General features: G+C 38.5%; 1 protein-coding gene across 1 annotated transcript; it reads right to left on the reverse strand.

Annotated features, from left to right (window-relative positions):
• Positions 1-128,417: 128,417 nt before the first annotated feature.
• On the reverse strand, positions 128,418-132,257 carry LOC149163258 (cytochrome P450 704B1-like). Its single transcript, XM_089431654.1, has 6 exons — positions 131,592-132,257; positions 131,150-131,374; positions 130,771-131,052; positions 130,303-130,665; positions 129,146-129,349; positions 128,418-129,034 (listed from the first exon to the last, which is right to left on the reverse strand). The coding sequence occupies exons 1-6, from the start codon at positions 131,931-131,933 to the stop codon at positions 128,849-128,851; spliced, it is 1,602 nt and encodes a 533-aa protein (XP_089287780.1). The 5' UTR covers positions 131,934-132,257; the 3' UTR covers positions 128,418-128,848.
• Positions 132,258-288,358: the final 156,101 nt, after the last annotated feature.

A 288,358-nucleotide genomic window follows, 5' to 3' on the forward strand; every position in this document is an offset into this window, starting at 1 on the left:
GAATGGAAAATGGGTAACCTTGGGCAGCAAATTTCAATGAAACCCTAGCACATTTACATTTTTAAATTTTGACACAGCAAGGTAGGGTTTTTACTCCATATTAGCATGGCATTTTTTGCATGTTCATTGCTCATTCATCTTAGCCAAACCAAAATCAACATGGATTAGAGGCCTACCTGAAAAGATTTTGAGAGAGAAGTAGTTTTGGTGGCTTGCTGGCGATTTCCTGAGCAAGAAACCCTACGTGTAGCACGCCCAGCCTGATGTGTAGCGCGCCTCCAACGTGTAGCGCCTGAGTTAATTTGCACTGGAAAATGCGCGCTGATGCGTAGCGCGCCCCCAATGCATATCACGCCTCCTCTGATGCGTAGCGCGCCGCTGTAATTGCCCAATTCGCCCAATGAACTTTGAAAGCGACTTGACAAGTATTCTCTTGAAGTGTTGAGAGGCAAATGAGTTACCAATGAGGAGGGAGGGGCTTTTATAGGCTCACTTTTGAATTTAATTTGCCCAAAACCCACTTTATAATGTTTTTGAAATGACACTTTTTTGAATTAATTGCTGCTGACTTCTGGTTTCCTTTTTCAAAATAAATTGGTTGAAATGATGATTTCTCTTTAAAATTTCTGCAGGGATGGCTTCTGAGATGTCTTGGCAAAGGAGACCAAGGCTGCATGCCAACTTTCAGAGAATTTGAACTTTTTACAAATTTTTACAAAAATGAGATAATGACCTTTGTCTTCAAAAACAGGGTTTTTGAAAGCAAGGTAAAAATTAGCTGTACAATGATAAGAGTTATTAAAATGATGCTTTATGACGGACATCCCTCTGGCCTGCTGGTCCTTTATGACATCTCAAGACAAAGCTTGACTCAACCCTAGACCTAAGACCTTGACATTTAAAACAGGGAAATGACCTTGTGAAGATTTTATTTACTCAAGAAAACATGATCCAACATTGCCAAACAAGAGGGGAATAAAAGACATAAGCTTCTCCACTAGGGTTATGGCATGCCTAACGGGATGTAACATGATCACACTGATGAGACACCTAATTATGAAATGCAAAGAGTTTTGATCTCTGGTGGAGGGCTACTAGACTGACTCTAACAGGTGGGACATCCCTTGGCTACGAAATTTGGATGAGTGGAATGGGAAACTAAGGTGAGTTCCACCTCGACGACCTTTTTGCAGGCATCTATCCACGTAGATGGGTGGTTGATTTGGAATTTATCCAGGACAAAGAATTAAAGGTATTACAGACTCATGTGCATGGATGTGCCTATGTTACTTTATGCAACGGATCGATAAGATTGCGAAATACATAGACACTGAAGCAGTTAGACAAAACATAACAGGCAAACATGTAAACATGACAAGTTTAATAAGGAGTTCACCCAATGCTCTTGGGCTACGTCTTTTGGTCCAGCCTTCAGTGGTGGCCTCTCTATCATGTTTTCAAAGTAGAGGTTTTACAATAGTGAGCTTAATTTGAGTCTCACTCAACATATATAAAACAGTAGGATTGGACTTGGATCCCCCAAGTCTCTGGAGTGCATAGACTCTCCTTACTAAAACTTGACCTCTATGGGTCACAGTAGTAGAGCCCAATCTGAGACTCATACATGACAGGCATGTACAGAGGAGTTTTGTTATATACCTAGGGGGGTAATATGGGGTACAAAGGGAGTTACCCAAGGTAATAATGGGATGGGACATAGTAATAAATAATGTGGTTAACCCATTTCATGTAAGGGACCATAGTATTAGTTCGATGGTATGAGGGAACCATGGTAATGACCCATGGTATTGTATGTATGAGGCCTATATAGAGGCTAGAGACTCCACATGGAGAGGGTGTTAAGGAATATTGTATGAACATGCATATGGCTTGTGGAGTGTTCTCCTTCCTAAAGGAGTGAATGTATGGTGTTGCCCTACCTTAAGGGTTTTGATATCAATAAAGAAGCATGTCTATATATTTCTATCTTGTTATTCTTGGGTATATTTATATTTTTGGTATCAGATCTATAACAAGTGGTATCAGAGCTATAACAAGTGGTATCAGAGCTATAAAAAGTTCGCTTGAACCTCTCAAACCTTCTTTGGAGTACACAGACTCTCTAACTCTCTCTGGCTCGATGCTGCCTTCAGGTAAGCTCGGCTTCTTCCCTCTATTATCTGCTCTTGGCTTACTGTCTTTCTTGCTTGCTTTGTCTATGTCAATTCGTGGCTTTAAAGCCAATCTGTTTTCTGACTGTTCGTTTCCGTTTCCCAACGCTCTAGTTCTCCTGCCTCTGTCTGTTTGAATTCCTCTGTTTTGTGTCATCATCACTATGTAATGCCTTACAGGGAGGTGGCCACCTGTTTCATAACTAACTGAGTGTCAATTCTCTTGGAAATGTTTGAACGGTCGTTATTTCTGTTTAACTCCCAGATTGCCCACAAACGTGATTCCTCTACCAACTGATCGTTCATGCCAGACTTCAAACTTTATACAACTCGGCCTGTTTACCCCGTTGAATCTAGTCATCCTTCGGATTGCATGTCCGTCATCGATCTGGAGCCTCTAGATCCTATGGTCTCCGTCCATATCGGGCGGGTAAATTGCATGACGTTTACCTGTCCGATGTGAGTGGTTTTCTCTCTCTTCCACTGGACGCGTGGCACCAGTGTGTGGCATTGGGCGGGACTCGGTTGAAACCACTTACCTCTCAAAGCCCTTCCGATATCCTATCGGTTTTCGTGTGGGACCCGCCTCTGACAGAACGAACGAATTCCGTACGGTTTTTGACTTTTCGGGTCCGATCGCTCGGGGCTTTTCCTTCTCTGAGGGGTTTGCTCGGAGATCGCATATCAGAAACCTCCCCCATTTTTCAAAAAGACTTCCCGTTTTGTCGTTTCGTGGCAATGTGCGTTACCATGGGCCAATAGTCTGCGCACTTGACCGAGGGTCCTCGTTGCTCGACGCTGCTCACAAATTACAACTGTTCGAGGATATTTCTGATAAGCTCGACCTTTGTAAGACTTTGAAACTTTGGCATGAATTTTACAGAGTTCTGAAAACTTAGAGAGTTATTTAGGATCCAATTGGATCATGACCTTCCCACTGAAAAATCTTTTGGACCACCAAAAGTTGGTTTTTAAGCATCAATCAAGTGAGGGTATAGATTCCTCGCTAGCCTAATTTCTATCCATTTCCCATTGCTTGGTTTTGAACCTTTGAGTCCAATCCTCAAGTACTCAACATCCCCCCTGCACGTAGTCCTCACCTTCCTATCCAAAACTGTATCTTCCTGCAACTCATTGAGATATTCAGGTAACAGATCATCAATAGAAGGAAATTGACTCTGCTCTTCGGGATCTTCAATCAATGAAGGTTCAAATAGTCTCAAGCTGTCTGCATTAACAATTGAGTAGATGTGCATGTATGTTGGTAAATCAAGGCGAAAAGCATTCTCACGAATTTTCTCAAGTATCTTGAAAGGTCCATACCTTATTGGCTTCAACTTCTTAACTTCACCTTGCATTCTGTCTTTGCTGATATACAGCCAGACTTGATCACCAACTTGGAAACTATGCTCAGTCCGATGCTTATCATGCCTTGCCTTGTACTTGGTTTGGCTCTTTTCCAGTTGTTCCTGTACTAGCTGGTGAATCTCTTGGATTTATTCGATGAACTTGGTTGCCTTGTCCACATCATTGTGTCCATCAACCGCTATGTCTTTACCAAAGACAAAATCAAGGGAGACCTTGGTGTGAAACCAAAATAGGTCTCAAAAGGAGATCTCTATATAGAATAATGTTTAGCTCGATTGTAAGCATGCTGCACATAACATAAATGTTCATCCCAAAGCTTGGGATGCTTGCTGCAATAGCCTCTGAGCAACTGGATCACTGTCCTGTTGACCACTTCTGTTTGGCCATTTGTTTACAGATGAAAAGCTGTGCTCTTCTTCAGTCTGGTGTCCATCAATTCCCACAAACTTGACCAAAATTTCCCAATAAATCGGGTATCTCGATCAGATATAATGGAAGTGGGTAATCCAAAATGAACCCATACATGCTGAAAGAACAACTTTGTAGTTTATTCAACTGTAATCTGTTTGTTACAAGGTATTAAAATACACATTTTTCTCAACCTATCCACAACAACATATAAATAGTGATGACCTTTTCTAGATTTAGGCAGTCCCCCAATGAAGTCCATAGAAACACTTTCCCAAGGATGAGAAGGAACTGGTAATGGAGTGTACAAGCCGAGTTTTCTATTGCTGGGCTTGCTTTTAGCACACATGGTACACCCTCTTACATATCTAGAAACTGTCTCATTCATTTTTGGCCAATAACAAAATCTTTGCAGCTGTGCAATTGTTTTACTTATACCAAAGTGACCTGATATTAGAGAAGTGTGTGATTCTCAAATTATCTTTACTCTTTTTGTTTGAGGAATGCATAACTTTCCCATATGACACAAGAGTTGGTCCTTAACATGATAATCCAATTCTTCTACTTGTTTGCCATGTCTTAAAGTTGCATATACATCTTTAAAATCTATATCTTGAGCATACTGTTCAATGTAGCTTTCATGCCATACTGAATTATGCTTAAGTATAGTGGATGCATTTATGATTGGTCTGGACAACATATCTGCAACTTTATTGTGTATGCCCTTTTTATATCTGATGACAAGATGAAACTGTTGTAGAAACCCCATCCACCTATAGTGTCTTGATTGCTGCAGCTTAGTTTGTGAGTGAAAATATTGAAGTGGTTGATGATCAGTATATATAACTGTCTCTTTGCCCATTAAATAATGTTTCCACTTTTTCACACTCTGTACTAATGCATACAATTCTTTATCATATGTGGGATAGTTAACTACTACAGAATTAAATGTCTCAGAATGATAACATATGGGTTTACCATGCTGCATCAACACTGCTCCCATGGCATAGTCACTGGAATCCGTTTCAATCTCAAATGATCTTTGAAGATCGGGCAGTGCTAGTACTGGTGATGTACTAATCTTTTCTTTTAAGGTGTCGAAGGCTTTTTGCTGTTTGCCTCCCCACTGAAACACCTTGTTCAATCCTATTAAAGCATGTAAGGGAGCTGCAATCAAGGAAAAGTTAGAAATAAACTTTCTCCAATACTGTGCTGCTTCTAAGAAGCTTCTAACTTCTGTAGCAGATTTGGGTTTAGGCCAGTTTACAATGACTGCAACCTTAGAGGGATCTATCTTCAATTCACCACCCCCTACAATATGACCCAAATAATTCAAAGATGTCTTGCCAAATTCACATTTTGAGAGCTTAACATAAAGATTCTCTTTTTTCAAAACATCTACAGTCTGCTTGACATGCTTTAAATGTTCTTCCCATGTTTTACTAAATATAATAATGTCATCCAAATATACAATGACAAAATCATCAATAAAAGGTGTGAGTATGTTATGAAACCAGCTCAAGAAAAGATAGAAAAGATAGATCAACGCCTTAGAATTCAGCCTCTTCGAGGGGGCAACCTCCTTTACATTACATAGATGAACAATTCTTGGATGCTTCAAATGACAAAACCTCCTTTCTATATATAGGAGTCTAAGGAGTCACAATATAACCCAGCCGACCTAACAATAATAATATAAAGCCACAAAAATAACAATAGAGGGATTCTATGGGGCACAATAATAACAATATGGGGATAATAGGGGCACAACAATATTAATAAGGGATGCAACTACAATAGTAATGGGGTAATTACTAGTATTATAGGGACCCAACATGCCCCTTTCCTTAAAAAAAAGTGTTGTCCTCAACACTTGAGTAGTTCTGGATGCTTCTGCATAAAATTCTCATCCTCCCATGTGGAATCTTCAGTGGATAAGTTCTTCCAATTGATAGGATACTCTGAAATTGATCGATTTCGTAGCTGTCGAGTTCTTGTTTCTGTGGCTGCTTCCGGTTCCAATATAATTTTTCCTTCCTCGTCAAGTTCTGGCAATATTGTTTGAACTGGGAGCTTGTCGCCTATAACCTTCTTTAAACATGAAACATGGAAAACTGGGTGCAATCGAGAAGCTGCAGGAAGCTCCAATTTGTATGCCATAGTACCAATCTTTTGCAACACCCTGTACGGACAATAATACTTTGGTGATAATTTATTATCCTTCTTAGCTTGCTTGAGGGACATTTGCTTATATGGTTGTAGCCGTAGGAATACCCAATCACCTACATCAAAACTTCTTTCGCTGCGATGTTGATCTGCATGTTGTTTCATTCTATTCTGTGCCAACACGAGGTTATCCTTTAAGAGTTGGAGGACTTGTTGTTGATGTTCGATGTGATGTTCCACTGCTTGAACCTTAGAATTTTCTCTTAAATATGATGTGATGGATGGTGGCTGATATCCATAAAGTGCCATAAATGGGGTTATTTTTGTTGCTGTATGGAAGGAAGTGTTATACCACCATTCAGCCAGAGGCAACCATTTGACCCATTGTGTCTGTTTATCAGATACAAAGCAACGAAGATATCCTTCCAAACATTTTTTTACTATCTCAGTTTGCCCATCATATTGAGGATGATAAGATGAGCTATGAGCTAACTGAGTACCAAGACAAGAAAATAATTCTGTCCAAAAATTTCCAGTGAAAATGGGATCTCTGTCACTTACAATAATATTTGGGTTTCCATGTAGCTTTTGAATTGTTTCCATAAATGCAGTAGAAACCGTACTGGCTTTAAATGTATGTGATAATGCACAAAAGTGTGCATACTTGGTAAGTCTGTCAACTACCACCATGATGACACTCTTTCCCTCAGACTTGGATAAACCTGTGATAAAATCCATTGAAACCTCCTCCCAACGTTGGCTTGGAATGGATAAAGGTTGTAATAGACCCGGTGTCTTAATTGTTTCAACTTTATTTTGTTGGTAAACCAAACATTCCGCCACAAATTTTTGAATATCCAATTTAAGGCCATCCCAAAAAAATTCCTTCTTAACCCTATGGTAAGTTTTTAAAAATCCTGAGGGCCCTCCTAAGGGAGAAGTGCGCAATTCCATAAGAATCTTTTGTTTTAGTTGGGAATTCTTACAGAGGTATAAGCGATCTTTGTACCATAAAGAATCATTTTGCCAGCTAAATGTATCAGACGTACTGGAATCTTGTTGTAACTTTCGAATAAGTGCCCATACTTCTTCGTCATTCTTCCATTCCTCCCTTGCTTCGTTTATCCAATCTGGTTGGATAATAGAAATGGCGCACAACAATGCTTCCACATCCTCATCCTTTCTTGAGAGTGCATCTGCCACCACATTTTGCTTCCCTTTTTTGTAGATGATTTCAAAGTCATAACCCAACATCTTTGTGACCCACTTTTGTTGCTCTTCAGAGGATAATATTTGTTCTAAAAAGTATTTAAGGCTATCATGATCAGTTTTTACCTTGAAGTGTCTTCCCATTAGGTAGGGTCGCCATTTCTTAAGTGCATGGAGTATTGCCAACATTTCCTTCTCATAAATAGCTTTATGTAAAAACTTTCCCTTGATTGTACGACTTTCAAAAGCAATGGGTCTTTCATCTTGCATTAAAACAACACCAATTCCATTTCTTGAAGCATCGCATTCCACAATAAAGGTTTTTGTGAAGTCCAGTGTAGCTAAGACCGGTGCTTGGCACATTGCATCTTTAAGATGTTCGAAGGCCTTTATTGCTTCTGGAGTCCATGAAAATGCATCTTTCTTCAATAATGTTGTTAGAGGTGCTGCTATTCTCCCATAATTCTTAACAAACTTGCGATAATGCCCTGTCAACCTGAGAAATCCTCGCAGATGCTTTATGGATGTGGGGATTTTCCATTCCTTAATGGCTTTAATTTTGCTAGGGTCTACCTTAACTCCTTCATGAGATACAATATGACCCAGATATTCCACCTCTTGTACTCCAAAGAAACATTTGGATCTTTTTACATATAATTGTTTCTCCTCCAATAGTTGTAGCACCCTGCCAACATGTTCAACATGATCCTTCCAAGACTTGCTGTAGATTAGTATATCATCAAAAAATACTAACACAAATTTTCTAAGGAATGGTTTGAAAATGGAATTCATCAAACCTTGAAATTTTGAAGGTGCATTGGTAAGGCCAAAAGGCATGACCAAAAATTCATAATGACCCTCATGAGTTCTAAATGTTGTTTTCAGAATGTCTTCAGTCTTCATTCTGATTTGATGATATCCTGAACGAAGATCCAACTTGGTGAAGTAAATTGATCCATGCAATTCATCCAATAATTCATCAATGACGGGAATGGGAAATTTATCTTATATAGTGACCTTGTTGAGCTCCCTATAATCCGAACACATGCGCCATGATCCATCCTTCTTCTGCACTAATACTACTGGAGCAGAGAAAGAACTTTGACTCGTTGAATTATACCAGCCTCTAGCATTTCTGCAACCATACGTTCAATTTCACTCTTTTGGGCATAAGGATATCTGTATGGCCTGATGTTTGGAGGAACACTTCCTGGAATCAAATGAATAGCATGATCATGATCACGAATAGGTGGGAGACCTTTGGGAGTCTCAAATACCTTGGAATGATTGTCCAAGACTTTTTGGAGATCTGGAGAAATAGATGATTGCAATGTGGAAACATCTAGCGAACATAATTGTGAAATCACCCCTTTGTTCCTTTTTTAGAAGCTTTGTCATACCATTAGAGCTAATTATCTTTCCCGATTTCCCTGCAATACCCCTTAATTCAACTTCCTTTCCTTCCACGGAAAATTTCATGAAAAGTTTTTGAAAATTGAAAGTTATTGTACCGAAGGATTGTAGCCATTGTACTCCTAGTACAACATCAGCACCTCCCATTGGAATGGAAAGAATTGGGCTAGTCACTACATATTCTCCCATCGATAGCTTGATATTATGGCACTTTCCAGAGTAATTTATTGTTCCTCCATTTGCAACCATCACTTGACACTCTGGTGCTGGGTATAAGAAGCAATTTAATTCTTTTGCTACCTTACAATGAATAAAATTGTGGGTACTTCCTGAATCAATCAACACTAGTACCTTTTTCTTCTTGATTTGTCCTTCTATCTTGATGGTTTGAGGAGTGGTAATTCCCACCAATGCATTACAAGATATGGTCGGATTCATTTCTTCTTTATCTAGGCTTTGTTCCTGGAGTATATCCTCTTCTTTTGACCTTTCTTGCACCTTTTCTTCTTCCTCTTCACAATCTATGTAGAATAATTTCTTCTCAGCACACTTATGACCTTTAGTGTATTTGCTATCACAACTGTAACAAAGCCCTTTTGCTCTTTTTTCTTCCAATTGCTGTGGTGTCAACCTTATAGGTTGTGGAAGACTAAGAGCAACCACACTTCCATCTTTATAGTTGTGAGTGGTATGCTTCCTAGTTGCCATAATTTTGCTTTCCATTTTTCTTGCTATCCTGAATGCCTTCTCTAATGAATCGGGTTCCCAAAGGCGAACATCATGTTGGATATTATCCTTTAAAGTCCCTATGAACACATCAATCCTATGCTCCTCTGGAATATCTTTTTCCCTTATGTTCAATTTTTGGAACTCGTCAATGTGCTCCATTATTGAACCCTTTTGTTTGAGACTTATCAATTGGCTAAAAAAAGTGTTGCTTTCTGTATCCTCATAATGTGCTATCAATTCTTCCATAAAAATTGCCCAAGTGATAAATTGTTTACGAGAACAAAGCCATTGATACCATACAAACTGATTTGGTTCCAAATATAAAGTTGCAATACGTGTCTTTTGTGTGTTTTGCACATTATTGAGATCGAAAAATTGCTCCATTTGTAATATCCATGTTGCGGGATCCTTGCCATCAAACTTACTCATATCAATTTTCGGGATATGGTGGGTTTTCGATCCCACATTAGAGTCTAAGAAATCATGATTAACATTTCTTTTGTTCGCATCATGAGTTTCCTTTACTACCTTTTCACCATTGGTAAGTATTTCTTGTAGAAAATTTGTCAAATCTGTCTTCAAATCTGCCATGCCTGTCTTCAAATTTATGTTCAAATCTATCTTCAAGTTGTCCATCTTAGCTTCCATGCCCTTCATCTTAGCTTCCACGCCATTTATCTTAGCTTCTGTTAGCTTTTGTGATAGTGACATTTGTTGCACTTTTTCTTGTAATTTTTATATATCATGTAGCATTTCTTCCTCTTCTTCATGAGTCATGCTAGAGCTTTCAGGTTCCTTACTAGGTGTTTGCATTTTCTTTCCTCGGGGCATCAGTTATCCATAATAATTCTCTACTATGCCCTTTGAATTCCTTCAAAATAAATTTTCAAACTTAGCTTAAGCAAAAATTTAAGAAAATCTACACACCTTTTTTCACTTTGTAGGAGCTCGATATTGCCTCTGATGTATCTCTGTACTTTCCAATCATCTAGTTCTGAATTTGTGACCTGCAGTAGCCCTCTATGTCCTCTTTCCAATGCCACAAGTTTGACCCAAATTGGATTCTCCAAGGAAGAGTTATGCGAAATCTCCCACAGTGACTTGATTATAGACTTGTTCAGTAGAGCTAACTTGTACGACGTGCCACAAGTCACTGTTTTGACCTTTGGATCTGAAAAATGCATACAAGAAACTACTGTCCGTCCTCTTTCTGTACCTTCTTACGAAATTTCAAACTGATCCCCAGAGAGAAATTTATGACGATTTTCCCCAGGTCACCTGTTTGGAATGTAATTCAGGAGTTTGCAAAAAGACCAACTTCCTCAGATCATATCTCTGAAAATATAGCACGAAAATCTCAGAAATTTGGACCCAAGGTTCAACGCGATTTCTTCTCAAATGGATTTTTTTTCAACTTCTGAAACGTTGCAGAAAAAAAGTTATAGCGAAAATGCCACGATGACCTGTTTGGAGCAGCGAAACCTTAGAATCCATAGCTCTGAAACCAAATGTTATGAAACCAGCTCAAGAAAAGATAGAAAAGATAGATCAACGCCTTAGAATTCAACCTCTTCGAGGGGGCAACCTCCTTTACATTACATAAATGAACAATTCTTGGATGCTTAAAATGACAAAACCTCCTTTCTATATATAGGAGTCTAAGGAGTCACAATATAACCCAGCCGACCTAACAATAATAATATAAAGCCACAAAAATAACAATAGAGGGATTCTATGGGGCACAGTAATAACAATATGGGGATACTAGGGGCACAAAAATATTAATAAGGGATGCAACTACAATAGTAATGGGGTAATTACTAGTATTATAGGTACCCAACAGAGTACATCATTCATTATTCTCATGAAAGTAGCAGGAGAATTAGTTAAGCCAAAAGGCATAACCAACCACTCATACAATCCCTGCTTTGTTTTGAAAGCAGTCTTCCATGCATCTTGCCCTGCAACTTTGACCCGATGATAGCCACTATGCAAGTCCAACTTGGAAAAATAAACAGCTTCTTTCAACTGATCTAATAGATCATCTATGCGAGGAAGGGGATAACGATTTTTGATCGTTATCTTATTCAGTGCTCGGTAATCAATGCACATTCTCCATGAGCCATCTTTCTTTCTCACCAAGACAATTGGAGACCCACAAGGCAATGTGCTAGGTCTTATGAACCCTTTCTCGAGCAGCTCCTGTACCTGCTTCTTGATTTCTGCATTCTCTAAAGCGGACAACCTGTACATTCCGATGTTAGGCAATGGAGCATCTTGCTGCAAATTAATATCATGTACTATTTCCTTTTTGGGTGGCAGACCTTTAGGTTCTTGAAATAGTATATCATATTCTGAAACAAATTTTTCTAAATCATCTTGCTATTTAGCATTACAGCCCTCAAATACATTGGTTTTGTCAGGTTTCTTTTCCTTTACAACCATCAGTAAAAATTGTTTGCATGAATTTACAATTCTTTTCATTTGCCCTGAGTTTATGAGAGTATAATTATTCTTGAGTTTATGAGCTCTTACAATATTTAACGAGTTGATACTTGTTTTCAGCTCTATAGAAAATAGCTTTTCTATCATACAAGTAAGGACTTCCTAAAATAATTGCACATATATCCAAGGGAACAATATCTAACTCAACCTCATCTACAAATGCTGACCCAAAAGAAAACCTAAGTTTACATTGTCTAGTCACTTGTAGCTGTGCTTTATCACATAACCAACCTAATGGATATGGCTTTTTGTGAGGTGTGGTTAGTAATCCCAACTTCTTTACAATTGCTTCAGAAATTAAATCTACTTGTGAGCCACTATCAAACAAAGTATCAATCTTTTGGTGCTTGGAAACAACTCTAATATGAAAAAGCTCATGTCTTTTCCTCTCATTTTCTTCATTGTCAGTAGATTATGCAGAGTTACTAGTAGATGCTTTAGAATTTTTACCTTTTATACCTGTGGCTGCAATTGTTCTTTCATCTCCTGAGTCTGACCCCAAATCCTTTTGAATAGCTGCAGTAGTCTTCTTCTTCTTGCCATCGTACTTCTTGGGTTTCAGCTCTGGATGCAGAATCCAACAATGTTCATCATCATGCCCATCCTTTTTACAGTGAGTACATGAAGATTTGGTCTTTTGTACAGTATTTGTCTTCCTCTCTTTCCATTTATGTTTTCTTTTCTCCTTATTCTTGCTTGAAGTGGGTTTTGATGATCCCCCAACTTCTGGGATCACATTCTTACCTCTAGCCTCTAGATGTGTAGCTTGAATAGATACCTCATCTATGCTAGTGGGATTAAACATGAGAATAGTGTGCCTTAAGTAACTGTGTAGACCACCTATATACTTCAGCAGAGTTTCAAGTGAGTCTAAAGAAATTCCTAGAATCAAAGCTCTTTTCCTAAATTCTTGAGTGTAACTTTGTACACTTTGCCCTTTTAATTGTCGAAGAGTTTGCCAACTCATCATGGCTTGCTGCATATAGGCTAGTGGATAGAATTTATTTTTAATTGCAGAAACAAATTCACTCCAGACAAATTTTTTTTTACCATGCTTCTTCATGTCAGCTTGTGTCCTGCCTTCCCACCATACCAAGGCAGTGCCTCCAAGGCGTAGGCTGGCCAGCTGAATCTTACTACTGTCTGAATCAATGCTCTGCACTCTGCAATAAACATCAATCTATCTAATCCAATTATCTAGCTTCTCTGCATTCAACTCTCCATCATATATTGGTAAATCAAATTTAACATCTAATTTAATCAAAGATGTCTTCTTTTTGTTTTCAGGGCTACTGGGAGGTGTGGGAAGTTTTTCTTCTTTCCCTTTGCCTTTAGAGTGGTCATGGAGGAGAGATTCTTCTGCTCCTTTATCTCGTTTGGAGTTTGATGCATCTTCCTCTCTACCTTTCTTAAATTCTCTATACATTTCCTCTACCATGGCTCTCATGGTCAGGAAACTATCCATGAACTGAGGGTTTGATTCCAAGGGACTTTCTTCTGACATTTTCCCTTTAGGATAGACTCTTCCAATTTCAGGGTTAGTTTCAACCAACTATCCTTCTCCTAATTTAAGATTTGATCTAGTTAGCATTCAACAACAAAATCTAGCACAGGCTTGTCTAACCTTAGTAACCTACAGCTTTGATACCACTTGATCTGGAATTTATCCAGGACAAAGAATTAAAGGTATTACAGACTCATGTGCATTGATGTGCCTATGTTACTTTATGCAATGGATCGATGAGATTGCAAAATACATAGACACTGAAGCAGTTAGAGAAAACATAACAAGAAAACATGTAAACACGACAAGTTTAATAAGGAGTTCACCCAATGCTCCTGGGCTACGTCTCCTAGTCCAGCCTTTAGTGGTAGCCTCTCTATTATGTTTTCAAAACAGATTTTTTACAACAGTGAGCTTAATTTGAGTCTCAATCAACAGATATAAATCAGTAGGACTGGACTTGGATCCCCCAAGTCTCTGGAGTACACAGACTCTCCTTACTAAAACTCGACCTCTATGGGTCAAAGTAGTATGAGCCGACTCATACATGACAGGCATGTACAGAGGAGTTCGCTTGAACCTCTCAAGCCTTCTTTGGAGTACACAGACTCTCTGACTCTCTCTGGCTTTGTCTGGCTCGATGCTGCCTTCAGGTTATCTCGGCTTCTTCCCTCTATTCTCTGCTCTTGGCTTACTCTCTTTCTTGCTTACTTTGTCTCTGTCAATTCGTGGCTTTAAAGCCAATCTATTTTCTGATTGTTCGTTTCCGCTTCCCGAAACTCTGGTTCTCCTGCCTCTGTCCATTTGAATTCCTCTGTTCTGCGTCATCATCACTGTGTAACGCCTTATAGGGATGTGGCCACCTGTTTCATAACAAACTGAGTGTCAGTTCTCTTGGAAATGTTTGAACGGTCATTATTTCCGTTTAACTCCCAGATTTCCCGCGAATGCGATTCCTCTGCCAACTCATCGTTCATGCTGGACTTCAAACTTTATACAACTCGGCCTGTTTACCCCGTTGAATTCGGTCATCCATTGGATTGCATGTCCGCCGTCGATCTGGAGCCTCCAGATCCTCTCCGTCCATATCGGGCGGGTAAGTTGCATGAAGTTTACCCATCTGATGTGAGTGGTTTTCTCTCTCTTCCGCTGGATGCGTGGCACCTAGTGTGTGGCATCGGGTGGGACTCGGTTGAAACCGCTTACCGCTTGAAGCCCTTCTGATATCCTGTCAGTTTTCGTGTGGGACCCGCCTCTGACGAAACCGACGAATTCTGTACGGTTTTTGACATTTCGGGTCCGGTCGGTTGGAGATTTTTCTTCTTTGAGGGGTTTTCCCGGTGATATGCGATTAGCTAATCGCATATTAGAAACCTCCCCCGTTTTTCAAAAGGACTTCCCATTTTGCTGTTTCGTGCCAGCGCGCGTTACCATGGGCCAACGGTCTGTGCGCTTGATTGAGGGTCCTCATTGCTTGGCGCTGCTCACAAATTACAACTGTTCGAGGATATTTCTAAGATCGACCTTTGTAAGACTTTGAAACTTTGGCATGAATTTTACAGAGTTATGAAAACTTAAAGAGTTATTTAGGATCCAATTCGGATCAGTGGTGGATCCGGACATGGGCTTGGATGGCTTCTTTGAGACCACTGATGAAACACTCAAACTTGAAGTCATATCCTAGACCATTAGTTCTGATGGCCAATGTCTCAAAGGCTGCAATGTAGTCTTTTATTGTGCCTATCTGTCGGAGCTTAGCGAGACGGCCCAAAAAATTAGATTCCCTGTCAAAGCAGTCACATAGGGCTTTTGGGAACATGTGCCAAGTTATGTTCATGGGATAACATTTATGATGCCACTGCCACCATTTCCATCTCTCTTGGTCCATGTAAAGGGCCCCCACATGTAGTTTAGTGTGATCTTCACAAATATCATTAAGGGAGAAATATTGTTCCATTTGTGCTACCCATACTACAGGATTAGAGCCATTAGATTTGTACATGTCCAGCTTGGGTGGATGAGGGTGGGAATATTGATGATTTCCATGTAAGTGAATGTGAGGGCTAGATGCTCCTTGAGGTGTTCATCAACACTATGCTCCTCCCGATGAGACCTCTACATTATATTGGTGAGAAGTGAAAGCTGTGAGGTAATTCAATCCATATTGCCCTGGAACTCATCCAACCTTTTTTTAAGGCTCTCGATCTTCTCATAGGCCATGACTTGAGATCTGGTACCTACCATACACAAAACCCGGTCAATTACTGAAGAGTAGTCTTCTTGGAAAGAGGGCGAGCTCAGGAATCTATTGGTGGGGGTCACTTGAAGTCACTTTAGAAAAATTTGGGACTGCCAGAAAATTAAGGCTAACAAGTGAATGGTACCACTGCGATCAACTCTTCATCCTGAAGCTTATGGGCTAATTCTCTTACAAGCATCTCGGGATGGTCTCATACATTTCTTTGTTACTCTGAAAGGATTTTTACTCGATGTTGATCAATATTGCAGTGGCTAAATTTTAGAAAACTTGATCCTGCACAATGTCCTACGAAAGTAGGTCCTAGTCTATAGTAGCCATAGGCCTCATTGCACAAAAAGTCTAATCGACACTATGAGACCACAACTATTGAATGTGAGTTGCACGACGGCGACAGAACCCTAGCTGTTGGATCTAATTTGTACAGTGGCGGCAGAACCCTAACTGTTGGATCTGATTTGCACTGCGACGGCAGAATCCCAACTGCTAGATCTGATCTGCAAGATAAGGTAGTGGGCGATCTTTAGATAGTAGAGGGAACTATGCTCACAAAGGAGTGTCATGTGCTATAGATTGCAATATACACAAGGGTCTAACAATAGTACTCGACCTAATCTTTGAGGGCGCTACCTAAGGAGGATCAACCGTACCCTTAGCCGTACTACCCAATTACCCTGTTGTACACATGAGTAATCTCCCCAAGTGTTGTTCTCAATGTACTGTAATAGTAACATGACCGACAGATTATCTAAGGCTAGGTATCAGGTGAGCCTAGGGGGCTTCCAATATACCCAAGGGTACGTGGAAGTGCAGTCTGTGCGTAGTTCTGTCTAATGCGCTACTACTTGAAAGGGTAGCCACAAAGGTTACAAGGGAGTCCATCAAGTGTGATCACCTCTCATAGTTCCTGCGTGCATGCCTTCCCAAATCTGCAGGTTTATGCGCTTAATGACAGATCCCATGGTTTAAAGACACTGGAACACATCTCTAGCCTAAAAAAAATCTAGGAAAGTTGGAGGTACAACAAGGCCTGGAAAGTGCCCTGATACCACTTTTTATGCTCTTGACCTGCAAGAAATTCCAGAATACCAGAAATGCGAAGAAATATAGCCAAGAATGCAAAATAAAATGAGAAAAATCAGCAAGTATTTTATTATTCAGAAATAGATTCAATGTTCACTTGCTTCTTCAAGGGGGCAACCTCCAACAGAGAAGAGCTTGATTACAATAAGACTCGATGATCTTTCCTTTACTAACTAAGACTATTTATAGCTAAATGACATCCAAAACCCTAATTACTAGTGGTCCCTTGCATAACACGGGTTAACCACCTTATTTATTAACTATGGCCCATTTACAACTAACTGTGGTCCCTTTTCTCTAATTCGGTTCAACCACTTACAATTATTAATGCATGCTTTATTTACTCTCTAACTAACTATGACTATGACTTATCCCATTGGGCTTATTAAATAAATAAAGGGGTTAGGGTTGGACCCCAACAAGTAATCTCCAATGCGCACAAATTTGGGCTCCGCCTTTGAGCCTATATTGACTTGCCTCGTCTTAATAGGTTGTGTTATGTCATGTATCTCAACTTCTGGTCTCACAACCTCGTGTTGTACTTCTTATTCAAGGATGTTAATGTTGTGTGGATCTTCCTTGCCCTCCTCTGCAGTCATATTATAGCATTTGATTGCATGCTGTAATTGCACGTTCCAATCGGGTAGTACCCAAGTCGTTGGTTCATTTGGTGTCAGGAAAAATACTGCTTTGATTTACCAATTCATCAGTATCACATCCAGAGTGTGAACAAATATATGTACCCATTCTGGTCGAGTTTCTTTGCCCCATGTTGTAGTCCAACGAGACAAGTGTTCTCAGGGATCATCCTTACCATTATAATTCTTTGTGAACCTTGTGTTTTCATGACCAAACCTGAGTCTCATCAATTGGAGATACTCCTTCCAATCTCCATTATTGTGTTTATGCGTGCCCCACCATTGCATAGGTGTAGCCCTCAAATCTATATCCAAGGCCTTGAATCGTTGTTCTTCCGATACATCCCTTTCAAACTCATCAAGAAATAAGATGACATCACCTAGCCCATCATAGTAAGGTAGATTGCGTACCTCTGTTGAGATGCAGTGAAGAGATTTTGTAAGTCTATTATAGCGCAAAGTAGAAACTTCTTGCAACTGGTTCTGCCAGTTCTCCAATTCCTCATCAAAGTCCGAGAAACAAGAACTATCCTTTCCCCACTTATCCTCCCATCTGTAGTGGGGTTGATCCAATCCTCATCTTGCGCAGTTAACTTATAGATATGGTCAATATCTTCGTCGCCATATTCGTTGCGGACAGGTTCTGTATACCGTGCTCCTTCAGATGGGTCCAAAGGAACAACGACCCTGGTACCATTCTTCTCGAATACCATACTTCTCCTTTTCAGATTGATTATGGCGTCCATATCAAAATCCCAATCGATTCCGAGTAAAGACAGATATGGATTACTATCGTCCACAATCTCAATGATTTCAAAATCCGCCATCACTCTTGCTCCTTCAATGTCCACAACAACGCCCTGAAATTGACCCATCAAGATAATTTTTTGTTGATTGGCCATGTGTAGCTAAATTGATGACCATTGTAGCCTTGATTGCCCCATCCACTCCCACTTCAAAATCCGCCATCACGCTTGCTCCTTCAATGTCCACAAAAACGCACTGCAATCAACCCATCAGGATGATTTTTTGTTGATTGACCCTGCACAGTTGAATCGATGACCATTGTAGGTTTGGTTGCCCCATCCGCTCTCAAGTCTGCTTCAGTAATACATTCACATCCAATCCCAAGTCCAGAATTACTTGATCCATTTCGAATTCACCAATCTGCGTAATTAATCACATTTTTGGCCAATTCTTTTCTTATTTTTGTTGACTTTGTTTACTGTGCATTGTTTAGGTTGTGGCTTCTCTTTAGTAGCATAGTTGTCGATTAGTTCTTGTAATCCTTCCATTGCTTTTTGATCCCTTAGCAACTTCATACAGGTCTGGAGAAAGGACTTCAGAATGGTCGGATCAGGGTTCTCTATCACAGTAACCACTTCAAGATTATCCTTCCGTGGTACTAGTTGTATCCGTGTCTTTGATGTTGAAGCTCTTGGGTCCATGAAACTCTTCTTTGCTTCCATGAAGGTTTCTTTCTCCCTCTGCATATTGAACCCGATACTCTTTTCTCCAGCCTTCCTGACCCATGTATCTGTTATAGGCTTCTTTCCTTCTATTTTATCTTCTCCTGTAGCTGCGCCACTTTGTGTCACTATGTTAACACTTGGATCATCTTCACGTGGTTTGGCCCTCATCATTTGCAAGTTTTGCACTGGCTGATTATTCTTCTTTTCCTGCAATTTAGCCATCAAAACAGGACAATCCTTTATCACATGGTCGAACTGCCTACAATACTTACAGGAAGGGGTAGTGGGGTTCTGAAAATCTCGCGCAAAATGTCTAGCTTCGCCACAGTTATAACATATAATCTGACCCCTACCTCATCCAACGCCCCCTCCTCGACCGCGTCCTTGGCCCTGAAATCCTCTGCGGGCCGTAGGTGAAAAATGGTCTTCTTGTGTATGGCTTTCAAGTTGCATTTTGTATGCCGCTGTTTTCTCTATCATAAAATCATAGATGTGACAATTTATTTTGTCGTGTTCTATTAACTGGTAGAAGTTAAAAAATAATTGCTTTGGCGCCTGCACATACTTCTGTAACAAATAACAATGGTTAGTCGGGTGTTGGCTTGCAACTCGACAAGTACTACACCAGACACTCGATCTAGTACTTGGTCTAGGACTAGGTTCTGACTTCAGAAGATTAGGACCCCGACTAGGAAAATATTGAGATAGGAAGGACAATGGTCTTTATAGTGACCTTCCACTTTACACTTGATGCACCAAATGTCTGAGCGCGTATCAGGTCGAATTTGTTTTCCCTTCATTAAATCTTGTAGCTCCATGTGTAAGCTCGTTAACTGGGTCTGTATCTACTGAACTCCTATGTGAGTATCATGTTTCGGTGATGCTTCTAGCTTCATCACAATTTTTATTGCCTCAACTTGTGATGAGAATTTTTTCTGCAATAATAGTGATATGAGATGTGGTATTTGTTGGAAAATACTTAGGGGGGCGGTGAATCAGTATTCCTTAGCAATTAGCACTTTTAAATCTTTTCAGAGCATTAGTTAATCTTCAATTATCATTAATGTTTATGCAATAACAACAGTGAATAAAAGAACACAGGAGGCACAAAAATTTTAGGTGGAAAACCCCCTCCAGGTCAAAAACCACCGAACTCTTTTCTAATAATTCTTTAATCTTCAACTCCAATTGAAAAGAAAGCTCCAACTTCCTAGAATCTAGAAAAGCATTCTTCTCCAGCTCCCACTGGATGGATGCTCCAATGCCCGAGATTCTTTAGTAGTCAACTGAACGGATGCCCCAACACCCAATGAGATACAACTCACCCTAGCACCACCCTACCACCCTGAAGTTTTCACAGGCTTGAACCTGTTGGTGACTTCATGCACCAACCTAGCACCACCCTACCACCCTATAGAAGAATAAAATAAGAATGGACTCCCGTACCAGGGAAAATGGTCCACTTTACAATGATATAGAATGATGTAGAAGAAGAAGACACACTAGATCATAACCCCAACTATGACACAACCACCTAATGATGATCCTAGACCTCTCGACACTGCCTCTTCAACTCTTGGTAGATAGACACTTGTACAACTTTTACAATGATGCTTTTACAAAGACTCTGTACAATGATACTTTTACAATGTCTGTATGCAGTGCTACCCACTTGAAGACTTCATGTGGTGAACTTCTTACTGCTGTTATGCACCTTGATTGCTGCTCTTGTCATGCTACCCTTTCTCATTCTTTAGAACATTAGATTATGCATTGAGTCTTCTCTTGATGAATATATAATACCTGCAAAAAGTCTTCAAGGAAATACCCATGACATGATAATAGCAAAACTTACCTCATCCTGCAGAGCATATATCAGTGCTAAAAAAAAAAAAAAATTAGAATACAAAGAAACTAATGCAATTAGGAGATGAACATGCATATACAGAAGATACTTACCTGTAGCTTACCTCTGCTACATCATTTTACTGCACCTTGCTCTTTGCTGCCCTAGAAAGTCTGGTCCTTTGCACCCCTTGACAACACTTGATCTAGTTTTTCTTGCCTTCTAGGTGCACGATATTTAATTTGATGTATCTCTACGATTTCAGATCCAAAACATGTGATCTTCAGTCCTGTAGAATCCTGCTGAGTCTTCTTTCCAATGCCACAGGTCTGACCCGATTTAGACTCTTCAAGACAAAGTTATGACCAATCTCTCACAATGACCTAATTAAGGACTAATTCAGTAGAGCGAACTTGTACGATGTGCCACATGTCACTATTTTCTCCTTCAGCTCTAAAATTGATACACAGAAAACTACAGTCTGTGCACTATCTACTACTTTTTACAGAATTCCAATCCTCTTCTCAGAGAGAGAGTTATGACAATTTTCCCAAGGTCACTTCTTTGAGATGAAATTCGATAGCCTGCAAAAACCCTAACTTCCACAGATCATATCTCCGAAAATATAGCAAACCAAGATATGAAATTCGGTCACGACGTTCATCAGGATTGTGAATCAAATGGGTTTAATTTTAGAATCTAAGACTTTGCAGAAATGAAGTTATAGCGAAGATGCCATGATCACTTCATTTGGAGGATATATGAGATTTCTTTTTATAGAGTTGAGAGGGGCTTCTATAGAGTATGTTGGAGGGATTTTAGGAGCCTAAAAAATTATTAATTATTGACTAGTCAATGACCAAAACCAATTATGAGTGCCATGCCACAACCCCATAGGGTTTTAGCCCACTAACTGGGGTTACTAACTTCAAACATGAATATCTCTCAAACCATGAAGAATTACTTGGCGTGCCATATATCAACGGAAACATCTCGACAAGTAGAATCTATCTAGAAGATCCTTGACTCAAAATAGAGTAAGTTTTCAAGTCAAAATTCCCTTGCAAGATCAGGGTAGCCCCTGGTGCTGCTTGGGTTGACATCAATGACAACCTCAGATAATATTTAGATCAACAATATTCCCCTTTGGCATTGATGGCAACACAAGTACTCCCCCTGCGATCAGGGCACCTCTTCCTACTGCTTTCTCTCCCCCTTTGACATCAATGGCAAAGGGTATCTCCCCCTGAAATGCAACCATCCTACGAACCTGTACGCACTTCCACTCCCCCTTTATTTTTTGAATAAGGAAAATCTAATGAGAACTTGGGAGGATCCCAAGCTTTGACGAAGATATTCAAATGCTTCACGAGGTAAAGGTTTAGTGAAGATATCAATGATTTTTTATTTTGTACCAACATATTCAAGCTTGATATTGTTTTCAGCGACCTTCTCTCTAACGAAATGATATTTAATTGGAATGTGCTTCGCTTTGGAATGCATCATAGGATTCTTGGAGATACTGATGGCGCTGGTGTTATCACAAAATATGGGAATAGGCTCATCAAACTTGACCTAAAGATCTTGAAAAGTTTTCTTCATCGAGAGAACTTGAGTACAACAAGTTGCTGCCGCGATATATTCTACTTCTGCTGTGGATAATGAGATTGAGGTTTGCTTTTTGCTCAACCATGATACGAGACAACCACCTAGATAGAATTCTGCTCCACTAGTACTCTTACGATCATCAACGCTTCTTGCCCAATATGCATCTATAAAGGCTTGAATAATGAGATTGTTTCCCTTGGGATACCACAAGCCATATTCTGTTGTGCCCTTTAGATATCGAAGAATTCTTTTGACGACAATAATATGTGATTCTTTTGGTGCTGCTTGGAATCTTGTTACTTGTCCAATTGCTTGCATAATATCTGGCTGGGAGGCTATTACATATAGAAGACTACCAATCATAGATCTGTACAGCCTCTAATCCACATCCTTAGATGTGTCGTCTATGCTCAATTTGCAACCTATTACCATCAGAGTAAGGACGGGTTTGAAATCTTCCATTTTGAATTTCTTGAGCATTTCCTTGATGTACTTGGCTTGACATATAAATATTCCTTTCTCTTGCTGAGATATTTGAAGCCCTAAGAAGTATGTCAATTCATCAAGTAAAGACATTTTGAACTCACTCTGCATCTTTGTAGCAAAGTTCTTACTTAGTCGATCATCATTGCTACCAAAGATTATATCATCCACATATACCTCAACGATTGTTAAATTATCTTTATCTATTTGTACGTAAAGATTGCTATCAACAATACCTTTCTTGAACCCTTGTTGACGTAGATATCCGTCAAGATGAGCATACCATGCTCTGGGAGCCTGCTTGAGACCATACAAAGCCTTCTTTAACCTGCAAACATAGTCTTCTTTTTCTGATAGTAGAAAACCTTCAGGTTGTTCGATGTAAACTTCTTCTTCTAATTCTCCATTCAGAAATGCTGAATTAACATCCATTTGGTAGACTTTTGTTTTTCTTGAACATGCATAGGGGAGAAACATCCAGACAGCTTCCATTCTGGCAACTGGTGCAAATGTTTTGTCGAAATCAATTCCTTCCACTTGTGCATATCCTTTGCATACTAATCTTGCTTTATTTCTCGTAACTTGTCCATCTTCATTCAATTTGTTCCTGAACACCCATTTTATCCCATTGACATTTTTATATTTTGGTCGTGGAACTAATTCCCAGGTGTTATTCTTCTCAATTTGATCCAATTCTTCATTCATAGCTGCTACCCAATGTTCATTTGATCCAATTCTTCATTCATAGCTGCTACCCAATGTTCATTCTGGCTGTCTTCCTCAAAATACTAGGCTCAAAGGTTGCTATAAAAGCAATGTGAGCTTGTTATGATGAACGAAGCTGTCGACCTTTTCTTGTTCCAATTCCTTCATTTATGTCAACAATGATTTGATTTGATCGATGGTTCTTTTGAATCCATCCTTTTGTTCTCTTTGGAGGAGCTTCTTGTTGTTGTTCCTGTATATCTTGTTGATCATTATTTTCTTCTTCCTGGTTTACAGTTGCTTCTTGTTCTAGAATTTTCTCTGTACCTTTTTCATCCTCTGTCTCAAGTTTCAAGGATTCTAGATCCTCATCATTATTCATTAGAACACTATCTTCGTCAAATGTAACATTTATTCTCTCCACTATCTTTTTTCGTCTTAGATTATAGCATTTATAGGCCTTTATTTTGCGTGAGTAACCAACAAAGATACCTTCATCAACACGCGATTCAAACTTACCCAACTTTTGATCTTCTCTTTTGATATAACATTTGCTTCCGAAGATTTTGAAATATTTTACATTAGCTAGTTTTCCTTTCCATAATTCATATGGGGTCTTATTGCAATTATTTATGAGAAGACTTCTGTTGATAATGAAGACTGTCGTATCAATTGCTTGAACCCAGAATTTTTCATCCAATTTTGAGTCCTTCAACATTGTTCTACCCATTTCCTGTACGGTTCTGTTCTTTCTTTCAGCAACTCCATTTTGCTGAGGTGTTCGTGTTGTTGAAAATTGTCTTTTTATTCCATTTTCGTCACAATATTACTGAAATAATTTGGAAGTGAATTCTCTGCCATTATTTGATCTTAGACACTTTATTTTTAAATCAGTTTCATTTTCGACCAACTCCTTGTAGATCTTAAAGCACTCAAATGCTTCATATTTTTTCTTTAGGAAACTGACGGTTGTCATCCTGGTATAGTCATCTATCATTAACATGAAATATAATTCTCCATCTAAGCCTTTTGTTCCCATAGGACCACATAGATCAGTATGTATCAATTCCAATGGATGTGATGCAAAGTGTTCTTTTGTTTTAAATCCACATTTTGTCTGCTTGCCGTGCCGACAGGCCTCACATAGTGTGTTGGAAGGTTTTGAGATTTTCGACATTTCTCGTACTGCTTCCTTTTTGCTTATCCTAACAAGATTTTCAAAGTTTATGTGACCCATTCATTTGTGCCATAACTAGCTTTCATCTTCTTTAGCTAGTAGACATGCTTTAGTTGCTTCATCCATAACATATATGTCGTTTGGAGCTCGACTTGCTATAGCCACAATTTTACCATACCTGCCTTTCCTGATTTCACATTTTATGGAGTTGAATAGCATTGTGTGTCCTTGATCACACATTTGTCCAACACTGAGCAGATTGTGATTCATGTTTCCAACCATAGAACATTCTTGGCTAGAGCATCTTTGCTTTGAGACTAATGGTACTTGATCCTATAACATTTGAAGATCCATCATTTCCAGAGGACACAGTTCCATCCTTCTTCTCTTTTAGAGATACAAATTTCTTTCTATCTCTAGTCATATGCGTTGAGCAACCGCTATCAACATACCACACATATTTGTTGTTTTGAGCCTTGAGAGCAAGAGCACAATTATCAGTGTTCTTCTTCTTCCATGTTCGTTCGTTCTATGGCTTCGAAGATTCTTCTGGAGGATTTTCAAGTTTGCAGTCTCTGGCTATGCATCTAACGTTTCGACATTTGTAACATTCAATATTACTTCTTAAATGTTCAAATCTATTGATGTTTCGTTGAGCCCTGGGAGGTTCATATTTGACAGATCTCCTGGAATTGTATTGGTTCCTAGGGTACGTGCGACATTCTACAGCTTTATGACCAAATTTTCCACATGAATAACAATAGCCATGAAAAATATGTTAGTACATGGATGGAAATCTTCGTCGGGGAATTGTCTTCCAAGGCTGTTCTTGCGAATCTTGTTCAATGAAGTCTACATTCCTATCAGATCTCATAGGTTCATTGTATTTTGTTGTAGAAGGTCCTACTTCTTCTTCTTTGTAACTGAGACTAGTTTTGTCGTTGTAAGATCGTTGATTGTTGATGAGTTCTTCCAACGCCCTTGAGCTGTTGGCATAGTTTTGGACATTTTTTCCCTTCTTCACTTCCTTACGTAGCGAGACTACTTCGACTTCTAATGCTTCCCTTTCTCAGTTGCTTTCTTCTAACTTCTTTTGAAGTGACTCTTCAATACATTTGTGTTCTTCAACTTCAATTTTGAGACCTTGAAATTGTTCTTCAAGAGTATTGGAATGGATCTTCTTAGCCTTGAGCTCTTTTATAAGCTTGATTGCCCCCTTAGAAAATTATTTTATGGCCAACCCTTCTTCTTCGTTGTTTGATACCTCTTGTTTAATGTGCTTGGCCATAAACAATACTCTCTCATTGGCTTCTTCTTCATTGTCACTGTCTTCATTGAATGATGAGCTATCTTCTTTAGAGAGAAATTTCCTTTTGAATCCTTTCTTCTTGCCTTGCTTGTTGAATTTCTTAAAGCCTTTCTTTCCTTTTGAGTTTCCATCACTTCTGTTCAGACATTTTGCTGCGAAATTCCCGACCTCACCACAACCTAAACATATCAATGGAAGTTTACCTTTGAATTTTCCCTTACCAATTTTTAGTTTTCTTGTAAAGTAAGCATATTCTCCATCTAGAAAACCTTCTTCATCATCTTCCTTTTCTTCACACTTGCAGGTGCAGGTGCAGGTCTTTGCCTTTGAAGGTTGTTTGTTCTTATGGTTTTCTTACATGCAGCGAACACAATTTCTAGATGCTAAGTACCCTCTTCTTCATCAAGTCTCATTTCATATGCTATGAGAACTCCATGTAATTCCTCTTTGCCGAGTTTGTCCATATTTTCATTGTATTCTAAGACCGATACCTTTGGGTTGAATCTTCTTGGTAACATTCTAAGAATCTTTCGTATAATAATCTTGTCATCAACAGGCTCTCCCAATCCTTCCAGAGTGTCGGTTATTTCATCAACGTGTTGGAAGTATGTAGCAATGTTGTCATCTTCTTTCATTCTGAGTTTCTCAAATTTTGCTTTGTAGATTTGAAGCTTTGCTTCTTTGAAATTTGAGTCACCTGCATATATATTCTCAAGCTTGTCCCATACATTTTTGGCGGTTTTACAACCCAACACCTTATGATAAGCAGATTCAATAAGTCCATTGATAATAATATTGTTTGCTTTTGCATCATGTACCAAATTCTTCTTACCTTATTCATCTGTGGTTGGTGTAAATCCATTTTGAACAGTGTCCCATACTTCGTAACCTTGTGTGAAGATATAGACCTCCATTCTTCCTTTCCGGAGTGCATAATTATTTTCATTGAATAGAGGTACATCATTCTTGGTATGCTCCATGATCTCCTTCCAGTTGTTAAACTGCTACTGAAGGAACCAAGCTTTGATACCAATTGTTGGAAAATACTAAGAGGGGTGGGGTGAATCAGTATTCCTTAGAAATTAGCACTTTTAAATATTTTCAGAGCATTAGTTAATCTTCAATTATCATTAATGTTTATGCAGTAACAACAGTGAATAGAAGAACATAGGAGGCACAAAAATTTTAGGTGGAAAATCCCCTTCGGGTCAAAAACCACCAAACGCTTTTCTAATAATTCTTTAATCTTCAACTCTAATTGAAAATAAAGCTCCAACTTCCTAGAATCTAGAAAAGAATTCTTCTCCAGCTCCCACTGGATGGACGCTCCAACGCTCGAGATTCTTCAGTAGTCAACTAAACGGAAACCCCAACACCCAGTGAGCTACAACTCACCCTAGCACCACCTGTTATGAAACCAGCTCAAGAAAAGAGAGATCAATGCCTTAGAATTCAGCCTCTTCGAGGGGGAAACCTCCTTTACATTACATAAATGAACAATTCTTGGATGATTCAAATGACAAAACCTCCTTTCTATATACAGGAGTCTAAGGAGTCACAATATAACCCAGTCGACCTAACAATAATAATATAAAGCCACAAAAATAACAATAGAGGGATTCTATGGGGCACAATAATAACAATATGGGGGAAATAGGGGCACAAAAATATTAATAAGGGGTATAACTACAATAGTAATGGGGTAATCACTAGTATTATAGGGACCCAACATGTCCCTCTCCTTCAAAAAAGTGTTGTCCTCAACGCTTGAGTAGTTCTGGATACTTCTATATAAAATTGTCATCCTCCCATGTGGAATCTTCAGTGGATAAGTTCTTCCACTTGATAAGACACACCGAAATTGATCGATTTCGTAGCTGTCGAGTTCTTGTTTCTGTGACTGCTTCCGATTCCAACATAATTTTTCCTTCCTCGTCAAGTTCTGGCAATATTGTTTGAACTGGGAGCTTGTCGCCTATAACCTTCTTTAAACATGAAACATGGAAAACTGGGAGCAATCGAGAAGCTGCAGGAAGCTCCAATTTGTATGCCATAGTACCAACCTTTTGCAACACCTTGTGTTACACAGTAATTTGTCACTGTCTTCCTGTCAGTCGCCCTACTGTGTCAAGAATTCACAATAATCAAGTTCATGCCTTCTGAACTGGCCCAAAACCCACTTTTCCAAAGTTTTCCTCATCAGCGCGTCTGTTTCTAAAATATCCGCGCTGACTGGCGGCTCGTAGTGTATTCAGTGCGCTGCCAGCGCGGAAGCACATCACTTTTCCGCGCTGGTCGCATTTTATGAGCCAGCGCACCTCTCCTTTGTATTGGGTCGCGCTGTCATGACTTTCCCAGTTATTGAGGCGCGACGTCAGCGCGTCAGTCGCCTTATAATCCGCGCTGATCCTGTTTGGGCGAATTTGTTCCAACAGCCAACCTTCCAGATAACTCCAGGTGTGGTTGTTGGCTTTGTGAGTATCGACTCCCTTCTATGGCATGTCTGTTCGACCCTTTGTAACCATTTCCCTCAAGGATAAGCTCATCCTTCCACCCTTTTAGGAGGCTCCTTCTCCTATATAAATTTCCACCATTACCATGAGCAGCTAGTTTGGAATAGCTTGGATTGCATAGAGCTTGTAGTGCTCAGATTGCTGCTACTATAGGTATTTGGTGTGCTAGGTGTGGAAGTGATTGATAGCTTAGGGAAGGTTGTTTTGTGTTACTTGTGTGAGAGAGAGTTTCTTGTCTTGGGAGAATCATTTCCAAAGGTGAATGCTTGAGACGCTTGCTGACTGGCCCCTCCTGAGAAGGATACCGACGTCAGAACATTTGGTTGTACTCTTCTCTGTCTTGATTAATAATAGATGACTGCTACTATTGTTCCATTCTCATTTGTACATGCAATGGTTAAATGTGAATTACATCTTTTCTGACTGATGTATGGTTGCTTTTATTAGATTTCACGCTTGCGTTTGTTTCCTCTTTGTGTGTGCATGTATCTATTCGCGGGGATCGCGGAGGATTGTGACCAGCCAAAGTGAAGGAGCGAAGGCAACATCTCTTCGTCAAACGACAACGCTGGAATCCAAGTAGGTGCTCTTTACCTCTTGTTTAATTGTAATTAGGAACATGCATAGCAACATTGTGTGATTGTTGCTAGACCCTTGCTGGGCTAGTAGGGATCGTCTCTATCCGTAGAGGGGATTTACCTCTCCAACAATTTGGCGACTCCGCTGGGGAGTTCAGCGTTTTGTCTCTTGTGTCCACTCTTTGTGCTTGAATTTGATTTTTCTCTCTTTTCGAGTTTTGGGGATTGTTTTTCTGCTTATAGCCTTCCTGGGTCCATCTGGGAAGTGTCTTGACTGTTAAAAGACTTTCTACCTTTGGTTTGGGAGTTTTCTGCCTTGATTCTACTCGTTTTCACCTTCGTCGCGGTTTAATTCAGAACAGACGCGCTGACGTCGCACCCCTGTTTCTTTGTTATCCTTGTCATCGCGCCTGCACGATTAATAGTCGCGCTGACCTCGTTTTTAGAGAGAGCGCGCTTTATCCGTGTTCTTCCGCGCTGACGTCGCACCCCTGTTTCTTTGTTATCCTTGTCATCGCGCCTGCACGATTAATAGTCGCGCTGACCTCGTTTTTAGAGACAGCGCGCTTTATCCGTGTTCTTCCGCGCTGACGTCGCACACCTGCTTCTTTGTCCTCCCTGTCATCGCGCCTGTGTGATTAATAGTCGCGCTGACCTCGTTTTTCTGAGATCAGCTCGGTTTTTTGGACAAAAGTCGCGCTGACAGCGCGGGTGGTCTGTGTAAAAATTGCGCTGACATGGGTTTTTAGTGTAAAACTTGCGCTGATTCCTTAAAAGTTGTTTTTATAACTTTATCTCCTGAATTCATCAATCTTTCTTATCCCCTGTTGTTTCTTGTCCCTCATTAGCTTGTTTTGATTGCTTTTGGTTAAGGGACGCTCTCTCTTTGATTTCATTCGAGGGAGTCTTGTGTTTTTAGACCATGTGACCTAGCCCTTTAGAAGTTTCATCGAGAAACCGTTTGCTTGGGTTACTTGTCTATTCAAGGTTCATCCACAACCCTCTTATTGATTTGCTTGAGGCTTTTTCACTGCTTTTTGCTGGTTGATTTTTAGTGTCGATTATTGAACCACTTTTTTATGTTGATTCGATTTCTTCACTACCAAGCATAGATCACAATTGTTTGGATCGATCAGTTCACACTTGCTTCCTTCTTGCTTGAATTCCTTTTTGCCTTGTTGGGCTTAGATCACATAGCTCGTACAAGCTTTTGTTTTTTCCTTTGATTTGGAGAAACTGTTTTGGTGTCTTGGGAACTTTGTGTGCTTTCATTAAGTGATTTTATCCTTTTTTGCTTGGTGTTCCTGTTCCTCAAAATTCATTGTAAGTGCATTATGTCATTGAAAAGAAAATCGAACTAAAATCTTTTGCATTCAATAGTTAATCAAAGGAAAGAGCATTTTGTTGATTTGCATTATCAAAAGAAAAGTTTCATTTCTTTGTCATTGGCTGCATTAGGTTGTTTGATTGTTTGATTTCGTTTTGTTTGATTGAAAAGCTCTTAACCTTCTCATAGTTAGAATTCATTGAACAAAATGGTATTCTTTGGCATGTAGTTTGCATCTAGGTAATTGTGAGAGAACATACGATAGAGCCTGAAATCGAAACTTAATTTCAAGATCAACTATAAAATGAACCGAATGAATCTAAAAACGCATTGGAACTAAACACAAATATCTAGAGGTCTAGGTTAGAGACGTGTTCTGGCGTCTTTAAACATAGTCACTGTTGTTTCACATTAGGTTGGGTGATTCCTCCTTCTGTGACTCGATAGTGGTCTAACACGGACTGCGCTCCCACGTACCGTCGCGTATATAGGGAGACCCCACTAGGCTTTTATCCTTTATCCATAGGAAGCTGAGTCTGCCGCCTTGTGAACCATAACGCACCGAACACAGCATTCGGGAAGATTGACTGCAGTACGGAAAGTCCTTGGCTCTCATACGATTGCTAAGGTGTATAAGTAGTTTTACGGGTCGCCTGGTAAACCCTATACCTAGAGTCTCCAGAGCAGTCACTTTTGATCCTTTTCAGACTCCCTAAATGAAAAGGTGCCTGTGAGCGTCTTGTCACTTCGTGCTCATTAAACATTCGAAGGAGACTGGAGTCATCTTTTCATCCTTTTCTCGACTCTTGAAACATGAAAAGGTCAAGTTTGGTTCCTATGTCTTAAAAGTTTATTCGGCCACGATAACATCACCTGGTTAGATCTTGTGTGCGTTAGCTTGAGTAGGTTTCATTTTCGTTTGCGATGGAAACTTTTCCGGGGTTCACCAACCCAAGCTCCCCTCCTGACGGGAATCCTGGTCATTTCCCTCCTCTCGGGAATGTTGGTGCTCCTTATATGGCAACGTTGTCCCTACCAGGGCTAACTGTCGGGTTGCCTGTATGGTTGTTTTCAACCTCTTTGGTCCCTACCGTATTGGCTGTTAGTCCATCAGTCCCTCCACCTGAACAACATCATGTTGATCCTAAGGTGGATCTCTCCCCTTCGACGCCTACTTCTACGTCATCCTCTTGTACTTCGCCTGGTGAAATTCTCGATGTGAGTAACCAGGTGGCTAAGAAGAAGAAGAGGAAGACCAAGAAGAAGAAGTCCCCTAAGGGAGAGCCTACACACACAGTCCCCCTCTCAAGTCCAGTTATCGACTCCAGTACACCTCAAGTCGGGTCACCTTTTGCTCCTTCGCAGAAGGTTAAGTTTCCTTGTCGATTATGCAGGGAGGACCATCTGCTTCGTGATTGTCCTGGCATTCCCAGGGTATTAGAAGTTTGGTCTCACAATCCGGCCCGCCCTTCATCGTCCACTGATGATCATGGCGATGCTACCTCATCAGTTGGGAATGGTAAGGAGAAAGGGAAGCTTCGAATCCCCTGTCGACTTTGTGAAGGCCAACATCCCCTTCACCTTTATCCGCTCATGGATAAAGCCTCTGCTGTGTTGGAAAGTCTTGCTGCTCCTCCGAATCCATTTCCGCTGGTTATCAACGTCTTTCCACGGCTGTAGATCGCGCCCCTGTTGACAAAGAGATCGCTTCAGATTCCCCTTTTGTCCAGGCCCCTCTTCCTGAACCTGGCTGTTCCCAGCCTGTTCCAGACCCGTCGTTGGTCGGAAAGGGTGTTGATTCGAGTTCACCTCCTCTCAAACACTCTGTTTCGGAAGAGCAAAATTCTCATGTTCTTCTCGTCTCGGAAAATCCTCCGGAGCCTGATAATGGTGTTCCCACCCCAACCTCTCCCGAGGATTCAGAGTCGGTTCTTTTCGAGCAGGGGGGCAACCATATGGTTCCCCCACCAAGTAGTTCGGTCATTTCCTTTGATTGGAGTTGTTTGAATGCCCCTCCCCTTCCCTCCCATGTGCCTTTCTGGGTCACCGCTTATGCTTGTAATAAGGCGCTGCCCGGCACTGTGTTAGACGAAGGAGCATCGGTTAGTCTCATGCCCGTTACTACTTAGCGAGCTTTGGGTTCCCCATCGCTTGTACCCGTCGCACCGCATCTCACCGCGTTTGATGGAGGAACGAGTCAGCCATTAGGGATCCTCCCGAAGTTTCCTATTACTTTGGGCGGCAAGACTGTCTATATAGACGTCTCAGTTACCCAAGGTTCTTTAGACTTCAGTCTTCTCCTTGGTCGTGATTATGTGTATGCCATGGGAGCCCTTGTTTCTTCACTTTTCCGTGTGGTCTGCTTTCCACACGACGGAAGAATCGTGACGTTCAATCAATTATCGTTCGTTCGTCCACAAGCCCCTCCAGCGCACTCGTCCTTCCCTCCTGGCTTCCATCCACAAGTTGCATCTGCCTCGCCGCAAATCAACTACGTGGCCACCTATCCCGTGCCCGTACCCAGTGATGACACCATCGTGTATAGTGTCCTGGGGGCATTAGGTCCTGATTTCCAAGATGTCGGCCTTCCCTCCGGAGCCACTTTCTTGGGGGCCTCCACTTCCTATTCATTATGAGGCAGTTTAGTGGAGCATAGTTCTTTTCCGGTGTCAAGCTCCTTAAAAAATGAAACTGGGTCTGGTCGGAGCATAGTTCGCTTTCCTGTGTCAAGCTCCTTAAAAAATGCAACTAGGTGTTCGAGCATAGTTCCTGATCTTGTGTCAAGCTCGTTAAAACATGAAACAAGGGTTATGAGGATAGTTCTTTTACTGTGTCAACCTCATTAAAAAAATGAAACAACTCCCTTTTCAGATCGAGTCTTTGATTAAGATCTCGTAAAATCCCAGTCGAGTCTTTCCAAGATCTCGAAAGTGAACCTTCATTCCATCCACTTTGTCGAATGCAATGAAGCTTGGGGGGCATGTACCTCGATTTGCATTATTATGCTGGGGGCATGCGAACTTATAACAAGCATAGTTTTTCGTTTCAAGCTTGTGTAAACATGAAACCGAATCCAAGCAAAGTTCTCCACGGTTCAAGCTTGTGTAAAAATGAACCCATACCCGATTTACATCTCGTGATTGCCATTTTTATCCGCTGAATTCTGCTAGATGAGCCTTGGTTGTTTCATTCCATTGCTACCATCTCTTAGGCTGATCATATGCTCTCACTTGGTTGTTTATCCTTTCCTGAGGAACCGCAGCGATGAGTGGTTTTATTAGCCAGCCTCTTAACCATTACATGTTTTGAACAGTTCCACCATTACCGGAACCAGTTACTACCCTTTATACCACTCGTTCCTCTAGGACGAGTCTTCTTTAAGCTCTTTTCTGACTCGTAAAATGTGAAAAGATTGCCGAGTATTTTTCCCTTTTTGACTCATTAAAGAGAATAAAAATGGAGGTCTGCTTTCAGCGCTTTTCTGACCGTTTAAAGATGAAAAGATTGCCGAGTCCCCCTCTCGACTCGTTAAAAAAATGAGAGGCAGTCGCCTTTAAAGCTCTTTTTTTGACCGTTTAAACTCAAAAAGATTGCCGGGTTTTTTTCGTTTCGAACTCGTAATTGGCTCCAAAACGACGTACTTCTGACCGCTTTTCTACTTTTTCGGGTCGAAGTCACTACTTACGAAAAGTACTCCCCGATCGTAATGGTCGGGTGGTTCTTTCGGGCATAGTTTTATACTTTTTCGGGCTCGAGAGACACAACTGTACGAAAAAGGACCCCCCTGGAGTCTCCTTTTCTGCTGTCTTTTCAGACTCTCTAAACAAGAAAAGACGCCGAGTTTTTCCTTTGTCAGGCTCGTTAAACACTTGATGACATCGGACATTGTCGAAATGACACTCTTCGAGCATATGCTATCCCTGTCAAGCTCGTCATCCAAAAATAACCGGGGTACCTGCCAGAAATGGTGGGGAAAATGGAACTGCAATTGTCGCGTCGGCAGTATGTCGCTCTTGAACATGGCACTGGTCTGCATTCGTGTCGGGTGGGAATTTCTCATTTTGTTTCACAATTGACCTCCGTGGGTACGGGTTATCCTATTTGACCTCTCATTTGCTCATTGCCACCGTCATCATACCCTCTACTCATTTGATGTCAAATACTGCCAAATCCGCTGTAGTGCCGCCGATATGTTCAAGAGAAGTTGACCTCTGCAATAATACAACCTCATCTGCTATCTCACACAAATCATTTTACCTCTGTCTCGTGTCGATGATGTGGGAAACATTATGGCCCACCTTCGATCAAGGTCACTTCCTGTCGACTTCAGCTCATTATCCAGGAAGGTGACTTAGAGACTCCCTTCAGGTGCCTTAGAGCCTGCATGCCCTAATGGCAGGTTCTTCGTGTTCGACGCGAGGTTTACATCATTGGCCTCCGATCGAATGATTCCGTGAGTGTTCGACACCAGCTCATTGATTCACATGCCGCGGATTGTACCTATAGTACCTTGAGGGCCATTGTCATTATTGGTGGTACCTCTCGCGTCTGTTAACAGTTTTCATCATTGACTGGTAATCAGACGATGTTCATGCGTGTTCGACTTCAACTCATGTATTCACATGCTTGAACTTGTACTTTGTTCGGGTCGGGACGGAGCGCAAGACCCTGGATCCCTGTCTGTTATGGTCCAGGTTGCGATTTTGTGGATGATCATTACATGACTCATTGATGGATGGCTGCGCCCATACCTGAGTCTTCATGGATGGCTGCGACCATACCTTATTATTATTCTGGTCTCTTTGGCTGGGTGGCTGCGTCCATTCCGCAGACCTCGTCGCATGTCTTTTGGATGGCTGCGCCCATGCCTAGACTGCATGTACTTGATTATCAGAGATATTCGGTCCTTCCTGGTGGTGTTCCAGTTCGGCAAAGTGTTGTAAAGCATTTCACCCCTCCCACTCTCTCGGTCTTCATGCTTTAGGGGGCATCTGTTACACAGTAATTTGTCACTGTCTTCCTGTCAGTCGCCCTACTGTGTCAAGAATTCACAATAATCAAGTTCATGCCTTCTGAACTGGCCCAAAACCCACTTTTCCAAAGTTTTCCTCATCAGCGCGTCTGTTTCTAAAATATCCGCGCTGACTGGTGGCTTGTAGTGTATTCAGTGCGCTGCCAGCGCGGAAGCACATCACTTTTCCGCGCTGGTCGCATTTTATGAGCCAGCGCACCTCTCCTTTGTATTGGGTCGCGCTGACATGACTTTCCCAGTTATTGAGGCGCGACGTCAGCGCGTCAGTCGCCTTATAATCCGCGCTGATCCTGTTTGGGCGAATTTGTTCCAACATCCAACCTTCCAGATAACTCCAGGGGTGGTTGTTGGCTTTGTGAGTATCGACTCCCTTCTATGGCATGTCTGTTCGACCCTTTGTAACCATTTCCCTCAAGGATAAGCTCATCCTTCCACCCTTTTAGGAGGCTCCTTCTCCTATATAAACTTCCACCATTACCATGAGCAGCTAGTTTGGAATAGCTTGGATTGTATAGAGCTTGTAGTGCTCAGATTGCTGCTACTATAGGTATTTGGTGTGCTAGGTGTGGAAGTGATTGATAGCTTAGGGAAGGTTGTTTTGTGTTGCTTGTGTGAGAGAGAGTTTCTTGTCTTGGGAGAATCATTTCCAAAGGTGAATGCTTGAGACGCTTGCTGACTGGCCCCTCCTGAGAAGGATACCGACGTCAGAACATTTGGTTGTACTCTTCTCTGTCTTGATTAATAATAGATGACTGCTACTATTGTTCCATTCTCATTTGTACATGCAATGGTTAAATGTGAATTACATCTTTTCTGACTGATGTATGGTTGCTTTTATTAGATTTCACGCTTGCGTTTGTTTCCTCTTCGTGTGTGCAGGTATCTATTCGCGGGGATCGCGGAGGATTGTGACCAGCCAAAGCGAAGGAGCGAAGGCAGCATCTCTTCGTCAAACGACAGCGCTGGAATCCAAGTAGGTGCTCTTTACCTCTTGTTTAATTGTAATTAGGAACATGCATAGCAGCATTGTGTGATTGTTGCTAGACCCTTGTTGGGCTAGTAGGGATCGTCTCTATCCGTAGAGGGGATTTACCTCTCCAACACCTTGTACGGACAATAATACCTTGGTGATAGTTTATTATCCTTCTTAGCTTGCTTGATGGACATTTTCTTATATGGTTGTAGCCGTAGGAATACCCAATCACCTACATCAAAACTTCTTTCGTTGCGATGTTGATCTGCCTGTTGTTTCATTCTATTCTGTGCCAAGACGAGGTTATCCTTTAAGAGTTGGAGGACTTGACTCGGTTGGAGGACCAATACTACTGGAGCAGAGAAAGAACTTTGACTCGGTTGAATTATACCAGCCTCTAGCATTTCTGCAACCATACGTTCAATTTCACTCTTTTGGACATAGGGATATCTGTATGGCCTGATGTTTGGAGGAACACTTCCTGGAATCAGATGAATAGCATGATCATAATCACGCATAGGTGGGAGACCTTTGGGAGTCTCAAATACCTTGGAATGATTGTCCAAGACTTTTTGGAGATCTGGAGAAATAGATGTTTCCGATGTGGAAACATCTAGCGAACATAATTGTGCAATTACACCTCTTTGTTCCTTTTTTAGAAGCTTTGTCATACCATTAGAGCTAATTACCTTTCCTGGTTTCCCTGCAATACCCCTTAATTCAACTTCCTTTCCTTCCGTAGAAAATTTGATGAAAAGTTCTTGAAAATTAAAAGCTATTGTACCCAAGTATTGTAGCCATTGGACTCCTAGTACAACATCAACACCTACCATTGGAATGGAAAGCATTGGGCTAGTTAATACATATTCTCCCATGGATAGCTTGATATTATGGCACTTTCCAGAGCAATTTATTGTTCCTCCATTTGCAGTCATCACTTGACACTCTGGTGCTGGATATAGGAAGCAATTCAATTCTTTTGCTACCTTACAATGAATAAAATTGTGGGTGCCTCCTGAATCAATCAACACTATTACCTTTTTCTTCTTGATTTGTCCTTCTATCTTGATGGTTTGAGGAGTGGTAATTCCCGCCAATGCATTACAAGATATGGTCGGATTTATTTGTTCTTCATCTAGGCTTTGTTCCTGGAGTATATCCTCTTCTTTTGACCTTTCTTGCTCCTTTTCTTCTTCCTCTTCACAATCTATGTAGAATAATTCTTCTCAGCACACTTATGACCTTTAGTGTATTTGCTATCACAACTACAACAAAGCCCTTTTGCTCTTTTTTCTTCCAATTATTGTGGTGTCAACCTTATAGGTTGTGGAAGACTAGGGGAAACAACACTTCTGTCTTCATAGTTGTGAGTGGTATGCTTCCTGGTTGCCATAATTTTGATTTCCATTTTTCTTGCTAACCTGAATGCCTTCTCTAATGAATCAGGTTCCCAAAGGCGAACATCATGTTGGATATTATCCTTTAAAGACCCTATGAACACATCAATCCTATGCTGCTCTGGAATATCTTTTACCCTTATGTTCAATTTTTGGAACTCCTCAATGTTCTCCATTATTGAACCCTTTTGTTTGAGACTTATCAATTGGCTAAAAAAAGTGTTGCGTTTTGTATCCTCATAATGTGCTATCAATTCTTCCATAAAAATTGCCCAAGTGATAAATTGTTTACGAGAGCAAAGCCATTGATACCATACAAACTGATTTGGTTACAAATATAAAGTTGCCATACGTAACTTTTGTGTGTTTTGCACATTATTGAGATCGAAGAATTGCTCCATCTGTAATATCCATGTGGCGGGATCCTTGCCATCAAACTTCCTCATATCGATTTTTGGAATATGGTGAGTCTTCGATCCAACATTAGAGTCTATGGAATCATGATTAACATTTCTTTTGTTCTCATCATGAGTTTCCTTTAGTACCCTTTCACCATTAGTGATCATTTCTTGTAGCAACTTATTCATATTTATCTTCAATTCTTCCATATTATCATCCATGCCATCAATTTTAGCTTCTACGCCTTTCTTTAAACAATCTGTTAGAGTCGGTCTTGTCGCCCTCCATCAGCGATCAAAGCTCTTTGCATTTGCATAAATAGGTGTCTCATCAGTGTCAATTTTTGCATCCCATTAGGCATGCCATAACCCTGATGGAGGAGCTGGTGTCTTTGTCCCCCTCTTGGCATTGCTGGATCAGGTCATTTCAGTCCTTAGTCACTTTCAAGCTTGTCTTGTCTTGTCTTGAGGTCAAATTCCTAGGTCTAGGGTTTTGGTCAAAATGGTTTACAAGGTCATGTCTCTGAAGGTCAGTAAGTGCTCAGCAAGCCAAAGGGATGGTTTTAATGGTGTTTCTTCGCAAATTTCTCTTTTGTACAGTTAATCTTCACCTTGGATTTAAAAACTCTGTTTTTAAAGCCAAGGTCATTTTTAAATGATTTTGCAAAAAATGTAAAAATTCAAAAGTTTTCAAAGGACAGCATGTAACCCTGGCTCCCTTGCCAAGATCCCTCAGATGATCTCCCTGCAAAAATTATCAAAGAAAAGCATCAAATCAACCAATTTCAGGATAAAAGGAAACCATGTGGGTTGTGACATGAAATTAATTCAAACAAGGCTATAAAAGCCCTAATCTCCCTCTATCAAGCCTCATTATGCATCCAAGTGATAGAGCAACTGATTGCAAGACAGTTTGAGTGAAATTTGTGAGCTTGACAGGCGCGCGACCCGTCAGGCACCCTCCGCCAGTGCAAAATTATAACGGGCGCGACCCGTCAGAGGCGCGCGACCCGTTGGGTGAGGCGCGCGACCCGTCAGCGCCCTCTTTGTAAAACCGCCTGAAAATTCACCAAGGAGCCACAAATTTCCAAATTTTGCAAGGTAGGCCCTCCATCATGAAAAATTATTGCTTGCTACAGTTCAAGAAGATCATGATTGTTTTTTTAAAGGTCTTCATTTGCAAGTAAAAGTCTCCATTGTGCTTTTGGGCTTAAAGTTGTCAAAATGCCAATTCATGTCACCATTTATCTGAGTCTATCATCATTTAGAGGGTTTTCATCATCATGTCAAGTTCCATAGGGTCATTCTACAGCTTATTCATGCTTCAATTGCGCTTAGGCAAGGTCATTTCCCTCTCCTAGGGTTTTGAAGGCAATTTCTCTTGGACGGTCAAATCATCGGCAAAACTTGTATCCTGATGTTCATACACCTTTCCCTATACTTAAAATACCTTACCAAATGCTTCCCATCACTGAGATCCCCCAAATTCCTCATTTTCACACAAACCCTAGTTTCTAGCTACAACCAGGCAATTTTCTAGGTTGGGCCTGTGTTTTGCCCTTTTGGACCCCTTCCCCCCACTCGATCTCTGCGATTGCACTTTCCCCTACTCCCTAACATCCCTCCCCACTCCCAAAAATTTCCCCAAGAATTTAGAAGCCTCTTATCCCCTTCATTTCGCTCCATTTCGACAAAATTCCTTGTTTCACACATCGGGACAAGTCGCACTCAAATGATGTTCCAGAGCAATCAAAGATGAATTTTGGAAAACTGAGAGAGGTTTTTGTCCAAAATATGCCAAAGAAGAAAAAAATCCTTCAATTTTTTCACAGGTGTCATGGTTTTAGAGAAATGTCAAAATTACAATCGCCGGATCTAAGGAGGTTGGCCAAGGCACTAAAACGACGGAAAAGGCCCGATCCACTCCAAATTTTGGCCAAAGCCTCTTTGAATGAGAATGGTACTTTATTGGGGACTCTCAGCCCAAATTTCAAGAAATTTGGAGAAAATTTTGTCATTTGTGAATTTTTTGTGCAATTTGCAGGTTTTTCCCATTAACGGGTCTCACCCCCCGCGCGACCCTTCATCATGGCAACTCTATTTGGCAAAAACTCAGCATTTCCAGATTTTTCATGCAAAGTTACATATTCTCATGGATGGACTTGAGATTTGGTGAAGTTTTGGGCCTCCAGAAAGTAAAAAAACTAGTAAAAATTGACTTTCTGCCACTTTTTTGAATTGCAGAAAGCAGTCTTGGGAGATTTGAGTTTTGACAGGGCAAATGAACTCCAAATTCAGAAATTCCAGTTGGGTTGGAAAGTAGACTCACAGACCTTTCCAACAAGCCCATTTTGCTCAATTTGGCCACCTGCAAGTACTCCAAACATGGCTCCAAAGGCGCGCGACCCGTCAGGCAGGGGCGTGCGACTTGTCAGGCAGTTTTGTCCAGAAATGCACTGTACAGCCCAGAAAACACAGATTTGACTCAGTTTGACTTTTTGGGATGAAATGTGATTCTCTTTGATGTAATTATTGTACTTTTTAGACACTTTTACTCTTATGTAACACTTCTAGAACATTCATTCATGAAAAGGGTAAATATTAAATGAATGAATTGGTTTCCAAGTTTATAGAGGCAAGTTGTTTTGACTGCCTAGTTTGTAGTGCTTAGTTTAGAAGTGGTGTAAACAGCTTCTAGGATAGTGATCTCGACCCATGGAGGTAGGGAAAGAGGTTAGATCATCTATATTATGTACTTTCTTGCTCATTTTCATGGTTGGACTCTTGAGGGATAAGCTTTCATTGTATTAATCACTGTATCTCTGCAATTTTTGGCTAAGGAAGACCAGGGTTTTGCAGTCCTCTTTGGGATTCTTGTGGACTCATGTGTTGATGGTGTGTTTCTCAATGTACTTGTAAGCTTGTTATGTGACTCATTTCCTTTATTTTACTTCTGAACATTAAACAAATGAAGTGTTAAAGTAAGAATTCATGCTTGCCATGCTCAAAGTTATTGTTTTCTCTCTTTATCTCTTTATCTTTCATTCCTGACCATCCACCTCAGTTAAAGGCATCAACGCTGTCTCCTACCTCACCCCAAGGAACCCCCTGCAGAAACTGTGTCCAATCCCCGCACCCAAAATTGCCCTCTCCTCAATTTGCCACCAAAAACCCAAAAAACCCCAAATCAAACTCTTTGATCAGTTTAATAGCCTAATATCAGTGTTACCTTATTGGTCATCTCTTTTATTGAAGATTTCACGAGATAGACCGGAGAGAGCCTTCTCCTGCCCCGTAGGGCTAGCTACGAGGCTAAATGGTTTGATGTTGCCTTGAGGTTTACCTTTCTCAGCCTGAGGTGAAATTTCAAGCGCTAACACAATCCATCTTAGCTTCTACACCTTTCTTTAAACCATCCATCTTAGCTTCTACATCTTTCCTTAAACCATCCATTTTATATTCTATTGCTTTTTGTGCAAGTGACACTTGTTGCACTTGTTCTTGTAATTTTGATATATCATATAGCATTTCTTCTTCTTCTTCATGAGTCATGCTAGAGCTTTCAGGTTCCTTACTAGGTGTTTGCATTTTCTTTCCTCGGGGCATCAGTTACCGATAATAATGCTCTACTAGCCCTTTGAATTCCTTCAAAATAAATTTTCAAACCACTCTTAAGCAAAAATTTAAAAGAATCTACACACCTTTTTTTCACTTTGTAGGAGCTCGATATTGCCTCTGATGTATCTTTGTACTTTCATATCATCCAATTCTGAAATTGCAACCTGTGGTAGCCCTCTATGTCCTCTTTCCAATGCCACCAGTCTAATCCAATTTGGATTCTCCAAGGAAGAGTTATGCGAAATCTCCCACAGTGACCTGATTATAGACTAATTCAGTAGAGCGAACTAGTACGACGTGCCATGAGTCACTGTTTCGTCCTTTGGCTTTGAAAAATATATACAAGAAACTACAGTCCGTCCTCTTTTTGCACCTTCTTACTAAATTTCAATCCAATTCTCAGGGAAAAAGTTATGATGATTTTCCCCAGGTCACCTGTTTGGAATGTAATTCAGGAGTCTGCAAAAAGACTAACTTCCTCAGATCATATCTCCGCAAATGTAATGCAAAAAGCTCTGAAATTCAGACCTGAGATTTAGCGCGATGTCTTCTCAAATGGGTTTTTTTTTAGCTTCTGAAACGTCGCAGAAAAAAAAGTTATAGCGAAAATGCCACGATGACCTGTTTGGAGCAGCGAAACCCTAGAATCCAAAGCTTTGATACCAAATGTTATGAAACCAGCTCAAGAAAGGATAGAAAAGATAGATCAACGCCTTAGAATTCAGCCTCTTCGAGGAGGCAACCTCCTTTACATTACATAAATGAACAATTCTTGGATGATTCAAATAACAAAACCTCCTTTCTATATATAGGAGTCTAAGGAGTCACAATATAATCCAGCCGACCTAACAATAATAATATAAAGCCACAAAAATAACAATCCAGGGATTCTATGGGGCACAGTAATAACAATATGGGGGAAATAGGGGCACAACAATATTAATAAGGGGTATAACTACAATAGTAATGGGGTAATCACTAGTATTATAGGGACCCAACACCACCCTAGCACCCTGAAGTTTTCATAGGCTTGAACCTGTTGGTGACTTTATGCACCAGCCTAGCACCACCCTACCACCCTATAGAAGAATAAAAGAAGAATGGTCTCCTGTACCAGGGAAAATGGTCCACTTTACAATGATATAGAATGATGTAGAAGAAGAAGACGCACTAAACCATAACCCCAACTATGACACAACCACCTAATGATGATCCTAGACCTCCTGACACTGCCTCTTCAACTCTTGGTAGATAGACACTTGTACAACTTTTACAAAGGTGCTTTTACAATGACTCTATACAATGATACTTTTACAATGTCTGTACATGCACAGTATGCCCTTTTCACATAACAACATCTTAATCCAAAGCTTTAAGTAATTTAAATACTTACCTCTCGGACCCTTGAAAAATTGTCGCTCAATTTCATTGTAGGATACTGATGTGTCAATTGCAAATTCAGTAATAAAGCCTTCGAGAATACTATCGATCCAGTAATCAACAACTCTTGCGATCTTATTGCCAGTCTCCTTGAGTGGCTTAATCAGCTCTGGGGTCCACGTAGTAGGCTCGTCGTGCTTCCAACAAGTCTTTTGTCTAGCTAGTTTTGAAATCCACTCGTGCAGCTCGTAAGCGAATGACGCAAAAAAGATCTCATGCTGTTATGTATAGATATACCTCAGCAACCACCTTTCTGTTGACAAGCACATATTTCTATTATCTTGTGCTACAAATTAACGCAAGTTCATATCAACCCAATCTTGAATCTCTTTTCTAGTGGGATGCCACATCACATATCCCTCAAACAGATCATGGTCCCAGTAATAGAACCATTTGTTGGCTTCAGGGGCTTAGACCCAGGTTTAGAGTTAGTCTGTGCTAACCAACAAAACCCTATATTACCAGCCCTTTCGTCAACAATCCGTGTATCACAGACCACAGTCTCATCCACGGAAATATTAGGGGATGTTAGAACCAAGTTTCTGCATCTAGAGGGGCTATGCAATGTGGCTGTAGGGTTTCTTTTAGTTTAGGGCTTAATCTGACCTTCACGAACTGTTAGTCTTATTGTTATAGTCGTAGAGTGTTCTCCTACTTTACAGACTTGCGAGCTGTGCCTAACTAGTCTAACATGCATTATTCATCATATAAAGTAGTATTTGAACCTTCACGATGAAATTATAGAAGAAATATACAAAAGTGAACCCTAATTATGCAGAAATACATAAACTATGCGAACATATAAAAATACATAGATCCATTTCAAATTCTTCTTTATTACTTCATATCTTCACAGTTACAATCTTCTTACCCTGCGCACACAGCTGCAAGGGCCTGTGCACACAATTGTAGACTTACCAAGGTCTCCACGCACATAGCTACAGGAGCCTTCCCCTTCGCCTGAATACAAAAAGATATAGCAATTACAGACTCAACACCGTAACATAACACGAATGCCTTTGACTTACTAAGACAACCCTTTATATATCATTTTCCCTTACAATACCATGGTTCACAAACCATGGGTGGAACTTAAAACATACAATATATCCCATCCCTTTACAAAATAAGGGGCTTTGAACCACCCTAAAGCCCCTATGACTCCTAAAACTTTGCGTGAATCGCGCTCCACCCCTCAAAATGCGGAGATTTTACATGACTTAGACAAAAATTGGACCTAGGGGATCCTTACCCAACAATAGTCCATGAAGATGGATTCCCAAGGCTAGCTGGGAGTATGCAGAGGAGTGTACATGCTTTGCTTCTTGATAGTTGGCTTGGTGATGACACAGGCAGTGCAGAATCTGATATATTTCCCAACATTATGTTGGAGTTTTGGCCAATAAAAGTACTTTTGTAGTATGACCACAATTTTCTCCGCACCAAAGTGTCCTGCGATCGGACTGTAGTGCACCTCCCAAATCAGCTTGGAACGCTCGCTTGAAGGAATAGAAAGGTGGCTTACATAGCATAATAATGCATCCTAGAGGTGGAAATCAAGAACTTTCTTGCGATCTACTAGCATTTGGTATGTGCAGGCAAACTCTAGATCATTTTTGTAAAGTTGCGACCATCCAGAGGTCTCATGGCCACAATAGTTGAGAATAGTTGTTAGTGTTGCAACTGGGGGATGGCTGAGGCAGTTTGCAACATGATTGGTGCTGCCATTTTTGTATTTAATGTTCAAGTGGAATTGTTGCAAATATGTAGACCACTTTTGATGATGATCATTCTGCAACTTCCCTTGTGTTTGTATAAACTGAAGAGGTCGGTGATTAGTGTGGATGACCATATCCTTCCCCAGAATGTAATGCTTCCATTGTTAGCAGGCTGAAACGATGGAATACATCTCTTTATCATAGGTGGAGTACTTTTGAATTGTATTGGAAAGTGTCTCACTATAATAGGCCAATGGATGCCCGTGTTAGATGAGGACTGCACCAATAACATAGTTGGAGGCATATGTCTTAATTTTAAATGGTTGTAGTAGGTTCTAGGTAGATAAATCCCTCTTGTTAACAAGAGGAATCTCCTTAGGTCCTAGACAGAAACTAGAAACAAACTGATAATTGAAATGACTCTTTCCCTAAGTTAGTCTCATTTGAATTATGGATATAAAATATGGTAAATGAGCCTCTTACCTATTCACGAAATGCTTGATGAAGATCCCTTGTGTCTCGATGCAACCCTTCAATACTTGATAAAACCTGTGACCATAAACATAAGAAGGATCAAAAGTATATGCTACATAATAGTTCAAACAAACTTAACCTAATGATCAAGGGGATTTGGAATTGAAATTTCTTTAATGAACATCTAAAGAATTATAGACCATTCATCATTCTGATAAGACAATTCAATGGGGAAAAAGACTCATTCGTACTAATCAAAGATAAAGAAGAGCCTTACAACCTTTGCCTTGATGTAGTGAGGTTCCTCCCAAGTGCATTAAGGTTTCCAATCTCAAACTAATAGCATAAGTTTATTTTCTTTGAGTGGTGAGATCCTCTAATTGAGGAATTACGTTTCCTTGAGGAAAGGGATTATGATCCATCATCTGAGGGTTATGGATCAAATAGGCATCACCTAGAAACTTTCAATTGGGATATATTCGACCAACTATGCTTCTAGAATGTACTTTTTTATTTTTAATTACTTTGATTCACCTGCACAATCCAATGTGATAGACAGAGTGCAGTTCTGCACTATTCTTAGGGATAAGTTCAGTGAATGCGCAGAAACTTCTAGGTAAATGAGCATTGGACCTACTTAACAAAGTATACAAGCCATTTTCCCCAAAGTTCTCATCTTCTTCAAGGTATTTTTGGTTGTTTGAACTCTAAAGGAGTTCAATGAAACATGTTCATGGATGGCGAGAAATTCATTTATATCGATCAAGTGTCATGGTGAAAAAATGATGTGTAACAAATTGCCCCCTAAAGTGCGAAGTATGTATAATATATTTTAAAATATTGAAGTGCTTTATCATGCTAAAGATTGGATTAGAGACAATGGTTAGAAACCTGCAAGAAACATTCAAGGATTACAATGCAAATGTATATATATATAATCATCACTGAGGTAGGCATTCCCATATTTAGAGTAAAGATAACTCAATAAATAAGTATGGAAAAAGTCCAAAATCATATCGATAGTAGACACAGTATGGACACAACCATTCGTTTATGATTTTGTCTACATAATCAAGAATATAAAAATCCTCGCAACCTGGATTGATGAAACTAGATCCAGGGTCTTGATCTTCATCTTCTCGATCCACAGTACGAATCTAGCCATGTGAGTGAATGTATTGAAGTTGAACATGGTAGAAACCACTTGATTACCAGTCAATGATATGAACCATTAACAAGCACGAGAGAAACCACCAATAATGACAAATGGCTCTCAAGTTACTTCCAGTGCAATCTATAAAGTGTGAATAGGTGATTTGAAGTCGAACACTCATAGAATTGTTCGATCAAAGGCTAATGAGTAGAACCTATCGTCGAAGGCAAGAAACCTGCCATTAAGGCATGCACGCTTCAAGGTATTGAAGGTTTCTAGATCAAATTCCTAGATAATAAGCTGAAGTTGATAGGAAGTGACCCATCGCAGGAAAACCTACGACGAAACATAGTGTCGAGTTTTTAAAAATAATTTGCAAGGATTGACTCAGGGATGGCCAATGCGATTGAAGGCTAAAATTTGCAAAGGAACATGAACTAAGCTTTAACTTCTCTTGAACACATAATGACATGACAATTGAATTGACAACATTTGACTCAACGATAATACTCAAAACTAGCTAAAGAATTTCAATGGGGTTTGATTAACTGTAATACAAATGGATTTCCCAACTCGGACACTGGTGTGATGGAGTGTCGTGCTCAAGAGTGACATACTGCCTTTAAGATAAATGTATAGTAAACACCTTTTCCCAATTCCCCCCCACCATTTATAGAAAGTACCTCTTTATTTTTTACCAGCTTGAGGAGGATAACATATGCTTGTCCCATAAGCTCATCCTTCGGATGAGTCCATAAAAGTATTTTTAATGAACCCTAAGAAGGAATGATTCGATCTTGTTATGCTTAATGAGTCACATACCGTTTAATTTTTACGAGTCCAGTAAAGGGGTAACTCGATGCCATTTTCTTTTAAGAGTTTGAAAAAGACAAAAAGGGAATTCATTCAGTTCTTTTAGCGTAAAATTTTAACGAGCCCAGAGAAAGTAAAGCTCGATATTTTTCAATTTTAGGGAGTAAGAAGAAAAACATAAGTAAACTCCATCATGTTCTTTTTTGTACGTTTAGTCTAACAGGTCCGAAAAAGGATAAAATAATACAAGAGAGAACTCTATTGACCAAGTTTGATCAAAGTATACCTTTTTCGTAAATAATCCTAGCTCAGTCTATAAAAGGGGTAAACTTATACTGAGTGGACAATTGTTCATTTACTTTTACAAGTTTGAACAATCAAGTACTCAACAATATTTTCATATTTCAAGACTCTGAAAAGGGTTCAAAAGAGGACTTTAGGGTTTCACTTTTCATAATTTTTAAGAGCATTAAAAGTGATAAAAGTCTGCTGATAGTTAAAACGATTTGTTTTTGCGTTGTAACCTGTTCTGCACATTTAAACTCAATAAATCATCATAACTGCTCAATATTAGGGTAAAACATAAAATTTTCACTTTTAAAGGTCACAATCATAAAAATAATATTTTAATGACTCAAAAACTTATAAAAGTTGAAAAAGTAATTCATTTTTTACAATTTGCATTTTTACCATTTGAGAGTAGAGAAAAAGGGATTTTTTTACCACCGAACATACGGAATTGATTCTGAGCCAACCGGTGGATGAATTCATGAATCGTTTCCTCCAGATAAGAGATCTCCTCACTATCTATCTTTTCATCAGTTCATATTTTCATTTTAGGCTTGCAATTTATTTTTTGAGGAGAGATTTTGTCAAAAATTGCGCTCTTGACCCTGCGCGAGCTGTCTCCATTGAGTTAGCGCCGACTGATAATTTTTTACACACAGAAAAGTGCAGCGTGTGTGGAAATCTTCTCAGAAATCCGTGCAACTGTGCCTTGTTTGTAAAATACCGATAATGCAGGCGTCGAGAGTTAAAAAAGAAGAAGAAAATAAGCCCCAAAAAATGTGTGATTGGCTTCAAGATTAAGTCTAAATCCTTTTAAATGTTATTTCAGGTCTATTGATTATTCCAAAATGGAATGGAGGGAGAGAGAACACGAAGCCAATGATTTAATAGCTTTATCAAAGCCAGCAACTTTGCAGTCTTTGAGAACCTGTGGCCTTTTGAAATATTGGCTCATTCATGGGATGAAAGCTCAAGTAGAGCTAATGACATGGTTGGTAAGGACCTAGAATGTCCAGGAACAATGCTTTGTGATTGGAGATCATCATGTTACCATTGATGTCGATGACATCTACTTCTTGACTGGGATTTCTCGTAGAGGAGCTGATGTTTCTTTATTTGGACAGAGAACAGGAGGAGACACTACTAATGGGTACATATGACGTTTTTGTGGGAGCGCACAACTCAAGGATGGCAGAATTGGCATTCAAACCATTAGGATTCTACCCTTGAGGACCATAGCTTTTACTATCAGCAAACTGTGTGGTAGCGCAACTCTTCATTTGGCCACACGGGCACAGGTGCAGACTATCGTGGAATGTTGGGAATCCACGGTATTTAACTAGTACGAGGCAGTGGTTATGAACATGAAAGGACAGTTGACCAAATGTAAAAATGACAAACTAAAGAACTTTGGTTATGGTTCCATTCTGGTTTCTTTTGCCCTAGAGAGGATTCCAATCCTTTGGCCACAACAGATTTTAGCGGATGAGGGAGGTCCCTGGGATCCACGTATGCTGAGATGGGTCTCGATTATGGCATGTCATGGAGGTGATGGACCGATGGTGAGATATACCCCTAAGTTTTTTGACTGGTTGGGTCAACAGATCATTACAATTGAGGACTTCCCATATGCAGGGATGGATTATAGAGGTGACCCTGATATCCCACTTCCAGCATGAGTGCAGTGGGGTGACCTAGGTAGGAATTTCTCATTTTGATATATGTGTGTGTGTGCTTTTTATCTTCAAAGGCTAATTATCCGAAATGCATATGCATATGTGGGCCTAAACCAATCAACAGGGCTGAGACACTTTGATAGGCGAGGTGAGCAGCCTATAACACTTGCGACAGCTAACTCAGATGCAGTAGAGGCATTAACAGAGCTAGAACAAAACCTGGAGAGGTTGAATTTAGACATCCCAGAGATTGGGACAAATGATATACCTCTTTGGTACCAACGACATGTGGTTTGAATTCCAGGACCACTTAGGTGATTGCTGCGCCGGGTTGCCCGTGCCATAGTTTGCTATCATGAGCATCATTATGATTAGCTGTTTAGTTTTTGGGGTCGCATTTTGATTTTTGTATCGACATATTCAGATAATAAGGGCCGTAGGGTCTTATGTCCTTAGACGACATATTTTTGTATGACACACTTTTATACAAACTTTATACTAATGAAAGCTACTACTTTGATTCCAGTTTATCTTTGATCAATATGTGGATGAATATTGCTTTTACTTATCAATATCGCAAATGTCTATTTAACACATGATTAGCCAGTGCATCAATTAATGTGTTCAAATTTCTTGGAATGTGTTGATATTCAATGTAATCAAATTTCCTTTCCAAAAAACAAACCTGTAAAACATTCTTAATGTTGATGAACTTCTTACTGCATAGACACAGTTTAAATGCAATACTACGAGTTGCTAATCTAACCTAACCATCAAACGCCGAACACCAAATGAGATGGCGTCATATAATAGTTCAATAACTGCACTATATTCTGCTATATTATATTGTTTGACTGAGGCATATTCCATGAATAGAGACTAACTCATCACTGGGTGAATAAATAGCCCAAGTTGCGGAAGACAAATATTGAGTACTACGACTAGCACCATCAACAAAACCAATGTAAGTTTGAGGGAACTTGACATCTAAAAATCAAGGGAAAAATAAGATAAGCAGGAGAAGTAGCAGAAAATTGTAAAATATTAGCAACCTCACACACCTAAAAACTACGAATGATGTACAAATCTCCACCATCTCATAGGCTCCTTTAGCTAATATGCGTTTTATAATGTAAGGGCCATGCCACATGGGCTCAAATTTTCCTGCACCTAACTTGTCATGAGCTTGATCATAAAATAAGACTAGGTCACCTTCTGCGTATGAATGAGGATTCACATTTTGATCAAATTGAGCTTTAACTCATTTTTTATGAGCCTTGCTAACCAATGCAACTTCACGACGAGTTTCATCTAAATGTGCTAAGTGTAAAAAATGCTCTTCCTCTGCAAAGGTGGCTGGTAACAATTCGATGGCTAGTTTCAAAGATGGAATTTCACATTCAATTGGAAATACTACCTCCGACCCATAAACAATTTGGAAGGGAGTAAAATTCGTAGATGTTTTTGCGGTAGTACGGTATGTCCACAATGTTGGAAAAAGCATGGTATGTCAGTTTCCTTTATGAATATCAACTATCCATTTAATCATGTTTGTTAAAACTTTATTGATGGCTTCAACTTGACCATTTGCTTGTGGATAATAAGGAGTAGAGATATCATGGCGTAAGTCGAGTTGTGCTAATAGTCCAGTCATCATAAAGTTACAAAAATGGCTACCATGGTCTGTAACAATAGCTTGTGGGACACCGAACCGAGCAATCACATGATTGAAAATGAAAATTGTTGTAGTTTCGTCGTCATCTTTATATGTAGGCATTATTTCGGCCCAGGTCTGACTACAATTATGCAATCTTTAAACATGGAAGGCCAAAAACAACCAGTGTGCAATATCTTTTGGGTAGTGGCATACCCATACATATGACCGCCACATGCTCCAGAATGGAAATCATTTAATGCTTTTTCAGCCTCTTGGTGAGTTAAATAAAGTAGAAATATAGAATCAGCACCGCGACGGTAAAGAGTGTCACCAACAATATTGTATTGTTGGGATTGGTACGGGATTCGACAATGATGAGTTCGAGATAAATCAAGCCTAAAAGTCTGGGTTTGAAGATATATAATGATATCTCCATACCATGGATCAGACGTACTTATTAGAAAGAGAATTATCAACAAGATAATCTTCTCCCACAAGTTCTGTATCAGTATGGGGAAAGTCACACAACAATTCAGCAAAAACCAAAGATTTCTTTGATTTATATCTTTCAAACTCCAAATCAAATTCTTGTAAAGTCACTATCCATTTTGAATATTTTCCCCATAGCAATTGCTTGGTAAGAATATACATCATAGGGTTGCAATATGAAATAACAGTTGTTTTTCACAAAAGGATATAGTGACGGAAACGTTGAACAACTTGAACAAATGTCAAAGCTAGCTTCTCCACATGTGCATATTTGATCTCAATTTTAGTGAGATTCCTACTCAAATAATAAATCACATGTTCGCTGCTAGAGTCATCTTCTTGAACTAACACCATGCCAATGGTGGCATTGGACACAACTAGGTATATAACGTAATCTCGATGATAATCAAGTAGATGCAACATTGATGCGTTAGTCAACGCGTGTTTTAATGCATCAAAATATTTTTGAGCAATCTCATCCCAAATAAATGGAATGCCTTTTTTCAACAGTTGGGTAAAACCTTGGGTCCATTTAGCATAGTTATGGATGAATCTACGCAAAAAAATTGCTTTCCCTTGCAAACTTTGGAGTTGGTGAAGACTAGAAGGAGTAGGCAAGTTCAAAATTACCTCTACCTTAATGGGATAGACATGAATGCCTTCTTTTGAGACTATGGATCATAGAAGTCAACCGGATTGTATGCAAAAATCACATTTGTGCGGATTCAAATGAATATTGTAATACCTGCATCTAATGAAAATTGCTTTCAAATGCAACGCGTGATCCTTCCTTTTCGTTGAATGAGCTGGTAGGTTATCTAAATAGGGAAGAACAATATGTTAGATATCATGAAATGTGTAAGAAATTCCTCGTTGAAAAGTTGCGCCAACATTTTTCAGGCCAAATGGGAGTTTGCAATAGGAAAGGTTCCCTATGGACAAATAAATGCAATTTAATGCTGATCGACAAGGAGTATGTTTATTTGATTGTAATCGGAAAAACCATACATGAAAGAGAAAATTTCATTTCCATCACAATCATCAATAATTTGATCGATATACGGGGTTGGATAGTTGTCTTTGGGACAAGATTTATTAATGTCCCTGTAATTGACACGCACTCGAATAGTTCCTTGCTTTTTATTAATTTTACAATATTTGATACCCGATCAGTTAAAGGAACGAGGTAAATGAATCCTACCTTTAATAGTTTCTCAACCTCAATTTTTATAGCGACAACTTTTCGTGGATGCAACAGACCCAGTCTTTGCCTGACAGGCTTGGTGTCCGGCTAAGTCTTGATTTCATGTATTACAATACTAGGGTCGATCCCTGGAATTTCTTCGTAATACCTGGCAAACATATCGCATAATTCCTAAAATAGGGATTTATATCTCTAGATCTCTTCTAAAGAACAAGAAGCTCCAATATGAATATTTTCAGTAATTCTTGGTTTCACCAAGATGTCTATTGGTACCGTAGTCGATGTGTTTCCTAAATTCTTCTCCGAATCAAAAGAATGGATAGCTATGGGACATTGAGGATCAATAATAATCTCTGATGAAAACATGGACGATAAATTATTCTCAATTTTGTCAAGACAACGTCAAAAAGATGAGCGATGATTATAATCGTCCCATGGCATTTCGTCCAAATTCATTACTTCCATAATACCTTCATCATTTAGAAATTTTTTATCAAAAGGATCAAGCATTGAAATTGATTCCAGATGTGACAAATGAGAATATTCATCGATGACTGTATTCATTTGATCATTTTTAGATGTTGATGGGTTGGAAAAAGATTGAACTACCTTATAAGCCAACTCAAAAGGACTAAGAGGCATCTCATTGCCGTATAAGGTTCATTCCGACTCTAAAGGCACTTTCCAAGGACCTGAAGATTCAGAAGTACTTGATGTAATCATATTAATTTGGGCAACATTATGAGGAGGATTTGGTGGAGGGAATGCGAAAGTTACCATTAGAGATGAGTTTTTGAGAAGACCAACACCAACTTCTTCATACGGAGTAGTCAATTTTCCAACAAAATGAATACTACCTGTAGAATTAGGGTCCAAAGTGTAATAGAACAATTGGTCTACTTTGATAATTTTTCCTTTGTGAGGAAACATGATCATTCAAAAAAATGACGAGACCACTACCGAAATGGCATAAGTCCAACTTTAGCCAAGTAAAATATTATAGTCAAGTTGAGCATCAACAACCTCAACTTCAACTATAACTGTTTTACCTTCTATTCCTATAGGTAAATCATTTAAAATTCCAAAAGGGTGAAATCCTCTTCCATCAAAGGCTTTCAAAGTCGTTGGATATTGATTGATTGTTGGAGAGCCCAAAGCTTTCCAACAAGCAATAGACATAATACATGTAGATTCCCCTTCGTCAATTACTGTTCGAAAAACCTGTCTAGTTTTGACATGGACTGGTATCTGAAAGGCTAGTTGATGTGGGAGTTTTGGTACATGATTTTCGAGATAAAAAACAATTAAATTAGTGTCTTGTAGATCTATTGCTCCAATAGCTGATAAAAGTAATTTCCTTTGTGTTGCACAAGCGTGCAACAATTCAAGAGTCGACATTACCAAAGGTGACATAGCCAAATCTTCAACAATGTTGTAATTTTGAGTAGCCCTAGCATGAGGGTTAAAGGAAGATTTTCGAAGAACACCCTTAGGAGGTGGTCGAATTACCATACTAGGGTTCAATTTTTCAATGTGTAATGGTTCAAAAGTAGGAGGAGTAGATGTGGAAGTTTGACCAAGTGAATTGGAATCATCTCCATCTTCGATAGGATGTTTTGATCCATAGTCTTTGGATCTTGTTGCTACCATAACTTGCGAAGACATCATCATGATATCTCCTGATGTGGAGGAGGAATATTGGTTATGAGAAACCATTTTACTGTCTTGAGGTGGGAAAGCGTCCTTCAAAACAATTGGGGTGGGTGAACCTTTAATGAATTTAGAATCTTCAGTGCAATGAGGGCACTCCTTAGTGTAATTATTTTCATCACAAATTAGAAAAGGATAACGAGGTTTCTTCTTTTCATCAGATGGTTCTTTCTTGTTTGATTTGTCCATAGGAGAAGTGTCTTGTTTAGCTTTTCTTTTTCCCTTTTTCTTACCTCTAGATTCCTAATTTTTTCCAGTATATGATTCTACGACGTTTATTTCAGAAGTAATTTTAGGAGAAGGATCTTCTTCGGGTGAATAAGATAAAGAGAAAATCTGATTTTTCCTAGAGTTCTTTTTATTCTTAGATTTTTGCCTCACAGAACCAATCATACCATCAACGACATGTGATATTGTAAGGGTTGGGTTGGTTTGACCAGGACGAGGCAAATCTGGGATCTTCTCATACAAAGTTCCAGACTGAGGATAAACAAGATCCAAGTATTGGGCATGAGCAATAACTTGCTCCTCAGAAATAATGCCCCCTTTGGCAACATGTTCAGTAATTACCGGCAAAAAACATTTTATGAACTATTCGGCCAAAATCTGGTCTGGGATATAAACTTTAACCAAACGATGTCTTCGTCTCCATTCATGAATGTGATATGAGATATAGGTGGATGTTGACTATTTTAAAGAGGTTAATGTTCAGTTCCATTATCATATCAAATGGGTGATTGAAAGTGTGTCAAAATAGCAGTAGTAAGGGCGTTGAATGTATCGAAGGAAGCTCACAAAAATTCTAAATACCATTTGGTTGCTGAACCAATTAAGGTTCGAAGTCGTAATCTAATAGAATCAACAATTAATGAGTTCAATGCACACCAAAGACAATAATTCATAACATGATTTGATGGGTCTTCTCTTGATTTACCTTCAAATTTAGGAATATCATTGGGAAACTTCACGGGGATTGCCAGCCAATATGGTAAATAATAAATATGATCATTTGTTAACTGAGATAGCTCTGGTAAATCCAAAGTTGCAATTAATGGTAACTGACGGTTAGGATCCTGTTGCCCGTATTAATAACCCTGAGGGACGAGTCCTGTTCTAGGAGGAGGATATCCAAGATATCATGGGATAGCCTGAGTAGTTGGAATTTGCATACCTCTTGGATATCTAGGATGAGCCATAACATATTGTGGTTGAATAGGTAATTGAAAAGTATGACTGGGGTACGCTTGATTCTGGAAAAGAGGACCCTGACCCATTTGGCCTTGGATAAACTATCCTTGAAAGGGTTGATTCTAGTATGGTTGCCTTGAAAGAATTGATTTTGAAAAGGTTGGCCTTGAAAAAACTGACTCTGAGGTTGACCTTGCAGAATCTGTCCTTAAAATGATGTTTGCACACACAGTATACTAGACTGCATCATAAGTATTTGGGGTATAGACTGAATCGTAGAAGTAATTTGATAATTAGATACCCGAGGAATAGTCTGAGTAATTAGTTGTACCATTACTTGAGATGAAGTGGCAACAATTACCTGTGATACTCTCAGGGTGGGAGTTTGTGGTGAACTCGTAACTAGATTTTGAACAGATATTGGAACAACAGACTGAATCGGGTTTTGCGGAGTGCTCAGGATAGGTTGCGGCAATGGTTGTTGAACAAGTGTCGATGGATAACCCTGAAAATGTTTTTGGACTTGAATAGGAATGCCTTGAACAAGCATTGCATGGATAGGGTGTATGACAGGTTGAACGGGTTGATAATTGGGCACTTAAGGAGCAACTGGAAATGACTCTTGGTTATATGAAGAATTCCAGATAGTGTTCATTCCAGGGAATGGAGTACCGACAATGGGTTGAGATACAACAGGTTGTCCTAAACCAGTTTGAGGGACCTGACCATAAAGTGGATAATTTAAGGTAGGAGGTTTCCCTCCACCTGTAGGATAAGTTCCAACAAAAGGTTGTCGTCCTGGAGGAGGATATGATGGTTTCCCCCCAGGCGGGTAATAACTGCCTATTGGGTTTGCTTGAGGATTACCTACATTACTGGAGATCATGTTTATATACTGATCAGATGTCAAACCCTGAAGTGTAGGATCAGTTAATTTAGTTGACATAGTTAAAGGTTGACTCGAGGGAGAAGCTCCTGAATATGTCCCAGAAAGAGATTGATATCCAGGAGGCACTGATGGGCTACCATATAAAGTTGACTCTAGAGAGGCGGAAAACATAGATGTACCTGATGACATACTTCTAGAATCCATTCTAGACCAATCAAAGCCTGGTACGGTAGAGTAAGGAGTAGTGTATTGTGGAATACCTTGACCTAAAAAGTTCAAGGGTGTGAAATACCAAGGGTCAGGGTGAAGAGATCTAAAGAGAAGTTCTGAAATGTCTATTTGATCACTGGTAAAAACTAGTGTATGAGGTGATTCTTCCTTTTTGTCTGAGGCAAGTTCTTCGATGCTAATAAGACCAGGAGGAAGACTATCAGTAATAAGCATTTTTACATGCGGTGAATGTGGGGGACTTGGAATAGGGGCTATATCAGCTGAAAGTGACTCAGGCTCAGAAATGTCAGACTAAGGTTCTTCAATATCTGGTTCAGTTAATTATGAATATGAAACCCCTCCATTATCTAATTATGTTTGAATAAATTCAGTAATTATTAAATCAGCTCCTTCTGAGTGTGATTCTAAATTTTGAGGTTGATCAAGTTTAGATTTTGTCACTTCAGATCTTAGAATAGTAGATGTTTCTGGTTGATTTACTTCAATTCTTGTTACATCAGATGCTATAATAGTAGAAGTTTCAGGTTCTGTTGTAGTCCTGGATCTTGATGATTTCGATTTTTTGGCTTTGATATTTTCTAATTGACTCAGTTTATACTCAGGGGGTTTCCCTAACATTCTACGTGATTGTCTCGGTAATTCAACCCTGATGAAATATTTAATTAATGATTTACACAATATTTAAATTACACCTAAAGTCTCTAAAAAGTAAAAACAACAAATAAAGTAGCACCCGCTAAAAATCTAGTAGTTCAAATCACGCAAACTGACTTCTCAAAGAGATCAATAATTACTAGTTGGTGATGAAATCCAACGTCGCAGAGATCAAGGTGAAAATATTTATAGATATGGGTGTTTGGAACTAGTTACCTTGACAACCTACTTAATGAAACAATCTGGGGCAAGTAACTTTGCTTATACCATCCTGAGCAAAAATTACCCTCCAAAAAGTTCAATTGAGTCTAGTCAACATCTGTTCTAGGTACAATAAGACCTTCTCTCTGCCATCACCTTAGGTAGAGCCCTAGGATTATGGTTACTAAGTTTACCAAATACAATAATTTTACCTACACGCAAGGGCAGAGTAACAATCTCAATCCCCTTGAAGGCTCCTCCACATGATCAATTGGAGGTTTACTTTCAAGTGACCCCAAGTACCTTTCATTATCATTGTAATATGTGAAAATCACTCTATCATAGCTAATGAAGTGGGTAAAATCACTTCACTAGATCCAACATGATCTCATGCTTAACTCATGTACAAGAAGAGCTTCCTAGAGCAAAAATTGAAATGATTGGATTTTCTCTCCCTACCATAAGATTATATTGTTTATCTGTAGCTTTGGAAAGTTTACTCACTTTCCTATTCTAAAACCCTACACTTAAGCTACTGTAGGTGGTAAGAGCCCTAAAAATATAAAATTATAGATGAATTTTAATTAATCCTGTGTTAATAAGCTGTTATTTACTCAGTAGGTGATGAAAGTGAAACTTATGATATTATGACATGACCCAAAATCCTAATGCAATCGAACATGCAATTTGCAGTTTTTTAATTCAATGAATATTTAATTAAGAGAAGGCAAGAGTTTCTTTAATTTTTCACAATGAAATTCAAAACTCAAAACTTCACCAATCCTTTATAAGACAACCCATTTAATTTCTAATGCAATGAACATGCAGAAATAAACTAAGATCCAAATTTGCCTAAAGATCAAACAAACCAAAAATACCCTTTATCATTTATCACTCAAAACTTTTAAACACACAGAAATCAATCAAGAGTTGGAGAAAAATTCATTTTCCCTATGAATGCTTTGATTAATGATATCAAGAGTGTAATTACTAAAAATTCCAAGTTTGAAAAGAAACAATTCCTCAAATCATTCAAAAATGACAACAATTCTTCACAAAAACATTAAATCTTGAGAAACCCTTAATTTGTAATTAAACAAGAAATTGATCACAAGTAAGCAAGATTAAGAAGTAAACTGGCATGTTTAACAAAAAAAGATAGGGAGACAATAACCTTAAGGATAACCTATCTCTTTTTTATCAATGAGCAAACCAACCAGACAAAACGCTCATCAATTTTTTGCAAAAGGGACTAATTCTCAAGAAAACTTAACAAAGAACCCAAACGAATTCAGAAGAGATGTTAAACAGCTTAGACAAACATAATGACACTTCCAAAAATCAAAATTCAGATCATGGTTGAGAGAAAAGCTAAATTTTCAAAAATTTCAAAGGACTACGCAGGTTAACAATGTAACGCGGTGCGCATTCACTTGGTTGCTAAGGGAACAACAACACAAAAATGCATTCAGTGGGTGAACAAAAACAACGCAGGGATCATAGGCCCAATTAAAAATAAAAAAGCAAACAATGAACCATACATATATGAAAAGTGATTATTTTTTGAAGACTTAGGTCAAGTAACCAAGAAGGATCAGAAAACAAAACTAAGGAAAATAAATAGAATAGTAACGTTCCTCAGTGGAGTTGCCAATTTGTTAGGTGCATAAATCACTCTTGATGACAAAAGCGATCTCCCTAGATCCTAGACGAAAACTAGAAACAAACAAACAATTGAAATGACTCTTTCCCTAAGCTAATCTCATTTGAATTATGGATATAAAATATGGCAAACGAGCCTCTTACCTGTTCACGAAATGCTTGATGAATATCCCTTATTGTGTCTCGATGTAGCTCTTCAATGCTTGATAAAACCTGCAACCATAAACATAAGAAGGATCAAAAGAATATGCAACATAATAGTTCAAACAAACTTAACCTAATGATCAAGGAGATTAGGAATTGAAATTGCTTTAATGAACATCTAAATAATTATAGACCATTCATCATTCTGATAAGACAATTCAATGGGTAAAAACATTCATTCATATTAATAAAAGATAAAGAAGAGCCTTACAACATTTGCCTTGATGTAGTGAGGTTCCTCCCAAGTGCATCCAATCTCCTCCTTAGATGATAAGCTTTCCAATATCAAACTAGCAACATAAGTTTATCTTCTTTGAGTTCTGACCTCCTCAATCCCTTTGCCCTCTAGTCATTTTATAGGCCAAGAGGAAGAAGTTTCAGATCCAAAAGAGGAGGGTGAGATCCTCTAATTGAGGGATTAGGGTTCCTTGAGGAAAGGGATTAAGATCCATCATCTGAGGGTTATGGCTCGAATAGGCATCATTTGGAAGCTTTCAGTTGGGATATATTCGACCAACTATGTTTCTAGAATGTACTTTTTATTTTTACTTTCCTTGATTCACCTACGCGGTCCACAGTGAAGATAAGCGCAATGATGTGCTGTTCTCAGGGATAAGTTCAGCGAATACGCAAAAAATTCTAAGTAAATGAGCGCATGAACTACTTAACAAAGTATATAAGGCATTTCCCCAAATTTCTCATCTTCTTCAAGGTATTTTTGGTTGTTTGACCTCTAAGGGAGTTCAATGAAACATGTTCATGGATGGCGAGAAATCCGTTTATATTGGTCAAGTGTCATGGTGAAAAAATGATGCTTAACAACAAGTTTGGCAATGTGAGTGCCCGTGCAGAGCAAAGGCGATGCTTCAAGTCAATGAATGCCTTCTGTTGGGAATCATACCAGGAAACTTTTCTTTCGCTCCAACCTTGGTAATATAACTCAAAGGCCAAGTGATATGGGAGAATCCCAACACAAACCTTCGATAAAAATTTGCAAGGCCCAAAAAGTTGTGAAGCTCTATTAGAGTGCTCGGGGATGGCCAATCTAAATGACTTGGATCTTAGTCAGATCCTCATGCACCCCTCCCTCATCTATGATGTAACCTAGATATTGGACATGGCTCATGCAAAAGGTGCATTTCTCCAAGTTGGCACACAGTTTGTGTTGCCACAGGGTTTGAAGGACCTGTCGAATGTGTTGCAAGTGTTATTCACAACCCTTGTTGAATATAAAAATGTTGTCTAGATAAAAAACCACAGATTAGTTGGTGAAGGGCCACAAGATGTCATCCATTAGCCTCATAAAAGTAGCAGGGGCATTTATCAACCCGAAGGGCATAACCAACCATTAAAAAAGGCCTTCCTTGGATTTAAAGGAGGTCATGTATACATCTGTGGGCTCTATTGGAACATGGTGATACCCATACTTTAGATCGATCTTTCTAAAATACTTAGCCCCCTTTAGTTGGTCCAGAAGGTCATCAATCCATGGGATTAGATAGATGTTCCTAACATTGATTTTGTTTAGTGCCCGATAATCAATGTAGAGCCTCCAGGTCCCATCCTTCTTCTGTACAAGTACAATCGGGCTCCCACAAGGTGAGGAACTTGGTCAGATGTGCCCTTTTTGTAGCAACTCCTTGAGTTTCCACTTGATTTATTCATTTTCCAGAATGGAGCGGTGATATATCCGCCCCTTGGGTAAAGGTGCTCTGGGAGTCAGGTCGATTGAATGCTTGACTTGACATTGCAAGGGTACCCCTGTGGGTGAGGAGAAGATGTCCATGTATTCTTTCACGATCTTATCCACCAGCTTTTGTTGCGTGGAGGAACCCTTCCTAGGGGCCATGGATGTGGCCACAATCTTCCCCTTACTTTGAGAGCGAATTAGAAAGAAAAGAAAAAAATCCTAGTCTGGGAGATGATCTTACTACATTTCTTAGTAGAGGTCAAAGAGATGGCGATAGGTGGGGCTACCTCTGGTATCCTGTATAACTTATTGCCCAAATAAATAATAACAATGCAAGGCCTCGACTCATACATAACATGATGCTTCCACAAGTATGGTTGGCCTAATAATACATCAGAAACTTCAAGGGGAGAAACATCACATAATGCCTCATCCGTGAAGGGCTTGATGTTGTACGGAAGGCGACAATACTAGTTGACACAAAGATCTCGTCCTTGGTAAAGCCACTCAATGGTGTACAAATATGGGTGTGGTGTGGTCAGTAGGCCCAACTGCTTCACAAACTCTGCTAAATTGAGGTTCTTTTGGCTCCCATTGTCGACAATGAATTACAATGACGAACCCTTCACCCACATCTATGAGTGGAAGAGATGCTCCCCCTCCTCTGGATCTTCGAGCTCAGTCTTCTGGACCTTGGTGGTGGCAACACTGGCATTGGGCTTCGCATCAATAATCTGCTTCCCTTTGTCATTCCCCTTGTTAAGTTTTGACTCAGATTCTAAACATATAACAACCCTCCCCATTTCAATTTTTTCATCCAAAACTTTAACAAGAAATGGGGCCCCCTTTTTAGGACTTAGATAAAATCAATAAGTGCAAACTTTGCAAAATCCATAAACACATGACAGTTCTTATGAAAAGGTCCGATCCGATTTAGATATTTATCAAGACCTTCTCATAAAGAAAATGTAAAATAATGTGTCGCACCCTTTGTATAAAAATAGACTTAAGGCTTTCATTGGCAAATTGCCGATGTGATAACACCATCGGAAAGCGTAAATCACAAGTTATCAAAGAAATATTCCAAGGGTACATGTAAAACTCCCAATGTGATAAACTGATCACAATCGGCCATCGCTGAAAATATGAATTACATAACGCATGCCCGTTGGGAATTCGCCGATGCGATTTCATTAAAAGTGCACTTGTTAATAAAAGGTGAAAAGGGATTGTTAAACGAATGTTTGTGGGTCTAAACTTTAGATCAATTATAAATGAAAAAAAAAATGATTTATTGATTATCCCGCCTCCCCATCATAACCCACTTTTAATTGCAATCAGAGCTATGTATGGAAACAACTAAAACTTAACATTTGTGCCCCCTGATCTGCGATATGCGATTTTCGCTAATCGTTGATTAGGAAAGTCACGAGATCCACTTTAAAGAACTGTTAGTAATATGAGCGATGCGACATATCCTTATGGCATTTAAGTATCACGATTGGTGGTTACGGAAATCATTAATAAGCAGTTGTGGTTGAATCCTTCGAGGGTTTCATCCGTGGTAATATTAGATTTTGTATTGCTTATCACGCTTAAATTACCATTAATCTTTTATATTCTGTGTCGGCTTTGAACATATTTTTCTCTGTTACAGGTTTTCTGTTTCTTTTGCAGAGCAAGTTTGAGTTGATGAATCCAACGAAAATGACCAAGAAATCAAAGAAAACAAAGTCCCCCGTCATAGCCAAAGAGGAACCAGTTAGTAAAGTCTTGATAGCTGATATTACCCGCCTCGGTCTAGGCAAGGATTCATGGGAAAATATATACAATTTACTGGAAGCTGAGGATCCAGAAGAGATTGAAGAAGAGGTGGGAACAACAAATTCCACTAAAGAGTCAGAAAGTACTCTTAAAGAGTTGTCCAGCTCCTATCTTCACAGAATAGCAGCCCGCGCCAAAGTATTACCCTATAATGACTTGGTCAGATGGGTTATTGAAAGTATCAACATTACAGATAGAACTTTCTTTATGCTGAGGGAAGAATTTTCGGGTCGTTCAGAGTAGAAGAAATAAAAAAAATGTACCATTTACCTGAATCACATAAGCGATATAACAAAGAATTTTTGGAAGCTTTCGCTAAAGAAAATGCCATCGAATTAGACCCTATCAGACAATGGAGGCATTTTTCGAACAAACATAAGCATGAATCATCGGGTATGTACTTCGTAGACTCATTAGCATCTCCTTACTGTTACGCTGGTGCTATGATATGCAGACTCTTTGGAGTCCATGATTCGGCCAAGTTTTCTATAGAGATGGTACCTTTAATGGAGGATGCAGTCAATTCTTATATCATGGATTGGGCGACCATTTTGTTTGATAAAATGGCCAACCAAATACTGGATTATAGGAAAAACAGATTTGTGACTACCCGGGTAATACCCCCGTTTTATATGAGTGCCTATATCTTGGACACTATCTGTTTCAATTCTGAATATCCCATTTTAGATTGGAAATGGACTCCATAGGAACCGAACCCCATTCATATCTATCATAAGGAATTGTGGAAAGCCCATTATAAAAATCATTTGTATAGAATCTGTCATGGTTTCAACCTTCCCGTTTATTATGCCATATTCAATAAACCCGCTCCTAGGTTGTCCGAGGAAGCCTGTGTAGAACTAAAATCAATTGGTAGTTGGTTTGGTGAAGAAAAGTTCACCTACATTAGACTTTTTGGTAGCACTACTGACCCACATGTCCTTCCCTTATACATCCATGATAAGTTATTTGCCAGAGAAATAACATATCAAATAACAATAGAAGGGATGTTAAGAAACTTAAAGGAGTCTAAAAAACAGATGTGGCCTTCATTTCCCCTCCGATGTGGTTCTTTCACACTGCATGACTTCAAGCATGCAGAGAAGGAAGTTGAGAAAATTAAAATGTTAAAGTTAGCGGTCATCCCAAAGTGGCAATATCATCCAAAATCTGTTGCCTATAATTTCACTTCTCATGTCAAAATTGCTAAGTTTGAACATGAGAAGGATAATTATGATGATTTTTTTTGCTTCAGCCGAGGTATTTTCTCAAGTGAAACAACTGGCAAAAATCAAATTGGGAGCAGAGGGATTAGAGGAATTTTTCAAGTTTAGGACACAGAGATTGGAAACATTGCCTCTGGACTTGTTAAATACTACCTCTATAGTGCAATTAGAAGGCCACTATGAAGGAAAAATGGAAAAGACTCCTGAAAAGAAAAGACGCCATAAAGGGAATAGACAAAGGAAGGAACTAGTGAGCCCCTTGATACGAATATCAATATTGATCCTACTTTACTCAAAGAATATGAGCAGTTAAACCTAATCATCAATAACCCGAATAAATCCCAAGAGCTCACCACACCAAAATTGCCTACAGTGAAAAAGCCATAAGTTATTAGTGTTCCGATTGAAGGGACAAGCGGCCTACCCAGAATTCAGCAAGAAATAGAGATCATCCCCGAAAATCCTACAAAAGAGATTGTACTTAGAACAAAAGAAATACTACCCTTAGATGTATTCTACAGTCTGAAGCACAGGGTTGTAGTTAAAAGATAGAGGAAAAAGAGGAAAATTGATCAAAGTCCTCTTCTAACTCCTCAAGCAGAAATGATGAATGTGGTATGGAAAGCAGAAGTCAATCCCTCTAAGGATTTAACAAAGTTATCTCAGTATGCAGGAGCTTACACAGTGGTGACAATAGATAAAGCCTTAGAGGTCAGCCACTTGATGAGGGAAAAGGATCAGAGGATTACTCAACTTGAGGTGCAATTGGCAGAAGGACAACAAAAGATTAATCATCTTGAACAACAGTTAACAGAGCAGAGACAACAAAATGATCGATTAAGAGAGCAGTTGAAACTGGAGAAACAGAGGATTGATGAGCAGACTCTCCATAAACAACAAGAGTTGTCTCAGGAATTAAGCAGGCTTTAGATGATAAGTGAGCAAGAAAAGAAGGCAAAGGAAGATCAAATTGCACAAATGCAAGAACATATAGAAAGGTACAAGGGTTATCCATAGGTAAGTGAATTCAGAACAGAAGCCTTGGAGATAACCAAAGCCTTGTCCCAGTAGTTGAATATTCTATGCCACAACATATCATTGGCCAGCCCCTTATGCGATATCTCTACATCAATGATTGATAAGGCAGTGGACGCCAGACTTGAATTGGAAAAGACAGATGAAAGGTTAACCAATTTTCTGCCTTGGCAAGATTCCACAGAAGGAATTGCTACCAACTTGCCAAGAATGCAAGAATCACACAAGGAAATCCTGTTTTCCAAATGGGACTCCCAGCTAGTGAAAGCCAAAAGAGCAACCTCTAGATGCAGAGCTGCAACGAACGATTTGATCAAATTAATAAATAATAGTTTATATATGTCTAATTTGATCTTCGAGTGCTCTCTAGGTAAACTCCAAAAAGCAAAGGCATTGGAACATCATTGGAAACAGGAGCCGACGAACAGAGAAAAACAAATTGGAGAAATCCAAAACTTGACATGGGAAACATTTTGGTTCTTCCTAGTCAAGCCACATAGCCAGCAGATGGCCATGAAATGTCTTTCAAATGCAATCAACTGCATGATCTCTGAACTCTCCGATGCCACCTATACAACCCAGCTACACTCCAAGATGAGTCAGCCTCCAGAAATCCAACCAATGCTCGCAATTTGCCAGTTGCAATCATAGGAAAAGAAGCCGATGCAATGAATTCATTCAACCGCTATTGCACTGCTAATTTTATAATGAATCCCAGATTTTCATGTCTATAGTTAGAACATCACATAGCGATCTTTATTGATAGTTAGCTGTTATTTTTATTATTTAAGACCCTTTCATGTGTTTTAGAAAGGGTCCTCAATTTGCATTAAAACTTGACTTGGGAGTTGCACTTCTGTACTTTATTTTTTTTAATATCAAAAGCTGGACCAAAGTTCTGCGTTTTTGTGAAAGAAGCTTTTGCGAGACTTGCACTTTTGCATCTTTTGAAGGTTTTCTCAAATAGGAAAGCAGAATATGAGTGTTGTTTACACCGAGAGAATTCAAATGCATACGATACTATTATCTTTGTTTTTGTCTTATTACTCTATGTGAATGAGCATTTCTTAGAACTTGCTATTATTGATATATGTATGTTTTCAAACAATTCTTTAGCATATCATTTTTGAAGGTTTTAGAATTGTTATCATTTAGATATATATGTCAGTGATATATTGTGATGAAGGTGATAATGTTTTTATATTTACTTTGTTTACTTTATTAAACAAAGTAATCACTATATGAATGCATATTTCTATTTTATAAATAAGTCATCTATATGATTATTTGTTTAATAGAAACAATAAAAAATCGTATTGTTAATAGGATACCCGGGTTAGATTAGTTATATTTGTATATCTTTGAATTGTAAGAGAAAACACTTATCACCTTCGTTACATATTACAAACCAATCACCCACCAACTCATATATCACTGGGAAACTGGTCCCATTATATCCAGTCGGAGCCACCAAACCAAATGGAAAAGGAGCTGCACTAAGGTTTGGACCGGGTGGTTTTCCCCGATGTTGATGCAACGATTTTAGAGGCATCAACATTTTTTGCGCTAGAAGGAGGGCTGAACTGTGAATGGCGAGCAAATCCAAATGCATAGCCCATTCTGAGAGTAAATCTCCCTCATCATCTCCTCCAACTTCTCCCTCACATTCTAAATTTCCAATTCTCAAGCGAGAAGTTGATAAGACAACACCCATTGTTGAAAACTTGAACATATCGGACAAGCATTCCCTTGAACCCCCTGAATTTCAATCTTTAATTCATAAACTTCAAGGGTTTTTAATATCTCAAGAAAAGTTTGAGTTATCCCAAGGCAGTGTGACTTCGCAATACATTCCTTCTCTGCCTCTTACAAGATTACAGAGCGAAATGCTTGGTATTGAACCAACATAATTCCCTTTGCCTAGTTGGAAAAGAGCTAGAAAGACACCTTTAGAGTCTAACAGTGAGACTCTTTCATCATCATCATCCATTTCATCCAATCCATTGCAAAGTCAACCATCCACTCCACAACTTCATATTGTAGTTCAACAGGGTAAAGGTACTCCGACATCCCCTACCCAATCACTTACAACCACATCATCATCTTCCTCTACTGTTAGTGCGACAATGGCACATAATCAACCACAACCAAGGCCATGGACAAATCCAGGGGCAGTCGTAATGCCTGCACCCTTGAGTCAATTACCGGCCCACCCTAAAAAGTGGTTGCCAAAGTTTAATCCAGATATCGGCATACTAGTAGAAGAACACATAAACAACTTTATGTTGTCAATAAACCTAAATGGAGAGACAAAAGAAGTTGTTGTTGTGAGACTTTTCCCATACACCTTACAGGGAGCAGCTGGATCATGGTATTTTTCGTTACCACCAGGATCCATAAATAGTTGGAATACTTTCCAAGAGTAGTTTTTGACTAAGTTCGGAGATGATAGGTCCATAGAGACATTAATCAATGATCTCTCCAATCCTAAAACTGAAACAAAAGAACCTATTAAAGATTTCAATTCACGATTTAATAAGCTCTTAAATAAAATTCCTGCTACGTCTAAGCATAGTGAAGAGGTCCGAAGAAAATGGTATATTTCTGCTTTACCTTTGAATATAGCCATCTTCATTGATAGAGCTGCAAAGCCAACTTTAGCAGAGAATATGAAAGAAGCGATTGCCGTTGAAAAACATATTATTGAATTAGAAAAGAAAACCACTCTTGAAAAAGTTACTTTTAAAGATGGTTCGAAAAAGAAAGCAGCTAAAGATCCATACGATATGGAGGGTTTACAAAAAGTTTTGAAGACCATGTCCAATGAAATGGTAGAGATAAAGAAACAGGTAGCTGAAACCTCCACTAAAAATCCATTTAGGAATAAAAGAGTTGAATCAAAACCACCTAATGCCATATCTAATGCAGAATCAGATCCAGATAATGATGAGGATGAAGACACAGTCTTGTCATATGAGGAAATAGAAGAAGATGAGATATTTGAATGTCACGATATGTGGGACTACATTTTGCCTAATTCTAATACTGAAAATGAACAGGAAGCTTTCCCAATTAATACCAGAAGTAAAATCGCTGTAGAGCTTGTTCAATCAACTCAAAAGAAGAAAAATGCGAGCCCTACTGCCAAAGATAAGGCTCCCATGAAGAAATCTCCAGTGTTGCTAACACAAAATTAGCCATCATCTTCCAATCCACCCTCATCATCTAAAACATTGGTAGTCTCTGACCCTATGGATTACAACATTACTGAAGACATGAAGAAGACTAGAGCGAATATTTCTTTATTCGAACTTAGCAAGCTCAAACATCAATAGAAATTGTTGCTCAAAGAGTTAAATGCAGTACCTTCTTCTCCTCTTCCAAATGCTGTACTATCCAAGGTGGCTAAAGGAACAGGTAAGCATCCATCAAATAAAGTAGATGCTACTGATGCTGTTTAGATTGGAGGTAGATCTAATTCTGATAGGTCCCTATAATACTAGTGATTACCCCATTACTATTGTAGTTTTATCCCTTATTAATATTGTTGTGCTCCTATTGTCCCCATATTTTTATTATTGTGCCCCATAGAATCCCTCTATTGTTATTTTTGTGGCTTTATATTATTATTGTTAGGTCGACTGGGTTATATTGTGACTCCTTAGACTCCTATATAGAAAGGAGGTTTTGTTATTTGAATCATCCAAGAATTGTTCATTTGCGTAATGTAAAGGAGGTTTCCCCCTCGAAGAGGCTTATTCCTAAGGCGCTGATCTCTCTTTTCTATCTTTTTGTGAGCTGGTTTCATAACATTTGGTATCAGAGCTTTGGATTCTAGGGTTTCGCTGCTCCAAACAGGTCATCATGGCATTTTTGCTATAACTTTTTTTCTGCGATGTTTCAGAAGCTAAAAAAAAAAAACCCATTTGAGAAGAAATCACGCTGAATCTTGGGTCTGAATTTTAGAGCTTTTAGCGCTACAGTTGCGGAGATATGATCTGAGGAAGTTGGTCTTTTTGCAGACTCCTGAATTACATTCCAAACAGGTGACCTGGGGAAAATCGTCATAACTTTCTTTTTGAGCATTGGATTGAAATTTCGTAAGAAGGTATAGAAAGAGGACAGACTGTAATTTATTGTATATATTTTTCAGAGCCAAAAGTTGAAACAGTGACTCGTGGCATGTCGTACAAGTTCGCTCTCCTGAACTAGTCTATAATCAGGTCACTGTGGGAGATTGTGCGTAACTCTTTCTTGGAGAATCCAATTTGGATCAGACTGGTGGCATTGGAAAGAGGACGCAGAGGGCTACTATTGGTCGCAATTTTAGAACTGGATGATCTGAAATTACAGAGATACATCAGATTCAATATCAGGCTCCTACAAAGTGAAAAAATGTGTGTAGTTTTTTAAATTTTTTTGCATAAGCTTGGTTTGAAAAATTAGTTTGAAGGAATTCAAAGGGCATAGTAAAGCATTATTATCGGTAATTTATGCCTCGAGGAAAGAAAATGCAAACACCTAGTAGGCAACCTGAAAGCTCTAGCATGACTCATGAAGAAGAGGAAGAAATGCAACATGATATATCAAAATTACGAGACCAAGTGCAACAAGTGTCACTTGCACAAAAAGGAACAGAATCTAAGATGGATGGTTTAAAGAAAGATGTAGAAGCTAAGATGGATGGTTTAAAGAAAGGCGTAGAAGCTAAGATGGATTGTTTAAAGAAAGGCGTAGAAGCTAAGATGAATGACGTGGAAGCTAAGATGGACGATTTGAAGATAGATTTGAAGACAGACATGGAAGAATTGAAGATAAATATGAATAAGTTGCTACAAGAAATGGCCACTAATGGTGAAAGGGTAGTAAAGGAAACTCATGATGAGAACAAAAGAAATGTTAGTCATGATTCCATAGACTCTAATGTTGGATCGAAGACCCACCATATTCCAAAAATCGATATGAGGAAGTTTGATGGCAAGGATCCCGCAACATGGATATTATAGATGGAGCAATTTTTCGATCTCAATAATGTGCAAAACACACAAAAGGTACGTATTGCAACTTTATATTTGTAACCAAATCAGTTTGTATGGTATCAATGGCTTTGCTCTCGTAAACAAATTATCACTTGGGCAATTTTTACGAAAGAATTGACATCACATTATGAGGATACAAAAAGCAACACTTTTTTTAGCCAATTGATAAGTCTCAAACAAAAGGGTTCAATAATGGAGCACATTGAGAAGTTCCAAAAATTGAACATAAGGGTAAAAAAATATTCCAGAGGAGCATAGGATTGATTTGTTCATAGGGACTTTAAAGGATAATATCCAACATGATGTTCGCCTTTGGGAACCTGATTCATTAGAGAAGGCATTCAGGTTAACAAGAAAAATGGAAAGCAAAATTATGGCAAATAGGAAGCATACCAGTCACAACTATAAAGATGGAAGTGTTGTTACCCCTAGCCTTCCACAACCTATAAGGTTGACACCACAACAATTGGAAGAAAAAGGAGCAAAAGGCCTTTGTTACAGTTGTGATAGCAAATACACTAAAGGTCATAAGTGTGCTGAGAGGAAATTATTCTACATAGATTGTGAAGAGGAAGAAGAAAAGGAGCAAGAAAGGTCAAAGGAAGAGGATATACTCCAGGAACAAAGCCTAGATAAAGAAGAAATGAATCCGACCATATCTTGTAATGCATTGGCTGGAATTACCACTCCTCAAACCATCAAGATAGAAGGACAAATCAAGAAGAAAAAGGTAATAGTGTTGATTGATTCAGGAAGTACCCAAAATTTTATTCATTGTAAGGTAGCATTGGAATTGACTTGCTTCCTATATCCAGCACCAGAGTGTCAAGTGATGATTGCAAATGGAGGAACGATAAATTTCTCTGGAAAGTACCATAATATCAAGCTATCCATGGGAGAATATGTATTGACTAGCCCAATGCTTTCCATTCCAATGGGAGGCGCTGATGTTGTACTAGGAGTCCAATGGCTACAATCCTTGGGTACAATAGCTTTTAATTTTCAAGAACTTTTCATGAAATTTTCTGCGGAAGGAAAGGAATTTGATTTAAGGGGCATTGCAGGGAAACCGAGAAAGATAATAAGCTCTAAGGGTATGACAAAGCTTCTAAAAAAGGAACAAAGAGGTGTAATTTCACAATTATGTTCTCTAGATGTTTCCACATCGGAATCATCTATTTCTCCAAATCTCCAAAAAGTTTTGGACAATCATTCCAAGGTATTTGAGACTCCCAAAGGTATCCCACCTATTCGTGATCATGATCATGCTATTCATCTGATTCCAGGAAGTGTTCCTCCAAATATTAGGCCGTACAGATATCCCTATGCCCAAAAGAGTGAAATTGAATGTATGGTTGTAGAAATGCTAGAGGCTGGTATAATTCAACCTAGTCAAAGTTCTTTCTCTGCTCCAGTAGTATTGGTGCACAAGAAGGATGGATCATGGCGCATGTGTCCGGATTATAGGGATCTCAACAAGCTCACTATTAAAGATAAGTTTCCCATTCCTGTCATTGATGAATTATTGGATGAATTGCATGGATCAATTTACTTCACCAAGTTGGATCTTCGTTGAGGATATCATCAAATCAGAATGAAGACTGAAGACATTCCAAAAACAACATTTAGAACTCATGAGGGTCATTATGAATTTTTGGTCATTCCTTTTGGCCTTACCAATGCACCTTCTACATTTCAAGGTTTGATGAATTCCATTTTCAAACCATTCCTTAGAAAATTTGTGTTAGTATTTTTTGATGATATACTAATCTACAACAAGTCTTGGAAGGATCATGTTGAACATGTTGACAGGGTGCTACAACTATTGGAGGAGAAACAATTATATGCAAAAAGATCCAAATGTTTCTTTGGAGTAAAAGAGGTGGAATATCTGGGTCATATTGTATCTCATGAAGGAGTTAAGGTAGACCCTAGCAAATTAAAGCCATTAAGAAATGGAAAATCCCCACATCCATAAAGCATCTGCGAGGATTTATCGGGTTGACAGGGTATTATCGCAAGTTTGTTAAGAATTATGGGAGAATAGCAGCACCTCTAACAACATTATTTAAGAAAGATGCATTTTCATGGACTCTAGAAGCAACAAAGGCCTTCGAACATATTAAAGAGGCAATGTGCCAAGCACGGGTCTTAGCTACACTGGACTTCATAAAAACCTTTATCGTGGAATGTGATGCTTCAGGAAATGGAATTGGTGCTGTTTTAATGCAAGATGAAAGACCCATTTCTTTTGAAAGCCGTCCAATCAAGGGAATTTTTTTACACAAAGCTATTTATGATAAGGAAATGTTGGCAATACTACATGCACTTAAGAAATGGCGACCCTACTTAATGGGAAGACACTTCAAGGTAAAAACGGATCATGATAGCCTTAAATACTTTTTAGAACAAATATTATCCTCTAAAGAGCAACAAAAGTGGGTCACAAAGATGTTGGGTTATGAATTTGAAATCATCTACAAAAAAGGGAAGCAAAATGTGGTGGCAGATGCACTCTCAAGAAAGGATGAGGATGTGGAAGCGTTGTTGTGCGCCATTTATATTATCCAGCCAGATTGGATAAATGAAGCAAGGGAGGAGTGGAAGAATGATGAAGAAGTGTGGGCACTTATTTGAAAGTTACAACAATATTCCAATACATCTGATACATTTAGCTGACAAAATGATTCGTTATGGTACAAAGATCTCTTATACCTCTGTAAGAATTCGCAACTCAAACAAAAGATTCTTATGGAATTGCACACTTCTCCCTTAGGAGGGCACCGAGGATTTTTAAAAACTTACCACAGGGTTAAGAAGGAATTTTTTTGGGATGGCCTTAAATCAGATATTCAAAAGTTTGTGGCGGAATGTTTGGTTTGCCAACAAAATAAAGTTGAAACAATTAAGACCCCGGGTCTATTACAACCTTTATCCATTCCAAGCCAACGTTGGGAGGAGGTTTCAATGGATTTTATCACAGGTTTACCCAAGTCTGAGGGAAAGAGTGTCATCATGGTGGTAGTTGACAGACTTACCAAGTATGCACACTTTTTTGCATTATCACATCCATTGAAAGCCAATACAGTTTCTACTGCATTTATGGAAACAATTCAAAAGCTACATGGAAACCCAAAGATTATTGTAAGTGATAGAGATCCCATTTTCACTGGAAAATTTTGGACATAATTATTTTCTTATCTTGGTACTCAGTTAGCTCATAGCTCATATTATCATCCTCAATTTGATGGGCAAACTGAGATAGTAAACAAATGTTTGGAAGGATATCTTCGTTGCTTTGTATTTGATAAACAGACACAATGGGTCAAATGGTTGCCTCTGGCTGAATGGTGGTATAACACTTCCTTCCATACAGCAACAAAAATGACCCCATTTATGGCACTTTATGGATATCAACCACCATCCATCACATCATATTTAAGAGAAAATTCTAAGGTTCAAGCAGTGGAGCATCACATTGAACATCAACAACAAGTCCTCCAACTCTTAAAGGATAACCTCGTATTGGCACATAATATAATGAAACAATAGGCAGATCAACATCGCAGCGAAAGAAGTTTTGATGTAGGCGATTGGGTATTCCTATGGCTACAACCATATAAAAAAATGTCCCTCAAGCAAGCTAAGAAGGATAATAAATTATCACCAAAGTATTATGGTCCGTACAAGGTGTTGCAAAAGATTGGTACTATGGCATACAAATTGGAGCTTCCTGCAGCGTCTCGTGTGCACCCTGTTTTCCATGTTTCATGTTTAAAGAAGGTTATAGGCGACAAGTTCCCAGTTCAAACAATACTACCAAAACTTGATGAGGAAGGAAAAATTATATTGGAACCGGAAGCAGTCACAGAAACAAGAACTCAACAACTACGAAATCGATCAATCTCGGAGTATCTCATCAAGTGGAACAACTTATCCGCTGAAGATTCCACATGGGAGGATGAGAATTTTATACAGAAGCATCCAGAACTACTCAAGCATTGAGGACAACACTTTTTTTGAAGGAGAGGGGCATGACAGGTCCCTATAATACTAGTGATTACCCCATTACTATTGTAGTTGTATCCCTTATTAATATTGTTGTGCCCCTATTGTCACCATATTTTTATTACTGTGCCCCATAGAATCCCTCTATTGTTATTTTTGTGGCTTTATATTATTATTGTTAGGTCGACTGGGTTATATTGTGACTCCTTAGACTCCTATATATAGAAAGGAGATTTTTTCATTTGAATCATCCAAGAATTGTTCATTTGTGTAATGTAAAGGAGGTTTCCCCCTCGAAGAGGCTTATTCCTAAGGCTTTGATCTCTCTTTTCTATCTTTTTGTGAGCTAGTTTCATAACAAATTCTCATACTCCTCCTTTTCTCTTGACCTATGAGATCTATAATAGAAATCTGCACAACTGCTTAATAGATTCAGGGGCTTCATCAAACATAATTCCAGCCTCGGTTTGCTCAAAATTAAACATTGAGCCCCAGAAATCTGCAGTACATATTGTTTAGTTAGATCGAACTAAGGTTCAAGTATTAGGAGAGATTAATTCAGTCACCATTAGGTTATCAGCTGATCCTAGAGTAGTCCAGAGAATTGATATATTGATTGCTGACATCCCTGAGTTTTATGGGTTAATTTTAAGCAGGGATTGGTCTGAGAAACTCCATGGTTACATTTCTACTGATTGGTCTCATATGTGGCTTCCCTATAAAGGGAAACCAAATCAAATTAAAATCGATCGGGAGAAGCACATGACTCATACTGTAATGGAGTTTGAGCAGGAAAATCAACCCATAGCTTTCAATAATAACATTCTCGGAAATTACTCAGTCGAATCATTCTTTGGTAATTTTAATGCTCAATCATCACCTTTTTTTGTTAATAGTTTCACATCACAGATATACATTTTTTCTCATATAGACACATCAAGGTGTGTTACTATTGCTGAAGAAATTGTAAATAAACCTGTAGATAAGCCTGTATTTTGGTCTTTATATTTTGATGGATCAAAATCCAATGACGGTGCATGAGCAGGATGTATTTTAGTTAGTCCCGAAGGGGGAAAAACTATGCTATCATGTAGACTAGAATTTGAGTGTACAAATAATACTGCTGAATATGAGGCATTGATTCAAGGGCTTTATAAAGTGATAGGCTTGAAGGTTGAATATTTAAAAGTATTTGGTGATTCTGACATTGTCATCAAACAGTTAAGGAATACTATCCATTGCCTTTCTGGACATCTTAAGCACTATCAGTCCTTGTTTCAAGACCTCATATCTCATTTTCTAGCGTTTAATATTTCTCCTATTCCTAGATCTTAGAATGCAGTAGCTGACTTATTAGCAAATGTTTCTTCTAAGCTCCTTCCATTCGAGGATTACAGTCTTGATAGGTTTTCAGTTGAATTAATTTTTAGACCATCGGTTCTAGACAATATCACCAATTGGCGGGTATTTAATCACGACGAAGACATTTTGAATTTCTTAACTTCTGAGAAATCTTATGATGACTAGATTATTGATGAGAATGATCATGATCTTCAAATAAAACAAAGACAGAATGAGAATTCCATACCTAAATCTGTGGTTAAACTTGAAGATCTTTATGATATCAAGGATAGGTTTAAACAAGTCACTAATTCAAAACTTTAAAGTTCTACTTTGAGGTTTGAATTAATAAATCTTGGCACTGAGGCCAAACCTCAAAATATTAATCTGGGACTAGGGCTCACCTCAAAAGAAAGATTTTCCTTTATCAGATTGTTGAATAAATATAAAAAAGTTTTCGCTTGGAATTATGACGATCTAAAAACGTATGATACTTCTATCATACAACACACAATTCCAATTATTTCCGAGGAGAAACATGTGCAACAAAAACTGAGGAAAATTCATCCGAATCTTGAGAGTCAGATCAAAGTAGAGTTGAATAAACTCTTGAAAGCTAAGATAATTTTTCCAGTCAAACACTCTAAATGGGTTTCTAACTTAGTACCCGTTAGAAAAAAGAACGGTGATATTAGGATTTGCATTGATTTCAGAAATCTTAATAAAGCATTCCAAAAAGATAATTTCCCATTACCAACAATGGAACAAACTCTTCATTCAGTTGCTGGTTCCGAATTAATGTTGTTTTTGGATGGTTTTTTGGATATAACCAAATTTTGCTGCATCCAGATGACAGACTGAAGACTACCTTCAGAACAAAATGGGGAACATATGCCTACCAAAAAATGCCTTTCGGTTTGATTAATGCTGGAGCTACCTTCCAAAGAGCAATGGATATAGCATTCAAGGGTTTGATTAATAGGTCAGTTGTTGTCTACCTAGATGACATAACTGTCTTCTCCAAGAAAATAGCAAATCATCTACATGATTTGAAACAAATCTTTTAACGCTGTAAAAGGTATGGGATTTCATTAAATCCCAAGAAATCATTCTTCACTCTCGATGAAGGTAAACCCTTAGGGTTTATCATATCTAAATATGGCATTTACATTGATCCAGAAAGGATCAAGGAGATTGCTGATATTCCTCTGCCACATAATAAAAAATCAATGCAATCATTTTTAGGTCAAATAAATTTTGTAAAAAGATTTGTTCCTAATTTTTCACAGATTGTTTTACCTTTACAGACCATGATTAAGAAAAATTCAGTGTTCAAATGGGGACATAGCGAAAAGGAAGCCTTTGATGCAATCAAACAGGCAATCATTAATGCTCCTGCATTGAATACCCCAAAATTTTCTAATCATTTTATTTTGTATACTTTAGCGTCTGAAACATCTTATGCAGCTGTATTAACACAAATCAATGATCAGCAAGTTGAAGCACCCATATCCTTCTTTAGTTCTAATTTACAAGGTGCTGAACTTAATTATTCCAAAGTAGAAAAACAAGCTTTTGCTGTGTTTAGATCTATTAAACACTTTAGGCCATTCCTCCTAAAGACTCATACAAAAGTAATAGTCCCATTCTTGGCAGTGAGACAATTGCTAGTCCAAAGGGAAGTAGGAGAGAAGAGAGCCAAATGGGTTACAACATTACAAGAATATGACTTAGATATTAAACCAACGAAAATTGTAAGAGGTCAAAGTTTTTGTAGGTTATTAGCAGGAGCTTCTAACATCCCAGAACGTGAAGATTCAGATAATGCTCTCCAAGTAAACGAGATAAGTATCATGAACTCTGAATCTCAATATGCAGATCTGGTCTTTTATTTAAAAAATGGATATGCTCCTCTCAGTCTCTCTTACAAAAACAAACGTGCCTTGAGATTGAAAGCAAAACACTTCGGAATCATTGATGATGTGTTATTGAGAAGGAATTATGATTCGATTTTGTTAAGATGCTTTGAAAAAACTGAAGCACAAAAGGAGTTGTAGGAATTACATGATGGTCCAGTAGGTGGACATTTTGGAGGTGATACAACAACTCACAAGATAATACATGCTAGATATTATTGGCCCACTTTATTCAAAGACGCCTATGATTATGTAAGGAAATGAAAAATATGCCAAACTGGCAGTGGAAGACAAAGGAAACCATCTTTTGCTTTACAACCAGTCAACATTGAACAACCATTTGAAAAATTGGGACTGGATATCATAGGAGAGATTGTTGCAAATTCTTCCAAGCAACACAGATACATCCTTACTGCCACGGATTACTTCACGAAGTGGGTAGAAGCAATTCCTTTGAAGGTCGCCAGCTCTGATGCAATCATTGAATTCATTGATCAATTCATCATTACCAGGTTTGGCGTACCTAGTGCTCTCATTTTTGATAATGCATCTTATTTTTCTGGAAATACCATACTTGAATTTGCTCGGAAAAGAGGATTTAAATTAAAATATTCTGCCAACTACTATCCTCAAGGTAATGGTTTGGCAGAATCAACCAATAAAAATCTTATTAAGATTATTAAGAGAACTGTTGACCAGAATCAAAAGAATTGGCACAAGTCTTTGATATTTGCATTATGGGCAGACTGTATAACTCAGAAGGCCTCAATAGGTACTTCTCCATTCAACTTAGTGTATGGGAAAGAAGCTGTAATACCGACAAACTTAGTACTCCCATCTCTAGCCCTAGTGCAATTTATTGAAGAAAATCCCTCGTCTTCTATTCAATTAATATATGATCAAATCCTTAAATTGGAAGAAGAAAGGGAAAAAGCTAGAATTACACATGCAAAACATCAACAGGTTATTAAATCTTCTTTTGATGCAAATTCTACCGGCACAAATTTTTTACAAATTGGTGATCTTGTTTTGAAATGGGACAAAGCCCACGAAGATAAAGGCAAACATACTAAATTTCAGAAGATGTGGCTTGGACTGTTTCAAATCATTGAGAAGATAGGCTCATCAATGTTCATATTACAAGACCTATCAGGAAAGAGAGATTCTCTTCTTGTCAATGGGTTTATCTTGAAAAAATTATTTACTTAAGGAGGTAACCCCTTCTTACCTGTAAATATTCATTATGCAATTTGGTTTATTTTAGATTTTTATTTGTAGAAAATAAGGGTGTAAATAGTCTTCCATTGACCTTTTACTATTTGAAAGTTATTTAAGGAAATATTGTAAATACTTACTTTCGATAGATGGAAACCTTTAAGGAAAAGACTACATTTTTAGAAGGTTAGATAAAATAAACTCTGAGAACCTCTTCTAAATTTGTAAAATCTTCTCAATCCTTGAAAATACTGTAAATCGTTCCAAGTTTTAAAGAGCCAAGAGAGGTTATTTGTAAAAAAGTAAAGACTTTTCCAAACTTAGCATCTACAACTCTTAAATTGTCATCCATTGACTCTTAAGGAGAAAGTCATTCACCCCATCCATTAAGTTTATGATTTTTCAGAGTGTAATTCTAAAATATGTTTGATATAAAAGATAAGAGGTCTCATCATGAGCCTGCTTACCATGATCATAGGGAACTAATTAAACTGACATTACCAATACTGCATATCAAAACAGGGTAATGGCTTATAATCATAAGACAAGGGGTCTCATCACGAGCCAGCTTGTTCAGTTCAATTACAACCAATGAATGGCATTGTCAATAGCTGGCCACCAAACCAGGACAATGACTTTTTATCTTTTAAAGAAATTGAAAGAAAAAAAACACAAAAAGAAAAAATATGTGTAAACATATCTTTTTGAATTTATCTTTCAAAAGTTATACTCTTAGATGGATGGGACAATGAATGATTAAATGGTTAATAGGTAACCCTGTCGAGACTATAAATGTCTGCTGGTAGCAGAGGCACTACCTTTGACAACAGAGTAAACTTAAAAGATGAGTTGGAGAATCCCCCTGCTTTATCTATACCAACCAATCAAAGCTTGAATAAGCCCAGAATGTTTTTATTTTTAAGATTGAAAAAGAAATTATTTAGAGTTAATCTTTATCTATGTTAAATTATGGTATGTTCTATGCTTATAACAATTTACTTCTTTTTCTTATTATATTCCATAGATTAGCAATCACATGTACAGAAAGTAAAGTACAGATAGAACATTAAACGATCGACAGAAAACAAGCCAAGACAAGAGACACAAGATGTGGCGGCTAGCTAGGGACAAACCCCACAATGTGTGGGGAAACCCTTTGATAAAATCTTCTTTTATCTTCAATAATTCAACAGAGAGAAATAGTACAATAAATCTGATTTATATCAGCAATAGAAAACCCTAGATCAGCAATATCAGCATTAGCGGCTTCATCATCAAAACTAGGGCAATCGATATCTCACAAACCGACTGTCGGATCGGCTTGATTCCACCAGCAAAAGTTGTAGCCTTCATAGGAGGTTCAGATGAACATACAACGTAGATTAGAATAGGAGGTTTGATGGTCCACACTGGTCAAACTTTGGATTTGCAGTTGCAGCTTCAGTTTCAGCAGCTTCCTTCAAACTAGGGCAGTGGATATCTCACAAACCGTTTGTCGGATCGACTTGATTCCACCACCAAAAGTTGCAGCCTTTAAAGGAGGTTCATATGAACCTACAGTGTAGATCAAAAGAGGAGATTTGATGGTCCACGCCGGTCAAACTTTGGATCTGTAGTTGCAGCTTCAGTTTCAGCAACTTCCGGTTTCACATGTGTGAGAGAGAGACCCTTTTCTACACAGTAGAGAAGAGACTCTTTTCTGTGCAGTAGAGAGAGAGAGAGATGTGACGAGATGAGTGAGTCCAAATGAGGAAAATTCCTCCTGTATTTATACACAACGTTGGTGTTTGAATAGATGCGACTGTTAGGCTTTTGAGCGTACATGAGTTGTAGGTCAACTTGATAATAATTCCATAATCAAAATAAATTCATATCTCCATGAATACTTATCGGAGTCGGATGATCTTTATATCAATCCTACACCTCTCGACAAGAGGAATCTAATGAACATATTATCATCCATGAGTAAGATGACCCACATGAAGTTTGGCCCTAGTTGCCAATTTAACACTCCCTCTCAGCTAGGGAGAACTTCATCTGCAATCTGTCTATCGGTCGTTACTATTCATCCATCAAATGCACTGCCCTGTATAGCCTAAACCTGGTCCTGATTTGCTCTATTCTGTCTGTTCTGCTTTGTCTTGTTCTGCCCTGTACTGATCTACTGCTCTACTCTATTCTGCTCTGCTTTGCTTTTGTCTGAATTATGAAGAAGAAGAAATGATCGAGGATGTATCATACTGACTCAAAGTCAACCTCAGAGTATGTACCACTGGTCCAGACCAGTCTCAACCGACCCGAAGTCAGTGTCATAGTATGTACAACTCCTACCACTGGTCCCAGACCAGTAACATCCTCCACTGACTCAAAGTCAGTCTCAGAGTGCATACCACTGATCCCAGACTAGTCTCAACCGACCCGAAGTCAGTGTCATAAAATGTACCACTCCTACCACTAGTCCCAGAACAGTAACATCCTCCACTGACTCAAAGTCAGTCTCAGAGTGCGTACCACTAGTCCTAGACTAGTAACAACCAACCTGAAGTCAGTGTCATAGAATGTACCATTCCTACCACTGGTCCCAGACTAGTATCATTGATCCCAGATCAATGGAGGTAATCCTAGCGTAGGGAGTACGGTAGATACAATGATGCGTCCATCGGTACTACTATGGTCCCTAACTTCATTTCCTTGCTTATTGATCAGATGAGAGGTACTTTCCATGATTCCCAGATTGCATGGGTAGGATCCCTCGACAGGAGACCTAATCAATCTTGTCCTCATAGGAGAACACATCAATCCTGCTACAATCTCCATGGAGAACACATCAATCCAGGCTACCATGGAGAACACATCAATCCAGGCCTCACAGGAGAACACATCAATCCTGCTACAATCGCCATGGAGAGCACATCAATCCAGACCTCATAGGAGAACACATCAATCCTGCTACAATCACCATGGAGAACACATCAATTCAGGCCTCACAGGAGAACACATCAATCCTGCTACAATCGCCATGGAGAACACATCAATCCAGGCCTCACAGGAGAACTAATCATCCTGCTACACATGAGAGCGAATCATCCTATTCCACAATAGAGTGAAGCATCTTGTGCCACAAGAGAGCGAATCATCTTGTTCTAGTGCACACCACTAGGGGAGGGTGAGTCACCCCGTGGTCGTATGTTGCTCTAGTAAGAACCGCAAACCCTCAGAGCTCCCAGAGCTCAATGTGTGCAACATGCAGGACCCTTGTACAAGAGATTCTTGACGACTCCAGGTCATTTGGGAAAATCACAGATTAGATCTTTCCTCGGGGCTTTGCCAAGGTGTATCGACCTGTACATCATCTTAATGCGATGGAGCCTCCTTGCTCATCGACTTACCATATACCAGATGATGTCTATCTGCTAGAGCAATTGATGAATATGAGATTCCTAAATAATCGAATCCACCTCTGGTTGTTACAAAGAATCACAGTGGTATGTGTTCAAATAGTTCACTGAAGAGCTTTCCAAACCAAGCAGCTTCATACGAGATCATTCTTGTAGATATGTATCTAGTCTCGGCGATGCTTATGGCAACCAACTTCTGCTTCCTGCTCATCCATTATATCGAAGCAGAATCCAAAGAGAAACAACACTAAAAAGTGCTCCAGTGATCCTCCACACTACCTACCTAATCAACATTCGAATAATCATGCAGTTTCATATTCTGGTAGTGTATCTCAATCCATGAGAGATTGTGTCCTGAAGACATCTCAGAATATTCTTAGCACTAATCTAGTGAGGCTCAACCAAATATGAGCTCACAATGCTAACTGCAAAACATATGTTCGGACGGAGGTTCACCAAGAACATCAACGCGAATGAGTTTTTTAAAATCAGAGGCATTTCCTCAAGGTAATCACAGGCTTACAGTCCACCATACCAAATCTTTTCAGAATCTTCACCACATATTTTCCTTGAGATAAGAAAATTTCCCTTGGCTTCTGCCACACTTCAAGTACTTGGTTCTTCATTTCAAATTCAGAAGCCAACTCCTTCTTACATTTGTGAATGAGAGGGTATGCACCTGTTAGAAAGAGGTCATCCACATACAACACCAGTATGAGAGGTTTGTCATCTTCAACCTTAAAATAAAGGTTAGGATTGGCTTCACTCCTAGTGAATCCCAACGTCATCAAGTAGCTATCGATCCTCTCATACCATGCTCGGGGTGCTTGCTTCAGCCCATTAAGAGCCTTCTTCAACTTGCATACATGATATTTTCAATCATAAATCTCAAATCCTTTGGGTTGCTCCACATAGATCTCTTCCTTGATCGAACTGTGCAAGAATGCGGTCTTGACATCCATATGATGTAGGTTCCATCCTTGTGAGGCCACAAGGGCTATGATCAAGAGGATGGTCGTATATCTGGAAACAGGTGCAAATGTCACATCATAGTCTATACCTTCCTTCTGGGAGAAACCATGAGCAACAAAACGAGCCTTATACTATTCCGTACTTCCATCTGCTGCAGCTTTATCTTGTAAAGCCATTTTGAAGTAACAATTGTCTTGTCCTGGGGTCTGGGAACTACTTCCCAGACATCATTCTCCATAATAGACTCATATTCTTTGGTCATAGCATCCTTCCATACTTGATGCTTGACGACATCTGAGAATGATGAAGGCTCATTTTGTATGATTGTGCTCATGATCGTCAGGTATCCCTGATACTTGTTAGGTTTCTTACTTTCATGGAAGGTTCCTTTGGGTGCAGCATGTCCTTCAGCATCATCAGGTAGCCCCCTAAGCCCTCTTCCTAGAAGAGGAAGGCTGAAGTGGATAAATAGGATCCATGGGTTCCTCCACATCAAGCATTATTACATCATCTACCCATAGAAACTTCAAAAGTCTCTGGACAACTTCCACAATCGTACGGTTCTTCCTTTCTAGCACACCATTATGCTCAGGAGTATGTGGAGTAGTAGTCTCCCTCTTAATTCCAGCCTGAGTGAACCAACTGTAATATATCAGAGGTCTTTCTTTCGCTTGAGGGGAATGGTCCCCTTTTGAGCTTTCCTTCGGCACATACACCTTCTTTCTCTACTCAGAATTCAGGCATCCCTATCACCATTTGTCTTACATCGGGTAGAGCTTTATAATGAAGGTGGGCAAACCTCCAATGTTAAAGTTCGGACTGAAGAGATGTGTCATAAGACATGACACCTAGTGGACTTCCACTGACTTGATATAATGAATCAAAATGAAACCCAAGATTAAAGGCATCTTTAACATTATTTTTCCATATATGTACCTTACCATCGCTGAAGGTTACCTTGTAGCCTTTGTCTTCCATTGCCGAGATGGACACCAAGTTCTTTTTGAGGTCAGGTGCATTTAATACATCTTGGAATTTCTAGCCTTATTGAATGGTTGTCCTCTTCCTTGATTCCCAACTCTCCTCTTACCTTTGCTATTGAATTTGTCATTCCTTTGATTGCCATCAGAGGGATTTTGATCATCGTCCCGGTGTGAGTCCTTTCTAACAGGGCACTCCCTTGCATAGTGACCTACTTTATCGTAGATGTAACATCGTCCTTTTCTTCCACCCTTAGGTCTAGCCTTCCGTTTTGATTTAGACCCAGAATTATTTCTTTTCTTAGCATGAGAAGAAAAGGCAGCAGGAGGACCTTTAGGCAAGGGAATTTCTTGCTCTTCTACCCTTGTTTCTTCTTGAATGCATCTAGCCATTAATTCCTCAAAACCATGAATTACATTATTGTTCAGAAGAGTAGTCCTGAACACGTACCATTTGGATGGTAATCCTCCAAGAGTCGTGAGTGCCATTTATTTGTTAGTAATAGTCTCCCCAATAGATAGGATATCGTTCTTGATCTTAGTGATTCTTAATAAGTATGATTGCATACTTTCATATTTACCCTTCTTGATTTCACTCAGCTTATTTCTAAGAAAAAAAACTTGATTTGCATCATTAACTTTAAATAAACTCACCAGTCTATTGTAGATTTCCTTGGAGGTGTCCAGTTCAGAGATGTAGGCCACAAAGTGCTTGTCGATAGAGTCCCAGATGATCTTCTTTGTTTTGACTTCTCCATTTTTCCATTTGTTCCAGGCAACAGCGGATGCATTTGATGGAGGCTCAACAATATTGCCTCTTACATGGCCCAACACTCCTTGATCTTCTAGGGTTAGATCGATAGACATCTTCCATCAGTGATAGTCAGCTTTCTCATGAAGCTTATGTTCAGCAGGAAAGAGTGTTGAGGACCCCATAGTTCTTCTAGGATAGCCTTGCCAATCTTCTCTTCGGTGATTGCTCTTGCTCTTGCTCGGGCTTTGTCTTCACCTCAGCTCTGATACCATGTTAAATTATGGTATGTTCTATGCTTATAACAGTTTACTTCTTTTTCTTATTATATTCCATAGATTAGCAATCACATGTACATAAAGTAAAGTGCAAATAGAACATTAAATGATCAACAGAAAACAAGCCAAGACAAGAGACACAAGATGTGGCGGCTAGCCAGGGACAAACCCCACAATGTGTGGGGAAACCCTTTGATCAAATCTTCTTTTATCTTCAACAATTCAGTAGAGAGAAATAGTACAATAAATATGATTTATATCAGCAATAGCAAACCCTAGATCAACGACATCAACATTAGCGGCTTCATCATCAAAACTAAGGCAATCGATATCTCACAAACCATCCGTAGGATCGACTTGATTCCACCACCAAAAGTTGCAGCCTTCAGAGGAGGTTTAGATGAACCTACAACGTAGATCTGAAGAGGAGGTTTGATGGTCCATGCTGGTCAAACTTTGGATCTGCAATTGTAGCTTCAGTTTCAATAGCTTCCGGCTTCACATGTGTGAGAGAGAGACCCTTTTCTGCACAGTAGAGAAGAGACTCTTTTTTGCGCAGTAGAGAGAGAGAGATGTGATGAGATGAGTGAGTCCAAATGAGGAAAATTCCTCCTGTATTTATACACAATGTTGGTGTTTGAATAGATGCGACTGTTGGGCTTTTGAGCCTACATGAGTTGTAGGTCGGCTTGATAATAATTCCATAATCAAAATAGATTCATATCTCCATGAATACTTATCGGAATCGGATGATCTTTATATCAATCCCACACCTCTCGATGAGAGGAATCTAATGAACATATTATCAGCCATGAGTAAGATGACCCACATGAAGTTTGGCCCTAGTTTCCAATTTAACAATCTAACTATTCTTAGATTGTTTTCTTTATCCTCAATGGTTTCCAAATTAAGAAAGTTATAGATATTGCATTACTTTATCAGAGATAACTGTTTCTCCCAGTGAATCGCCAATTGTTGTGCTATACAACAACCCTCCCCATTTTGAAATTTTCATCCAAAACCTTAACAAGAAATGGGGCCCTCTTTTTAGGACTTAGATAAAATCAATAATTCAATAACGATAGCAAACTTTGCAAAATCCATAAACACATGAAATTCCTTATGAAAAGGTCCAATCCGATTTAGATATTTATCAAGACCTTCTCATAAAGCAAATGTAAAATAATGTGTCGCACCCTTTGTATAAAAATAGACTTAAGGCTTTCATTGGCAAATTGCCGATGCGATAACACTACCGGAAAGCGCAAATCGCAAGTTATCAAAGAAATATTCCAAGGGTCCATGTAAAACTCCTGATGCGATAATCCGATCATAATCGGCCATCGCTGAAAATATGAATTACATAACACATGCTCGTTGGGAATCCGCCAATGCGATTTCATTAAAAGTGTGCTTGTTAATAAAAGGCGAAAAGGGATTGTTAAATGAATGTTTGCGGGTCTAAACTTTAGATCAATTATAAAGAAAAAACAAACGATTTATTGATTATCTCGCCTCCCCATCATAACCCACTTTTAATCGCAATTGGAGCTACGTATGAAAACAACTAAAACTTAACGTTTGTGCCCCCCGATCTGCGATATGCGATTTTCGCTAATCGCTGATCGGGAAAGTCACGAGATCAACTTTAAAGAACTGTTAGTAATACGAGCGATGCGACATATCATTATGGAATTTAAGTATCATGATTGGTGGTTACAGAAATCATTAATAAGCAGTTATGGTTGAATCCTTCGAGGGTTTCATCCGTGGTAATATTAGATTTCGTATTGCTTATCACGCTTAAATTACCATTAATCTTTTATATTCTGCGTTGGCTTTGAACAGATTTTTTCTCTGTTACGGGTTTTCTGTTTCTTTTGCAGAGCAAGTCTGAGTTGATGAATCCAGCAAAAATGACCAAGAAATCAAAGAAAACAAAGGCCCCCGTCATAGCCAAAGAGGAACCAGTTAGTAAGGTCTTGATAGCTGATACTACCTGCCTCAGTCTAGGCAAGGCTTCATGGGAAAATATATACAATTTACTGGAAGCCGAGGATCCGGAAGAGATTGAAGAAGAGGTGGGAACAACAGATTCCACTGAAAAGTCAGAAAGTACTCTTAAAGAGTTGGCCAGCTCCTATCTTCACAGAATAGCAGCCCGCGCCAAAGTATTACCCTATAATGACTTGGTCAGATGGGTTATTGAAAGTATCAACATTACAGACAAAACTTTCTTTACGGCTGATGGAAGAATGTTTGGGTCGTTCAGAGCAGAAGATATCAAAAAAATGTACCATTTGCCTGAACCACAGAAGCGATATAACAAAGCATTTTTGGAAGCTTTCACCAAAGAAAATGCCATCGAATCGGACCCTATCAGACAATGGAGGAATTTTCCGAACAAACACAAGCATGAATCATCGGGTATGTACTCCGTAGACTCATTAGCATCTCCTTACTGTTATGCTGGTGCTATGATATGCAGACTCTTTGGAGTCCATGATTCGGCCAAGTTTTCTATAGAGATGGTACCTTTAATGGAGGCTGCAGTCAATTCTTATATCATGGATTGGGCGACCGTTTTTCCTGATAAAATGGCCAACCAAATACTGGATTATAGGAAAAACATATTTGTGACTACCTGGGTAATACCCCCGTTTTATATGAGTTCCTATATCTTGGACACTATCTGTTTCAATTCTAAATATCCCATTTTAGGTTGGAAATGGACTCCACAGGACCCGAACCCCATTCATATCTATCATAAGGAATTGTGGAAAGCCCATTATAAAAATCATCTGTATAGAATCTGTCATGGTTTCATCCTCCCCGTTTATTATGCCATATTCAATAAACCCGCTCCTAGGTTGTTCGAGGAAGCCTGTGTAGACCTAACATCAATTGGTAGCTGGTTTGGTGAAGAAAAGTTCACCTACATTAGACTTTTTGGCAGCACTATTGACCCACATGTCCTTCCCTTATACATCCATGATAATTTATTTGCTAGAGAAATAGCATTTCAAATAACAATAGAAGGGATGTCAAGAAACTTAAAGGAGTCTAGTAAACAAATGTGGCCTTCATTTCCCCTCTAATGTGGTTCTTTCACGCTGCATGACTTCAAGCATGCAGAGAAGGAAGTTAAGAAATTAAAATGTTAAAGTTAGCGGTCATCCCAAAGAGGCATTATGATCCAAAATCTGTTGCCTATAATTTCACTTCTCATGTCAAAATTGCCAAGTTTGAACATGAGAAGGATAATTATGATGATTTGTTTGCTTTAGTCGAGGTATTTTCTCAAGTGAAACAATTGGCAAAAATCAAATTGGGAGCAAAGGGATTAGAGGAATTTTTCAAGTTCAGGACACAGAGATTGGAAACATTGCCTTTGGACTTGTTAAATACTACCTCTATGGTGCAATTATAAGGCCACTGTGAAGGAAAAATGGAAAAGACTCCTGAAAAGGAAAAGACCCCAGAAAGGGAACAGACAAAGGAAGGAACTAGTGAGCCCCTTGATACGAATATCAATATTGATCCTACTTTACTCAAGGAATATGAGTAGTTCAACCTAATCATCAATAACCAGAATAAAGCCCAAGAGCTCACTACACCAAAATTGCCTACAGTGCAAAAGCCAGAAGTTATTAGTGTTCCAATTGAAGGGACAAGTGGCCTACCCAGAATTCAGCAGGAAATAGAGATCATCCCCGAAAATCCTAGAGAAGAGATTATACTTAGAACAGAAGAAATACCACCCTTAGATGTATTCTACAGTCCGAAGCACAGGGCTGTAGCTAAAAGACAGAGGAAAAAGAGGAAAATTTATCAAATTCCTCTTCTAATTCCTCAAGCAGAAATGATGAATGTGGTATGGAAAGTAGAAGTCAATCCCCTTGAGGATTTATCAAAGTTATCTCAGTATGCAGGAGCTTACACAACAACGACAATGGATAAAGCCTCAGAGGCCAGCGACCTGATGAGGGAAAAGGATCAAAGGATTACTCAACTTGAGGTGTAATCGGTAGAAGGACAACAAAAGATTAATTAACTTGAATAGCAGTTAACATAGTAGAGACAACAAAATGATCAATTAAGAGAGCAGTTGAAACTCTAGAAACAGAGGATTGATGAGAAGACTCTCCATAAACAACAGGAGTTTTCTCAGGAATTAAGCAGGCTTGAAATGATAAGTGAGCAAGAAAAGAAGGCAAAGGAAGATAAAATTACACAAATGAAAGAACAGATAGAAAGATACAAGGGTTATCCATAGGTAAGTGAATTCAGAACAGAAGCCTTGGAGATAACCAAAGCCTTGTCCCAGTAGTCGAATATTTTTTGCCACAACATATCATTGGCCAAACCCTTATGTGATATCTCTGCATCAATGATTGACAAGGCAGTGGATGCCAGACTTGAATTGGAAAATATAGATGAAAGATTAACCAATTTTCTGTCTTGGCAAGATTCCACAGAAGGAATTGCTGCCAACTTGCCAAGAATACAAGAATCGCACAAGGAAATCCTGTTTTCCGAATGGGAGTCCCAGCTAGTGAAAGCTGAAAGAGCAACCTCTAGATGCAGAGTTGCAATGAACAGTTTGATCGAATTAATAAATAATAGTTTATATATGTCTCCGAGTGCTCTCCAGGTAAACTCCCAAAAGCAAAGGCATTGGAACATCATTGGAAACAGGAGCTGGCGAACATAGAAAAACAGATTGGAGAAATCCAAAACTTGACATGGGAAACATTTTGGTTCTTCCTAGTCAAGCCACATAGCCAACAGATGGCCATGAAATGTCTTTTGGATGCAATCAACTACATGATCTTCGAACTCTTCGATTCCACCTATATAGCCCAACTACACTCCAAGATGAGTCAGCCTCCAGAAATCCAGCCAATGCTCGCAATCTGCCAGCTGCAATCCCAGGAAAAGAAGTCGATACAATGAATTCATTCAACCGCTACTGCACTACTATTATTATAATGAATCCCATATTTTCATGTCTACAGTTAGAACAACACATAGCAATCTTTATTGATAGTTAGTTGTTATTTTTATTATTTAAGACCCTTTCATGTATTTTAGAAAGGGTCCTCAATTTGTATTAAAACTTGACTTGGGAGTTGCACTTCTGTACTTCTAATATTTTTTTTATTATAAAAAGCTGGACCAATGTTCTGCGTTTTTGTGAAAGAAGCTTTTGCGAGACTTGCACTTTTGCATCTTTTGAAGGTTTTCTCAAATAGGAAAGCAGAATATGAGTGTTGTTTACATTGAGAGAATTCAAATGCATATGGTACTATTATCTTTGTTTTTGTCTTATTACTCTATGTAAATGAGCATTTCTTAGAACTTGCTATTATTGATATATGTATGTTTTCAAACAATTCTTTAGCATATCATTTCTGAAGGTTTTAGAATTGTTATCATTTAGATATATATGTCAGTGATATATTGTGATGAATGCGATAATGTTTTTATAATTACTTTGTTTAATTTCTTAAACAAAGTAATCACTATATGAACGCATATTTCTGTTTTATATATAATTCATCTATATGATTATTTGTTTAATAGAAATAATCAAAAATCGTATTGTTAACAGGATACCTGGGTTAGATTAGTTATATTTGTATATCTTTGAATTGTAGGAGAAAATACTTATCACCTACGTTACATATTATAAACCAATCACCCACCAACTCATATATCACTGGGAAACTGGTCCCATTATATCCAGTTGGAGCCACTACACCAAACGGAAAAGGAGCTGCACTAAGGTCCGGACCGGATGGTTTTCCCCGATGTTGATGCAATGATTTTAGATGCATCAACAGGTCGGTAGGCCCAACCGCTTCACAAACTCTGCTAACATGAGGTTCTTTTGGCTCCCACTGTCGACTATGAATTACAATGACGAACCCTTCACCCACATCTAGGAGTGGAAGAGACGCTCCCCCTCCTCTGGATCTTCGAGCTCAGTCTTCTGGACCTTGGTGGTGGAAACAGTGGCATTGGGCTTCACATCAATAATTTGCTTCCCTTTGTCATTCCCCTTGTCAGGTTTTGACTCAAATTATAAACATGCATCTAACTCTGAAGCTTTCAACTCGACCACCAGTGATTACTTGGCTTGACACTCACTTGTGTTATGAGTGAGGTTCTTATGGAACTCACATGACTTTCATGTGTCCTTCTTTATCTTCGTGGTGTTATCCTTTCTTGCGGCTTCGACGGATTGTCCTGTTTCACCCCGCCTTGGCTTTCTCCTTTCTTTTGCGGTTTGGGGGTGCCTTTCCTTTGCTTCGGATTCACAAATCCAAAGTCTCGTTTCTTTTATTTAAACTTCTACTCGATATTGACAGCATATCGATAAGCGGGGTCAAGTGAGGAAACATCCAAGAGCTCCATCTCGTACTGGATGTAATGTGTAGATAACAACAGTACTTGAGTACTAGATGCCGCTCAGAATCCTTGATACCCAACTTTGTGCAAAGGGTATGAAAAATATATGTGAACTCTGACACGTATTGGTCCCTTCCTTTCCAAAGTGTGGTCCACTTTATGTACTTATCTTCATTGCTCCCGATAGGGTAATACCACTCCTTGATGGCATCTCAAAAAGAGTTCCAAGTGGGTGTGACTGAAAACAGTGAGGGTTCCCTCTCGTCCCTCTGCTCACAGTAGGTTTCCCACCAGTCCTTAACGTGGGGGGTGACTTTGAGGAGTGAAAAAGTAATCTTTTCCCTATTGGAAAAATCATGAACCAAAAAATACCCTTCCAACAGATTTAACCATCTATATATGACATCTGCATCTATCTGGCCTTCAAATATGGGAATGTCAAAGTTGACTTGTACCTTGAAGGGAGTGGTGCCTCTAGAGTGGTTGTCACATGAAGATGTGTCATCTGTGGGCATCTGTTGAAGGATCTAGGAAAATTTGTCCATCATCGTGTTCCTTTGTTTCTCAAGGGATTCTTCCAGCATGGGAGGTCATCGGGGTTCGCGAGGTTGGTCTTGTAAAGGTTCAACTAGTTTGATCCCTAACTACTTATACCTTGACCTCACTGGGGACATGCAAAGAAAAATAGAGAAAGAAAAGACCACTCTGATACCACTGATCCAGAGTTATGAAGGAACGAAATTGAATACATATATAAAGATAAACACAGGGGTGCAACAAAAATAAATCTTCATTTCGTTAATATCAAAGAACTGAAAGATGCTTACATACAAAATGGAAATAGACTAGAATGGGCGATGGTAGATTATCTCTGAGAAAAGATGTGGTGGATACATGCCTCTGAACTTTGTTACAATGAGGCTCAAAGGCCTATTTATTATTGAGAAAAAATGGGAAACCCTAAATATCCAAAAACCTAATCATAGAAGGCGCAACACCAAAACTATTGGCCTCGTTGGGGTAAATTGGTATTTCCTAGGGTTGTAAATTTGGCATATGATCTTCGTTCGACACGCACAATACCTCGTTAGAAATATATATCTGAGGACTACAACTTTCGACTGCAAGCATGAGTTGAAGGCTCACGTTTTCCCATTTTCCAAAAAAAAACACCATTTAGGGCCTCAAAACGTCTCAGTAAATTTAGGACCCGAAAAAACTGCAAAAAATAGTAAATTATGCTACAATTATGAAAACTGAAAGAAACAATGATACAATGGTGGGGCCCAAGTGGGTTAGGCAATCACCACCAATATCCACCTGGATCAATGAGGCATGTGATTGTAAAAGTAGCACAATAAGGGCTCTTTAACAAAACAAGTAAAAATAATCGATAATGGTATGGAAAAGGAAGAAAAAAAATCAAGAAGAATGTGGATTTGCTCTATGCTGAAAATAAAGGAAGTCAATGGTACATAGTTAGTGGGTGTTCAAAGCATATGACATGAGATAAGATAAAAACAAATTATCTCTAAAGAAATACAAAGGAGGAAATGTTACTTTTGGAAATAATGCACCAGCTAGAATAATGAGAAAAGGCACAATTAATCTAGGTAATGGAAGGACTAAAACTCAAAATGTTTTATATGTCAATGGTCAAAAACAAAATATTTTGAGTGTTAGTCAAATGTTTGATCAAGGATATGATATCATAATTCATTCTAAGTGATGTGAAATAAGCAGGATTAGAGAGGCCAGTGGCAACTGCAGCTAGGACCTCAAGCAATGTATATATCCTATATGTAATTAAAGAAAAATGTTGTGTGGGGAAATTGGATGAAAGTTGGTTATGGCATATAAGGATGGGTCATATCAGTTTTGACCATCTAGTAAAACTCATAAAAGATCAAGCAATGAGAGACATGCCAAAAATATCAAAGCCAAGCAATCCCATTTGCAAGCCATGTCAACGTGGGAAGCAAATGAGAGTCAAGTTCAATCCAAAGAGGTACTCATCAACCAAGGCATTAGAAATTGTTCACACATACGTAGGTGTCCCTGCTAGAACCCAAACATTAAGAGGTGAGATATACTTTATGGTTCTAATTGATGACCATGCAAGAATGTCATGAGTTGCTTTCCTCAAGGAGAAATATGAAGCTTTTGAGAAGTTCAAAACTTTCAAAGCCCTGATTGAGAGTGAAACTAATATAAAGATCAAATGTTCCAAATCAAATAAAGGAGGAGATTTTACATTTCATGAATTCATGAATTCTATGAAAAACATGGGATTAAAAGACATTTTTCAATGGCAATAACTCCACAAGAAAATGGTGTTGTTGTAAGAAATAACATAAATGTGTAGGAGATGGTAAGAACTATACTTAATGAAGCAAATCTTCCAAAATCCTTTCGGGGAGAAGCAATTAATATAATAGATTACATCCTAAATAGAGCTCAAATCAGAGTAAACAATAACAAGACTCCTAATGAATTGTGGAAAATCATACCTACCTTAGGCAAACATTTCAAAGTTTTTGGCAACAAATGCTTCATTAAGATAAAAGAAGACATAATAGGAAAAATTCATTCTAGAGCAGATGAATGAATCTTCCTTGGTTATTCATCTAGAAGGAAGGGATACAAATGTTGCAATAAAATGCTACAAAATATTGTAGAGAGCATTGATGTAAATATAGATGAAGCATTGCCTCGAAAGAAAAATCCACAACAAGATAAAGATCCATACGAGGTATTCAACATACAATGTGAGGAAGAAGAAGAAGAAGAAGAAGAAGAAGAGGAAGAGTAGGAAGAATAAGAGGATGAGGAAGAGTAGAAATAACAAGAGGAGGAGGAGTAGATAGAACTTTAACATCTAAAGACTTCATATAGGTTCAGAAAAATCATCTAGAAAATCATTTTTTTGGTGATAAGGATTCAGGAGTTTAGACTAGAAGGAGACTAATTAGATCACCACAACATGCAAAATTTACCATTTTATCCAAAATAGAACCTAAAAATGTTGCACAGGCCAATAAATACGAGCATTAGGTCAATGCTATGGAGGAAGAGCTAAATCATATTGAGAAAAATGAAACATGGGAACTTTTGCCTAAACCAAAAGATAAGAATGTAATTGATACAAAGTGGATCTTTAGAAACAAATTGAATAAGGATGGACAAGTAGTGAGGAATAAGGCTAAATTTGTTTGCGAAGGGTTTGCACAAGTGGAAGGTGTTGACATTGAAGATTTTTTTTCTCTAGTTTCCTGACTACAAGCCATAAGAATGTTCTTGGCATTTGCTTGTTTTAAATTTTTTAAGGTTTATCAAAGGGATGTCTGTTGGTAGGCAAAATTGTTCCATTTTTCAACCCTTTTTCCCTTCAAAACCATGACCTTATACCTCTGTTTTAACCTTGCAAACTCCCTTATTCCTGCACTAGTCCATGAATCGTATCCCTTCCTGCACTAGCTTTATGTTTCATGTTTAAGAGTTACGAAAGTGCTTAATTAATCATTTTTTAGATTTTATGCCTTTAAATCTTTGTAACTAATAATTCTCTCCTAGAAAGTTACCATGAAGTATTCGAAGTCCCTTCTCTCCAATATGTCCAAGCCTTTGATGCCACAGCATGGTCTTCTCTCCAAAGACCACTAGATTTTCTGCTCCACTTTCAGGAACCACGGAACTGTTGCACCCATAAACAACAGTGCTACCTTGTAGCTTGTACAGAGTTCTAATTCGAACTCCCTGCATCAATACCAGTGCCCCCCGAACCATCTTGCAAGTATCCTTCTCGAACACTGTTTTTACACCTGCATCATCCAGCTTGCTTACAAAAATCAGATTTCTGGTTAATGCAGAAATATGCAAAACACCTGGAAGTGTTTTAACCCTTCCACCTTGCAACTTCAACTTTACTTTTCCATGAACAACGATTCTAGCCTTCCTATCATCCACCAAGAAGACATCACCACCATCATATTTCTCATACTCGCAGAATCACTCTCTATGGGGAGTGAAGTGAAAGGATGCACCTAAGTCAATCAACCATGCCTCATGATCTACATGTGTACTTGAAAAAGCCAAATACACATCCCCACCTTCATCTGAGGTGGTTTTTGCCTCTACAAAAGGAGCATAATCAGATCCCTTTCCTTTATTAGGAGCTTTAGATTTACAGTCCCTTTTGTAGTGCCCTTCCTTTCCGCATTTCCAACACACCACCTTTATAGGTTTTCCTGGAGATTTAGATCTCCCACTTGATGACTTATTTTTGTTTCTATTCTGGGACCGTCCTCGTATAGACAAGGCATCACCATCCTGGCTCTCCATATTTTTCCATCTCATCTCCTCCATCAACAAGGATGAGACTATTTCATCAAACTACAAGGCAGTTGTATTGCTACCTATTGCAATAACCAGACTATCCCACGAATCTGGTAGAGAACACAACAAACTGATGCACTTATCTTCATTTTAAATTTTAATATCAACAAATAATAACTGACTTATCACAGTACTAAATGCATTCAGATGCTCTGTCACCGAGTCTCCATCTTTCATCCTCAGGTTATATAGATTTTTCCATAGGAACAGTTTATTCACCAGAGACTTAGATTGGTACAAAGTCCCTAACTTGTCCCACAAAGCCTTAGTCGTAGCTTCCCCTGATACATTCAGCAATACTAAATTTGAGACACACAATCGTATTGTTCTCTTTGCCTTCCGATCTAAATTCTTCCATTCCCGTTGGTTTAGTACCTGGAACTACCGCGATCCACTGATCTTTATCCACCAACAGATCCTCCATCTTGAGTTTCCACAACTCAAAACTCTAACCATTAAATTTCTTAATCTATATCTTTCCACTGCTCACGATCTTCTTTCACCACCAGCATCAATCTCGCAGATCTCCCATTGAACAGGGTCTACCACAGGCCCGAGCGAAACCCCTCAGCAACAAAGGCATCCCCTTGAAGCCAAAACAACTCTAATACCAAATGTAGGTTCTAACCCTGTACAGAAATTACCTGCATACGAATTCTAAAACACAGAAAATAAACAATGCAAGAGCATAACACATAAAACACATACACACAGAGATTTTCCCCTGGATCCCAAAACCGAGACTACCAGCTTGATTTTTCCTTATTTTCCTTTCAATTTTACAATACATATTTATACATTTTGAAGCATCCAATACCATGGACCGAAAACCATCGCGTCCAAGACCATGGACCGAAAACCATCGTGTGCAAAAGCATGTGCGAAAAATCATGCACAAAACCATAGGTAGGTCCGCCCAACCTAATATAGGGTCAAAAAACAAAAATTTCTTGGGCGCTACCTTGAACCCCATAGAGTGGGGTTACCTGCACCCCTCAAACCCCCTGTGACTCCCCCAACTATGCAATCAACGCAATGAATGGGGGGCTCCACCCCCCTTCTAACCCCCCGGTTAACTATGTGGGCTAGTTGTGAAAAGAATATAGCACAACCCAACACTGTTGGAACAAGAACTATACACCTGTCATAATGATAACCTGTTATTAGTGATATTTTCACACAACTCTCTTCAAATCATTAGAACAAAGAAAATTCATAGGATGATAACATGTTACCTCTTAATGCCTCTATAATAGTCCAATAATGTACAAAAAAGGATGATAATAACTAAAAAAACAGGTGAAGGCATAAGAGATCCTTAGCAAAAGATGTGAAAATCTAGACAAAATGGAGGCTCAACAGTCTTCTCCTCCCAAACACTGTAGGTTTCAGGTCTCCCACCTTGGTACAATGGACAATCCTTCTCGCAATGATCTTTTCCATAAACCAAACACTACAATGGTTCCCTGCCATTGCCTTTATTCTACTGTCGTCTAGGCTGAGATCTATGTCTCTTCTCAGCTGTATTGAACTTATTAAAAGGAGACACATTTTCTTTCTCACCTACATCTTGAGGCATTTCCTGCTTCAGTGGTAATTTTCCCTTGGTCTTGTCATTACATTTCCAATCACGCTTAGGCTCAGACTTATGCTTCAAATTCTCTTAACAATGCTTCAAATTCCCGATGACTTCCTCCAATGACTGAGACTCATCATACTAATGGTAGTCCATTGATGAACCTTTTAACCTTCTTCTTCTCATCCTTAAGATATGACACATACCTCAAAAACCCCATAAACTTAGTCATGTACACTTTTTCTATCATAGTCCCCATCTTCAGCTCATAGAATTCCTTAGCCTTTCCATCATAATATCTCTCAGACAAGTACTTATTTCTGTAGAGTCTCTTAAACTCATGGCAACTCAAATCCTTTATCCTGATTCCCCTGACACACTTCACATATTCTCACTAGATATCTACCTTTCCCTTGAGACTGAAAATAACTATCTTGTCTTTCATATTATTTGTATAATCATGCAGCTTGAAGAACTTCTTCATCCCAAGCAACCATGCTTCTACATATTCTGATTTTTTCATCTCTCCATAAAAGGTATGAGGCTTGGATTTTTTGAAATCATCTGGAAAGTACCCCATCTCACTCCTTGTATAAGGATGATAGCGATGATGACCATGATGTCTATCTAAAGCAGAACTAGAATATGACCCATAACCACTACCTCTCTTGTCAAGTGTAAACATCAATCTGCCACCTCTAACCTTGTCATTCATTTCCAACATGTTCCCTGATTGAGACCTACTACCATATGCCCCATTAATCCTTTCCTTCTATCCATAAATGATCCTTGGTTGTCCCCGTCTCTCCAAATATGATAAACTTTGAAGGATGACTGCATTGACCTTGGATTTCTTTTCCTGAGCCTTAGCAAGCCTTTCCTATGACTCAATCATCCTGTCATTATCTTCCTTGCAACTTCTGATTTCCGCCTCTAGACTTCTCCGTGTATCTACTATGTCAGCAGAGTTCTCTTCTCCTTGTTTCTCATCAAAATCTATAAGGAGAGACATGAACTATAATCCACCATTTTTCTTGTCATCTCAGATCCTCTTCTTCCTACAATCATACCATGTTAGTTAAACCAAACATAAACACAATGAAAATCATACCTTAGTGAAGTTCAAGGAAGGTTATCTTGTCTACACAAATCAGTCTAGATTAACACAATATACATGTATATACACATCATGAAAACAACATATCATCCTATCGACATTATCTCAATCATCATGAATGATGCCACAAACTGTAACACCGACTATATACATGACAACCATAGGCAATGCAATGAATGCATATGACTGACATGCATACATAACAATCACATTCCGCACATCCATTCCAAGTGTTTGAACTTGGAAGATCTAATACTAATTTGTAACGCCTGTTGTAGCGGCTACAACCACCCTCCAAAATTTTGGCTTGCACCTAATTTTAGAGCTTCCCTTGGGAGTTTTTCTTGATGACTGCACACCCTCAGGTTCACTCCATGAGCCCGTGGGAGTCTTTGCATCCACCTTGCTTGTTCATTCCACTCAAGTTTCTGCATGTTGGTGTCTAATTCATGCTTGCAAACGTGTTCTGGTTATTCTCAATATCTTCGCTTCGTGTGTACTTGTTGTATTCACTATGAAAGCATTTTTCGCACTCACACACAGAATCACATTCACTGTCACACAAGTGTCATCATGGTCGATCAACGATCAATCACGAGTGTCGCACTTATCGCTTGCACCATCGGTCAGTCATGGTGAACATGCCTATCTGGATGTTTCGATTTGTTTCATCATCAAGTCATGTGAGTGTGTGTTTGCATGATCACCTATGCATATTTCGATCATTCACACACTTAGTCATTTTGCTAAAGTTCTGATGATCGGACTCTCCATCAATAGCCGGACCATCACCCCGCCATCGACTAGATTGACTGTCACCCAGAACAACACAAAAGCACCAAGCAAGTCTTTCCAAGCTGCGCTGATCGCAAGCAATCCATTCAGCTTTCATGATGACCACCCGGACAGTCGGACCCGACAGCCAACCTAGGACTGACTCCCCTCAAAATTACACAAAGGTTACTGACCTTGCCCACTCTGCTAACTGAGGAAATTTCATAGATAAGCCGGACAGACACCAAGTTCCCATCCTTGTATCTCTCAGAAAATTGCGCAGTTTTCCCAGTCATTTCTCCGGACAGTCGATCGGTTACTCATCTAGGAAATTGAGAAGTTTTCATGAGCAGGCCTTCTGCTGGACAGCAGTCTGCTCAACTTAGAAACTACACAGAGATGATCAGCAGGCCAGCCTATTAGTCTTAGTGCAGTTTTCCTCACCACCAACCCCTAGCAACAGACTGCTAGTTCCCTCCAGGAATTGTGCAATTTCTGTTGCCACGACCCCAGCGGCTGACTGTCAGTTCCCCTTAGGAATTGCGTAGTTTTTTCTGCAAATGACCTAGCAGCCAACTACCAGGTCCCTCTGGGAATTGCAAAGTTTTGACTGCCAGGCTCCCGGCTAGTCCCTCCCAAAAACTGCGTTATTTCTGCCTGCTGATCCTCCTTGCCGCCCAACCTATTCCTCTAAAAATTTGCACAAATTTTGCCTTCCAACCCCTGCTGCCCACTCGTTCCAGAAACTACACAGATTCTACCTACCTTGCCTTCTTGCAACCCAGACTGTCCCTCCCAAAATTTGTGCAATTTTTCCTTCCAGTAGAGCAAGACCTCGCGGACAGTCACTTTCGACTTGGATTTCCCATCTTCATCACTTAGTGACTCTTGCACAGTTTTCATCAGTAGTGCCTGGAACCATCATCATGCTTCGCAACCTTGCTGCCTCTCCTGGTCACCTGCATCCGAAATGATCATATGTCATGCTAGACTAGGAGGTTTTTTGATTTGATGTCATCTCGTCACGAGTGACTGCAGGCACATGTACACTAACAAACATGGCACAAAAATGAAAGGGATGAACAAAGGGAGCACGTGGAGAAGGATAGGTTCACCAACGGATGAACGAACAATGCATGCGAAGAGATGTTCTTGTGAACAAGCAAACATGCAAGATGTGCTGACGGACGAACAAACAGACAAACATGCAACTTTCACGAATAGATGAGCCTGTCAAGCCTTCAAACATGCAAGCAAGGAACAACATGCCAAAGAATCATCGAGTGAACCAAATACCATCGAAAACTCCGCGCACTTTGCCATGTGGAGGTGAAGCTGTGCTACACCATGAAGACATCCATCACCTAGTAGCACTTCAAGTCCTTTAAATCTTGTTTTAAATTAAATTTTCATATTTTAAATTGGTTTAATTAATCATTCACACTTAAACATTTTTAAAAACCATATCACTTTAATGATCACATATCACCTTACTACTCCAATTCACACAACATTGTTGTTGCAACTACCCTTAGTATTGTTGTTGCAACTCACGCCAGAAAATGTAATTGCAACTCTTAGTGAGTTGAATATTTGGGAAAGGTGCCACAACTCTAGACAACTGGTACAATGTGTCATCTCAACTACATAATTGTTGCCAACAAATCACCTAGATCAATCTATTGACCAATCTCCTAATTAAGAAAGTAAGAAAGGAAATTGATCACTCTACGAGAAAGTATTACCCATCTGCCACCTGTCACATAATTGAACGAGTTAGCGTTTGACCAACTTTTCTATATTTTAATAATTTTGTTGTAACTGGATGGAACAACCAAATTCTCATTCTTGTTCGTTGAATCCTTGATTTATTTTAGACATTTGATATCATGTATAATAGACCATGCTAATAAAACAACAAGATATCTAGAGAAAAATGGAGAATTGACTAGTTTGCAATTGTAATTTGAACTCTTGCAATAAAAGTTTTGTTCTGTTCCAAAGGAAGTTGATGGTGCATTGATTGATTAACACCTTGTTATTCCTTTAACCAGTGCCTTTCTTAAGGAGGCATGGCCCCATCCTTAGCTAGGTATTGTTTGTAACTTTATGTGTAGATGTAGTTTCATTTACATTCTTTTATTTCTAGCAATTCCTCTATTTATTATCTTGCTCACAACTTTGATATTTAATTCCTTTATTTACTTAATGTTGCAACTCTAATATTTAACTCCATTATTCACATAGAATTTCAACTCTTTATCGTATACATAGTTTAAACTTATATTATTCTAGTTCATGACTTGACTATTGCTATAATTCATGTGCAATCATAGTTGTAGCTCATAGTTTAAGGTACCACTGCAACTCTACTTTTAACATTATAGTGCCATGTTTTGCATATTTAGCTAATCACTCTGGTTTATATTTACCTTTTATTTTACCATGTCTTTAAAAAAAATTAATTATCTTTGTGGTGTAATTCCTTGTAGCACAATGTGGTTTGAACCTCTTACAATGTGTGGTTTATTACACATTTGTAAGCCAATGCATTTCATATGCATTCATGTTATAGAATTGAACATCATCAACATACTTGAACAATTCAATCTTTAATACCTGTGTGTTTACTTTCCTACAAGTTTGTTTAATTTCCTACAAGCATTCTCTTTATTTTCCTGCAATAGTGGCGTGGTTTTCCCCTAGTGACTTGTGAAGGCATCTTAATATCTTGCCTTGTGAAATTCATTTAGAATAATGCAAATACAATAGCACATGATAGATTGTACCAACATATATGGTGCACGATGATTCACAAGTTTCATACAAACCTCAGATTGATAATTAAATGTACAATTCTTTATTTGTTTGCTAAGTAATTAGGAGGTAATTGAAAGGCCCTTCAACTACTATAGAAATTTAACCCCCCTTATTCCACTCTCTCATTTCCTACCCCTGGTTGCATTGCTCAACTATGGAACATAAAACAATAGCATAGAATAGAATCCCTACTTCTCCTAGTTTCCTATTATTTAACATAGCTCAATAGCCAACTAGGAGTAAGAATTGAGTCCATCAACTCTCAACTAGAGTTATGGTTTTATACCTTCTACAGTCTTCTTCAAAGTCTAGATATGGATAGTCCCATATGCATGAGTAATGGGAGTTGATGTGGCACCCTCTCATACCATGATGGTCAACATGGTGATTCAACTCGAAGAAGACATAAATTTTGGATATAAACTTAACTTTTGGATATATGTGATTCTTGCACCATTGGAAAGGTCTCCAAGTGTAGAAAAGCATCAAAATGTCTAGCAAATGTGAGAGCTTTTTAACCCAAAAAATTGTCATTTAAGGTATCAAAATGGCTACGTAAGGTTTCAAACACCAATTCTCCAAATTGAGTACCATCATTAATATGACCCTAAAAGTTGATTCCTCCAATATTTTCACTCTAAAAGCATCAAGACAGATGACAAATATTACAATGTTCTAATCTAGAACATTAAAAGTATATAGAGCCCTTCTTATTTTGGTTGCTTGGGGTGTATGGTTCGAAATTCTAATCTTTCTCAGGATGGACAAAACCCTCCCTTCAATGTATAACAATAGGTATTGGCTTTACTTTCCATTTATGATCCCACTCCTTTAGTGAATGGAGTGTGTATGGTGGGTGAAAGTAATTATCAATAAGGAGGTTGATTGGGGTTTCATTGATCATGCTTGTTAGGGACAAACTCACACGTGCAACTTGGGATTTAATCTTTTTAGGATGGAAAAAACCCACCCTTCAATGTATAACAATAGGTATTGGCTTTACTTTCCATTTATTAGCCCACTCCTTTAGTGAAGGGAGTGTCTATGGTGGGTGAATGTAATTATCAACAAGGAGGTTCCTTGGGGTTTCATTGATGATGCCTATTAGGGACTGACTCACACTTGCAACTTGGGATTTCCTTATAACTTTCAAACACTTGTTATATCATTGTTAAGGCCAACTTTTTTCAAGGCTTCGACAATAATGGTAAATTGAAAGCTCTCTTTACTCTTTTAAAATGTGTTGCCTAAAGGAATCTCATTTGCTTACAAGTCTTTGGCAATTTGGAGCTGACCATATATATCAACTTGCATCTTGTTTGGATTTCTTAGTAATGAAAGGTTGTTTTTGAACAATTCCAATTGATTAGTTTCACTCATGTATATCAAGAGTTGAGATTCCCTTTCTAAAGAAGCTTTGCACCTAGATGTAAATATCTTTATCTTAGAGGATTTTATTAACGAATATTCAATATCAAGGACTAAATGTAATATTGTTTATTTGTAATTGATCTAATCATATAAGTCTATATTTGTCTAGTTTATAGTACATAGTATGTATCTAACTCTAGTAGTGAGATTGTTGAACTTGGGTCCTTTTTGTGATGTGCTCAACAACAAAGGAATGTGTTGAGCTATGGAAAGGGTATGAATTTGCCATTTATTTCCTTATCTTTTCCTTTTATCATAACTCCTTTTATTCCTAAGATGATAATATATCAAAGAATTATAGCAAAAACTAGGGAGTTATTGATTATTGCGAATTAGTTAATTATTGTCTTTTTCCATGCAGAAAATAGAAGAAATGGAAAACTACCATTTTGAATGAAAATAAAAAAACAAAGTAACTATTTTTCCTTCACCAGGAAGCTGTATCTAAACAAGCAGATTAGGATCGGAGCACATAGTTAAGGATAAGGATGGAAAATCGCAGCATCAGCACAAGAAGACAAAGGGATCAACTAGTGTTAGAGGATGGAGTGTATCCCTCAGGATCTTTTGATCCTGAGGAATCGTTGTTTCACAGTCTATCTAATTTCCTTATTTCATTCGCCTGTCCAGTATAAAAGGGACAATGCTTGTAAAGATTAGGGGATCACTTATCATTATTTAGAATTCGCTATTGTATTTCTCTGATCATCGACTCTCGTTGATTAAAACAGAGTACGATTACCTGTAACATTTTCACATGATTAATATATAAGTCAGTTGTTGTTCCGTTCATTTATACTGAAGTAGTCCAACAGTGCTTCACTAGTGGCTAAGGGCCCGACCTTGGTGGATCCACTTGCTATCTGTACCATTACTTTACAATCGCAGTCGTGTGATGGTTTGGTTTGGTTTTCATTCATTTAAATCGCATTACTTTACTGTTGTTTGTTTCCAAAATATATAAATTGTTGTAACTGTAACTGACTTGCGTTGCCATTATTTTTCATCATAATAAGATTATTACTTTCTACAAACTATATTGTTATGCTGTTCAATTCAATTATAAAGCTTCATTGTTCATTCTGGTAAACTGACTTTGCTGTTCATTACAGATTGTTGTTCATTTCTACTAAATATAATTGTTGTTCATTTCCTTTCTGCAAGTATTTGGTTTTGCCTTTTAGCATTATTACAGTCAGCGTATTTATTCCATTTCTAGTGGCAGCATTGTTGATTTAATTTCTTGCTATTTCCAATTAGTTGTTTTAGTGTGGAGTGTAAGATCAACAACTGTAAAGAACATTGGCTATCACTGTCAAAGTTCTCAGATTAAGGATCTTGTTTATGTTTGATTTCATTTACATCAGTTGACAAAGGAAAGAGTTATTTCTACTGCATCCTTGACTGATAATTGTTGTTAATTTCTTAAGTGAATGATTTAGTTTCAGAGCATTGAGTTTCTTTTAAATTGCAAGTAGGTTTTATTTCAAGCATCCATTTACTCTTGTATTTGAAGCACTGTACTGCAAATTGGAAAACATTACTCTTGGATTGAATTGACCGCCTCAGACTGAGTACACTCTTGAAATAAAAAATCGCACCTGGATTGATAATTAATGTAGGATAAATAGGAGTTAAAAAGACACCTTTTATACCTCAACATTTTGGTGCCGTTGCCGGGGAGAGTGTAGCCATTTCTTTTTTTAGAGAGTAGTGTGCATCTGGTGAGTGCCTGCTAGGAAAGAATTGGGTATTAAAAATGGAAGGTAAGAACCTGCGTATGAAGCATGTAATAGCCCTACTCCCCTACCCGCTTTCTAGTAGATTTGTTAATTTTTTTGTGGGTAGAAATAAACATTTGAGTTGTGTGTATGACTAAGAAGAAAAAAATTGAAAATACTCCTAAACCGCTACCCAAACCTGACAAAGCTAAGGGACCGGTGACCCTTGGTCGATCAACCTTTATAGACTAAATCATTAAGCAAGCCGAATGTCAGCCATTAGTGGGCTCTAGAAAAGTTGCTTCTAGACAATCTACTAGTTCCATTCGGGCCACAGTTTCACCATCTGTAGCCTTTGCTGAGGTGCACAGCCAAACCAAAGAGACTAAGCAAGATTTTCAAGAAATTGAGAATTCTCGCCCAATTTCTTTTCAGGAAGGGAAATCTAGTAATCTTCGCAAAGGAGGAGGAGAAATTGGGGGAATAGAAGAGCCAAAATCCCCTCTCGAAATAGTTCTAACACCTAACAGCCCAGATAAGGGAAGTGCTGTTAAGGTCATCCAAAACAAAACAGAAGACCCTGAAAATTCAAATTCCCCCAAGATAATAGTTCAACAAGGACCACTCATTATCCTTGACCAAGGAAGTGTTGTCAAAGCCATTCCTATTCCTTCTAGTCAACCTAGGAACAACTCCCTAGAAATCCCAAAAGGATATTGGCACATATTTGATCAAATGGCCCAGAACCAATAAACACCTCAAACCTCTACACTGCAATATCCCATTGTGGACACTGCAGTTAATGCACCTATGAAGGCCATTCCTCTCCAGCATATTCCTACATTCCATGCCCTAACATTGGAAGATCCAGATGCATTTCTGTTTGAATTCGATGTATTATGCTGGGGATATGACTATACCACCGATCCCCAAAAACTAAAACTATTTCCCTCCATATGAAAAGGAGCAGCGTTACGATGGTTTATGGGGTTAGGTGGAGGTGTTATAAATGACTGGGATCAGATGAAAGGTGCTTTTATAAAGAAATATCAAGATTATTGTAGGTCTAGAGATTAAAGGATGAAATATTTCAAATGATAGCGAGACCTAATGAAACACTGGAGGAATATGTAGAACGCTTTCAATACAATCTCCAGAGATATCCTTATGCATCTTTACCCTTGCCGGAAAATGTGTTAAAAACTACATTAATTAAAGGGATGAAAGAACAATGGGTTGAAACATTAAATATTGTGGGCGAAGGTGACATATATCAGGAAAAATTTGTTGACATCATTAATTTGTGTATCAGGAATTCGAGAGGCAGCACAAGAATAAAGCCAGCAAAACGTGACATGATCACAAGGGATAGTAAGGTCCCCAGTGGAGGTATAACCTGCGTAGAAATCGGCAATCTACTAGAAGATTTCAAAACTGATATTCTAGGGACTCTGTCAACACAGTTTGACATCATGAAAGATAAACAAAAACAAGCAGAAGCAGAGAAAAATTTGGCAATATTCTGCCCCAGATGCAGAAAGAAACATAGCCACAAAGAGTGCCCGCTGGATACATTCCAAGTCTGTGCCATCTACACGAAATATCACTCCATAGAAAGTTTCCCCTCACTCTCGGGATTGAAAGCAGTTTACAAGGAAGCAGAAGAAGAAACAGAACCGGTTTACCTACTCAATCAGCGCCGTCAGTGGTAGCCACGACAAACAGGTATGCCCGTTGATCCATCCTCTTATTTTCAGTCTCCTCAGTATAATGCTCAGCAATATAATGGAATGTGGCAGAATCAACCACCTTTCCCTAACTGGTCACAATAGCCATTTCCCATATCATCATGGCCAAATCAAACAAATCAAACCAATTGGCTGGACTTTTTTTACTGTCCACCATTTTGGCAAAACAATGCATATCCAACACAATGGTCACCCTCCACCTCGCAGAGTCAAACCTGGCAATCGAACTAGCAAAGACCGATAAATCAGCCAGCTGGAACGATTCCTCTCCCTCAACCTACACTGCCAGCACCTTATACATTGCAACAAAATCCCCAAACCAACTTAAGACCGCAACTCCCAACCCAACCCAACGCATAGAGTGATTCAATCTGTTCAAATAATTGAAGGACCGGAACTAGACCGAGTTAAGGGAGTGCAATGACATTCAATTAAGATCTAGGTGCATTATAGAAACAGACGGAAACAAAATGATCAAGTTGAAAACTCATTACCTATAGAACAAACACTACAAGAAGAGAATATGGTTAGACAACAAACTCATGAACAAGCAACCACCTCTTCTCCTCCATTCCCAGAACGATTAATCATATTGCGCCCAATAGAACATCCTGATTTTGATTTTCTGGGAGAACTAATAAATTTGTGTATAAAAATTCCACTCCTCCAAGCTATCCAAGATATCCAAATTTACGCAAAAACCATTAAAGAATTATGTATAAAAAAGCCCAAGAGGAGAATAACAACTAACCCAACTGTCCAAGTAGTCAGCACCCTATCTGACTTACTATCAAGAAGAGAAGCACCTGTAAAATATGAGGACCCAGGGAATCCTATAGTCACGGTGCAAATCAATGGATGCTCCTTCCCAAATGCCTTGGTTGATTTAGGAGCTGCAATCAACATTTTAACAACCACCACTTGTCAAAAGCTTGGCATTACATCATTAGACCCAACCACAACCTTATTGGAGTTGGTTGACCGATCGGTAGTCAGACCAGAAGGTACACTACATGATGTAATGGTATCTGTAGATTCCAGGGAATACCCTACAGACTTTCTGATTATTAATCCCAAAAACTGCCTAGATGGACATCATTTAATTTTAGGTAGACCCTAGCTGGCAACTGCTGACACTTACATTGGCTGTCGACAAGGTACCATGACTATAACGAGAGGGAGTAATGTCAAGAATTTAGCCTTATACCCTGCAGCCCAGCCAAGCCTCACAATAATTAAAAAAAAGAAACAACCTGTATGATACCTGACAAAAAATATTAGATCACCATTAACCATTGAAGATGCCCTCAAATTTAAATACCAAACAGAGGATGACATTATTAACAGCTTCATTAACCAACTAGAAACCAGATCCCATTTACAATGTCACATGATTGAGGCAGCATTCGATAATGATGTAGAAGAAGATCCCCTGAAAGACACTCATGATCAATTAATACCTACCACCTCTGTTTACAACAACAAAACTATAGAAATTGAGCCAGGAAAAACTTTGAACATTAACAAAAATCTGACTGCTGAACAAGAAGAAAAGTTGGTCCAGCTACTGAGAAAATATAAGGAAGATTTTGAATGGGATTATCCCGATATGAAAGGAATTGATCCCTAGTTGTGTACCCACCACCTTTATACAGAAAATGATGCTAGACCCAGTCGTCCACCCCAACGAAGATTAAACCCTCATCTTAAGAATATTGTGAAAGATGAATTACAAAAACTTTTAGATGTAAACTTTATTTACCCAATATTTGATAGCAAGTGGGTTTCTCCACTAGTAGTGGTGCCAAAGAAGAATGGAAAGTGGCGGATATGTGTAGACTACAAAGAATTGAACAAAGCAACCCAAAAAGATCGCTCCCCCCTTTCATTCATTGATCAGGTATTAGACACATTAGCAGGAAATAAATTATTTTCTTTCCTAGATGGCTTCAATGGATACAATTAGATTCATATTGCCCCTGAAGATCAGAATAAAACCACTTTTACCTATCCTTGGGGAACATTTGCTTACAGAGTCTTACCCTTTGGGTTATGCAATGTTCTTGCCACATTTCAGAGGGCCATCCTCAGCATTTTTTCAGATTTAATAAATGAAGGGCTCGAAGTATATATGGATGATTTCACACCTTATGGAGATGATTTTGAGCCAGCATTACAAACATTGGAAAAGGTGCTGCAACAATGTATTGCCACCAGGCTCTGCTTGAGCCATGAAAAGTGTCATATGATGATGACCGAGGGACTCATCTTAGGTCATTATATCTCAGCAGCTGGAATACAAGTAGATCCAGCTAAAATTCAGATAATTTTGTTAATACTTACTCCTACCACACAAATAGAGGTACGCAGTTTTCTGGGATTTTTTGGTTATTATAGAAGATTTATAGAGCATTTTTCTCAAATTTATGCACCTTTATATGCACTAACAGGGAATGTTGATTTCATTTGGACAGATAAGTGTGACCATGCTTTTGAGGATCTGAAAAATCTCGTATCAACAACCCCGGTGCTTAGGGGCCCCAATTGGGATTTGCCATTCCAAATTTCATCTGATGCTTCAAACACAGCAATTGGAGCAGTTCTTGGGCAGGAAGAAGATAAAAAGCCATATGCAATTTATTATATTAGCAAGAATCTATCTCCTGCTGAATTAAACTATACTGTGACTGAAAAAAGAATTTTTAGTTGTAATACATGCTGTAAATAAGTTTAGACATTATATAACTAGGTATCCTGTAGTTTTATATACAGATCACTCTGCCATAAAATATTTAGCAAATAAACCAGTTACAAATGGTAGAGTAACAAGATGGTTGATTCTCTTGCAGGAATTTGACATCACAATTAAGGATCGACCTGGAAAAGAGAATCCTGTAGCTGATTTTCTCTCACGAATGCCAAAGCCAGCAAACACAGCAGCAGTCGAAGATCAATTTTCGGATGAACATGTGTTTTATGTTATTGTAAGAACACCATGGTATGCTGATGGTGCAAATTACTTAGCAGTAGGCAAATTACCTAAGCATTTAACACCTAATCAACGAAATCAGATAGTGCAGCGCAGTACCCGATTCTCTTGGATTGGGGGCTACTTATTTGATACAGGGGCAGATATGCACATCTGAAGATGCATTCGAGAAGATGAAATATTTGACATTCTGAAAGCATGCCACGATGGGCCGTGTGGTAGACATTTCGCAGACCGCAGGACCGGTCACAAGGTTCTACAAACAGGCTATTATTGGCCCACTATTTTTAAAGATGCTAAAAAGTTTGTTCAAGCCTGTGATAGCTGCCAGAGGGCAGGGCGCCCTGGAAAATCTGATGAAATGCCTCTTAACCCACAATTAGTAATTGAGCCATTTGTGCGATGGGAACTCGATTTTATTAGTCCTATTAACCCATCATCAAATCAGAAAACATACATACTAGTTTCAACATAGTATGTTACCAAATGGGTTAAAGCAGAGGCACTGCCAAGAGCTACGGAGGATTCTGTAATACATTTTCTTTTCTAATTATTTGTACGATATGGCCTCCCGAGGGAGATAATTACAGATGGGGGACCACAATTTGTAGGCAATAAAATTGCTGCAACATTAAAAAATTACCACATTCTGCACAAAATTACAACTCTGTACCACCCACAGGAAAATGGCCAAGTAGAAAGCACTAATAAGGTAATTGAGGCAATATTTACAAAAATAGTTGCATCACATAGACGTGACTGGGCTGCAAGATTTCCAGAAGCCTTGTGGGCATACCGAACAACGTGGAGAAACACCACCAGGTATTCACCATATCAATTGGTATTTGGAAAAGAACCCATATTTCCAATCGAATTCGAAATTCAAACATTAAGAACAACGCAGGAGGTGGGTTTGAATTTAAATGAGGCCCAGATTAATAGATTACAACAAATAAATGAGTTAGATGAAATCAGGCTCTCAGCTCTTCAACGCACTGCATTAATTCAACAACAGAGAGCAAAGTGGCATGACGCCCTGATTAAAAAGAAAATCTTCCACGAAGGAGATTGGGCACTCCTATATGATTCCAGGTTTCAGGATTTTCTCGGAAAACTCCAGACACGATGGCTTGGACCTTATGAGATACAGAAAGTGCATGACAATGGCACCATTACATTAACTACCATTGATGGATCTGGACATTCTTTCAAAGCAAACAGTCATCGAGTGCGACTTTATCACAAACCGCTTACTCAGGAATCCTTTTACCAACAATTACGGGAAGATTCCACTATGCAGATTCTTGCTGAGGAAGATAACCCCTCCTCAACATTAATTCACTAAACAATTCCTTTGTTTCTAAATTTTGTATATAAACTTTTCTTTTTTTCAAATTTTGCTTGTATAAATTGTTTATTTTGCACAGATTTTTATTGTTGTTCCATTTAGGGAGTAGTAGATGATTTGTTTATTTTATTTTCATGTTGTTCCTCTTAAGGAATAGCTGTTGTTCCTCCACAACCATTCCTCTTAAGGAACAACACTTCCGTGTGGTTTTATTTTCGTGTTGTTCCTCTTAAGGAACAACTGTTGTTCCTCCAAAGGAACAGCAGTCGTTCCTCCTAAGGAACAACGTTTCCATGTAGTTTTATTTTCATGTTGTCCCTCTTAAGGAATAGATGTCGTTCCTCCTAAGGAACAACAACCATTCCTCTTAAGGAACAACACTTCCATGTTTTTGCATTTTTGTTGTTCCTTTTAAAAGGAACAGTTGTTGTTCCTCCTAAGGAACAACATTCGTTCCTCTTAAGGAACAACACTTCCACGTGTTTATTTTTCGCTATTCCTTTTAAAGGAATAACCATTGTTCCTCCTAAGGAACAACAGTCGTTCCTCTTAAGGAACAACACTTCCGTGTTTTTGCATTTTTGTTGTTCCTTTTAAAAGGAACAGTTGTTGTTCCTCCTAAGGAACAAAAGCCATTCCTCTAAAGGAACAACACTTCCACGTGTTTATTTTTGTTGTTCCTTTTAAAGGAACAGTTGTTGTTCCTCTTAAGGAACAACACTTTCGCATGATTGTATTTTTGTTGTTCCATTTAAGGAACAGTTGTTCCTCTTAAGGAACAGCAGTCGTTCCTCTTAAGGAACAACAACCCCGCGTGCATTTTTTTTTAGCTGTTCCATTAAAGGAACAACAGTTTCACTATTTTTTTTTACTTTCTGTTGTTCCTTCCAAGGAACAGTGGTTTCGATTTGGAGTGTTTTTTGGCTGTTCCGCCGAAGGATCAGCACTTTATTTTGTGCTTGTTTTACTTGTTGTTCCGCTTAAGGAACAGTTGTTGTTCCTCTTAAGGAACAACAGTTTCGCGTGTAATTTTTTCTCTTTTTTGCTGTTCCTCTTAAAGGAACCGCAATTTTTGCGTGCAGATGTTCTTTCTGCTGTTCCTCTTAAGGAACAACAACTGTTCCATCTAAGGAACAACACTTTTTGAGTGAATTTTTCGCTGTTTCTCTTAAAGAACAACATATTTTTTGAGAGTTTTTGTGAATAATGTTTCACTCTTCATGATCCTTCCAAGGCAAAGATACAAATTTATGCAAGGATACAAAAATTAGAGGTTACTGAAATAAGCAAATTAAAGAAAAATTGTCATCTTTAAAGAGATTGCTTTGTATTGATAAGGAAAAGGAAAGGGCACAACTATCTATATCACTTTGCTGTCTTTATCTTCACTTAAACTTAAATTGATTGATTATTTTTATCATGTTGGTTCTTCCCTAATTTTCATAATTCTCTTTGATTATTATTATTGAATAAGAATAAGGGCATATTTTCCTCTATTGAGATGTTCAGACTTCTTCCACCATTCCTACTCTTAAGGAGTGTTGAGCCATCCTCTATATATAAATAGGAAGTTCTATATGAAAGAAAAGAGAGAAAAAATATATCTATATGATTACTAACAATCCTATGATTTGTCAAATGAAGGATAGGGGGTCTCATCAAGAGCCAGCCTACCATGATCATAAGGAAGCAATGAAGTGGTATTCCCACTATGGCCACCACACCAAGGATATGATCCAATGGACACATCAGAAAAAATAAAAGTCCTTGGAATAGGAGGTCTCATCACAAGCCGACCTGCCCACTTTTCACTCCTTCCTGGTGAATGGCATTGTGATTCAACTGGTTACCAAGCCAACATAATGGCCTCCATTCTAACATCACAAAGCACTTTCCTAGGCATACATAAAGGATTATGGTTCCAAGGGTGAAAAAGCAACTTTGTCAAGGTTATAAACACCTGTGGGCAACAGAGCTCTGCTGATGGTATTGGAGTCATATTTTTCAACACCAATAGTAATTATAGACCCTTTTCTTATTTCTTTATATTTATTTCAAAAGAGGTTATGTTCCCAAATTCCTTTTTGAACCTTTTATGCATGAATATCATTTAAAATCAATCATAAACGGTTTAAGTGGGATGAGGATCGCATAAGCATTTTACCTACGTCAGTTGTCCTTCTCCCTTTTTCGCATCATTCCATAGCATCTCCATATCTATTCACGATTTTCATCATAAGCCTCGATTTCAGCAACTCGATACTTTTTGTGATCTTGCCATAAATATGTACACCTTTCCTTTTTATACTGTACGATTGTCGTCCAGTACGCTGCTCCTCCATTTAATCGGTCGAGGACGACCTATCACATTTTAGGGGGGCGCAGGTGATTTCCAAAATACTCCTGCATATGTGTCAGTTTCCTATTCGGAGTTACTAGACTGCATCAGATCCCTTAATAGCAAGTTTTAACGGTATTAATGTTAAAAAAAGAGAGGATATTATCCGATATGCACAGTTTGTTGTTCCATTGTTATCTCTGTGTATTGTTGTGTAAAATTAACATTGTGCAAAACTTAGACGATATGGGAGGTCGATCAGTATGCAGCGAGCCACAGGTACTAACAGTTTCTGACGCTGCACGAGAAATTTTGGTAAGATCAGGATGGATCACTTATTTTACACGACTACAGCAGCCCCATGAAGCTATGGCTATCGAATTTTTGCAGAATTTGTTGGAAGATCATTCCATAGTAAGAGGAAGGCAAATAACAATGACAAATACAGTGATTACAGAGGTATCTGGACTACTAGCAGTGGGACCCATATGGACACATAAGAAATTGAGACTTCAAGACGCCATGGCCACCTTTCGGGACGAGGGACAGAACCTGATCGTTAAAGGAAAAGGAGTCCAGCCTTCATTTCTGGGGGAACCATGGACAGAACTAGCTAGAATAATGCAGAGCTACATTACATGCGATGGGAGAAAGGATGTGGTAAGACCACACCACCTCAAATTATTATCAATATTAAAACAGAAATGTGCTGTAAATCTGCCTGCATACCTAAATTTTTTGCTGCATGATGCTGCTAAGAGTATAAAAAGATCCCATCATATAGATACTGTAGTGAGCCACCATTGTTTAATTCGATTAATAGTAAGTTACAAAATTACTCAACAACAAACCAGTTGGGAAGAATTGGTGTTCTCCATAGACGGGGGACTAGCCTTACCAGCCCCAAAAAGAAAGAGAACTGCCAATACAGCAAATAGGCCTTTGAAACGTAGACACTCCTCCAGATTAAGGATAGGTAGGGGAATGTTTGAGAGCCTCCAGGGTAGCAGCAACCAACCCTTAGAATTACTCAGTTCCGAAAACGAGCAACCCTCACAAACCGAAGGGAGAGGTAACCAAGAGTTGGAATTAGAAGAAGAAACTGAACACTCTAGTGAAGAAGAGAGGGAAGGAACTAAACTACCTTTAAACCCTAGCGTAAGTCCACCGTGAAACCCATTGCAGGAGGACAAATTGGCCCAAATTTTGGCCAATATGAGTGAGTATATCCAACCCCAAAGTCCGCTCAACCTCAATATTGAGGCAGAGCAATCACAGGAACACTCTGCCCACACCAAGAATTCATCAAAAGAAATAAATAATGAGGAAGAAGTAGGAGCAGAAGCCACTCAGGAAGTGGCAGACCAAACTAGGGATATTCCTCCAGAGGAACCTAGTCCGGAGCATGTAAACACTGAAGAGACGCTCCAAACAGAGGATATGGAAACCAGCCAGGGCAAAGGCACAACCCTTGAAGAGAAAAATCCAACAGAATAGTCGAGCCCAGAAAGAATAGAGACAATTAGGGAGATAGATGTTCCTCCTGAGAAGAAGAAGAAAAGTGAAATTAAGAAGCTGCGAAAGGAACAATGAAACTTGAAAAATTTAGTAAAACAACTCAAACGGAAGATAAAGGCACTGAAAAAGGGGAAAATCGCAAGAAGAACCCTGAAAACAGTGGATGCAGCCATACAAACTAAACCTCATGATACAAAGGCCACGGAGACTCAAACCGAGCCTATACGTGTTTAGGATGGTAAGGAATAGCATGCAGCTGTTATAGACATAGCTGCCCAAATAGAAAATGTATATGTCTGTGATGTTAAAATAGAGGCACTATCCTCCAGCAATTCAGCGACCCAGACATTCTGTGATAAAGAGACACAGACTATGGGCACTCGGAATTGTGATAAGAGCACCCAGATAAATCTTCAACCCAAAGATGTTTTGATAAAAAACCACCCTAGTATAATAAAACTCCAAGAGGATATGGCAAAAGCTCAACGGACTATAGAGAAGTTTGAGGAAGAAACTGTCCCTTAGAAGAAATATCAAGAATTGCAACAACAATTAAAGAACATCAATGCATCAGAGAATGAAGCCTTCCATAAATATCAAAGGGCAGAAGAAAAAATTGAAGAAGTAAAAAACAGCTTGAAAACAGTCAGGAATCAAATGGATACTCTATGTTCTTTATATACAGATGTTATAGCATGTAGGTCACCTGCCAAAAACTATGCCTTGTTTCTGGTAGAAAGATATTTACAATTAAAAATTAAGGTTGTGAAGGTAGGGAAATCTATAGAACTAAAAACTATTGATGATTTTATAAATTGTTGTAAACACCATGGAGTAAAAGTTCAACGATTACTCTGTGAGTTTTATTTACATAATTTTATATTGGAAGGGGAAATGGAGAAGAATCCTAGTCCTTTTTTGGGTGATATACAGTTTCAAGCATTTATTTCATTTGTTGTTAACCAATTAAAGTGGCTCAAGGCCCATAACACTTTTCAGAGACAAGAAAATGGGTTAGACCTCTGGGTTAGGGGTGAACCAAAAAACCCATTGCAACTATGGGCTAAAGATAAAAGCCTAATGAAAAAGGAAGGAGTGATTCAAACCCTGGGACGCATCCATAAAGAAATTGTCCAACAAGGGGTAGAATATTTCCTCTCTATCAAAGACAATTCCTTGGCAGTAGCTAAATTCAAATGGAATACTTCCAATCAGAATATACAAGACAGAGAGCCATTCAATTACAAGAACTTCAAGTTAGCTGCAGATCGCCTGGTTACCTATAGTAACCTCATTTTGAGGGAAGGCCCGTATTGGCTTGGTTGTAGGTTTCGAAGCCCTATTATCTGGTATCCTGCAAAAGGGTACAAGGCCATATATGAGTTGCCTGAAGGGCAGACAAGGCCCATTTTTGAAGTTTTAGCTACAAATCATGGTTTTCGACCACTGCATGACAATCCCGCTCTAGCCCATTCTTTGATTGATTTGCATGCCAATTACATGGTTTTCATGAGGCTATGAAAAAGGGTAAGCAGGGGGATGTGCTGAGCTATGGAAAAGGTATGAATTTGCCATTTATTTCCTTATCTTTTCCTTTTATCATAACTCCTTTTATTCCTAAGATGATAATATATCAAAGAATTATAGCAAAAACTAGGGAGTTATTGATTATTGTGAATTAGTTAATTATTGTCTTTTTCCATGCAGAAAATAGAAGAAATGGAAAACTACCATTTTCAAGGAAAAGACAAAACAAAGTAACTGTTGTTCCTTCACCAGGAAGCCGTATCCAGACAAGCAGATCAGGATTGGAGCGCACAGTTAAGGATAAGGATGGAAAATCGTAGCATCAACACAAAAAGGCAAAGGGATCAACTGGAGTTAGAGGATGGAGCGTATCCCTCAAGATCTCTTGATCCTGAGGGATCGTTGTTTCACAGTCTATCTGATTTCCTTATTTCATCCGCCTGTCTAGTATAAAAGGGACAACGCTTGTAAAGATTAGGGGATCACTTATCATTATTCAGAATTCGCTATTGTATTTCTCTAATCATCGACTCTCATTGATTAAAACAGAGTACGATTACTTGTAACATTTTCACATGATTAATATATAAGTCGGTTGTTGTTCCGTTCGTTTATACTGAAGTAGTCTAACAGTGCTTCACTAGTGGCTAAGGGCCCAGCCCTGGTGGATCCACTTGCTATCTATACCATTACTTTACAATCGCAGTCATGTGATGGTTTGGTTTGGTTTTCATTCATTTAAATCGCATTACTTTACTATTGTTTGTTTCCATAATTTATAAATTGTTGTAACTGTAACTGACTTGCATTGTCGTTCCTTTTCATCATAATAAGATTATTACTTTCTGCAAACTATATTGTTAAGATGTTCAATTCAATTATAAAGCTTCGTTGTTCATTCCAGTAAACTGACTTTATTGTTCATTACAGATTGTTGTTCATTTCCTTTCCACAAATATTTGGTTTTGCCTTTTAACATTATTACAGTCAGCGTATTTATTCCATTTCTAGCGGTAGCATTGTTGATTTAATTTCTTGCTATTTCTAATTAGTTGTTTTAGTGTGGAGTGTAAGATCAACAACTGTAAAGAACATTGTCTATCACTGTCAGAGTTCTTAGATTGAGGATCTTGTTTATGTTTGATTTCATTTACATCAGTTGATAGAGGAAAGATTTATTGCTATTGCATCCTTGACTGATAATTGCTGTTAATTTCTTAAGTGAATGATTTAGTTTCAGAGCATTGAGTTTCTTTTAAATTGCAAGTAGGTTTTATTTCAAGCATCCATTTACTCTTGTATTTGAAGCATTGTACTGCAAATTGGAAAACATTACTCTTGGATTGAATTGACCGCCTCAGACTGAGTACACTCTTGAAATAAAAAATCGCACATGGATTGATAATTAATGTAGGATAAATAGGAGTTAAAAAGACACCTTTTATACCTCAACAAAACGCACTCTCAATTTTGTTGAAATAGAATGTACATTTTTTTCTTGGAAAAGAAAAGTTGTGCATTTGAAAAGAAAATGTCTTTTATCCTTATTAGAATTGTAAAATTTAAAACATATTTCTTCATAATTCCACTATGAAGCTCATAGAAATGTGTGTTCTATCTTACAATATTTTTCCCCTTCTTAAATCTAACAACAATAAAGAGATAATTTCAAGCTTATAATTATATCATTATTTAGTTTATAGTTAAATATGCCTTTACAATTATTTATTACACGACAACCATCCCACTTAAGTAACTAGGTTTTTTTTTCAAAATAGTGATTTACATTCCCTTGTATCACTTCCTATATTCTCCCAATTATTTTACCAAATGCTCAACTTCTTTGAAGATTCCATGACCTCCCCCTAACATCATATTTTAGGGTTCCATAGCATCCTCTGATCATAAACATACTTATAAAAGTAAACTCTAACCTTATAAATGTGTAATATCCCCAATTTTGTGAGCATGAGAATTTTGCCCAATTTTGGTAATATTAATTAAATGGGGCAACTAGTATTTTGGAGAAATGTGACAAGTATTATTTTATTGCAGATTGGATGCAAATTATTATTTTATTAAAATGGTGAAAAAGATAACTAAGTGGAAAATGGCCTCCACCAATAAAATAATATTAAAAAGAGTCTAGAAGGATGGAGAAAAAATATAAAAGGAGGAGGGACTCATTTTGTGGATCATCTTTTGACTATTACATTTCACATTTCATCTTCTCTTGGGGTTGTTTAGAAAAAGAAGAAAAGTTTTATTTAGCACCAGGGATTCGAAGCTGAATTCCATCCTCATTTCAATGAACTTCAAGTGTCTCCCTAGTGAGGTAATTTGGGAGACAGATTTAGGGCTTTCATTGAGCTTCATTGTAGGACTTTTCCCAGCTATGTGAATTTCCAGAGCACAAAAGGAGTTTGTGACACATCATTTGGAGCAATTCTAGTTGATTGGAGACTCCAGGATTTTGTTGAGACATTGTTCATAGTTAAGGCCAAAGATTTGGAGTATTTTGCAGGGCAGCGAGTGAGAATTTGGGATGAATTTCCCCTCATTTGTATAGTGAATAGAGCTCATTGGCTCAAGTCTGCGCCAGAGAAGGAGATGGCTTCTTTCTAAGGAAATTTGGGTTGGCGAAATCAGACATTTTCCGAAGGGCATCTTCGCAGGACTTTGGGAGGATTTAAGTGTCATATTTTGGGCATCCTACAACAATGCCATTTGGTGGGGTGTTTTTTGGCCAAATTGGGTATTTCACACTTGTTGGGGGTCACCAAGGGTTGGTGGATTCAACCCAAACCCTTTCTGGGTTTTTGTGCGTTTGGTGAGAAGAGGCTAGGATTAATTTTATAGAATTTTAGGAACACTTATTAGGGTAGAATTCCTAGTTCCATTCAACAATCAGAAACAAAAATTGTTGGAGGAGGGCGTAGTTTATCCCGAGACCATTTCAACTACTTGGTTCCATGAGATATTTCTGGGTTTTATTGGAGTTGCTGTGGAGAGCCTACATTTAATTTTGCAGAATTTTTGGAGTAGATTTGAGGGCTAAAATCTCATTTTACCTACAGTATCAGCGACAATAATTTACTAGGTCAATGCAGAGGTTTTTGGTGCAATCATTCCAATACTTGGGCATCACAACTCAAACCTTGGTTTCACCTAGCTTGTTGTAGCAAGCCCAAGATCCTATTTCCATACTCATTGTACTCCATTATGCTCAAAATAAATAAAATGGCTCAACATTTTGGCACATTTCCTCTTGTGTTTTGATTTCCTTTGTATGTGTTGAATTTCCTAGTTGTTGTTATAGTGCATGTTTCTGTTATTCACTTAATATTTCTGTTAGGAATATTATAGTAGTATCAGAGCCATAATCTTGGCCAGTGGTTGGCCAAGTGATGATAAGACTATAATAAAAATCTAAGAAATCATGGGATCCAAAGAAAGGTTAAAATCAAACAACATGGAAGTGACCTTGAATGAGGTGATTAGGATGCAACAAATGATGTTGATGTGGGGGAGCAGCTGATTTGTACCACAAATGGGTATCAGGATCATTTTCAATTATACAACAAATCCACTATGCCCAAAGTTATGGCCAATGCATCAAGATGGCAAGACATGATTGAAATTGATGTGGAGTTATTGGAAGCAAATTAGAGGGCATACCAATCATTGGACATGAAATTCAGACATCCCTCTCCTTTTGGGAGTTTTGTGAACTAAGAGACATGCACAAATCAGTAGGAATTCAATGGAATTATGCAGGGATGATGAGGAGGATCAAGGCAAAAGATGAACAAGTAGTTGAAGGGGCCATGGTTGGCAAGGAGACAGTTGAGCATACACCCATTGATGAGATGTTGACAGTTGATGAGGTACCTAATGTTGTGACCAAGTTTTTAGGTGATAGAAACACACCACAGGTTGATGAGGTCCTGGGAGACATCTCCACTATTGATGAGGAGCTGATAGGTACAAAGGCACCTAAATCTATGATAGATTTTTTAGATGACAGTCACCTATTGCTGACCAGTGAGGATGTTTTATATGATGGGTTGGTGGTGGAGGAGCAGTTGGAGGCTCAAGTTGAGGTCGTGATGGAGGAGTATGCACAACCGCTCTTGGTGCTAGACAATGATGAGTGGTAGCATCAGGAGCACACTTTGGGATTTCAACACAGTTCACTTCAGAGGCACGCTGGCGAGGTCCACAATGTTATTATCTCACCCTTATGCATTGGATTGAGAGAGGTAAAGTTGTTAAGATATATTGTAGAGGATGACTAGCTCAGCAGGGGCCAATGACTTTAGTTGAGTATGGTACAATGTCAACATAGAGGGCTTGTCCCATACACATGAGATTGTACATTCGATCCTTCCTTTGGGATTGGATGGCGAGAGGTAATGAGTTGGTACCCGATGGAGTAAGTTAGGAGGTTGGTACGTCCATGGCCACATTTCAACAGAGGTTGTGGATTACTAAAGGAGTACGAAGGCTAGATTGTTGTTGGGATCTAGGTGGGATTCCCCACCACAACATGGGCTTTCTTAGTGATGGTATTAACAGTGTGATAGATCCAGTGACTAAGCGCATGCACACTTTCAGTTCTCCATCAACACTAGTGTAGGGTTGGATTGACAAGGAGGTAGGTAGGCTCCACAAGTTGTCTGGGGGTGTTGGGCATACATGGGATTGTAAGATGAGTCAACATACTCTGGCGGGGGTTGGTCAGAGGAGGTGCCATTAGTGGGCCATTAGGCATGGCATTATATGGAGACATTGCTCTCTTATTGGCATATTGGGTACAGGAGCTACTGAGGTTAGGCACAGTTGTACCATTTCCATTAGCATGTAGTGGATTCACTAGCAGAGTAAACATAGTTATTTATCAAACGGGAAAATTACCTAGTACCCATTTTTTGAGGTTGCAAAAAATCACCCAATTTTGAAAATTGATGATTCAAATTACTCTTTTTCTTTTGGAACATATTTTTGGCACTTGAAATTTTTTTATGTATCAAGCATGAATTTTTTTTTTTTAAATGTTAGTGATTTGCATCTTGATTTTGAAAACTGTTGATGCAGCATCAACACATTTTAAGCAAAGTCTTTGGATTTGTTTAGAGGGCTTATTTTTTACACTTTAAATTTTCTAATGTATTAAGTATGAAATTTTTTTAAAAATGTTTGTGATTTTCATGTTGGTAATAAAACATAAAATAAAATAAAAAACATGTCTAAAAAACCTCAAATAATAAAAAAATATATTAAAAAACAAAAAAAAAAACACACCCATATAAAAAATAAAAAATAAAAATAAATAAATAAATATTGTAAAAATTAAAAAACTAAAAAAAAACCTAAAAATTAAAAATTATATATATATATATATAATTTAAAGAAAAAAAATAAATTTATCCCAAAAAAATACATCTATAATGATTTTTTAAGCTAAAAAAATAAAATACAATCAAATAATAATAATAATAAATAATAATAAAACCAAACAAAATTATATTAAAAAAATAAATTAAAAAAAGGTATATAAAACAAAATTTAATTACAAAAAATTAAAAATTTAAATTAAAAAAAATCAAATCAAAACAAAACAATTAAAAAAAACTATTTAAAAAAAAATAAGAATAATAAAAAAAATAACAAAAAGGAATTTAAGGAAAAAAAATTTCCCGCCACCCCTAGGCAGGGTTAACCACAAGCACAGGTGGGGAGACAGTCTACACGCAGCCTCCTCTCCGCCCACACCCACAGCCAACCCTGCCTAGGGGTCGAGGGTTTTTTTATTTAATTTATTTAATTGTGTTTTTATTTTAATTTTTAATTGTTTTTTTTAAGTTAATTTAATTTTTTTAATTATTATTATTTTTTTAATTTATTTTTTTTGTTTGTTAAATCATGTTTATTTTTTTGTGATATTTGTCTTTTTTAATTTTTTATATTTATAAGTTAATTCTATTTCATTTTTTACATTTTTATAGTCTTTTTTTTTATATAATTGATTTTTTTTTCACTTCATAATTTTTTTTTTAGGTTTTTTTTTGTCTTCTTTTTATAATTGATTTTTTTGTCATTTTTTATTTTATTTTATTTTTTTATGTTTTATTTCTTAATGAGAGATTCTTCGGCGTAAATCACATGATATTTCATTTGCTGACGCGTTTCAAACCAGCCAGTGTGGTTCATTGTTTTATTTCTTGTTATTAATTTATTTATTTTTTTAAATTGTGTGTTTTTTTTTTAAATTTTTTGTCTTTTATATTATTTTTGTGTTTTTAATTTTATTTTGTATTTATTTTATTTTATTTTTTTCAATATTTGAATTTTAGTTTTCTTTTGTATTATTTTTTGTGTTTTTTTATTGTTTTTATTTTTTTCAATATTTTTTTTTTCTTTTGTATTATTTTTTGTGTTTTTTCATTGTTTTTTTATCAATATTAATTTTTAATTTTATTTTTTTCAATATTTGAATTTTTGTTTTCTTTTGTATTTTTCATTTTTATTTCTTTATACATTTTTTTTTTGGTTTTTTATTTTTATTTTTGTTCTACAAGGTTCGTGTCGATGCTCGTCTAGCAACCTGATCTCATTATGTACAATTTGATAGTTGATTTTAAAATTTTCGTTATAAAGAATCAAGTCTACCCCCACAATGTATCAATTTCATGGTTGGTTCATGGTCGAGTTCACCCACACTACGTGTCAATTTGATGGTTGATTTTTAAATTTTTATTGCAATGTATCAAGTTGTCTTAGGCTAAGATTTTAAAATCGCTATATATTTAGCATTTAAAGAATAAATTACTCTTGGGTGTTCATTTTAAAGTTTTTGTCACAAATTTTTTCCATAATGTCATGCTTGAAATATTTTGAAAACTTGAGATTTTTGTAGTCATAATTTTTTTGTTTTAATTGCATGGTTAAAAAATTATCGAGATTTTAATGTTTTTATAAATCATGATATTTTATTTTTAATGCTATGGTTGAAAATAATTACAACTTCAGGGATTTTCCTAAGTCAAGATATTTTATCTTTAACAACATGGATGTAAATTGATAGAATTATCAGGATTTGAGACATGATATTTTATCTTTAACATCATGTCCGAGAATTGTTGGAATTTTACAGTTTTTAAAAGTCCGGATATTTTATATTTAATTTCAGTGCTAAAAAAATGTCAAAATTGTAACTTGATTTTTTTTTGTTATTCCAGAATCAACACTTTTTTTTAAGGGTGTTTTTTTTCATCCATTTTGCAAAAAAAAAAAGGTTTTTACTTCCATTTAAAAGAAATGTTGAAAATTTACCCTGAAAAAAACATTGTTCTCACATACACAATTTTCATTTTTGGATTGCTTTTCATGTTTCTTGGGGTTTTTGGGCTAGAGTACCTGTTTTGAGGCAATAGTTCCCGTTTGATCGATAACTATGTTAGTAATGGATGCATGGACACATGTGGGATGGTCGAGGATGCAGGGTGGTGGGTAGTTGGCGTAGGAGTTTAGTGGTGCACAGAGTTGTACTATGGAGTTCTGTGTCCTGTAGAGGAGCACAGAGGTGCATCGAGGAGTGTCGTGTTGTGCGAGCTTGCACTGTGGAGTAGGAGGAGCAATTCACACCACCTTGAGGTTTCACATGGAGTGACATCTACTTCATCGTAGGAGTGATACTAGATGGTTTAGGATGATCTAGTGCCTAGAAGTGGTGTCCCGTAGTGCACAAAGGTGTGCAATTGGGTGCATTCATGTGCCAAGGGGCATGAAGATACATGTTCTTATGCAGGGGAGTGCATGGATGCTTGGTCTTGTGTAGTGATGTGTGATGCTTCCCATTGGGATTTTAGAGCATTATCACCAGGGAGACAACCTGATAGAGATGACAAGCATGCCATTGGGTATCATTCACCCAGGATTGATGAGGACGCAAATGAGCCTAATTTGATGATATCCATGGGGACTCACATGCCTCTTTCACTTCTACATTATTTGTGGGCGCAAAAGAGTGAGTGTTGTCCCTTGATACCTTCACCATGAGCATTACGACATGAGAGGCTCACTTGAGGTAGTTAGTTGGGATATAGGGTATCTAGGGAGAGACTTCTCAGTGGTAGTGTTTGGTTTGGACACACCCTGACAGGTGTAGGCTTAGGGAGGTGACCGTGAGTGAGCTGCAGGGTGCACTATCGATAAGGAAACCCGAGGTGTTATGTGAGCACGAGGTACAAGGGAGGGTTGTCCTCATTGGTAGGAGGATGCCTAGGCTCCAGGAAGTATCCAAGTACATCATCAGGAGCTGGGATAACAGATTTTGTTTTGTGGTCTAACCGGAAAAGAGTTATTTGTCATATGTTGGACAAATTCTTGATGCTTTGTGCCCATTTATTAGATACATACAAGGGTTAGAGATGAGGCATAGAGGAGTCCCAGTAGCTAGTTGCATGTCACTACAACAGGCACTGAGGGTTAGGAGTTGCGGACCTCTAATATGGCTATGAGATCTAGGGATCCAATCGATTGGTGGGACACTCCATTTCTTAGTTAGTACTGTCAGGGTAGCAAGTAATCTGGTTCATTCTTAGGATGGCACATGGGGGATCACCGAGGTATTCATCATATGGAGAGGCATGTTGTTGCTCAGGATTGGGACCAACCATGGAGTGATAAGCTCTAAAATTGTTGAGTCGCTTGGGCAGGTTGGGCATAGCCTTGATCATCACTTATGGCCGAGAGTTATAGGACATGGGGCTCTTGTACGTGCATGTTGGGCAGTCAGTCATGACCAGAGTGTCGCAGGGTCTACAGGAAAGTTTCTTCTTGCAATGGGCATGGGACCTTGGCATCATAGTACTTGACGGTTCAACTACCCTTAAGGATGAGTTGGTTTTGATAGGGGGAGATCATTCTAATTTTCCATTGGATTTTAGTGATTTGTTGTTGGCGTGGGGGATTTCACCAGCATGGAGGGATGATCAGTAGGAGGAGGTCAGGGGAAGCTCATGCGGTAGACGATTCATCTCCACTGGGGTTGGATTGTATCTTCAAGAGTCCACCCTTGGAGTGCATGAGGTGGGTGACTTAGTAGAGTAGTTGCACGATGAGTTGGTCAAAACTTTATATTATCACGATGCCCTACTTATTGACATTATGCAGAGGGCTTCAGGTGCCTGTACCAGGTTGGATAGTGAGTGGAGAAAGGGGTGCTACATGTTGATTAGGATGGCTTGAGACCTTGGAATCGAGGGACTCCTTCATTTGGGACCCCAATATAGTTTGCAGTAGCCATTTTGGTCAATTGATAGAGAGAGTACTTGTTCCGGTATTGCTCGACGACTAACAATTTTTTAGTGGGGAGGACTCTATAATATCCCCAATTTTGTGAGCATGGAAATTTTATTCAATTTTGGTAATATTATTTAGAATGGGCAACTAGTATTTTGGAGAAAGGTGACAAGTATTAGTTTATTACAGATTGGCGATAAATTATTATTTTATTAAAATGGTGGACAATGACCCCACTAATAAAATAATATTAAAAGGAGTCTAGAAGGATGGAGAGAAAATATAAAAGGAGGGACTCATTTTTTTGATCATTTTTTACTATTATATTTCACCTTTCATCTTCTCTTGGGTTGTTTAGCATAAAAAGAAAAATGTTGCTTAGCACCAGGAATTCCAAGTGGAATTCCACCCTCATTTCAGAGAACTTCAAGTGTCTCCCTAGTGAGGTAATTTGGGAGTCCAATTTAAGGCTTTCCTTGAGCTTCATTGAAGGAGTTTTCTTAGCTATGTGCATTTCCCAAGCACGAAAGGAGTTCGTGGCATATCATTTGCAGCAACTGCAGTTGGTTGGAGACTCCAGGATTTCGTTGAGACATTCTTCATGGTTAAGGCTAGAGATTTTGTAGGGCAGCAAGTGAGGTCAGAATTTGGGATGAAATTCCCCTCATTTTGATAGTGCGCAAAGCTCATTGGCTCAACTCTGCATATGAGCAAGAGGTGGCTTCTTTCTGAGGAAATTTGGGTTGGAGAAATCAAACATTTTCTAGAGGGGATCTATGCAGGACTTTAGGAGGCTTTCAATGTCATATTTTGGGCATCCTACAACAGTGCCATTATGTGGGGCGTTTACTGGCCAAATTGGGTAATTCACACTTGTTGGGGGTCACCGGTGGTCAGTGGATTCAAGCCAAACACTTTTTGGGTCTTTGTGGGTTTGGTAAGAGGACGGTAGGATTAATTTTACATAATTTTTTTAGCACTCCCGAGGGCAGAATTCCTAGTTCCATTCAACAATCAGCAACAAAATTTGTTGGAGGAGGGCACAATTTATCCTGGGACTTGGGTCCGTGAGATATTTCCGGGTTTTGTTGGAGTTGGTGTGGAGATCCTACATTTAATTTTGCAGAATTTTGGGAGTAGATTTGAGGGATGAAATCTCAGTTCACCTACAACAACAGTGACAGTAATTTACTAGGTCAGCGCAGAGGTTTTTGGTGGAGTCATCACAATTCAAACATGGGTTTCACCTAGCTTGTTGTAGCAAGCCTAGGTTCCTATTTCCATACTCATTGTACTCCATTCTGCTCAAAATAAATAAAATGGCTTAAACTTTTGGTGCGCTTCCTCTTGTGTGTTAATTTATTGTGTATGTGTTGAATTTCCTAGTTGTTGTTATAGTGCATTTTTATGTTATTCACTTAATATTTCTGTTAGGAATATTAAAAAGTGAAAAACTACTCTCAAGAAACATTTTATTCCCCAACAAAAACTAAAATGCTCGCACAACCATGGACTCCTTTTATGGTTCTATGAGACATTTCTTTGAAAGCTTACAAATCTCTTCTTAACACAACTTTGATCTTTGTAAGACTCATTAGTGCATTGATGCATTTTGAGGCAAAGGGGTTACATATGCGTTAAATGGAAAAGAATAATAATAATTTTCGAGACTCAAAAGATATGATTTTTTTTACTAGAAGAATCATACTTGCATGACACAGGGTCAATTTCGATTGCCAAACTGTAACCCAATTTACCCCTTCCAAGAATATGAATAAGTCATGAAAACTTAAACTTCAAATTTCTTAATAAATAACACGTAAAATAACCTTAAAAACTAAACTCAAAAAATAAATTAAATATAAAAACATTATAATTTTCCAGACTCAAAAATAAAACTTTTAATAAATCTCTCCTATCACACAAATATTTTCTCTTCTTACATTTCGATCAATAACAACAATGCGAAAACAAAATCAGTATTAATATTTCACTTCCTATTTCACATTACCTATTTCAAAATGGCAATAACAACATAACCATATAAAGCCAAGGATCCAAAAAGTAAAAATAAATATTTTTCTTAGTTTTCACTTCCAATCTCCTTACTGTAATTTAAATGCACGCACCATTACTAGATTATTGGATATAATTATTTAGATTCTTGGATACGAAGAGAGCAAGTAAATTATTAAACTACGTGATTAACACTACAATTTCAGAATAGACCAAACAAATAATTCATTTCTGAATGCAATTTCGAGGCCCTGAAAGTGCCTGTTTTGTCCCGTCTGCTCTAATAAGAGAACCACAAAAAGCGACTGGCAGTACGTCCGAAGCAGTCTGTGGCCACTGCGCACTATACAAAACTGCTGCTGTTGACAACACGAGAGTCTCGGAATTGTCTTTATCGTCTCCCAATCTTTAGTAATCATTGGCCATTATTTGCACAGAGGGCCACATGGTACACCGATCACATTCATAGCATGGAGTCTGGACCCACTCTACTTTCTTTTATGGTTTTTTGCACAGAATGCAACCTCTGCTCATGGTGGTAAAACTACCATGTATGCAGACATTGGGATATAAAAATAATTTGCTGTCAGATTGATGATTCAATAGCGTGGACGGACGGCCATTGGCAAACCTTTTGAGGGGGACATGAGTAAAGTTAAAGCAACCATGTACTCAATTCGATAACCTGCCACCCATTCAAACTTGAAGAAACGAAGTAATGTTGCTGCCGTTATTTTCATTTGCAAGTAGGCAGAGTCTTTCCCCAGGCAAATCCTTGGCCCAGCCTGAATATATATATATATAAAGTCCACTATATCAAGATACATAAAATTTGAAAAATATTTGTGTGGTTTTGGAATTCACAGAATTAAATGGTTAGATGCATAGATACATACCTGAAACGCTGTGAACTTAAAGGGGGACTGTGGTTGGAAGACACCCTCGTTATCTAGCCATCTCTCGGGTTTGAAATCCTGAGCATCATCACCCCAGAGTCTTTTCATTCTTCCCATTGCATAAGGGACATAATTGATCACATTCCCCTTTGCAACTTTGTTGCCATCTGGTAGAATGTCATCACTCAATGCAGTCTTCCCATTCTGCAGTGAAACCATGTTGATAGCATTAATGCACTGACAATTTAGCTGGTTCAACCTTTGTAAGTATTGAGAGAAAGATTTTGTCGCCATTATTGTCACCCAGCCACCCTTGGTTTTGTATTTTCAAGCAAAACCTCACAGAAAATCTCTACAAATTAAGCTTTATTCCCAGTCTTCTTCATCTTGTATTGCTTTACTTTTATTTTTGTCCTTTATCATGTTATATCTCCAATTACTGTAATATGCATATTTGAATGCTCACAAGTCACAGCATAGCTTGCACTTATTGTGGACTGGCATAGATCACATACAGAAGAGAAACAGGAAATGATATCAAAGGCAAGGTCGGATGGGTGAATTTTTTTGTTAGTAGAAATTTTAGAAAATTCTAGTTACAACTTTCAAGTTTCAAAATTTTGGGTGTCGAAGAGTTTTTGATGGTGCTGAATCCATTTCCACCATAAAAACAAAATTCAAACACTCTATCACGTTTTTTTCAATTTATTAAAAAAAAAAAACAAATTCCAACACTTAAATCATTCAACAACCCAAAGAGCCTCACACGTGATGGTACTGGAAAGTAATGTCAGTGGAAAAGTAAATGCGGATGACATGAAAGTCAATGTTGGAACTCTAGGTCAAAAAAGTCCTTGGACTTAAATACATTACAACGAAAGGACAACCACCATTAAAAAAGGATTAAATAAAATAAATTAACAACCTTACCTTAAATCATGGTATTATAATGCCATTGAAATTATAATCCCATTTAACTTCAACCCTAGCCTATAAACCACCACTAATATTATTAGCTTCATTCAGTCTGTGTACTACAGGCGTACCATTATCAAACATTAACCTGGCTTAAAATTCCAAGAATGAGACATATCTTTTCGATTAGAGATGTTCAGAACAATAGCTATTATAAGAAGATTTTAAAAGCGTAAGCTTACCAGTGGCACAGCTGGATATAAGCGTAGGCTTTCACTGATTGCTGCATGCAAATAGTGCATTTTACTGAGCGTGTCATAAGTTAGGAACTGTGAATATTTCTCCAAACGATCGCATCCATCATGATGGTCTTTTATTCTCAGGCCCCCTTGTGACCGCTCCACTTCCTCCAATTCTTGCACTATTTTGTCCTCTGCAGAGGGATTCTTAGACAGAAGCCAGAATAGCCATGAAAGAGTGACAGCAGTGGTATCACGCCCCGCGATAACAAAGTTCAGAATTGCATCTCTCAATTTTTTGTCGGTGTAGAGTTCCGGATTCTCCTTGGCCATGAAAAAAAACCTTGACAGAAGATCAGACTTTACCTGCAATAAATTATAATAAAAATAGAAACAAACCAAGCCATAAAACCGCCATCAGAAGTATGACAACTTTTAATAAAAAATAATAGGTTTTCAATTAGTTGTTACCTCATCTTGATGTACATCCAGGAGATTTCTGCGTTTCTGTATAATGCCATAAGTGAAATCGTCCAAAACCCTAACGTCTTGCTTCAGCTTGAACTCAGAACCAAAATTGAAGCGTTTCTTGAGCTTCCAGAGAGGGTCGAAGTATCGAGAGGCGCAGAGGGCGTTAGATCTGTCAAAAGCCGAAGCAAATGGAACGTCTGGAAGGGAGGAATCCAGAGAACCTATTTCAACCCCAAACCCCAGCTCGCATATTGAATCAAATGTCAGCCGCATGAACAGATCCTGCAGGTCAAAATTATCCTAATTAACAACCCTGAACCTCTGTAAAATAGGGCCAAAGGCATAATAGCATGACTCACTCTACAAAATACAACTTTACCTGCATATTGGCTACCAATTTGTTATTACTGTGGGCTATCTGTCCCTCCAAAATCACGGCTAATTTGAGTGCATATTTCCTGAAGGTATATGTACTATAATCTCGTAACATCTTAGATGAAAACTCAAGGCTGGCAGACTTGCGTTGGAGCTTCCACATTTCTCCATCCGAATTAAAGATGCCATCACCCAGCAAGTCATATTGTATCTCATGAGCTGCAGGGCCCTAATTCAATAACTGGAGCTTAAATTCAAGAATCATACAAATTATTATGCAAAATCTTGAACACAATTTTCTTTTAGAATCACTCACTTTGACATAATTGGAGAGCTGCAGGGCCCTAATTCAATAACTGGAGCTTAAATTCAAGAATCATACACATTATTATACAAAATCTTTGAATACAATCATACTTTTCACAACTTCATATAGAATCACTCACTTTGACATAATTGGAGAAATTGGTCTTGAGAATGTACTCAATGTTTGCAGGATCCACCGTGAAGAGAAGCCTAAAACCCATGTACTTGACTTCGAATGTGGGGAAATGCATTGTATAATCTGTAAGCCAGTCATACAGACGGTGGAAATTAGCTGTGAGCTCCAGGGTCGAACCCAGCAGGGGCCATGATTTGGGTACCGCTGTAATAATTCGATTGCCTCTCCTCCTGCACATCCAAACCCATGTCCATATTGATAGCCCAATAATAACTGCTGTGGCTGTGAATGCAGCAGGTACCCAGTGGACATTCATATCGATCCACAGTGTCAATCTCTGTATCATCTTTTGGAAAATGGGGACAGGCCTGGATGTTCTATACTCAGACAAAACCCCGCGAATTGTTCATTTCGTATACACAAGAAATACCGTGTCTGTATTTATGCAATATTCTTGTGTGTTTCTCCATTAACTGTTCCCTTTACATTCCTTCTGGAATCATGCTCATGACGTGAAATTATACGACACCAACTGGTCAGCATTCCCAACACAGTCGAAAATATAAATTTAATTAAAGAATGGGCAAATTTGATATGAAAATTTGACTACAGCTGTTGTATTTTTCCAAAATTTCTGATGGTTTTCCCCTGTAGTTTATTCCCGGAACAATTTTTCCATTTTCTATGGGTTATTTGAGAAAAAACAGCAATGGAAATTACAATTCTAATAATTTCACAAATTCTAAGATATACATGAATCACAATTTTAATAATTTCACAAAATTCTAATATTAAATGAATTTAGAAAATAAAGTTAGCTTGGACCCTCATAAGGTATTAATATATACATGAATCCTCATAAAGTATTAATATATACATGAATCACAATTTTAATAATTTCGCAAAATTCTAATATTAAATGAATCTAGAAAGTAAAGTTAGCTTGGACCCTCATAAAATATTAAGAGGAATGTATATCTGGAAATATTGGAATTATAAATTTTAATTATTAAAATTATATTATTGTAATGTTTATAAAAAAATTAAAAAGTTAAATTAATTTATGTATTTAATAATGTAATTTAAATAATATAAAATTATGATTTTTTAAACTATTAGCTTTCCAAAATAAAAAATATTTAAATTATATATATATACTAATTGTGATCTGTTAATTGTTTATTTTATTATATTCATATTTAAATTTGAAGGGATAGTTATGAGGAGAGTTGGAATTTGGATTTTTGTTTATCTGGTATATACATTTTTTTTTTATGTTTTAGATCTTTGTGCTTTTAGTCCAAAAAAAACAATATGTTTAAAGTTCTACTCTTTAAGAATGATGTTTTCATAATAAATTAGCCCTTACCAATAAAGGCTTGATTAAAAAAATTACCCTTCAATAACATAATTATGTTAAAGAAATTCACATGTTTATCATAAGTAAAAAAACAAAATGACCATACCCTAATTGGGGTGTGAGCCGGCAATTAAGCACTTAATCTAGGGATTAATGGTATGTACCGCAGCGTATAGTACCACCACCCCCCACACACTTGAGGTGATGGGTGTGGTGGCCCCTTGCATGATGGCATGCCGTGTTTTTGAGAAAGGTGGCAACAAGAGTAAAGACAGTGTTGGGTTTTGTATCTGTGAAGGAGGGAAGGTTGGTGTCTATCGGAGTGACTGTGGACGAGGAGACTGGAGCGACATGTTGGTTCTGTGGCGCCACCAACAACAACAATTCTATCGACTGTGTGTGAAGGTTAATGGGTATGTTCTTAGCTATCTCTCCGCTCTCATAATGTTGACCTGCTTTGGTTCTCGTTTGAGGGAGAGGGAAGGAATTATGGGGGAGGACTGCAAAATTGAGAAGCACAGGGGGCATAGGCTGGTGGAATTTGCTCGGATTTTCTTCTGCCTCTACCACCCGATAGGTATCCTCTCCATTTCTATTTGCTTTGAAGTTCTCCTTTCCCACATGGGAATTCTAATGGCACTGGGCATAGGGCTTAATTTTGTAGCACGCAGGAGTCTTGTTGGTAAAGCTAGGGAGATGGGCCTCGGGGATAGAGTAGGCCCCACCTGCATTCTGAGAGGCAACCTCTGTTTTAGGTTCATGCGCAGCCGCAGGGAGGTCTATAGAAACCTCAAAATGAGGGAGATGTTGAGAATGCAACAAGATGATGGAGCTTAGTGGAAAGAAGTCGCCTTCACTAAGTGGGCCCGCAGGGTATTTTTGGCGCAAAGTCTATTTTTAGACATATGGATCATGGTCTATGAGTTGCAGGATGCTATTTGTGGATGATTGGTCATGTTGGTAAAAATAGATGGACTTCTATTTTTAGACATATGGGCAGTTTCTATTTTTAGACTGCCAGGCTAAAAGTAGAACAGTCGAATATTATTATCTCATAATAATATTTGGACTATAAACATTATCTTATCCTCTTGGAGCACTTCAGTTTGAGCTACAGATGTGGCACATGCAGCTGTCAGTAGGAAATACGCTTTTCTTATGGGTCAGTTGAGCTATTGCATGCAGGACTTCAGTTAGAACTCATGTGGTTGAGTTTCGATGGAGTTGATTGTGGAGTTGATGGAGTTGTGTTCAGTTTGACTTGGTTGAACTAGTTGTACTTATTCTAACTGCAAATAGACTAGTGATGAGTGATGTGAATTAATTGTTAAATTAATTCACTAATTATTAACTCATAAAGCAACTAAAGAATAGATCAGTTAACTCAGTGCATGTACAATTCAGTGGAGACAGGTGTTAGGGGTTGAGATTGCTATCAGTTGTGACTATAGTTGTGCATGAGATTTGCACATGCTTGGATGGAGATTGCCCATGAGGCTTGCGTAGTATAACCAAAGGAATTCGATTTCACAAAGTGATTGATTCTCTTGCAAGATTGTGCAGTGGAGGCAGGCAAACAGTGGAGGAGATTTGAGGCATCAGATTTGAGCTAGTTTGTGTGTAATAGGTGGAAATAGTACTAAGTACTTGTGAGGAGTATTGTAGTATGTATTGTTACACGTTCTCTATCATTATAATATATAGATAGTGTGGGGTTTTCAGTTGTATGCTTTCCTCGGGTTACATACTGTGTTAATGTGTGCATGCGATTAATGTTTCATTGTTTTTAATGCTGCTAAATTGATGATCAATGTAGAGGAGGTTATGTATTGTGCATGTATTCTGCAATAGTGTATAATCGGGATAATCTTTGTGAATAAGTGTCATATTATTCAAAATTTCTACATGGTATCAGAGTTGTTGATCATCAGATCTATTATTCAGAAAGTGTTTACATTCTATTTCTTCATGTAGAGTCTGTAATCGGGCCAAGTAGCCTCTGGATTCATCCTTCCTTTGGACGGTGAGATATCCGGTAAAAGCCCATACAGTCAATCTCTGTACGAGAAATACTTTGTTCTCACGAATTCTAGATCCGAAGCGGTTGAGTTTTGAGTTGGTGGAATTCGAATTTGCAGCAGTGTTTTCTTGGTGTCAACGTGGCAATGTCTTTCAACGGATTTTGATTGGAGTATGCTCTTGAGGGCAGCTCGAACTATATTGCATGGAAGGACAGGATTAAGGCAGTGTTAGATGATAATGGGCTGAAGGAGTTCATAGAGGCTGAGGTCCCAAAGCCTATTGATACTGCGCAAGTTGATGCTTGGCAAAAAGAGACAACAAAGTGTCAAAGGATTCTGTTGGAGGGCGTGAAGGATCACATTGTGTCCAGCCTACATGGAAAGGCTTCTCCATACTTGATGTGGAAAGCGTTGACAGATCTATTCCAAAGCAAGAGCAATCAGAGGAAGCTGGCGCTCAAAGATAAACTTAGAAACATTAAATGCGAGAAGGGAGACAATATGCCCAAGTATCTCACGAAGTTCACTCAGTGCAGGGATGAGCTGGGAAGTGTGGGGGTGACTGTTGATGATGAGGACTTGGTGAGCTTGGCTCTCCTTGGTCTTCTGAAGAGTTGGCATTCCTATCAGGACTCTGTCAATGGTCGGGAGAAATTGCCAGGATGGGAGAGACTTTGGTCAGATCTTGTGCAAGAGGAGATCAGGTGGAATACCAGGGACAGATCTTCATCAAAGGGAACTAATGAAGAAAATTGCGCTTTGGATGCCAAAGCAAAGAAGGGGAAGAACAAGAAAGCTTCTCAGTCTGGTGCGAAAGGCAAGAAGCAAGACATGTCGAAGGTGAAGTGCTTTCACTGTCACCAGCACGGACACTATGCCACTAATTGTCCGCAAAAGAAGAAGAACAAGCAAGCTGCTGGATCTGCAGTGGGAGAGGCTCTAGCCTCGCAGTTTGAGCTTGATTTTTCATTGATCGCATGCTTGGTATCAAGTGTGATGGGATCGGTATGGTTCTTGGACAGTGGTGCGTCTTTTCACATGACAGGAGAATGAGATTTTTTTTCTGATCTGGAGGAGAAAGATCTTGGAGTGCACATCGAGATGGGCGATGATGGTAGATACAATGCGACCGGTATCGGTACCATTTCCTTTGAGAGGGAGTCTGGTAAACCCTTTGTATTGAAGGAAGTGATGCATGTTCCAAGATTGAAGAAGAATCTTATCTCTGTGGCGATGTTAGAAGACAATGGATATGATGTTTTCAGTGAGGGAAAGGCTTTCCTGCGCAGCAAGACAACTGGAGAAACCTGAAAGATAGGGGTTCGAGTGAGGAACCTTTATCAGTTGCATGTAGATGGCTACGCAACAATGGCATGCAAGGCAAAAGGATTGGTGAGCCGGGATGATGGCAAGCTGTGGCACAGGAGATTGGGTCACCTTCACCATGGAGCCTTGAAGATACTGCAGCAGATCACTACTGGGCTTCCTAAAGGCACTCTTGCGCAGTCAGATTAGTGCAAGGGGTGTACTTTGGGAAAGTTTTTGAAAGCCACCTTTCACGAGAAGGATAGTCACGCCATGACGATCCTTGAGAGAATTCACACAGACGTGTGTGGACCTTTCTCAGTAGCTTCGACAGCAAAGCACAGGTATTATGTGATCTTTGTTGATGATTTCTCTCGAAAGTGTTGGATCTTCTTCATGCAGAAGAAGAGCAAGACATACTCAAAGTTCAGCGAGTTCAAAGCACTGGTCGAGAAGGAGTCAGGGAAGAAGGTGAAGGCTCTTAAGAGAGACAATGGTGGTGAATACATCTCTGGCGAGTTCAAGGATTTCTGCAGTGCAGAAGGGATTCGAAGAGAGCTCATAGCTCCCCATAACCCACAGCAGAACGGGGTTGCTGAGCGGAAGAACAGAACAATCGTGGGTGCTGCACGGGCAATGTTGCATGATCAAGGCCTACCCCTTCACTTGTGGGCGGAAGCATGCAATACTGCAGTATATGTGCAGAACCGTTGTCCTCATAGGATACTTGGCATGAGTACACTCGAGGAGGCTTATTCTGGTAAGAAGCATGATCTTTCTCATTTGAGGATTTTTGGTGCTAACGTTTACATGCATGTGACGAAGGATGCCAGGAAGAAGCTGGAGCCGACCGCGGAGGTTGGGATATTTGTGGGGTACACTGATATGCCCCACAACTATCGTGTGTATTTGCCAGATAATGGAAAGACTGTTGTGCGACGGGATATAAAATTTCAGGAGGAGAAAGCCATGAAGTGTTCACTTGAGTGGGAGCCACACTTGCATGCAGATGAGGAGCTATTAGTTCCTAAGGATGAGCTTCAGGACATGGATCAGCCACAGGACGAAGTTCATGGAGTGGAAGAGACGACTCATGCAGCGCCAACCATCAGAGGGCGAAAGCACTTGACAGAAGCTGAGCGACTGGCTCAAGATGTAGAGAAAGTTGTAGGACCACCTACAGCCCAACGCAGGCAGAGACAGTCACCTGATCGGTACACTGGATACATGGCTCTTGTGAGCAAATGTGTTGTGACTGAGCCATCCTCTTTCAAGGAAGCTGTGGAGGATCCCGCATGGGTAGATGCCGTGGTGGAAGAGTATGATTCGATTGTCAGAAACAGTGTATGGGAGATTGTTCCTAGACCGGAAGGGAAATCAGTGGTGGGTTTGAGATGGATCTACAAAGTTAAGCAGGCAGCTGACGGGAGTGTGGAGAAGTACAAGGCAAGATTTGTTGCCCGAGGCTTTTCACAGATAGAGGGGATCGATTATGAGGAGGCCTTTGCACCTGTTGCAAGGTATTCTTCCATACAGACGATTCTTGCTCTCTCAGCGCAGATGGGGTGGCACATTCATCAGATGGATGTGAAGACTGCGTTCCTCAACGGAGTCATTGAGGAGGAGGTGTACATAGAACAGCCCAAAGGTTTCGATATCTTCAACAGCGAGTCACATGTGTGCAGGCTCAAGAGAGCGTTGTATGGGTTGAAACAAGCACCACGTGCTTGGTACACATGGATAGACAGTTATTTCACCGGACTTGGATTCTCCAAGAGCGAGGCAGATCCTAACCTATACCAGATTGTGGTGGAGGGTAAGTTGCTTATCATTGTACTTTATGTAGATGATTTGATTCTAATAGGTGATGAGCTGTTGATACTTTCATGCAAGGATGATCTTGCTAAGGAGTTTGAGATGAAGGACTTGGGCCTCCTTCATTATTTCCTGGGATTGGAAATTTGGCAGCGCAGTGATGGACTATTTGTTTCTTAGGGTAACTATGCTCGGGAGATACTGGAGAAGTTCAACATGCATGACTGCAAGCCTGTTGATACTCCTCTTCCTGGAGGTTGGAGGAAGGAGGATGCTACTTCGGCAGAAGTAGTGGATGCCACTATTTATCGACAGTTGGTGGGGTCGCTTATGTATTTGGTCAATACATGACTCGATATATGCTATGCTGTTAACCAGCTTTCACAAGCTATGGTTAAGCCAACCAAGCTCTTCTGGAAGGCAGGAAAGTCTGTATTGCGTTATCTAAGTGGCACATTGGGATATGGATTGTGGTACAGACAGGAGGATGAGGTTGAGCTATGTGGCTTCACGGATGCAGATTGGGCAAGGAGCCCAACGGATAGAAAGAGCACATCAGGAGGGGTCTTCAGTATCGGGTCGACAGCAGTTTCTTGGTATAGCAGGAAGCAGAGATCCGTGGCACTCAGTTCAGCAGAGGCCGAGTATATGGAAGCAAGTTTGGCTGTATGCGAGGCTATATGGATGTGGAAGATTCTGGTCGGGTTGTTCAGTTCTTACTTGGAGCCTACTGTGATTTACTGTGATAACCAGAGTTGCATTAAACTCTTGGCTAATCCTATATTTCATGATAGATCTAAGCACATTGACATCAGATACCATCATATCATAGATTGTGTGCAGTGGAGAATCATGTTGCTTTCATACATTCCAACGAAGGATCAGGACGCTAATATATTGACGAAGGTGCTCACCAGGAGAAAATTCAAATACCACCAAGGCAAGATAGGGGTTGTTGATAATCCATATTTTATTGAGAGGGAGTGTTGAGAATGCAACAAGATGATGGAGCTTAGTGGAAAGAAGTCACCTTCACTAAGTGGGCCCGCAGGATATTTTTGGCGCAAAGTCTATTTTTAAACATATGGATCATGGTCTATGAGTTGCAGGATGCTATTTGTGGATGATTGGTCATGTTGGTAAAAATAGATGGACTTCTATTTTTAGACATATGGGCGGTTTCTATTTTTAGACTGCCAGGCTAAAAATAGAACAGTCGAATATTATTGTCTCATAATAATATTTGGACTATAAACATTATCTTATCCTCTTGGAGAACTTCAGTTTGAGCTACAGATGTGGCACATGCAGCTGTCAGAAGGAAATATGCTTTTCTTGTGGGTTAGTTGAGCTATTGCATGTAGGACTTCAGTTAGAACCCATGTGGTTGAGTTTCGGTGGAGTTGATTGTGGAGTTGATGGAGTTGTGTTCAGTTTGACTTGGTTGAACTAGTTGTACTTAGTCTAACTGCAAATATACTAGTGATGAGTGATGTGAATTAATTGTTAAATTAATTCACTAATTATTAACTCATAAAGCAACTGAAGAATACATCAGTTAACTCAGTGCATGCACAATTCAGTGGAGACAGGTGTTAGAGGTTGAGATTGCTATCAGTTGTGACTATAGTTGTGCATGATATTTGCACATGCATGGATGGAGATTGCCCATGAGGCTTGCGTAGTATAACCAAAGGAATTCGATTTCACAGAGTGATTGATTTTCTTGCAGGATTGCGCAGTGGAGGCAGGCAAACAGTGGAGGAGATTTGAGGCATCAAATCTGAGCTAGTTTGTGTGTAACAGGTGGAGATAGTACTGAGTACTTGTGAGGAGTATTGTACTATGTATTGTTACATGTTCTCTATCATTATAATATACAGATAGTGTGGGGTTTTCAGCTGTATGCTTTCCCCGGGTTACATATTGTGTTAATGTGTGCATGCGATTGATGTTTCAGTGTTTTTAATGCCGCTAAGTTGATGATCAACGTAGAGGAGGTTATGTATTGTGCATGTATTCCACAATAGTGTATAATCGGGATAATCTCTGTGAATAAGTGTCATATTATTCAAAATTTCTACAGGAGAAGGCTGAGAACTTTGGGCGGGAAGTCTAGCAAGGGAGTGGAATTGGCTATGGAAGGAAAATTGGCAATGGCAACATCATGGAGCTTAGGGATGTGTGGATGACTGGGTTAGGTCCTTCGTTTGTGTCTGGGGCAGAGGGTAAAGGGCATGCTAGCCAGGGTACACTGTTAACTAGTAAGTGGCTGCACTTATCAACCTGGGACTAGGGAGAAGAAGCAAGGCAGACTGATGCTGAGAGGAGGTGTCTAAGGCAAAGTGCAACCGCTGGTGCTGGTTGTGGGTTGGTCCCCTCTGGGGAATTGACCTGCGACCCCGAAAGGTCGGGCACTGCAACTGATAGGGGGGGTATGATGAAGGCAAGTTGGTGCGTTGTAATCCTACCACCTGTGTGAAAGCTCCCTGTCGTATTACGTTGAATTGTAACTGGAATGCAGTTTGTTGTAATGTACAAGGTCGGGTCAGAGAGACCATGGCATGACCTGCAAAAACCCGTGGTCGTGGAAGGAGGCCCCAAGCGACCAGAAAGGACACAGAACTAGGTCCATTAGAGGGACACAGAGGCAGGAAATCTGTTGAAAGGTTAATAAGTGAAGCAACAGTTGCCTACCGAGAAGGAACTAATGAGGAAATTCACAAAATGTTAGAGGATTGGGAAGAAGAAGTGAAGCAGGAGAGTGAGATAGACATGGAACTGGAGGATTGGAGAATCCTTGTCCCAGATCCTGGAAATACGAGGGGTAGAATCACTCAATTCAAGCAAACCCTCTACTTGTACTGGTTGATGAAAATCCTGTTGGGCAAGGTGATGGAACAAATTTTGGTGGGCATGGTTGTTACTGTCCAAGGCATGCCGAATTACAAACAGGAATTCCAGAAGGTGCAGTTTCAACTGCACAAATAGGATGTTTGACTTGGCCGAATTGAGAGGCACTTGCCTTGTATCTTGGTCCAGACTGAGCTGTCAGGGACGAATGCCAAGGATCCAGTGCCAGTGGAATCAACTTTTGTTGAACAACATGACTAGCAAGCCTACTTTTTAATGGTTTTGTTTATATATGAGGATAGATTTTACATTTCCTTATGCAAATATATATGTATGTAGATCTCTAGAGTATGGACAAGAACCTGAGACTTATATAGCTTGGATAGAAAGACTGAAAATATTTTGTTACTTGATGGCATACAATGCGAATATGTGGCCAACATACTTGGTTTCCCACTGGGCAAGATGAGGTCACCTAACTCATCTATGTGGTGTAAATTTGCTCTATAATTAATGAAAAAGGAGGATCTACCAAGCTTAAAAAAAAAATAAAAAAAATAAAAAAAATAAAAATAAAAAAAATTGACCATGACAAGCAAATGACTTATTAAATCTTGAATCTTGGTTTCAAATTTCATGGAACACTAACAATAAAATCACAGGAACCTAAAATCAAATGTCCTTGACCTGGACATGCCATAGCATTTGTATATATCAGATATGACTAAGGATATCTTATGGGACATATAAGATAACCAACATAGTAAAACTATTGAATGTTATCAACAAAAACTCAAAAATAGATTCATTAATATGGTTTATGTTATGATTTACATAATCTAATAAATATTATTGGATTTAAAAATAAAATATACATTTCACCGTATATATTTTAGCATTGCTTTGGATCATAGGTTATACACTAATATTAACAAGATTGAATGCATAGTATCTAAACCTTTTAAAAATTAAAATACTAAACCTATAATAAATGGACATTGTGGATCTCATAACATCATGTTATAGGATTATGTTATGATCAAGTCACAAAAGTTTCTATCTCTAGATAGGAATAGTCTCATAACACTATCTCACACCAAAAACTTGTCAATTCCATGATAGAAACACATTACTCACACCAAAAATTCATCAATTCCAAGCTAGAAACACATTACTCACACCAAATATTTGTCAATTCTAAGCTAGAAAAAGAGACTTATTATATTGATTATTTTATCTCCCTGAAAGGAATAGGTCCAGAAATAACCATTGTTTTTAACAATTCTAAAACATAAATTCTCTTATACATAATTCACACCAAAAACTTATCAATTCCAATCTAGAAGAAGATACTTATTGCGTTCATATTTTTTTCTCTTTGTATGGAATAAGTCCAGAAATAACAATTATTATAAACACTTCTAAAACAAAAATAGTATCTAACACATAAGTCACACCAAAAACTTGTTAAATCCATGCTAAAAACACATTACTCACACCAAAAACTTGTTAATTTCAAGCTAGAAGAAGAGACTTATTACATTGATATTTTGTCCCACTAGATGGAATAAGTTCAGAAATAACAATTATTATGAACAATTCTAAAACATAAATAGTCTCTAACACATAATCACACCACAATCCTATTAATTCCATGTTAGAAACACATTACTCACACCAAAAACATGTCAATTCCAAGCTAGAAGAAGAAATTTCTTGGATTTATATTTTACCTATCTAGAACGAATAAGTCCATCCTTTCACTCAAAAGTTTAGATAGCCAAGTTACTCAAGGTTCTCTCTGTCCTTGTTGAGGAGTAGGCCTTCAATAATATATGTGTGAGAGACATGAAGGTTATCCCTTTCCTTGTGAGCAACAGGCCTTCAATGATACTTATATGTGTGAAAGAAGGCTATCCCTTTCCATCCTAAGAAATAGGCCTTCAATGACATACATGTGTGTTTGTGACTATGTTTAAACTGTGTCTCTAATGACATGGATTTTCAAAACTAAGAATAAAACTCTTGAGGGGTACCTGATCGCCTACAAACAACAACCATGCATGAATTCCTACTGGGAATAGTAGATTTCCTCTTCACCGTTTTCAACCCACATAGCATAATTTGAAGCAATGAATGAGAAACAACTGCAGCTACAACTCCCACAAAGAATATGCACAAAAACATTAAGATCAAAACAATCATAAGCATACAAACAATGAAAACTATTAGAAAAACAAAACACTCTCCATGTTACTAAATATGCATACGACACTACAATGACACAAAATACCACACACCCACTTCCTCAAGTTCCAAATCCAAGCAATGAAATACTGCAAAAATAAATGAATCAGAATAGGGCCACTTGGAATACACAACAAGCTTGAAACCAAACACAGTAACAACCCCAGACCCCAGATTGTTGACCATGGCCACCAGAGCTACAACTGAGCAAGCTAAGCTCAGTACATGGAGAGCAACAATAGAAATATCAAACCATAATCTGCATCTTATAGACTATTGGCTTCCTCTCATAATCCCCATCAATAATTCTAGATTTAATCTCCATCAAGAATTCCAGAGTGGGAAACTAGAGGCCCACCCATGGTACTTGAATCCATCCAAATCCATATGCACATTTTTCCATCATCGATCTAAATTTGTACCTGTTTTTCAACTAGAATCCCATTGTTGTTTCTCATCCTTCCTCCTCACACCAAAATACTCAACAGAAAATTAAAACCAAGCCAAACAAAATAGAGGAGGCTAATAACAAAACCTTTTTCACACTGACTTTTTCTACATATTGTAAAGGGTAGAAAGATGGAGTGCACTTGATGAACATCAAAGAGATACTTTAATAATCTTTGCATCAAATAACTAGGAGTCTGCTTTGACAATATTATGACATCACATGTTTGGAGTTCTTTGGAACAAGTTTTTAGTCATTCTAACCCTTTTATTTTCCTCAATGTCTCATATCTTAACGCTGGTGCAAAAAGGGAATGATCCACTATCGAAATCTGGACTTGTCAAATAATTGTGATTGTTATATTTGCCCATACATGTGATTGTTATATTTGGAAAATTAACAGAACTTGTAAAAGCTTCATCCAATTGTCCAAATGCTAGACCCCACAACCATTTGAACCAACACAGTAATATTACAAGGAATTGGCGCATAACATATCGACTTTCCCTTGATAGATCCATTGTTAAATAAAATCCAAATCATGGGGAAGTGGTATTCCTAAATTGTATAAATGAAAAAATACACTCTCATTACTCACCTATAACTTGTCACTATACCTGCAAAATGTTAGAGCAAAATATTTTGGATACAAACCACCCATAATTTTCCCTTCATTGTATTTGAGAGGATAAGGGAATCAAACCCATATCTAGAGCATCATCCAAATGGTATTAATAAAGTGGGAGAGGTGTACCAAATTCAATTTCTTTTTTCACCTCCACCTGTACTCCTCCATGGATTTATCTATCCACTTATTCTCCATAAACCACAATTTTATACACATGTTTATTTATCAAGAGATGGGTGAAAGTTTTCAACACCTTGTTTTCTCTGAGACCCACTAAAATGACCTTTTTCTATTGTAGTAAAATTTACCATTGAATTGAGCTAAAAATCCCTCTTTCATAAACATATAAAACAAATATAAAAACCAAATCCGCCGTTAACAAAACTGAAAGGATTTTTCTATTTTACAAGTTACCGTATCCTACCGCTATTGGCCAACTCTTAATTCCATGATGCATGTGATTATTATTTAATTACGGCACATAGTTGTAGGCCAAGTGTTTCCTTTCTCTTAGATTTGTTGGGGAAGCTTCCTGCAAATATCCTCCATAAGATTTTAATTGTGTAGAACTGTAGTGCCAGGATGCCAACAATTATCTAACCATTATTAGTGATAAACCTCTTGTCAACTTCAAGCTCCGTGAATTCAACTTATTTATGTTATTTATGCAAGTGCCATAGGGTATTAATAATGTTTTAGGAAAATAATTGACCGTAAAAAATACGTTTTGCAAAATTCAAGACACGTCACAAGATACATTCATGAAAAATATTTAAACGTATTTAACAACCAAAATACCCTGTGATGACCATTTTTCCTGTCAAATTCCAACCCTGGTTATGACTAATGTCTTCTTTCTCGTAGTAACAAGGTTTTCATAGTTGTCATGGTTAGTAGTCGATTAAGGATAATATGCCTCTTATGTATCGAATTTCATAAATTATTGATGATAATTAATGTTCATTCAGACTGAAATGGTCTCTTGGATTTAGAAGGTAAGATATTACTTAAAAAAAAATAAAATTAAAAATTAAAAAAAAAAAAAAAAAAAAAAATAAATAAAATATAAAAAAATATATGCTTAAAGAGCATTAAAATATGTATTCCAAAATCATCATAGTTTTGTTGAGTTAAGAGGTCAAGAAGTTTGGTGGAATGGAAAATATTTTGAAATTTAAATTTAATGTGAGAATAAGTTGGACAATCTAAGAGAGAGTGTTTTTCATCTTCAACCCACTTAGTGTCTAATGTAGAGTCTCACTGTGTAGTTCATGAGAATTTGTTCTTATTTTAGCAATGTTTATTTTATTCTTTACACTAGCCAAGATAGATAGATAATTTTGATTTTCATGGTTTGGGTTGATCACCTCCTTATAATATCTTAGCTTCTTTTTGCCCTCTAATTCTTTATCACCCCAAAATTTCTCCTTAAAATTTGACTTAATCATATTTTTAGTAGCATCCTTATTTTCTAGAATGATCTCCTCATTTATCCCCCAATTATCAAGCCAAGGCTGGGCATCCTTATTTCATGCCTTTGGCAGCCTTATGTCATGCCTTCTTGAGCCAAAAGTGGTGGTTTTGGCTCGAATTAGAAGCAATTTTAGGAAACCTTTTGTCTTCCATGTTGTTTGACCTCTTCTTATACATAAGATACCTAGTCATAGGTATGCTTTTAAAGAGGTAAAGGCTTAGTTCGATGAAGAGGATATGATAGGGTGCATTTCCTTTAATCTTGAGATTGTATGTTATAAATTGCTTTTGGATTTGTTATATCTTCCTTCATGACTCTCTAGATATACCACAACCCCAAACCTCACATACATATAACATAATAGGGGTGACGAGAGTCTCAAAGAGGAGTTTATTTTTATCCCATATCCAAATATTTGTTGATTTACAATTGATTTCAACTCTATAATATGCTTTTCATCCTCCATTTATCCTTTTCTCAACATTGTGATTCCAATTAATCGTGTTATGGGTATTTGATAGCCATACCCATCTTTGCACATAAAGTTTAGAGGATTCTTAGTTGCTTGTCAAGATTGTAAGGACTCCTAGCTAAAACAAAAATATTCTCAACATAAAGAAGAATATTTATAACTATGCTAGTGATTGTGGGACCAACACAACCTACATCTTCCAAACACTCATCTAGCATATCGGTGTATATGCCAAAAAGGGTAGGTGACAAGGGATGTGCTTGCTTGACTTTGATATCATTCCTCAATTGTCCTATTCTTGGAAATAACATTCTCTTACAACCTTGTCACAAAAACCCTCAATTGAAGAGGAACCATTATTTCTTCCAACCTTTTCCATAGGTTTGTCCCAATAACAATGTCAACAACGTTTAAAAGTCAACAAAACAATATAAGAGATCAATTTTATTAATACAACACTCCTCCACAATGATCCTACGAGTAACAAGGTGGTCCATAGATAAATGATATCTCCTAGATGTAGCTTGACCTTTAGCTTTTTTGTCATGACTTTCAAGCCATAGACTAGTCTTCTTTTCTAAAATAATTCCATATAACTTGGCTAAATAAGAACTAATCAGAACATTCCCATAATTAAAAGGAATCCTTTTATTCCTAGTTTTAAAAATAAGGACAATAAGGCTTTGTAGTTAAATCTTAGAGAAACCCTATTTAAGTGCTAATTTGAAAAAAATATAAACAATTTTCAATTAAAAAATTCAATTTTTCATTTTTTTTTAATTTAATCTAAAATATTCAAAATGTAAATTTGAAGAAGGAATATATATATATAATTTGAAGTTTTTAAAAGTTATTTTTTGAAAATTAAATTAAAAGATTCAAAATGTATAATTTGAATATATATATATATATATATACATAGTTTGAAGCGTAAAGACTCTTAGTTAAAAGAACAATATCAACCACAAATGGTGTTAAGAAAATTGAACTTGTAGCCTCTCAATATAGAAGATGCTTTAATGACAAATGACAAAGACTCAACCAATTGAGCTAACTTTCAAGGCTTAATGAAAGACATATATATTCTAAATACATGTTTAAATAAATTTGTTAATGGTTCATAATGTGAAATTGTGTTCGGTCCTTTATCATTTACCATTTAAATTAATGGAAGCTAAAGAAAATATTTACTTGAAATTAAATAAAGAGTATTTTATATTAATATGATAATTATAAGTAATATTATAAGATTTAGTTGTAATGGAGACATATGAAGCTATTTTTACATTGAAAACAATAATTTTAATAATTTTAAATTGAAATTCTAACAAACTCATAGGGTGTAGAGCATGTGATGAAAGGTTTTTTATCAAGACACTCCATAGCAAAATGGTTATGAGTTCAAATTCTAGTAGACATAAATATAACCATGAATAGTAGAAATCCAAATCTACCCTTAGATTACAATTTCTCAAACTTCAAGTTAAAGCAACAAAAAAAACTAAAATTCCAACTAAATTTATGTGGTCAAATTTCAATAATAATAAATCTTAACAAATTGAAAAGTGTCAAAATTTTATAATGTTTCACTTTCTGGTGAAAGTGGAAAAAACGTCCTTATTTTATGGAGATTACATCTATAAAACATGTGCCAAATTTCAATAATAATAAATTTTAACAAATTGAAAAGTGTCAAAATTTTAAAATGTTTCACTCTCTAGTGAAAGTGAAATATTGTTTTTATTTTATCGAGATTACTTTTAATAAAACAATAGATTTTTAAAAATTTGAGTTTAAATTGTTTAATCTACATAATTCTAGTGCTTTCATAATTTTAATTTAATTCTCAGTAATTATTAGGTGGATAAAAAGAATTTAACCTCCATTAAAAAAAATTGTAGTAGTTAGGGATACAGGGTTGAGATTTATCTCAAAGTTAGTCACACCCTTTTGGTTTTTAATTTAATTATATTAGTTTTGCTTTTTATTTATGAAATTGAACTCTTATGGCTTATTGTTTCTTTAATATGTTTTTCTTGTTAAAGTATAAGTGTTTAACTCATATATTGTTTCTTTGTATAATTAATAATAATAATTTAAAATAAAGTTATATAAAAAATAAAAGCTCTACAATTTTGCATATATATATATATATATATATATACTCTCCCACTGTCTAGGTGGTCCAGACCTCACTCGATGAGGCTTTGAAGTTCTTTGAAAGTGCCCTAATCTGCCGATTCAATGGTTTTTGGCCACGGCTGACAGCTCTCCATAGTTGCATCTCGGAGGTATGGAAGCCTATAATTCCTGATGCAATTAATATCTACCCATGTGCTAGGGGTTTCTTTATAGTATATTTTGAAAACCCTGAAAGCAGATAATGTATTCTAGATTCCGACCCTTAGTTTTGGGAAAACTCAAGCCTATTCATGAAGCTATGGAACCCATCATTCAATCCCTCGACAACAGTCATAACCTCAGCACCGGTTTGGGTGAGATTGCCAAACCTACCCTTCCATCTCTATAATTTCTCTTTGCTAAAAGCCATTGGAAATGCAATCGGGAAATTTTACTGTAGGTGCCCAGAAACTGAGGAATATGCTAGAACCACCTATGCATGCATCTGTGTGGAAATGGACTTTAGCGCAGGATTCCTAGCTGAAATACACCTAACAAGTAAAGACTATGTGTGGAACCAGAAACTCAATTATGAAAGTGTCCTCTTTAGATGTCGATCCTTCTTTGAGACAGGCCACTTAGCCAAAACTTGCCCAAAAGCCTCTCAGAAAAAATCTGCTAGAAAAAATCACCACAGATCTACATGGTGGGAAGGAGCGCAAAAAGAACACTACACTGTCATTGAAGAAGAATACTCTCGAGAAAACTCTGAATCACAAGAAATTGGGCAAGAAAGAAACAACTCTCAATACAAGCAAGGGGAAAGCCCCACCCAACAACAAAAGAGTGAACTCGACAACCCCTCAAGCATCAACAGTTATGAGGATTTGAATATTGCACAAAATAAATCTTCATTTAATAGCAAAGCAGATCTCCTAGACCAAACTTCTTCTACGACTATCTTCAAAAGGATGAACACAATAGATCGCGAAGCTAAGACACCAATGTCCCAAGGACCAGAAGAGATGAAGGAGATGCAAGATAAAGAAAGTTGGAAGATCGTAGAGAAAAAAAAGAAAGCTACAGCACCAATCTCGCTAAGAAAGACAAGGAACCAGACAATTAAAAACTAAAAAAATTATAGGTCCGATAGACAAATTTGGTCTCAGTGGACGTTAACCACCACCGCCGCCACCACCACCACCACCATCATCATCATCATCATCATCATTATATATATATATATATATATATATATAGAGAGAGAGAGAGAGAGAGAGAGAGAGAGATAACCTGTCTAGATTCATCTTAACTTTGGATCTACCAAGCACGCAGAGAGATTAAATCTCTTGAGGTGCAAACCTCTTTTATAGTGAATAGAGAATTGATCCCTCTTAGCGTTTGGTAAATCCACAGTTAACATGGATCTAACCTGGTTTAGTTAAATTTTATGATTTTCTTTAATTTTGGCAATGTGAGATATATTATGAGACAACTGTCTTGATATTTACCATAGTTTGATGTTTATTGATATTTACCAACCATTTAATTTATAAACTTTTTTATAATGACTTTGAACTTTCAAATAAAAATTAACTCAATAAAGAAATAAAGAAATTTGTTGACTCATGAAAAGGACATAAACAATAAAATAATTTTAAAATGCTAAAAAAAATTCTAATTAATTTTTTTGGCATAATGAAAAAAAATCAAAATTATAAAAAAATATTTTCATGTATATATTATATTTATATATAAATTTAAAATTTTAACAACTTTTTTGAGATCAAAATCATAATTTAAAAAAATAAACATAGTAAAACATTTAGCTCAAATCTTTTTCAGCACAAAAAAAAGCTATATGATTGTATTATATGCATCCAACATATATGTACAACAATTCATATGGGGACCTTCATATATGGTTGTATATAGAGGATCAAAACCACATGGAGAGAAAGGATTTAAGGAGCCATATCAGATCTGAAACAGATAGGACATATGGATAAATATTGCTAGTAGCTCCTATGCACAAAGTGTTAAGTCAAAAGTCGGTCCCATATGCCAAAAAAGTTTATGAAACAAAAAACAACATAGGAGTCAAATGTTGAGGAGAATAGAAAGTCATACCATATAGACTTCACAATATAGAAAATTATGTACTCGACATGGAAAAGTCTTGGATCTGATGAGAGATGTTGTCCACTGTTAATTGCATCCTCCATATACCCTATGGGGATGATAGCCCCAGTTTTGATCAAGGATCTGCCCTCCGGTTTTTATCCCTAGCAATGTGGGAAATTGTGTAGTCCTTTCTGGTGCTCCACAAGCCCTCAATCCTGTTCAACCATCCAGAGAGGTGGATATTTCTAATGATATGTTTAGAAAAAACATGGTCGATGATGACACTCGAATCTCCAAATATATGGAGCTTTTGTATGCCAAGGAAGTCACTTATAGATAGGAGACCAGCCAGGGCCATGACTTCTGCTTTATTGTTAGTTCCAGCTCCACCGTTCCAATGGATGTCATAAAATTGACCTTCCTCAATGATAATGAACACTCCGTAGGCACATGTGCCATGTTGAGCAGCTCCGTCAAAATATGCATAAGGATGATTTAGCTCAAATCTTTATATATTAAAGATGAAAAATATTGTTTATAGAATAGCATATGTGAATTGTGTTTTATATTTATGCTTCATAAACATGAACTCATCCAAACTTTATAGGGTCACATCCAATAAGACGATATGAGAAGTGTTATTTTGTCAATTGTCTTGATAGGTTTTGGTAATTTGAAATCTGAGGTGTGAATTGTATTTCCTATTTGTATTTTGTATACATGAATATACCCTTATTTTATGGAATCACATTTAATCATAATTTGTTATTTATTATATATAATTTTGAAAAAGGCTAAATTTTGGTTTCGGTGATGATTATATAGAAAAATTTAAAATATAAAGTTTTTGTTTTTTGTTTTTTTGGAAATTAAATATTATTTATAAGACTAGTTTATATTTATCTTAATTTTGGATATATTAATTTCTAAAAAGATTATATTTAAGATGAGTTTATGCCAATTTTTAAGAGGATTAGATTTTAGATGGGGCTAGATTATTTTAATTTCCCTCTTTAAATAGATTATATTCCACATTAATATCATGGGTTCTCAATACCATGAGCCATTTTTATTTTTATTTTTATTTTTATAGAGTTATTTTTATTTTATTTTGACGGAACTAAAATGTTTATAATACATTACGTTACAACATATTTACCATATTTGGTCCCAATAATATGAAATATGTAAATTGTATTTTGTATTTATATTTTGTATACATGAATATATTTTCATTTTACGAAGTTAAATTTAAATAATAAAACATGATATATATATTATTTTGCATTTGTATTTTATGTATGTTTACGTTTAAATAATAAAACATTGTTTTATATATATATGATGATGATGATGATGATGGTTAACATCCACTGAGACCAAACTTTGGTCTATCGGACCTAAAGAAACAAATTATTTAGTTTGATTTAAGATTTTATTCCTATGCTCAAAAAGCTTGGAGAGAAGCCTCCCGAGCTCACTATAATTTTGACATCGTAAAAGGCTAGGAAGGTTAGTGTTGCGACAAAGATTATGAAACTGAGATCTAATGTGGTTGTACGCGGGGCACTCTAAGAGGAAGTGGTTTTCATCCTCGATGTTCCTATTCTCACAGAGATGGCAGATCCTTTCCATCCATGGTGTTTTAGGAACTGCCCAACGACCTGTTTCACTATGGAGCTCATGAGAGTTCATTCTAATCTTTGCTATATTAATTTTCTTCTTTGAGCTAGTTAAAATAGAGAGATGCTTTTGATCTTCTAGGGTAGGGTTGATGACCTTCTTATAATAACTTAATTTTCTTTTAGCCGCTAAATCTTTCTCACACCACATTTTTTCTTTGAACTTAGAAGTAACAATATTTTTAATATTATTAATGTTTTGCAATGCATCATTCCCATTGATATCCCAATGGTTTAACCAGGCCCTCATGTATTTATACCACCCCCTTTTGAGCCTTAGGTGGTTTTGGCTGGAATTTAAGGCTAGCTTAGGAAGTCTATGATCTCCTATGTTATTGTGTTTGTGCTTGTACAATAAAATCCTAATCATAGCTAATATATATATATCTATATATAATGGTTTTGATATTCAAATTCAAGTTTCTGTGATCCATATTTTAAATATTTGAAAACATTTTCGAAAGAAATCACATTGGTAGATTTAGGGCGACGCCTTTCGAACCAACCTGTGTGGTTCATCATCAGGACAAGTTGAAAAATCAGATCATAGCGGTAAGTTAAATAGGGAGATAAGGCGTTCTAACGGCTATAGGGAAAACAACTATAATTGACTGGATAAGAAAAGGGACAAAATATTTTTATTTATTATCAATTAATAATTAAATAATTAAATCAAATTAAATATTAACTCTAATATATAATTAAATATATAATTATATAAAACTATCATGACCCAAAATATATAAACAAAAATAATTAAAAAAAGGATTATAACAAACTCTAAACTAACCAAAACAAAATTCAAAGAAAAAACAATATTTTAGTCAAAGGGGAAAAACATATTAAAAGGTAATAGAAATGATAACAAATATATAAATATTATTAATTAATTATAAACTAAAAAGGGGAGGAAAATATTATCCACCTTGAATAAGGTGGATTGTTAGAAGAAGATGTTGGATCACTTGGAGAACAATGGTAGCTATAGAAAACTTGATAAGAATCCCTTAAAAAGGATCTCTAGAGCGGTTTCTCTCGCTATAAAATCCAGTAGCTCGGTTAGCTCCTTTAGCCATAAGCTTATCGAGAGTAGCCCCATCACTCCTAGGATCTATGGACTTCTGAAAATCCATAAGGAGGGAGTCCCCCTTAGACCCATTGTTAACACCATAGGTGGGCCAACATACCTTTTAGCTAAATATCTAGCCTCAAAGCTTAAGCCCCTTGTTGGCCTCACGAAGTCGTTTGTCAAAGACTCCTCGTCATTTGTCAATGAGTTGAGGGACATGAATTTTGAACTTGGAGACATTTTGGTAAGCTTTGATGTGGTCTCCTTGTATATTAATATCCCCATCAAAGAAGCCATGGATGTCATCTTTCGCCTTACTGATCCCAACATTGCTAGATTAGTCGAGATTTGCCTCACTTCTACTTTTTATTGTTTCGAAGGTGAATTCTATGAACAAACCTGTGGTGTGGCCATGGGCTCACCCTTGTCCCCTATTGTTGCTAACCTGTTTATGGAATACTTTGACTCCAAAGCCTTAGCCTCAACTATTTTTAAACCTAAGCTTTGGAAAATATCTGTAGACAATACTTGCACTATTTGGCAACATGGTCTGGATAAGTTAGATCTCTTCTTTCAACATCTTAATAATCAATCTAACTCCATAAAGTTTACCATGGAGAAAGAAGTTAATGGTTGCCTCCCTTTCCTAGATGTCCTCATTTCTAAGAAAGAAGAAGACTTATTTTCCCATTAGGTGTTTCAGAAGAAAACTCATATTGAGCAATATCTTCATGCTAGATCCCATCATTTCCCTGCTTAGAAGTTGGGTGTTCTCTGCACTCTAGCTACTTGTGCTATGAGGGTTTCTGATGTCAACCATTTTTCTAAAGAGAAATCCCATCTCTTGAAGGTTTTTGTTAATAATGGTTACAGTAAGAAACAAGGTCTTAAAGCCTTCCTCAAAGCTAGCAAAATTCCTAAGGTTAAGAAAGACCCTAATGATCATAGTTCTAGAGCTCACCTCCCCTTCATCCAAGGGACGACTGACAATATTGCGAGAGTCCTTAGGAAGCATAATTTTACCTCTACCTTTTCACCCCTAAACACCATAAGATGTTCCTTAAAATCGGCAAAAGACCATGTGGACCCTAAAGATATGAAAGGTGTTTATGTCATCCCATGCTATTGTGGAACATCATACATTGGTGAAACAAGCTGATCTATTAATCGAAGGGTTAAGGAACACACTGTTGATATGAAGCATGAGAGGACCTGCTCTTCAACCTTAGCAGAGCATGCAGAGAAGAGCAAACATTAGATATGCATTGAGGAGGCAAAGGTCATTGTGAAGATTTCTCACTTTCATCACTGTAAATTTAGGGAAGTCGTAGAAATTGAGAGGCCTAGTAAGCTTAATAGGGACGACAATTGGAAAATCAGTAGTTGCTAGATTCCAGCCCTTTCCTCTTAGTTTCCTTTCCTTTCTTCACTCTTTTTCATCTTTTCAGTTTTGCTTTTATTCTTATTTTTTCCCCCGGGGTTCATTTGTCCTCCTTTGCGCTTATTAACCCCCCCCCCCCCCCCCCCCCCCCCCTAGTTTTATTTTTCTTATTATTTCCATCACACACACACACACACATATAGATATTTGTTTCTCCTTTGGAGCCTAAATCTTCGAACAACTATAAAAAATAAAATAAAAATTAAAAATTAAATTAAATTAAACATATTACATTTAAATTTATTTTATAAACAAAGATAATATTTTTCTCATCTTTTTAGTTTATAATTAATTAATAATATTTATATATATGTTATCATTTCTATTACCTTTTAATATGTTTTTCCCCTTTGACTAAAATATTGTTTTTGCTTTGAATTTTGTTTTCGTGAGTTTAGAGTTTGTTATAATCCTTTGTTTAATTATTTTTATTTATATATTTTGGGTCATGTTAGTTTTATATAATTATATATTTAATTATATATTGGAGTTAATATTTAATTTGATTTAATTATTTTATTATTAATTGATAATAAATAAAAATATTTTGTCCCTTTTTCCTATTCATTCAATTATAATTGTGTTCCCTATAGCTGTTAGAAGGCCTTATCTCCCTATTTAACTTACTGCTATGATCTGATTTTTCATTTTGTCTTGATGATGAACCACACAGGTTGGTTCGAAACGCATCAGACCTAAATCTATCAATGTGATTTCTTCCGAAAATGTTTTCGAATAATCAAATTATGGTTTTGGCCGGTCATTAGGAAATTAGACTAGCTAGAGAGCAAAGCTTTAATTTGAAAAATTACAAAAAAGCAACATTGGTTGTACCATTTATGTTCGAGCTTGCTAACATATTTAGTGACAATGATATAAACACAAACATGTTGAATATAAATTGTAAACTACAAAGAAGAAAAACACAAAATAGATAACATATTGTCCCAAGGATGGGAGATCATACTGATAAAAATTAAAACCATGAAAAAAAATCAAGATAAGGTAGATACTTAGATAGGTTTTGTTGAGGTCCCTTGCAAGGTTGGACCCTTTCCTCGGTCAGAATGGCCTCAATTCAGGAAAGTCTTAGTGGCATATCCTGATGCTTGATGCCTAGATCTTGATGCTCCAACTGTAGCTCATCCAAATTGATGTAGGGGCATCTGACCCCCCTTAATCAAAATGCAAATTTTGAAGCAGAGCAAGGAGGAGACGTGGACCATCGGAGCAAACTGGGGAAATTTTGTTTAAAACAAAGTAAATGATGGAATGGATAAAAGTCTCGAGAAGACTTGATTTAATGTAATCTACCATATATATCCATATAGCGAGTTGTAGAGAGAATTAAGGGTTGTTGAGATATTTGTGAGAGGAGATAATGGAGAGATTTGATCGGATCCTTCTAGTGATCCGATCCAATATTTCATATATATTTGATGAACCTGCATGTTTAATAGGAGATAGAGATGAGACAGAGTGATAGAAAAGATTGTGTAAACCAGAGTGATCAAAATGTAGTCGAGGGGAGAACTGTGACTAAGGCTGAAATGCCTTAGGATGTAATCGTACTGTGTATAATGAATAGATGCGTGTTGTGTGGATTTCCGTGTGTGTTTATGTAATAAGGCCTTTTTGAGTTATCTGTGTATATATGCGATGATGGCTTAAATCTTGTTTGTAAGTGTGTTGATCGACCATCGATCACTGTAGGATCGATGGCGATCCAACGATATTGAATTAACTGTTGTGTCGTGTGTTAAACAGAGTGTGACAGAGGAAAACCTGAGAAAGGCGTAAATCCATCAATCGCAAGAGAGATCGAGTCTAAGAGGAGGTTAGAGAAACAATGCACAAGATCCATTGGATCTCATAGATCAATGATCATCGCATGGTAGAGATGTGAGGGCGTTAATTTGCAAAGAAGTGGTTTCTCAACAAAAAGTGGTATTTTGGGCGACCTCAAAACCATAAGTGGTAAAAAGGAGTAATCACCCAATTCCATTCAGTTGAGGACACGTAACACTCGGGTGGAGGGAGGAAACCGCTTTATCGGGTGGTTAATCTCTGTGCTTGTTGTCTACCCAAAATCAATGTCAACTATCGGATATGATGGAGAAATATCGACGGTGGAGGATCGCCATTTTGTTTTGTTGATCAGGTGAAGTCCTACCATTGGATCGAGCACCAGATCGACAGCCAAGATTTAATCACTAATCGCATTTTGGGAAGGTTAAGTGACGGCGTGGTGGAATGCCAATATGTGATGGGCCGATGTGCCAATAGCGATGGAGCACCGATTGAAGATCGGAGAATGCAGAGGTCGGAGAGCGCTGTAGAAAGGATTGGAGGAGCGGACCCGACGATTTATGAATGCGGGTTTATAAATTTTGAAGTCCAACGACACGACACAACAGTTAATTCGATATATTGCTATATGGGTATATATGGCAGATTACATTAAATCAAGGAGAGCTCGAGAAATCCCTTCTACCCTACTAGAGGAGCCTTGATGGATCCTAACCCGCTAACATGACATGCTAGAGGGGAGAGTAGAGAACCTGGGAATCAAGAGAATGTGAAGGATACTAATTAGAGCTTCACTAGAGCAACAAAGAGGGGGAAGAGTGAAGAAGCAGCCGCGGGGGAGAGGATTACAAGTTCGTGCATGAGGGGAGGGTTACACAAGATGGAAGGCGCAGGGGTGGGCTATAACACAGAGGGATAAGAGGGTCAAGGGATGGAAGAAGTAATGGGCTCCCACATTCGTTAACAAAAATACAACTACCAGAAAGAGAACCAAACAGACAATGCCACCGAGAGCAAACCATGCAAACAAGACCATGTGTTGGTAATTAAATTTTAAGGATAAACCAATAATCTAAGTTATTGCGCAAAGAACTACAATGGAGACAAGTGCCACGAGTACCTCTATGAGTGGGCTTGGAGAAATATCACCAGAGGATCGTTGAATCCACACTTCTACATTAGCCTGGTCGACATAATGGGAGCTCATTGCAAGCATGGTCCACCACCTAGCATGAAATTGCCCATATTACTTTATTTCCACCCTGCACAAACATTATTGGTCTTCCTTAAGAGGAATGACAAAGTACCAAAGGATAGCCTCATTGGGGGAGGCTAGGTCAATAAGACCTAACCTTGCCCCCTATGGAAAGTGGAAACAATAATTCGACAACGAAAATTTACTACCAAGCCGAAGGAAGCACAAAGAGAGCGGCTTAAGCTCAATTCATCTAGGACGGCAATGATGTCGCTTGCCTTAGACATTGTTGTAAATCCTTCTAAAACTTCCCATACTGTCAACTTTTTGCAATGAATGCAAGATGAAAACTCTCATTACATGGATCAACATGAGATCAAAAAGTTAATCAAACTAAGAGTAAGATGACCACACCTTCCTACCTCAATTGATTGAGATGATGACAATAGATCCATTCCCAAATACATCTTGCATTTCTCATCTTATTTAAAAAATAAATTCAAAATCTTAAAACATTCATCCTTTTATATTATTTTACACTAAAATTTAATATTATTCCTACCATAAAATATATTTATATTTATATATTATATAAATAACTCTGCTCCGAAATATGTGTTATTTAAATTTATAAACAAATCCAAACTCAATTTTGTGGTCCAAAGTTACATGATTGATGTAACAACCCCTACCAAATACAATGGCACCACCCCATTACTATAGCAACCCCTACCAGATACAATCACACCGCCCCACGCAAAACCTACACCCACACAAATTTATATAAACAAATTTTATACGTGCCTTGGCTTTTACCCCTTCAAATCAAATCGAAATGCAAAATTCTCAATAACTAGTGTTTAGCACACGACATGGTTTTGTTGCATAGTGTTTAACACATTGTTATAAACATATTATACCTCATGTTTAAAAAACTTTGTTGTTTTTTCTTTATATAAAATTATTATATTTTAAAGCAAAACATTTTGGGAAAAAGTGAAATTAGTGAATTGTGTTAAAAAAATAATCAAATGGCAAGCTTTACGTATTAAATTTTTCCTCGCTCGTATTATATTTGTTTATTAAAACTTTCTTTTCTCGAAGTTTAATTGACTCTTTCTAAACAAGGTAAAGTCAAAATTATTAGTATAACTTAAATACGATACCATCAGTGTTGTCACGCCCCTATACCTGCGGTAGTCTTTCAACTACTTATAGCGAGGTGCGGCACCACCAAACACTTTCTTTTTACCAATACTTGTGTTCATGGACTACGCCTAACTACTTGTCTACTTAGTTTGTGTTTCTCAACCAAGTATTAATATTATTCCTTTATACCAATGAACACCCATACACATTCATTACCCACAACAATTATAAATAACAAGACAATTGCAACAGTATAAAGGGAGGGGCAACTCCCTGAACAATGAGTCTACCCGAATTCAATATATTATTCAACTTTAAATATTTACAAGTATACTTGGGAAACACCAAGTTTCATACTTAGCCAATTTTACAACATGTCACACTTTTGTGTGCCAACCGAGTTCCTTACCCAAGTTGGGCAGGTGCACCCTCACACGGACCGCCAACCGCACTCCTCAACCGAACTTCGTTCACCCTTACACGACGGGCGGGCGACCTTACCCGAGTCACCCGTTCACCCTGCACGATGGGCGGGCGACCTCACCCCAGTCACCCATGTCTCCACTGAACGGCGAGCGCCTTCCCACACTCGCGCCTTCACCCGATACAAAACTCGTGCTTCACCATGTGCGTTTGCCCAAGAGCGGGCACATTAAGCCCTGCGCCTCTTTGCGACCTACTGCACCTCTTCGCACTTCTTCTTGTATCACCGAAAGACTTGTGTTCGAATGTGTGATCGAATTGATGCTCCAAATGCTCCAACAGCTTTGTTACTTATACGAGCAGTTGGGTGAGTCGAGCTGCCCAAGCCGACTCGACCACCGCGTGCCAAACGCCCCTACATAATGCTAATACGCTCGTCCATTGTTGGTCGGCCAACAATCCATTGCCCAAATTGTTTTTCTATGTGAGTCGGCCCGTGGGTGTCTCCAAACATGTCTCCACGCTATAAATCCATCATCGCTCAACCTTTCGTGCGCATCTTTACCATGTAACTTTGCACACTTGCCTTGAGCTGTTCGCACTTCACACCGGCGGTTATGTCTTGGACCGCAGTTCCTTACAAGTATTATCAGGGTGTTATCATCCTTTATCATGAAGGTTTATTTTAGTAAATATTTGATATATGTGAGAGTGGAGATTTTTATAGTTATTTTGGTCTTGAAAATAATTGTAAAACGACAAAACTCATAATGTGGGATAAAAAGAAGTTCCTTTTTGAAACTTTAGTCACTCCTGTTATTTTATATGGATGTGAGGTCTGGGGTTGTAGTATCTCTAAAGAATCCTGGAGAAAGATTGAGCAAATCCAGAAGTGTTTTATAACGTATAACCTGAAAATTAAAAGCAATACACCCTATCCTATTCTCCTTATAGAAGTAGGCCTTTCCCCTATCGAGAGCCTAGCTATGACTAGGCTTCTAGTGTACAAGCACAAACTCAATAAAATAGGAGATCATAGACTTCCTAAGCTAGCTTTAACTTCTAGCCAAAACCACCTAAGGCTTAAGCAGGGGTGGTATAAAGACACGAGGGTCTGGTTAAACCATTGGGAGATCAACGAGAATGATGCATTACAAAACATTAATAGCATTAAAAATATTGTTACTTCTAAGTTCAAAGAAAAAATGTGGTGTGAGAAAGATTTAGCAGCTAAAAAAAATTAAGTTATTATAAGAAGGTCATCAACCCCACCCTAGAAGATCAAAAGTATCTCTCTATTTTAACTAACTCAAAGAAGAAAATTAATATAGTGAAGATTAGAATGAACTCTCATGAGCTCCATAGTGAAATAGGTCATTGGGCAATCCCTAAAACACCATGGATGGAAAGGATCTGCCATCTCTGTGAGAATAGGAACATCAAGGATGAAAACCACTTCCTCTCAGAGTGCCCCGTGTACAACCACATTAGATCTCAACTTCATAATCTCTGTCGCAATATTGACCTTCCTAGCCTTTTACGATGTCAAAATTATAGTGAGCTCGTAAGGCTTCTCTCCAAGCTTTTTGAGCATAGGAATAAAATCTTAAATCAAACTAAATAATTTGTTTCTTTAGGTCCGATAGACCAAAGTTTGGTCTAAGTGGACGTTAACCATCATCATCATCATCATTATATTGTTTGAGATTTTCGAATATGGATAAAAACAAAATTACACAAATTTCAAATAATATAATAAAAAAATATCTAAGTTCATTTTACTAAAAACTATATTACATTTATATTATTATAATACATTAAATTAATATAATAATATACAAATCACATATAATACATTAAAGTAATATAATAATATACAAATCAGATAAAACAATTTAGTTACGAACTTAACCTAGGTGAGTAGCATTAACATTTTTAGTTCCAATCAATGAAGCTATCCTCAATAAACAAAATAATCCTTACTTAAACCAAATATGGTGATTACCAATTTTTTTTCAACATTTCTTTGTAGCACATTGATTCTATATACATTTAAAATCTATTTTTAAAATGTTATTTATAATAAATTTATTTTTTTAAATGTTATTTATAATAATTTGTTTGATTTTTGTTAGCAAAAACAAACAAACAAATATGTTCACTAAAAATCAAAAGCTCATTTCATCTCAAAATCTCTTTTTTATGAAGTTTTATTATATTATAATTTAGACTTATGTGATCTATATTTTGATTGCAAGAATTTTATTTTGGAAAAGATCACATCAAAATTCATTTGTCAACATGATGCTTTGTTAAGACACTCCTTATGTGAAGTCGGTTCAATTCCTCACCCCGATCATGATGATGCATTGGACATAATGAAGATGTAGTATTTCCAAGTTATATATATATATATATATATATATATGATCACCCCGATCATGATGATGTATTGGACATAATGAAGATGTAGTATTTCCAAATTATATATATATATATATGTGATCTTTTTATATATAGATCTTGTTTTATATATATATTATATATATATATATATATATATATATATATATAAGATTTATATATAACAAGATCACATTATATATATATATATATATATGATCTTGTATATATAATATATTGTTTTATATATATATATAAAACAAGATTTATATATAACAAGATCAATATATATATATATATATGTGATCTTGTTATATATAAATCTTGTTATATATATATATATATATAAATAAGATCTATATATAAAAAGATCACATTATATATATATATATATATATATATATATATAATTTGGAAATACTACATCTTCATTATGTCCAATACATTATCATGATCGGGGTGAGGATTGATTTTGATAAAATAAATAAATATTCATCTAGTTTTGACTAAGTAAAAGAATATTTTTTTAATTAAAGATCACATTAATAAATTTCTTTAATTAAAAAAATATTCTTTTGCTTAGGCAAAACTAGATGAAATATTTATTTATTTAATCAAAATCAATCGTCACCCTGATCATGATGGTGTATTGGACATAATGAAGATGTAGTATTTCCAAGTTATATATATATATATATCTATATATATATATATAACAAGATCACATTAATAAATTTCTTTAATTAAAAAAATATTCTTTTGCTTACTCAAAACTAGATGAAATATTTATTTATTTAATCAAAATCAATATTTATTTATTTACGTGTTTCAAATCTTAATATTTAATTATATATTTATGTAGTCTAAACATATTTAATTATAGATTTATTGTTTCACTTTCCAATATGGACAGTGAAAACCTCCACACAAGTCTCAAGTAATATAACATAGTGTTTATATTTCTTCACAATTAAAAAATATTTAGGTTCATTTCTACTTCCCTAAATAATTTTTTTAATACATATTTTTAAATAAAATGTTTTTAATTTTAATTTTTAAAATAAAGAGAAATGGTAAATAAAATATATTATTATTCATTTTACTAGAAATTATATTGCATTTATATTACTATAATACATTGAATTAATATAATAGTATACAAATCACATCAAACAATTTAGTTAGAAACCTAACCTATGTGGATAGCATTAACATTATTAGTCCCAACCAATCAAGCTATTCTCAATAAACAAAATAATCCTTACTTTAACCAAATATGGTAATTACCTAATTAATGAATCAATTGAACCAATTATTTAAAATAGAATTAATAAACATAATAATTAATCCTATAAATAATAAAATTATTCAATTAAGTTATCCCCTTGAATAAATAAATTAATTAATTAAAAAATTAATAATAATAAATAATAATTTAATTAATTAAATAAATAAAAAGATAAGATTCTTTTGTTTACTAACATATATATATATATATATATATATATATACCCTAATTATAGCTCTCGGATACATCATTAAGATCTTAAGAATATCTATTGACGCATCCTCCCCTGATGATGGACTCACTTGGTAGTCCGAAACGTTGGGTTCATAAAACTCTACAACAGGTCATTCCTCCTCTACCTAAAACTATCTTCACCTGTATGGATTTATTATTTTAAAAATTACCAAATTTTTCAACATCTTTGTAGCCCATTGATTCTATATACATCTAAAATCTATTTTTTTGAATGTTATTTATAATAAATTGTTTGATTTTTGTTAGCAAAAATGAACAAACAAATATCTTCATTAAGAATCAAAAGCTCATTTCATGTCAAAATCCCTTTTTTATGAAGTTTTATTATATCATAATTTAGGCTTATGTGATCTACATTTTGATTGCAAGAATTTTAGTTTGGAAAAGATCACATCAAAATTCATTTGTCCACGAGATGCTTTGTTAAGACACCCTTTGATGTGAAGTCATTGGTTCAATTCCTGGCCCGGATCATGGTGATATATTAGACAAGATGAAAATGTAGTATTTCTATCTATATATATATATATATATATATATATATATATATATATAGATATATATATATAATATATATATTATTAGCACAATCACATTAATAATTTTTTTTTTTAATTTTTCTTTTTTATATTTATTTATTTTTTTAGTCAAAACTAAATGAAATATTTATTTATTTACTGAAAATCAATATTTATTTATTTATGTGTTTCAAAACTTAATATTTAATTATAGATTTATGTAGTCTAAACATATTTAATTATAGATTTATTGCTTGAGACTTTCGAATATGGACAGAGAAAACCTCCACACAAGTCTCAAGCAATATAACATATTGTTTATATTTCTTCACAATTAAACAAATACTTTAGGTTCATTTTTACTTCCCTAAATAATATAATATTATACAAATCACATCAGACAACTTAGTTAGGAATCCAATTTAGGTGGGTAGCATTAACATTATTAGTCTCAGCCACTCAAGCTATCCTCAATAAATAAAATAACCCCTACTTTAACCAAATATCGCAATTACCATTTTTTTCAACATTTCTTTGTAGCCCATTTATTCTATATACATCTAAAATCTATTTTTTTTTAAATGTTAATTATAATAAATTGTTTGATTTTTGTTAGCAAAAACAAACCAACAAATATGTTCATTAAGAGTCAAAGCTCATTTCATCCCCAAATTCCTCTTTTATGAATTTCTATTATATAGAATTTAATTTTTTATGATCTATATTTTGGTTGCAAGATTTTTTTTAAGAAAAGATCACATCAAAGTTATCTGTCCATGGGGTCTTGGATTGACAGTGATCGGGTGCTCTGTTAAGGCACTCTTTGATATGAAGCCATGGGTTCAATTCCTTGAACCACCTGATTGGGGTGATATATTGGACATGATGAAAATGTAGTCCTGCCAAGCTTATATATAATATATATATATATACATATAAAATAAATATTATTAGCACAATCACATTAATAAATTTCTTCAATTTTCTCTTTTATATTTATTTATCTTTTTAGTCAAAAAGTGAAGAAAATATCTAGTCAAAACTAAAAAAAAATATTCATTTTCTTAAACAAAACTAAATGAAATTCGAATTTAAGCTTCTGTGATCCATAATTTGTTAATTCATGAAAATTTTCGGAGAAAATCACATAGAGAATATTTGGTCGACGCATTTCGAAACAACCAGTGTGGTTCATCTTCAGGACAAGATGAAGAGACAAATCTTAGATGAAGGTTAAATAAGAAGATAGGTCAACCTGACTGTTAGGGGAAAAATGGCTATATTTGACTCAGGAGGGAAAATTATAAAAATAATATTATAAAACAACTGAACTGCTATATATGTTTAGTGAAGGGGATTACTTTAAAATGTTAAATAACAATAAATAATAGTTTAATTTATTATTAAATCCAAGAAGGACACTTACGCTAATTTTATGTATAACAATAATAACTTGGAGGAAGTGTATTCTTACAAGTACCTAGGAATTGATATTCATCACAAGCTCAACTAGAACTATAGCATTGAGAAAAGGATTAACGGGGGGTGGAAAGCTTACTTTGGTCTTGAAAATAATTGTAAAACGACAATCCTTGTAACATGGGATAAAAAGAAGTTCCTCTTTGAAACTTTAGTCACTCCTATTATCTTATATGTATGTGAGGTTTGGGGTTGCAGCATCTCTAGGAAATCCTGGAGAAAGATTGAGCAAATCCAGAAGTGTTTTATAACGTATAACCTAAAAATTAAAAGTAATACACCATATCCTATTCTCCTTATTGAAGTAGGTCTTTCCCCTATCGAGAGCCTAGCTATGATTAGGCTTCTGTTGTACAAGCAAAAACTCAATAACATAGGCGATCATAGACTTCCTAAGCTAGCTTTAAATTCCAGCCAAAACCACCTAAGGCTCAAGTGGGGCAGTATAAAGACATGAGGGCCTGGTTAAACTATTGGGAGATCAACGAAAATGATGCATTTCAAAACATTAATAACATTAAAGATATTGTTACTTATAAGTTCAAAGAAAAAATGTGGTGTGAGAAAGATTTAGCGGCTAAAAGAAAATCAAATTATTATAAGAAGGTCATCGACCCCACCCTAGAGGATCAAAAGTATCTCTCTATTTTAACTAGCTCAAAGAAGAAAATCAATATAGCAAAGATTAGAACAAATCCTCATGAGCTCCATAGTGAAACAGGTCGTTGGGCAAGTAGCTCAAAGAAGAAAATCAATATAGCAAAGATTATAACAAATTCTCATGAGCTCCATAGTGAAACAGGTCGTTGGGTAGTTCTTAAAACACCATGGATAGAAAGGATTTGTCCTCTATGTGAGAATAGGAACATCGAGGATGAAAACCACTTCCTCTTAGAGTGCCCCACATACAACCACATTAGATCTCAATTTCATAATCTTTGTCACAATACTGACCTTCCTAACATTTTACAATGTCAAAATTATAGTGAGCTTGGAAGGCTTCTCTCCAAGCTTTTTGAGCATAGGAATAAAATCTTAAATCAAAATAAATAATTTGCTTCTTTAGGTCCGATAGACCAAAGTTTGGTCTCAATGGACGTTAACCATCATCATCATCATCATTAATTTTTTTTTTCTTCATCCTTTCTTTATTCATTAATATTATTTGTTTATTTAATTGATTATTAATAAATAATATTATTTATTTATTTATTATGCCATTAAAAATAAAAATAAAATAGACAAATACACCAAATTCTTGAAAAATTTATTAAAATAGGGGTTCTAAAAAGCAATATATTTATTTATTTAATTTAGTTATTTATTTATTTTTTAAATAAATAAATAGATGGAATACAAATAAAAATATAACTACTTATTAAATAAACTAAAAATATATAAAAGTAAAAATAAATAAATAATAAAATGGAAAAATACATAATAATAAAAAAAGGACTAAGAGGAGAGAGTAGGAATCCAACAGCTACTAATTTTCCAGCCATCTTCCATGTTAATGTTATTAGAAGACTTCTCAATTTCAATGGCTTCCCTAAACTTGCAGTGATGAAAATGAGAAATTTTCGCGATGACCTTAGCTTCCTCAATGCATATATGATGCTTGGTCTTCACTGCGTGCTCTGCTAAAGCAGAGGATTTGGTCCTCCCATGTTTGATATCAGCCGCATGTTCCTTAATCCTTTGGTTAATAGATCGACTCGTTTCGCCAATGTATGAGGTCCCACATGAACATGGGATGACATAAACACCTTTTAAATCCATAGGATTTACCTTACCTTGTCTTTAAGCTTCATATATGCATTGAGGAAGCTAAGGTCGTCGCTAAAATTTCTCATTTTCATCACCGCAAGTTTAGGGAAGCCATTGAAATTGAGAGGTCTTCTAATAACATTAGCAGGGAAAACGACTGAAAAATTAGTAGTTGTTGGATTCCCACCCTCTCCTCTTAGTAGTTTTTTTTTTAATCAATTTTTTTTTTTTTATTATTTATTTTTCAATTTTATTATTTATTTATTTTTAATTTATTTAATAAGTAGTTATATTTTTATTTGTACTCCATCTATTTATTTATTAAAAATAAATAAATATATTGTTTTGTTTTGCTAAAGCAAGAGTCATTCCTTCTATTCATTATAAAAAAAAAAAAAAACAAGTTACATATAATACACCAGCTCAAAGAGACCTGAGGGTCATAAAATCAATAATCCACTCAGGGCTTGGGAACCAAGCCAAAGCTTGATACATAGGCCTAGGGCCCACCAACTTGACTGTGAGATCTCCAAAAAACCTACCAAAGCCTAAACCATACGATCTGTATGGAAAGATCTATTTGAAGAGACACCTATCGGGACCGAAAAAGGCATATTCTTTGATTCCAAAACTGGACCTGATAAAAACTTAGTAACCATGCTAAACAAATTTCGGGTCCAAATGGTGGCATAAACATCATGAATGTAATCTGCTCGAAATCCACCGATTTCGACCTCACGGTTCAACATGCTCGGAACATAACAGTGATTCTTGACCCAAAAATTCAATGTCCTAATGTAGCAACCCGCCCCTAGAAGTCTATGTGATTTTCCGCAAATCCGACCCCAAGGGAGTTCTTTTGATCTGAGCCAGTAAATCTCACACCTAAACCGACGATTAAGGAAGAAATCACGTGGCCAAGACACCTGAAGTGTTACGGGTCACCCCTCCAATCTGCACGAACAATTATAGCCGTTGATCCACACAGAGAAATCCAACGGTAGAAAATCATATCGCACCGCACAAGTTAACCAGACAGTAGTGTGCGATGAAGGGCGGTTTTTCGAACCTTCCCTCTACCACGTGAAAGATGATGGATGGGATCACTGCAAAATCTCTAAAACCGTTTCCCTCTTTAGAGCGGTGTGATAATCCAAATACCGCCAAGGAAGCAGTTTTCCTCTCTAAGGCTCAAAAATGCTAAGAATCTGGCTGCGGATAAAACAATGATTCCTTCCACCTCTGCTCATCTTTCTTGCCTGAACCTTCCTCCTTGAGAAGAAGAGGGGCTCACCATCAATTAAGGAACTATGGTATCCATTGTGTTCCCCCCGAGGAACAGTGATGACTATCTCGCTGACTCCGGGGAAATTAGTGACCATCCATGTTTGACCCCCCACCAAAGACCTGAATGCCAGAAACTGATGACACATACTAAGGCCAAAAGGTTAAGAGCTAGCCTCCATGGATTTGTGTCTGAACACTCTCCTATCTTCTTCCTCTTGCTCATAGCAAAGAGTTCTCAGTTTGCTTTGTTGCACCTCCTGCCACTTCATAGAAACCTTGACCTCTGAACTGTTGACCCCCTGATTGGCAAGAAGGTCCGCCAGCTTGTTGGCATTCCTGCGAACATGATGGAAGCTGACAGTGTGTAGGTTTTGAAGGTGATCTTGAATTCTCTGGAGAACCCTGATTAATTTCCAGTGTTTGGAGACTTTCTCCGGCGTTTTTCCACTATTTATTCTTTTCACTGAGTTAATTACTAGTTCGGAGTCTGCTTCTACTATCACATTGCAGCAATTATCCTGACTAAGAAAATCCAGGCATTGCTCCAAAGCCATTAGTTCAGCCATGTTATGTTGGAAATAATACTGAGAGGGGGGGTGAATCAGTATTATCTAATTCTTTTAATAAATCTTCTTTATTTGTTCTTTGAATTATTTTTGCATGTCAGTACCATAAAATAATGAGCATGAACAAAGAAAACAGATAGTCACACCAAAGAACACAAGATGTAAGGTGGAAACCCAATGTGGGTGAAAACCACCTGCTGCAATATGTCTCTATCTTCTTTCAAATTAGAAACTCCTTTTACAATGGTTTTGTACTGGTGCAGTCCTTTACCAGTACGCAGGCTGCAACCTGCAGAGAGCTACAACTCTCTCTTGTTTTCCAGTCTCTCCTGGAAGGGAGCTACAACCCCCTACTTCTTTTCTTACAAGGACCACTTTTCATAAATTTTCAAACTGGATCCATAAGCATCAAGTATAAGAGAATCACCCAGTCAACTGTAGTAACCAGATCAACAATAATAGGACCAAACCCAGAACACAGCAATGATAAACAAAGATTTTAAGAGAAGTAAGCACCCTGCTCAACTGCTCGCCTGCTTACGTAAGCACCCTGCTCAACTGCTTGCCTGCTTACCGTACACACCCTGCTCAACTGCTTGCCTGCTTACAGTACGCACCCTGCTCAAGTGCTCGCCTGCTTACGTATGCACCCTGCTCAACTGCTCGCCTGCGTACGTCGCTCTGAGTCCATTGAACTGCCTGCGGACCTGCGCACCTGCAACCCTTCTGTGCCTGCGTATGTACGCACCTGCAACCCTTCTGTGCCTGCGTATGTACGCACCTGCAACCCTTCTGTGCCTGCGTATGTACGCACCCGAAACGCTTTGTTCCTGCGTATGTACACACTTTTCTCTCACTGTACCTTCGTACCTTCGGGCATAGATGATTTCAAGACTTCAGAAATAACCCAGACAGTCAGATCTACAGATCTAAACATGCGCCGAAGAGATCTCAATCCATCAGTAGATTCGCCTTATTTAGATCTAGACATACTCCCAAGAGATCATAATATTTCAGATCTAGCCCTCATAAGATATTCAACCCAAAACATGCTCAAGCCAAATGATCTCCTTTGCTTTATATAGGAGAGCTCTTCCTTAAATCATGGATCAATACCACGGGCCGACACCATAATAACACAATATCGTCGGCTAAATACCAAGAGTAAAACATAAGAAAACCCCACATGTGAATTTCTTTGCCTTGAAATGTGTGCACTGGGGGTACGCACCTCCTGAACGGGATAACTGCGGGTATGTACGCACTTTATGTAACACTTACCTGCGTGTACGCACCTTATGTAAGGTGTACCTGCGTACCCCTTATTTTCTTCAATATTTGATAGCTGATCATCAATCTCTGCTGCTGACTTGAAGTATTGTGATCTATCACCTGAATGGGTTGCCTTCAAGGACAACACTTTAGCCATAATTCCAACAATCTCCCCCTTTGGACTTGATGGCAACCTCAAAACTTCAGCTTCATTCTCCCCCTTTGAAATCAAGGGCAAAGGGTTATGCTCCCCCTAAGAACATGCTCCCCCTGAATATGAACCAGATCTGCAACGAAGAACCATAATCCACCATGAAAGAGATAGAGACATATTGCAGCTACTTCCAAGATCTCCTTCTGCACATCCTCCATAATGCCAACAATGCATTATATGCTCCCCCTGAACCTGTACCATCAATGTGAAGAGGTTCAGCAATAAGATGATGCATCAACAACCCCTAGCTTTTGCCTGAGGTATTCAAAAGTGTCCCTGGGCAATGGTTTGGTGAGAATATCAGCAATTTGTTCCTTAGAAGGAACATACTCCAACTTGACCTTCTGTTCAAGCACTTGTTCCTGGAGAAAATGATACTTGATTGGTATGTGCTTGGTTTTTGAATGCATAACCGGATTCTTTGAGATGCTGATTGCACTTGTGTTATCACATAATATGGGAATAGGTGGTGTACAAGTGATTTGAAAATCCTGCAAAATCTGCATCATCCAAAGGAGTTGGGTGCAACAAGATGCAGCAGCAACATATTCCGCTTCAGCTGTAGACAAGGCAATCGAACTCTGTTTCTTGCTGAACCAAGATACCAGTCTGGAACCCATAAAGAACGCACCACCACTTGTGCTTTTCCTGTCATCCACGCTTCTGGCCCAATCTGCATCTGTATAAGCATGAAGTGTAAGATTTGTATCTCTAGGATACCATAAGCCATAATTTTGAGTCCCTTGAAGATATTTGAAAATTCTCTTTACTGCCTGAAGATGAGTCTCCTTCGGATTTGCCTGAAATCTTCCAACTATTCCAACTGCATGCATGATGTCCGGTCGGGTACCTGTCAAATAAAGTAAACTTCCAATCATAGATCTGTAGGTTGGTTGATGTACTGCTGCAGATTCATCATTTTCACTGAGGCTACATCCTGTGACCATGGGTGTACATACTGGTTTTGCATCTTCCATACCATATTTCTTCAAAATCTGTTTGAGATACTTGGTTTGAGATAAAAAGATTCCTCCTTCTTTTTGTTGGATTTGCAAACCAAGGAAATATGTCAGTTCTCCTAGCAAGGACATTTCAAATTCTTTCTGCATGACCAAGGCAAAGCTTTGACTCATAGCTTCTTCATTGCTCCCAAAAATAATGTCATCTACATACACAACAAGTATTAGCAATTTGTCATTTTCAACTTTTATATAAAGATTGCTATCTGCTGATCCTTTTGAAAAGCCTTGTTGATGAAGATATTTGTCCAAACGGTAGTACCAAGCCCTTGGAGCTTGTTTGAGACCATAGAGAGCCTTTTTCAATCTGCATACAAGATTTGGATCATTTCCAAGAATGAACCCATCTGGCTGTTCAATGTACACTTCTTCTTCCAAGTCTCCATTCAGAAAGGCTGATTTCACGTCCATTTGAAATACTTTGAAGTTTTGAAAACTTGAGAGAGCAAGGAACATTCGGATGGCCTCAAGTCTTGCAACAGGAGCAAAGGTTTCTTCAAAGTCTATTCCTTCTTGCTGCGCATACCCTTTACAAACAAGTCTGGCTTTGTTTCTAATTACTTCTCCATTTTCATTCAATTTATTTTTGAAGACCCATTTTGTTCCGATAACATTCTTATCTTTTGGTCTAGGAACCAGCTCCCAAGTGTTGTTCTTTTCGATCTGCTCAAGTTCTTCATCCATTGCTTTCACCCAACATTCATCTTTGCATGCCTCTTTCACATTTTTTGGTTCAGTAGAGGAGAGTAATGCCAAATAGCTTGAAGCTTCTGCAATTGTTCTTCTTGTTTGTACACCTGCTTCTTTCTGCCCCATAATCTGAGATTCTGGATGATTCTTCTGAACATATCTGGATGGAGTCTTTTCTTCTATTCTTGTTTGCTCCTCTGGTTCTTCTTGAGGTTCTTCTTCTTCATCATTCTGTTGTTGGGGGTAGCCTTCATCTTCTTCGATGTCTTCATGATGTACTTGCCTAGGAATGTATCCCTTCTCATCAACCACTACATCAATGCTGTCAACAATTCTGCCAAGTCTTTTATTGTAGCATTTGTATGCTTTGCTATGTGGAGAGTAACCAAGAAGAATGCCTTCATCTGCTCTAGGTTCAAGTTTGCCAATCTGCTCATCAGTATTCTTGATATAGCATTTGCTCCCAAAGATTTTGAAGTGCTTTACCGAAGGAGTCCTACCACTCCAGAGCTCATGAGGAGTTTGAGTGCTGTTCACCCGGACATTTGTTTTATTGAGAATAACAACCGCAGAATGTGCAGCTTCACCCCAGAAAGTTGCGGGAGTTCCTGACTCATCAAGCATAGCACGAGCCATTTGTTGGACTGTTCTGTTCATTCTTTCCACAACTCCATTTTGCTGAGGAGTTCTTGCTGTAGAGAATTCTCTTCTTATCCCATGTTCTTCACAGAAATCGGAAAATTCATTTGAAGTAAATTCCCCACCTCTGTCGGATCTGAGGCACTTAATTTTGTGACCTGATTCATTTTCAACCAAGGCTTTGAAGGATTTGAATTTTTCGAATGCTTCATCTTTGTGCTTCATAAGTCCTAACCAGACAAACCTGGAGAAATCGTCAATGAATAATATCAAGTATTCTTCTCCTCGAGGTGTTCTTTTCCTGAAAGGACCACATGTATCTGCATGTACTAGCTCAAGAGGCATGCTAGCTGATCCTTCTTTCTCCTAAAAGTTAGTTCTGGTTTGTTTTCCAAACTGACATGATTTGCATATGGTGTTGTCAGGAATTTTGATATCTGGAAGGTCGCGAACTGCCTGATATTTGCATGCTTTCCTTATTTGTGAAAAGCTTAGATGTCCCAACCTCCGATGCCATAACCAGTGCTCATCATCCTTGCTCAGATAGCATTGTTGTTGTCCTTCTTCAAATATGTACAGATTATTTGGAGTTCTTTTGCCTTTGATCACTGTTTTACCTGTATCAAGATCACGAACAAGACATCCATTTGATCTGAATATAACCTCGGTTCTTTGATCACACATCTGGCTGACACTTAGAAGATTATGCTTCAATCCATCAACATACAAAACATTTCCAGCCTTGACCTTTTCTTTTAACTGAGCAATGCCTTTTCCTTTTATAGTTGCAGGAGTATCATTTCCAAAAGAGACTTTCTTTCCCTTTTCTAGAGTAGAATAAGACTCAAGTTTTTCTTTATCACCTGTCATATGCTTCGAACATCCACTGTCAATGTACCATAGATTTTCCTGTCCCTCTGCATAAAATGCTATCCCACATCTTTCTGTTTGAGGTTCCTTTATTCTCCATGTTTTGGTGCTTGAGGCTTGTTCCTTTTTCTGCTGAAACCTGCTCCTGCATTCAGAGTCTTCATGACCAAAGTTATTGCAAATAGAACATTCAACTTCATTTTCAAGAACCGAAAAGTTGTTATAGGTCCTTTTTGTAATCCCCGTCATACTTCTTTGTTTTTGAGCTTCCCTAGTCATGATCGTTTTATATGCAACACATTGAGCTGCTTTGTGACCAAAGTTATGGCAAGAAAAGCATTGTCCATTGAAGAAACTTCTGCGGTTATCGAATCTACCAGCCAATTGATTGTAATTTCTATTGTCATCTATTCTTGAACCAAATTGAGAAGATTTTACCTGTGGCTGGTTGTAGCTTTTGTTCACCCTTAAGATGGATTGCCCCTGATAGTTTCTGTTTGTAATTCGTCCCTGCTTTACCTGATGATCTTCATTATGCTTTTGCTCATTTCTTCTTGCTGCATCAAGATAACTTTTTGAGGTGGATGCTTGAGAAGTTTCTCCATTATAGCCCAGACCTGTCTTGTTTAGTGGAGACCGCTGCACATTGATAATCTCATCCAAAGTTTTAGATCCTTTGACAAAATTGAGATTAATAGCTTTTGTTTTCTCAATCTCTTTTCTAAGACCAACAATTTCACCTTCTAATTTTTCAAGATGTTTTTCCTTTTCATCAATTTGAAATTGTAGAGTATCAATGATCATGTTCTTTTCTTCTATACATCTCTTGAGTCTAGTAATTTCATCATAAAGGTTATCCACATCTATAGCATCCATATAATCATCATCTTCAAATGCCATTAACAACTTATATTCATTACCTTGTTCATCTTCATCACTGTTTGATAGACCATCACTATCTTCATGAGTGTAGTAGCTTTTCTTATTTGCATTCTGTTTCTTGTTCCATCTAGCAGGTTCCTTTCCTTTATCCTTATAAGGACATTTTGCAGCATAATGACCTACTCTTCCACAAGCAAAGCATTTAAAAGGTAACTTACCTCTGAACCTTCCAGAACCCCTTTGAAGATTTCTGACAAAATTTGATTCTTCTTCCTCTTCTTCTGGGACGTGGCTCGCTTCATAATAATCTCCTTTGCCTGATGCCTTGAAAGCAGCTTCTCTTCTGTCTGATGGACCTCCCTTTCTCATTTCATAAGCAATTAGAATTCCATGCAGCTGAGACATAGTAAGAATTCGTAGATTTTCCTTTTCTTCTATTGCAGATACTTTAGATTCAAACTTGGGGGACAATGATCTTAGAACCTTTTCAACCACAATAGCCTCTTTTATTTCTTCACCCAAATTTTTCATACAGTTAACAACCTCATCTACCTGAAGAAAATAGTTAGCCACACTTTCATCATTATACATTTTGAGAGTCTCATACTGAATTCTGAGAGTTTGAAGTTTAGCACGCTTTACCTGTTCATCTCCTTCATAGCTCGTGACAATTTTGTCCCATATCTCTTTTGCGGATTTATAGTGCATTACCTTCATGAATTCTGATTGAGATATACATCCTAATAGAGTACTGACTGCTTTCGCATTTGTTTCATACTTCTTTTTCTCGGCTGCATCTGTAGGAGTAGCTGAAGGAAAAGCGTAGCCTGTCTCTACGATGTCCCAAACTTCTGTACCAAGAGATTGAAGATAGGCAGTAACTCTTACCTTCCAATAATTGAAGTTTGTCCCATCAAAAACCGGTGGCCTGATTGATGCTTTTCTCTCGTAGTTGCTCATGATGAACGATCTACCTTCAAGCGATCAAGCTTCTCTGAAGGACCTGCTCTGATACCAATTGTTGGAAATAATAATGAGAGGGGGGGTGAATCAGTATTATCTAATTCTTTTAATAAATCTTCTTTATTTGTTCTTTGAATTATTTTTGCATGTCAGTACCATAAAATAATGAGCATGAACAAAGAAAACAGATAGTCACACCAAAGAACACAAGATGTAAGGTGGAAACCCAATGTGGGTGAAAACCACCTGCTGCAATATGTCTCTATCTTCTTTCAAATTAGAAACTCCTTTTACAATGGTTTTGTACTGGTGCAGTCCTTTACCAGTACGCAGGCTGCAACCTGCAGAGAGCTACAACTCTCTCTTGTTTTCCAGTCTCTCCTGGAAGGGAGCTACAACCCCCTACTTTTTTTCTTACAAGGACCACTTTTCATAAATTTTCAAACTGGATCCATAAGCATCAAGTATAAGAGAATCACCCAGTCAACTGTAGTAACCAGATCAACAATAATAGGACCAAACCCAGAACACAGCAATGATAAACAAAGATTTTAAGAGAAGTAAGCACCCTGCTCAACTGCTCGCCTGCTTACGTAAGCACCCTGCTCAACTGCTTGCCTGCTTACCGTACTCACCCTGCTCAACTGCTTGCCTGCTTACAGTACGCACCCTGCTCAACTGCTCGCCTGCTTACGTACGCACCCTGCTCAACTGCTCGCCTGCGTACCTCGCTCTGAGTCCATTGAACTGCCTGCGGACCTGCGCACCTGCAACCCTTCTGTGCCTGCGTATGTACGCACCTGCAACCCTTCTATGCCTGCGTATGTATGCACCTGCAACCCTTCTGTGCCTGCGTATGTACGCACCCGAAACGCTTCGTTCCTGCGTATGTACGCACTTTTCTCTCACTGTACCTACGTACCTTCAGGCATAGATGATTTCAAGACTTCAGAAATAACCCAGACAGTCAGATCTACAGATCTGAACATGCGCCGAAGAGATCTCAATCCATTAGTAGATTCGCCTTATTTAGATCTAGACATACTCCCAAGAGATCATAATATTTTAGATCTAGCCCTCATAAGATATTCAACCCAAAACATGCTCAAGCCAAATGATCTCCTTTGCTTTATATAGGAGAGCTCTTCCTTAAATCATGGATCAATACCACGGGCCGACACCATAATAACACAATACCGTCGGCTAAATACCAAGAGTAAAACATAAGAAAACCCCACATGTGAATTTCTTTGCCTTGAAATGTGTGCACTGGGGGTACGCACCTCCTGAACGGGATAACTGCGGGTATGTACGCACTTTATGTAACACTTACCTGCGTGTACGCACCTTATGTAAGGTGTACCTGCGTACCCATTATTTTCTTCAATATTTGATAGCTGATCATCAATCTCTGCTGCTGACTTGAAGTACTGTGATCTATCACCTGAATGGGTTGCCATCAAGGACAACACTTTAGCCATAATGCCAACATGTTATTGGTAGTTGTACCTAGGTGACAATGAAAGATGAAGATGATACTTCCCTTGGCATCCCTAAGGACTCCTCCATACCCAGCAGGACCTGGGTTTCCTTTTGACGCTCCATCAATGTTATATTTTAGATATCCTTTTGGGGGAGGGTGCCAAAAATCCTTCTCCATATCCCTTGCTGTAACCTTCCTATTAAGACCTTGAGGAGAAAGACCCTGCAACCCCAGCTGTCTGAGAATTATCCCATCCCTATCTGAGGGAGGATTATTAGGGTGGTTGAGAATAGTGGTAGCCACTGTCTCCTTAAGTTGTTTCAGGATTGTCTCAAACAGGCGAAATGGGGGATTTTTTTCCTCCTTGAAAATTCTTTTGTTCCTTTCCTTCCAAACATTCCATATGATGAAGCTTGGTGTAAGGGCCCAGGCTGAGTTGAGAATTTCAAAATCCGTAAAGTTTCCCCTCCAACTATTGAGGGTATTGATAATGCTCCCTCCATCCCTATCTGATTGTTGAAAGATTTTGGCAAATGTGTCCCATAACTAGGAGGTGAAAATGCAGCTGTTGAGTAGATGCTCTGTTGTTTCTTCTTGCTCCCCACATAGTAGGAATCTAGAAGGCCCCAGAACACCCCTCTTCCTGATGTTGTCCCAAGTCAGGATTTTCCTATGGTATACCAACCACATGAAGAGTTTAATTTTCATCCACCCTTAGTGCCTCCAAATTTTCTGCCAGATTTTGTCCGGAACCTGAGTATCCAGCTCAAGGAGAATGCCTTTTTCTTCTTTAATATTAAAGGTGCCCTCTTTATTATTGCCCCATCTCAGTTGGTCTTGTCCCTCTGAAACTAAGATCATCCTTTGTTCCACAATTTTCCTTAGCTCCTCTGCTTTTGTTTTCAAGGGGTTGTTATTTCTGCAATCAATGTTATTCCAGATTCTCCATTTCTCCATCTGCTGAGTGTAATCCCAGAAGTCCTTTACTTTTATTAATCCTTGTGAATTTTTCTCATGTTTAAGGTCTAGGAAGTATTCTTTCAACAATATTGATTCCTGTTGCCACTTATCTTCCCAAAAAAGAGCTAGATTCCCTTCTTTGATTTCCCAGAAACTATTTTCTTGAACTAATCTTCTGTTCTCCCAGGCTTTGTTCCAGATATATGATCCCTTAATGTTACTTGACATTCTTATGAGGTCATTAGTTTGCCAGGATCCTGCATATTTTTCTTTCCAAATATTTGCCCATTGAGTCTTTGGATTTTGAACCCAGCGCCACCATAGTTTGGCCCCTAAAGCCTTATTGAGTATTTCCTGATTGTCCAATCCAAGCCCTCCATGGTTTTTGGGTTTGCAAATTTTTTCCCAAGACACTAAGGCCCATTTCTTCTTCATCTCCTCCTTACCCCAAAGGAAGTTGCTTTGTATATTTCTGAATTGCTGCAGGACACCTTTTCGAGCTGGGAGTGCAGATAACATAAAAATGGGGATGGCTTGCAAAACCTCTTTTGTAAGAACCAACCTACTTGCAAGATTTAAAGATCTGCATGTCCATTTACTGACTTTATCCTACAACTTATTAATCAATGGTTCCGATGGCTTGCAAAACCGCTTTTGTAAGAACCAACCTGCTTGCAAGATTTAAAGATCTGCATGTCCATTTACTGACTTTATCCTACAAATTATTAATCAATGGTTCCCAAATGCTTTTGAGCATTAGTTTAGCAGTTAGAGGGACTCCCAAATATTTTGAGGGAAGGGAATCCCTTTAAAAGCCAAGACTTTGGAGATATTCCTTTGAATCACAATATTAGTATTAAAGAAAAAGATTTTTGATTTGGAGAGATTAACATCCATACCTGAGGCCATGGTAACGACGTTCACGATTTGTTTATATGCTAAAGCTTCTTTGACTGTGGGGACTCCTTGTAGCATTGTATCATCTACAAATTTTTGATGAGTTAGAGCTTGACCAGTCTCAGTTAATTGAAGGCCTTTAATTTTTCCTGCTACTTTAGCATTCTTGATGGACCTACCAAGTCCTTCCATCATGAGAATGAAAAGAAATGGAGAGAGTGGGTCTCCTTTTCTGAGGCCTCTAGAAGGACTGAAAATCTCAGAGGGAGAGCCATTCACCAAAATAGAGAAGTTGGAGGAAGTAACTAAGGCCATCACCCACCTGACCCAATTATGGTCAAATCCAAAAGCAATAAGTACCCTCTTCATATAGGTCCAATTTACCTTATCATAAGCTTAGGCGATATCTAATTGCATGATCATTCCAGCCTGCCTTTTGCTACTTAACGTGTGAACCACTTCTTGGGCTTGAATGATGTTGTCTAAAATTTGTCTGCCTTCCACATAACCGGATTGTTCCCTTGAAACCAGGGAAGGAAGCACAGGTTTAAGTCTATTCTCCACTACTTTGGATATTATCTTATAAACCACATTGCATAGAGCTATGGGTCTAGACTTATCCGATGTTTTAGCCATGTTCTGTTTAGGGATAAGGGAGAGAAATGAGGTGTTGAGCACTTTAAAATAGTTATGTTCAACCTGGAATCCTCCACTACATTCAAAATATCCTGCTTGACAATATTCCAGCATGCTTTAAAAAAATCCACGTTAAAACCATCCGGACCTGGTGCTTTTCCACTCTGCATTTCTTTGAGGACATCATCTACCTCCTTTTTAGAAACTGTCCTATTTAGATTGAAATTGTCCTCTCTGAATACCAACTTTGGTATGTTTTTAGTTACCTCATTGATGGACTGTTTTCTATCTGAATTACTTTCCTGAGTAATGCTTCGGAAGTGCTGAACTAACACTGCTTCAATATTTTCAATGGAGGTGAGAAGATCCCCTGCTTTGTTCTTAATTGAAGATATTCTGTTGTGCTTTCTATTCTCCACGGTGGACCTATGAAATTTTTTTGTGTTACGCTCCCCTTCTTTTAGCCATTGAATCCTAGACTTTTGTCTCCAAAAAATTTCCTCTTGTCTACACAGATAAATATATTTTTCTTAAGAACCCCTATTTTAATAATATTTTCAAGAATTTGGTGTATTTTTTTATCTATTTTATTTTTATTTTTTATGGCATAATAAATAAATAAATAATATTATTTATTAATAATCAGTTAAATAAAATTAATTAGTAAATAAAAGATGAAGAAAAAAATTAATAAATTAAACTATTATTTATTATTATTTAGCATTTTAAAGTAATCCCTTTCACTAAACATATATAGTTATTCAGTTGTTTTATAATATTATTTTTATAATTTTCCCTCCCTAGTCAAATATAGTTGTTTTTCCCCTAACAGTCAAGTTGACCTATCTTCTTATTTAACCTTCATCTAATATCTGTCTCTTCATCTTGTCTTGCACATGAACCACACCGGTTGGTTCGAAATGTGTCGACCAAATATTCCCTATGTGATTTTCTCCGGAAATTTTCATGAATTAACAAACTAAATGAAATATTTATTTATTTAATCAAAACCAATATTTATTTATTTATGTGTTTCAAATATTAATATTTAATTATAGATTTATGTAGTCTAAACATATTTATTTTATTCAAAACTTTAATAAATAAACAAAGAAAGAAATAAATAAATAAATAATTTAGTGATAAATATATTTATCCAAAATTCAATATTTATATATCTAGTCCAAACATTATTTAATTTTGAATAAATAGATCAATAATTTATTTTTTTCGGTATTTACTAAATACATAGATATAATATATATTATTAGCACAATCAGATTAATAAATTTCTTCAATTTTTCTTTTTTATATTTATTTATTTTTTTAGTCAAAAAGCGAATAAAATATTTAGTCAAAACTAAAAAAAATTATTCATTTTTCTTAATCAAAACTAAATGAAATAATTATTTATTTAATCAAAATCAATATTTATTCATTTAGGAGTTGTCTTTAGTGCGACTTTTTGGACTTTCCCATGCCGGAATCCAGTGGAAAAATTTGAGGTGAAATCTTGATTTGTGCTATTTAAATTAGTTTTTTGACTCAACATCCTGGAAAACCCCTAGGGCACTTTGATTGCACAGGATTACCCATCAAGCTTCTAATTTCAATAAATTCCTACCATATTTTAGAGAAATGAGACTGGAAAAACCCACCGTAAAAGCTTTCAAAAAGTCACACTAAAAACAACTCCATTTATTAATGTGTTTTAAATATTAATATTTAATTATAGATTTATGTAGTGTAAGCATATTTATTTTTATTCAAAACTTTAATAAATAAACAAAGAAATAAATAAATAAAATATTTATTTAGTCATAAAGATATTTATCCAAAACTCAATATTTATGATGATGATGGTTAACGTCCGCTGAGACCAAATAATGGTCTATCAGACCTAAAGATACAAATTATCTATTTTGATTTAAGATTTTATTCCTATGCTCAAAAAGCTTGGAGAGAAGCCTCCCGAGCTCACTATAATTTTGACATTGTAAAAGGCTAGGAAGGTCAGCATTGTAACAAAGATTGTGAAACTGGGATCTAATGTGGTTATACGCGGGGCACTCTAAGAGGAAGTTGTTTTCATCCTCGATGTTCCTATTCTCACATATATGGCAGATCCTTTCCGTCCATGGCATTTTAGGAACTGCCCAACGACCTATTTCACTATGGAGCTCATGAGAATTCGTTCTAATCTTTGCTATATTAATTTTCTTCTTTGAGCTAGTTAGAATAGAGAGATACTTTTGATCTTCTAGGGTGGGGTTGATGACCTTCTTATAATAACTTAATTTTCTTTTAGCCGCTAAGTCTTTCTCACACCACATTTTTTCTTTGAACTTAGAAGTAACAATATCTTTAATGTTATTTATGTTTTGCAATGCATCATTTTCGTTGATCTCCCAATAGTTTAACCAGGCCCTTGTGTCTTTATTCCACCCTCGATTGAGCCTTAGGTGGTTTTGGCTAGAATTTAAAGCTAGCTTAGGAAGTCTATGATCATCTATGTTACTGATTTTGTGCTTGTACAATAGAAACCTAAGCATAGCTAGGCTCTTAATAGGGGAAAGACCTGCTTCTATAAGGAGAATAGGACTATTGGGTTGTGTTATATTCTTTCCATGTAGTTAATAGGGGGTTTGAAGGGCACCCGTAACCCCACTTTATGGGGTCCGGGGCAGCGCCCCGGAAAATTTTGGTTTTCGGCCATATGTTAGGTTGGGCGGACCCACCTATGGTTTTGTGCATGATTTTCGCACATGTTTTTTGGACGCGATGGTTTTCGGTCCATGGTATTGGACGCGATGGTTTTCGGTCCATGGTATTGGATGCTTTGGCATGTATAAATATGTATTGTAACATTGAAAGGAACATAATGAAAAATCAAGCTGGTAGTCCCGGTTTTGGGATCCAGGGAAAAATCTTTGTGCATATGTGTTTTATGGGTTATGCTCTCGCATTGTTTATTTTATTTGTTTAAGAATTCGTATGCAGGTAATTTCTGTACAGGGTTAAAACCTACATTTGGTATCAGAGCTGTTTTGGCTTCAAGGGGACGCCTTTGTTGCTGAGGGGTTTCGCTCGGGCTTGTGGTAGACCCTGTTCAGTGGGAGATCTGCGAGATCAATTCTGGTGGTGAAAGAAGATGGCGAGCAGTGGAAAGATAGAGATTGAGAAGTTCAATGGTCAGAATTTTGAGTTGTGGAAACTCAAGATGGAGGATCTGTTGGTGGATAAAGATCAGTGGATCGCGGTAGATCCGGGTACTAAACCATCGGGAGTGACCGATGAAGAATGGAAGAAGTTGGATCGGAAGGCAAAGAGCACAATACGATTGTGTGTCTCGGATTCAGTATTGCTGAATGTATCAGGGGAAGCTACGACAAAGGCTTTGTGGGTCAAGTTAGGGACTTTGTACCAATCTAAGTCTCTGGTGAATAAACTGTTCCTGCGGAAAAAGCTGTATAACCTGAGGATGAAAGATGGAGACTCGGTGACAGAGCATCTGAATGCGTTTAATACTGTGGTAAGTCAGTTATTATCTGTTGATATTAAAATTTCAGATGAAGATAAGTGCATCAGTCTTTTGTGTTCTCTACCAGATTCGTGGGATAGTCTGGTTATTGCAATAGGTAGCAATGCAACTGCTTTGCAGTTTGATGAAATAGTCTCAGCCTTGCTGACGGAGGAGATGAGACGGAAAAATATGGACAACCAGAATGGTGATGCCTTGTCTGTACGAGGACGGTCCCAGAACAAAAACAAAAATAAGTCATCGAGTGGGAGATCTAAATCTAGAGGGAGATCTAAATCTCCGGGAAAACCTACAAAGGTGGTGTGCTGGAAATGCGGAAAGGAAGGGCACTTCAGAAGGGATTGTAAATCTAAAGCTCCTGATAAAGGAAAGGGATCTGATGATGCTCCTTCTGCAGAGGCGAAAACCACCTCAGATGAAGGTGGGGATGTGTACCTGGCTTCTTCAAGTACACATGTAGATCATGAGGCATGGTTAATTGACTCAGGTGCATCCTTTCACTTCACTCCCCATAGAGAGTGGTCCTGTGAGTATGAGAAATACGATGTTGGTGATGTCTTCTTAGGAGATGATAGGAAGGCTAGAATCATTGGTCGGGGAAAAGTAAAGTTGAAGTTGCAAGGTGGAAGGGTTAGAACACTTCCGGGTGTTCTACATATTCCTGCATTGGCCAGAAATTTGATTTCTGTAAGCAAGTTGGATGATGCAGGTGTAAAGACGGTGTTTGAGAAAGATACCTGCAAGATGGTTTGAGGAGCACTGATATTAATGCGGGGAGTTCGGATTGGAACTCTGTACAAGTTGCAAGGTAGCACTGTTGTTGATGGGTGCAATAGTTCTATGGTTCCTGAAAATGGAGTAGAGAATCTAGTGCTCTCTGGAGAGAAGACCATGTTGTGGCATCAAAGGCTTGGACATATTGGAGAGAAGGGCCTTTGAATACTTCATGGTAAAGGTATGGTAGAAGGTATGAATAATAGCTCTCTGGATTTTGATTTCTGTGAAAATTGTGTATATGGGAAGCAGAATCAGGTGAGTTTCCCCTCTGGTGGTAAGAGGACGAAACAGATATTAGAGCTTATGCACAGTGATGTGTTTGGACCTGTGAAGGTTCCATCACTGGGTAAGTCTGTGTACTATGTATCATTCATAGATGACTTCTCAAGGAATACATGGATATATTTTCTTAAGAAGAAATCTAAAGTCTTTGACAGGTTTAAAGAATTTAAGGCTCTGGTGGAAAATCAGACAGAGAAGAAGATAAAGGTGTTGAGGTCAGATAATGGTGGAGAATTTTGTAGCAAGGAATTTGAAGAATTTTGTAAGAAGTGTGGTATAGCACGGCAGAAGACTAATCCATATACACCTCAGAAAAATGGAGTCGCAGAAAGAATGAACAAGATGTTGATGGAAAGGGCAAGAAGCATGCTCAGTGGTGCCGGGTTAGGATAGGAATTCTGGGCAGAGGCGGTGGATACTGCATGTTACCTGATCAACAGATCACCTTCATCAGCGTTGGAGGATAAGACTCCACAAGAAGTATGGACTGGTAAGAAACCCTCTCTTTCACATCTAAGGGTATTTGGATGTGATGCATATGTACATGTTCCAAAGGAGAAACGAACCAAGTTGGATAGTAAATCTGAAAAGTGCATCTTTATTGGGTATAAGGATGGTTTAAAGGGTTATAAGCTTTGGAACCCAGTCACACGGAAGGTTGTGTACAGCCGAGATGTGTTGTTCAGAGAGGTAAAAGATGTTATTCAACATGAAGTCCAACCAAAGGAACCTGAGAAGATAGAGTTTGAGCCAAAGGAGGAAGAATCAGACTCTGCAGCAGAGGAGGAATCAGAAGATGAAGAGCCACAAACTCCGGCTGTGAGAAGATCAGTTCGAGAAAGAAGGCAGCCAGAAAGGTATAGTCCATCTGCTTTCAGTTCAAATTTTGCTCTGTCTGTTACTGATAATGATCCCAGAACTGTGAAGGAAGCAGTGGATTCAGAGGATGGAAAACTCTGGAAAGAGGCCATGGTCGATGAAATGGCATCTTTGCACAAAAATGAGGCTTGGGATCTGGTGGAGTTACCGGATGGAAGGAAACCCATTGGCAGCAAATGGGTGTTCAAGAAGAAGACAAATGCAGAAGGAAAGGTGGAGAAATACAAAGCTCGGTTGGTAGCAAAAGGTTATTCCCAGGTGCCGGGAATTGATTTTGGTGATATTTTTTCTCCTGTTGCCAAGGTAACTTCTATTAGATTACTTTTATCTGTTGTTGCTGCTTTTGATTTTGAGGTAGAACAGATGGATGTGAAGACAACATTTCTTCACGGGGATTTGGAAGAGGAAATCTACATGAAGCAACCTGAAGGCTTTACGGTGAAGGGTAAGAAAGAACTGGTATGCAAGTTAAAGAAGTCTCTGTATGGGTTAAAACAGTCACCAAGGATGTGGTATCAGAAATTTGATACATTTATACGGGGACTTGGCTTCACCAGAAGCAAAGCAGATCATTGTGTGTATTTTAAATTAATTGGTGACCGTATTATTTATCTGGTCTTGTATATGGATGATATGTTGCTAATTGGAAATGACAAAGAAATTATCTAGGATTTGAAGACCCAATTGTCCTCCAAATTCGACATGAAAGATCTTGTTGCTGCAAACTATATTTTGGGCATGGAAATTAAAAGATATCGGTCAAAGAGGAAGCTCTGGTTAAACCAGAGGAAGTATGTTGAGACAATACTCCAGAGGTTTTATATGCAGGATAGTAAACCGGTGAAGGTTCCTATTCCTGTAGGTGTGAGGTTATCTGCTGAACAGTGTCCCAAGACACAAGAAGAGGAAGAGGATATGTCCCGTGTTCCATATGCAAGTGCAGTGGGTAGCTTGATGTATGCAATGGTCTGTACTAGACCAGACATTGCACATGCAGTGGGAGTATTGAGCAGGTTTATGTCAAAACCTGGGAAGGAGCACTGGACAGCAGTGAAGCGGGTTTTCAGGTATTTGCGTGGCACTAGTGATTATGGTTTGTGCTACCAAGGAAGACCAGGATTGGACAGAGTGTTGGATATTCATGGCTTTGTTGATGAAGACTGGGCTGGAGATCTGGATCAGAGAAGATCTACAAGTGGGTATGTGTTTAACCTATTTGGAGGTGCAGTCAGTTGGATGAGTAAGAAACAATCTGTAGTGGCACTATCAACTACAGAGGCAGAATACATGGCAGTCACTCATGCAAGCAAGGAAGCAGTTTGGTTGCAGAGATTGTGTTCAAGTATGGGGTTAGTACAAGGAGCTATAAGAATAGACTGTGACAGCCAAAGTGCAATTTTCTTGGCAAAGAACCCTGCTTATCATTCAAAGACAAAGCACATTGATGTTCAGTATCACTTTGTGAGGGATATGATAGAAGACAGAAAGGTGTTGCTGGTAAAGGTGGACACTTTGAAGAATACCGTAGATGCATTGACAAAATCTGTGAGCTCTGGGAAGTTCTCTTGGTGTAGAGAAGCAATGGGAATCTCAGGGCTGAAAAAATGACTAAGCTCTCCTGTGGCCCCCTGTGGAAAGAAAACAACAAGTGGGAGATTGTTGGGTTGTGTTATATTCTTTCCATGTAGTTAATAGGGGGTTTGAAGGGCACCCGTAACCCCACTTTATGGGGTCCGGGGCAACGCCCCGGAAAATTTTGGTTTTGGACCATATGTTAGGTTGGGCGGACCCACCTATGGTTTTGTGCATGATTTTCGCACATGTTTTTTGGACGCGATGGTTTTCGGTCCATGGTATTGGATGCTTCGGCATGCATAAATATGTATTGTAACATTGAAAGGAACATAATGAAAAATCAAGCTGGTAGTCCCGGTTTTGGGATCCAGGGAAAAATCTCTGTGCATATGTGTTTTATGGGTTATGCTCTCGCATTGTTTATTTTATTTGTTTAAGAATTCGTATGCAGGTAATTTCTGTACAGGGTTAAAACCTACAAGGATAGGGTGTATTACTTTTAATTTTCAGGTTATAAGTTATAAAACGCTTCTGGATTTGCTCAATCTTTCTCCATGATTCTCTAGAGATGCTGCAACCCCAAACCTCACAGCCATATAAGATAACAGGAGTGACTAAAGTTTCAAAGAGGAACTTCTTTTTATCCCACATTACAAGGTTTGCTATTTTACAATTATTTTCAAGACCAAAGTAAGCTTTCCACCCCCCATTAATCCTTTTCTCAATGCTATGGTTCCAGTTGAGCTTGTGATGAATATCAATTCCTAGGTACTTGTAAGAATACACTTCCTCCAAGTTATTATTGTCATACATAAAATTAGCGTAAGTGTCCTTCTTGGATTTGATAATCATAACTTTTGTTTTGTCAGTGTTAACAGTCATACCCATGGTAGAGCAGAAATCCTTAAGAAGCCTGAGTTGCTTATTAAGATCAGATGGGCACATTGCCAAAAGAACAATATCGTCAGCATAAAGAAGAAGGATGATGACTATCCCAGCTAAGATCGTGCCATCACATCCTGCTTCCTCTAAATAGCCTTTGAGCTTATCGATGTAAATGCCAAATAGGGTAGGGGAGAGGGGGCAACCTTGTTTAACTCCGATGTTACACTTAATATCTTTCGACAACCCTTCCTTGCTCTTTAGCTTGGCAATTACATTCTCGTATAACCTTATAGCGGCAGCTCTCAAATCGAGAGGAACCTTTAGCTCTTCTAATATATTCCAAAGGTTGTATCTAGGAACCGTATCGAAAGCCTTTCTAAAGTCCACAAAGCAACAAAATAAATTGGATTTATCATTACGACATTCCTCCGCAATGATCCTAAGCGTAACAAGGTGGTCTATTGTTGAGTGATGCCTTCTGAAACCTGCTTGGCCTTTAACCCGCTTACCTTCACTTTCAAGCCATATGCTTAACTTCTTTTCCAAAATACTACCATATAACTTGGCTAAGAGAGGGTTGATCATAATTGTTCGATAATTAGAGGGGTTATTTGTATCCCCACTTTTAAAAATAGGGATAATGAGGCTCTCAGTCCAAGGTTTAGGGAACCCTTGCTTGACTGCTTGATTGAAAAGCTTGTGGATGTGGGGGATCAAATAAATAAACTATTTATGTATTTGTTCAAAATTAATTATTTACCCATTTATTTGACTTATTTATCCAATTTTGTCCTCAATAGATTATTTCAATATCACCAAATATATTAATCTATTTAATTTTAAATATTTTTATTTAATTATAATTTATTAAAAAATAATTATTATTATTATAATTTATTAAAAAAAATTAATTAAGAGTTATGTTTTAAGAGTTACTTTCATTATATTAAAATGTTTTTATTAATAAGAAATAATTTCTACTCAAAACTAATGGTTAGATTCTAACGTCTAAAAATTAATTTTCTACATTGTTATCCCTATTTAATCTGATGCCATGATTTGATTTTTCATGATGATGAACCACGCTACATAGTTCGAAACACGTGGACAAATAAATTTTGATATAATGTTTTCCGAAGAAAAAAAATAAAAAAAAATCCTTGTAAATTTCTATTATGAATTTATAGTCATTTTCATTATTTGTTAAAAAAAAAATCTATAAATCAATATAATTACTAGAAATATATCACTTTGCTTCTTCGTAAAATTCTTTATTCCTCCCATTTCCATTCAAAAAAGTTACATAGTTGAAGTGCCCATATGTGCTATTGTTTTTTTTGTTTGACTACCTTTTAATATTATCTATTCGTTTTAACTAGCTCAAAAAAGAAAATTAATATAGCCAAGATTATAATGAAATCTCATGAGCTCCATAGCAAAACGGGTTGTTGGGTAGTTCCTAAAACACCATGGATGGAAAGGATCTGCCATCTCTGTGAGAATATGAACATCGAGGATGAAAATCACTTCCTCTTAGAGTGCGCTGCTTATAACCACATTAGATCTCAGTGTCATAATCTTTGTTGCAACACTGAACTTCCTAACATTTTACGATGCCAAAATTATAGTGAGCTTGGAGGCTTCTCTCCAAGCTTTTTGAGCATAAGAATACAATCTTAAATCAAACTAAATGATTTGTTTTCTTTAGATCCGATAGACCAAAGTTGAGCTTCAATGGATGTTAACCATCATCATCATCACCAATATATTAAATTATATTTTAACTAATTCTAAATTTTCAATATAAATCCATAATATTGATTTACTAATAAATCCCACATACCTTCATCACGCTTACTCACTACAGAAATTTAAAATATAAGAATTTCACACATATTTAAAATATAAAAATATCATATAAAAATTATTGCCTCTATCTTACAAGTAATGGTTGAGTTTAGATAAAACCTTATGTAGATGTGGATGCTCAACCAATGTTGTAGCATATAATGTTTTTAGTTTTATAATGTTTTTAGTTTTCTAAATGAAAAATTATGTTTATATCTTATAAGTAATGTTTGGTTAGATTGGAGTTAACTTTTATTCAAGTTCAGATTAAATTTTGTAGATATAGATGGTTATAGTGATGGGCAACGTCACTTAACTATTTTTTAATGAAGATAATTAAATTAATCGCTGAAGTATATGTACATACGTAAATCATAAAATTTATCTTATGCGTGGAAACTATAATTATTATAAAATTCGCACTTCATGCTATATATGTAGTATTCGTTATATATAAAATATGGATAAATAACACAACGAAAATAAATGTTCATCAACATTAAATTATCGAGAATCTTGATACTAGGTTTAAAAAAAAAACAATAATTAAACACAATATATGTAGTATATCTATACACATTCATATAAAGTTATACATAAGCACACACAACTGAAACAATACATATCATCATACCAAACCCTAATTAGCCTTAACAATCACATAGTCCACAGTATAAGGCATGATACATATATACCACAATTACCCATTTTAGGGTTTATTAGAATGAAAACACATGCAAAAATACACACAACATATATCATGGCATGAGGAGAACTTATCTAAATAAAAATCCCAATTAGTTATGGGATCTCCACGTTCCTCCTAGTCTTAGACTATTTCGCTCATAATCTCAGCCACAATTCACCCTCAAGTTCGGGCAACAAATCTGGGCAACAATTGTGACCGAACAACAGAACCCGGGCCATGGAACCAACCCCAACAACCTCAATCTCCAACTACAAGCTCACATTCCCCTTACCAACACCCAAGTGGCCCTGCCCAAATATCTTGGTGGTGCCCACCTTCTAGGACAACTTATTGTTGGCTAGAATGGTCTCAACTGTAGCTATAAGAGCTCCATTGTTGTCCAATGTCTAAGTGCCAAACAACCAAACCGATATAACCCCTTAGTCGGTGCCAAAGCCTAAACTAGGACTCTTTGACTATCTCCAAACCAATTTCCCCACTAGAAATCCATGGCCACCAAGCCATACTAGAGCCAACAATCTCTCGGAGCCACCAAGCTCCTAGAACCACAAGGGTTCACAAAACTAGAGAACAAAGCTCTAAAACCAACATGTACCATATTCTTATGTAACCAAATCACAAAACAAAAGAAAAGATAGATCAATGACTTGAAAATGATCTTTTATTAAGGGGGAAACCTCCTTTACATCACATAAATGAAAAATTATTAGATGATACAAATGACAAGACCTCCATGGTATATATAGGAGTCTAAAGGGTCATAAAATAATAAGGTCCTGCATAACAATAATAATGTAAGTGCTCAACGATAATAACAGTGGGCTTCTATGGGGCACAACAATAACAATATGGGAGCTACACTAGTATTAGAGGGACCTAACATGCCCCTCTCCTTCAAAAAAGTGTTGTCCTCAATGATTGAGTAGTTTTGGATGCTTCTGTATGAAATTCTCATCCTCCCATGTGGAATATTAGCGGATAAGTTCTTCCACTTAATGAGATACTTCGAATAGATCGATTTTGTAGCCGTCAGGTTCTTGTTTCCATTACTTCTTCAAGATCCAATATGATTTTTCCTTCCTCGTCAAATTATGGCAATATTATTTGAACTGGGAGCTTGTCACATATAACCTTATTTAAGCATGAAACATGGAAAAATGGGTGTACTCAAGAAGATGCCGACAACTCCAATTTGTATGTCACAGTACTAATCTTTTGCAACACCTTGTAAGGACCATAATACTTGGGTGATAATTTATCATCCTTCTTAGCTTGGTTGAGGGAAATTTGTTTGTACTATTATAGCCGTAAAAATACCTAATCGCCTACATCAAAACTTCTTTCACTGTGATGATGATCTGCCTATTGTTTCATTCGATTATGCACCAGATTCAGGTTATCCTTTAAGAGTTAGAGAACTTGTTGTTGATGCTCGATGTGATCTTCCACTCCTTGAACCTTATAATTTTCTCTTAAAGATGATGTGATGGAATGTGGATGATATCCATACAGTGCCATAAATGGGGTCATTTTTGCTGTGGTATGGAAGGAAGTGTTTTACAAACATTCTTCCATATTTAACCACTTGACACATTGTGTTTGTTTATCAAATATAAAGAAACAAATATATCCCTCCAAACATTTGTTCATTATCTCAATTTGTCCATCAGATTGAGGATGATAAGATGCGTTATGAGCTAATTGAGTACCTGTTGTGCTCTACAACAACCCCCCATTTCATATAATTTTTATTTATAAAAATCAACATATGGAATGGGTCCCTTTTAAATTTTGATTGGCATCAATACTTCTGTTGTTCAAAAAGGTCTAATAATCAAATGAGCTTATTTATTTAAGCCTTTCGAACAATAGTTTTTCAATAAATAAAATAATCTTTTATTATTGCGATAAAGCGATCGCAAGATCGCATATCGCAATGACATGAGAAACACATTTAAGTGGCACATTGATCTCCGCCGATGCGATTTCGCTATCGGCGATCGGCAATACTCCATACACAGCTTATAAACGCACATAACATAAGCCCCGACACGACGCGATATCGGCGATCGGCTATCGGCGATACCTCGTATGTGGTCAAAGCACTTTAAGTTATTTACTCTGACCCGATGCGATTTCGCTATCGGCAGTCGGCAGCATCCCATGCACATTAATAAGGCGCCCAGGTCTTAGTCCCGATGCGATGCGATATCGGCGATCGGGGAATCGGCAATTCACTTTAAATGCACCTTGTTATGTTTCTTCACTAATCCGATGCGATGTCGCAATCGGCAATCGGGAGGATCCTATGCTTATGATTGTTTAATACCTATTCTCCGAAGCGATGCGATATCGCTATCGGCGATCGGCGTTTCAAAAAGCCATAACTTAAACATCTAAAGTATTATTGATACTCGCTCGATAGAGCGCGGATTTCGAAAAAGCCGTTAAATGGAGGGATAAGGTGATGTATTCATATTTAAAGTTTTTCCCCTTCGATTAACGATCACCTGCGCTCAACCGCCAAAATATCCATTGCACACTTAAGGTGGTCATTCAGCCGGATAACGGTGTAATAAGCATTTAAGGAGTAGCAGGCCTTAACGACCATTTAATGTATCTATAAGATCTTCCTAGTGATTGGATCCGCAGCCATTTTTTGAGAATTAATCTCAGCACGCTTCAATTGATATATCTTTCCCACTATGGATGTTCATTATTATGTTTCCTTGTTACGGTTTTTCTTGCCTTTGTGTAGAATTCATCTTTCGAGAGAAGCCTGAGCAAGATGGGAAAGAAATCCAAGAGGACCGCGGGTTCCGCTGCTACATCAGTTGCAGGACAAACTGCCGCCGATAAAAAGAAGGGTCTAATATCGGATACCACATGCATTGGTCTCACTAGAGCTACATGGCAAGGCACTTATAATCTGTTAGAGGCCGAGCAACCAGTGGTAACAGTGACGGAAGCTGGTGTGGACTTACTTAAGAAGTCTGATTCTACTCTCAAAGATTTGGCCGACTCTTTCCTTCACAGGATAGCGGCCAGAGAACAGATTCTCCCTTACACAGACGTCGTGCGATGGGCAATTGAGGAAATTCCAATCCTCGACAGAACGTTTAGCACAAGAGATGGGAGGATTTTCGGGTCGTTCAAACCAGAGCATCTAAGGCAAATGTATCATTTTCCCGAGCCGGAGAAGGTGTACAACAAGACTTTCCTGGAGAAATTTGCAGCTGATAATGAAGTGGAATCCGAGCCCATTCGGGATTGGAGGCAGAATCCGGCCAAACACAAGCACGAGACTTCCGGTAAGTACTCAGTCGATTCTTTGGCTTCTCCCTATTGCTATGCGGGGATAATGATGTGTAGGCTATGGGGATTACACGACTCTGCTAATTTTACCATAGAGATGGTTCCCCTAATGGAAGCAGCAGTAAACAACATAATCATGGATTGGGCCACTATTCTCTCTGATAAGTTAGCTGTAGCTGTCCGTGATTTTAGAGCTAATTCTGTTGTCACTGAAAGGAAAATTCCCCCGTTTTATTACAGTGCTTTTATTTTAGATACATTATGTTTCAATTCTGAGTTTCCCTTCCTCGGTTGGAGGTGGACTGCCCAAGACCCCTCACCCATTCATATTTACCACCAAAAATTGTGGAAGTCTTCTTACAAGCACCATTTGTACCAAATCTGCAATGGCTTTATGGTTCCCATTCATTATTCTATTTTTGATAGGCCCATTCCCAAAATCTCCTATCTAGCTTCCTTTGATTTACCAGCGGTAGCAAGTTGGTTTGGAGAAGAGAGATTTACCTACATTAGGGTTTTCGGGAGCCAAGCCAATCCGCATGTTCTCCCTTTGTATATTCCAGATAAACTGCTAGCACGAGAAATCTCCTATCAGATTATGGCCGAGAGTACTACACAGACTCTCAAGAAAGAAAAGAAGAGGGGCTGGCCCTCTTTTCCCTTGAGAATTGGTGTCTTTACTCTGCATGATCTCAAGCATGCAGAAAAGGAAGCCACAAAGATGCAATCTTTAGCCCTGGCCACTATCCCAAATAGACTCTATGATCCAAAGAAAACTGCTTACACCGCATTAGAACAGGCCAAATTGACAAAATTTGACCATCAAGAAGATATATTTGATGACCTGTTCGTTGCCTCCGAAACAATAGGTCATGCTAAAGAACTCGCTAGGATGAAATACAATGATGAGGGGTTAACTGAGTTCAATAAACTTAGAGAGCAGAGGTTGCAAACTCTGCCTCTAGATTTACTGGCAACAACCCCAGCGACTTCTTCAAGCGAGCCTGGTCGGCAACAATCAAGCCAGCCTCCCGTTACAACAAAAGATCAGAAGAAGCAACAGGAGGAAAGGCAAAAGAAGCAACAGGCAGAAAAGCAGAGAAAAGAGCAAGCGGAGAGGCAAAAGAAAGAACAAATAGAAAAACAGCAGAGAGCACAAATGGAACAAGAAGAGAGAAAGAAGAAAGAGGAAGCCGAACAGCATAAGAGGGAAGAAGAGGAGAAACAGAAAAAGGAACTGGCAGATAGGCAGAAAAAGGAATTGGCAGATAGGCAGAAAAAGGAACAAGAAGAAAAACAGAGGAAAGAACTAGAGGAGCAGCAGAGGAAAGAGCAGGAAAAAGAGCGGAGCGAGTCCCAAGCCGAGAAGCAGAAACAAACCACCATTGATCCCGAATTGCTCCAGCAGTGGAAGCAATTCGATTCTATTATCAGTGGAAAGGAAGGTTCCAAAGATACAGATACCTCCAAAACAAATGATACACCGGACATCACTTCTTCTCAGGTTCTAAGTGGAACCAGTGGCCCACCCATTTCCAAGGATGTTGAGGTAATTCCTAAAGACCCTTCTGATCAAATCGTTCTCCAGGTGGAAGATATTCCTCCCCTGGATGTTTTCTACAGCCCAAGGCATAGAGCAGTTGTTAAGCGATCAAGGAAGAGACGAAAGATTGATCAACCTTCTATCTTTCCTGAGCAAACAGTCACGGGTAATGTAGTATGGAAGGAGGAATTGGACCCCTCCGATGACCTAACAAAGCTGTCACAGTATGCAGGAGCTTATTCTGCAGCGACTATTGATAAGGCATCGGAGGTAAGTCTTCTATTGAAGACTAAGGACCAGGAAATTTTTGCACTACAGGCAAAAGTGACCGAGGCAAGGCAGAAAGCAGCGCAAGCAGAAGAGCAGTTGCTGGCACAACAGCAAGCGAACAATTTATTAACCCAGCAATTGCAAATAGAGAAGCAGAGGATCGACCAAAGCGCGATCCAGAAACAAAAGGAATTATCAGAGGCATTGGCACAGTTGAAGACAACGAATGAGCTAATGATGAAAACGAAGGACGAGCAAATCGCTCAATTGTCGGCACAGCTCGAAGTCATAAAGGGCACCCAAAAAGTGGAGGATTTCAGAGCCGAGGCATCGCAAATAAACAATGCATTAATATCTCAGATTAGGCTCCTATGCCATCAACTGACTGAGGCAGAACCATTATGCGAGCTAACTACCTCCGTATGTCAGCAGGTGGAAAAGGCCAGGAATGATTTAGACCAAGCTGAGGAAATCATAACCACATATCTTGATTGGCAAGATTCTGATGTGGGAAAAGCAGCGAATTTGCCCAGAATCCAAGAAACATACAAGGACATACTCTTCACAGAGTGGCACACTCAAGTGATGAAAGCAGAAAGAGCGGCTTCAAGATGTAAATTACCTGCCAGCAATATGATTGATCTGGTCAACAACACACTCTACTTGGCAAACATGATCTCCCAGTGTACACCTGGAAGCGTAACAACAGCAAATATGATTGAGCAATCAAGTTATCATGACTTGGAGGAGAAGGGAAGGTTAATCGCTGGAGTTAATACTTTGACTAACGATGCATATTGGCACTTTCTCATCAAGCCACACACACAAAGGTCGGCCCTCAAGTGTTTAACTGATGCTCTCGGGTGCATAATTTCCGATATTCAAGATGCCACATATGCTGCTCAGCTCAGTTCGCGCCTCAATAAACCGCCTGAAGTAGAGCCAATGCTGGCGATATGTCAGCTCAGGTTTAAAGGCAAAGAGCCTGCCTGATGAATCATTGCCGCCGATTGCCAGATCGCCAAGGAAGATAGGAGAAATATTTATTGATGCCAACTTAATAGCATTTCAGTTTCTTAGATATTTAGATTAGTTTAGTATTTATAGACCCTTTCATGTTTTTAGAAAGGGTCGTAAAATTTTGTAATAGACTTAAAGACTGAAGTTTGCACTACTGTGCTTCAGCCTATATTCTTTTATGAAACTCGACCAATGGTTCTTAATTTAACAGGAAAGCTTCTTTATGCAATTGCGCACTATTGTCTATTGTTTGGGATGTTTTCTGAGTTGAAAGAAGGACTGCGACATAGCGATTGATATATGGGAGTGTTAAGCAGCTTACATGGTACTTTTATCTGCATCTGTATTCATTCCTTTTATATGAATTGTTATGCCATTATTCTTGCTATTGTTGAATACATGTATGCGCTGTAACAGCAAATCTCTATTTCATTCCACTATTGGATGTTTTGTGATATGCCTTTTCCTTTAATCATGCATGTAACAATGATATAAATGATAAAGTGTGGTAATTTCGCTGTTATCGCTCTGCGTAACTATTTATGCACAACAGTCTTGAATGATTTAAATATCTATGTTTTAATGATAGAGTCATCTATATGCCTGTCTTGAAGCACAGATCATCAAACGCTACGCTTTAGAAATCGATAAGTCCCCGGGGTAGATCATAGTTATCATATTTTTGCTGATAGTCATAGTTATTCGCTTATCGCCAGCATATTTTATACGTCACTCATCCATCCCGCTTACCTATAAGTGTTGGGAAACTGGTCCCATTATCCCCAGTCGGAGCCACTATTCCAAACAGAAAAGGAGCTGTATTAAGGTCCGGACCGGGTGGTTTCCCCAATGTTGTTGCAGCGATTTTCGAGGCCTCAACAGTACCAAGACAAGAAAATAATTATGTCCAAAAATTTCCAGTGAAAATAGGATCTCTGTCACTTATAATAATATTTGGGTTTCCATGTAGCTTTTGAATTGTTTCCATAAATGAAGTAGCAATGCTGCAATTGTACTGCCTTTGAAAGGATTAGATAGTTCACAAAAGTGTGCATACTTAGTAAGTCTATCAACTACCGCCATGATGACACTCTTTCCTTCGAACTTGGGTAAACCTGTGATACAATCCATAGAGACCTCCTCCCAATGCTGACTTGGAATGGATAGAGGTTGTAATAGACATGGGGTATTAATTATATCAACTTTATTTTGTTGGCAAATTAAACATTCTGCCACAAATTTCTAGATATCAGATATCAACTATATTTTTACCATAATCAATCATTTTTCTAGATAAATGTATCAAAAGTATTGAGATATTTCTACAACTTTTGAATGAGTGTCCACACCTCTTTGTCATTCTTCCATTCATCCCTTTCTTTAGTTATCCAATTAAGTTGGATAATAGAAATGGCACAGAGAAATGCTTCCATGTCCTGATCCCTTCTTGAGAGTGCATCTGCAATAACATTTATCTTCACTTTTTTGTAGATGATTTGAAAGTCATAACCAAGATCTTTGAGATCCATTTTTGCTACTCTTTTGAAGATAATTTTTGTTCCAGTAAGTATTTAAGACTATCATAATCTATTTTTACCTTGAAGTGTCTTCCCATTAGGTAAGGGCACCATTTCTTCAGTGCATGTAGGATTTCCAACATTTCCTTCTCATAAATAAATTTCTGTAAATATTTTCCCTTGATTGGACAACTTTCAAAAGAAATGGGTCTTCCTTCTTGCATTAAAATAACACCAATCCTATTTCTAGAGGCATCACATTCCACAATAAAGTTTTTGCAAAATCTAGCGTAGCTAATACTGGAGCTTGACACATTGCCTCTTTAAGATGTGCAAAGGCCTTAGTTGCTTCTAGAGTCCAATAAAATGCATCTTTATTAATTAATATTGTTAGAGGTGCTGCTATCTTCTCATAATTCTTAACAAATTTGTGATAATACCCTGTCAATGTGAGAAATCCTCAAAGATTCCTTAAGTTTGTGGGGATTTTCCATTTCTTGATGGATTTAATTTTGTTAAGGTCTACCCTAACACCGTCATGGGATACAATATGAACCAAATATTCCACTTCCTATACCCCAAAGAAACATTTGGAGAGTTTTGCATACAATTGGTTCTACTCCAATAGTTTGAGTACCCTTTCAACATGTTGAACATGGTCTTTCCAAGACTTTCTATAGATTGGTATATCATCAAAAAATACTAATACAAATTTTATAAGGAAGGGTTTGAAAGTGGAATTAATCAAAACTTGAAATGTGGAAGGCATATTAGTAAGGCAAAAAGGCATGACCAAAAATTTGTAATGACCCTCACGAGTTATAAATGTTGTTTTCAGAATGTCTTATGTTTTCATTCTAATTTTATGATATCCTGAATGAAGATCCATCTTGGTGAAGTAAATTGCTTGATGTAGTTCATCCAAAAATTCATCATTGATAGGAATGGGAAACTTATCTTTAATAGTGAGCTTGTTGAGCTCTCTATAATCCCTATACATATGGCATGATCCATCCTTGTTGTGCACCAATGCTACTAGAGAGGAAAAAGAACTTTGGCTAGGTTGAATTATACCTTCCTCTACCATTTCTGCAACCATATGTTCAATTTAACTCTTTTGGGCATAGAGATTTCTGTAAGGTCTAATGTTTGGAGGAACGCTTTCTGGAATCAAGTGAATAGCAAGATCATGATCGCGAATAGGTGGGAGACCTTTGGGGGTATCAAATACCTTGGAATGATTGTCAAGAACTATTTGGAGATCTAGAGAAATGGATGACATAGATGTGTGAACATCTAACAAACATAATTGTGCAATTAACCCTCATTGTTACTTCTTCAAAATATTTGTCAGGCCATTAGAGCTTATTATCTTCTCAGGTTTCCCTGTGATACCCCTAATTAAATTTATTTTTCTTCTGAGAAAAATTTCAAGAAAAAATCTTGAAAATTAAAAACTATCATCCCCAATGATTATAACCATTGGACTCCTAATACAACATCCTCACCACCCATTGGAATGGAAATAATTGTACTATTCAATACATATTCCCCCATGGTTAGATTGATATTATGGAAATTCTTTGAGCAATTTATAATTCCTCCATTTGCCACCATTAATTGACACTCTGGTGTTGGATATAGAAAGAAATTCAAATCCTTAACCATCTTAGAATGAATAAAATTATAAGTAAGACCTAAATAAATCAACACTAGTACATTTTTTTCTTGATATATCCTTCTATTTTGAGAGTTTGAGGAGTGGTAATTCCCACCAATGCATTACAAGATATGGATGGATTCGTTTCTTTCTCTTTGGCCCCTAGAGTTGGTTCCTGGTGTATATCTTCTTATTTTTATGTTTCTTGTTTCTTTTCTTCCTCCTCTTCACAATCTATGTTAAATAATTTCTTCTCCGCACACTTATGACCTTTAGTGTATTTTCTATCACAACAGTAATGAAACCCTTTTTCTCTTTTTTCCTCAAGTTGTTGTGGTGTTAGCCTTGTAAGTTATGGGAAGCTAGGAGCGACAATACTTCCATATTTATAGTTGTGAGTGGTAGACCTCCTTATTACCATAATTTTTCTCTCAACTTTTCTTGCCACTTTCAATGCATTGTCCAATGACTTAGGTTCCCAACAACAAACACCATTTTGGATGTTATACTTTAAATTACCTAAGAAGACATCAATCAAATGATCCTCTGGAATATCTGTTACCTTCATAGTAAATCTTTGGAAGTCCTCAATGTGCTCCTCAACTAGTCCCTTTTGTTTGAGATTTATTATTTGGCTAAAGAAAGTATTGTTATTTACATCCTCATAATGTGCTATCAATTCCTCTGTAAAAATTGTCCAAGTGAGTAGTGCTTTATGGCAAAAAATCAATCAATACCATAGAAATTGATTGGGTTTTAAATATAAAGATGCAATGCATACCTTTTGTGTGTGTTGCACATCATGTAGATCAAAGAACCGCTCCATTTGTAGTATCCATGTTACTAGATCCTTTCCATCAAACTTTTGCATATTGGTCTTTGGACTATGGTTGGTCTTCATCCCAAATTTAGAGTCTCTAAAACCATGATTCACATTCCATTTTTTCTCTTCATGAATTTCATGAAATACCTTATCACCATGTTGTAGCAGCTACAACCACCCTCGAAAATTTTGCCTTGCACCAATTTCGAAGCCTCCCTTGAGAGTTTCACTTGATGACTGCACACACTTGGGCTCACCCCGTGAGCTCGTGTGAGTCTTTGCATCCACCTTGTTTGCTCATTTCATTCAAGTTTTTTCATGCTTGTGTCTAAGTCATGCTTGCAACCATGTTATGGTTATGCTCAAATTCTTCGATTCGTATGTGCATGTTGTGTTCGCTATGAAAACATATGTTGCACTCACACACAGAGTCACATTCACTATCACGCAAGCCTTGTCTCGATCAATGAATGGTCAATCATGAGTGTCACACTTGTCACTTGCACCGTCGGTTAGTCATGTTGAACATGTATGTCTGGATGGTTTGGGTCACTTCATTGTCGAGTCATGCGAGTGTGCGTTCGTATGATCACCTATGCATCTTTCGATCGTTCACACACTTAGTCATTTTTGTTGAATTTCCAATGAAAAGACTCCCCTCTGACATCCAGACCATCATCCTGCCATCGACTCGATCGAATTTCAACCAGAACAACGTAGAAGCACCAAGCGAGTCTTTTCAAGCTGCGTTGCCCGCAAGAAATTCAATCAACTCTCATGCTGGCCACCGAGACAATCGAACTCGACAGTGACACTGGGACTAACTCCCCTCAAAATTTTCACAGAGGCCACTGAACTTACTCGCACAACTGATTGAGGAAATTGCGCAAACAGGTCGGATAGACAACAAGTGCCCGCCCCTGTCTCTCTCAGAAAATTGCAGTTTTCCCTGTCGGTCATCCCAACAGTCGACTGAATGTTCATATCAGAAATTGCGCAGTATTCATGAGCAGTCCTTCTGCTGCCCATCAGTCAGCTCAGATCATAAATTATACAGAGATGATCAATAGGTTAGCCTCCCAGCCTCAGTGCAATTTCCCCACCAACAGCTCCTAGCACCAGACTGCCAGTTCCATCCATGAATTGTGTAGTTTCTACTACCAACGACTGAGCAGGCAACTGCCAGTTCCCTCTGGGAATTGAGAAGTTTTGGCTAGCAGTGACCCCAGTTGCCAACTGCTAGTTCCCTCTAGGAATTATGCAGTTTTGGCTACCAGTCTCCCAAGAAGTTCCTCCCAAAAACTACGCAATCCTTGCCTGTTGACCCTCCTCACAGCCTAACCTATTCCTCCAGAAAATTGTGCAATTTTTTCCTTCCATCACTTGCTTCCACTCATTCTAGAAATTGCATAGATCCTTCCTACCTTCCTTTCCTCCACCCCGGACTGTCCCTCCCAAAATTTACTCAATTTTGCCTCCTAGTCGAGCTAGACCTCGCAAATGGTCATTGTTGACTCAGATTGTCCGTATCCATCACTCAGTGACTCTTGTGCACTTTTCATCAGCAGTTCCCAGATTCATCATACCCCTTCACAACCTCGCTGCCTCTCCTGGTCACCTGCATCCGAAATGATCATGTGTTATGGTAGACTAGGAGGTTTTGGATTTGATGTCATCTCATCATGAGTGACTACAAGTACAGGTACACTGACAAACATGGCAGGATGACGAATGGGATGAATGAAGGGAGCACATGCAAAAGGACAGGTTCACCAACGGACGAACGAACGATGCATTTGAAATGGATGAATGCGATGAACATGCACCTTCATGAACAGATGAGCCTATCAAGACTTCCAACATGCAAGCAAGGAACAACATTCTTGAGATTCATCAAGCAAACCAAGGACCATCGAAGACTCCACACACTTCGCCATGCGAAGGTGAAGTTGTGATACACCGTGAAGGCACCGATTACCTAGCAGCACTAAAGCTCAACATGCACTTCAACAACAACATGAATGTAACAGCACTATCATGTCGTGTCATGTCATGAGTCATGTGGCCCACATCTCTACTATGGGTTATGTTGTCAACCAATGTAATATAACGTGGATGTACAAGAGACCCACTTGTTGAACAAAGAGTCATGTAAGTCGAAAAGTCATGGAAGTCAAATGGTCACGAGGGTAGTCAAACAACCATAAGGGTCAGTTTCACCCTCGGCTATAAATACCCCCTCATTTGTACATGCAAAAGACTTTTCACCTTAGCTCCTCCCACATAGTCAATCCCAGTGGCTCAATGCCCCATACTCGTGGTTAGTGATGTATGGTGTAACGATTTGTCTTGGAACTTTCGCTTAATTCAGAAGCCTTCCACAAGCCAACACATTTTCTTTTTTGCTAAGGCAAGTGTGGATCCTTCTATTTCGTTAAGCCAAGAAGTAGTATACAATTTTTACAAACATCTTCCCGACGCTAAGGAATCATAAAAAATTAAGCCCATGCTACCAAGGGCTTAACCTCTTCGTCTTACAAAGAAAAACCCAAACCCAAGGAAAAACTCTCAAAAATGCCACCTGACCCCCAAAAAAACCTTCCCTCTGCACCGCTTTCAGAAAAGCCCACACCATCTGAGCCGTCCAAAAAAAGCGCTAAGATCGACGGTCGAGAAAGATATCCCACAACAAAAAAGCCCAATGTTTAACGGTCCTGCCCCACCAAGTTGCATGATCAGACCCAGCTGTTGATCCCCAACAACTAAATCCAATGGATGAGATTGATTTCGCATCGGACAAGATGGTCTAACATTAGTGTGCAATGAAGGGGGGTTTTCGGAACCCTCATCCTACCATGTGTTGGAGATTGAATTGCATCCCTGCGAAATCGCTAATACTAGATCCTGCTTGAAAGTGGTGTGATTAGCCAAAAACCACCTGGGAGGTGGTTTTCCATTCCGAGACACCGAATTCTTAAAAATATGGTTTCCTAAAAAAACAGGGATCGTTCTGCAATTGATTGTCGTTCTCGCCTGAACCTGAAACCCTGAAAGGAAGAGAGGCTTACCACTGATTGAAGACCTATGGGATTCATTTCACTCCCAATAAAGAGTAGAGATCTTCCTCACGCTTACTTCGGGATAAAGAGCACGCAGTCCTAGTTTTCTCCCCGCCAAAGTACCGTTCACCAGATCTTGATGACACATTTAGGGGTTAAATAAAATCGAGCTAACCTTCATGGCTTGGTGTCTAAACACTTCCCTATCTTCTTCTGCTTGCTCACAACATAGCACTTTTAGTCTGCTCGGAAACAACTCCTGCCACTTCATCAAAACCTTATCCTCAGTGCATCTTACCCCCTGGTTGGCAAGAAGATCCGCCAACTTATTTTCCTTTCCGTGAACATGGTGGAAACTGATCATGTGAAGGCCCTGAAGATGGCTCTGAATTCTTTGAAAGACCTGAATTAGTTTCCAATGTTTAGAGACTTTCTCTGGCGTCGTACCATTATTTATTCTCTGCACTGAGTTGATGATTAACTCAAAATCCGCCTCTATTATAACATTGAAACAATTTTCTTGTCTCAGAAAGTCCAGGCATTGCTCCATAGCCATTAGTTCAGCCATGTTGTTGGTGGATTTACCTAGATGGCAATGGAAGATGAATAAAATATTTCCTTCAGCATTTTTGAGGACACCTCCATACCCCACTATTCCCGCGTTCCCTTTTGAAGCCCCATCAATGTTGTATTTTACATAGCCTTCTAGAGGATGATGCCAGAAATCTTTCTCCTTTTCCATAGATATAATATTCTTGTCTAGACCTAGGGGAGTGAGCCCTTGCATCCCCAGTTGCCTGAGAATTTTTAAATCTACATCAGAGGGAGGTTTTTTAGGGTAATTGCGAACCGTGGTTTCCACTGTCCCCTTGAGCTATTTCAGGATTATCTCAAACAGGCGGTGAGGAGGCTTCTTTTCATCCTTAAATATTATTTTGTTCCTTTCCTTCCAAATGTTCCATATAATGAAGCTTGGAGTAAGAGCCCATGCTGAGCTAAGAATTTTGTAATCCAAAAATATTCTTCTCCAATTGTTGAGGGTATTAATTATGCTTCCTATGTATTTATCAGATTGCTGAAAGATTGTAGCAAATATGTCCCATATACCGGAAGTGAAGATGCAACTGTTGAGTAAATGTTCCATTGTTTCCTCTTGAGCCTCACAGAGTTGGCATCTTGAAGGTCCCAGAACACCTCTCTTCCTGATGTTGTCCCAAGTCAGGATTTTCTTGTGGTATACCAACCACATGAAGGGTTTGAATTTCATCCATACTTGGTGCCTCCAAAGGTTTTGCCAAATTTTTTCTGGAATCTAGGGGCCCAGCCCTAGGAGAATTCCTTTTACTTCCTTTAGATTAAAGGTGCCCTCTTTGTTATTGCCCCATCTTAGTTGGTCTTGCACCTCTGCAACTAAGATTTTCCTTTGTTCCACTATTTTTCTGAGCTCCTCTGCTTTTGTTTTCATGAGATTGTTATCTCTACAATCAATGTTTCTCCAGATTCTCCATTTTTCCATATTATGAGAATGATTCCAGAAGTCCTTTATCTTAATTAATCCTTGTGAATCTGACTCCTGCTTGAGATCGAGGAAGTCTTCCTTTAACAAAATTGATTCTTGTTGCCACCTGTCTTCCCAAAAGAGAGCAATATTTCCTTCTCTGATTTCCCAGAAGCTATTCTATTCTACTAGTCTTCTATTCTCCCAAGGTTTGTTCCAGATATATGAGCCCTTTATATTTCCTGAAATTCTTATGAGATCATTGTTTTGCCAGGAGCTGGCATATTTTTCTTTCCATATGTTTACCCATTGAGTCTCAGGATGTTGAACCCAACGCCACCAAATTTTGGCCCCTAAAACTTTGCTGAGTATCTCCTGATCATCCAAGCCTAGCCCTCCATGTATCTTGGGCTTACAATTTTTTTCCCAAGACACTAAGGCCCATTTCTTCCTAGTCTCCTCCTTGCCTCAACGGAAGTTTCTTTGAATATTTTTGAATTGTTGAAGGACTCCTTTTGGAGCTGGGAGGGCTAATAACATGAAAATAGGGATAGCTTGTAGAACAGATTTTGTAAGAACTATCCTGCCAGTAAGATTTAGGGATCTGATGGTCCATTTACTGACTTTATCCTGCAACTTATTGATCAAAGGTTCCCAAATACTTTTGAGCATTGGTTTAGCAGTTAGAGGAACTCCCAAATATTTTGAAGGAAGGGAATCCCTTTGAAAGCCTAGAATTCTAGAGATGTTTTTCTGAATAGCAATATTGGTATTGAAGAAAAAGATTTTTGACTTGGAGAGATTAATTTCCATACCTGAAGCCATGGCGAAGAGATTTAGAATTTTCTTGTAGGTTGTAGCTTCTTTGATAGTGGGGATTCCCTGTAACAAGGTATCATCTACAAATTGTTGGTGAGTTAGGGCCTAACCATTTTCCATTAGTTGCAGGCCTTTAATCTTTCCTGTTTCCTTCGCTTGCTTTATTGCCCTGCCCAGTTCTTCCATCATGATGATAAAAAGGAAGGGAGAGAGTGGATCTCCGTATCTGAGGCCTCTTGGAGGACTGAACATCTATGAGGGAGAGCCATTAACTAATATAGAAAAACTAGAGGAAGTCACCAGTGCCATTATCCATCTGACCCAATTATGATCAAATCTAAAAGCAATCAGCATTTTCTTGATGTAGTCCCAGTTTACCTTGTCATAAGCTTTGTCTATATCCAATTGCATGATCATACCCGCTTGCCTCTTGCTAGTTAATGAGTGAACCACCGCTTGAGCTTGAATGATGTTATCAAGAATTTGTCTGCCTTCCACATATCCTGATTGTTCCCCTGAAACAAGAACCAGAAGCAAAGGTTTGAGTCTGTTAGCCACGACCTTGGATACAATTTTATAGACCACATTGCATAGGGCTATGGGTCTATATTTATCCAGTGTATGAGCAGTGTCCTGCTTGGGGATCAGGGCAATGAAGGATGTATTGAGCGCTTTCAACATGGTTTTGTTTAACCTGGAGTCCTCCACAACATTCAAAATATCTTGCTTAATAATATTCCACTAAGCTTTGAAGAAGTCCACATTAAAACCATCCGGGCCTGGTGCTTTGCCATTCTGCATTTCTTTGAGAACTTCGCTAAGCTCCTCTTCCATTACTGGTCTATTAAGGTTGAAATTATCCTCTCTGGACACCAGTTTCGGTATGTTACTAGTTATCTCCCTGATGAATTGCTCTCTATCTGAATTGTTCTCCTAAGTTATACCTTGGAAGTGGTGGACTAACACCGTTTCTATGGATTCATGGGAGATTTGAAGTTGTCCTTCCTCATTCTTGATCGAAGAGATTCTATTGTGGGTTCTATTGGCCATGGTGGCTCTATGAAAAAACTTAGTATTACGTTCTCCTTCTTTGAGCCATTGAACTCTGTATTTTTGTCTCCAAAATATTTCCTCTTGTTTACATAGATTCTCCCAATCTTGATGATGTTTATCAACTTGATCACTAATGTCTTTATCAAAGCCTTCCGTGATCAGAACTTGTTTGAGAACCTGCATTTTGTTTTCAACAACTTTTTTCTCCTCAAAAATATTTCCAAAATCCTTCTTGTTCCATTCTTTGTGAAGTAGGTACATTCTTGTCCCCTGAATCTGTAAATCTTCTGACCACCATTTTCCTATGTTGCTGATGAAGTCTGGGTGTGACAGCCAGATATTTTAAAATCTGAAAGGTTTCTTCCTGGGAGTACTAATACCCTTAAGCTCCAGTTGAATTGGCCAGTGGTCTGAGCCTCCAAAGGGAAAAACCCACGTGTTAGCTCTTTATCTGTCAGTATAAGATTCTCAGAGATGAGGAATCTGTCTAACTTAGAGGTAACATGGGAATCCCCACCTCTTTTGTTATTCCAGGTAAAAAGGCCAGTATTCCAATTAGTGTCAACAAGATTCATATTTTCTGAAAAGGTTTGAAAAGCTAAAGAGTCTTTACTTAGAGCTCTTGTCCCTCTTTTTTTCTTTGAAAGAGATTTGATCTTGTTAAAGTCCCCTCCCATGATCCAGGGTATATTTGAATGTCTGTCTCTGAGATCCACGAGGGAATCTAGAAACTTAAGTTTATCATCTATTCTCTGAGGACCATAAACATTTGTGACTAGAAAGGTGTCCCTTTCTCCTACCGAGTGGATCACAACTGATGAATAATTCTGGAAGCCTCAGCATCGAAAATGCATAACTTGTTGGGGTTTCATAGAGTGAGTATGCCCCCAACTATATTCTCTACTTTGACTTCAAGAAACTCAAATCTACTGAGCCATTTGTTGTGAAATTGTCTTAATTTTTGAATGGAACATTTTGTTTCTTGGATGAGAATTAAATCTGACTTTTCTTGTTTCATTCTATTACTAAGCATTCTCTGCTTTCTCTTACTCCCTAGACCTCTGATATTCCAAGATGTAAACTTCATTATTAAAGATTTGTAAAGGAGTAACTGTCTAGATCTTTCATCTTACCTGAATCAATCATCAGCTTTCCGCACTCCATCAAGAGTTCATTCTGCTTTTTCCTACCTCTTTTCTTGCCTAGGTTTCTAGTGGCTAGTTCCAGAGTAGTTTTCATTGTTTTCACCCATCTATTGTCCTGATTATCGATGGTTTTACCTTTTCCCAGCGCTTGAGCCTGAGTTTTCCATAGAAACAACTGTTGTATTCTGTTTAACTCTTCTTGAGGTAAATAATCCACTCCTCCCGTGGTTCCTTGTATCAAGAACCCTTCTAGATCTAGGTTTTCTTTGTCAAGAATTTCCTGTAGTTCATGGTCCTCCAGGTCCATCTCATTCTGGGTCATTTCCTGATCCATTTCTTGTTTTGTATCACTCATTGTAGCCTCTTTCTGATATTCAATATTTTGTGTTTGTTCCTGGTTTTCTTCCTTCCCCTTTTCCACCGTATTTCCATCCATTGCTTGATCCTCTTTTGTAATATCTTCCTCTTCCTCAAGCACTTGGAATCTATTTTGACTGAACTATTTTCCTTCTTCTTGATGTTGTTTCGGTCCTCTTTTACTTCCTCTGCCTCTATTAACCACTTTTTGGAAGCTTTCTATTTCTTTCATTGTGTTGGTTTTTCTCTTGTTTACTTCTTTACTAAGCGGACAGTCTCTGAAAAGGTGTCCATGTTCGTGACATTTGCGACATCTGAACGGAATGTGTTCATAGTCAACTATTTGCACCCATTCTTCATCAAGAACTTCCAAGATCACCTCATCTGGTAGAGCTCTTGATAGGTCCATTTCCACACATATTTTGGCAAAGGAAGTATATTTTCCCCTTTGAGTGGCTTCAGAGGCTTTCACATAGCGACCTAATTTATTACATATGGCAGCTAACGATTCATTTTGCCAGTAATCAATAGGTAGATAATAGAGCCTTACCCAGACCGGAACTGAAGTAAAATTTTCTCTTTCTGGAACAAAATTCATCCTCCACGATCTCATATAGAGTCCTGCTGTTGCATAGAAGTAAGGCCCTCCTTAAAATATTTTTTCCTTGTCTTCAATATTTGTGAACACTACCATAAAGAATCCCTTGGACCCAAGATGTAGTTCTATGCTTCCTTTAGGTTTCTAGTGGTATATGGTCCATGACTATAGATCTTTTTCAGTGGGCCATAATCCCATGAACTTACAGATGATGGCATAAGTCCACATGTGCTCCATGTGCACCTACAGAGCTAGATCATTTAAAAATGACCCTGGGAGTTATCTCTGCTTTGGGCTTGCAGGGTCCCTTTTGTTTTTTGTCTATAGCTCCCTTTTTTTTGTCTTCTTCCTCTTTGTCTTTTGTGCCATTCTTTTCCTTATTAATGGCTTCTTCTGTTTTCTCTTCCATGTTTCTTCTTCGCTCCTCCCCCATATCTTTATCATTTTCTATAGGTTTCTTACCTCTACTGGCAACAGCCTCCTTATAGAAGGGAGTGGAGCTCCCTCCTCTACAGCCCTCCATAGGGTTCCCCGACTGCAACTCTTGCTGTTTACTCTTGTTGTTTGCTCTCGCTCCTCGTTTCTTCTTTTTCTCTATGTTTTTTTTCACAAGCCAACACATTTTCACACATGTATTGTATCTGTTGTAACACTAATATTTAACACTTGTAATGCATGTTGCTTTAACCTGTGTTCTACATCTGAACTATTTCATTTGTTGTAATGCATACTCTATTAATGGAAATGTGTTGTATATGCTATTAACACTATCTCACCCGTGTAGATTGCTCTCCCGAACATCAAACAAACCTTTCACATGAAGCTTTCTATAACAACCACTTCACTCGTTCAAACTGATCCGTTAAGTGATGTACGTATTATCTTACCTTGTATGTTGTGACTGCCACATCCGTGTGGACTGCTCCTCTAAAATATGTGCATGTCCTATTCTGTTATGTGTTCCTAGCCGAGTTGGGATTGCATCCCATCCAGCCCAGAACTCACTTTCACCATATTCCCCTTTTACAGTGAAAGAACCATTGACATGAGTGCAGTTACACTCACCAAGCATGCGAAACTCACTTCCCGAAGACAAAGCAGATGACTCTCCTATGCTGACAAGCAAGAGTTGAGGCAAATCCTTAAGACAATGGCAACCATGCCATCATACTGGATGGGACTCCCACACCAAACGGTGTGAGTTCTAGTTGGGACTTCATACCGGGGTGATCCCCTAAATGTTGGCGGGTCCAGCACCATCAACATTTCTAGCGCTAGGAGGAGGCTGCTAGTTGTACATGGCTAAGATTCCCCTCACACTCACTCATCAACCATCTGGTCAAGGCAGTAATTCACACTCCCTCTCACCTACACGCGACTCTGAAGTTGATTACTCCTCACCTCCCAAAATTGAACATGAGATTTCATATCAACACCTTCGCTCTGTCTATCCCATGACTCGCCAGTTCGCGAAAGCAGTCAGACTGATCCCAGACGTACAACATCTTCCGCACACATTTAGGAAGCCAATAGCCACTCCCACAGGAGTTGTTGTATCATTAGTGGAAGAAGAAATCCTTGCCACGCTTGAAGGTCTAGAAGAAGCTATTGAAGATGAAGAGGAACCTAAAATATTCCTTGAATATGAACAAGGCACCCTTGTGATCTTGGGATCAAACTTCGGTATAGGAGGCAAAGGGGAAGGTAACAGAGGAGGTGGAGGTGGAGACAAACCAAAAGAATCAAATCCAGAACCATCAGACTTTGAAGGAGAGGAAGAGGACGAAGAAGACGAAGAGATGGTTGACCCAAATCTTGAATGGATGACTCAGGGACCATTGGCTCTCCTGGATGTTCTGCATAAGATGCCGAAGCGAGCGAAGAGAATGAACATCAAGTTCAACCCTGATGGCATGGTGAAGGTAGAAGACCACTTAGACAACTTCTACCTACAACTGCAGACTCTTGAGGTATGTTATGACAATGTAGCATGTAGATTGATCCCATGTACCTTGGATGGTTGCACAGCTACTTGGTATCACAGCCTTCCACCTAACTCCATATAGAACTTGGGTTCTTTCAAATGTATCTTCCTTGAGAAGTTTGCTGATGACAAGACCCCAACCATGCTACTCAAAGAATTGGGAAGCCTCAAGATGGAGGGAAAAGAGAAAGTGAAAGACTTCAATCAGAGGTTTATGCATATTTTGAACAAATTTGTAGTATTCACTAAACCTCATGACTCCATCACTGTTGACTATTACAAGTCTTCACTGTTGACCACTATTGTGCAGTTCGTTAAGCAAGATGTGAAGCCAACACTTTTGGAAACTTGCAAAGAGGCTATTATTGTTGAAAAAGACATGCACACAATCGGAGTCATCAAGGATGACGAATCAACTAAAGACTCCAAGGATGCGAGCAGGAAGCCCCAAGAAACGACGAGTAAGGGTAGAGACAAGGAAGCAACTGATATTGAGACTCTCACTCGCCTTGTCAAGATCTTGACCACCAAAATGTCCGAACTCAAGCAATGGAAAACGGACACATTCGCAAGCAGTCATCCGCCCAGACAAAGAGATAGGCAAGTAGTTCATTGACCAGCTCATCAAGCAACAATTGTTTCGCTTTGAAAACTGCACAGAAGCCTATGTTCCAACTTGATCAATGTGCTAATCCTAAGTTCTGTTCCTTCCATGAAGAGTTTCACCTCGAGAACTCTTGTTCGGATTGGAAGCTAGTTGTTAGCTCTGTCTGTAGTCATACACTTGATGCGGAAGGCGATATCCAGGAGCAGCTGGAAGGCACTGATGATGACGAAGAGGTTGCACCTAATGAAACACCAAGTTCTGGGCATGTGGTGAATGCATATCGGTGCTCACAAGTAATCTCGAAGACGAACACTGAGAAGTAGCCCCAAAAGCAAAATGATCATTACCATCTTAGGAGTAAAGGGGCTCCCCCTACACTTGGGGAAATGCAAGAAAAGGTGAGACAGCCGATAAATAAGGTCGATCCACCAGCCGTCTCAAAGAAACAAATGAAAAGCAAGTACGAGAAGACAACGGCGGATAAGAGTACATCCATGAGCAGCAAGTTGCAAAACACTCTGCCGAACAACACGAACATCCGTTCCACCCCGGACACCTCGGTGAGTCTACCACCATTGGACTACAACATAGTTTATGACATGAACAAAAATTGATTGATCATTTGTTTGTTCAAGTTAGCCAAAGTCTAGAGTCAACGAGATATCCTGTTGTGTGCATTGGGACAGACGAAAACAGACAAAGTAGCCTCTACCAACAAGGGAGCATGCACAACTCGCGGATTACTATCCATTGTGCTCAATACACTCCAGATGGAAGAAGAAAATTCAGGTTGCCCCCCATTCCTGCTTTCATTTGAAGTTTTCAACTACAATGTTCACAACTGCTTGGTTGATTCTAGTGTGGCAACCAATGTCATGCCGCTCTCCATTGCTAATAAGATCAATGCATAATGGAGCAAAACATCCACGAGAATCATCCAAATCGATAGAACATTAGTACCAACCATTCGTGAACTGTTTGTGATCATTAGACTATCTCATGACAGTCAAGTCCACCAATGCATCAACATAGTTGTTGTGGACATACCAGAAGCATATGGCCTGCTACTTAGCAGAGACTGGTCCAGCAAGCTATATTGATATTTTGCTACACACTGGTCTCACATGTGGCTTTCATACAAGGGCAAATGAAACCAAATATGGGTGTTATCCGAGAGGTATATGAAACACAATGTCATTCCCCTTAAGGACAAGAACAAACCGTTGTCCTTCACAGAACTCACGTTTGGCAACTGCCTCCTGGAAACAACATTGGAGTGTTATCCTGCACGACCATATCTAACCTCACCAGACAAGTAGTTGGGACTCCTTCCTCGCCCAACTGATGGTAATGAAACTTGTACAGTTTTATTTTCTGATAGTAGCAGTAGTAGCAGCAACGGTAGTAGAAGTAATACTAGCATACCAAACAATCCATGTACGAATGAGTTGTGGGCCATGAGTTTTGACAAATCGGGAACACATGATGGCTCAAGGACCAAGCGTATCTCACTCATCCGAAATAATGGACAATCCATGATTTCAAGCTTTTTGAAGTTTGAATGCATAAACAACGATGCTGAGTATGAAGCTGTCGTCTTGAACACACAAAGGACTACTGCTACGAACAAATGAAGCATTTTTGGAACTTGTCATGATCCGAGGATGGCCAATCTCGGTGCAAGCTACACACCGCAGTAGTAGCAAATCATTGACCTCTTGATCAAACAATACCGGGATGGGTCTACACAGGTAGATGATGACTTGAAAACACACTACATGCGAGCTGTCCGACATGAGATTCCAGGTAAAGGAGGAGACAAGGCATTGCAACAAAGACCAGGTAACACATACATGTTGTTTGCACTCCTTTTATAGAAAAACTTGACTAACATTTTAAGCGGTTGGACTACTTGCAAAATTCATCATCATACTTGGTTTTCTAATTTAAATCCCGAATGTAAGAAATCTAGGAAAATCCGCTTACACTTTGACTTCAAAAACTTGAACCCTTACCGGAATAAAAACAACTACCCCGTGTCATCATCCAAGGCCATGTTGCACTGAAACAATGGTGTTGTCTTCACTTGAAGGTTTTCTGGACTACCAACAGGTTCTAGTAGCGGAACCAGGTGGACTTGCACTAGTCTACAAGAAGCTTGTCCCACACACGCATCATTTGCAATCACTTGATGGGAGGATTGAAAACCTTCCTGTCAACGACCAAGACCTCAAGCATTCTTTTCAATAGGTCGGGCCGCCCCCGTGCCATGTACATAGTTTCCTTGCTGCTTTTTGTTTCCATTTGGTTTGTTTTTTTCTTATTATCTTTGTTTTTGCTTTGTTTGATTCTACTTACTATTTTTGTTCACGTGTGTTTTGTTTGTTTGATATATTACTATTTTTGTTTCCAGAAATAAGTGTTGCCAACTACTACGCTTTGGCTTTTGAATAGAGTATGTGGCTGAAATTTGAATTGAATTTTGACACTGTAGAACCTAGCCAGTCTTGTGTCCATCTTCTCTATGCCTGGTTATAAGCTTCGGCCGATGAAGTCCCAACGGAAAATACAAACTGTCTGTAAGGGAAGTTTTGGTCCAACCATGAACCTTTGTCCACACTGGGAAGCCCCATGCCTGTACTCAACCTTTTGCTATGTGTGTTCAAGCTCATCCAACTAGTAGAAACGAAGAAGGGGAAAATATAAACAAGAAAACCTATGTCAGAGGTCTTACATGCTTCTCTGAAGGAACAACCTCTTCTACTCTCAATAATTCAGGATCCCTCTTCTTCCCCAAAAATAAATAAGTGCCTATGCAAAGCCCTCTTGAAAAATACAAAGGCGAAAGAAGAGAAAGGCTTCCTGCGCAGAGAAGGGAAGCATGCAACTCCACTGGGGTACTGACTAGGCTCACTGTCAGTGGAGCAATGTGTGTGTTCCTGCATGACTCTGTCGGGGTACTATCCAAGGCTGCTGGTAGCAGAGAAACACCAGAGATGAAAACTTATACTCTGGAAATCGTTAACTCGTGAACCAAACTACCCTTCCTGGATTCGAAACACTGAGATCTAAGCTGAACTTTTGATTGTGTTTAACTGATTTGGAAAATGGTGAACCATGTATGTCCACGGGGTAAGTGGGGAAACTAAAGTAACCCGCACAATGATTCAATACTCCTTGAAAGACCAAGGCCCTGTGTTAGCAATGAACAGAAACAGAGAAGCTGGAGTTCTACCACTGTGTCGCCAAGCATTGTAGCGGCTACAACCACCCTCCAAAATTTTGGCCTACACCAATTTCAGAGCCTCCCTTAAGAGTTTCACTTGATGACTACACACACTCGGGTTCACCCCGTGAGATTGTGTTAATATTTGCATCTGCCTTGCTTGTTCATTTCATTCAAGTTTCTGCATGCTAGTGTCTAAGTCATGCTTGCGACCATGTTCTAGTTATGCTCAAAGTATTCGCTTCATATGTGCTTGTTGTGATCGCTATGAAAGCATCTGTTACACTCACACACGGAGTCACATTCACTGTCACGCAAGTTTCGTCTCAATAAATGAACGGTAAATCACAAGTACTGCGCTTGTCACTTGCATTGTCAGTTAGTCATGTTGAACATGTGTGTCTGGATGGTGTAGGTTTCTTCATTGTCGAGTCATGCGAGTGTGTGTTCGTATGATCACCTATGCATCTTGCGATCGTTCACACAATTAGTCATTTTTGTTGAAGCTTTGATGACCAAACTCCCTTCTGACAACTGGACCATCATCTCGCCATTGACTTGATTAACTGTAAACTAGAACAATGCAGAAGCACCAAGCGAGTCTTTTCAAGATGTGCTGCCCGCAAGCAATTCAATCAACTCTCATGGTGGCCACTTGGATAGTCGGACCCGATAGTCACCCCCAGACTGAATCCCCTCAAAAATTGCACAGAGGCCATTGACCTTAATCGCATAGTTGACTGAGGAAATTTCATAGATAGGTTGGACAAACACCAAGTGACTGTCCCTGTCTCCCTCATAAAACTGTGCAGTTTTCCGAGTCAGTCATCCTGACAACCAACTGAATGTTCATCTCAGAAATTGTGCAGTGTTCATGAGCACGCCTTCCATTGCCCATCAGTCAGCTCAGTTCAGAAATTGCACAGAGATGATCAAAAGGCCGACCTCCCAGCTTCAGTGCAATTTCCTCGCCACCAGCTCCAAGCAGTAGACTGCTAGTTCCCTCTGAGAATTGCACAGTTTCTGCTGCCAGTGACTGAGCAACCAACTGCCAATTCCCTCTTGGGATTGTGCAGTTTAGGCTTCCAATGACCCTAGCAGCCAACTGCAAGTTCCCTCTAGGAATTGTGCAGTTTTGGCTGCTAGTGACCCTAGCAGCCAACTACCAATTCCCTCTTGGAATTTTGTAGTTTTGGCTGCCAGTCTCCCAGGAAGTTCCTCCCAAAAACTGTGCAATCCCTTCTTGTTGACCCTCCTCACAGCCTGGACTGTACCTATAGAAAATTGCACAATTTTGGCCTTCCAGCCCTTGCTGCCAACTCTTTCCGCAAAACTGCGCAGATCCTGCCTACCTCGCCTTCCTGCAGCCCGGACTGTCCCTCCCAAAATTTACACAATTTTTCCTCCTAGCCGATCCAGACCTCGCAGATAGTCACTGTCAACTCAGATTGCTCGTCTCCATCACTTAGTGACTCATGCACAGTTTTCATCAATAGTGCCTGGAGCCATCATCCCACTTCACAACCTTGTTGCCTCTCTCGATCACTTGCATCCAAAATGATCATGTGTTATGGTAGACTAGGAGGTTTTGGATTTGATGTCGTCTCGTCATGAGTGATTGCAAGTATAGGTACACCGACAAACATGGAAAGACGATGAATGGGATGAACGAAGGGAGCACATGCAAAAGGACAAATTCACCAATGGACAAACGAATGATGCATGTGAAATAGATGAATGTGACGAACATGCACCTTCGCGAACATATGGGCTTGTCAAGCCTTCCAACATGTAAGCAAGGAACAATATGCTTGAGCTTCATCAAGTGAACCAAGGACCGTCGAAGACTCCGTGCACTTCGTCATGTGGAGGTGAAGTTATGATACACCATGAAGGCACCCATCACCCAATAGAACTAAAGCTCGACATGCACTTCAACAACATCACGAATGTACTAGCGTTGTCATGTTTCCCACATATCTACTATGGGCTATGTTGTCAATTAATGTGATGTAACGTGGAAGTCCAAGAGACCCTCTTGTTGAACAAAGAGTCATGTAACTCGAAAAGTCATGGAAGTCAAATGGTCATGAGAGTAGTCGAATAACCATAAGGGTCAGTTTCATCCTCGGCTATAAATACCCCCTCATTTGTACATGCAAAATACTTTTCACCTCAGCTCCTCCCACATAGCTAAGAGAGTATGTAATCTTTTCTTTTAGGAGTAAGAAGTGGCTCCAATGCCTCACACTCAGGGTTATTGATGTATTGTGTAACGATGTGTCTTGGAAATTTTGCTTAATTCAGAGGCCTGGCATAGGCCAACACATTTTCACACATGTATTGTATCTGTTGTAAGACTGATCTTTAACACTTGTAATGCATGTTGCTTTAACCTGTGTTCTACATCTAAACTGTTTCATTTGTTGTAATGAATACTCTATTAATGGAAATGTGTTGTATATGCTATTAACATTGTCTCACCCATGTAGACTACTCTCCCAGACATCAAATAGACTTTTCACATGAAGCTTGGTGTAACAACCGTTGCATTCATTCAGACTGATCCATTGAGTGTTGTACGTGTTATCTTACCTTATATGTTGTGACTGCCACATCTGTGTGGACTGCTCCTCTGGAAGTTGTGCATGTCTTATTGTGTTGTTTGTTCCTAGACGAGTTTGGATTGCATCCCATCCAACCTGGAACTCACTTTCACCATATTCCCATTTTACAGTGAAAGAACCATTGACACGAGTACACTTACACTCACCAGGCACGCGAAACTCACTTCCCGAAGACAAAGCGGACCACTCTCCTATGCTCACAAGCAAGAGTTGAGGCAAATCCTTAAGACAATGGCAACCATGCCATCATACTAGATGGGACTCCCACACTAAATGGTGTGAGGTCTAGTCGAGACTTCATACTGGGGTGATCCCCTGAATGTTGGCGGGTCCAACATCATCCACACACCACTAGGAAGCCTTTCTTCTAGCAACTTTGCCAAACCTTCCTTCAACCCTTTCATATTGAAATTCACCATTGCTTCCATGTCTACTTTTAAACCATCATTCAAAACTCCCATGTCCCTTTTTATAGCATCTAGCTTAACATTCATCATGGCTTCCAATTCATTTTTTTTACTTTTCGTGAGAGCAAAATTTGTTGCACTTGGTCTTGTAATTTTGATATATCATGTTCCATTTCTTGCTCTTCTTCATGGGGTCATAGTAGAGATTTATAGTTGTTTATTGGGTCTAGCTTAACATTCATCATGGCTTCCAATTCATTTTTTTACTTTTCGTGAGAGCAAAATTTGTTGCACTTGGTCTTGTAATTTTGATATATCATGTTCCATTTCTTGCTCTTCTTCATGGGGTCATAGTAGAGATTTATAGTTGTTTATTGGGAGTATCCATTTTTTTTTTCCAAGGCATATTGGAACCAAATAATTATATCTATGCTTTATTATTTCCTTTGGATCACTTCAGACTGATCTTTGAAAGAAAAGTTATGCAAATTTAAAAAAAGTAAACACTTTTTTTTCTTGCTTTTTGGAGCTTGATATTGAAAATGTTGTATCTTTGTAATTTTATATTCCCAAGGTCTGAAACTTATTTCTGAGGCAGCTTTCTATGTCTTCTTCCCAACCCACAATTTAAGCCAAAATTTGATTCTTCAAGGTAACATTACACGAAATCTCCCACGATGGCCTGATTATGGACTAGTTCAATTTAACGAACTTGTACAGACTGTGACATGTCACTGTTTTGACCTTTGGCCTTGAAATTCCTCCTCTTGAAACTCAATTAGGTTCAATTTCATGAATTTTTTATTGAATTCAAATCCAATTCTTGAAGATAAAGTTATGACAAATTTCCCTAGGACACATGTTTAAGACTGAATTTTGGAGCATGTAAAAACCATAACTTCTTCGGACCATATCTCAGCAAATATAGTGAACCAAGATCTGAATTTTTAAACAAAGTTCACCAAGATTTTGGCTCCATGTGGTCAAAATTTTAGTTTCTAATGCTTCATAGAAAAAACATTAGAGCAAAAGTTCCAAGATGACCTATTTGAAGCAGCGAAACCTTAGGATCCAGACCTCTGATACCAAATGTTATTTACCAAATAAAAAAACAGAAGAAAATAGAAAATATAGATCAACGACTTGAAAATGTGTCTCTTTTATGGAGAAACCTCCTTTAAATCACATAAATGAACAATTCTTGTATGATACAAATGACAAGACCTCCTTGGTATGTATAGGAGTCTAAAGGGTCACAATATAATAAGAGCCTACATAAAAATAATAATGTAAAGGATCAACAATAAAAATAGTGGGATTCTAGGGGGCACAAAAATAATAATATGGGGCTACATGGGGCACAACATTAAAAACATGGGAGCTACATTAGTATTATAGGGACCTAATGCCTATTTGGTGCGATTAATTGAATAACCATAACTCAAATAGTTCCCAACATCCAAACCTCAGGACTCCCTGACCTAACAATCACCAAGATTGAATAGGAACCAACCATCCATAACTCCATGCCTGAATGAATCACTAAATAACTAGATCCATCTTAACCCTGGATCTATCAAGTGTTGAGAGGGATCAAATCTCCCGAGGCGCAAACCTATTTTTTGATTACATAACTTGAGGAAAATCTTGCACCGTGAGAGATTTGATCCCTCTCAGTGCTTGATAAATCTGAGGTTAAGATGGATCTAGGACAGTTATATATATATATATATATATATATATATATATATATATATATATATATATATATATATATATATATATATATATATATATATATATATAGCTATGTGTCTCTTTATTATTTCCTCTCTCTATCTCAGCCCCCAGACAGCACACTCTCTCTCCATATCTATCTATCTCTCTCTCCCTCCCTCTTCCTTTCCCTCTCTATCTCTCTTCCCCTTCTCTCCCTCCCTCTCTTTCTTTCTCTCTGTTTTCCTTATCTCCCTCTCTCTCTTTCCTTCTCTCTCTCTTCCCTCCCAATATCCTCTATCCCTCACTCTCTCTCCATCTCTCCCTTGTCACTCCCTCTCTCTCTCTCCTTCTCTTTCTTGATCCCTCTCTCTCGTTTTCTCTACCACCCCCTTTGTCTCTCCCCCCCATCACTCCATATCTCTCTCTTCCCTCTAACTTTGACACTATATCCCTCCTTATCTACTTTTCTCTCTCCCCCCATCACTGTGTCTCCCTTTCACTCTCTTCCCCTTCCCTTCTTATCTCTCTCCTCTCCTCTCTACTTGATTTTCTCTCTATCTCTCCCTTGTCACTCCCTCTCTCTCTCCACCTCTATCTCTCTATATATTTGTTCTTTCCTCACTCTCTCCCCCCCTCCAACTCCATCTCTATCTCTCCCTATCTCCTTCTCTCTCTCTTACTTCCTCTCTCTCCCACCTCCCTCTCTCCCTCTCTCCCTCTCTCTCCCCCCATTTCTTTGTCAATATCTCCCTCCCTCTCTCTTAAATTTTATCCCATTGTCTTATGTTTAATAAAGTATCTAAATTACAAAAACTCAATTGGTTGTAAGATATTTAACCTATATTTTGGAACAATCATGTTAAAGAAAATACAATAATGAAAAATTTAAAAGAATCATGCCCTACCTTTCCTCTATTATTGTTAGTCAGTTTACTTGCTCTCATCGCTTGGATCCTTAGTTAAGATGGATCTATGTTGGTTCTTAATAATATTATTTATGCTTAGTTAATATGGATCTATGATGGTTCTATTATTGTTAGTCACTTTGTTTGCTCTCATCCCTTGGATCCTTAGTTAAGATGGATCTATGTTGGTTCTTAATAATATTATTTATATTATATAAATTTCACATCTTTATATATAAAAGTATTCTCATTTTTAATTTTTTTTAATTTCTACAAGAATATTTTTAGCAGTCATGAGGATAGAGGGTTTAGATATGTCTCAAAGGTAATTATAACATTTTACCTCTTAGATTTAATTAAAAAATGTTATAAAATTCAATTAAATTAAAATATGTATAAAATATTTTGATTAGGAATAAGTTATGGCTTTTGGGCACGTGGTATTGATAAGCCATGGTATATCAATGGTAAAGTGCACGTAAATATCTATGGTTAAGAATCTTGTCATATTATTATAAAATATTTTGATTGTGAAATAAGCTATATGATATTGATAAGCCATGGTATTGGCACATGGTATTGTAACAAAGCCTACTTACAAGTTAATAATATCCACTTTAAAGTGGGGGTGAATATCCATGGTTAAGAATCTTGTCATATTGTTATAATATTTTAATAAGTTATGGATTTTGGGCATGTGGTATTGATAATCCATGGTACTGGCCTATGGTATTGTAACAAAGTCTATTAAAAGTTAATAATTGAATCAAAATATAATAAATTGAATTTTATTAGTTTAACTTTTTATTATTAATTAAACCAACATTTAAAGCTTACACTCATCGTGGATATTGAGTTTATATTACTTTTAACTTTTTGTTTATTACTTTTAACTTTTTATTATTAATTGAGCTAACATTTAAATGTTTACACTCATACTGATATCACTTTTAACTTTTTATCATTTTTTAATTAAGACGACATTTAAAATTGTTTACATACTTACATTACACATACACATATACCCTATACTCAGATGTAGAGCACCTCTCAACGCAATAATCCTCCCCACAATATAAACTACATTTATTTATATGCATGTCTTAACTTCACCATGTGGCAACCCCCGCGCCTCTCAACGCAATAATCCTCCCCACAATATCAACTACATTTATTTATATGCATGTCTTAACTTCACCATGTGGCAACCCCCTCAGGCATATAGACCCAAGGTGCCCTTTTCAAAAAAAATCTAATTGTTGTCTTTTTGTATATGGAATTGCACCCCCCATACTCTTTCTGTGGAGTTAACTCCATAGCCTTCTTTTCTTAATAATAATGTTTTATTACATCATAATTATGAATTCAGACTCTTCGGCCTCATAGCCTATAAAGGCATATAAATATGGTCACACCCCCAAAGTATGTTTAGCATATTTATATGGGCACGTTGGCCCCATAATATAACTCTAACTCACCAACCTAAATGTTAATGTACATTATTTACATAGACAGTTTGGCCTTCATTAGAGGAATTTTGAGGTCTAAAATGGGCCTTCTAAGGAAATTATAAAATAATAGTGGAAATAATAAAATAAGATTATATTACATCATCCAATTTTAGAGGGAAAAAAGAAAAAACTACTTTTTCAACTCGTATTTTCAACTTATCGCCTTATGGGTTACTCAAATTTCGGGCGGGAACGCTAGTTGGAGGTAGAATTCATTCCTCATCCAAGGAGTACCCATGTTGCATACATTTGATGAACATTGCTACATGAAAAATGTGATTTCAATCACGTTTTTTCATGTATTTCTCATTTTTTGTGTAGGAGGGTCCATCGAAAGTATGCAACATGGGTACTCTTGGGATACGAAATTAAATTTTGCATCCAACAAGTATTCCCACTTGAAATTTGATTAAATGCTTAGAGAGATAAGTTGAAAATAAGAGTTGAAAGATTAGTTTAATTATTTTATTATTTTTTAATCCTTTTACTCTTTTACTCCGAAAATGATGAATCGTCCCCCATGGTTGAAATCATCATCTTAAATCCTATTGGTTTTTATAAATTTTATTTTTGTTGTACATTTTTCTTAGGAGGCTCATTTTAGATCTTAAAATTTCTTTAATGAATATATCATAACTCGGTCCACTAGCCTAATCACGTGGTTACTTCCAAAGACACTTTAACCTCGAAAACCACATGCATTTGTGTATAATGCAGAGGTCGGGAAGGGGTATTAAGTCCCCCCCCCCCGACCTTATTTTATGCATTGTCCTCAATGCATGATGTGCTCATAATCTGAATCTACTGGCGCAAAATCTTGCAATTCATTTCTTCTTCTTTGGCTTCCTCGTAGGGCATCCCCCACGCTTTCGATGATGTATACACATCAAAAAGATCTAGAGGTTCTTCCTCTCACTAACCACCATGCACTTACATCACCATCATCATGATACCTAGATGACATTAGTCAAATAACATTAATATCTGCAACAATTAATTTTACATATATACACCATTTATTTCTCTCAAAAAGAGCAATAATAATAAAATGGATATAAATGTTGAGTATGGCATGGTACACAATGTTGCGTATTTCATGTTTATGTCTTTCGATAGGCAACATTGGTGTGTTTGAATGGCTTTGATTGTGAGCAGGGTTATTGCAAATTATACTAGGGTTTTTGAAGCTTCCACAAAATAATGATAATACTTGGGAGATGGGTTACAGAAGTGTTACCTAGATGGAGGTCGGGAATGTTATAGATTGTTAGTAGTATTTATAAATTTTAATAAAATAATTATTTCTTTATTTTGTTAATAGATTTTTTTTTTTGATATTACATAGTATTTAATTTTTTGAGGTCTCTTTTTTTTACATTTTTTTCTTTTGTATAAGGATAATTATATTCAATTTAAAAATATTTGTTGCATTGTTAAAATTATATATATATATACACACACACACACACACACACACACAATATGATCTAATGATGTTAGATATGAACTTTATTGGACAATGTCATCTTCATTCATAAATTTGATGATAAACTTTGATTCTTTGGTGAAAGGTTGTTGTTATGGGTTTCAAATCTTTGTCAATTTTGTCAAATATTTAGTCCTACATTTATCATTTTGTTGTGTTAGTCCAAACCATATACTTTGCATCTAGCTTATGCCTCAATTCATTTTTATGTTATACACATTTTCGATATCTATGCTTGATGTTCTTCATTAATACCAGTAAAAAAATTATATTAGGTTCTTTGTTGATTCATGTCTTAGTATTTGCAAACTAGTCAAGAGTAAAGGGTTCACCTATTCAATCTAGCATTTCACGTAAATTTACATGATGAGCCATGTTTCCACAAGCCTTGTAAATGAACAAACTTTAAACACATTATTAATTATTCACATATATTTAAAACACATCGTTCATATCTATTGAATGAAAATGTTGTGATTGCATATTCTTTGTTTAGTGTAAAAATGGACTTTTTGGTAAAAAGGTTATGTATTGCCCTCCTTGTTACACAGTAATTTGTCACCATTGGTCACCGTCCCTGTTACCCCCTGTTTCCGTACTTTGGAGGACACATTCCGGGACCTGTGAGCAGTGACATAACCTAAAAACACTTGCATTATGTTCCCCTGAGTATGTACTTCATGTTCCCTGAAGACACCTTCTGCAAAATATCCCTAAAAACTGCCCTTTTTCCATTAGCGCGGGTCCACAATGTCCTACCCGCGCCAATCAATGAGATCCTCAAAAGAGGGTGCGACCATTGGCGCTCTGTCTTAGAACAACACCCGCGCCAACCAAGTTTGGTAATGATTTTTGACAAACGCGCGCCCAAATGTTTTTTCCCTTCAAGTCACGAAGTCTTTTGAGGATAAAGCTCATCTTCTAGATGTCGAGAGTCATCATCTATCCTTGACATCTATCCACAGCGGCTTTTTGGAGATAATGCCAATCCACAATGGGTGTCCTGATGCATTGTATCTTCCTCCCTTCTCCATCTATAAAAGTCTGTCCTCATGCATTTGACAAGGGAGTTTTTGGAGTAATGCTAGTTGTGATAACGCTTGTCTTGAGTGATAATCAGAGTCTTGAAGCATAGGGAGGTTATGCTGCCGGAAGTCTGAGAGAGAGAAGGTCTATTGCAAGACATACATAGCTGCTCGCCCAGCCAGAGGATAGGTTCAACGTCAGAACCTTGGTTGTATCTTTCTCTGTTTATTATTCATTAATAAACGACTACTATTATGGTTCCGATCTTATTGTTCATTATGATAATGTTTGATCTATTTCCTTTCTGACTGAAATATAGTTGTATTTTAGTGGATTTTATGCTTGTTCTCGTTTCGTTCTTTGCATGTGCAGGTATCCATACGCGGGGATCGCAAGGATTGTGACCTGCCAGAGCAAGGGGACGGGAGTATCAACTCTTCTTCGAAATTAGCATTGGACTCCAGGTTGGTTCTCATAATCCACTTTTAGTATGCAACTAGGAACTTGCATGGTAGCGTGAATTGATTGTTGCTAGACCCATTTTGGGCTAGTGGGATCGCCTCTGTCCGCAGAGGGGATTTACCTCTCCAACAATTTGGCGACTCCATTGGGGAGGAGCTATTTGTTGTTTGTTTCATAAACCTTGGACGGAGTCTGAAGCACGACCAGGCAACCTTTGAAACGCTATTGCTTTGCATTAGCGGAGTAGATCAACGCCACTTCAGTCAATCTCTGGTTTGGTTTATGAACCGAATAGCTTGGAGTTTGTCTTGCATGTTAGTTTTCTCTTGCCTGCTTGCATAAATGAGCTTTTTGGGTCAGCTTTAAAGTTGTTTCTTGCTGTTCGATCTGTCTGAGTACTATTGACCAGACCCTGGTCTGCTTTATTTATTTTTTGAGCCAGCAAACTGTGTTGGCGCGTTTTTCTATCTGACAGTCGCGCCAGTTGGCGCATGTTGCACAACAGCAACTCGCGCCAATTCCTTAATAGCGCAAGTTGCAGGCTGACAGTCGTGCCAGTCCTGTGAATTTTGCCAGTGTGTTTGTTGGAAGCTCTTTAAACTCAGATTTTTGTCTTTTTACATCCTTTGCAGCTTCTGGAAGTGTGTTGGACCTCTGTTTGACTGGTTTTTACCTTTATCCTTCGGTTGTTTGCCTATTTGTATCGATTTTATATCCCAGCCCTAGAGCATCTAGTGGCTTTGTATATCGAGCCTTCTGTGGGAGTTTTGGTTCTTTGATTGTCCAGTCAGCTTTTTGGTTGTTTTCCACACCTCTCTAGTGGTTGTTAAAGCTTATTATTCTGTGCTTCGAGCAATTCACTTCTAGCTCGTTTAGATTTTGCTTGACTTCATTTGAGCTTAGATCACATGGTTCATTGAAGGTCTTTGCGATTTACCTTGTTTTGACAGTTCATCTTGGTGTTTCAGGATTGGTTCTATTTGCATTGAGTGAATTTTGTCTGTTTATGCTTGTTAATATCTCTCGAGATTTATTTAAATGCATTATGCCATTTTAAAAGGAAAAAAACAAAGGATCTTTTTGCATTATATTAGTTAGCATTTATTGTTATTTGTCGCTTTTAAAAAGAAAAGAAAAGAAAAAGTTTCATTTCTTGTTATTAGCTGCATTAGGATCTTTGTTGATTGTTTATTGTTCATTTTGTTTGTTTGAAAATCTCAACTCTCCTGTAGTTAGCATTCATTGAACGAAATGATATAATTTTGGCATATAGTTTGCATTTAGGAAGTTTTGAGAGATCACATACGGTAGGACCTAAAAACTGAAACTTAATTGAAGATCAACTGTAAAATAAACCGAATGAATCTAACAATGCATTGGAACCTAACGCACATATTCTAGAGGTCTAGGCTAGAGATGTGTTCCGACGTCGTTAAACCTAGTCACTATTGTTTCACACTACGGTTGGGTGATTCCTCCTCTTGTGACTCGATAGTGGTCTAGCACGGACTGAGCTCCCACGTACCGTCACGTATATAAGGGAGACCCCACTAGGTTATCATCCTTTATCCACAGGAAGCCGTGTCTGCCGCCTTACAAGCCGTAATGCACTGAACACAGCATTCAGGAAGATTGACTGCCGTACGGGAAGTCCTTGGTTTTCATCTGATTGCCAAGGTGTATAAGCGGTTTTACGGATTGTTTGGTAAACCCTTTGCCTAGAGTCTCAAGAGTAGTCACTTTTGATCCTTTTCGGAATCCTTAAAAGAAAAGGTGCCAGTGAGCGTCTTGTCACTTCGTGCTTATTAAACATTCGAAGGAGACTAGAGTCATCTTTTTGTCCTTTTCTCGACTCTTAAAAAATGAAAAGGTCAAGTTGTGTCTTTGCGTCCTAAAATTTATTCGGCCACGATAACATTTACCCGGTTAGATTTTGTTTGCGTTAGTTTGAGTAGGGATTTTGTCTCGGTAGATTCCCTAGGTTTTGTGAAGTTTCATCCTGGCGGAATTACCAATTTCGTCTTCTTTCGAGATACCGGTTGTGAGTCTTCCTGTGGTTCCGAGTATACAACCGATTAGTTCTCGTGCTCCAGGCGACGAGACTTACGAGTTTCATTGGAACCCTGTTTGGGAACCTTCTGAGGACAGTGTCCCTTTTTGGGGCTATACTTCTCCTTGTGTTTCAGTCCCACCTTCTTCCTCTGACATGGAGGACTTGTTCCATACAACGACTGACGAGTCCGTTGCGACGAGCGGTGAAATTCCCACCGCAACAGAACCTACACATATCAGTAGCACTCCCACTACTGTAGACCTACCACCAGGCTATAAAGCATTAAGGGATACTATGCCCTCTGGAACTCCTTTCACGGGTTCTATTTGGTCACCACTCGCTTTTCCCACCACGGAGCCTTTTACTCCACAAAGTCGCAGTACGTCTGTTATCTCAATCACAACCGCTCCAATGGTATGTGCAGCCTCTTCGACTCCTATTTTTAGTCGTCCTTCAGCTTCTTTATTCGGGGTCTTTGATCCTACATCAAACGTCCCAGCAGAGGGGCCATACGATCGATATTTGCCATCTCAACCGATGGTTGAGATTTCCGTTCCGTTGTCAATTGATTGGGGCTCCACCTCTTTTCATGGTGGTCAAGTATCATCTGCGCAATCTCCAAGACAACCTCCTCAAGACCAACAAGGGCAATCCTTCCATGGAAACCCTTTTGCCTCTGGTGGTCCGTTTTTCCCCTCTTATGTTCAACCTTCTGGTAACTCAGGTCAATCTTCTGTTCAACAAGCCCAACCTGTTACCCAGCAAGGTTATCCTACTGGACAAATTGGTCAATCATATGTTAACCCAAACCAACCCAATGTCCAGTATGGTCCAATATCTGGACAAGCTGTTCAACCACATGGTCAGCCTACCGTCCAGTATAGTCAACCTTCTGGGCAAGTCGGTCAGCCTCAAATCCAATCAGGCCAACCAACTGCCCAGCCCACTCAGCCATCTGGTCCGTTAGGACAACCTTCAGTTGTGCAACAACAACTCCATTCCCAGCAGGTACAACCTTCTGGGCAGGGAGGCCAACCTCAATATCAATAAGGTTATCCTTCCGGCCTGATAGCCCAACCTACAGGACATCCTTCTGGCACTGCTCAACCTGGTTTTTTACCCCAGGCTGGACCCCAGACCCCATCCACTTTTCAAATGCAAGCTGGAGTTCAATCTCAACAGACTTATCAACCTCAGCCTGTTTCTCAAACTCAGTTTGGAGTCCAGCCACCGTATGGTCACCAACAACCTCAAGGGCAACCTTTGTTTGCCCCATATCAAAACTACCAACAACTGCAGACGAATCCTTATCAGAATTATCCACAACCATATGGTGCTCCTGCAGGACCGTTTGGTAATCCATGGAACGCTGGGGGGCAGAACCCAAATCCCTACGGACAAAACCCTATGGGGCCAAATCCGTCCGGACCAAGCCCTTGGGGGCAACCGCCAGTTGGTTGGAACCCTGGTGCTCCATCCCACCAGCAGCCCCAGATGTCCTTTAATCCTCAATTACCTTTCTTAGTGACTCTAGAATTACCGGATGTGTCCAAATTGACCAATGATCCTATTCTACATAATCCATATTGGCCTTTGGTTCCAACGAAAATTCCCGGTGACTGTCCAAAATTCGATGGTAAACCTAATGAAGATCCACAAGCTCATGTCATGACCTATCACCTATGGTGTTCATCCAATTCATGGCTTGATGATTCAATTCGGCTTCGCCTTTTTCAAAGGACTCTCACTGGCTCTGCCGCTAAGTGGTATATTGAGCTCAATCGCGGATCTTTTCAGGATTTCAACTCGCTGGCTATGGCATTCCTCACTCATTTTCAGTTGCCCGTTCGATATGAAACGGGTACACACCTCCTCACATCCTTAAGACAAACGACGGCTACGCATATCTTTGATCATATCCATGAATGGAGACGGCATAGACGTATGATCAAATTTTGGATTCCCGACCAGCTTCTTACCGATTGGTTTACGACTTCGTTCGTTCCTCCAATAGCTCGGGACATTGCCATGGGGGCGTGTGTCACTGAAGAGCAAGCTATCGCGCGTGCTCAGTACCTTGACTTGGTTTACGCTCAGTCAAGTACATTGTATGATTATCTGCCTGATGCCCCTAGACCAGGAACATCTAAGGCCCCGCCAACACCAACTGTTGACAGGATCATTGGTTCTGTTAGTTCATCCTCGAAGAAAAATTCCGCGAACCCTGGGAAGCAAAAACCAGCTGTTTCGAATGAACCCACTTCTCAGGTAATACCCACTTCGAATGTTACTTCCGAGGTCAATGTCGTCCAATCCACCACGGCAGACAAAACCTCGAAAGGAAAGAAGAAAGGGAAAGTGAAGAATAAGCCAGATCCACCTAAACAGGACTCCCCTAAACCTCCACCCGAGGACGGCGCTAAATGCAAACCCAAGTATCCTTGTCTTATCTGTGATGAGAATCACTATACCAAGGACTGCCCAAGGCGGTCCGAAGTTAGTCGTTTGTTGAAAGGCACTCCCGTGACTCCTGCGGTGCTTAAAGAACCCTTTCCCTCACAACAAACTCAAAAAACTCAGATGGTGGCTGACCCTTCTCAGCCTCCCTCTTCCTTCGGTTCTCAAGTGTTTGTGGCTGGAACGATACCTGTCAATATCAGTACTCAAACAAAAGATTATCCACCATCTGCCGGGAAGGAGCCTGAGATCCCCTCTAGTGCTCCACCGTTCAGTTCGGGTCCTCTCCACATTGAGAGACCTACTACTGAGACGCCTCTTCGACCCCCTCCAAAAGGAGTACTCCGGAAATCTTCTTACAACCCAAATGCTCGTGCTGCACAGCACTACAATATCGTTGAGGACTTAGCGCAGACTCCGTCGGCTATGTCCGCTTTAGAAGTTCTCCAGAGCTGCCCTTCTCAGAGGAAGTCCTTGCTATCCGCTATTGGTGGCATAGACCCGGCCGACTCGGATTTAATTACTTTTGACTTAGAACGCCATACGCAGAGACTGCCTCCCCAAATCGCATTCCTTATACAGGTTATTATTGATTCCAAAACGATTCATCGTACAGTCATTGATGAAGGTGCTTCAACTTGCATCATGTCTGTCGCCTGTTGGAAAGCTATTGGATCTCCTACGCTGAGCCAGTCTCCCACAACCTTGGAAGCTTTTGATGGAAGAGCCTCTCGTCCTTATGGTATACTCCAACGTTTGCCCATCTCTTTGGAAGGGAAGACAGTCGAAATGGAAGTTGAAGTCGTTGATGCTACTCTTACCTACAACCTCCTTCTCGGATGTAGCTAGATTTACGCGATGAAAGCTGTTGCTTCATCTCTGTTTCGTATCATCCGTTTCCCTCATCACCGTAGACCAGCTATCTTTTTTCGCTTCCTCTTCTGAAGGCAACATCCCTTTTGTGGAGCATACCTCGAAGTTATCTGAGAGTCTGGGAGCCGGAATTTTCAAAGATCCCGCCCTTATGGGTGTTTTTCCGCTCCCACCTCCTAACGTCGCTTCTGTTAATATGATTAATACTTTTTCTGATCCGTGGATCATTCCTCCCACCGACCAAGTAGATTCTTGGGGTGACCAGATGCCGTTGAGTCCTGCCGAACTCAACTACGTTGAAATTATTGCTGCATCGACTCCCTCTTCTGAACCTGCTCCTTCGAGCACGATTCTCCACTCATTCGCTCCATCCTCAGGGCTTGCAGATGAAACTTCTTCGGATCCTTTACAAGAAACATTCTCTTCCGATGAAGCCATTATTGAGACTATGTCTCTCGAGGAACTTCCTTGGCATGATTCTCACCATCGTTCCTCGTTTCTCCCTGCCCCTCACGATATTCTCACTTGCCTTGAGCGGTTTGCTCCTTGTCTCCCATTCCAAACACCTATTCAGATTTATCAGGTGTCTTCTGAAGGGAATATGGCAAATATTACGCAAACCCAACCTATCGACATCTTTGTGAAACCAGGGATTGTCGAGCATCTTCATATTGGAGTCACTTGTACTCCAGAGGAGATTCAACTTCATTCTAATCTTTTTCGCGAATTTCGTGACGTCTTCGCATGGTCCTATGAAGAAATGCCCGGCATTGATCCTAGCATAGTGGTGCATGAAATAATCACGTACCCAGGTGCTAAGCCTGTTCGTCAACGTTTACGCCCTTTACACCCCCGAAAGGCTGCAGCTATTAAGGCCGAGGTAGAGAAGCTTCTTAAAGCTGGTTTTATTTATCCTATTCCGCTCACAGATTGGGTTTCAAATATCGTACCTGTGACTAAAAAACAAGGTACAATCCGTGTTTGTGTCGATTATCGTGATATAAATCGAGCCTATCCTAAAGATAATTTTCCCACACCATTCATTGATCAAATTATTGACGAGTGTGCCGGAAGTGAAATGTATTCTTTTATGGACGATTTTTCTGGCTATAACCAGATCAATATTGCTCCCGCTGATCAACACAAAACTGCCTTTATCTATCCATGGGGCACTTTTGCCTATAAGAAGCTCCCTTTCGGTCTTAAAAATGCCGGTGCTACCTTCCAGCGTGCAATATCCTATGCGTTCCATGACATTCGACACATTGTACAGCCTTACCTGGATGATTTCCCTGCTCATTCATCCAAACGTCAGGACCATCCTAAGCACCTTCGCGAAATCTTTCTTCGCTGTCGATACTACCGAATCAGGCTTAATCCTCACAAATGTGTCTTCTGCATTGAATCTGGCCGACTTCTCGGGTTTGTCGTTTCCCGAGAGGGCATCCGTTTGGATCCCCTTAAAGTCGAGGCTATAGTGAATCTTCCTCCCCCTGCTTCCCTACAACAATTGTAGAGCTTGCAAGGTAAAGCAAATTTTTTACGTCGTTTCGTTCCAAACTATGCCGAGGTGGCCAAAGGTTTTACACGATTACTAAAGTGCGATGTCCCTTTTCATTGGGATACCATTGCTCAGGAATCTTTCGAGCGTCTCAAGGGCCTCCTTGTTTCTGCTCCATTTCTCCGTCCTCCGAATTATTATCGTGACTACACTCTGTATTTGGCCACCGCCGACACCACTATCGGCATGGTTTTTGTTCAAACTGACGATGATGACACTGAGCATGTTATCTATTATCTCAGCCGCAACCTTTTAGACACGGAAACTCGATATGCTTATGTCGAGAAGTTGGCTTTGGCCATCGTCTGTGCTGTCCAACGTTTCCGTCATTATATTCTGCTGCGTACTACTACTGTGATTTCTGATTGCAACCCCATGACGTATATATTGTCATGCTAGTTGCTGGGGGGAAAGTACTCAAAGTGGATTGTTATCCTCGAAGAGTTTGACTTGTAATTTACCACTGCCAAGTCCAAGAAATCCCTTGTATTTGCTGAGTTAATTTGTTCTTTGCCATCTTCTTCCCCGACCTCTCACGTAGAGGATCAAATTCCGGATGAGACCTTATTCCTCATTAGCACCCTCGATCCATGGTATGGAGATATAATTATATATCTGCAAACGTCCTCCTTTCGCCCGGGCATGTCCAAAGACACTCAGCGAAGGATTCGTCATCAATCACAACCATACCGTATCATTGGGGATACACTATATCGCCTCGGTGCCGACTCTGTTCTCCGCCGTTGTCTTACTCTCGAGGAGGCTGAGCGGGTCTTGAATGACTGCCACTCTGGTGCCTGTGGCGGTCACATGTCCGGATATGCTACTGCCCAAAAAATCCTCCGTGCTGGCTACTTTTGGCCCTCTATCTTCAAGAATTGCATTCTTGCCGTCTGCTCTTGTCATGAGTGCCAGATATACCAGCGTAAAATGTGAGCGCCTCCTGCTCTGTTGCACCCTGTTGTCACCGTCGGCCCTTTTGCAAAATGGGGCATTGATTATATGACATGTAACCCTCGCTCGGCCGGGGGGCATGGGTTTATTATCGTTGCCGTCGATTACTTTACTAAATGGGCCGAGGCGATGCCTACATTAACTGAAGATGGTCACACAGCGGCGCAATTTTTATTTAATCATGTTATTTCGTGATTCGGCGTCCCTCAAGCCATCGTCACTGATCACGGGAAGCATTTCCGTAATCATATGATGTCGGAATTAACAACCCAGCTAGGCTTGCAGCACGATAGTTCAACTCCATACTACCCTCAGTCCAATGGCCAAGTTGAAGCTATCAATAAGATCTTGGTTACAATGCTTCAATGTACCGTTGGCATGCATAAGTCTAACTGGCATTTGATATTGTTCCCTGCCTTGTGGGCCTACCGAACCTCTGTGAAGGATGCCACTGGTTTCACTCCATTTCAACTAGTTTATGGACTAGAGGCTACCCTTCCAATTGAATGTGAAATCCCTTCATTAAAATTAGCTATCGAGCTACTTCCCAACACCACTCCGTTAGAAGAACGCCTTCTTTACTTGGAACGGCTAGATGAGACTCGTCGCCTGGCCTCCTTGGCCATCGAAACACAAAAGAAGCGAGTCAAGGCTCACTTCGATCAGAGCTTACTTGGACCGGCTAGGGAGACTTAGTCCTGCTCTATGATCAGGCAAAAGATAAGCTAGGAGCAGGAAAGCTCGAGTCTATGTGGCTAGGCCCTTACATTGTCAAGAAAGTTTTGCAGAAACAGGCCTACGAGCTAATTGATTATGAAGGGAACCCTCTTGGGAAGCCTTGAAATGGGCTATATTTGAAAAAGTACTATGCGTGATGCTGGTACATTTTATTTTGTACATACATGTACTCTAGCAAGTGTGTTGTGTGTGTGTGTGTCAGTTTTAAAGGCGTAGTTGCCACTTATTGTGTTTTTCGCTTCTTGTGCAGATGTCTGATGCACCTTATGTTGGTTTCGCTGATGGTGCCTGCCGCAGTACTCGCAACTTGTCCTCTTCGGCGTGGGTGATCTATGATCCTCATGGCGAGCTGATAGATTTTCACGGTGTGTGTTTGGGTCGTACCACCAACAATGTCGCCGAATACTGTGTTGTAATCGAGCTACTTGCTGAAGCAATTAATCTCGGCATTCGTGCATTGGTAGTGAACCTGGACTCTCAACTTGTCGTCCACCAGCTCAACGGGCAATATTCCGTCAGAGACCATCGCATTCTAAGGTTGTATTTACGTGTGAGATTGTTAGAAAGGAACTTTGATTTTATCACATATCAACATATTCCACGACAATTAAACACATTATCTGATGCATTGGCCAATCATGTATTAGATAGACATTTGCGTAATTTGTAACCAAAACAGTATACAAGCAAGCACATGAAAACACAATAATAAACCATAGGCATATGTATATATATACGTGTGTGTCATAATGTTTGCGCCATGCGCATTACATAATCCAAAAAATAATACATGTCCGAATCTCATACGGCCGCAGACAACATGTCTCTCAAAAATATGCAAAAATGAAACCTAGGCGTCTAATCACGGTGATGCTCATGATAGCATGTCACCGCTCGCACCAAACGTCTCAACAGACGATGGACGCGAGTAGGTACTCCCACTGTGTGCCTCTGGTACGCGAAGGGCACGTCTGCCAATCTGGCATAGTCTGGAATCCCTCGAGTAAGTGCCTCAAGGTTCTGTACTAGCTCGTCACCCACACCACCCTCTACCTGAGGGTCGGCTGCAGGTTGTGCCCTCCATGCTATGTGAGACAAATCAGCTGGTCGCTCTGCACCAACATCTGCATACATATATATAGCTGTTGTCAGAGACAGGCATGTATTACAAAAAAACTTAAATACATAAAAAACATCAAAAACACAAAGAGTTCTTACTTAGCTCCTCGTCCCAGTCTTCTCCCGCAGGCAATGGGAGATCTGGATCTCCAGTAAAATCAGTGCCCGCATAGGGCCAGTCCTCTATGACGATCATCTGGTGACGGAGCCAAATGAAGAACTCGGGCCTCCAGGTCATCTGCTGGCCCCCTCCTCCTCTGGGCATGAGTTCTGCCCATCGAGTCAACCTCGGCTCCCGTGGCACTTGATATGCCACTATACCTCCCTGAATCCGGAATATCGGCAGTCGCTCCAGGAAGAAAGATACCACGATAGATCCATATCCGAACTGTTTGTTACCATCACGCTTACACTTGGTAAGTTGCCTTTTGATATTTGTCGTCACTGCCGTGGCCCAATCAAACAGTGTAGGTCGGAGACACTCGGTTGCCAGCAACAAATGATTCTTGCTGGCCTCGTGGGGCGCCTGTACCCCAGCCGTCCGTGTGATAGTGAATAATATCACTCGTAGCACCAGGTCGGGAACCGTGATAATATCTACTTTGGCACTGTTTGATCCAAACTGTGCCCCAGGACAAACTCGTTCCATCACCTCCCCCATCTTTTCCTCGGAAGGCCTACTACCAGTCAAGATGGGTCGTGCACCTCTCCGCGATAGTCCAGTGATAAAGTAGACATCGGACACATCCAGCTCCAATGTCTGATCTTTCAGGCGAAATACCTGATCCTCTGTATCCCAAGCATCCACGATGAATCGTAGCAACTCAGGTTGTGCACGTAAATAGGAGGTGAGGAAGAATTTCTTCAAGCCACAGTCTCTCAAAGCATCCATGCAGGCATCATCCTCCAATGCCATGGCATCTATGGCCTCATGCTCTCTTTCTCTCCATTCTACCGCCATTTTGACGAATCCCTGCAACCATAAAGTCGAAATTTTCATCATTAGATCATTGGTGAAATCAAAATTGGGAGAAATTTGCAAAATCAACGGTTAAATTCATGGGAAATTTAGGTCGCGTGGTTGGCGCGACTGTTTTCAAAACAGTCGCGCCAAGGTCGCGCCCCCTTTGGACAAAAAATCCCATTGGCGCGATCCCGAGCGGGAAACTCGCGCCAATGGCGCAACCCTAAGAATTTGCAATTCCTCTGGCAGGGGACTTATCTATGGATGAAAAACTGAAAAAATGGAATGAAAATGAAGCTAAGGATGAGGCCTCTTACCTGCTTCAAACGGCGGCTCGAATGCTCTCCTGGATTGATTGCAATCAGCAGTGGAAGTTTGCACCCAAAACCCTCCAATGGTAAACTCACAAGGTAAAAAGTGAAAAGTAAATTTATTTTTTACCATTTCACTATTTATAGCATTTTTTGACCTAAAAATACATTAAAAATAGTATTTTTTGAGTATTTTTGGAATATATTTATGTTGAAGTGGGTTTTACGCTGTTTTTTGTATGATGACAGGGGTTGGTGCAACTCAAGCAACGAAACGAGCTCCTTTTTCTACTTTTTCAAGCTCGATAAAACATGTGAAATGGTTACTTTAAGGTCCGCTTTCAGCTCTTTTCTGACCGTTTAAAGAGGAAAAGATTGCCGAGTTACTCCTCTTGACTCGTTAAACGTTAATAAGGGGCGGTCGTTTTAAGTTCTTTTTGTCGACCGTTAAAACATAAAAAGATTACCGGGTTTTTGTCGTTTCAAGCTCGTTAATGGTTACGAAACGACGTGGTTTTGATCGCTTTTTTACTTTTTCAGGTCGAAATCACTATTTATGAAAAGTACTCCTCGATCGTAATGGTCGGGCGGTTCTTTCGAGCATTGTTTTATACTTTTTCGGGCTCGAGAGACACAACTTTACGAAAAAGGATACCCCTGGAGTTTCCTTTTCTGCTGTCTTTTCAAACTCTCTAAATATGAAAAGACGCCGAGTTCTTCCTTTGTCAGACTCGTTAAAACCTGATGACATCGGATTTTGTCGAAATGACGCACCACAAGCATATGATATCCCCATCAAGCTTGTTAAAAATAATTGGGTTACTCGCCAGAAATGGCGGGGGGAAAAAGGAACCATAATTACCGTCGTGTCGGCAGTATGTCGCTCTTGAACATGGCACTTCTCTGCTTTCGTGTCTGGGTGGGGATATCTCGTCTCATTTTTTCACTTGCCTCCGTGGACTTGGGTAATCCTATTTGACCTCTCATCTACTCATTGCCAATTCCACTGTCGTGCCGCCGATATGTTCAAGAGAAGTTGACCTCTGCAAAGAAACAACCTCCCTCTGATACCTCGCACAATCTTGATTTACAACATTATTTCTCTGTCTCGTGTTGATGATGTGGGAAACATTATGGCCCACCTTCGATCAAGGTCACTTCCTGTCGACTTCAGCTCATTATCCAGGAAGCTGATCTAGAGACTCCCTTCCGGTGCCTTGGAGCCTGCATGCCTCAATGGCAGGTTCTTCGTGTTCGACGTGAGGTTTTCATCATTGGCCTCTGATTGGATGATTCTACGGGTGTTTGACGTCAGATCACTAATTCGCACACCGTAGATTGTACCTGTAGTACCTTGAGGGCCATTGTCATTATTGGTGGTACCTCTCGCGTCTGTTAAGTTTTCAATATTGACTGGTAATCAGACGATATTCATGCATGTTCGACTTCGGCTCATATATTCGCATGCTTGAACTTGTACTTTTGTTCGGGTCGAGATGGAGCGCAAGACCCTGGATTGTGTCTATTGTAATCCAGGCGTGATTCTTGATACATGACTCATTCACTGGATGGCTGCGACCATACCTCAGTCGATTCATTGATCCTAACCACATGGCTGCGTCCATACTATGGATCTAGATTATTATGTACTCTCTTGTGGATGGCTGCGACCATACCACATACATCATGTACTTGAGCTATCAGTTGTATCTCTCAATGCAGATTCTCGGCGGCAGCTACATGTGTTCTTGTAAATCATTTCACCCCTCTCTCTCTCTCGGGCCTCATGCTTTAGGGGGCATCTGTTACACAGTAATTTGTCACCATTGGTCACCGTCCCTGTTACCCCCTGTTTCCGTACTTTGGAGGACGCATTCCGGGACCTGTGAGCAGTGACATAACCTAAAAACACTTGCATTATGTTCCCCTGAGTATGTACTTCATGTTCCCTGAAGACACCTTCTGCAAAATATCCCTGAAAAATGCCCTTTTTCCATTAGCGCGGGTCCACAATGTCCTACCCACGCCAATCACTGAGATCCTCAAAAGAGGGTGCGACCATTGGCACTCTGTCTTAGAACAACACCCGCGCCAACCAAGTTTGGTAATGATTTTTGACAAACACGCGCCCAGATGTTTTTTCCCTTCAAGTCACGAAGTCTTTTGAGGATAAAGCTCATCTTCTAGATGTCGAGAGTCATCATCTATCCTTGACATCTATCCACAGCGGCTTTTTGGAGATAATGCCAATCCACAATGGGTGTCCTGATGCATTGTATCTTCCTCCCTTCTCCATCTATAAAAGTTTGTCCTCATGCATTTGACAAGGGAGTTTTTGGAGTAATGCTAGTTGTGATAACGCTTGTCTTGAGTGATAGTAAGAGTCTTGAAGCATAGGGAGGTTATGCTTCCGGAAGTCTGAGAGAGAGAAGGTCTATTGCAAGACATACATAGCTGCTCGCCCAGCTAGAGGATAGGTTCAACGTCAGAACCTTGGTTGTATCTTTCTCTGTTTATTATTCATTAATAAACGACTACTATTATGGCTCCGATCTTATTGTTCATTATGATAATGTTTGATCTATTTCCTTTCTGACTGAAATATAGTTGTATTTTAGTGGATTTTACGCTTGTTCTCGTTTCGTTCTTTGCATGTGCAGGTATCCATACGCGGGGATCGCAAGGATTGTGACCTGCCGGAGCAAGGGGACGGGAGTATCAACTCTTCTTCGACATTAGCGTTGGACTCCAGGTTGGTTCTCATAATCCATTTTTAGTATGCAACTAGGAACTTGCATGGTAGCGTGAATTGATTATTGCTAGACCCATTTTGGGCTAGTGGGATCGCTTCTGTCCGCAGAGGGGATTTACCTCTCCAACACTCCTCTACCATGTATCACATTAAAGGAAAGATTATTGGAATTTTCCCTTCGAAATATGAAACAATTGGTGTCAAATTAGAAAATTTGTATAACAAAAACATTGTAGATATAGGCAATACCTTTCCAAAAGTATAATGCACACAAAATGAACGTTGGGATAAAAAGTTATTATGAATACCAAAATACTTTTCCCCTTAACACTTGATTGGAATTCACCATCTACTTTCAATTAGATATTGGAGTTTACTCAAAGATCAAAGTTCACTTTCCATTTTTGAGCAATTTAGATTGTTTGCTTTGATCAAAGATCAAAGTTCACGTTTGACCAGAGTAGATTTTTCCATTTCCATCAGAGTATATTTTCCACTTTTAACTTTGACTAATTAGGATTGGATCATTATATTATCTTCCATCTATCTCAATCCTTTAAGAATGGAAAGTTTTGGAGGACTCAACTTGTAGGGTCATTTTAATGACAAGTCATAGTTTGTAAAATTGGGGTTTGGAAAGTTAAGGAGGCATTTTTAAGCATTGAATGACATTTTTTTAGACCAAGACTTTCCTCGCTTTAGTTTAGTCCCCTTGACAATGAGTTTCACATAGGAAATTTTTCCAATGATACAAGTTCATGTCAATTGGAGCTCACATAGCGAGAGAGAGAGAGAGAGAGAGAGAGAGAGAGAGAGAGAGAGAGAGAGAGAGAGAGTTATTAAAAGAAAAAATCACATGTTTAATTTAACTCAGAGAGAGAGAGAGAGAGAGAGAGAGAGAGAGAGAGTTATCAAAAGAAAAACTCACATGTTTAATTTAACTCAAAAAAGTGGTCTACTAAAATTTAAATTCATTTTCTTAAGGCAAACCAAAATATTATTTTTTTATAGATAAATAAGGAAATGACATGAATTCCTCTATATTTTTAAAGTGTGGACTTCTAAAATAGATAAAATCATAAAATTATAACCAAGACAAGTTGTCCTAACTTGCAACAAAGTAAGAAAAGCAAAACATATTAAATAACTTAATCTAAAGTAGTAGCATACAAATATCAATTAAAGTTTGAATAATGGAATCTAAATAACCAATAAACCAAATTAAGGCTTAATTGAAATTTTTTAAGATAATCACTAAGTTTGTTGACTAGGAGCATGTTGATGCATTGACAAATGGTGAAACATTGATGGAATCCATGGATCTTGGGAGTGCACTTTCAATTTTCTTATATGAGTAAGAAAAATAAATCATGTTATCCATATAAACACCTTACTCCTTATTAGTGGGTCCCATGGAAACTCCATTTGATAATGAAATCCTAGATTAATTGGATCCTCAAATTGTAGCAAGTTTCCATATAAATTAAAGGGAACAAAATAAATGGAGTTTATTCTTTAAAGCGTGATTCAAAGCTTTAGGTTAAAACCATGATCATCACTTTTATTTAGATCAAGGGTTTCAAGTTTTCCCAAGACAAACTTCTCTAATTCTCATGGTGTTGCTCTGCTTCTAGTGAGGGTCATGTTGACAGTGCTGGATACTACAAACATATAGGGGGTGTCCCTAATGTTAAGTCCCAATCAGGATTCACAACATTTGGTGTAGGAGCCTCATCCAGATATAAGGTCCGACTGCCATTGCAAGTGATTTTAAAGGAACGCATTGGCTGCGAAACACACACAAAAGATCATACACATAACTTTTGGGTAACAAGTGTGTAAGTTTTGTAATACACCAAGTGTAAAGTGTAAAGGAAACTTCCACAAGAGAGAGATAAGAGACGAGCCTCTAACAAAAAAATATTAGTGCTATCCTAAGAGAGACACACAAGATAAAATGGGAGGATTCATTGATTAACTTGAAAATTAGTTCACAAGATAACAATGATCATATAAACACATAAAAACACCCATCCAACAAGATTCATATCTAAAGCAACAAAATAATTCATTCTCTTTAGTATGCATAACATAAACATATACCGCAAACATCTAAAGAATAGTCTTACAACATTTATGATACATGTATGAAAGCGTGTTGGCTCCAAGAGCTTCTCATAATTAATGAAAGATCTAAGTACATTGTTACATTGATGAAACACTAGCTCCAACAGTGTAACATGAAGCTACCAATTTCCTCTCCAAAATAATAATCATCTCCTTTATATAGAACTAGAGAATCTAAGGAAAAATATCTAAAAGTCCAAGCCTTTTGCTTGAGTTATGAGGGCTTGTTTATAACAAATGCTAATGACCCTTCAGCTTCCTCACCACTTTTTGGCTTCTACAACTTATGGACTTCTATGTGACTTTTCATATTCCACATGTTTCTCTTAGATTAATTTCACATTGAAATTCTTATTCATAAAATATAAATTACGTTAAAATGGTGGCTACATAAGACAAATCTATAATAAGACAAAAATTCCTCATGTAGGAGGAAAATACAAATCAATTTCTTGAGAATGGAACTCATTGGTGAAGTAGGAGTGTCATTCTCTAAACTCTACTTCAATAACTTTAACTCTGTTTGGAAAATTTGCAATGTGTTGCGTCTTCACCTCCAATGAATTTGATAATATGGATTTGGAATTTGACTATATACTACTCCACACCATGGATAACTTCATATGAATTTTTGTTGGCCCAATTGTGCACTATAGAATAACATTATTGGTCACCTCCAAGCCTTCTTGATCTATCGCTTGCTTGATTTTTTCAATGAAATATTTTAACTCTTGCATGACAACATATTTATTCCTTATTTCTCCAAGAGAACCCACAGAAGGTATTTTATGCTACCATGCCAGGGACTATAAACTACTATGTAGTCGAACATAAGAAATTATGGTGTCGGTCACCTATTCACCAAGGTGATTATAGTTCTAAGTATGAAACCTTAGTTGTGCACTATCCACCTCAAATGCCAATATGTCTTTCTTGACAAACCACTCAAAAATGTTAAGATACTTGATGCCCCAATCCTACATCAAATCTATAGTTGTGCCTGTAACCTTAATTTTTTTTAGGATTTCCTAATATCTTTTTTGAATTTTGACAAGGGACACCATTAATTAATGCAAGAGAATCATCTCACTTAGAGTTGCTTCATAATGTCTTCCATCGGCTGCAATTCTTCAAACATGGCTAATTGTAACTCCGTCATGATGATAATAGTAGAAGAAAACCATTGATTCTCTGTGGCAAGATAATCAACCTTTTGTTTTGTGGAAGCTAGCTCTTTTTTTAGCCATGAATTCTAACTCATAAAATACTTTTCATTATCTTATGTTGCTTTTGCAAAATCCACATTTGATGCAATAACTGCTGGGGGATTCCTCTTGGTATTGGATGCTATCACCTTTTCTATGGCTGTGGAGACTGGATGAACAAGATCATTGGAGTACCTTTGCCTTTCTTGTACAATCCTCTTATTCATTTAGTCTAAGGTAAATATGTATACATCCATAACCCTATCTTTAGGTGGAGGAACAATTCCTATTTCACTGAATGGGAGATGGACACTAGTGAGAGGAGTTTCTAGCTAAGCGTTGGGTTCATCTGAATTTGGTTAAATGTAATCCTCCTCCTCTAGCTCTGCTTCCATATCATGGGTCATTTGTTCTTCCTCCATTATCTGTGGGACTTCTTCCTCTTGTTTATTCTTAATTTCTTCTTCTTGCGACCTCTTTTATTTCTCCTCTTCCTCAGCTCTTCTCCTTTCCTCCTCTACTTTCTACTGTTGCAAAAGTTCTTCTTATTTTTTTATTTGTAGCTCCTATGCTTTCCTCGTCTTTAGTAAGTCATATTTCTTGTTCTTTTCTTCTTCTTCTTTCTTTAAGTGCTCCTCATCCCTTTTGTGTTCTTCTTCTAACCTTGTCGTGTCTTCCTCCCTTTGTTTCCTTTGCTGCTCTGCCTCAATTGCACCTTTTCACATTGGATCGACCTTGAAATTTCTACTGCTTTCTGCCACTAGATCATGCTTTGGCCTCTTTCTAGGTGATACAATATCAACTTGGGTAGTTACTTCTTGTTGAATCTCCTCCATCTGTACATATGGTACCTAAGTAACATGGAAGGTTCTTGCCTTATCTCCTAGGCGATTCTTTCTCAGTGGATTGTACTAGTTCTTGATCTTTTTATCCTCTAGAAAGGTCATTGATACATGTGACCAGGTATATCATATCTTAGTACAATGTTGCATGCAAACATTCCTGGAGTCATATCTATGAAATCCCATTACTCCAAAATGAATACGCCTGAGTTCTTCAATTTCATCCTCAAATGCCTTAAGGCTCTTAACCTCATAGAGTCTAATCTGTAAAAGAAAAAGTTAGTCAAGGAGACTTCTTCTTCCTTTAGAGTTATGTAGAAAAACCATTGTTAAACTGATAGGAAACCTCCTACAAGACCACCTTAGTGATCACATACCTCGACTGAAGATGAGGGGTGGTATGACACCTAAAAACTCTGATGTATGTGCCTTGTGGTTAATCGAACCAATATGCATTCTCATAGAGTTCCTCCTTCACCTGATATTTCATGTAGGGAGGTTCTATCTTAAATATCATCTTATACAACACTACAAGAATTTCTTGGCCAATTTCATATATACTCCTCAAAAACTGAGTTCTGATAACAATCTACAATGGAAGTAGACAGAAAAAATTCCCTAAAGGGTCTAATTCTATTTAATTCTCGTGAATTCATAATGGTTACAAATTCCATCCAGCAGATAAATAGATATATAGAACTTTGGTGCTTGTTTGGCATGTAAATCTATTTTGGCCTATTGTATATGAAGTTGCAATTCGTGAGAAAGGATATCAGCCCAATTTAAGAATTTGGCTATATAAACAACCAGGTTGAGTAGATAACCCAACACTCCTCAAAGTATTTTGCATTCTTCCGCCCATATAATCTGCAACACATTGCCATGAGATACTGGTAAAAGTTTCTCAAAGATTGGTCATGTAAACTGCACTTGGTTTCTATCGAAATTTCGTAGGCTCTTGCCACTGTGACTTAAGGACTTCCTCGGTATTCAAGTTTTCTCAATTCACATAGAACTGGGTATTCAAATATTCCTTGGAGGTTACCATCTTGTAATAGCAATGTATGTCATGCAGATGGTAGGTGGCGATATAATTCCCGATTTCACTGTTGAGAACCAAATTCTTGTTATTCATATGCAACAAGATCCATTCGATAGCTTTTTCATAGGGTAACACTGGGAATATGCATGTCACTCTATGCATTCTGGACCTCTTGATATTTATGTACACTTCCTTGTCCTCTAAGCTTTCTAGGAATTCCTTCTGCATGAAAGCATCTTTGATATCCTGCCATGAGACTTTCAGAGATTTATCAATGAAACACTGTGTGTCTGATAGGATAGGAACAATTGGCTTGGAAATTTCCATTGCCTCCTCAATACTATTCTTTGAATTTTCTTTTGATGTAGCTTGTAGAGTGGTAGGAGGCATTGTCTCGATAGATGATGAGAGGTTGATGTATCCTTTATCTATAGCATCTACAAGTGGAAACTCACTCATGGAAAAGAATAATTAGTTTCAATAAATCCCATAACTATCACATGAAAACTATTCAAAATACAGTGGTTAAGGAAAGATCTTGGCAAGCTAGGAGCACAAATTTATCAAAAGTGAGATGGGGTGGCTTCAATAGCTGCTAAATATGCGTGTTGCATAAGGAAATGAAGAGAGGGTGCATTTTGAGAACATAGTGGGAAGACAAGTCTAAACTGAGGCTTAGAACTACGCCATCCACTCTTGTGAGAGAGAGAGATTTCTTGGGCACAGGTCGTAGTTACAATGAGCAGGAGGGATCAACATGTTGCTTGGAAGTGCATTGTGCACCAAGGAGGATCATGATGGGTGTAGGTCGCGGTTTCAGTGGGTAGAGATGACCCACCATGGCTTAGAAATGTGTTATGCACTCTAGAAGTGATCCTTTCTTAGCTAGGCATAGTTTGAAATCATAGAGGGTGCATGTTGCCCAAAAGTGTTGCATGCTAAGAAACAAGCTCAAAATTGCTAAATGAAGGTCAGAAACAAGTCAAGAACATGGTAACAATGCAAGAGAAGGGCTCCAAGTGTTTATAAGTCTTGTTGAAATCATGACTAGAAGGTGAAAGGTCATGGAATGTGAAGAGTCTATATAAACGCCACTTGTGACAACAAGATGACATTTGTAGGAGCAAGAATTGATGAAAATGACACTTGTAGGAGCAAGAATTTATGAAAATGACACTTATATGCATAAAATAGGTTGAAATGCCACTAAGGAGCCACTAAAAATGACAGAAAAAACAAAAGTGACACTTTGTAAAACTTACCAAGAATCGGCGCACTCGTGACCAAAATTGAAGAAGAGATCCTTGCAATGATAAAATGTGCTTTACCTAGAGTGACTAGTGATTGTGAGAATGAATAATGATTTGGGATACTTATAAACAAAATCCACATGAAAAGCAAGATCATGGTTTTAATGCATGCTTTCCACTTGTCACTTGATGAGTGAGTTAGTTAAGTTAAGTGTAGAGGGTCCCTATTTTCTAGGAGTGTGCTGAGGATGCAAGCAGGGTAGGTGCATGAGTGAAAAAAAAGGGGTGCACACTAGATATAATAAAGGAGTGAAAAATTGTTGTGAAAAATAAGTGTGCACTTATTTTTGAAAGGGAGTGTGCACTCACTGTGGACAAGTAGTGCACTCCACTGTGAGATAGAAGTTCACTCAACTGTGAGAAGGAAGTGTGCTCAAGCTCAATATGGCGCAATTTCCTCTGACAATGCATGTGTAGCCACTAATTTTAGAAAGTGTGCTTTCTCTAGGAGAGATTATTGTGCTTTCTTACTTTTGTATGGTATGCATGTTGAGTGAATAAATCTAGCACTTAGTTAAAGAAAAGCTAGTACTTTTGCTATATGTAGAAGGACGACACAAGAACTTTCAAAGATAAGAAGACAACACTTAGGAAACTTTAACGTAGGAGGAAAGGAAACACTAAGGAATGAATAAAGGATGGTCGACACTTAGGAAAACATCAAAATATAATAATACGACACAAGATATCTTGAAACAACAACTTGTGAAACATAAGTAGGCTCCAAAATTGGATAAGAAATTTTTTTTGGAGGGTTGTTGTTACAACGACTACATTTGGTGGCACACTGGGAGAACTCAAGCTTGTTTGTTTAGGTCTCACGTTTACCCACACAGTTTTAGCCCTTTAGGAAGTATTGATTCACTCGATGGATTTCCTCGACCTCCTGATTTATCCCAATTATAGATGTAATTTCCTCTATTCATATTAATTAGTCAAACACATTACAGAACTTGCCATATTGTAATTGTTTCGATCTAGGAGAGGGTAATATAGTAATTTCAAGGTTAAGTTAATCAGGGTCTTAGTTTTCATCTCTGGTGTTTCTTCTTTTCTAATGAGACTGTTCAGTACCCCGACGGAGTCACTACAAGAACACAGTCATTGCTTCACTACCAGCGAACTTGTTCAGTACTCTAGAAAAGTTGCTTGCTTCACCTCTCTACACATGAATAATTTATCTTATTTTACCCTATATTTCTTTTCATAAGTTTAAATGTGCTTAGGAACTTATTATTTTGCTGAGTCTGAAGAGGAATCCCATCTTATTGAGAGTAGGAGAGGTTGTTCCTTTAGAGATAGTTCTATATACCTCTGAAATTGATCTGTTCAATATTGATTTTCCCCTTTCCTTTATCTACTTGACCAAATATGTAAGAAAAACACCATTCAATTAAAAAATTGAGTCTATGAATGAGGATCATAAATTGGTGCAAGCATCAAGGTTTTGCTTATGGCTTTCCAGTTGAAAGGTGTAGTATATCTAGTGGAGATAATATGGGGTACAAAGGGAGGTACCCAAGGGAATACTATGATGTAATGATTAAGGATGATAAATAAATGGGTCACAGTTTATAAATAAAGTGGTTAATGTGCATTATGCAAGGGACCACAAGTAGTCTGGAAATAATATAATAATGTCTTGGCCCATATTTAATAAATAAAGTGGTCAACCCACATTATGTAAGGGACCACAAGTAGTTAGGGAATAATGTGATAAGCCCATTGTAATGGATGTATGGTATTGAGAGACCCATGGTAATTACCTATGGTATTGTATGTATGAAGCCTATAAAGAGGCTAGAGACTCTCCACTGAGACATGTCAAGGATTATTGTATTGACAAGCATATGGCTTGTGGAGTGATCTCCTTCCTTAAGGGGTATTTGTATGGTGTTTCCCAACCTCAAGGGTTTTATCAAAATATAGAATCTTCATATATATATGAAGATTCTATATTTTGATAAAACCCTTGAGGTTGGGAAACACCATACAAATACCCCTTAAGGAAGGAGATCACTCCACAAGCCATATGCTTGTCAATACAATAATCCTTGACGTGTCTCAATGGAGAGTATCTAGCCTCTATATGGGCTTCATACATACAATACCATGGGTAGTTAACATTGGTCTCTCAATACCATACATCCATTACAATGGTCTTATCACATTATTCCATAACTATTTGTGGTCCCTTACATAATGTGGGTTAACCACTTTATTTATTAAATATGGCTCAACACATTATTACATTATTTCCTAACTACTTGTGGTCCCTTTCATAATGCAGTTTAATCACTTTATTTATAAACTATGATCCATTTATTTATCATCCTTAATCATTACATCATATTATTCCCTTGGGTACCTCCCTCTGTACCCCATATTATCCCCCCTAGGTATACTACAAATGGATCATATTTTCCATCTAGAATCCATTGACTATTAAAAGATGTAAAGGCCCAAGAAAGGAAGGAAAGTAGTAGGCTAGCCAAGTGTTGCATGTCACTACAATTTCCCTTTCCAATTTTTAGCCACACTATCTCAAAGCTAAAGAAAAACAACTTCCATGCACAGTCTTGCTGAAAATAAATACATGGACTTGAAAATGAAAACAAGGAAAACATGGAAGATGAAAATGAAAAGAAAACAATACGATGCAAGAAAACAAAAATGCAACTAAACCTAACCTAAAATAAAATTCTAGGAGGTCGAGACTAAGTAAAATGAAATTTTCAATGCCCATAGATGTTTCTCCCGACCCTTACGTCGCAAGATATCATCAAGTGAAGCTAACATAACATAATGTGCAGTGAGAATGGTAGACAACCAAGACATTTTCACACAAACACGAAGGTGTGAAGTGCAACCAAAGTGGTGTGAGGTAAATGATTTCTCTATCGATGATGGTGGGATGGATGAAAATAAGAGATACCACAACAACACTTCTTAGACTCATACCCATAAAAATTTGATTAAACAGATCGAGGTACTTGTTATGAGCCATTGAACTCATCATGTATGACCCTTGTAACAAATCTGCAATAGGGTTGTCAAAACAACTAGCTTGAAAAACTTGCAAAGACAAATTTACTATAGACATATCCACATCATGTGCAAGATGGAGATCAGACTGTGAATAACATACAAATTGGAAGTGATCAGTGTTGGTGTGTGGATTAGACCTGATGATGGATGAGGGTTAAGGGGTGTCAAGCCAAACATTTCGGTAATCATTCAACACACTCTTCATTTGCAAGTTATAGATGAAAGATTTGCATGAATAAGGATATGTCATTTGGAGTTTATGCATTTAATCATAGATTCTATCTTGTGGGATAAAGGATTCAACATGAAGGAATTGAATGGATTAAGAATGAATCCACATCCCATGAAATAATACTAACAATGGACTTTTGTGAGGAAAAATCGATTTGATCAAATTCAAAAGTTTCATCGAGGTAGCAAGGACCTAACATAACCATTAGTGTAGACTAAAGTTCCTCAACTTCCTGATAAGAATAAAAAATTTCAAACGATGAGAACTCAAACTTTGAACACACAATTAGTTCTATATCCGAACAACCTCCATCATTTGTATTAACAAAATGGACTAAATCAGAGTTTCCCGAATTAAAAGATTCATGGAAGGGCTGATTTTTGTCAGACAGATTTACAAGACTTTGACATAAATCATCAATGACTAACATATCATCTTCTTGAAAACCTTAATTCCCCTATGTTATACTAGCTAATTCACTACCCATATCATGACACAAGGTATGGCAAGTGGGGATAGATATACCTACAAGAAACTCGTCAAAAATTCGATATGAATCCAATTGAAAGTAACATGCAAATCTAAGTCCTCCAGTGAAAACAAATATTCATCCATAACACTTAGACAATCATACAACTGCATACAAACAAGATGATGTTTTGTCTAAGGGTTGAATATGATTAAAGGATTCAAGATTGATAGGTTGATTAACAAGACTATGAGATGAATGAAATGGAACAAGAAAAGTCATCATCTTGAGAAAGAGAAGATAAAAAAAGTAACTCCTCATCAATGGACTCTTAAGCGAGAGAAATAGTTGCCAAATCAAATTCATGGATTTTTTTTCTTCAGATTTTCTGACTTTAGTAGGATCAATGGGAAGAACCCAACAAGGCATAAGAAAAGGAGGAGGACAAGGAATAAAAGGAGTAGTAAATTCCTCCTCGGAATATTGAGGTTCCCCTTGGGAAGGAATATTGTTGGCTTAAGGGGGCCTAACTTAGGTTCAGAGTTGTTCGCGCCAACCAACAAAACCCTAACTGTTGGCCCTTTCGGCAACAACCTGCACCGCACAGGCTGCAGTCTCACCCGATGCAGTATTGGGGGATGTCAGAACTAGGTTTCTACATATAGATATAGTATGAGAAGCAGTCTTAACCTTTTATAGCTCATATCTGACTTCGTGCAGATCGGTATCCTTCTACGGCCTGATATTGTAACTCGAGTAAATGGCTTCTAGACATTCACGAAGGTACGTGATTAGTCTTTATAGACCCTAAGGAAGTAGTCTATCTACTTTCGCACACTAATCAATAAACTTAGATCTACCTTCATGCAAATCTATCCAATTCATCAGAAATCATAACAGAATTAACCCTTAACTTCACGAACATAAATAATTACTTAAGACATGCATAAATATAATAGATTCATTAGGTTCACGCAACAATTATACATTTTTCCACATAAAACATATTATAGAGTGGCAGATCATAACATAATCAGAATTGACAATAATACGCACATGCACGATATTTCTTCAAATTCAGTCTTTATTAAGCTTCAACGCTTAGATTACAAACTTCTTTACCCTGCGCACTCAGTTGCAGGGGTCCACGCACTCAGCTGTGGACTTATCAAGGCCTCTTGCACACTTAGATGCAAGAGCCTTCCCCTTTCACCTAAGTATAGAAAGCAGAGCCTTCCTGCCTTAGCACTTGCCCAAAAAAATCTCTATCTTTACTTAGTTATCCTTAGCTACCTCTTAGACTCGCTATAACTCAACTATATATAGCTTTCTTCAATATAATACCATGGTCCGTGAACCATGGGTGAGTCTCAAAACTGATGTATTTACTTATCCAAGCAAGGGGCTAAAGCCCCTTTGACTCCTATCTAGCTGCACGCTCCACATCCACATTTCATGGAGACTTTACATCTTTTACAAAAATTTTACAAAAATTAGGTTAATTAACCCCAAAAATGACCCTAGGGGCCCTATCCCAACAACTATCTGGAATATATGATTGAAAATACTTCCTAGAAATCCTAACCAAGAACCAAATTTTTTCATCCAGAGACTCCCAAACCACATCTTCATAAAGAAAATCATAACAAATAGGAATAAACCTATTGGAAAACACTTCTAAAGATTCATTTGATTTCATCCTAAGCTGATAAATCCCATCATAAACATATTGATATTCATACCTATCAAAGACATGATAAAGCACATTAACCAGTTGCTTGAAAGAATGGATAGAAGCAACATGTAAAGAATAACATCATTTCTTGGCATGACCTTCCAATGTAAGGGTAAACATCCTAGCAAGGACAGCTTTGGAGTAAACTCCACTTGAAAAATAAAATTGAACAAATTCAACCACATAATCAAGTACATTTGGTTGGCCCTTCCCATCAAACTTTAAATGTGACAACTTATGTAAAAATTCCTCGGGAATTGAAAGATCCAAATCCTTTGAAAATCACTTAAGGATTATGAGATAAGAGATTCAAACAAACTTTACGGGCTCAACTTGTCAACTGACCCTCCTAGTACGAGAATGTTGACGACGCTAGATACTACAAACATATAGGTGGTCTCCTCGATGTGAAGTCCTAATTAGACCTCACACCATTTGGTTTAGGAGCCCCATCCAGATATAAGGTCTGACCACCATTACAAGTGATTTAAAGGAATGCCTTGGTTTCAAAGCAAACACAAGATATCATGCACATAACTTTTGGGTAGCAAGTGTGTAAGCATTGTGAGACACCAAGTGTAAAGTGTAAAGAGAGATAAGATATGAGCCTCTAATAGAAAAGTATTAGTACTATCCTAAGAGAGACACACGAGATAAAATGGGAGGATTCCGTGATTAATGTGAAAATTAGTTCACAAGATAACAATGATCATATAAACACATAACAACACCCATCCAAAAAGATTCATAGCTATATCAAAAAAATAGTTCATTCTCTTTAGTATGCATAACATAAACATATACCACACACATAAAAAGAATAGTCTTACAATTATGATACATGCATGAATGAGTGTTGGCTTCAAGACATTTTGATAATTAATGAAAGATCCAAGTACATTGTTACATTGATGAAACACTAGCTCCAATAGTGGAACATGAAGCTACCACTTGCCTCTCCAAAATAATAATCATCTCCCTTATCTAGAACTAGAGAATCCAAGGCAAAAGCTCTAAATGTACAAGCTCTTTGCTTGAGTTATGATGGATTGTTTATAAAAAATGTTAATGACCCTTGAGCTTCCTCATGACTCTTTGAATTCTACAACATATGGAGTTCTACGTGACTTTTCATATTCCATATGTGTCCCTTGGACTTCTTTCACATTGAACTTCTTATTCATAAAATACAAATTAGATTAAAATGGTGGCTACATAAGACAAAACTATAATAAGACAAAATTTGCTCATGTAAGAGGAAAAGAAAAATCAATGGATTGAGAATGGAAGTCCTTGGTGATGTAGGAGTTCCATGCTTTGAAATTTTCTTTAATAAATTCAACTTTGGTTGGAAGATCTGCAACATATCACATCTTCACCTCTAATGCATATGATAATATGGATTTGGAGTTTAACTATATACTAATCTACAACATGGATAACTTCATGTGAATTTTGGCTAGCCCAATTACATACTGTAGAATAGAATTCTCGGTCACATCTAAGCTTTATTGATATATCACTCACTTGATTTATTCAATGAACTCTTCCTGCATGATGACTTATTTACTCATTATTTCTTGTTACACATTATTTTGTCACACCCCTTGTACTTCCCCGTGACATACCGTGAAGTGCCCGGAACATGACCATCATGTAGTGTACTTATTCATATATGTAACTCCTATCCTCCCTAGAACATTGATTGGAAAATGCCTTGAGCTTTCTGTTAGCACCTAAATCTGCCTTAGGCTGAAGGAAGGCAAAAATTAGGGTAACCACAAACCACGCTCAGTCTGGTAGCTAGCCCTACCATAGCAGGAGAGGGCTCTCTCTGAGTCACGCTCAGTGAATAGATAATAAAAAACGGTCTGAGATGACTTACAATGAAATATATACCTTAGGCTAGTAAGTGAATAGGGATTCTGGAAACAACTTTCATGAATGACCAAGCTTCTGGGATGTTATGGGACCGGCGCTCAGCAAAGAACAGAGAATTTAATGCAAAGGCACAGATTATTCCGTGAGGCAAGGTAGGCGGAAAATGTAACAATTTAGTTTGAGGTATCGCGGCATGAATAGATTGCTGAATAAAGTGAAAAGGGCATAGTGACATGAATCCTTTTCAACAGAAGAATAACACCGAACATGAAATTTTCCCACAGGCAGAGCAATAAAATTGAATTCTACCTTATCTCACTCAGAAAATTTCACTGCAAATGAACATGAATTGAATTATGAAACATAACGAAATACATATGAAAACAAAAGAGACACATTTGCTACACTCACAACCACAAGAGTCTCATGAAACAGAGCCGCTGCCTTTCATTAATTCTCTGTCAAAAATACACAGTGAAGAAAGAAAGTTTCTTTCCCACAGTCTCCCAGAAGTTACAAGCCAACCAACCCTTTGCAAATAACTTGCATACAATATGTAGAATGTGTGAGGAAGATATGGAACAGCCAAGGATTGGATAGTTACTCGAATCATTACAAAATGAAGATGGAGAGCCAACCATCAGCTACAGGTGCAACACTACAAACATGACATTTGGCTTTGGGTGACCGTTTGCCTTCCTTCGCCACTTGGATAGAATCCAATCTGGAGAAAAAACACTTTAAATGCCACCTTTGGTGCCAAAAAACTGAAGTTTAGATGAGCGGGCCCACTTGGAGAAGTCACGAACCGAAATTTCGCGAAACGGAAGAAAATTGGCAATTTTTCCTCTGTGTGTCGCACCATTTCCTCTGTGAGTCGCGCTACTTTGGGGCTTGTTTTGGGGCAGTTACAGGTGTCCAAAATGTGCCCAAGTGGGCTTGCTGGAAAGCCTGTCCTGTATACTTTCTAATCCAACTAGAATTTTCAAATTTGGTGCTCATTTTCCCCTCCTAATCTCCATTCTCCCAAGAATACTTTCTGTGTGTCAAAAAAGTGGCAGAGAGACCATTTTTGGGTGTTCTTTGACCTTTAGGAGACTCAGATCTTGCCCAAATTTCTTGCCCAGACACTAGTAGTTGTAATTTTCCATGCTGAATCCAAAAATGCAAGCCATTCCTCATTTGGAGCTCTAGAATTTTAGCGTCGCGCCAGTGGCGCGGCGCACAGGGAGAAAATCCCTGTTTTTTACCCAAAAAATTACCAAGTGACCAAAATTTCCCAAATTTTTTTGAAATTTGGGCTGGAGGATCTCTATGGGGTGTTATGATGGGCCAAGGAAGCCTCAGCCAAGATTCGAAGCCGATCTTTCTCTTTTGCCCTTTTTTCCCTTCTTGTTGCTTTCCTCAATTTTGCCTTCAAGTTCCTTATCTGGGCCTGTGCACTCATGTTTCGCACCCTGTAACGGAAAGCCATATGTCTCAATAGAGCAAGGTCCTGGTTAGCTTTGTCCAGTAGCCTCTCCAAATGCATGTTGACCCTCTCAAGTTTGGCCTCCCGATCCTCATTGATTGCTTGCTCCAAAGATGTGAGCACAACCCTTCTTCTTTGAGCAGCTTGGCGATGCTCACGAATGTTTTGCAGCTCCATGATCATCTGTTGGTCCTCAAGCTGTTTGTTTCTCTGCTCCAGGTACTTCATGTTCCACTTGGCCCTCTCCAAGTCAAGGGATAAGGACTCAATCACTGACTGCTGCTCCTGGATGATCTTTGTAAGCTCCACATTTGTTGGTTATGCATCTGTCTCATCATCCTGGAGGAGAACAAACTCGGTCTCTCGCTCACCTGATGGCCCTTCCTCCTGCATTGGCTCCTTACCCTTACCCTGCTCCTATGATGCTGATGTAGGAAGTGAGGGCCCTTCCACCCCCGGTGGAGATAACACTCGCTTTGCTGCTGCAAATAAGGGTCTACTGCCTCTCTGATAGGTGATGTATACTGGCATAGTAGCAGTCTCATGTCGCTCATACTGATGAGATGGGCCCCCTATCTCATGCTCTGCCTCTAAAACCACCTGTGGAGTGCTGAAGAAGTCACGGGAGATGAAGTCCTCCCAAGCAATACCCTACAATCCCAACTGATGGTCCACCAAAATCCGGATAAGGGCAAAGTGATAAACACTATTGAGCTACTGTCGAGGGGTCTTGTGCTGCATGAAATTCTTCATCCTCTCTATGTTCCCGCAGATGAAAAATGGGATGTTCATCATCTGCACCCTGGTAAAGTGCATGAGCAACCTGATGTGATAGGCATAAAGGCGAGAAAACCTTCCCTCACAAATGAAGTACTTCATGATCAATTTCATGAGCAGGGCGTACTCATCTCTCAAAAATCTGAATGGAAAAACTCTCGTGAGGTGGCTCAAACAGCTGTCTTTGATGTAAGGCTCATAATGATGCCTCTCCACCTTCTTCTTCTTATGCCACTGCTCTCTAATGTTTGGTATGCCTGTTGCCAATGATATGGTTTCGGGTGTCAATGTGAAAGTGACCCCAGCCAAGATAGACTGTCCTCCATGTAGGTGAAGTGCAAAAAGACGGGCCAACTCATGATGAGCTCTGACATTTGCCACCCTCTGACAAAATTCAAAACATGCTAAGTGTTGGAAACAAGACATAGCAAGAGGGCATGCCTGCAACTCAGTGAGGGTGTTTGGCTCATCTCTAAGATGTCTGCCACTCCGGTGATGTCTCCTGTGGGCCCTTTCTCCTGAAGTTGTATCATTGTGGGTCTCTTCCTCATATTCTGATGAAGCCTCGAATGCCATGACTGCTATTTTGTACCCTGAGTTTTAGGCTACGCTTTGATTCCGATGAAGCTGGTAGTTGCTTTGACAATCTGCCACCAAGGGGACAATTAACAGGGAGTATTAGGAAGGGAATGATGTAATGGGAATAGGGGTTAAAGGGAGAGATTTTTTGGTAGGGTTAGGGTATTGATTATGAGGACAATAGCATAGGGGAATGAGTAATAGGGGTAAGGTAGGAAACACCTTGGCAGCATTGTCACTGTAGCACAAACCCTAGGATCATGGTTTTCTTTGTGTCTTCTTTTGTTTGCTTTATAAAAAATATTGCATTTGATTTATAATCCTAAAACCATGCTATTCCTTTCAAGTTTGATGCAAGAGTGGAGGTAGGTTTCCTACCTTTCAAATTTGATGAGCTTCCACAAAATATTTGGGCGAATTAGTTGTTTTCTGGGCTTTATATCCCTGTGCTCCACGCGCAATGCCCAGTGCGCCGCACGCTCTGAGTGCGCCACGCCAGTGGCGGATTTACACAGTGGACGGGCTCTCTATGCCCCACGCCCAATGAGTGTGCCGCGCTCCTTTGTGTGTGCGCCACGTGCTCTTAGATCACCCAAAATTGCTCCTAATCACTTCACTCTTCAACTCTTTGACCTTGTACCTTTCTTCCACCGCCTTGCTTGCACAATGAGCTTGTCTTATGGTGATTTTGTGAAAAGGTGAGTGGAGTTAAACCTTGGCACTAACACCACATTTTAACAACCCTAGCCATCATTTTCTTGGTGATTTCTTATGGTTGACCTTATGCATTTTGGTGACATTCAAACATCTCTATAATCACCATATCATTGATAAAATTTGACGAACAGGTGATTTCGTAAGGCCTACCTCTTGATTTGATAGCATTCACCAAAATTTGGAGTGGTTTGGCAATGTTTTTCGGCCCCTGGTCTATGTGCGCCGCGTGCAAAACCCAGTGTGCCGCGCGCTGGGTATGCGTCGTGCCTGTGGAAACTTTCAACTGCGGGCTGCCTCTATGTGCGCAGCGCCCAATGAGTGCGTCGCGCCCGGTGAGCACGCCGTGCTCCTGGGTATGTGCGCCGCGCCCTCTAAAACCACCTCCCACTCACTCAAACACTCACGATTTCACACTCACACCTTTGCAATGTCTCTCCAAGGCTTGTAATAGCACAATGCCCTTGATTTGGACAAAAACATGTATATATAGCCTTGGAAGAGATGGGTTTAATTTTTGCTTCCTTGAAAACCCATTTTTCTAATGTTGTGTTTTGCACTTTTTCACTGACTTTAAAACACATTGATTTTCACTTTCCCTTTGAAATTTTGGCTCAAATGATGAAATTTTCGGCGCATCTTTGCAGGGACCGTATGACAGGGCATTTGGCCATGGAAACCATGACTGCATCTGATAAAGTCAACTGGATATTTTTTGGAAAATTTTGTCATAAATGACACTGTTTGACTTTTCTTCAAAGCAGAGTTTTGAAGAAGAGTCGAAGTCTATCCACATGACGATGAAGCTCTCTGAACTATAGCTGTGTAAGGGCCTTCCTCTGGCCTGCATGGCTTTACTGGACATGTTTCAAAGACCAAATTGATGAATTCCTAGACCTAAACATAGAAAATGACTTTTGTCCTTTAAAGGAACAGACCTTGATTGTCATGGACTTTGGTGATTATTGACAAAAGACCTGAGCCAGCAAGAGCCAGACATGAGGGGAAATTATTAGCATGACTTTCTCCATTAGATCATGGCATGCCCCTAGCAAAATGCAGCTGAGTGAATGAAGCGGGACACCTAAAATGGAAATGCACAAAGAGTTTTGATCTCTGACGGAGGGCTGACCAGACTAACTCTAACATTGGCTCCAATGGGGGATGGTAACTCCTTGGGTGTGCCAAGAACAGCAAATCTCTAGAGGATCTAGACAGTGCCTTTTGTCCATTGGGCTATGGAGTCATCATTTCGATAAATAGCACAGGACTCTGACTTATTTATGAAACTGAAATGACCAAGAAATTGACTCAAACTTGACATCGAAATAACTGAAAACCTAACTTTACAAACTAAAACCAAACTGAAATAAAAATGGTATTTACAATGACAGTGGAAGCAGCGTTAATAAATCAGTAGTGATACCACTTGAGCAGCCGACAATTGATCGACCCTCCAGGACAATCTTCCCCGCTCATTTCCTTCAAAAGAAAGGCATTCTGACCCCTATATGCTGCAATCTTGAAAGGACCTTTCCAAATATTTTCGAACTTTCTGTGCTTGCCTTTCTCTTCATTCCTTGCATCCCACTTCAGCACCACATCATCCAACTGAAATTTATCTGCCTTTGCTTTTCTATCATAGATTTTCTTTATTTTCTCCTGCAATTTGGATGTGTTCTTGAAAACTTCTTCTCTTGTTTGTTGCAAGTGGATCATTTGATTCAACCTTCTCTGCATGGGATCTTCTTCACTGTCGTCCTCCTGGAGAAGTCTGACTACCAGGGTAGCAAGAGAGGCGGGAAATACTGTGTCAACTCCATAAACAAGCTCAAACGGTGACATACGAATGGACTTTTTCTGACCAATCCGATCTGCCCAAAGTGCATGGACCAACCTCTTATTCCAGCTCTTTTTATTTATTTCCAGCAGCTTCTTGATGATGTTGACCAATGATTTATTCGAAGATTCCGCCAATCCATAGCCTTGCGGATGATAGGCAGTTGAATGACCCAAAATGATGTGATATTTATGACAAAATTATACCATCCTTTTCGATTTGAAAGTTGCTACATTATCAGTGATTAATTTGTTTGGACAACCAAAGCGAGACAAGATGTTATTTTCGAGGAATGAAATGATTACCGTGTCTGTAGCTTGTCTGGTGGGAGCTGCCTCAATCCATTTTGTGAAATATTCTGTCGCTGTAAGGATCCATCTATGCTTTCCGGAAGAGGCGGGATGAATTTCCCCAATGAAATCCAATCCCCACTGCTGGAAGGGAGCACTCACCTCAATAGGCTTAAGTGGAAAAGGCTGTAATTTCTGTTTTCCTTCAAAAATCTGACATTTATGACAGCGCTTGACCATCTTATACACATCAGCAAACAAAGTAGGCCAGTAGTACCTTGCTCTCAAATTTTTTTTCGCTGTTGACTTCCAAAAAAGGTGACCACCACACTCTCCTCCGTGGAAATCCTCCATGAATTTCTTTACCTCCTCTTCCACCAAACAATTTAACAAAATGCCACCAGTATCCTTCCAATACAGTGCAGAATTCAAAATGCAAAACTTGGCAGCCTTCAATTTGAGTGTTCTCACTTTGTTTCTAGTCATGCCGGGTGGTGGTGACAGATTTTTCAGCACATATATTATATCTGAATACCATGGGGACAAAGCAAACATTTTAGATACCTAAATGGATAATTTTTCCTCATTCTCATCAGACATGGCAGCGATCAAATTTATGTCCAAGGCATGCAAGTTTGATTCAGCCATTAGCTTCGCCAACCCCTGTCCTTTGACCAGCTTTGTGGACTTTATTTCCACCTCATATTCTAGCAAGGCTGCAATCCATTTGCCTCTTCTTCCTTCCAGATCAGTCTGCACTAAAACATCTTTTACAGCAGTATTAGGAAGATAGGCCAGAATGTGAGAATGTAGGATATATACCCGGAAATCCTTCAATGCCTTCACCAATGCCAGGGCTTGCTTCTCAATGATGTTGTACTTTAAAGCTGCATCCCTTATAGCCCTGTTGAAGAATGCAATGGGTCTTTCATGATTATCTCTCTTCTTCAATAATACTGCTGCCATAGTGTGCTCAGAAGCAAATGAAAACAATATGAAATCCTGAGTGTAGTCTGGGCTGACTAGAACTGGAGCTGAAGAAAGGGCCAATTTGACCAAGTTGAAATATTTTACAGCCTCCTCTATCCATTTCACCTAGCTGTCCTTCTTAAGCATGTTGGTCATTTCTCTTAAGTGTTTTGCAAGATTAGGCACAAAGTGACGCAAAAAATTCATCTTACCATTGAATGATTGTATCTCTTTTTTGTTCCTAGGCAGATCAATTTGTTGAATTTCTTGAACACGTGTTGGGTCTATACGAATGCCATCCTTTGAAATTATGTGCCCAAGTAATTTTCCTTCCTCCATGGCAAACAAGCTCTTCTTAGGATTCAACAATAGACCATATTTCCTGCACTTTTGAAAGACAATTTTTAGGTGATGCATGTGCTCTTCATCAGATTTGGAGAATACCGTCCAATCATCCAGGTACAACACCAAAAACACATCCTTCTCATTTGCAAAAGCCAAGTCCATTGCTCGCTGAAATGTGGCACCTGCATTCTTTAAACCGAAGGGCATTTTGGCGTAATGAAAGGTTCCCCATGGAGTGGTGAATGTTGTCTTGTCTCTATCATCTTCATGGACAAAAATTTGGTTATATCCGGAATAACCATCAATCAATGGCATATGAGATGCGCCCACTACTCGCTGAAGTATATGGTCCATCTTGGGCAGTGGGTAGTTGTCCTTCCATGAGACTTTATTTAGATTTCTGAAATCAATGCATAGGCGGATCTCACCGGACTTCTTGCGTACAGGCACTAAGTTAGATATCCAATCTGAAAATCTGATGGGCACAATGATACCTGACTTGTACAACCTGTTTACCTCCTTTTCGATAGATGGCAGTAACTTTGGATTTATCCTTCTCAGCTTCTGTCTAAATGGTTTTTGCTTGGGCTTGATGAGTATTATGTGTTGAATAATATTGGTATCATAGGTCTTTAAATCAGAATAGTCCCGAGCAAACACATCTGCAAATGAAACCATCAAACTGTTGTATTTTTCCTTGATCTTTGGCGGTAATGCTTTAGACAATTTTACCAACTTTGGATTGGCAGTTGTACCGATGTTGACCTCTTCTACACCCTTCTCCATTGGCTGCAATGTTGGCTTGCGCGCTACATCATCCTGATCAAAAATTTCCCCTAGAGGTATCAAGCCTTTAGGAATGATGTTATTCTTCAGCTGCAATACGTCCATTTCATTGATCTGCACTTCATCTGTACCATTCCTTTTTCCATCGTCATTTTCTACATCAATGGAGGTTTCTTTGAACTTGCCTTTGTTTAGAAGAAAATCCTTAATCTCCTCATCATCTTGAAACACTTGCCAATATCGCTGATTGTCTGGAATGGTTGGATGATGCTTGACATGGATTTCAAATTTATTGCTGGATTTCATGGGGATCTTCAACCTGCTTGCTGCCTTGGCAAGAGCATCATCAATACTATTTTGTATACGAGGCACACATGTCAAGGTGTATTCTGAAAATAACTTCTAGATGTCTAAAATTGCATTACGATAGGCCCGCATCCTAGGATTTTTTGCTTGATACTCACCTCTGACCTGCTTTATTACCAATTCGGAGTCGCCATATACCGAAATCCTTTTTGCTTTCAGCTTTCTAAGAATCTTCAGAGCAGCAATCAGAGCTTCATACTCAGCTTCATTGTTTGAACACTCAAAGGCCAGCTTGTAAGAGAAAACCCTCACGCTGCTAGGCACTTTGTTTGGGGCGGAGAAAGGACTGCGTACCCAAATTCCAATTCCAGCGCCATCATTTCCTACTGCTCCATCGAAATCCATGGTCCACAAGCCTTCTTCCTCCTTGTTAAACACACATGGACAGAACAAGAGTGTGAAAGATAAATTAGTGAGTGCATATTTTTATTAACATCAGATATACATTTATAGTACAATGTGTGACCCTTGGGTTTTAGATCCCAAGGTCTCTTGGACTGCTTAGTCTTTTCGGCTTCCACACTAACCCTTTAGGATTAGGTGTCCAACATTCCCCCCCTTAATCCGAAGGGTTATGTATGAGTCCAAGAAAAGAGCTGTAATACAAAATGTGCAAAAAATGCATGGCAGCACTAGGCTGAATGTGCTCTATGAAATGTTGGTAAAAAAGGGCGGTGGTTTAAGGATGACCACCAACACTGGAACGCTTAGTGAAATTCCTGGAACTCTTCCCAAACTAGCAAGAAACTGAAGTTTTCTGCTAGAGGAAGTGATCCTATTGTTTTAAAGAGGGAAACCTTCAACCATAAAAGGGAGGTCTCACCCCGCATAAAAGGTAAAACTTCAACCTGAAAAGGGAAGTCTCAACCTATGATGGTTTAAGGATAACCAACAACTCTGGAATGCTTAATGCAATTCCTGGAACTCTTCCAAAACTGGCAAGAAGCTGGTGTCTTCTGCTAGAGGAAGTGTTCTCAATCTGTGATGGTTTAAGGATGACCAACAACTCTGAAGGCATGTTCAGGCATCTTGTCTCTGGCTACAACTCTGAAACTGGTGTGGCAGGTTGTGGCTCAGGCTCGCTTGATGTGGCTTTGAAGCTTGTAGATGACCATCATTTCCCCCCCTGTCAGATACAAGGTGAGAAGATGGAGAAAACTCAACTGCAAGACTGTTCAATACTCTGGAACAAGTTCTAACATGTGTTTGGAATATCTTCTTGGCTGTTGATGCCCATTGCCAAGAAGCGATCCATCCAAGATGAATCGTTGTTCTTGCAGGACATTTGTTTTTGAAGCATCTATGTGAAGAATGGCTGGTTTTATGACAGTGCTCACATGGATGAAGATCAAAACAGTGATCTTTCAGATGGCCAACTCGGTCACAGTGTTGGCATTTCACAATCTGTTGTTGTTGTTGCTGCGGTGGAAGAGGAGTAGAATCTGGAACAGCTGAAACTGAACTGTCATAAGGAGCAGGTGAACTGTCATAAATGAATCCAGCACTCTGAAACTGAATGGGCTTGGCATAGTCTGGAATATGAAAGGACAAGTCCTTTTCATATCCAAGACCAGTTCTGTGCTTGTTGTGGACAAGCTGTTCCCAAGGTCTGATGATGGGCTTGCGAAGTGCAGATTGAGTTTCTGCATCTGCATGTACAACTGCTGCTTTATAGGATTCTGGATCTGATTGAACTGTAATATTATTGTCTTGCTGTTTATGGGAGTCTGTTTCAATCTTCTGAACAGAAACAGGTTCAGAATGATGACTCCACTGCTGTAATTCTTCTTGCTGTAGCTTTGTTTCAAGCTGCAAAAACTCAATATTTTCCTGTGCATTATATAAGCATGTCTGAATTTCTGAGAGAGATCCTTTGCTGATTTGTAATGTGTCATCAACAGTAGATTGTATAAGAGTTTTCATGAATTCTAATACTTCACTGATTCTGGCCATCTGTCTTAATGCAGAAAAATAATATCTACTCATAGTACACAGCAATATCCTTTATAAATGTCAGCAAATGATCAGTGTGCAGTATAAAAGATTACAATCAGCTCACCAAAATCTTTATGAAGCATTTGAATCAAGGAAACAATGCACTATAATGAGTTTCAAGTACAATGCCACAATTAGGGCAGCAGCAACTGCAAACTTGCTTGGAACCTTCAAGTACTCCTTCAGAAATGATGGTTATCAAAACTTCAATATCAGCAGTTCACTCATGATCAGCATCGAGCTCATGACCAGCATATAGAATGCAACATGTTATGACAATACAAATGACTAAACTTTCCTCCACAAAAGGCTACTTTTAATTGCCAGAACAATTACTGCCTTCATACAACCCACCAAACTCTTATGCAGCGCTTGAAATAAAGAAGATGATCAGAGGAAACAACTTCTTCAATCTGATTACACAGGCAAAAGGGCACCAGAACCTTCCCAAGGACTTCCTTCATAAATTCCCACAACACTCTCCACTGGCTGTGTAAAAATAAACAATATCCACAACATAGGCAACTCCCTGATCAGTATTTCAATAAAATGAATGCTTTCGCTTTGAATGGATACTTCTGCAATTTCTGCGGTGTTTGTCAATCAATTACACCTTTAATTTCTATTACTGGATGCAAGGCAATCTTCCGGAATTTATAACACAAGCTTATCACACAAGTATTCCCACAAGCTTATCTTCTAGACGTGTTTCAAAGGAAATACTATGCACAAGAAGTTCACCACAGGGGCACGAGTAAATATAATTGAGTACACAACAGTCCCAGCGAAACAAAATACTGTACCGAGTAGACCGAATACAAAGTTGAAAAGAGAAATCTGAATGCTAAACTAGTCCACAGTTCGAGGTAGTTGATGAAGTTTTGTTCAACGAGATGACCTTTCTTGATTTCTATAGGTAAAAAATACAAAAAGTTGTATGAACTGTCGCAAGAAGCAATTTATAGGGCCATATGGATGGAACTTTCCTATGCACCATTGACATGTCAAGGAAGAAAGAAGACAGACGACAAAAAACTTAGGTGATGGATCTTGCTGCTGCTGCTCATGGACCACTTACAAAATACAATGTAGTTTGGTTTGAATGTTTGAAAACGAAGCCCAAACGTGATGCTCCGTCTTCTCTTGTTATTATAAATTTGATATTTTGTACCCTGGTTCACATTTTTTCTTTTGAAGCTAAATCCATATAAATATAAAATACAGGGACGGTATTCTTTGAGCTCCAGCGACTCCCAAATATAACCGTATCGTCGTATTAATAAAAGGTAAGCCTATCTTTGCAATTTTCACAACTCGTGCAGATTCCACATTCTTATAAAGACTCCAACACTAACCATATCCTTATATTTGCGTTATTAAGGCGCTACGCATCTGATTGTAACTCCACATATAAAAAAGAAACCTCCCTTTCCGTTATTATTATCATGATGAGAAAGGAGCATGTTGAATGCGATTTGCCAGATGTTATGTCGAGGAAAGAGAAAGCTGAATGCGACTTGCCAGGTGACCCAACGACGAAAAAGAATGCTGAAAGCGGCTTGCGAGATGAATATAATCACAGCGTTAAAATGCGCATATACCCACAGCGTTAATGCGGCCCTTTGCAAAACAGTATTTATAATGGCTTACAAATTCATATCCATACGCAATTACATCATCGTCTGAGGGGAAAATACGAAAATTGAAGGCAACCTACACTTCTTAGCATACCACAGCTGGACGTTTTAACTTAACTTATAACATCTATATCATTGATAAAAATCCGTCATTCAACTTACAACATGTAATTGAATACAATTAATATGCAGATTTCACTCTGCGCTTTCATTGTAATGTCCATGTTCGGCTCCCACTGTGGTCGCCAGATGTTATTTGCAAACATAATACTCAGGGCCGACGGAAGACGAAACAATTGCGTGATTTTCGTCGATAATTTCCTCAGTATTCTGTCGTTTGTAGATAAAGATCAGCTTGAGCCTGGATGCGCCATTCTTATGCAGAATAAGGTCCTATCTGTCGTTGGACTCTTGCAGGATGAAGTTGATCCAATGGTATCTGTCATGAAAGCGTAGAAGGCATCATTGGAGTCATATGCTGATATCGGAGGTTTAGATGCTCAAATTCAGGAGATAAAAGAAGCTGTTGAGCTTCCTCTTACGCATCCTGAACTGTATGCGGATATTGGTATCAAGCCTTCAAAGGAAGTGAGCTGATAAATATTTGGGAGATGGAGGGAGCGCAGGAGAATGTCGACGAAGAAGTTATGCGTGGACAACACACAAGGACAGCTCTCAAATCTCGGGGTAAATTACTGCAATATGAATACACAGAAAAAAATGGGGACTCTGCTCATGTAATGCAGGCAGTCGGCACGCTTGATTAGGCTTATGCTACTGGAGTGGTTGTTCTTTCAAAGTATGCAGAACAAAGAGATCGTTTGAAGCAAGCACAGCGGAAACCTCTAGACATTCTCAATACTGTTGATTTATCTAATTCAGTACTGAAGATAATTGAAAGACAACATCGGTTAGATAAATGGATATCTTACATTGGCATGTTCCTTACAGTTGTAATCATCGTAATCCGCAGAGTGGGCGAATGTCTTCCAGGAGGTCAGATGCGCAGGACAATCAAAGAGGCGCAGAGAATTCAATGAGGTGCAGAGAATCACGCAGAGGAATGCTGGAGCTGGAACGATTTTGGACAGCAGGTGTGACAGATAGCCGTTTGAGGACAGAGCGCTCGCAGAGGCAGAGACAACGCAGGACAGAGCAGCGTAATTATCATGAAACGCTCATGGACAGTGCAGACAGTACGCAGGAAAGGAATATGCACAGCCCAGGGAGTGCAGAGGGCGCAGTCAAGGTGTAACCGAAACGCACATTCAGATTTCCATAACGCACATTCAACAGGGCAGAGGGCGCAGTGTCAGGACAGATGCGTTATATGGCAGAGGGCCAGGACTGACATGCACATAACAGGCCACAGAAAAACAAGTGGCTTTGATACCATGTTAAACACACATGGACAGAACAAGAGTGTGAAAGATAAATCAGTGAGTGCATATTTTTATTAACATCAGATATACATTTATAGTACAATGTGTGACCCTTGGGTTTCAGATCCCAAAGTCTCTTTGACTGCTTAGTCTTTTCGGCTTCCACACTAACCCTTTAGGATTAGGTGTCCAACACTCCTCTTGTAAGTGCTGGAAATCTTTTTGTCGTGCCTTGTCTGCTTGCTATCCATTACTTTCAGCTGATTGCCCAACATTTTCCTGCTTTTCTTGTCCTTCTTTCTTCAAAATTTCTCTGAAATTTTCTGTTATTTCCGGAATGTCATCTGCTTCTACTATCTGACTATCTATATCATTTAAACTATCTGAAAACAAAACAAAAGACTCTAAATCTGTATGTACATAGTTAATAGGATGATTTATAGGTTTCTCCTTGCTTGTGATCATATATTTCAGTTTTTGTTCCAGATATAACTTCCTCATTTGTCCAAACATCGGGATTGTTGCATAGGAGAAATCCATTTTTAGTGTCCCTTTCAGTTTCGCTACCCAAGACCTTGAAAGAAGCATGCCAAACCTTGGAGGAATATCTGCTACCACCACATCCATCAAAACATTTTTCATAGGAAGCTGATCCAAACTCACAACCAAGTCTTTGATGAGTCATATACATCTTACTCTGCTGGAATCGAATGAATAGAGATCATGATATTGCCAGGTGATGTCCAGACCAAGCTTATCCATGATAGCCTTGGGCATGAGATTGTGAGAAGCTCCGGAATCGAACATGGCATTGTGTAACACAAAATCATGCAATCATAAATTGGTATAGAAGGATGGAACATCGCTATCAGGAGACTCACCATTCGATGCTAGTCCAAAAATCATTTCGGGCTGATCATCTTCTACATTTACCATGTCGAACATTGGGTCCAAATTTAACATTTTAGAAATCTGTCCTCTATAACTGCTGTTCTTCATTATTTCAATCAAGGGGATGGATACCTTTAACTTAGAAATCTCATTCTCTAAGCTAAAAGCGGTAGTCTTTTCTACCTCTTTGACTGGGATCTCTTTCTTTTCCTTTTCTCTTGATGTAGCTTGCTGCTGTGATTGTTCTGCTGATTTTGATTTGCTGCTCTCCGGACCGACCGCCTCCTTTCCTTTTCTTTGTGTAGCTGATGGATCGTTCTTTTCTGCTTCAACCTCCTTCTTTTTCTGAATTGGTTTGGCCAGCACATCTCTATTTCTAAGTGAATATCACTGTTGTTGTGCGGACAAAGCATTCATATATCCCCTTCGATATTCTTTGGATTCTTCTTCCAAAACAGTGTCGCTAGCTAGAACAAAATTTGTGCCTTGGTGTGCAGTTGAATTCGCTGCACATTCTTCTTCTTCGGTAATGTAAGTAGGCAGCTCATCTGGAGTAAAGAGGTGGTTTTCTTCACCTATTACATTCTCTTCCTCATCTGACTCCAGTCCATGTACAAAATTCTATTGCAAAGGTGTTTGTACTGGCTGTTGTGTTGTCTACTCTTGAGTTCGCTGATCTCTCTGTCTTATTCTATATTGTGACTGTTGCTGGCCACGGAAGTTAGGATTCCTAACTTGTGGCTCAGGCTTGTCAAGTTTTACCCTTTCAAGCATCTGCTCTACCTTTTTTAGTAGTTGATCCATTGAAGAAGACTCTTCCTTTACTGTGATTTTATTTTCCGCTTTCACTCTAGCTCTTTTGGACAGCAGATTTGCTTCAACGTTGACCGCGATTTTCTGTATATCTTCCATTGTGGCCGGTTCTCTCTCTCTTAATTGGTATGCCATGTCAGCATCAAAACCATCTGGAAACTTCATCATTGCTAGTACCACAGGTGGCTTTAGATGATCTTGAATTTTGTTATAGACTGCATTAAATCTAACACAATAGTCTTGGACCGACTCACCAACGTTCCGTTTGATTTGTTCATATTCGGCCAGAATTTGAAGGGGATTCGTTTTTACTTCCCACCAGTTCAAAAATTGTCTTTGTAGTTCAGCCAAGGTAGTGATATTTGCTGTCGGAAAACCTCTGAACCATTTCCTCACATCACCTACAAATGTTTGTACAAAGAGCCTCATTGCCACGTTCTCTGCATCAATCTCATGAAGTTCATAGAATTCTGCCATTTTGTCCACATGTTGTTGAGCAATAATGCTGTTAGGAGTGCCATCAAAAAATGGGATTTTACTTTGATAATCCATTGGCATGTCATCTAGAACTTGGGGTAGAACAAGGGGTGCGAAACGGGCAGCCATCATTCTCGGTGGATTTGGCCTTGGAGGTGTTGGAGGAGTGTGCACAGTTTGCAAGGGGCTTGTAATTAGAGTTTGGGGCTGTGTTGCAATGTAATTATCAATTAACCTATTAGCTCTTTCTGTTTCGAGGCCTACAAGAAATTGTGGATTGGGGACATTATAATCAACAACCCTTTCGGATTTAGACTCAAACAATGATATCTCAAACCGTTCATCAAACTCAAGCTCTTCAAGATACTCAAAAATGTCGGGACATGAATGGGATTTGAACACGGGAGTTATGGTGCTTTCTTGACGAAGGAGTCTTGGTATCAAATTGGGGTTTTCATAAATATGAGGAGGATCTAGGTTTGGATTGGCTCTGGTATATCGTCTCGAAGCCAGCATGCTATTGAGAAAAATCATAGGACACAACCAACTTACTCAGCCTTTCCAATCCTAAGCTCATCATCCGGAAGCTTAGAATTATTATGAAATAAGGGGATTTGATTTTAATTTGTTCCCCAGTACGGTCGCCACTATGTTAGCACCTAAATCTGCCTTAGGTTGAAGGAAGGCAAAAATTAGGGTAACCACAAACCACGCTCAGTCTGGTAGCTATCCCTACCAAAGCAGGAGAGGGCTCTCTCCGAGTCACGCTCAGTGAATAGAAAATCGAAAACGGTCTGAGATGACTTACAATGAAATATTTACCTTAGGCTAGTAAGTGCATAGGGATTCTGGAAACAATTTTCATGAATGACCGAGCTTCTGGGATGTTATGGGACCGGTGCTCAGCAAAGAACAAAGAATTTAATACAAAGGCACAGATTATTCCGTGAGGCGAGGTAGGTGGAAAATGTAACAATTTAGTTTGAGGTACTGCGGAATGAATAGATTGCTGAAGAAAGTGAAAAGGGCATAGTGACATGAATCCTTTTCAACAGAAGAATAACACCGAACATGAAATTTTCCCACAGGCAGAGCAATAAAATTGAATTCTACCTTATCTCACTCAGAAAATTTCACTGCAGATGAACATGAATTGAATTATGAAACATAACGAAATACATATGAAAACATAAGAGACACATTTGCTACAGTCACAACCACAAGAGTCTCATGAAACAAAGCCGCTACCTTTCATTAATTCTCTGTCAAAAATACACAGTGAAGAAACAAAGTTTCTTTCCCACAGTCTCCCAGAAGTGACAAGCCAACCAACCCTTTGCAAATAACTTGCATATAATATATAGAATGAGTGAGGAAGAGATGGAATGCCCAAGGGTTGGGGAGTTACTCGAAACATTACAAAATGGAGATGGAGAGCCAGCCATCAGCTACAGGTGCAGCGCTACAAACATGAAATTTGGCTTTGGGTGACCGTTTGCCTTCCTTCGCCACTTGGATAGAATCCAATCTGGAGAAAAAACACTTTAAATGCCACCTTTGGTGCCAAAAAACCAAAGTGTAGATGAGCGGGTCCACTTGGAGAAGTCGCGAACAGAAATTTCGCGAAAGAAGCAAATTGGAAATTTTTCCTCTGTGCACTGCGCCATTTTCTCTGTGCATCGCGCTACTTTGGTGCTTGTTTTGGGGCACTTTCAAGTGTCAAAAATGTGCCCAAGTGGGCTTTCTGGAAAGCCTATCCAGTCTACTTTCTAACCCAACTAGAATTTTCAAATTTGGTGCTCATTTTCCCCTCCTAATCTCCATTCTCCCAAGACTGCTTTCTGTGTGTCAAAAAAGTGGCAGAGAGGCCATTTTTGGGTGTCTTTTGACCTTTAGGAGACTCAGATCTTGCCCAAATTTCTTGCCCGGACACTAGTAGTCATAATTTTCCATGCTGAATCCAAAACTGCAAGCCATTCCTCATTTGGAGCTCTATAATTTTAGCACAGGGAGAAAATCCCTGTTTTTTATCCAAAATATTACCAAGTGACCAAAGTTTCCCAAATTTTTTTGAAATTTGGGTTGGAGGATCTCTATGGGGTGTTATGATGGGTCAAGGAAGCCTTAGCCAATATTCGAAGCCGATCTTTCTCTTTTTCCCTTTTTGCCCTTCTTGTTGCTTTCCTTAATTTTGCCTTCAAGTTCCTTATCCGAGCCTGTGCACTCATGTTTCGCACCCTGTAACGGAAAGCCATATGTCTCAGTAGAGCAAGGTCTTGGTCAGCTCTGTCCAGCAGCCTCTCCAAATGCATGTTGACCCTCTCAATGTTGGCCTCCCGATCCTCATTGATTTCTTGCTCCAAAGATGTGAGTGCAACCCTTCTTCTTTGAGCAGCTTGGCGATGCTCACGAATGTTTTGCAGCTCCATGATCATCTGTTGGTCCTCAAGCTATTTGTTTCTCTGCTCCAGGTACTTCATGTTCCACTTGGCCCTCTCCAAGTCAAGGGATAAAGACTCAATCACTGACTCCTACTCCTGGATGATCTCTGTAAGCTCCGCATTTGTTGGTTCTGCATCTATCTCATCATCCTAGAGGAGAACAAACTCGGTCTCTCGCTCACCTGATGGCCCTTTGTTATGAAACCAACTCAAGAAAAGATAGAAAAGATAGATCAACGCCTTAGAATTCAGCCTCTTCGAGGGGGCAACCTCCTTTACATTACATAAATGAACAATTCTTGGATGATACAAATGAAAAGACCTCCTTTCTATATATAGGAGTCTAAGTGGTTATAACATAATCAGAGCCGACATAACAATAATAATGTAAGGGCACAATAATAACAATAGTGGGCTTCTATGGGGCACAATAGTAACAATATGGGCACTACACGGGTACATCAATATAATAAGTGGGTTATGCTAATAACAATAAGGGGTTACACTAGTAGTATAGGGGCCTAACATGCCCCTCTCCTTCAAAAAGCATTGTCCTCAACGCTTGAGTAGTTCTTGATGCTTCTGTATAAAATTCTTGTCCTCGCATGTGGAATATTCAGCGGGTAAGTTCTTCCACTTTATGAGATACTCTGAAATTGATCGATTTTGTAGTTGTCGGGTTCTTGTTTCTGTGACTGCTCCAGGTTCCAATATGATTTTTCCTTCCTCTTCAGTTTCTGGCAATATTGCTTGAATTGGGATCTTTTGCAACTTTTGAATAAGTGGCCATACTTCTTCGTCCTTCTTCCATTCATCCCTTGCTTTGTTTATCCAATCTGGTTGGATAATAGAAATAGCACAAAACAATGCTTCCACATCCTCATCCTTGAAGAGTCTTCCCATTCGGTAAGGTCGCCATTTTTTAAGTGCATGTAGTATTGCCAACATTTCCTTCTCATAAATAGCTTGCTTGAGATGTAGCAGTAAAAATACCCAATCACCTACATCAAAACATTTTTCACTACGATGTTGATCTACCTGTTGTTTCGTTTGATTTTGCATCGAAGTGGCGTTATCCTTTAAAAGTTGGAGAACTTGTTGTTGATGCTCGATGTGATCTTTCTCTGCTTGAACCTTTTTCTTCTTGATATGTCCTTCTATCTTTTGAGGAGTGGTAATTTCTTCCAGTCCTTTACAAGATATGGTCGGATTCATTTCTTGATGCTCGATGTGATCTTTCACTTCTTGAACATTTTTCTTCTTGATGTGTCCTTCTATCTTGATAGTTTGAGGAGTGGTAATTTCGTCCATTGAATTACAAGATATGGTTGGATTCATTTCTTCTTTCTCGATGTGATCTTTCACTTCTTGCACCTTTTTCTTCTTGATATGTCCTTCTATCTTGAGAGTTTGAGGAGTGGTAATTCTTGCCAATGCTTTACAAGATATGGTCTGATTCATTTCTTCTTTCTCTGGGGTGGGGTCCTCGCGTATATCTTCTTCTTTTGATGTTTCTTGATCCTTTTCTTCCTCCTCTTCATATTCTATGTAAAATAATTTTTTCTCAGCACACTTATGACCTTTAGTGCATTTGCTATCACAATTGTAACAAAGCCCTTTTTCTCTTTTTTCTTCCAATTGTTGTGGTGTAACCCTTGTAGGTTGTGGAAGGCTAGGAGAAACAACACTTCCATCTTTATAGTTGTGAGGGGTACGCTTCCTGGTTTCCATAATTTTTCTTTCCACTATGTCACAAAGCCCTTTTACTCTTTCCAATTGTTGTGGTGTTGCTCTAAATAAGGTGTTGCTCTTTGTATACTCATAATGTGCTATCATTTCCTCCGTGAAAATTGACCACGTAACAAGTTTTTTACGAGAACAAAGCCCTTTGTACCATAAAAATTGATCTGGTTCTAAATATGAAGATGCAATACATACCTTTTGTAACAGTTGTACACCATGTAGATCAAAATATTGCTCCATTTGAAGTATCCAATTTACCGGATCCTTGCCATCAAACTTCCTCATCCTGCTTTTTTATTTTATTTTAGGAGCTCGAACTTGAAATGACTATAACTATGTATTTTCAGATCTTTAAATTCTAAAATTGCGACCTGTAGTAGCCCTCTGTGTCCTCTTTCCAATGCCACAAGTCTGACCCAAATTGGATTCTCCAAGGAAGATTTATGCGAAATCTCCCACAGTGACTTGATTATAGACTAGTTCAGTAGAGCGAAATTGTACGACGTGCCACGAGTCACTTTTTCGACCTTTGGATCTGAAAAACACCCACAAGAAACTACAGTCCGTCCTATTTCTGTACCTTCTTACGAAACTTCAATCCGATCCCCAGAGAGAAAGTTATGACGATTTTCCTCAGGTCACCTGTTTTGAATGTAATTCAGGAGTCTACAAAAAGACCAACTTCCTCAGATCATATCTCCGCAAATATCACGCGAAAAGCTCTGAAATTCGGACCCAAGGTTCAGCGCGATTTCTTCTCAAATGGGCTTTTTTTTGCGACTTCTGAAACGTCACAGAAAAAAAGTTATAGCGAAAATTCCACGATGACCTGTTTGGAGCAGTGAAACCCTAGAATCCAAAGCTCTGATACCAAATGTTATGAAACCAGCTCAAGAAAAGATAGAAAAGATAAATCAACACCTTAGAATTCAGCCTCTTCGAGGGGGCAACCTCCTTTCCATTACATAAATGAACAATTCTTGGATGATACAAATGAAAAGACCTCCTTTCTATATATAGGAGTCTAAGTGGTTATAACATAATCAGAGCCGACATAACAATAATAATGTAAGGGCACAATAATAACAATAGTGGGCTTCTATGGGGCACAATAGTAACAATATGGGCACTACATGGGTACATCAATATAATAAGTGGGTTATACTAATAACAATAAGGGGTTACGCTAGTAGTATAGGGGCCTAACACCCTTCCTCCTGCACTGGCTCCTTACCCTTACCCTGATCTTGCGATGCTGATGTCAGAAGTGAGGCCCCTTCCACCCCGGGTGGAGATAACACTCGCTTTGCTGCTGCAAATAAGGGTCTACTGCCTCTCTCATAGGTGATGCATACTGGCATAGTAGTAGTCTCATGTCGCTCATACTGATGAGATGGGCCCCCTATCTCATGCTCTGCCTCTGAAACCACCTGTGGAGCACTGAAGAAGTCACGGGAGATGAAGTCCTCCCAAGCAATACCCTGCAATCCCAACTGATGGTCCACCAAAATCCGGATAAGGGAAAAGTGATAAACATTTTTGAGCTGTTATAGGGGTCTTGTGCTGCATGAAATTATTCATCCTCTCTATGTTCCCGCAGATGAAAAATGGGATGTTCATCATCTGCACCCTGGTAAAGTGCATGAGCAACTTGATGTGATAGGCATAAAGGCGAGAAAACCTCCCCTCACAACTGAAGTACTTCATGATCAATTTCATGAGCGGGGCGTACTCATCTCTCAAAAATCTGAATGGAAAAACTATCGTAAGGTGGCTCAAACAGTTGTCTTTGATGTAAGGCTCATAATGATGCCTCTCCACCTTCTTCTTCTTATGCCACTGCTCTCCAATGTTTGGTATACCTGTTGCCACTGATATGGTTTCGGGTGTCAATGTGAAAGTGACCCCAGCCAAGATAGACTGTCCTCCATGTAGGTGAAGTGCAAAAAGACGGGCCAACTCATGATGAACTCTGACATTTGCCACCCTCTGACAAAATTCAAAACATGCTAAGTGTTGGAAACAAGACATAGCAAGAGGGCATGCCTACAACTCGGTGAGGGTGTTTGGCTCATCTCTAAGATGTCTGCCACTCCGGTGATGTCTCCTGTGGGCCCTTTCTCCTGAAGTTGTATCACTGTGGGTCTCTTCCTCATATTCTGATGAAACCTCGAATGCCATGACTGCTGTTTTGTACCCTGAGTTTTAGGTTGCCCTTTGATTCCGATGAAGCTGGTAGTTGCTCTGACAATCTGCCACCAAGGGGACAATTAAACAGGGAGTATTAGGGAGGGAATGATGTAATGGGAATAGGGGTTAAAGGGAGAGATTTTTTGGTAGGGTTAGGGTATTGATTATGAGGACAATAGCATAGGGGAATGAGTAATAGGGGTAAGATAGGAAATACCTTGGCAACACTGTCACTGTAGCACAAACCCTAGGATCATGGTTTTCTTTGTGTCTTCTTTTGTTTGCTTTATAAAAAAATTTGCATTTGATTTATAATACTAAAACCATGCTATTCCTTTCAAGTTTGATGCAAGAGTGGAGGTAGGTTGCCTACCTTTCAAATTTGATGAGAATACACCAAATTTTTGGGCGAATTAGTTGTTTTTTGGGCTTTATATCCCTATGTGCCGTGCGCAATGCCCAGTGCGCCACGCGCTCTGAGTGCGCCGCGCCAGTGGTGGATTTACACAGTGGACGGGCTCTATGTGCACCGCACCCAATGAGTGCGTCGTGCTCCTTTGTGTGTGCGCCGCGCGCTCTGAGATCACCCAAAATTGCTCCTAATCGGTTCACTCTTCAACTCTTCGACCTTGCACCTTTCTTCCACCGCCTTGCTTGCACATTGAGCTTGTCTTATGGTGATTTTGTGAAAAGGTGAGTGGAGTGAAACCTTGGCGCTAATAACACAATTTAACAACCCTAGCCATCATTTTCTTGGTGATTTCTTATGGTTGACCTTATGCATTTTGGTGACATTCAAACATCTCTATAAACACCATATCATTGATAAAATTTGACGAACAGGTGATGTCGTAAGGCCTACCTCTCGATTTGATAGCATTCACCAAAATTTGGAGTGGTTTGGCAATGTTTTTCGGCCCCTGGTCTATGTGCGTTGCGCTGGGTATGTGCCGCGCCTGTGGAAACTTTCAACTGCGGGCTGGCTCTATGTGCGCCGCGCCCGGTGAGTTTTCCGCGCTCCTGGGTATGTGCGTCGCGCCCTCTAAAACCACCTCCCACTCACTCAAATGCTCACGATTTCACACTCACACCTTTGAAATGTCTCTCCAAGGCTTGTAATAGCACAATGCCCTTGATTTGGATAAAAACATGTCTATATAGCCTTGGAAGAGATGGGTTTAATTTTTGCTTCCTTGAAAACCCATTTTTCTAATGTTGTGTTTTGCACTTTTTCACTGACTTTAGAACACACTGATTTTCACTTTCCTTTTGAAATTTTGGCTCAAATGATGAAATTTTCGGCGCATATTTGCAGGGACTGTATGACAGGTCATTTGGCCATGGAAACCATGACTGCATCTAAAAAATTCAACTGGCGATTTTTTGGAAAATTTTGTCATAAATGACACTGTTTGACTTTTCTTCAAAGCAGAGTTTTGAAGAAGATTCGAAGTCTATCCACATGACGATGAAGCTCTCTGAACCATAGCTGTGTAAGGGCCTCCCTCTGGCCTACATGGCTTTACTGGACATGTTTCAAAGACCAAATTGATGAATTCCTAGACCTAAACATAGAAAATGACTTTTGTCCTTTAAAGGACCAGACCTTGATTGTCATGGACTTTGGTGGTTATTGACAAAAGACCTCAGCCAACAGGAGCCAGACATGAGGGGAAATGATTAGCATGACTTTCTCCGTCAGATCATGGCATGCCCCTAGCAAAATGCAGCTGAGTGAATTGAGCGGGACACCTAAAATAGAAATGCAAAAAAGAGTTTTGATCTTTGACGGAGGGCTGACCAGATCGACTCTAACACTTTCCCCTGAAGAAATAGCTCTAAAACCCTAATTTTGAGACTCATCTCTCTTATGAGGTTCAAAAATGCGATGGTCGCCTGTTGTACTATGCCAAACCCATGATGGCATCGCTCTATTTACTTGTATACCCATGATGATCCCAAAAAAAGCAATTTTCCCAAAGAGGATGAGAAGCTTCGTGATCTAGAAGCTTCCAGAATACTGAGCTGGAGGTTGTTTGACATAGATGAGGTCGAATTCTCCCAACTTGGCCTCTTGGTCTTATATATTCATCCTCTCCCATTCCCAAATGGTTTTTCAGGTTAGAGGCTGGTTGGTCTATGCCTATTTTCACCCTTATGCTAAGATTATGCCTATATGCTACTCATTTGGCTTGGAGGAGTGCTTAGAGAGCCTAGCTTGGACTTGGATATTCATTCAAGGAGAGCCTATAAACATCAAGGCTTGGTTGTATGCTTCCCCTTATTTTCTATTAATATACAACTTCTGGTTCATTTTCCCTAAATGTGTATGCTCATGTATCATATAGGTTAGCATTCCTTGATCAATTAAGTCGGTTTCTTTTGAATATGCTATTTGTATTTGCATGCCTTGTTGTGTCTTGATCCCTTGTGTAGGTGCATAAATTCTGAGCGCAGCAGGAACGAGCTTGTGATGTGAGTGATTCAACGTCTTCAACAAAGGAGACTGAGATAACATTAGAACAAGGTAGGCCATCTTCTTCGTTTCTCTTTTCAATTGCAACGTAGGAAAGTGTCTAGTAGATTGTCACTTCTGTTGCTAGACCCACTCATTGGGCTAGAGGGATCGTCTCTGTCTGCGGAGAGGATTAACCTTGACAACAAAATGGCGACTCCGTTGGGGAGCTATAACCCTTTCCATTTAATTCTTCATCCTGCTTTTTCTTGCCAACTGTCAGTTTTCTAGCCTGTTTACTTTTCCGTAACTATTTTCACTTGTTGGTGATTGCTCGAGGACATTGATTTTTGTTTGGCCTTGAATATTTTTTTTATTTTTTCTTCATTTTTTTCGCCCATCATGATTTTCTTCCTAACAATTGCGATGACATCGCAGATGTTTTAGTTACAGTCGCGATTATCGCTTTTTTGCCTATGACAAGTGCGATGATCCCAGAGTATAAGAGAAAATAGGATTTTTCTTCTTATTTTCAGTCTTTGTGTCCTCTATCAATGATTTTCCAAAGTGTCTTATGGCGTTTTTGTTTGATTTTCTTGATTAATTTTCACACTTTGTCTCATTGGATTTGAAGTGAAATCTGATTGAGTTCTAGGGTTTCTAGTCAATTGGTCATCACTTGCTGCTTGTTGGTGTCATTGAGATGTTTGTTTTGATGATTGATTGATTTATGGGAATCATTGAAAAAATCATTTTGCATTTGTTTTAGTTTGTATTTTGAAATTTACTTTTCATGAAAATGCATTAGATTAGATGCATTGAAAAGTTATTTTTTGAGATTCATCATTGAAATTATATCACATTTTTCAGTGATTGAAAGCTAACAAATGTATTGGGTTAATGAAATCATTCAAAATGAAAAGAAAAGAATAATTCATATAAATGCATCTTAGTAAATTCAAAATCATTTTTCTTTCGAAAAGTGGCATTTAGGATAGTGAAACTGGAAATATTTTTTACTTTTGGGATTACATTTAGTGAAATGAAAGATTAGATTTTGTTTTCACATTTTTCATTTGGAAGAAAAAAGTGAAAGGAAAGTGGTTTTCGTTTCTTATAGGATCACATCTTGGCATTGCATTTAGTGAAATGAAAGATTAGATTTCGTTTTCACATTTTGAATTGTGAAAGTTAGTGGAAGGATGATGCATTTTGTTTGATGCATTATTGGTTGAAATTTCTTCCCTTGATTAGTCTAGCTTTCATAGAAACAATTTTTTTTTCCTTTTCTCATATAGTTGCATCATAGGTGTTAAAGTGACATCGTTTTGAGTCCATTACTGAAACATAATTGAAGATAAACTTTAAAATATATCAATTAATCTAAGGAGAATTTGAAACGTTAATGTTCATACTTAGTGGTCTAGGCTAGAGATGTGTTCCGACATCTATAAAACTTAGCAGTTGTCGTTCACAGTACTCTTGCCTTAGACAATGCTAGCACGAACTTTTGTTCCTCGTACTGCTGAGTATATAAAGGGAGAACCTCATAGGTTGCAAACCTTTATCCATAGGAAGCTGAGTCTACTGCCTTGTAAACATGATACATCGAACACAACATTCAGGGAGATTACCTGCACGTACGTCAAGTCCTTGGTAAATTTATTTGCTAAGGTGTATATTGCAGTTCATAGTTACTTGGTACTCCTTTTTGCCTAGAGTTACCTGAGTAGTCATTTCGATCTTTTCTGACTCTTTATATTTGAAAATATCATCAAGCACTTTTCCTTTCAAGCTCACTAAACCAACAAAAGCAACTAGAGTCACCTTTTCATCCTTTTCTCGACTCTTAAAACATGAAAAGGAAAAAAATTTGTTTCAAATTCTAAAATTAATTGACCATAGAACAACATCCTTCCTATGGAAATACTTCGTAGTAGATCTTAGGTCGATAACAATGGAAACATTTCCTGAGTCTACCATTCAAGGAAACCCCTCTGATCGGAATCCTAGTCCTTTTCCTTCTTTTGGAAATATTGGTGCTCCCTATATGGTGACGTTGTCCCTTCCTGGATTGACCATTGGTTTGCCAGTTTGGTTATTTTCCACCTCAGTGGTTCCGAGTGTCAAAGATTTTTCTCAACCAAGTTCTCCTTTTCCTGAACAACATCAACATTTCCTTCTTCATCTATTTCTTCACCCCATTCTTCCTCTTCACCTAGTGAAATTTTGGATTCTAGTAATCAAGAAGCTGAGAAGAAGACGAAGAGGCCAAAGAAGAAGAAGTAAAATAAGCAAAGGGGCAACCAAGCAACCAATGCAACTAATTCAGAAAAATCTTCTAACCAGCCCGAGAAAGTAAAATTCCCTTGCATGTTATGTAAGGGTGACCACATTCTTTGGAATTGTCCTAGTATTCCCAAGGTCTTAGGAGTGTGGTCCATAGGTTCATATCAACCTTTATCATCAGCGCCTGGCGATCATGCTGGTGACAAAACCTCAACTAGTAAAGTCCATGGGAAAAAGGGAAAAGTCAAATTTCGTTGTAAGTTGTGTGAAGGTAATCATCCCATTCACCTTTGTACTCTTATCAATGAAGCTTCCAAAGAGATGGAAAAACTTACAGCTTCTCAACCTCGTCTTCCGACTAGGTATCAAAAGATTACCTCTGATCCTTCATTAGTTGATCCAGTGATTGATCAAAATTCATCTTTGGTCAAACCCACTCTCTCTGAAAATGAGTCTTGTGAGTCCATTCTTGACCAACCATTGGTTGAAAAACTGGTAGACCTAACTCCACCTTTAGTTAACCGTACCTTTCCAGTAGAGAGTGAATCGCATACTGCTAAGGTTCTTTGGGTTTCTTCAGTTTCAAATGAACTGGAGGGAAATCCTCTTGTTCCTAATGTGCATGAGGGCATTTCTCCTATTCCCATCGAGCAAGAGGGTTCCACTCACATTCCTACGACAATCCTTCCGAGTAGTTTAGTTACTTATTTTGATTGGAGTCGACTAACAGGATATTGCCTTCCATGTTATGTGCCTTTCTAGATTATAGTACAGGCCAACCATCTGGCTGTACCTAGGACAGTCATAGATGAGGACATTTCTGTTAGTATTCTGTCCTCAATTTCTTGGCAATATTTAAGTTCTCTGCAGCTTGTCCCCATCACCCAGAATCTGTTGGATTTTAATAGAGGAACTAGTCAACCATTAGGGATCCTTCCTAAGTTTCCTATTAATTTCGGAGAAAAGACTGTTTATATAGATGTGATGGTTGTCCAAGGCCTTTGGATTTAATCTACTCCTTGGTCGTGACTATGTTTACGTCATGGGAGCTCTTGTTTCATCCCTCTTTCGAGTGATGTGTTTCCCGCATGAAGGAAGCATTGTGATCATTGATCAGCTTACATTCGTTGGTCCTGAATCAGCTCCCCATCAATCATCATGCCTTAATGGTTCTTATATGCAAGCAGTATCACCCCTGCCACAGGTTAATTACGTGGCTACCTGTTCCATGCCCACATCTACTGATGATTTAGTAACTGTTTTAGTACACCATGTACTGGGGGCATTGGAGCCCGATCTTTCATTTGGACCCATGGACGTGTATCCCTTCTAGAGTGTTGTTCTCCCATATGATGAGAACCTCTTGGAAGCCATGGCCTCTTTTGGGTTGTGATAAAGGGTGTGGAGTAGAGTTCCTTGTCTTGTGTCAATCTCGTTAAAAAATGAAACAAGGACACTAAAGCAGAGTTCCTTGTCTTGTGTCAAGCTCCTTAAAAAATGAAATAGGGGATGGAGCAGTGTTTCTTGTCTTTTGTCAAGGTTGTTAAAAAATGAAACAAGGACGCTAGAGCAGAGTTCCTTTTCTTGTGTCAAGCTCCTTAAAAAATGAAACAAGGGATGGAGCAGATTTCCTTATCTTGTGTCAATCTCATTAAAAAATGAAACAAGGACACTAGAGTAGAGTTCCTTGTCTTGTGTCAACCTCTTTAAAAAATGAAACAAGGGATAGAGTAGAGTTCCTTGTCTTGTGTCAAGCTCCTTAAAAAATGAAACAAGGGATGGATCAGAGTTCCTTGTATTGTGTCAATCTCCTTAAAAAATGAAACAAAGGATGGAGAAGATTTCCTTGTCTTGTGTCAAGCTCGTTAAAAAATGAAACAAGGACCATGGAGTAGAGTTCCTTGTCTTGTGTCAAGCTCGTTAAAAAATGAAACAAAGGATATGAGGACAATTGTTTTACTATGTCAACCTCGTTAAAAAAAGAAATAGGTTCCATGAGCATGGTTCTTTTACTTGTGTCAAGCTCGTTAGAAAATGAAACAAGCTGTCATGAGCATGGTTCTTTTCCCATGTCAATCTCATTTAAAAATGAAACAATTCCCCTTCCAATTCGAGTCTTTGATTAGATCTCATAAAATCCCAGTCGAGTCTTTCACTTGATCTCGTAAGTGAACCTTCATTCCATCCACTTGTTAGTAACCAGTAGTCTACTTAGGTGAATGAGATGAAGCTTAGGGGGCAAGTACCTCGAATTGAGTCATTATGTCGGGGACATGCAAACTTATTCCAAGCATAGTTTGTTTCCATTTCAAGATTGTGTAAAAATGAAACCAAATCCAAGCAGAGTTTTTTCTCATGTTTCAAGCTTGTGTAAAAAATGAAACCATTGCCACATTACATCTCGTGATTTCAAATTTTATCCGACGATTTTTCCAGATGAGCCTTAGTTTTTTCATTCCATCGTCACCATCTCTTTGGCCAATCATATGTTTTCACTTGGTTGTTTTACCTATTCTTGAGGAACATTTGTGATGAGTGGTTTTATTAGCCAGCCTCTTGGCATTTACATGTTTTGAGCTGTTCCATTATGACTGGAACTAGTTGTTATCCTTTTATACCACTCATTCTTCTAGGAAGAGTCATCTTTTAGTTTTGTTCTAACTCTCGAAAAATAAAAAGATTGTCGAGTACTTGTTGTTTTGAACTCATAAAAGTAAATGAAATGATGTCTACTCAGTTTAAGTTTAACCCTTTTCTGGACTGAGATATACTATTGTATGAAAAAGGAACACCTTAGTCAAACATGGCTAAGAGGTTCTCTCAAATATTGTTTTCTACCTTTTCGGGTTCGAGGGACAAATTATGAAAAGGGACCTCTTGGAGTTTTCTTTTTCGTCTCTTTTTCAAACTCTCTAAATATTAAAAATACACTGAGTTATTCTTCCATCAGAATCATTAAAAATTAAATGATGAAAGACTTGTCACCATGACGAGCCCGAGTTCCTCCTTCCTAGGATTCATAAAACTTACTAGGATGGATTCATCCGAAGGGTGAACTTATACGACAAGAATATGGTATCCTCTACAAGATTGTGTAAAAATAAAGAGGTACTCACTAGAAATAGTGGGGGAAAAGTGAAAGTGAAACATATTTTGTATAGGAAGCATGTCGCTCTTGAACATGACACTCATCTGCATCTCATGTCGAGTTTGGGATATCCTCGCTCAGTCACTTGTCCTTCTGGGTTTGCATGATCCATTTTACCTCTCTGATGGAAATGAGATTTTTGGGGTGAATCAAAATCCCTTTTCCTTAATAAATTGATCTTGAGGCCTGTGGGTTATGGCCCACAAAGCCTATCGGAAGTGTTCATAAGTCTTTAAGGCTTTAAACCGTGGACTTATAATTCATTGGAGCTATTACATTATCGGCCTTTTCACTATCGGGAGCTTTCAACCATGAGTTGGGCCTTAAAACCCCACGTCCACACGTCTATCGGAAAACACAGGAACACAAGATTTACAAAGGAACCCCGCTTAGAGTCCATGCATTGGACTTCAAATATTATAGACTGGCCTCCATAAATATCAGTGGGTCTTCTCCTTCCGCTTGCCGCAACGCTATTCCGATGCTGATACCTCCGGTCAAATAAAGCTCCGATCGCTGATAACCACAACCCCCGATCGCCGATTGGCCTATCGGTCGTCGGCGTATCCACCATCCTGATTCCTCTGGTCCTTTGACTCATCGATCTGCGATCAGCCTTCCTGAACCGGTCAGGGTATAGACCATATTCGATAATATTTTAAGTACGGACTCTCGGATCCGACTGTGTTTACGCTGTTTCTTAATGTAAATAGGAATTTGCTCACCTTCGATGGATTTATGCCTTTCTCAAGCTTCCTTCTGCCACCCTCCGCCAACACACGACATGCATATATATAACAGTTAATTCACATTTCTTGGGATCGCCATTGATCCTACAGTGATCAATGGTCGATCACACGCATGCATTCGATGAGGCTTTGAAGTTTTCCAAAAGTGCCCTAATCTTCTGGTTCAATGGTTTTTGGTCGCAGCTGACATCTCTCCACAATTGGATCTCGGAGGTATGGAAGCCTGTCATTTCTGATGAAATTAATACCTACCCCTATGCTAGGGGTTTCTTTATAGTAGATTTTGAAAATCATGAAAGCAAACAATGTATTCTAGATTCTGGCCCTTGGTTTTGGGAAAAATCAGGGCTATTCATGAAGCCATGGAACCCATCATTCGATCCCTCTACAACAGTCATAACCTCAGCACCAGTTTGGGTGAGATTGCCAAGCCTACCCTTGCATCTCTGGAATCTCTCTTCGCTAAAAGCCATTGGAAATGCAATTGGGAAATTTTACTGCAGGTGCCCAAAAACAGAGGAATATGCCAGAACCACCTATGCACGCATCTGTGTGGAAATGGAATTCAGCGCCGGATTCCCAACTGAAATAAACCTAATAAGTAAAGACTATGTGTGGAACCAGAAACTCGATTATGAAAGTGTCCTCTTCAGATGTCGATCCTGCTTTGAGACAGGCCATCTAGCAAAAAATTGCCCAAAAGCCTCCCAGAAAAATTCTGCTAGAAAAAACCATCATAGATCTACATGGTGGGAAGGAGCACAAAAAGAACACTACACTGTCATCAAAGAAGAATACTCTAAAGAAAGCTCTGAATCACAAGAAATCGGGCAAGGAAGAAACAACTCTCAAGACAAGTATGGAGAAAGTCCCACCCAACAAATCAACAGTTATGAGGATTCAAACACTGCACAAGATAAATCTTCATTTAACAGCAAAGTAGATCTCCTAGACCAAACTTCTTCTCCGATTATCTTCAAAAGGACGAACACAATAGATCGCGAAGCTAAGACACCAATGTCCCAGAAAAAAAAGAAAGCTACAACACCAATCTCACCAGGAAAGACGAGAAGCCAAATAATTAAAAAATAAGAAAATTGTAGGTCTAATAGACCAATTTGGTCTCAGTGGACGTTAACCACCACCACCACCACCATCATCATCATCATCATCATCATCATCATCATCATCATATATATATATATATATATATATATATGTTACCTCTCCCTTTTGACCCCTAAACACCATAAGAAGTTCCTTAAAATCAGCAAAAGATCCCGTGGACCCTAAGGATATAAAAGGTGTTTATGTCATCTCATGCTCTTGTGGAACATCATACATTGGTGAAACAAGCCGATCTATTAATCAAAGGATTAAGGAACACACTGTTGATATCAAGCATGGGAGGACTCGCTCTTTGGCCTTAGCAGAGCATGCAGAGAAGACCAAACACCAGATATGCATTGAGGAGGCAAAGGTCATTGTGAAGTTTTCTCACTTTCATCAGCGTAAATTTAGGGAAGCCGTAGAAATTGAGAGGCCTAGTAATCTTAATAGGGACAACAGTTGGAAAATCAGTAGCTGTTGGATTCCAGCCCTTTCCTCTTAGTTTCCTTTCTTTTCTTTACTCTTTTTCATCTTTTTAGTTTTGCTTTTATTCTTATTTTTTCCCCCTGGGGTTCATTTGTCCTCCTTTGCCCTTATTCCCCCGGTAGTTTTATTTTTCTTATTATTTCCATAAGATATATATATATATATATATATTATTTTTCTTATTATTTCCATAAGATATATATATATATATATATATATATATATATATATATATATATATATATATATATATATATATCCTTTGGAGCCTAAATCTTCGAATAACTATAAATTATATATAAAACAATAAAAAATAAAAATTAAATTAAATTAGATTAAATTAAACATATTACATTTAATTTTTTTTTTTATAACCAAAGATAATATTTTTCTCCCCTTTTTAGTTTCTAATTAATTAATAATATTTATATATATGTTATCATTTCTATTACCTTTTAATATGTTTTTCTCCTTTGACTAAAATATTGTTTTTCCTTTGAATTTTGTTTTCGTTAGTTTAAAGTTGTTATAATCCTTTGTTTAATTATTTTTATTTATATATTTTGGGTCATGTTAGTTTTATATAATTATATATTGGAGTTAATATTTAATTTGATTTAATTATTTAATTATTAATTGATAATAAATAAAAATATTTTGTCCATTTTTCCTATCCATTCAATTATAGCCGTTTTCCCTATAGCCAGTAGAAGGCCTTATCTCCCTATTTAACTTACCGCTATGATCCGATTTTTCATTTTGTCCTAATGATGAACCACACAGGTTGGTTTGAAACGCGTTGGCCTAAATATGCTAATGTGATTTCTTCCGAAAATGTTTTCAACTAATCAAATTATGGTTTTGGTCGGTCATTAGGAAATTAGACTAGCTAAAGAGCAAAGCTTTAATTTGAAAAATTACAAAAAAGCAACATTGGTTGTACCATTTATGTTCGAGCTTGCTACATATTGAGTGCTAATGATATAAACACAGACGTGTTGAATATAAATTGTAAACTAGAAAGAAGAAGAACATGAAATAGATAACATATTGTCCCAAGGATGGGAGATCATACTCATAAAAATTAAAACCATGAAAACAACTCAAGATAAGGTAGATACTTAAATAGGTTCTGTTGAGGTCCCTTGCAAGGTTGGACCCTTGCCTTGGTCAGAATGGCCTCAATTTGGGAAAGTTTTAGTGTCATAAACTAATGCTTGATGCCTAGATCTTGATGCTCCAACTGTAGCTCATCCAAATGCATTAGAATTTCTTGTTTGACATCATTGTTTTCAAAGAGCACTTTACTGAGAAGAGACTTGATATTCCATAGGAGTTTTGTGTTGCATAGGTGTTGTAACTCGCATCTAGGGGTGTGCCCCAGATCGGGGACCCATTCTGCCATTGAGGCCTATACCTTTGCATGTGGAAATTTATTTTTGTTCGCATGGATTTTCGCAACAACATTCTCGATTTTGTGTTGGATATCCATAAGGATTTCAGGGTGGTAATGCTTGGCTGCATTGTGGGCATGAAGTAGAGCTCGAGAAATCCCTTCTACCCTACTAGAGGAGCCTTGATGGATCCTAACCCGCTAACATGACATGCTAGAGGGGAGAGGAGAGAACTAGGGAATCAAGAGAATGTGAAGGATACTAATTAGAGCTTCACCAGAGCAACAAAGAGGGGGAAGAGTGAAGAATCAGTCGCGGGGGAGAGTATTACAAGTCCGGGCGTGAGGGGAGGGTTACACAAGATGGAAGGCACATGGGTGGGCTATAACACAAAGGGATAAGAGGGTCAAGGGATGGCAGAAGTAATGGGCTCCCACATTCGTTAATAAAAATACAACTACCAGAAAGAGAACCAAACAAACAATGCCACTGAGAGCAAACCATGCAAACAAGACCATGTGTTGGTAATTAAATTTTAAGGATAAACCAATAATAATCTAAGTGATTGTGCAAAGAACTGCAATGGAGACAAGTGCCTTGAGTACCTCTATGAGTGGACTTGGAGAAATATCACCAAAGGAGCATTGAATCCACACTTCTACATTAGCTTGGTCAACATAATGGGAGCTCATTGCAAGCATGGTCCACCACCCAGCATGAAATGGCCCATATTGCTTTATTGCCACCCTGCACAAACATTGTTGGTCTTCATTAAGAGGAATGACAAAGTACCAAAGGATAGGCTCATTGGGGGGGGCTAGGTCAATAAGACTTAACCTTGCTCCCTATGGAAAATGGAAACAATAATTCGACAATGAAAATTTAATACCAAGCCGAGGGAAGCACAAAGAGAGAGGCTTAAACTCAATTCATCTGGGATGGCAATGATGTCGCTTGCCTTAGAGATTGTTGTAAATCCTTCGAAAGCTTCCCACATTGTCAAATTTCTGTAATGAATGCAAGATGAAAACTCTCATTACATGGATCAACATAAGATCAAAAAATTAATCAAGCTAAGAGTAAGATGACCACACCTTCCTACCTCAATTGGTCGAGATGATAACAGTAGATCCATCCCCAAATACATCTTGCATTTCTCATCTTATTTAAAAAAAATTCAAAATCTTAAAACATTCATCTTTTTATATTATTTTGCACTAAAATTTAATATTATTCCTACCGTAAAATATATTTATATTTATATATTATATAAATAACTCTGCTTCGAAATATGTTATATAAATTTATAAACAAATCCAAACTCAGTTTTGTGGTCCAAAGTTACATGATTGATGTAACAACCCCTACCAAATACAATGGCACCACCTCATTACTATAGCAACCCCTACCAGAAACAATCACATCACACCAACCCACGCAAAACCTACACCCACACAAATTTATATAAACAAATTTTATACGTGCCTTGACTTTTACCCCCTTCAAATCAAATCGAAATACAAAATTCTCAATAATTAGCACACAACATGGTTTTGTTGCATAGTGTATAACACATTGTTATATAAAACATCGTTGCTTTTTCTTTATATAAAATTATTTTATTTTAAAGCAAAACTTTTTCGGAAAAAGTGAAATTCGTGAATTATGTTAAAAAATAATCAAATGACAAGCTTTACGTATTAATTTTTTCCTCGCTTGTATTATATTTGTTTACTAAAACTTTCTTTTCTCGAAGTTTAATCGACTCTTTCAAAACAAGGTAAAGTCAAAATTATTAGTAAAATATAAATTAGATTAAAATGGTGGCTACATAAGACAAAACTATAATAAGACAAAATTTGCTCATGTAAGAGGAAAAGACAAATCAATGGATTGAGAATGGAAATCCTTGGTTGTGTAGGAGTTCCATGCTTTGATTCTTTAATAACTTCAACTTTGGTTGGAAGATCTGCAACGTATAGGTAAAGTCAAAATTATTAGTAAAATATAAATTAGATTAAAATGGTGGCTACATAAGACAAAACTATAATAAGACAAAATTTGCTCATGTAAGAGGAAAAGACAAATCAATGGATTGAGAATGGAAATCCTTGGTTGTGTAGGAGTTCCATGCTTTGATTCTTTAATAACTTCAACTTTGGTTGGAAGATCTGCAACGTATCACATCTTCACCTGTAATGCATATGATAATATGGATTTGGAGTTTAACTATATACTAATCTACAACATGGATAACAATCTACAACATGGATAACTTCATGTGAATTTTGGCTAGCCCAATTACATATTGTAGAATAGAATTCTTGGTCACATCTAAGTTTATTGATCTATCACTCACTCAATTTATTCAATGAACTCTTCCTGCATGATGAATTATTTACTATTATTTCTTGTTACACAATATTTTGTCACACCCCTTGTACTTCCCCGTAACATACCGTGAAGTGTCTGAAACATGACCATCATATAGTGTACTTATTCATATATGTAACTCCTATCCTCCCTAGAAAATTGATTGGAAAATGCCTTGAGCTTTCCCCTGAAGAAATAGCTCTAAAACCCTAATTTTGAGACTTATCTCTCTTATGAGGTTAAAAAATGCGATGGTGACCTGTTGTACTATGCCAGACCAGCGATGGCATCGCTCTATTTACTTGTATACCCATGATGATCCCAAAAAGGCAATTTTCCCAAAGAGGATGAGAAGCTTTGTGATCTAGAAGCTTCCAGAGTGGCGAGCTGGAGGTTGTTCGACATAGATGAGGTCGAATTCTCCCAACTTAGCCTCTTGGTCTTATCTCTATGAGCTACCTCCTTGAGATGAGGGCCTACTCTTATATTTGGAGAGATCCTAACTCCCTTTCCCCTCCTATACATTCATCC

The sequence above is a fragment of the Pinus tabuliformis genome, chromosome 5_1, assembly GCF_031772625.1.
Source record: "Pinus tabuliformis cultivar Carrire ecotype Pingquan chromosome 5_1, CPIR1, whole genome shotgun sequence".
NCBI lineage: Eukaryota > Viridiplantae > Streptophyta > Pinopsida > Pinales > Pinaceae > Pinus > Pinus tabuliformis.

What these genes read in the sequence shown, in the direction of transcription:
- LOC149163258 (XM_089431654.1), bottom strand. Translation starts at nt 131,933, where the DNA reads ATGATACAGAGATTGACACTGTGGATCGATATGAATGTCCACTGGGTA. An exon ending in TGGATGTACATCAAGATGAG is followed by an intron (nt 130,666 to 130,770) that starts GTAACAACTAAT and finishes AATTTATTGCAG; the next exon opens with GTAAAGTCTGATCTTCTGTC. An exon ending in TATATCCAGCTGTGCCACTG is followed by an intron (nt 129,350 to 130,302) that starts GTAAGCTTACGC and finishes GTTTCACTGCAG; the next exon opens with AATGGGAAGACTGCATTGAG.